Here is a 248,052-nt window from a genome sequence, read left to right as displayed (position 1 = left end):
AAAAATTTTCAGGGATGTGTTTTACGTTACATAAAAAAATGCAAAGAAATAGAAAAGGATGCAGAGGGGAAGATGCAGCTCTTAGAAAATTTCTGGGGGAAGGGGCCCCCTTCCATTGATTACGCCCCTGTTTGGCACCCACTCGTACGCAGCCACTGGATTGTGAAAGTCGCATTGATTTCTCGAAATATTTCACCCTTATACGGAGCACTGCACAAGGCAATTTTTCCCCCAAACTTAACTTTTCACCAACTGGTGATGTTCTGAAGAAGGTGTGCAGCCCTCCTTTGCGTAATTACGGTTGTAACGCAGCGCCACTGAAAAATCTGCACACAGACAATACGAGTGCGTGTGTCCCCTGTGCAGCCCCACAGTGGCGGCGCTCTGAGACCCCCTGTATGCATAACTCACTTGCCCCATGCACCTAGCGTCTTGCATTGATAAATTGCTCTCTCAAATGAAATCGACCTTCTTTCTCTGAAAACACATTGGACTGAAGAAAATTTCCCCGGACCGATGGTCATTTTCTATCATCTTCGATAGTGTGTGAGTCCAAGATTCAGGGACCCCTTTCAATTGTGAGGCAACTGTCGGATAATATGGGACACTTATGCACACGTTGATGGGAATGGCCTAAGCATCCACTCTGTGGGAAATATGTTTATTCCTGCTCTCGAAGCGATTATTGAAAATTTCCAACACCAATGGGCTACGTTTTTGAATATAGTTATCAGGTAATTGTGGAATATTGTAAGACACTACTTATGAACTTATTGATAGAAATCGTCTATGCTTCTGATATATAGGAAATATTTGCTTTTGAATGTGCAATTAAGACTTTCAAAGCAAAATTATTGGCGCGTGTTTTTTTTTTATTATGCGGACCTACAATGCCTTTTAGACCGCAGCCCATCATCAGACGTCATTTTTCTCATAGGAGACTGGAATGCTAAGGTCGGGAGTGAAGAAATATCCGGAATTATAGGCAAGTTCGGTCTTGGCGAGCCAAATGAAGCTTGGCAGAGGCTAGTAGAGTTTTGTCAAGAAAACAACCTCACCATAGCGAATACTCATTTTCAACAGCACAAGAGGCGCCTGTACACATGGACTTCACCGGACGGTCTGTACAGGAATCAGATAGATTATATTCTTTGCCGGCAGAGATGGAGAAGCGCTATACAAGCAGTAAAAGCAAGGCCTGGGGCCGATTGTGGCACCGATCATCAGCTTCTTGTTGCCAAAATTAAGCTTCGATTGAGGAAAACGCAGAAAACTAGAAGGCCTTTCAGGTATGATCTGGATCAAATTCCATTAGAATATGCTGTGGAAGTGAGAAATCGATTTCAAGAATTAGATATAGAAGACAGAGAGCCCGAAGAGATGTGGACTGATGTTCGTGATATAATACAAGAAGTTGCTACTATGGTAGTTCCAAAGCAAAAGAAATGCAAGAAAGCAAACTGGTTATCTGAAGAGGCTTTGCAAATAGCTGAGGAAAGGAGGATGGCAAAAGTTATGGGGAAAAGAGAAAGATAAAAGGTTCTCAATGCGGATTTTCAGAAAATAGCAAGGAGAGATAAGAATGCCTTCCTGAACATACAGTGCCAAGCAGCTGAGGACAACAGCCAATTAAGGAACACAAGAGCTCTGTATAAGACAATCAAAGATATCAAAGGAAGCTTCTGTGCTAAGCTGGGCGTGATAAAGGACAAACGAGGCAAGGACCTGACTGAAGCCTCAGAGATAAAGAAGAGGTAGCAGGAATACACAGAAGAACTGTACAAGAAGGACCCGAATGTGCAAACCCAACATAAGACGGTTGGGATAACTGATCTCGAGCCGGGCATCCTGAAGAGTGAAGTTGAATGGGCCTTAGCCAGCTTTGCTAAGAACAAAGCTAGCGGAATTGATAGCATTCCAGTTGAGTTGCTTCAAAGCCTCAACCATGACGCTGTTAACATTCTGCATACATTATGTCAGAAGATTTGGACAACCCTGCAGTGGCCACAGGATTGGAGGAGGTCAGTTTACATCCCCATTCCAAAGAAAGGCAGTGCCAAAGATTGTTCCAACTACCGCACGATTGCGCTTATTTCGCATGCTAGCAAGGTGATGTTGAAAATCCTCCAAGGTAGGCTGCAGCAGTATGTGGATCGGGAGCTTCCGAACTTGCAAGCTGGGTTTCGCAAGGGCAGAGGAACTAGAGACCAAATTGCCAACCTTCGCTGGATCATGGAAAAAGCAAGAGAGTTCCAGAAACCCATCTACTTCTGCTTTATTGATTATGCGAAAGCATCTGACTGCGTAGATCACAGCAGATTGTGGCAAGCTCTCCAAGAGATGGGAGTCCCAATTCACCTCATCTGTCTCCTCAGGAACCTGTATGAAGGGCAAGAGGCCACAGTCAGAACTGGGCATGGCCTTACTGATTGGTTTCCGATTGAGCAAGGAGTAAGGCAAGGCTGCATACTGTCGCCCTGCCTATTAACCTATATGCAGAGTGCATCATGAGGAAGGCCGGTCTGGACGAGTCTTCAGCTGGAGTGAAGGTTGCTGGAAAATGTTTCAACAACTTTAGATATGCGGATGATACCACTTTAATGGCAGAAAGTGAAGTGGAACTCAAGAGACTTCTGATGCGCGTACAAGAAGAGAGTGAGAAGTTGGGGCTTAAACTGAACTCATAAAAGACAAAGATCATGGCGTCTTGCCCTATCAAGTCCTGGAGCATCAATGGACAAGAAGTGGAAGCTGTGACAGATTTTCTCTTCTTGGGCTCCAAGATTACCTCGGAAGGAGACTGCAGCCATGAAATTAGGAGACGCCTGCTTCTGGGAAAGAGAGCAATGGTTAGCCTTGACCGCCTAGTAAAGAGCAGAGACATTAGTCTGCCAACCAAGATCCGTATAACTCGTGCTATGGTCTTTCCAGTTGTGATGTATGGATGCGAGAGTTGGACTGTGAAAAAGGCTGACCACCGAAGAAGTGACGCGTTTGAATTGTGGTGCTGTCGAAGACTCTTGAGAGTTCCTTGGACTGCCAGAAGATCAAATCAGTCGATATTGTCGACCATAAACCCTGACTGCTCATTGGAGGGTCAAATTCTAAAGTTAAAGCTCAGCTACTTTGGTCATCTGATGAGAAGAGAGGAGTCGCTGGAGAAAGATTTGATGTTGGGAAAGGTTGAGGGTCGCCGGAGAAGGGGTAGGCAGCGCACGCGATGGTTAGATGGCATCCTCGAGGCACTGCAGATGAAGTTATGTGATGTTAGGAAGATAGTGAGAGACCGGAAAGCGTGGCGTGACATGGTCCATAGGGTCACGAAGAGTCGGACACGACTGAACGACTGAACTGAACTGTTTTTTTTTAGAATTATTAGTAAGAATCCAGACGCTTGTCGATTCTAGATTAGCAGTTGTTTAGATTGTTATCGTAATACTAAACAATATGTTAAAAGAAATTACGTTTAAAGGCTCTTTCCCAGAAAATGCTCAAAATTTCTTAGTGCTATATGTAACGAAGCGGTTGTAGCATTTATGGTCAGTAGAGTAAATTGCAATGTGTACGGGAGGTCCTGACCCCCTTCCCTTTCGTTTAGGATCGGGAAAAACAGAACACGTGAATGCCCCCCCCTCCCCTCCCCCCTCTGATGCAGCAGCCGTAGTATGGAGGTGTCTTCCCTTCAGCAGAATCAGCTATTCAAAATCAATAGGTCATAAATAAAATCTGTCAACAATAAATAGCTTAAAACTTATTTTTCCAGCATCGAGTCAATATATAAGTGAGACTGTTCGAGGGCACACACACGTATATCCTGGAAGCTTTCTTCGGGATATTTCTTTTGTTCGGACCTTGGGAACGTTTTTCCAATGCGCGAGCTTGGTGGCGTGCATAAACGTTTTGTGAGCTGGCTATCTTTATTTTTTAAAAAGAAAATAAGTAAAAGACATTTTTAGGCGCCCAACCTAGGGCCCTATATTCGACACACATGGCCGCCGTTCAGCATCATACTGTTTCTCTGATCAGTTGTCAAAAAAGTCACGTTTTTCTGGCGCGAAATTGCGGTTAGTCGAAGCTGCTTTTTGCGATGACACAAAAATGACGTGAGCGTGAAAACGGATTTTTTGTAGCGCTATTCATGACTTCTAGCAGGTATATCTTATTGTAGAAGGAAAACGAAGGTATAGATGGCAGGGAGGAAAGCACTTACGCTTTCATTACGAGTGGGGTGAAATGAATTGCCCACACTCAAAATCCGCCTCCTGAAATCGGAATGGCTGAAGTTGTGTGGAGGGAAATAGGTCATCTATAAACATATTGTTAGGTGGAAACTCGATGTGTTTACAGTGTATTTACAGCAGCCTCAAGTGGATTAGAAGCAAGCAGCAACACGGAACCAGTCCCAGTTCTTCGTCATCACCTTGTCCCTTCCGCGAGGCAAGAGAAGTAAACACTTCGTCTTCCTCATCGCGTAACATGACCCCCCGGCTGTGTAAGCGTCGTCACGGCACTAATCTGGCAAAGAAGGCATCAGTTCGTATGGCTTCAGGCGCGAAACATGGACAGTATCAGTAGTGGGACGAGAGGAGGAGGACGCGGGCACAAAAGGGGCAAATTCATACGTCACGTCAGTTACGTACCCGATAAGGGCCACTATAGGGGGACAAAAAGTTTATCGGAGAGACCAATGCGGCGTGCAGGAAACCATAAAAGAACCAAGGACCCAGGGTCATAGGGTACGTGGCGATGTCGCCTATCGTAGGCAGACTTCTGAGAAGTTTGAGAGGCGAGGAGCCGACTACGGGCTACTTGGCGCACTTCAGTGGCTTGCGCAATGGCGTCACTTGCGTAGGTAGTTATGGGGCGGCCAGCAGGAGGAATTAGCGTGTCAAAAATTAAAGCGGCGTGCCTGTCAAAGAGCAGGAAGAAGGGTGAATAGCCAGTCTTGTTGTGCTTGGAAGAATTGTACGCAAAGGTCCCATATGGAAGAGCGAGGTCCCAGTTTTGGTGATCAGGTGATACATACATGGATAATATGTCCGTAAGTGTGCGGTTGAGCGCTCAGTAAGGCCGTTGGTTTGGGGATGGTGTACGCGGTCGCGAGCTTATGCTTCGTAGAACATGAGCGCAGGATGTCAACAACTCGGGACAAAAAGGAGCGGCCGCGGTCGGTGATTAATTGACGAGGAGCGCCGTGATGGAGAATGAGACTGTGAGAAGGAAGTCAGCGACATCCGTAGCGCAGCTCGTGGGTAAAGCTCGTGTGATGGCATAACGTGTTGCATAATCGGTTGCCACTGCGATCCATTTGTGACCTGACCGTGAAGTCGGGAAGGGGCCAAGAAGGTCAAGTCTAACACGACAAAATGGTTCCAGGGGCACGTCAATAGGTTGGAGAAGGCCAGCTGGTGGCCGCGATAGTTTTTTCCTACGCTGACACATGTCGCAGGCTGCGATGTAGTGCCGGATGCTGCGGTATAGTCCCGGCCAAAAAAAAAAAAACGTCGCCGTACCCGGTCGTAAGTGCGAGACACACTGAGATGGCCAGCTGTGGGCAGGTCGTGGAGTTCTTTAATAACAGAGCAGCGGAGCTTTTTGGGAATCACCAGGGGGGGGGGGGGGGGGGGAGGACCGTCATTATGAAAGTTACGGCGGTAGAGCACTTCATCCTGTACCACAAAACGTTGCAGAGAAGAATCTGTTCTTTCAGATGTGAGGCCTCCAATGATGGGTCTTAAAGATGGATCGCTGCGCTGCTCGCCTGCTATGTTGACGAGATTGGAGATGGTGAAGACAGGAAATTGCCTCTGTGTCACTGAGATCAGGGGGCTCTACAGGATAGCGAGACAAACAATCAGCATCTTGATGAAGGCGCCCCGACTTGTAGACGACGTTGTAGGAGTATTCTTGAAGGCGCAAAGCCCAGCGACCAAGACGGCCTGAGGGACCACTCAGAGATGACAACCAACAAAGCGCATGATGGTCGGTTACAACTCAGAATGGACGGCCGAATAAGTAAGGTCGGAATTTAGCGACAGCCCATACAAGGGCGAGACACTCGCGCTCAGTAATCGTATAATTGCGTTCGGCGTTGGAGAGAAGGCGGCTAGCATATGCGATGACGCGGTCATTACCATGTTGGCGTTGAGCCAGCACTGCACCGGTCACATATCCGCAGGCGTCTGTTCGAACTTCAGTGGAAGCTGAGGGATCGAAATGAGCCAAGACATGGGGGAGACGTCAGTAAGCTCATAAGCGTTGAAAACGCACCTTGCTGGTCAGGGCCCCACGTGAAAGCGGTGTTTTTCTTAAGTAGGTCCGTGAGAGGACGAGCGATACGGGCAAAATCTTTGATAAAGCGGGGAAAAGTAAGAGCAGAGGCCGACAAAGCTGCGCACATCCTTGGAAGTTTGGGGACGCGGAAAGTCTTTGACGGCGTGAATTTCTGCCGGATCAGGCCGTACTCCGGAGGCGTCAACCATGTGTCCAAGAATGGTGAGTTGGCTGAGACCAAATTGGCATTTTAATGAATTGAGCTGGAGGGGGGTTTACGGAGTACATTGAGAATACTAGTGAGGCGTTCAAGGGGCGAAGAAAAGCACGGCGAGAAAACGACGACGTCGTCGAGGTAGCACAGGCAGGTTGTCCATTAAAATCCGCGTAGAAGGGAGACCATCATTCGTTCAAAGGTCGCCGGTGCATTGTAGAGACCAAACGGCATGACTTTAAAGTGGTACAAGCCGTCTGGTGTGACAAAGGCGGTTTTTTCACGGTCCTGCTCGTCAACAGCGATCTGCCAATACCCGGATCGTAAATCGATGGAAGAAACGTATTTAGCTCCATGGAGGCAATCTAAGGCATCATCCATTCTGAGAAGAGGGTAGACGTCTTTTTTAGTGATACTGTTGAGATGGCGGCAATCGACGCAAAAGCGCCAACTGCCGTCTTTCTTTTTAACCAGAACGACTGCGGATGCCCACGGGCTCGTCGAGGGTTCGATGATGTCTTGAGCGAGCGTCTTATCAACCTTTTTTTGGATTACCTGGCGTTCTGTTCCAGATACGCGATAAGGGCGGCGATGAACAGGAGCAGCACCGCCGGTGTTTATGCGATGTTGCACAAGAGTGGTTCGAGACAATGGGCGTTGATCGAAATCAAAAATGTCTCTGAAAGATGCCAGCAGATAGCAGAGTGCATGAGTTTGTTGAGGAGAAAGGTCCAGATTGATCATCTTGGCATAGTCCTGGAGACTGGAAACTTCAGATAAAGAGCAGTTAGAGGCGGGCGTTAAACCGGTGGTTACAACGGACAGATCACATTCATTCACAGGGCACAGAGTGGCGAGCGAGATGCCTTGCGGGAGGGACTGGATTTGCGACGCAAAGTTCAAAACAGGGAGGCATGTTTGGTTAGCGGTCATTGTGACGACGGTATGAGCAAGGGCAACGCTTCGGGTTATGGGAGCGTCAAGGGTTGGGGTAACGATATAGCATCCATCGGGAATAGAGGGTACAGAGCAGAATGTATTATAAGTTGCGGCTTCAGGTGGCAGGCGGACAAAGTCAACACTACAAAGGCGGTGCAGAACAGGAGAGGGTGGGTCGAAAGGAGAGGGGAGGTCAAGTTCAACGACGCTTGTAGCACAGTCTATGATGGCTGCATGGTCAGAAAGAAAGTCGAGGCCGAGAATGATGTCGTGAGGACAATGCTGCAGAACTGTGAAGAGGACAGTAGTATGGCGGCCAGAAATCGTTACGCGGGCAGAGCACAAGCCAATGACCTTTGACGTTGCTCCATCTGCAACACGCACAACTTGTATAGGGGCAGGGGTCAGCACTTTTCGCAAGCGAGGACGGAGTTCTGGGCTCATGACAGAAACTTGCACACCGGTGTCAATGAGGGCTTGAACGGCTGTGCCATCCACGAGCACGGTGAGCAAATTACGGCGCGTACGAAGAGCTAGACGAGGATTTGAGATCGTGGTCCCTACTGCAGCATCACCTCTAGACGCTGCAGCGCCTAGTTTTGCGCCGGGGAGCGGCCATATGAACTGGGAGATGAAAAGCGACGGCGTTGGGGCGAATGGGACTGACGGCGGTGAGGAGAGGGGGATCGGTTGAGTCGTGAAGACTCGGTATCAGCGGCTGTGCTTGAAGGGTCGTGACGAGGTGAGAAGGGACGAGAGCGGTCATCGTAGATAGACGAGGGCGGAAGGGGACCTTTGTGGCTGGAACCAACGATTTCGGCAATGACGGGCGATATGGCCGACGCAGGAGCAAGTAAAACAAATAGGTCGGTTATCGGACGTGCGCCATTCGTTTGGATTACGTCGACGCGGGGCAGCATAGGCAGGTCGGCCAGAGTAAAGATTGCAAACGTCGGGGTTATAAGCAAACCGGCCAGGATAAGCTGTGCGAACGTCGGTGTCATAAGGAGGTCGACCAGGATCAACTGCGCGAACGTCGGCGACAAGGGGCGGGCTGACAGCAGCAACGGAGTTGAGTCCCAAGGTGGCGACCTCTTGGCGGACAACGGCCTGAATTAGGGGAACGTCCGGGTGGTGACCGTCGGACAAATGTGGTGGCAAGGTAGCGGGAGCGATGGCCTTGAGTAGCTGGCGGCCGATACGGGTTACATTTTGGGTCGGCGTTGACTGGTGTTGGGATGACAAATCTTGACACGAAGTTGGAGCAGTATTTGGAAGGCAGGCAAATGAATGGGCTATGCCACGAGTTTTGGCGTCTTCAAAACGGCGGCATTCTTTGATGATGACGTCAACTGTGTTGCACTCTTTGTACACAAGCAGATTGAATGCATCATCGGCGATGCCCTTCACGACATGACCAACTTTGACGGACTCTGACATGTTGGGATCTACTTTATTGCAAAGGGCGAGGACGTCCTGGATGTAGGCCACGTATGATTCGGTAGTTGTCTGGAGGCGTGTCTCGAGGGTTCGCTGTGCAGTAAGCTCTCGACCAAGGGGTTTTTCAAAGAGTTCGCGGAGCTTCTCTTTGCGAGTATCACAACTGGTCAGCTGGTCTTCATGAGTCTCATACCAGGCTAGCTCAGTGCCCTCGAGGTAAAAAACAACATTCGCTAGCATGAGGGCCGGGTCCCAGCGATTATAGGTGCTCACACGTTCGTACTTGCGTATCCATTCGTACACGTCCGTAGTGCCGGTACCAGTGAAACTGCCAGGATCGCGCGGGTGAGCGAGAATGACCGTTGGCAAGGCCCCCGTTGGTGTGGGGACGGTATCCTCAGGCATCGTTGGGTAGGAAAGCAGGCGGCCGCTGCGGAGTTCCGTCGTGAGGAGGCTGACGCCGGGATCAACGGCCGCACCTCCACCAAAATGTTACGTGGAAACTCGATGTATTTACAGTGTATTTACAACAGCTTCAAGTGGCATAGCAGCAAGCAGCAACACGGAACCAGTCCCACTTCTTCGTCATCACCTTGTCCCTTCAGCGAGGCAAGAGAAGGAAACACTTCGTCTCCCTCATCGTGTAGCCATATGATGATGCTGTCAGAATGACGTTTCATTACGTAAAGGATGTGCTGCTATTGCTGTAAATGAGCAAAGTTGGGTGCCACATTTCGGGCCGCTTGAGGCGACCGCGTAAAAAACAGGATGAAGGCAGCAATTGGGGCTAGTTTGTTTGTTTGGTGCTAGCTTTTTTAGGGGCTAGTTGGTTTGTTTGTGTGATTGGATCCGACGACCTTCGCGAGCATGTCACCGAGGGTGCGATTAAATCGTTTAGTAAGGCCGTTTGCTTGCGGGTGGTAGGCGGTGCAAGTCCGGTGAATGATTTTGCACTGAGCGAGCAGGGCTTGAACGATGTCAGATAAGAAAGCACGGCCTCTGTCGCTGAGTAATTCACGAGGAGCATTGTGACGGAGAATGAAGTTCTTCAATAAGAAACCGGCCACATCTCGTGCTGTAGCAGCTGGGAGCATGGTGGTTTCGGCATACCGCATCAGGTGGTCGACGGCGACAATGACACAGCGATTGCCATAAGCTGTGTACGGAAGAGGGCTATATAGACCGTTTTAACAAGAGCGAGCAGGAGAGGAGGAAAATACTCTCTAACCAGATTCCTTGCGCCGGCCCATTGTAGCCAGTACCGAGTGGGCTGTGCATTCGCACGCTTCATGCATAGCAGAGCGGCCTTGCACCTCGGTACGTTGTCGTTTGAGAGACTTAAATACCTTTATTAGCGCCCCTTTTAGTGGTAATGTCATCGGGACAGCAATGCGTGATCGTGGACTGCGCAAAGACTCAAAGAAATCACAACATGATTGCCGAGAGCGTATGCGGGAAGCATGCGTCAACAGTCCGAGTTCAGCTGTGATATGTTTCTGCTTCACCACTTTCCAGTCTAACCTTATTTTTTCGCCTATGAACGTTTTATGTAAGCCCGATAAACTTAGCACCAATGACGGACTCACGAATATGATGCCAACTTCACTTCCTCCGCCATATAGTAGCCACGCACGCCGGGCAGGCCGTGCCTCCCGCAAGCCCTCCGCGCCAACGATACGGTGGATCTTTTCCGCCAACGCAAGAGCGTGCTAAAATCTGTTCTTCACTTAAACAATAAGCCGACAGCAACAAAAAAATATTTCTTGCGGATTTCTGACCCATACCGTGTTATTGATAATTGCAATACAAATAAGTTACGCCTGAGCGTCGTCTTCTTCACAACACCACACCAGCGCGTCGTCGTCATCTCGATACTGTGCTCTGTAACAATATATTTGTTTTTAAGAGCGTTAACTCTTACTTTTCACGTTTCTCGATTAGGTGTCCGCGCGTACAGCGAGTCGATGGGCGTGAAAATCTCCGCTCGAGGAATTCAAGATGGTGACTAATTCTAGTGCTGATGGCGACGTCGTACTCCATTATAGCGACTGGAAGTGGAATCACATATCCATCACGTCACAGGCCGAAATGGCGGCATAGTTTCGGAATCCCAAATCAAAGATGGAGGCTCTCGCCATGACATATAATAGGCAAATGATGGCCTCTGAAACTAATTCCGGCTAGGACTATCACCACTTTTTCCATGCACAGTATTTCCTCATTACGAATTGAAAGCCTGTTCACGACCTGTGCTTTGTGCATCACTGACATTGCTGCTGTCCCCCCTCACATGTAACAGACGAAGGCGGGCTAGTTGGTGGTTGACTATAGAATGCATATTGCAACCGCACGAATTGACAGGGACGAAGAGAAGAAAGCACAGGACAAAACTGCGGAGCTTCAACTGAGTTACTACAAGGAAAACCACATTTATACAAGATTCCTAATCACACCTGATAAACAGCAGATATCATCATGTCATACATGCGCGATGACGAGCGTGGCACAAGTTAGCATCTAGATAGCTGAATTCCTTCATGGAAAGCGAAAGTGAAGTAGTGCGTATGCAACGACCATTCTCTTTTTTATGCTATAGACTTCAAAAATTTCCCTGCTGAGCTGGTTCAGTAAGTGTGTGTGTGTGTGTGTGCGTGCGTGCGTGTGTGTGTGTGTGTGTGTGTGCGTGCGTGCGTGCGTGTGTGTGTGTGTGTGTGTGTGCGTGCGTGCGTGCGTGCGTGTGTGTGTGTGTGCGTGCGTGTGTGTGTGTGCGTGCGTGCGTGCGTGCGTGCGTGCGTGTGTGTGTGTGTGTGTGTGTGTGTGTGTGTGTGTGTGTGTGTGTGTGTGTGTGTGTGTGTGTGTTGTACTGGCGTTCGATCTTTAGACAGCGTAAATGCTAGGAATAGCTCGCTTGCATTACGGGCAGATCGAGGTGATAGTTTTGTGGGAATAGAAAGCTGAATGTGCGTATCTCGATGCCAGCTGGTGGAGCTGGTGCAGTACGTCGCATCGCCTGCAGCTATATGTGCGTGACAATTAAGCGGTGCTTGCCGTACATAATCCCGAGTGAAGACCGTGATTTATGTTAGAATGGACGAACTCTTCGTAGCACTTCATCGAGAGTCCCGGCTAGCTGATATATCATAGAGGATAAGATTCGTTCGCGCGTAACAAGCGGAATGCGGACATATTAGTTCGACGTGCATATAACCACGAGCCTGTATATGGACGTCCGCCGTATCTTTGCGAGAATAGAATGGGTACGTCGGACGTATCTTTAAACACTTCGTTCTTTTTCCCCACAATTTTTACGTTTTTGACACACTCTCGACGTCTGTGGCTGTTTTTACGACTGCACACTCTATCGACTTCCTTGGATATTTTGACGTAAAAAAATAAAAAAGCAACCGCGGAGCCGCTCCCGACTAATACTATAGTGCCTAGAATAATACCGAAAGACGCGTGGCTGCAAAAAGTTAAGATCAGTGCGACGTACGGGCTGCCGTACATCGATAATCGTTTACGCTGACACGAAATATGACGTGCACACACAATTGGTATTTGCCCGGACTGCTGTGTGAATGCGATTGTTGATGCGTGGAAGCCATTCTCGCCGGCGACATACGTACCAAGAGCTCCTTGGTTTTATCGCATTCGCGTTAAGCATACCGGCCGATGCTCTGTCCGGACCAGCTTTTGCGCTTATGTTTGCGTTCGGCTGTTAGCCTACGACGACCGCACAGCTAGTAAACCATCGCTTTGGCACTATATTTGCGCGGCCCGCTGCACGGTCGACTGCCGCACAGGAATATGGCGGACTACAAGAATACCCAGAATGCACAGCGCTTTCAGCGTTCGAGCAAGATCCCTATATGTGGCTGTTGAGACCGATGCAGGATATTGGAGGCTGCTGTCGCTATAGTCACGACTGCACGTTGACATTTAGAGCACCGTGGCCTTATGTTTACATACAAATGGCCGATCATGGCCCAGTTCGATCAGCAAGGCTGGGCCAAGGTCGTTTCTGGTTACTGCAGCCTTAGAGCTGGCTTAGTGAGCCCCATGCCATATGTAGGCCTGAGGTTGGAAAAAAAAATAGCAACCCTGAGAATATTCTGCAAAGCTTAAAACAAATCAGTAATGCTTTCAGGCAGTAGATTGCAAGGAGTAATCCTATAGGGTTATAGGATTCAGATGAACTGCACTGTCAACGCCTCCGCCACCAGTTAATTGTCACGTGGCGGCGATACAAGTGGATTCTTCATAGGCCGACCAATGACATATATATAAATGCAGCGGCAGCTTGTGCAAACTCAGACGTGTCATGTGGTCTCGTGATGTACCACGCGAAAACTTAGCTATCAGTGCCTGGCCATCACCTGCCAATATATACCACATATGCCGGATGTATCATGCGAATTTTCGTTTCTAAAGCTAATTAATTTTTCGGAGAACTTGGCCTTTAACGTACGCTGTAGCTTGAGAGCGCACCTGCTACACCATGGGCAGCACCACAGCAGGTGCAGGTACCCGTAAGCTCAGGAATTAATCCGCCCACGCCTCGATATTGTGCTGATCGTATATGGTCGCAACTGACGTGGCCAAGAGTGACGGCGGGCCGGGTTGCCAACGAGTCTGCGCATGCCGTGTGAACTGCTGCCTTAACTATATTGTGCTGGATTTTCATCCAGAGCGCCATAGATGGCCTCAAGTTTGAGGCTTACTGCAGCCATGCGTAGCAGGTACATGGTACATGCAACAGGTCGAGCTATTGAGCCATGTAGGGCGGGACTGCCATCCGGAACATGGCCCTTGCCTCAGTCTCCCTCCATGACTCGACTTGCCTTTCGCGCCTGTGGTTCTCCTGCCGCTGCTGTCTGGCGAGTGGAGCACCACAGCAGCTGCATGTTTTGCCATACTGATAAGCAGAGAGCAACGAGAACGTTGCTGCAGTGCGGTTATCTAGTCAGTGAAGGCCCGCGCGGATGGCAACTGGGCGATGCTTACTAAACAAACACGGAAGTTTTCCAAGTTATAGCTGTTTTGAACGCGGTTTGTAATGTTTCGGAGATTGCTGAAAACTGAGCACCAAGCAATTAGATTGGAGGCGAAACGAAGATGCATCGATCCTGTGCGCTGTGCACGTTAAAAGTCCCCAGGTGGTCGAAATTACTCCGTAGCCCTTCAATATGGCTCCTTTCTCCCTTTTTACTTTCACTCCCATCTCCTCGCTTTCCCTACGGCATGATTCAGGGGTCCACAAAACAAGTGTCACAGATGCTGCACCTTTCCCTTCCTGTGAGCCAATTAATACAGTCGAACCCGGATATGTCGAACTCGAAGGAGATCGCGAAATAGTTCGATATATTGATAATTCGATATACAGAAATCGGCTTGGTACAGCACTTACGATGCGAAAAAACGATACCGCATTTGTCGCGTAATCAACTCACTCGCATAATGAACCCACCCTTCACTTTTGCACTCGAGAATTAAAAAAAAAAAAGGCGTTAAGGCCAGCTCGCTCACATGCAAGCGATTAAGCGGTCTCAGCGACGAGCCGCAGCGACAGAGCGAAAAATTTCCAACTTGTTGGAACTGCGTCCCTCTGCCGTTCGAGCCACCGCGGCAGCTCGAAACAAGGTTCCTGTGTCGCCGCGGCAGAAATCGCCAGCGTTTTCGCTTGCATGTCGCATTCCGTTTCGGTCGTCTCATCCGCAGCTCTTTCTTGGCAGCGTGTCAAGATGCTGGGCAGCGATAACGTCGCGGCGTGTTTATCTTTTGATAGCTCCTGCGGCGGCGGGGAGCGAACTTGGCAGACTGCCCGTGATGGCTTGATTGCACAAAGCTGGTTCGATTTATCACGCCGCGCTTGGGGCGGGCGTAGTCCACTGCCACAAAATATTGGAAAGCGTGATACAGTAGTTGCAAATGCTGTTTGAAGTGAAAAATGTTAAAAGCCGGTGTCATGATCGCAGCTGACCGCGTGCTTTCGTTAATTCATACATGCAAGAATAAACGACTCCCGCAAAACAAGAAAAAACAAAAGCAGCTTCGTAACGCCATATCTTACGCTACGCCGCGCGTACAGCACAACGATAAAAATAGACGACTCTCGGAAAAAAAAAAAAAAAAAAGAGATCTGCCGCTTGTTAACTTCCGCAGGCGCCATAGCCACTTCAGACGCTGCGCGCAGAGGGTTCGCAACACAGGCTGGGGAAAGCATCCGACGTGCTGTCTGAAAACGGGCTTGGCGCATGCGTAGCGCGTGCTACTGCGAACGAAGGCCGGGAAAGAGAAAGAAGAGAGATATAGCTCGGCAAAAGAATGGGTACACCCTTGCGCTTCGCTCTGTCGCGTTTTTCCCCACTCGTTCCCACCGGTTCTATCTGGTTCATTCACGCACATGGCTTGCAAACGTCATGTGCTGGCGCGCGGGAAACAGCCGCAAATGCGCGCGCCTTTAGGGAATGGGCGCGGCGCTGCCTTAGTTGAACTGTCCCCTCTCATTACTTATTCCGCGCGCGGCTTGAAAACGTCACGCGGCAAACGGCCGAGGGTGATGCGATCGCCTTTGGGAAAGGCACACTTTCCAGTGCGTGGTGCGGAGTTCGATATATCGAACAAACGGTGAAATTAAGTTCGATATATGACGCGGCTTTCCTATACTTTTACAAGGGATTTTCAAGGAAATATTCCGTGAGTTCGATATAACCGAAATTCGATATATCCGGGTTCGAGTGGATTATTATTAGGTTGGCTTCATCGTCCAGCACTACCAGCGAGCGCCGATATCAGGTCCAGCAACAAATAGGGTGTCTTCTGCCATTACAGTTGTGTAGCATGCAAAATAGTGTGTCAGAACAAAAGCTAAGTACCGCTGTTTTTACCTCTGTGATAGCCGATATGAGCGCAGGATGGTTGCTGTTAGGCTACAACAGTCCACGCCACTGCAAGCAGTGTCAATGGGTGGAAAAACACGCAAACGAGCGCTGACTGCCTGAATACTAACTCTCCACACCACTATATCTCCTATGGCTCTGTTGAGGTGTACCAAATAAAAACCTATAGGCACGAACCTTGGAGCAAACATTTTCAGCAACTTCATCACCACTTATGTGGTGTGGCGAAACCTGCCAACTGCCACCTGAGCAAGTGCAGCTTGGCGTTTCAGTTCAACACATTTCTATTTTAACAACCGTGTTCGACGTGTAAGGTGAAAGTTGCATGTGCCTACGAAAAATATTAAGGAAGAGTTCAACATAGCCAATAATACATAATTCATGTCAGTTATATTGACATTCAACTTTATAATGTCACTAGTCATGGCTGGGCTAGTTTTCTTCTTTATAAGGTTATAAGCTACTGCCAAGCCTTATTACTCTGCTGTACTACTGCAAGATGACAATAACACTGCACTGATGTTTTTGTGAAGACACGCTGGAGTTGTGAGTTGCCAGAACACAGATGCATACTCATGTAGTTCACAGGCCACCACCAGTGCAGTGGAAGCTATGGCATGGTGCTTTATTGTGGCATCTAAAATGCCAGAGGAGATAAAGCCACAAGAGTTTTGTAAAAATGATCACTGTCTTGTAGCAACGATAACAAAACTGCCTCGAGGGCCACAAAAACGTCAGCGGCATTGTGTGATAACAATACCATTCTGGCCTCATGCACAAAGCACTGCCAAGCAGTAGACATTGTAGTCCCAGTCTGCTATGGCCTTATGGCTGCAGGTCCTAACAAGGCTGCTCAGCAGTAAACTTAATTTTATGAATATCACTGCAACTAACCACGCATCATGTGAGATGCACATGCCATTGCCGTATCATGGTCCAGAACAGCACAGTCACCCAGAAGCTCAACCACAATGTTCACAACCATGCCAGGACAGTAAGGACATGCTCAACCGCACACCTGCTGTTGCTGCACACCATCTGTAGCCATCACCAGTCTCAGCAAATCAGCTCATGAATGCTGCTCGTAGTAACTCAAAGGTACAGGAACTAAAAAGAGAAGTAGGCTTGTCCGTGATGCTTACGCATTACCCGCAGATTTCTACAGCACTTTTACATGCCTATAAGGCACTGATAACGTATCACCACTGCCCATGACACGAACTAGGTCCTTAATAATATACTCTTACTTAATCCCTGAAAACTACAGCCCACAGGCCCTGGAAAAAGCGCCACTTCTCGAATGCTCAAATGTGCATTCTGTGCAGCTGTTCGGGCTTGCATAGGGCCATGTACGATGTCATAGCTGCATTTCTGCAAAACTTTCCCAAATGTACTCATCCATGTGAGATTACTAATAATAATCATAAAAGGTTTTTCCACACGAAACACATAACACAACTTGCAAACAAAAAGAGCACACACACTCAATATAAACACAGGCAGCTGTAAAACAAATTATGTGCACATGATGAAACACACGGTGCCTTTAAGACTATAGGCGTTATGTTTCCTCCCTGTTCCGATCTACTTTCTTTTGGTTTAAACACACGATATGCACACATACCACCAATGAGGAAACACCAGACAAATGAAAAAATAGCAAAATATTTCAGCAGTGAAACCAGAGCAGCCAGACACCTAATGCAGCCACAGTGCCAACTGATATGAAAACATGAACCATGCACCTCTGGCTTGACACCTTTTCCACTCAATAGGAAACATTGCACCAACACATGCAACGTACAACACTGCTTTCCAGCTAGTCCTTACAACTACCATGATGTGTTTGCACTTAGCTCCACTAATGTTCCGATTCAAGGGGTAATGGCAGACTTCCAGGCTCCAAGCTCACCCATCATGGCTGTCATCGAAGTGATTTAACTGACGTCTGCAGCACCCTGCTCAATTTAGCTCCACTGCCTTGAACAGAAAAGACTGCCTACAGCCACAAAAATATCTCACGTAAGAATAATAATCAGCACCCTAACAACCCACTGCAGGGAAATGATATATTAAGTAAAGTGCTCAAGTTAATAAGCAGAGCTAACAATATTGGTCATGGACAGTCCAAGGACAGTCCAGTCCAAGGTCATGGACAGTCCCTTTGGTTTCAACCTGAGCTTGTTAGTGCACAGTAGCCTCATCCCCTAAACTGTACAAACCCTGCCAAAATGGCTTCATTCACAGCCCTCAACATGAGGGCATTCCTATCTCACTGTTGCCTTAATTGGAGGCGCTTGGTTCATAACTATAGCAAACTCTAAAGAGTGCTTTTCCTATGAATCTGGCGTTATATGAAATGTAGCACAACTAATGACCAATCACAGTAAACATGACAGGGTAGTGCACTTAACTACTTACATGAAGCACCAAATATAATCTCCTAGAGAGTCTCCATCAGGCAACTATAACACTTCTTATATAAATTCTCAGATTATATGTGAAATCTCTACCAATGGCAAGCCTGATATCTGCCCAACTTGAGGCTTCACCTTGAATTGTCCACCTAATGGCCAGTAATCCTTTATTTCACATCATTTAATGGTGTCATTTAAAAATGATGAGGTAGGTGAACAAGGTGAGGCAAGCATGCTTTTGCAGATATGGGTGCCAATGCACATTTAACAACCTAAATAAATGGTTTAAGTGCAGAAGTTAAAGTACGCTTACAAGCTTATCAGTAAAATTAAAACAAAAAGAAACACCGACCACAACAGGTCAGAACCTAAGAGTCAATGACTGAAGAGGATGAGCACATGGCCACAAATGTCAGGTGCACCAGAAAACGCTTGTGGACATGCTTCAGCCTTAAGAAGGGTGACTATGACTCGGGGAAGCCCTCGTCGGATGCTTCCGAAGGACCACTGATTCCGGTACCCCGCTGCTGCTGCTGCCACATTGCGGCATAGATGCCACCATACTCAAGGAGCTCTTCATGGCTGCAAAGAAAACACAAGGACATATGCAGCACACAAATTACAGTAACCCAAACCTGCTTGCCAGATCAGGCAGAACATGCAGATAACTACAGTTGACCCCTTATAGCAATGTTGAGAAAAACCAGAAAATCTGATAGTTATCAATTATCATTATATGTGAACCGGCGAAAAAAAAAACACCACATATCTTCCCGAGCACACAGCGTTGCCTAGTTGCCAGCGATGAGTGAATCGGATTGAATGAATCACCGTAAAGAGCACTGGATACTTTATTACAGGATACATAAATAGCCACAAAATATCTTAAGCCTGCTTAAAAGGTTTCAGCTACCGCTCGCTTGGGCGGTAGCTGAAAGTTGACAGTCGCTGTGAGTATCGCGTCAAGTAGCGCGTGCGCATGCTGGCGGCAGTCCTTTTTGCGTGCACGTAACTGATCAGTGACTAGATGAACTGCAGGACATCCCCAGTCTTGAAGATCGTTGTAACCATAGAGTGCAAATGCCTGTATTTTTTTGAGACTTCCAACCTTAAAACAGTGCCGAAAATCCCAATGAATCTTCTGTTTCATCTTCAGACTATCATGCCATCTCTTGGTCGGTGCCATCTCGCATAGATGCACAAGTGGCGATGAAAATATGCCTGCACTTATAGTGTTCATTATACGCTATATAGTCGAATCTCATTATAACGAAGTAGTACGGACTCATTAATTTGAATCTCAATAATTCGAATCTTTAGGTAATTCTAACTACACTACTTGGTCCGGCCAAACTCCACAGAGATTTGTGTACAGAACAGCCCGTTAATTCGAATGTGAGTCGGTTCCCCTAAAGATAATTTGAACTACGTGCTGCCACGTCTGGGTGGCTTGGCGCACAGCACGTGGGCAAAAAAACAAAAAACAAAAAAAAAAAACAAAAAACCACCTCAGCGAAATACCGGCATAGTTAGAGGTTGCACACGTCCAAAACGGGGACAGAAGATGAAACCATGTGAAGCCATGGCAGAGTGTTACCTACTAATTGGTGCCATGACCGGCGTTGCGGCTGGCAGCACCAGAGCGGTTGGCGACCATGGCAGCGGCCCTGCTCTCTCTTCTGCGCAATTTCCGAAACTCGCAACTAAATGCTCGTTAATTCGAACCCTCATAATTCGGAAATACGGATAAACACTGTCGGTGAAAAGCTATGCCGTCAAACGGGAGCGGGAAAAAATTTTTTTTGCGAGTCGTCCATCATCTCTCCAGCCATCAGTCAACGAAAGTACGCGGTCAGCCACGATTAGGACACCGACTTTTTGAACCATTTCCTTGCACAACCGGACAAGCGCTGGCACTCTGCCAAGCTCACTTCCCCCCTTGCTAGAGCTAACGTCAAAAAGTAAACACATAGTGATGTTATCATTGTGCAGCATCTTGGTGCACTGCTAAGAAATGCATTGTGGACCGTGATGGCGTGAAACGGAGGAACGCGCTAACGACCGGTGACTTATTTCTTTTTTTCACATCCTTAGGCAAAAATCGGAGGTGGATGGGTTCATTATGCGATCGGGTTCGCTACGCGAGTATATATAGTAAATTTACGTAATGCAAGTGGTTTCTGTCAGTTTTTTTTTGAGGCCATTTGATAATTCGAACACTGGACAATTTGAACTTTTTTCCTGGTCCCGTGAAGTTTGAATTGACAAGCTTTTACTGTAATCGATTTAAGTGTGTGCCAAAATTCCTGTAAATAAGTCTGCTAATAAAACAAAATGTGCACTAATATGGACAACACAAAGGTGCAAAAACGTGCAATTGTTTAATTAAAAGCTTGTTATAAACGTAAAATCTCGCCTGTCGTTCCATGCTGGAGACTAAAAATGAATACTAAAGAAGGTAATGTTGTTTGCACGCAATTTGTGCAACGGAGCCAACAGACTCGAGGAGTGCAGTGCATGCGCAAGGGTTTTTCGGAGTGGCAGAGGCACGGCAGGGGCTCGCGGCATGTTGAGGCAATGGTGATGACATGCCAGTCACATGCCTGTCAGCCGTTGCATGGCCAGACTCCAGCAGCAGAAGCAGTGACGCTCGAATCTAGCAATAGCCGTTCATGATGTCTTACACCACTGCACGCACCGATCTCGGAGACAATGGGCTGTTGGTGCTAGTTTTTGTTGCCGCCGCTAAATGACACGGCACATGAATGCGAGAGAGATTTAACTTCTGCAGTGGGCAATTAAACTGACTAAAAAACTGTGCCTGCCAAAAATCCCGATGAACCTTCTGTTACATCTCGAGGTTCAGTGCACCGGTGCCTTGGTCGGCGTCATCTTCAGAGGACGCAAAACCGGGTGATAGCAATAACAGTGAAGGACAGGCAGTGATTGCAATGATGACAGCGCTCATTTCCTAACCACACAATGCCCCTCGCATACAGTGTTCTGCAACTTTACTGAACCCCCGTTTGAAAAATTCTCCCGCCTCAGCCGGAGGCTCATTTGCGCTGAAACTGCGCAGAAAGCTTGCGCGTTGTTGTCCCCTTCTTTACAAGGTAAGTTTGACCATGGTGCTTATTTGGCTTCGCAGTGCATGATGAGAAACCAGAACCGTCTGCGACGAGACTGAGGAGGAAAAGACGAAAACGTAAATTTTACGTCGAAGGGCAGCGGTGGCGCCATCTAGCACCATTACAGGAAAGTGCCATGCTTGCCTCGACGCTTTTGAACCACGGCACTTTCCTTCAGCAACGCCAGATGACGGCACAGCTGCCTTTTGCTAGAAACTCTGCGCTGGCGTTTTTGCTCCTCAGCCTCATCGCAGACAGTTCTGGTTTCTCATCATGCACAGCCAAACCAAGTAAGCACCATGGTCAAATTTACCTGGTAAAAAAGGGGACAATGACTCGCAAGTTTCAGCGCAAATGAGCCTTCGGTTGAGGCGGGAGAATTTTTCAAATGGGGGTTTGATAAAGTTGCAGAACTGTATTTCTCCCCGCCGGTCTGTTTTTGGTACTTATGTTAAATTTTTGCATCATTCATTTCTTCGTATTTTATTTTTATTAAACAATCAGACAAATTTTCATGGTAAACACCTTCCAGGCAGTCAAAAAGCTATCGTATCTGATATGCCACCAATAATCGATCATTACATATGGTTATTTTTACATGGGGCCAAGGGAAAACTGATAATCCCAAGAATTTGATTGTTATAAGCGATGTATCGCTATATCTGGTATCGTTATAAGTGGGTTACACAGTACCGGCCATAGTTAAAGCAGACACTCGCCTATTACAAACAAAGGGTAGAACTATATGTCTAAACAAGCATTTAGGCTACAGAGAGCTGCTTTTCGGATTCCCTTATAACAAATGGAGAGACTTCACACAATTACCCCCGTAGTTGAAAAATGCATGTTCCCCACCAGACAGCACAGACCAGAGTCAAGATACTGGTGGAGACCGAACAGCCCCTTCCAGAACCTGTGATCGCCTCCGCCAAAACACAGAGGCATACTGAATCTGCAATAAACCTTTCGCCAAAAGCACACTGACAGGCTACAAGATTCATCAGTACATGCATGTACCGTATACACGCGTGTAATGGCCGCACCCCGAACTTCAGAAAGAAAATTGGGAAAAAAAAACTTCAAAAAATTTCCCGAGTAAAAGCCACACCATGAGTTTCAGGAAGTTGGGCAATGCCGTCTACTGTGCGGTGCAAGAAATACGGAACGTTTTGTGGTTACGGCCCCCAGGTGGGGCCCAAAAATCAAGTGAAAGCCAAAATGAAGCGTAAGGTTAGAAGTAGAATTGCCAATAAGAATTAAGAACAAAATATTTGAGGAAAAAAAAAGTCGAGCAAGGGGGCAGCGGCCACCACTCCGTTACAAAGGGGGCGCTCCTAGCCGCAGCGATGCCCGCCTGTTACAAAAGGTGAGGCCAGCAAATCCAATCCAATCCAAGTTTGTTCGCTCCTCCGTTTTACAGCCATTTCCTCGATCGCCCGAAGCATATCATGTGCGATCTCGCAATCGGAACGCATCGCTGCCCTGATTTGTTCTGCGCTCGTGAGCTGATGATTTTCTTTTTCTTTGATGGGAAAATATGTTAGTTATACCACTCACTCTAAGCTGAAAGAAGAAGGAAAAAGAGCGGCTGGACGAAAGTTCGGCGTTGACGAAAAATGTGTACGGCGATGGTGCTCCAAAGAAGATGCCCTCAGGAAAACAAATGTTCAGAGGCGCGCTTTCCGAGGGAAGCCGAGCATGTTTCCGGAAGTTGAAGACTCACTTCTCGAGTACGTGACGGAGACGCAGCACAACGGCTTTGCTGTTTCGACTGAGATGTTTCGCATGAAAGCGCTAGACATTGTACGCAGCAAGGGGATTGCGGCTACCGTGTTTAAAGCCAGCAATGGGTGGATTTCGCGCTTCATGAAGCGAAAAAAACCTGTCCATTCGCCGTCGCACGACGATGTGTCAACGTCTACCCGAGGAGTATGGTGAAAAGCTTCTGCAGTTTCACAAGTTTGTTATCAACAAGCGCAGAGAACATGAGCACCTTCTCTCTCATATTGGTAACGCCGATCAAACCCCGGTTTGGTTTGACGCACCCCAGAATGTGACAGTCGAGGCGAAGGGGAAGAAGAGCGTGCGTGTGCTTACATCGGAGAGCGAAAGGCAGTGATGCACGATCATGCTTTGCATCACAGCAGATGGACGAAAACTACCGCCTTAAGTAGTTTTTAAGCGGAAATGTCTACCTGCGAAGAAATTCCCTGATGGCTTGTTCGTGCGCAGGACAAAGGATGGATGACGGATGAGCTGGTGACAGACTGGTTGAAGTGTGTTTGGGAGAAGCGACCAGGGGCGAATCTTGCGACGCGTTCTCTACTCGTCCTAGACAGCTTCAGGGGGCACCTGACAGAGAGTGTGCGGCAACAGCTCCGCGCATCTAACACGGACTTGGCCGTCATACCTGGAGGCATGACCGGCATGCTTCAGCCGCTGGACGTCTCCGTAAACCGCCCCTTTAAGTGTGGATTTCGTCCTGCGTACAGTGAATGGATGGCAACGGCCCTACACTAGAAGACTCCAACCGGCCGAATGAAACGGGCATGGCTTGTGGCCGTTTGCCACTGGATACTCGAAGCGTGGGCCACGGTTTCATTCGAGACTGTGGAAAAAAGTTTCGAGGTGACAGGGATATCAAACAGGCTGGACGGTACGGAGGATGACCTCATCTGGGACAAGGACGAGCCTGAAGTCCCGATGAGTTCGGAGGAGGAGGAGGACGACGACGAGGAGTGATGTTTTGGACACGGGACGAGCTTGAAATCCTGACGAGCTTAGCAGAGGAGGACGAGGAGTTTTTTGACAATAATAACGGCAGGTACTGCCGCAAATAATTTTTTTTGCTGTCTTCTTTCTCATGTAATCGCCGCACCCCCTGATTTTCACCCCAATCTCGGAAAAAGAAGTGCGGCCATCACACGGGTGTATACGGTATGTGCTATTCACGCAAAGCACCTAAAGTGCAACGAGAAGCATGAGAGCGGATCAGTGTTGAAAGCGAAACGAGCACTGTCCATGGCTGGTGATGAACTGACAACAATGATTTCAGAATTTGAACACCAGTCATGAGGTACGCTTTCTCTTTGTGTCCTATACGGTATGCACTGCTAGTCTACCCAGTCACGTGGTGTCAGCACGCGTATAGACCTTGCGTCAAGCAGTCGAGCACGTTGAGACTAGACAGCAGCTGACGGCATTTGGGTGAGGTACTAGTTTTCACCTGTATTGTAGGTCCAAGCAGCTTGCTTATGCACAGATAATGCACCAAGAACCTAATACAGTCAAACCCGCATATATCCAACTTGCAAAGAAACCGGAATTAGTTCCATATATCATGCAATTTGGCATACATCATTTAAAGAATTTGACAATGTACAAACTGCACCACAAAAAAAAACCTTCAAAGTGAGGCAGTTGATGAGGCGATCACACGCAGGTGCACTTGGCTGTGAGTGAACACCAGAAAGAGAGCGGTCGAACCAGTTTTGGTAGGGGTGGCCGTGTAGCTGTCTGAGGGAGCAAGAGCAGCTCCGCACGAGCACAGTTGGGCTAAACCACTTTGTAGGAAGGGATGGAGGGGAGGTGCTGGCAGAGGTTGCCTGGCCGCCACGTGGGAAAGCCAACTTCCGGGGTGGTTTTGCGCATCTTGAAGTTCGATATATCGTGCACGGCTGCTATTTTTGTTCAGATTTATCTGTAGTTTTTGCTATATATTCTCATTGTAACACTATGGTGTTCGATATATAGGGCAATTCGCTGCAAATGGGTTTGATATAGTCGGGTTTGACTGTAACTGGATGGTGACCTGTTGCTTTATTTGGAACTCAATGTACTGCTGAAGCGGTTCTCTTACAAACTGTTCAAGGATCCAAGGCAAGCTTCTTTGCCCTCCACCAGTTGATGTGACAGTGTCAGTGCTACTATGTGTACAATTGCACTCCTAAAGTGGCTCAGTCACAGGTCCTCGGGAACAAATGAGCACGCCTGAATACTTTAGAAGTGGCTTAGCAGGATGTGCTTCAATAAATAGGCAAAGCTTTTTATGAAACAAATGCTATTTTTGCCTGATTCCGTACTTTTTGGCCACATAATAGGGCAAGTCCATTAACTACAAAATTTTAAATGAAGCGTTCACAGTTCCCTTCTGTATGTTTCAGGTTCATTATGAGCAGGCATGACTATAAAAGCACTGGCACCTGTGTAAGCAGCCAGGTCAAAACACCCTGTGCCAACTTCTCAATTCTGTGAGAGCGCTCTTGTCGGTGGTTGTTTCTTTGTGCTCGACAACGTACACACTTCCTGCAAATGCTTCTCATTGTGTCATACCATATACATTTTTCCTTCTTCTTCTTTCTGAGCATCTCCCACTGTTCTCTCTCTTTTGCAATGCTGCTGCTGCTAGGCAGTCATGCTCTGACCTGCTATGTTTTCTAGTTCTTATAGACCTCCATGTTTACAAACAAACAAGGCAATAGATGTGGCGCTGAAGTTGTCTGCGAATCCGCGGTAGGCAAAAAGAATGGGAGTGGCACTGTGGCCAAGCTTGCCAAGAGCGTGTTACAGTCGAGTCCACTTATAACAATACCGGTTTTAGCAATATATCGGTTACAACAATGAAACCCTGCTGTACTGTCCACTTTTGTATGTTTTCTATGGTAAAATAACCCGCTTACTACAATTCCCCCTTGCCACATTATCGGTTATAACAATGAAGTCTGGCTCCTAAGTGCTCGTGCCGAAAGGTAGTAGAATGCGAACTCCTTGAAACGAAAAAAAAAAAAAAGAAAGAAATACCAGCTGCTGCACCCTCCCCGCCACACGCTCATACAATAGAACCTGTTTTCTGGCCTTCTCCACCATAGAGTTCTCCGCATTGTATGCCATGCACGCCTTTCTCCCGCTGCCCTTCCACCCCTCGGAACACAAATGGACTGCGCCCATAGCTCTACGCTGCGCCACCATCCGAAACACAAATGAACTTCGCTAACGCGCCGACAGCACTGATCCGCTGATCTGCTCACTCGCCCGCTCGCCCCTCATTTTACGCAGCTCTGCCAACAAGTTTGGTTGTTTGTGCAAGTTGATTGCGTCGAAGTCGTTCCTGGCCATGCGGTTTCTCCGTCTTCTTTGAATCGCCGCCGAAACGGAAGATGGCTGATCCGCCCGCTGATTATCGGACGATGTTGCCGGTGAAAAGAAAGCGCGCGGCTATCGATTTGGAGACGAAGTGCAGTATCGTGAAGGAGTACGCACTATCGCAACCGATGGTGTCGACGATCATCTGCTCCGCTGAGAAGTTCGACAAAGAAAAGTCCTCGCTTGACAGTGGGCGCAAATGTGTTTGACAAGGCGCCTGACGACGACAGTGACGGCGACGACAGTGACGATGATGCGGTAGGGCAGGCTGCCTGAACGTTGTTCTCGCAGAAGGGCCTGCAGTTGATTCAGTCCCTCCGGGGCTTTGTTTTCGCGAGGGCCCTTCCGCTGCACTACGTGGGTACCTAGATGCCATGGAGAAGAATGTCGACACGCTTCGCGTGAGGCAAGCAAGGCTAACGGACATGGGGTTTTCTCGTGCAAGCCAGTGAGAAGTACGTGGTGAGATGCTTGTGGCGATTTCACCACAGGGGCCTGCGTGCCCCAATCTTCTTGGCATTTAAATAAAAGCTTTGTCTCTCTCTCTCTCTCCCTTCACCTCAGCCTTACTTCGGGATTTCTCAAGCTGAGAGGCAGCCGCGGCAACCTTCTCATATTTTTTACAAGACCCCTTTCGAGGCCACCAAAACGATGTCTCGGCGGAGCTCGCATGTCACTTGCCGTCCGTGACCCCTCTTCGCAGTTGTTATGGTTTTTTTGTGCAAACCGTTTATAACAATTATCGGCTATAACAATGAAATTTTCGTGGCACTTGAATATTGTTATAAGTGGACTCGACTGCATTATGATTTGCAGGCGCCTTTTTAGCAGATGAAGTCACAAAGTGCTCAGGGGGTTTACGTGAACTCAACAAAGGTCGAGTCGGCTCCCCTTTTACAGGGAAAGGGCAAAATACTGAGGAACAGAGCAAAATACCAGTCATGCATTTTCTATTCAAAACTCGGGTTTTTTTTTTTTGCTCGAATAATCCACTCGACCTGTATTCTGTCGAGTTTGTGTACACAAGGCAGCCTAAGGGGAGAGGGCATAAGCGATACATGGTAAAACTCACGGGCAGCGTCCGGTCCTGCAAGCTGCACCAGACGGAGAGTGGGTTCAAATCCCACAAGCGACGCGTTGCTGCCCGTTAGGGAAAACAAGCAACATTGTTATTTATTTGCTGTTCTCACCCAGCAAATTAACTGCGGAACGCGTAGAGAATTACAAAGCTTTGATTACTTACAACTACTTTCAGTTGAGTAAGGAGACGATGGTTTTTCTCTCTCGTAAACAGCGCACGCAAACCACGCGCAAAGTACTCCGCTCAAAACATCATTGCATTCTTGGATGATTCTTCACACCGAGCGGCAAATAAGCATTGTTGGTAGGCACGAATCCCCTCAGTGGCGTTGAGCGGCTGTATGGTTAAAAGATTTTAGGTAAGAATGGCGACAGTAGCAAGGTCACTGTGCCTTGGCACCGCATGGATTTGCTTATCCTTGCATTATTCGGTGAAATAACCATGCTGCGTGCCTGTTGTGTCTGCTCTGTTCGTGGGTGGCTGTCGGCGTTAACGTTCGCAGTTTCATCACGCCTATTCACGCTTTTAGCTCGCATTACAATTACATGTTGCAGCGGCCGCGGTGGTTCCGCAGTTAGAGCAACCCAGTTCAGTCCTGGTCCCTGTGGTTGTGTTTCACTGTAGGATAAACTGAAAAAGCTATAGTGTGGCATGCAGTACGTAGTTTATGTAAAGTTTCCGAGACAATCTGAATCACAAGCCTGTATGCCTCTTGGCGACGCTCAACCCCACAACTAGCAATCACAGTTAGCCGCTGTGAATACAACTAAAACTGCTCAGTATAAAAAGAATGCAGCTCCAACATAGCACATCAGCGGCTGTCAATGCACAGTGGCAATCACAACAGAGATTAAAATAATTTGAGATGAACTCGGCGAAAATTATTGCCATGCAGCATAACCACGGAGGAGTTCAACACAGATAGCTCACGCAGCAGCTCACTACGTATACGTACAATTACCAAAGTGCAAAAACTTGTTTGAAGAATTGCTTACATAGGTAAACACATCTACGCATGCTCCAACAAAGAAACAGGCCCACGCATTACAACGTAGTGGCTGTCTTGTCTACGTGTACGGTGCAGTCCACTTATAATGATATTGAGAAAACCTGAAAATCTGATTGTTATAACCAATTATCGTTATATCTGGACCGACGAAAAAAGAAAAATGAAAAAAAAAAAAAAACGGCACTCCCACATATTTTCCCATGCTGTAGGCTTGCCTACTTACTTGCGATGAGTAAATCGGGTTGAACAATGCTAATCATCGTAAAGAGCACTAAACACTTTATTACAGAATACATCAGTTCAGTTCAGTCTTTCAGTCGTGTCCGACTCTTCGTGACCCTATAGACCAAGTCACGCCACGCTTTCCGGTCTCTCACTATCTTCCTAACATCACATAACTTCATCTGCAGCGCCTCGGGGATGCCATCTAACCATCGCGTTTGCTGCCTACCCCTTCTCCGGCGACCCTCAACCTTTCCCAACATCAAGTCTTTCTCCAGCGACTCCTCTCTTCTCATCAGATGGCCAAAGTATCTGAGCTTTAACTTTAGAATTTGACCCTCCAATGAGTAGTCAGGGTTTATGGTCGACAATATCGACTGATTTGATCTTCTGGCAGTCCAAGGAACTCTCAAGAGTCTCCGCCGTACATCAGTAGCCATAAGGTAACTTAAGCATACTTAAAGAAGTCGAAAATTCGCGCTCGCTTGAGCAGCAGCTGAAGCTTGACAATCGCTGCGAGCATCGCTTCCAGTAGCGTGTACGCTGGCGGCAGTCCTTTTTGCGTGCACGAAACCGATTAGCGGCTGGATGAACTGAAGGACATCCCCAGCCTTGATGATCGTTAAAATCGTAAAGTGCGAATGTCCGTATATTTTCACGAGGCTTCCAACCTTGAAACCCTGCCGAAAATCCTGATGAATCTGCCGTTTCATCTCGTGAGCTATCGTGCCGTCCGTCTATGTGGTCGTCGCCATCTTCCATGGACGCGGAATCAGTGATGGCGATGAAGATACGACCGCAGCAGCACTCTTTGCGCGACTGCGATGATGATAGTGCTCATTTTATTCCGTTTTCATTGCATATCACCGTTTGCCGCATATGTCGAGTTTTCACGTCATTGTCTTCTAAATATTTTATCCTTTATTGAATATTCAGTTAAATTTTCATGGTAAACACCTACCGGGCAGCGATAAATCTATCGTTGTATCCGAAGTACCGCCGATAATCGATCGTTATATCTGGTTTATTTTTACATAGGCGCAATGGAAAAAATGATAAATCACAAGAATTTGATCGCTATAAGCGATATATCCTTATATTTGGTATTGTTATAACTGGACTGCACTACTGCACTGTGTTGCGTGCGCAGTCATACCTGTACCAAAACGGTACAGAGATCCCATTACGTGTCGTAAAAGAAGCCAAACTCGAGTTATTCGCGACCTTTGCACAGGCGGACCGCTCTGGCGCAAAGGTGAATAAGCCCCAGCTTAGCCGTGACAAAGTGTTTGCCGCATATTCGATGAGCCGGCGTTGGTATCCAGCCTTCGCACTTCACCACAGCAGTCCACTGTTTACGGTGACCTTCGTTGGCAAAAAACCTGTGCAAGCTTACTAAACTTCCCTTTCTGCACCTTTCAGCGCAGACCACGTCGACACAACTATTCGGCATGGTGCTGTATTTTCCTGGCAGCACCAAACCACCCCGCAATCACGGTAGTCAAAAGCGACTGAATTGTTGTTTTGCCTACCACGCGAATGTCACTGACGACGATAGCGCCATCGCATCTTTGTGACGTAGCCAGAGTGAAGGAGGTCTATACATGAGCACAGTATGCCTGTCCCAACCAATTGGCACTTGGCACAAAGGCCACCCATGCTAGCAGTGGCACTTATTGGATGGACACTTTTACGTTTGGCCATCATCTGCACTTCTGAGTACAGAACATGCTACCACTTGTAGCAGTACTTACATTTTCATCCCATCAGCATCAAATCACTCCTCTGATGGCCATTTGCGAAAGTAAAATTTGGAGACACTTGGTATGTCATTTTGCGACATATGTGATGCTGAAGCCTATGATAGCTTGTGGGCTTTGTTCCAAAGTACATAAAGGCTGTTGTATAGCATTTTGAACACGGGGGACTAAATAGGCTGCAAGCAAGGAGCAAAAAAGGCAATACTGCCGTTTGTGAAGGTTTCATTCTACAATGTCGTTCCCATCCACACAAGTGGGCCAAAGACACAGCTGAGGAGGTATTGTGTGCTCATACTCACTGGCCACTCTCCACAATCTCTCCTTCCTGGATCACCAGTATCACGTCAGCATGGACGACTGTCGACAGCCTGCACACACAACACACGCACAGGCCGGTTAACATACAGACAGTGCACATTCCAGTCTGTTTGCTGAAAGCAGGAGCCAAAGTTCGAGTTAAAAGCAGCGTCATGCGTTGTCCAGCACACATTTGCAACCGTGGAAAAAGGTCGTAAAATATGCCGCAAAACATGAAACCCCATGCTAATCTTCTAAATGGACAACGTGGGTCTAGCCAAACAAAATCGCCACTGCCTCGACGGAGGACAAGGCTGAGCTACCACACACTTCATTTCAGTGAATGCAGCGTGAAAGTAACTGCAGGACCTGAAATTTATTCTGAGTAAAGTGAGAACGATACATTCTTAATGGGCATTAGACAAAACAAGAGCATGTGTATGCTTTAAGCTGTAGCAGAAATTCAGCCTCACTTCTCTGTGGTTCTCTGGCTTTCAAATGAAGAATGTGCTCCTGGCTGTAAAGTGACACACTTTAGTCCCTACTTCTGCATAAACTTATAGACAGTCACTGCTCCATGGTCACCGTGCGTGGAGGAAAGTGAACTGTAGGCCATAGCCCCTAAAGCTACACCAAGGCCATCATTCCTAGGCTCATCTGGTCTGGCTTTAAGGGAATGCCTGACGTAATTTTTCTTAAACATTTACTCTTTATTATACCGCAAAACAAGTAGAAAATTGGGATAGTTGCATAATGTTCCTTTTCAGTGATGTCAGCACACAAACAGGACTGGGATGCATAAGACGACTTTGAGAGTGCTCGCCTTATTGCAACCTTCTTGTGTGTCCCTGCCCTGTTTTGCACTTCACAGTCTCATCACAATTGTGCTACCATATAATGCAACACCAGACTACTCCGTCTTAAGTTTCTGTTTCTTCTCCTTAATGGCAGTATGAAAATTGACACCAGTAAGTACTAAGTACCGCCAGTTACACACAGTACAAGAACAAAACAAATTGAATACAGATTTCACAACGACATATTCAGGTACTCGTTTTTCCCACAAGCAATCTGTGACTGGAACAGTTTGCCTGGTGACACTGTCAACTGTACATCGCTCGAAAGTTTCATCGCCACTTTGTCAAACAAAGCCATGTAGTGTTCTGTATCATTTTGTTGAAACGATATCCTGATCCATATCAGATTCACTTATCTGTCTCTTGTTATTTTTTTATTCTTTTTTTATTTTTGTCCCCTCGATTGTTTATTACTCTTGATAGTTGCCAGTGGTTGCCGTTACTGTATATCTTTTCTTTTTTCTTTTTGCTACATGTTCAACCATACCACCCATTCCTCCTTGTTTAGCGCTTGAATAATGGTAACAGTGCATATGTATCACTTTAGTTGATTTTGTGTACCTATGTCCGCGCCTATTTGAACTTTGTTTGTTTCAATGTACAGTACAACCTCGTTAATTCAAAGTCATCGGGACCGCGAGAAATCTTCGAATTAACCGGGTTTTCGAATTAACCGAACACACCAAGAAATAAGACTTAGGCAAAAAAATTCGTTGCAGGAACGTGTTACCTTTATTCGGCATATTTTGAATTACTACTGAAAGTAATCAGAGATGCTGGTTTGCCGCGTCCGGTAGTTTGCGGCTCCTAAGGTCATGCTCTCGAGTTGGTCAAATAGACGAAACATCTCTGAACTTCCACCGCGGCACTCAACAAAACTGCGGATAACGTTCAGCGATCCGATAACTTCACCAAGAGCAGGTGCTCGGGGAGGCTCGTCGGTGTCGCCGTCGCTATCATCGCTGTCATCGCGCATGTTCGTATCAGCAGTGATCTCACTCTCCAAGTCAGAGTAGCCAGTCTGCTCTTCGCTCTCAATGTTGATATATACTCGGCGAAGCCGACTGCGTTGGACTCATCCTCTGCGCAGAGCGCATTGATGCGGTCGCAATACTCTGCTCCTTCTTCGTCAAGAGTAGTAGTACATGGGTGGTCTGCATCGGCATCAACAGTGCTTTCCCTGGAAAAACCAGCGAAGCAGAGCAGCTTCCACATCTTGATACGTGGGAGCCCGCACTCGTGACCGCTTCGAAGAATAGGTCTTGCCGTAAGCCTCTAGTATTTTTGACTTGTTGCTCAATATTGTGGACAACGTCGAGAGGGGCACACCATGCCTTTTGGCCAACTCGGTCTTCGAACAAGCACTCTTGCCTGCTTTCTGGATCAAGCAGAACTTCTGCTGCAGTGTTAGTCTTGTACTTTGGCATTTCTGCACTGCTATGGTCACAAAGCTAGCGCTTCTGCACAGTCCCGCCCAAAATAACGGCACAGTAGCCGACCCCTCACCACAGCGCACAACACAAAGAAATGGCGCAAGCGAGACCGGCGCGGCGGTGGTGGTGGCGTACTTGCAGCGTCGGAGGCACGGGGGAAGAGTGGGTGAAGCACACCAAGGGATGGAGTGGGGGCGAGGTCACGTGATAAAAACAGGTATGCCCGCCGTGTTGCAGTGAAGCACGTCTTCTCCTCGGCGGTGCGCGAGGCGCACTGTGGACCGATCTTTGTGCAGAGAGTGCTCCGGCTGGGGCGCTTCGCCTATAAATCATCACCATTACTATGTGGCTTTGCCTCGCGGCTCCGTAGGGCCGTCGTTTCGCCGGGTTTGCGGCGAAACATGGATCAGGCATTGCCGCATAGCAGTCCAAATTTTCGAATTAACCGGGCTGGCGCAGGCCGCCTGTTCGAATTATCCGGCCAAATTTACATTGGAAAATACAGGACCGCAGAAAACCTTCGAATTATCCGGGATTTCGAATTAACCGAGTTCGAATTATCGAGGTTGTACTGTATATTGTGCCCCTTTCCAGCAACGGCCTCAAATACGAGGCTAGCAGTATGTTTAAATAAATAAATAAAACAAGGCAAAGAAATAAAAGCGAATGAAGTCTCCTGTTACAATGAAAGGATGAACTTTAAGACCCTGCAATATCACTGTTCAGGCCATTCTATCCCAAACTGCATTCGTTTATTTACTGGTTATTATAACTTACATACGCTCCTTCCAGGACGATGCAGATATGTGGATTAATATGAGAAGCAAGGTGAGAAATGCACTCTTTAAGAACCAATGCTCAAACCAATATACAAAGTTAACAGAAATCTTAGCCAGTGAAAGTTTGGTTGATATGTTTTGGTTTGTGAGGTTTAATGTGCCAAAGTGACTCAGGCTGTCAGAGATGCCGCAGTGGAGGGCTCCAGAAATTTCGACGACATGGGGTTCTTTAATGTGCACTGACACCGCACAGCGCACCGTCGCCTTGCTTTCTGCCTCCCATCAAAAGCAGCCGCCGCGGCTGGGATCAGATCCCAGCCACAGAAAGATATTTACTGGGTGTTTTTTTTTTAGATGGTTCAAAATTTTATATGAAGGAAACTTGCATCCATTTTTGCCCTGGAGGTGTATTGGGGCCCACAGTAGGCATTATGGAAGAGGCAGAATGTTTATAATTAGCTAATTAATGAGAGGCACTGATTAACCTTTCTAATTTTGGGGGGCAGTGTTATATTTGTAAAATTGAAGCTTATTCTCCGAACAGTAAAGAAAAAAAATTCATAAAAATTTGTACCATGCATTACAAGGCACACAAATGTCACCCTGACAGGAGACTTTGCACAGGAATACAGCGGCAGCGAGTGTGTCCGAAATAGATCGCTCTGCCTGGTGTTTTACATCGCGCTGATCATGTCACTTGAGGCCCAGATTAGCACGCTGTGGTATTGTTGTCAGCTTAGCTTTGTCTGCGGCCTCGTTGCTTGTCACCGCATCTGAAGTGCAATAAGCGCCGTCACTTTGTTTGCAATCCGGCTTGAAGGCGACAAAGCTGCGGGCAAAGCATAACAGATATATTACCGTCACATGCAGCCTAGGCTAACAGTGTGACACAAAGCGATGGGCTCAGTGATCATTGTCAGATGCGCTTGCCGCCTCTGCGTTACTGTGCGAAGTTGCCAATCAGGGTGACTTTCGTGTGCCTTGTAATGCATGTTACAAGTTCTTAAACATTTTTTTTTCTCGGCTTTGCTATTTGGAGGATGTGTTCCAATTCTGCAAATATACTATGCCCGGAAGGCAAAATGAGACATGTTAACACATTTAGCTTTTAAACATTTAAAGGGTGTCCATCAAAGTCTATTATACAACCTCTGGGCTAAAATGGACAGGAAGCAAATTTCCTTTTTATAAAGATTCTGAACCCACAGGAAAGAAAACGTCCGGTATATTACGCACCAAATAACAGTGCTGCCACAGTAGAGAGCAGGTCCCGATGTTCACTCATGCACATGTACTGTCCTCAGTTCTATTCTACAGCTCATTTCCAGGTCATTCGATGACCGCAAATCCAACCCCTGGTATGACAGCGCGTGATGTGCACTTCTGCTTCATCTTTTCGCTGTCGCAGCATATGATTCATCCGCCTGCTGTGAATTTCACCCACAAACTACCACACCCATGCCAAGAACGTGAGCAGAAAAATTTTATGAGAATATGTGCTCAGCAAGAAGTTCACCATAACCGTGTCTCAAGGCCAAGCCACCTGGTATTGATGGCAGCAGACAAAGCATGTATGTCCCTCAGTAAGCCTTCCAGGCAATGCGTTTGCATGATGGTGTGAATTTTTTCTTTTCTGTATACAGTTGAATCCGGATGTATTGAACTTGAAGGAGATCGCGAAATAGTTTGATATATCGATAAGTCGATATACAGAAATCGACTTGTGACGAAACTTACGATGCGGAAAAACGATACTGTATTTGTCGCGTAATCAACTCACTCGCATAATGAACCCACCCTCCACTTTTACACCCGAGAATTTGGAAAAAAAAAGCATCAAGGCCAGCTCGCTCACATGAAAGCGATTGAGCGATCTCAGCGACGAGCGGCAGTGACAGAATGAAAAATTTCCAACTAGTTGGAACTGCATCCCTCTCACCTCTCGAGCCACCGCGGCAGCTCAAAACAAGGTTTCTGTGTCGCCGCGGCAGAAATCGCGAGCGTTTTCGCTTGCATGTCGATGGCGCAGGCCACTTTGTTTCGGTCGTTTCATCCACAGCTCATTACTTGGGAGCGTGCCAAGGTGCTGCGCAACGATAACGTCATGGTGTGTTTATCTTTTCATAGTTCCTGCGGTGGTGGGGAGCGAACTTGGCAGAGTGATGATGCAGGAATAGTGATGGCTTGATTGCACAAGCCTGGTTTGATTTATCACGCCGCGCTTGGGGCGGGCGTAGTCCACTGCCACAAAATCATTGGAAAGCGTGACAGCTGCAAATGCTGTTTGAAGCGAAAAATGCGAAAAGCCGGTGTCCTGATCGCAGCTGACCACGTGCTTTCGTCGATTCATACGTGCAAGAATAAACGACTCCCGCAAAAAAAAAAATAATAAAAAAATAAAAAAAAGAAAAGAAGAAACTGCCGCTTCTTAATGTCCGCAGCCGCCATATCTTACGTTACGCCGCGCGTACAGCACAACAATAAAAATGAATGACTCTCGCAAAAAACAAATAGAGAGAGAGATCTGCCGCTTCTTACGCAGGCGCCATAGCCGTGCCAGCCACCACGCGCAGAGGGTTTGCAACACACGCTGGAGAAAGCGTCCGACCTTCTGTCTGAAAACGGGCCAAGCTGGCTTGGCGCATATGTAGCGCGTGCTACTGCGAACGAAGGCTGGACCTTTTCGTTCCCACCGATTCTCTCTGGTTCATTCATGCACATGGCTTGCAAATGTCACTTGCTAGCGCGCGGGAAATGATAACCGCAGATGCACGCACCTTTGGGGAATGGGCACGGCGCTGCCCTAGACCGGCCGTTTCTGAACTGTCCCCTCTCATTCCCTTCGTGCGTGGCTTAAAAACGTCACACGGCAAACGGCTGAGGGTGATGCGATTGTCTTTGGGGAAGGCACACTTTCCTGGGCGTGATGCGGCGGTGAAATTGAGTTCGATATATGACGCGGCTTTCCTATACTTTTACATGGGATTTTCAAGGGGATATTCCATGAGTTTGATATAACCAAAATTCGATATATCCGGGTTCGACTGTACTGGAGCATCCCACGAGCTTTTGCTGTTGACTGCAGATGCACATATATGCCTTCTAGAAGCAGCAAACTTGTTCACCTTGTCAAAGAATTGAGGGACCTGTTACGATGCCCACTGTTAAGCATAGTGCAAGAAGACAATTGGTGCCTGTACAGAATATAGCTCAATCGAAGTAAGTGCCTCGAGGCTCAAGTCCTTGAATCCAATCTGCAGCAAGAGCAACATACTCAGCAGCATGCGTTTCTGGGAAACAGCGCTAGAGCTGTGCATGGGCCGAAATTTTTGGGCCCGAGCCTGGCCCGGCCCTGAGCTCTGACTCAAGGCCTGGGCCTGGCCCAACCTGCCACACTTGGAGCTGAAGTGACGATACAGAAAGAAATAATTTGAGAATGATGAGTTTATTTAGGATTGACTTCTCACATTTAAGATAACAAATTTGTAGAACATATAAAGGCACAGCACATGCATAAAATTATCACTCCAAGTATGCATGAAAATAAACAACAACAAAAAACAAACAAACAAGCCACGCACTGATGAAGGCTTGAGGCCTTTTTGGCATGACTCCTGAATTATGAATTCAGCAATGCTGAAGCTTCTTTCAATGCTCCAACCTGTGGCTAATAACCAACACATTCTCAGAAAAAGACCAAGTTTTATGTACATGGCTTCCTTGCTTCTCCAAAAGCACACTGGCTCAAACTCTGAGCAAGGGGTTGATCTCATGGCCAAGTACTGGGTGAGCTTGTCTCTCTCACCGTGTGCCTTTAACGGTGCTGGCCGAGGCGTGCCGCCACTGCATTATATAGGCTGAGCAAAGACGAGGCAACTCTAGCACTGCGGATGCTTCGACTATAGGTGTTATGCCCCATTTCCACCAAAGCTATGTCGAGGCCAGTAGCAAGCCACAACAGAGGCCACAGCATGGCGTGAACCTTGAAATAGATAACTAAATGTTTCTGTTCACAACGAGGGAACATGATTCACAGGCGGATCAATGCAGGGAAAGGGCTCTCGACACTCTCACGTTATGAGGATGCAAAAAAACACATAATGTTATGTATTCGAGGTGTACAGCCAATCATGGCTACATTTGAGTGTCCGCAAAAGCTGCGTGCACTCAGATTGGTGTGTCTCGCTTGGCCCGGCCCAAGCCCGAGGTAGAGGGCTTTTGAGCAGCCCGTGCCCACGCACCATCTCTAAACAGCACTGCACTCACCTGTGGGCCACAATCAGCGTTGTCCTATTCTTGCACACCAGGTCAAGGGATGCCTGAATGTTGCGCTCGGTCCGCGTATCCAGCGCTGACGTGGCCTGCATTGTGGGCGAGGCATCAACTCGCATCACTTGGCAAAAATGAACGGCATTATACGAAACCGATCCAATAACCGGTAAACGATTCATTCTGAGGGATTCTGGCATCGCAACTGGGCCCAGGGCTCATATTTTCAGCAGATGGGTTTCAGCAGTTATCACTGCAGTAAAAGTGACTGCAGTTTGTGTGTGCAGGATCTGCACTGGTGCCAAGCACGACAATTGCCACAGGTAAAAATTGACTTCTTGAGGACTGTCCCATCATTCATATATGAATCATGGTCATATATGAAGCTCAAATTTTCATCCGCTGGTACATGTCTCACTATGAAGAAGCTAGTTTAAAGTGTAAACTTTCAGTTTTAGCATAGTTGGTGTTTTTCACAGCAGGTGGCCATGCTTAAGGAATTTTTATGTGAAGCGTGGCAACGGCTGACAGAAAGAAAAATGCTGTAAAAGTTCATCAGTTGTACACCTCTAACATGGTTCTCAGAAGATTTTATCCATATTTTAATTTGCCAATCGTTTAAATAATGTAGCTGAAAATTAACTGATCCCATTTGCACTCAGTTTTTAATATTCAAACTCACTTTGTGGCCTCAATTTTGCCGCTCACGCATGAATTCATTTCTAGCTAATGATGGAAGGGCTCGGGCCAAACTGCCACAGAGATGCAATACTGCAGCTAAAGCATTCTGAGTGAACACAGTGCCAATAAAGTAGATGGGAAAAGAACAGGCAAACACAAGCCACCAACTTTATCAACAGCATGCATTATTGCAATAACACTGAAACACTGTGTGGGACGTGTGGCCGCAGTAGCATCTGTCATAGAGTTAGCATTAAATATTTTGCCACTGCCAATGAGATGGCTTGGCGCACTCTCAAGTACTATGCATGTGATGCCCCTCAGAGTCGAATGACCTCTTCAATGAGTGCGCAGTGAAATACATGGAAGTCAATGCTGCAAAGTGTCATGCAAATGTTTCAAGGATACAGTGGTGCATGGCAACAACAATCTGCAAACACCAATGAAAGGTGACGCAGAGAAAAACAGCTTTTCGTCCAAGTAAAGGATCTCGGAGATGAGAGTGAAAGGTGCACCAGTGTTGGCTGCTCACCAAGATCTGATTCATGATTCACAGCAATTGACCATGACATCTCCTTCTCTAGTATGCTTGTTGTATTCTATTCGGTACAGCAATTAATCTAATTCTGATCGTATTCACAGATTTCGGCATTCTATAACATTAAACGCTAAGAGGCAGCTTACAGGGGTGGGCTTCAGATTCACCTCAAATGACTGACATTGTACACTTCAAGCCAGAACCTCATTACGAAGAAGCTTTTTGTATTTTACCTCTATACTGCTGCTTATGGGCATGACAAAACTGGTGAACTGAATCTCATCAGCACTATGCTGTGGTGTAATGCAGGTACAAAATGTGGCCTCAAGTGGAGGAAACGAATGTGCATGCGTCGATAAAGACTGATTAAAAGCCCCTTGACACCCCACCTCGTCGAGTAGCATGATGGCAGGTCCCTTGAGGATGGAGCGGGCGATGGCGACGCGCTGCTTCTCTCCACCCGATAGCTTGAGTCCACGCTCGCCCACCACCGTGTCGTAGCCGTTGGGGAAGCCCAGGATCTGTTCGTGCAACTCGGCGGCCCGGGCAGCGTCCTCCACCTCCGCATCAGTTGCATCCGCCCTCCCGTACCGAATGTTGTACCTGAGTGCCATGGAAAGAAGACACGGCACTGTCTGCTGCTGCTGCTGCCCCTCCACTGCGTGCTTTGCAGTGACAGGTGCGAAGTGGTTTTTGGCAGTCCTGAGGTTGCATAGAGAATAACCTCCTTCTTGTGCCCCCAGTTCATACAAATGAAATCATGAGCAATAAAAACGTCCCATAGAGACGGCATACTTTCCAATGCATAAGTCGCACCTGTGTATAAGCTGCGCCCTCCTGAAAACAGCAGCTTTTTGGGCAAAAAAAGATGGCTCATGAGCTGCAATGGTGTGTAAGACAGACCTGTTCATTTGTAAGTGCATTAAAAACACACCCAGAATCCCTTTTTCAGTGCATGGGCCAAGTGCATGCTTGAGGCAGTTTGCATGTTACGTGCGTGCATGCACAGACAAGTTCTCAGCTGCAGGGAAGCAACCGGCATTTTAAAGAAGTTAGCTATAGCTCCACTGTCAGTGCTGTTCGAAGCACACACTTTGGCAGTGTGCCAAGATGCTGTGGCGCAATTTGTGCCTCTTTGCATTCGCTACCGAGAAAGCTGAATGCACTGGCTCGCTCTGCAGATCCAACAATTCACCAAGACACAGAAGTCCAGTGGTTCCATGTGTTTCTGAAGAGTCATTCCTTTTGGTGCCACACATATATACAGTGAAAGCTCGTTAATTCGAACCTCAATAATTCGAATTTTCGGATAATTCGAACTGCACTGCTTGGTCCGGCCAAGCTCCATAGAGATCTGTGTATAAAAAAGCCCGTTAATTCGAACGCGAGTCGGTTCCGCTACGGATAATTCGTACTACGCGCCGCCACGTCTGGGCGGCTTGGCGCACATCACGCGGGAAAAAAAAAGAAAAACGAAAGGTAAAGAAAAACCTCCGCGATCGGTAGGCGTAATTAGAGGCTGCGTACGTCCAAAACGGGAACAGAAGATGGAACCAGGTAAAACCATGGAAGAGAGGGTAAAACTTAAACGGCGCCATGACCGGCGTGGCGGCCGGCGGCGTTGAAGGGAGGGGACGTGGCTGCGGCAAGGTCAGTGCATGGCCGCGCGGTGGCGGTTGCCTGCTCTCTCCTGTGCAACCTCCGTAGCTCGCAACTAAATACTCGTTAATTCCAACCCTGTTAATTTGGAAATAGGGATAAGTACTGTCGGCGGTCCCAGCCAACGCCCATAAAAGGCTATGATCTCGGACGGGCACTATGGGTTAAACCTTTTTTTTTTTTTTTCTTTTGCGATAGCCATCCATCCTTCCACTTATCAGTTGTCAACGGAAGCACGCGAGTCAGCCGCGACCATGACGCCGGCTTTTAGCACCGTTTGTTTTGACCATTGGAGTGGCGGTAGACACCGCCGCCCGCCCCAGTCGCTCATAGCATGATAAAGCGAACGAACCAGACAAGCGCTGGTACTTTGCCAAGTTCGCTTCCCTCCCCCCTGCCGGAGCTAAAGTCAAAAGATACGCCGTTATCCCTGCCCAGCATCTTGGCGCACAGCCAAGAAATGTGTTGTGGACCGTGAAGGCGCTGGCGCGAAATGGAGGGACGCCTTTATATATATATTTTTTTTCGGATTGGTAGGCACAAATCGGAGCTGGGTGGGTTCATTATGCGAGCGAGTTCGTTACGCGATTAAATACGGTACATTTACCGTAATAAAATGATTCTGGTCAGTTTTTTTGGAGGCCATTCGATAATTCGAACATCGGATAATTCGAACTTTTTTCCCGGTCCCGTGAAGTTCGAATTAACGAGCTTTTACTGTATATATATATATATATATGTATATATATATATTAGACACTATTAACCCCTCCTGCAAGCTTTTTTTTTTTGGATTATATCGACCGAGTGCTGTGGTGGGACTGCACCTATTACTGATTATTTTAATGCATAAGCTATGAAATTTGGTGTGGCCCTGCATGTAGAAGGCTGGTCACGGAAAATCAGGAACAGGCCAAAGACAGGCCAAAAAATTCGGATAGATGCCAATTTTCTGAAGCAGCTCTCCGTAAGCAAAGTACAGTGAATGAGCTGAAAGTAGAATTCTGGTTATTCTAATTATAGTAGTAGTTATTGACTGGCAGCAATATCAGGTGGTTGTGGCATTGTCACCATGATGTCACTACCACGTGACAATATGATTTTGCGCTAATGATATGCAAACACTCACTTATTTTGATCGTAAGGTACATTTAGTGACCATCTGAAGGTGAGCAAAACTAATAGTGGGCCAATGGTGGGTGCATAGAAATCAGCATAAGTAAGTGGCAGTTTTCCACAATGCATTAAGTAGTACCGATGCAATGGTGTGAAGCTGGTCATCTGTTGCTGTTCATCTGCATTGCAGGACACAGCAAACAGCGCAGGAGTTAATTTCCATTTAGCCAAGAGCATCCACGAAGTGCAGTGCACTTTTCACCATTCTCTTAACTTAAACTCTCCGCTACTATGCAAAGATAAGTGAGAGAGATTTTCACACCATATTTTCCGGTGTATCAGAAGCGGTTTTCTTTACAAAATTTTGATTGTGTGTCCTATACAACGGTGTGTCTTATGTACGTTTATTTTTTTGTTTTGTACAATGCTCATGAGTGAACTTTATCATTAAACGACTGTGGTTGTGGTTTCTGCTATTACAATACCTCTGGTCACCTCACAAGCAGCTGGAGCATTGGCAATACAGAATGCCAAAAGATGGTTATTTCCCTGCTTCTCACTCTTTACACACTGCCAAGACAAGCCAGGGTAAGCCGACTCGTTTTTTTTTTTTTTTTTTTCGGACATAGGAATTTTTGTAGCCGAAGAAAGGTCATTTAGGTAGCATTGTTTTGGTTTACGAAGCATTTTCAAAAATTTGCTTCTAGATATTTATTTGCAATTCACAACAATTGTTGGTGGCTAATGCATATATTTTTCCCACCTCCTGCGTGTGCTTTGCCACGTGCATCTGATTGCCCAAATGCAGCAACGATCAGCGCAGTGATTACGAGTGTGACAAGGGTGCCTCAGCGCTGCCATGAGAAACTGGCACACTTTTTTTTTGACAGTGCGTCCGAAGATGAAGCCTTTCAAGAATTTGAGCAATAATAGCTGCTCTCACTATGCAAGAGTACTTTCAGGCATGAGTGTTTTATTTGTTTTCCTGTCATTAGCACGTAACTGGTTTTCTTTCTGGTGCAGAGCATTTCGCGGTGGTCGCGCAAGAATGCATAGTGAAGTCACCTGGGTAAATTGAGGTGCATCTTATATACAAGCGTCATGTTCATAAACAAATGTGGCGCTGTAATCAACAGGGACGTGAGTTGTAGGCAAAAACATAGCGTGCCTACATTATGTCAAGCGATGCTGCCTTTGAACCCAACTCTGGTGTGCGAATATTTTGAATCATGCACGTCTCTTGTGTTAAAAAATGTTTCTGCTTGTGTCCGGAGAGTGATTTCATAATTTTTCATTCAGTCTAATCCCGTGATGCAATTGTTGGACAGAGCGCTGTATTAGCTTCCTTCCCCGTAGGAGCAACACCACGGCTACGGTGGCCGAATACAATGACAGATTAAATTAAATGTAAATGAGAAAGAGCAAGGTATGAGAAATACCAGTTGTCTACCCTCTTCAACTTCCGGGCATACTAGTATAGCGTATTCAAGAAGGAGGGCGACACCATGAACGAGTGGAAATATCTTTTTTGTATGACGAACGTTTTGATGGGTTTACTGCTTTTCCAAGCACCTTGCCTCTAGATAACGTAGAATACTGCCGGCAACTTAAGTCATACAGTGTCTTTGAATACCAAGAACTGAATCGTTTAGTTCTTTGTAACTATGCCCACTGGCGGCTTATTTTATCCTGCTCAACGAAACAGACGTTTGAGGCACTAGTCAAGGTCATTCACTGGTTAATGCGTACATGGAGGCCAATATGAATGCTCTCATTTTGCTTCCTAGGTTTTACAGAAGAGGTGCACGAGTGCAAATGAAAATGTTTTCCACAAGCTTGCAGCAAAAACTACGCTCGCTCTGCTGGACTGTCTTAATATACTTAGAAAGTTTTTATTCAAATGCGTGCATCTTATTCAGTTTTTTTTGCACTCCTCATAGCCTATTTCACTTTGTTACTTTAAACTGAACATACCCTATATAGTACATACTTGATCAGTGTGTGGTAAGTGGATATTTATAGGTGTTCATCTTATTCTGAATGACCTTCATTAAGAAAATTCGGATAATATGGGAAATAACACTGTGTGACTTCGTCAAGATCCTAGCAGTGCTTACTCGCTTTCCAGGACAAATGATGAAAGACTAACTTCTTGAAACTCGCGAAAGTGAAAACTGAGGAAAGTGCGCTACTTCACAAGTCCGGTGCTGTTTTGGCAACATCACATTTAGCAAGTCGGTGTGATCGCTCGGGGTAACTGCAGCAGCTTTTGTGCTCTTTCCTGTACGAACAGATGCTCTGGCAGAAGTGCACGTGAATTGCACCTGAGAGCACGGCCTCCCTGCAATCGACTTAAGATCTCATACACACAAAACATTGTGTCTAAACTTAGCACAACGAAACGCACACGAGCTGCAGTTCTCGTGCTATTCGTTGAGCTACCGAATAGCAACCACGATGATTGAGCTGCAAATGAACTGATCAAGTTTCAATGCAGAAGCACAATGCACGTTAGCCACAAAGGTGATTATAATCATCGAAGGGTCTATACTTGCTACACTCCATGTTGAAGCCCTCCACCTTCATGTCAGTTCGACTGCAAAAAACTTGTGAAAACAGGTGCCGTATTTTTCTTCTTGTACCTCATGGCGCAACAAACCACACCACAGCTTGCCAGAATAACGGGAAATATACTCGAAAACACAGCAAGCACTGCACATCCAATGCAGATGGCCTGGGCTTTTGCCTACACTACGAAAATCATTGCTGTCACCAGTGCTGCTGCATCTCTACAGACAACATGGAGTGATGCTTGTCTACTGAAGGGTGCGTTTGTAAGCCAAATTTTTTGTTGAAAACCTCTAAACATGAGAGATGAGTTTTATACAAAAAAAAAAAAACCCGGTATCTGATCAGGCCACAATTGCAACGTGTGGATGTGGGCTCACCTAATGGTGTTGTTGAATAGCACCGTGTCCTGGGGCACCACACCGATCACCTGGCGCAGGGACTTCTGCTTCACCTGCATGCACAGTGAGCACGTGAAGACACTCATCACAAGGCTGGAGCGTTGGGGAACCGCACGAAGATGTAAGGAACCACTGAGACAAACTAAGCCAAGCAGTTACATGAAAGTGATGCAGAATGGTTCTCTAGAAGGCATTTCTACAAACTGCTCAAGCAATGAAGCTTTGAAGGGTGTTGAGTCTGAGGCGCACAAGGACAATAATGATTAAGTTGGAGCCAAGAACAGACCCAGCATGTGAGCTATGCATCAAGCAAGTATACAGTTATGCAACAGTAAATGCCAGGCCCATTCCCATTAATTTAACAACTAGTCTCTCTGAGTTAACGTTTAGGCAACAAGGATGGTTCAACTCTGCGGATATGCTACTCAGTACTAATGATAACCCGAAAGACTGACTTGTCAGGGCGAATGAAGTTAAGCAGTTCGTCTGGAGCATCTCGGATGATGAGGTGTGGCAATCTCAAGCTTTTTTTTTCCCCCCCCGAAGTGAGCGGCGGGATCAACCCTGTCAAGCAACGTCTGCACCTAGTTATGTTAAGTGGGGGCTTCCCATTTGATTTGTGCACTTCAACAACTAAAAAACAGCAGATAAAGTTGATTAGGCCAACATCCGACAGGAACTTCAGGCAGACACAGGCATGCATGGGCAACGGGGTTTGCGGATAGCTACAATCTACCATACGTATGCTCATAACCTTTTGAGGCTGTCAGGCTTCACATATAGGCTTATTTTAGTCAAAACGTGGAGTTCAAACAAGGGCTTTCAACATTAGATTACATTAGGGTTTGACCCTCGCTAATCCGAGGTTAACAGTTAAACTGTGCTTCAACATTGTGATCAGTAGTCTGGTGAATATGTTAGTATGTGACTACGCTATGCAAGTTGGCTTCAAGCAGCAACTTTGGGCCTTTGCAAATGGCAACTGCAGAAACAGCCGAGGTTATGTTGACAAATGAGGTCGTTACACATTCTGTGGTGGAGCCTACATTGTTAACTAAAGCTTTTGCATCAGGCGCATTGGGTGCCGCAGAGTGCAGTTGCAGCAAAACCACGAAATGAATCTGTTTGGAGCTTAGCTTAGGGCAGTCATTCAATTGTGATTAATGCAGAAAAACAACACCAAAGACAGGATCAAACCTAGAAAATACAGAACAGTGCCCTGCGTCACATGTTCCTCAGACTCTTTCTAGTTTTTCAAATTGCTTTACTTCAATGAACAAAAATTACATTTTAGACTGCACATTGGCAAAGAAAAATTACATGCACAGACTGCCACAGTAAGGTGTTCATCAAATAAGAGTGCAACAGGCAAACATATTAAGTGAATTTTTATGTGACTTTGCACATCTAAATTTACATACTGAATGAGCATGTACCGTGTACATAAGATGCCATTACGTTGTTGACACAGGAAATGTATGATGAAATGTGGGCAGCGGAAAAGAAAAGGAAGGCAGATTATGATTTTCGTCCACCTTATTAGCACCACTAGATTTAGGCAGCTTATGCCATTATGGCTCCTATGGTATGGCCCATACAAGGGTGGACCATCAAGAAACAGTTTGCTGAAGTGCTAACTAGCAGTAGTAATACATCTATTTGGCTAATCTGTTCATACGGCATGACATCAAGTACTTTACTGCATAAGTATTAGCTTCATGCTGCTAGACAAAAACAAATAGGGACATCACGTGAGGAGCTCGCCTGAATACTGTCTGATACAATCACCTGGAGAAAGAGTTTATTTCTGAGAGGGCAGGTGGTGTCAGTGACTCATTTCAAAATGTGAAAACAGGCTGTTGGCGACACTGTTGGAGTTAGTCACATGAGCATTGATAACGTTGCCTCTCAGACCAGAAAAGCATCCACTGACCCGGCTGATGTCCTGGTCATCGATGGTGATGGTGCCACCCTGGACATCGTACAGCCGGAACAGAAGCCGCACAATGGTGCTCTTGCCGGCACCCGATGGGCCCACCTAGAAGAAGGTGCAGACACATGGTTAAACAAATCACATCGCATTGAAGGAAATTAGAAGAGACACACCTAAGGAGGCTCTTTATCTCGCTTCTTTTATTGTAAAAGCAATACTACTCGCGCTTTCAAGCCTTCGCGTGACCCAGCCGCAGTTACGTCTTAACCACGTGACGCAGTGACGTCACACCCCATGTGACACATGGGCTGGCATGAGCTGCCAACTTGGGTCTTTCGTTTTACATGGGACGGTTATGTCAGAATCAGCCTGCTAGGACCCTGGCTTTCACGTTATGGGTTGTTTAAAGCAGGGCTTTATATGTGGGCTGAGGAAGACAAAAAAGAGAAGAAGAACGCTTCGGTCACCCGCAGCTAATGCTTTCGCTCAATATTTGGTTCAGCAGTGTTGAACCCTTGTTCTTTTTTTTCCTCTTGTAGTAGAGCACAGCGGTGGGAATGTTGTCATAATCACCCACTCCGTCGTGGATGCACTAAAAGCAGTGAGAAATCTACATGCATTTTCAGCAGAATTGTCGGGCCTGCAAGCCCTCTCGCCCGTATCGACCATATTCAGCAAGGTTGCTCTGAAAAGCCGACAACCGTGATCAATGGCAATTGGTCGTACACTGCCAGATATACGGGGCATGAATGCTTTGTACGCTTACCAAAATGTTTTTACAATGCTCGAAATGCACTTGGCAGCAAATAAATTGGAGGGACACTTAAGTGCCACATTACAAAGGTACAGTAGGACGCGACGGTGTTAATGGCTCATATCCCCTGGTCCCCTTACAGATCCTCGTTTGTGTACACGCACTTGGCTGCACAATCACCAGTCTCTTAAATTGTACCTCTAAAACGTATTCATTACAGTAGTCAGCTACCACAGCTTATGAACGGCCACCCGACCAAGCTAAGAAGCTTTGCGTTACGACTGTATGAATGTTCCTGTGTGGTTTAGGGGCAGCATGTGTGACTTAGGATCCGAGAGCTACCACAGCTTATGAACGACCACCCGACCAAGCTAAGAAGCCTTGCGTTACGACTGTATGAATGTTCCTGTGTGGTTTAGGGGCAGCATGTGTGGCTTAGGATCCGAGGGACCCAGGTTTAATTCCTATCTCCCGCCAGCTCCTCCATGTCATGTGATTTCGTGATATCACACAACTCACCGGTCAATTTGTGCTCGGCCATGTGACTTGCCAACTACTACCTGCCCGAGGGGTGCTCGCGATTTTTTGCCCACAATGCAGATCATGTTGGATTCTTTACAGAATGGGGCCTTTAATGCCGTCATGTTAATACTAAATCTGATTATGTTCAATACAAACCCACGCAGGCTGCCTAACTGCAATGTGACATGGAACTGTAAGCATGCATTTTGTTATTGGCAGCGTTAATTACCTTCTTGCTAGGCTACTGAGTGTTCTTCAATCCTGAAATAGCTATTTTTCTTGAGGCTCTCTCTCAAATATATGTGTGATCAAACGGATTGGTGTGGAGAAAATGCGATGGCATTTTGCGTTTATTTGTTAATATTGTCACGGACAACAGAGCTAGACGTAACTAAAAGACAGGGCAAAGCTGTACGAGCAAGCAGAGTTCCGCACACAGCACGCAAGCCAACTTTAGCGTCCTTTTCTCTCACGTGCCACCTGAGAACAATCGGAACGCCAGGTGGCATTACTCCACCTCCAAAAAAAAAAAAAAAATGAAAGCGGAGACTGAGCGCGAGCGATGGGCGATGAGAGCGAAAACGAAAAGATCAGCACAGGAACAGAATAGATAACGAAGGCGGGTAAGGTGTCCTACGCGACGATGAAACAAGCGCATAGCACACTGCACATTACCGCATGAAATACGGCCTCATGCGGACAACGTGCACAACCTCGAAGCGTGGTTGCCAACGCGAGGGCTGCACAGTACCGGCTGGAAGGACTTCGTATGTCACTTCTGTGACAATATACTGTACTCCAATTCTCTTTAGAGTGCCTATAATTGACCAATCTATTTCAAATCTGATTCTGTTCTTGTTTTATTTCACTGGTAAAGACATTTTTATTTATCTTTGTCGAGTCAGTTTCCGTACAGCCTCTCCTCTTCTGCCTCTACAAGTGAATAGGGAAATGCTCCTAACACCACCTGCCACCTGCAATGTCGGCAGGTGGCAGCCTCAGGCTGATGTCACTGTTACTGCAACTGGGCAGTTTTCACCTTTATGACACTCCTAATGCCGCTGCATTGATAATGTGCACATTTGCTTGGAATTTCGGAATGAGCATTGAATAGGGAAACAAATAAAAAAATTCCATCGAAAGCTCAATCTAAAATTTACATAAAGATAAACAGGCATAAGTTGCAGCCTTCACATTTTTAATATTTTTTAAATAGTGTAAGATCTTTGCAGGTGAACTAAACTAGACTAGCTCAGAACCACGCGAAAAAACACAGCATACACAGAAATATGCACTACCTGAATAAAGACAGCTTGCAGCATGCAACCTATAATGCACGGATTCAAAGTGAGCACCAAAATTAAGCCTATGAACAGACTCGCCATGACTAAATAGAACAGGATGTAGTAAAACCTCGTAACCTCATAATTGGGTCTCAAGAGACTTTTAACACAAAACAGAGGAATTAAACAGACAAATGCATGCCCTTGCGTCACAATTGTTCAAAGAAGGTAGTCGGCCATCTTGTTCTCAACAGGTGTTAGTATATGTGGGAAAGCCCACTCCTGGAAATTTTTGTGAGGCCCAAGCCTGGTTTGGTAAGATTATGAGGGTTAATGTCCTAAAGCAAATGTGGCTACAAGATGCTGTAGTGGAGGGCTTCAGATAACTTGCACCACCATTTTGCTATCATTGAAACATAGACACCCAATCAGCATCATCCAAATGTGATCAGCCCATGTGATTAATCATGAAGAATGCTACACTTGTACTGTTTTCCTGGAACTTTGGACAATTTACCAAGATACGATTGTGATTTTGCTACGGTCAAATTTCTGAAAGTCAGCATGGTGTTCGAGTGTTGACGAATATTTGCGAACGATAAAAAAATTACGCAAAACTTTCGAATTTTACTTTTTTACACTGTCTGAAGTGCTAATCCCTGGACTTTTTATAACGGCAAAAGGTTACTGCTGGAGGCAAACATGGCAGAGTGCCAGCGCCCTCAGCAGCACTGCCTGTGCTGGCTTGCTAGGCTTGTCCAGCTACGCAAGCCTGGTTTTTAATATGTTAACTTCACCACGCCGTGACTTGGGTGGGGACAACACATACTGGAGAAATCGTCCGACGTTCTGTTTTGCACGTGCTGACTTGGCTTTTACAATGCACATTAGCTTTTCAGCGCACGTGCAGTGTGTGCTGCTGCAAAGACAGGAAAAAGAGGAGGAAGGGGAGAAAGAAAGGTTGGCACAATTTTTTCTTCCTCCATGCTTCCGCACACCCATGGAGGAAGGAAAGAATGGGCACACCATTGCACTTAGTTGCATCGCATTGTTGCCCCTCTCCCCAACACCACGGCTGCATTGGCTGTGTCTGCTTCAGACCAGCCGTCACCAAACAAGTTCTCTCTCATTCCGTCAAGCATGTGACTTGCAAACGCCACGTGGTGCCCACATGCCACATGACTGAAGGCGATTTGCTCATTTTTGGGGAAGGCACACCATCCAGTGCGCATTGCGGAGTTCAATATATCGAACGACCAGTGAAATTGAAGTTCGATATACGATGCAACTTTCCTATACTTTTACATTGGATTTTTAAGAGAATCTGTGAGTTCAATATAGCTGGGTTCGACTGTATATCAAACTTGAAGGGATTGCGAAATTAGGTAGCTTCTGATAGTTGGTATTACCATTAAAGATACATGGAGGGAATGATATTTTTCTGTGATCCATTGATAACTTGAACAGCAATGAAGCGTTAAAGCAAAGGCAAAGATAGTGATCTCAGTTCACATTGATTTCTGCACGTCACAGGCAATGAAGTGTTCCTGCATCCTCAGAGCCTGGAACAAGGGCCCTAAAAGCAGGGTCCACCGGTTTACAGGCAGTGAACAGAACTGTCGCACAAACACCTGCATTGTCTGCTGGCCGCTGCCGAGAGGTGAAGGTGCGACTTACCAGGGCAACGGTTCGACCTGCGGGAACCACAAAGCTGACATTTTTCAGGATCGGCCGCCTGCAAGGATGAATACAAGCATTAGCACCGAGTAGTGGCATTCATCCATCTGCACCAGCTCTGAAATTCTGCTGCAAAGTCGAACCACCTCCTGAAGCGTTACGTGGGAATTAGCAAACCCAGAGAGTGGCTTGTGAGCCAAGCATCTCTTCCCAAGGTGGCGACTAGCATTCCCAATAAGCTGTAAAGAATGTTTGCTGAAACACAGGCAATGTGGTTAATTAAAAGAGACTGGTTGTAGGCCAGTTGGCGGGACAACTGCCTTGTGTTGTTTCCTTGCCTCTGCCCTGATGTTTCTGCGGAGATATTGTGAAGTAGGGCTCTATGCTAATCACAACACTAAGTCATGAAATGCACACAACCTATTAGAAATCATGAAACTCTCATGTGTACAGGGTGTGACTGCAAACACTAGCCTGTTCCAGGGTTAAGCCCTAATGCTAATGAAACATCGCCCATACTAACTTCAGGCACTAGCGTCTGTGTTAAAAAAAAGTTTTGAGGGAATATAATCGTAATGTCACAAATGTGTAGGTATACTAGCTGTCTTGATACACCTGTAAGCCATCAACATGGTGCACTCACTCACATGAGTTGGTAAATGCTCATCTCTAGGGGTAAGCGAATATTAAAAATTTTGAATATGAATCGAATACGTTTGCCATTCGATTCATATACATATTTGAAAAACCGATATTTGGAATTTTCGAATGCTTCACCTCATGGCCTGTGCAATGAAGCGTCCTCAAAACACTAAGAGGCCGTTTTGTGAACAGAGACCTTCTCTTTTGTAAAGAATGCTTTCCCGACAGTGTGCGCAAAGCACTTGATGAAACTGAGAAGAAACATCATTATCACTGTCGTTTCATCTCAAATGATGGCCTAGGGTGGCCACCATCTTAGGTGGCATCACATGACCTAGAGTGGGCCGCTATCTAGGGTGGCTAGGGTAACACACCATGGTGAACACTGCTTCGGACTTAGAGAAATTCTAACTCAAGCCCTTGGTGGCCATGTGACAGACCCGGACAAACAGACGTGAAACATGAAAAGCAAGAGCTAACACTTTTTGAACACACGGGGCGAGCAGTGTGCGTCCATCGCTGCCACGCAGTTGCCTGCATGCTCCTGTGCGTCGGAAGTGGGAACAGCGGAGCGCACCGGTAACGCGACGCAGAATATGTTTTCTGGGGAGATGGTGGTGAGCGAGTGAGAGCATGCGTGGAAACGCGGGCGCCTCCTCCCTCAGCGGCGGCGCGAACGTGCGCCCTCCCCCAGACGGATTCCTCCTACACCCCCCCTTTCCCCACTCCATTGTAGACGCGTCGCGTGAGCCACGGCAAAGGTGGAAGCTGCTGCGGCAGACATGCCGTGCCCTCAGCGTCATCGTGAAACGTTTCACCACCTCTATAACATTGTATAATTCTGATTTAGGGCAAACGCTTTCAGGGTGGCTTCCTTTACAATCAATTCTTAATCTCGTTTTCATTCTGGATTGCCCTTTTGAGTCTTCATGCGAAAACTGATTTATAATGAAAACCTGGATGTAATGAAAAATTGCAAACATTTTACAATTTTGTTACAACCAGGTTTAACCGTATACAGAATATCCTGCATAAAATGTAGACTGGATTTTTCAGTAGGGTATACGCTAATGCTAGCTTAACTTTATTTGCAAATACAACATAAATTTTAAACTAAACAAGATGAACAATGTTTGCTATATTTTAGTTTTCAGTTTATGTTTTCACTGACCAGATATTTGAAGGCATTTTCTCCCCCATACTCGTATTCAATTCATATTCGAAAATTTCAACATTTGCACACCTCTACTCATTTTGTAAGCACATAAGAAACTAACTATAATGAACATGCAAGCAACTTGCTCAATTCCTGTTAGTTTGTGCACCAAAACGTGAAAAGGCACCTATTCTTGCTTGTGCTGAAGAGGGTTATTCGAAGGACTGGAGACGGCGACCGGTGAGACAAGCCGGTCCTAGAGCGAAGCACAATCTCGTCCGAACAAGACAGTCTGAGCTCTCAGTGCGCGCGCCAGCTGATCGGAGTCTTCATCGTCGTTAGTGTCGGCGCTGCATCATCTTCTTCCTTACAATTGCCCCGGCGGAAAGAGTGAGCCATCCTGGCGACTTAAGGCGAGGGTATGACAAGGGGATCATAGTACGGCTTAAGTCGATTGACGTGAACAACTTCTCGGAAGCGGCGACGGTGGTCCGAAGAAGGCGTTGCCGGCTCCACAACGTAGTTAACTGGTGATGTACGCTCTAATACACGATAAGGGCCATTATACTTTGCAGAGAATTTGGAATCAGCCGGAACACAGAGCCAAACGAGGGTATTGATAGGAAAGTCAGCAGCGGGCTTGCCGTGATCGCTCTCATGTCGGCGAAGATCTTGAATGTCCGACGTGAATGAGCGAGCCAGCTGACAGCACTGCTCAGCATTACGGGCAACAGCAGGAAAAAAGCGTACTCTGAACTTTCGGGGTGGTAAGCAAGTATGGTGTCCAGTAGACAGAAAGGCTCACGACCGTAGAGGAGAAAGAATGGGGAAAATCCAGTCGTTGCCTGAGACGCTGTGTTATAGGCATAGGTGACGTATGGAAGCACCTACTCCCAATTAGACGCGTCAGAAGAAACGTACATGGTGAGCATGTCACCAAGAGTTCAGTTAAACCTTTCTGTGAGGCCATTGGTTTGAGGATGGTAAGCTGTGGTGGTTCATGCATTATTTTGCAAGCTTCCAACAGCTTGTGGACCACTTGTGATAGGAAGACGCGGCCGCAGTCACTGAGAAGTTCACGAGGAGCCCCGTGACGTAGAACGAAGTGACGTATAATAAAGGAGGCGACGTCACGAGCACTAGCCGTAGGCAGAGCTGCAGTCTCTGTGTAGCGAGTGAGGTGATCCACGGCGACTATTATCCAGCGGTTGCCTGATGTCGAAGATGGACGAGGGCCATATAGGTCAATTCCGACACGATCGAAGGGTCGCGCTGGACAATGCAATGGCTGTAATGGCCCGGCGGAGGGGCGCGGAGTAGACTTCCGCTGCTGACAAGCAGTACAGGAGCGAATATAGCGACGGACAAAATTGTACATCCCCCGCCAGTAGTACCGCTGGCGGAGACGCTCGTATGTCTTCAACAAGCCAGCATGTGCGCTTTGCGGATCGGCATGGTGATGGGCACAAATTTCTGTGCGAAGATGGCGAGGAATAACCAAGAGCCATTTGCGACCATCCGGGCGACAGCTTTTGCGATACAGCAGACCACCCCGGATCATAAAATGGGAAGCTTGGCGACGAAGGGCTCGCGGGAATGAAGATGTTGAGGACGAGGTGAGGACGTCTAGGAGTGAAGATATCCAGGGATCCCGGCATTGTTTAAAAGGAAGATCGTAGGAAGTAAGGGCTGCAACGGAGGGTTCGGATATCGAGTCTGAGGGTGCAGGAGAAGGCAGTGGCGAGCGCAACAAGGCGTCAGCGTCGGAGTGTTTGCGTCCCGGTCGATATATCACGTCAGAGTCAAAATCTTGAAGGCGAAGAGCCCAGCGGCCGAGGCGTTCTGAAGGGTCTTTCAGGGAAGCCAACCAGCAGAGGGCATGGTGGTCGGTGATAACGTTGAAGCGGCGGCCATATAAGTAGGAGCGAAACTCTGTTAAGGCCCACACAATTGCAAGACACTCCTTTTCCGTGACGGTGTAGTTAGATTCAGCTTTCGTTATCGCTCGGCTAGCGTAAGCAACTACATATTCAGAAAAGCCGGGTTTGCGTTGAGCGAGGACAGCACCGAGACCGATGCCGCTGGCGTCAGTGTGCACCTCTGTAGAAGCGGATGGGTCGTAATGGCGAAGAATGGGCGGCGAAGTTAGTAGACGTCGGAGCGTAGTGAAAGCATCATTGCAGAGTGGGATCCATGTAGACAAGTCGGCGGGACCATTTACCAATTTTGTAAGCGGTGCAATGATGGTAACGAAATTGCGGACAAAACGGCGAAAATATAAGCATAGGCCGAAGAAGCTGCGCAACTCTTTGACAGAAGTCAGTTTCGGGAATTCAGTGACTGCACATAGTTTGTCCGGATCGGGCAGGACACCATCTTTGGACACAACATGACCCAGTATTGTCAGCTTGCGGGTGCCAAAACGACACTTCTTCAGGTTAAGTTGAAGACCGGCGCCAGTGAGACAGCTCAGGATTTGGTGCAAGTGCACGCGCTGCGTCAGAAAATTGGGAGAGAAAACGACGATATCATCCAAATAACAAAGGCAAATGTTCCACTTGAGGCCGCGTAAGATGTTGTCCATCATTCGTTCAAACGTAGCAGGAGCGTTGCAAAGACCAAACGGCATCACAGCGAACTTAGGGGTAACAAAGGCTGTCTTGGGGCGGTCAGACACAGCCATAGAGACTTGCCAATAACCAGAGCGCAGGTCCAGGGACGAAAAGAACTCGGCTCCTTGTAAACAATCGATGGCGTCGTCAATTCGGGGTAGTGGGTATACGTCTTTACGTGTAATTTTGTTAAGACGGCGGTAGTCAACGCAAAATCTTATGGAGCCATCCTTCTTTTTCACAAGTACCACTGGAGACGACCACGGACTAGATGAAGGCTGAATTACACCACGTTGTAGCATGTTGTCGACCTGCTCAGCAATAACACGGCGCTCCGTAGGCGAAACACGGTAAGGGTGCTGGCGAAGAGGGGCATGACTGCCGGTGTCGATGTGGTGAACAACCTCAGTCGCACGGCCCAAGGAAGTCGTCTGAGCATCAAGCGAAGAACGGAACTGGTTGAGGAGAGCAAACAGTTGTTCACGGTGAGTCGGGTCGAGGTCACTGGCCACAGACGATTGAAAAAGGTCCCAACTTGGTATATTGGAAGACTCAGTAATCGGCGATACGGAGGCTACGTGGGCACTCTGTGGTAGATACCCATCAACCTCAAACAGCGAGATGAGGTCAGCAACTTCAATATGACCAAGGCATTCTCCACGAAGTAGCGGGACCACAGCGGTGGAGGCATCCGCAACAACTATGTCAGCAAAGGGAAGAAGGAGGTGACGGCGAGAGGCGAACATGGGAGAAGGCGCAAAAAGAACAGTCGCATCAAAAGAAAACGGTACACACACGGGAACAATTACAGCGCAGTTGGACGGAATGTCGGTGTCATCGGCGACAAGTTTGGCGCAAGAAAAAGATGGCGAATGGTCAAGAACCGCATCACAGAGCGCAGAGAAGGCGACGTGGGCGCGGGCGCAGTCAATAACAGCACTGTGGCGGGAAAGGAAATCCCAGCCAAGAATTACATGACGCAAGCACTAAAAACTCGACGATGTATAAGACGTCTGCGATAACGACACGCGCTGTGCAAGCAGCAGATAGACGAACGGAATTGGCGCTGGCGGTGCGAAGAGAGAGTCCAGAAGGCGGGATGGTGGCTTTATGAAGCGAGCGACAAAAACTTTCGCTAATGACGGAGAGAGTGGCCCCTATATCAACGAGTGCAAGGGTACGAACACCATCAACAAAAACTTCGAGAACGTTCGGCGGAGACAGACGAGGACTTGTGGTAGGCGACATGTGCGCAGTTCGTGCCCCAGGAACTGCGGCGGCTAGTTTTCCGAGTCTTGTGTCATGCTGCGACGCCGCATTGGAGACACGGACCGACGGCGAGGGGACGGCGAGCGGTGCAGTGGAATGTGCTGGCGGCCCAACGAGTTGTGCGGCTGCCCTGGAGAAGTAACCGAAGGTGGGCGCAAGGTGTTGTATTGATAATTGCAGTCATCCATAGTGCGTGCAGGGGCAGAGCGCAGAGTGCAAAGGCACAGGCGGGCGACGTGGCCGGGAATACCGCAGGCATAGCAAATAGGCCGGTTGTCATTCGTGCGCCAAGGATTGTAGGGAGGCGTCGTAGATCGGAACCATGGGGCGACAAATGGTGGCGCCATAGTCGGCACATACGCAAAGGACTGTGGCGGCGGTGAGCGGGCGGTAACTTGTGCATACGTGGGAGGCATCTGTACTTGCACACGTAGAGGCGGCATGACAACAGGGGGGCTGTAACTTAATGGTGCAGCAAGAGGTGTGGGCTGCAGTGGAACACGGTCGGCATGAGGTGCGACAGGCGCTGGCTGGCCAAAACTGGGAATGGCATCAGCAACCTCCTGCGTGATGGTGTGTTGGGTAGAAGGGTTAAGCAGCTGGGCTGTAGATGACGGGCGTGGGCCAGACAAAAGCCCAAGCTGTCGGGAGACCTCATCCCGAACGAAGTCTTTAATGTCAGCCAAAAGGTCGCTGCTCACAGCCAGGCCACAGATGGACGCAGCAGGTGCGGGAGAGTGACGAGTGCAGAGGTGTTGCTTGAGCATTTCGTCGAAACTTTGGCAAAGGTTGTATACTGATGCCACCGTGGTTGGGCTCTTTGCCCACAGCATGTGAAATGCATCGGCATCAATGCCCTTCATTATGTATTTTATCTTGGCAGCCTCATCCATAGAGGGGTCGACACGCTTGCGTAAAATAACGACGTCTTCAATGTAGCTTGTGAAGCTTTCCCCTTCATACTGAACGTGTACGCGCAGGGCTTCTTCAGCGCGTAGTTTTCGAACTGTGGGACAACCGAAAACGTCTGTGAGCTTTGCCTTGAAGTTGGCCCAAGTTGGCATGTCGGCCTCATGGTTTCGATACCAGAGGTTAGCAACGTCCCTCAGGTAGAAGATGACGTTGATTTTCATGCGGTCCTCCCGGTTGTTATGGCGACTTACCCGCTCATACGAGGCCAACCAATCTTCAACGTCCTGGTCGCCCTGCCCATTGAAAACTGCGGGGTCTCGCTGCCGAACGGCACCGGAGCATGAGATGGACTGCGAAGGGGCTGCCACCGGCTGTTGGCCTACCTCGTTTGTCGCCATAGGTATCGTACGGCTGCGGAGCTCCACAATGATCGTGTAAGAGTCGTACCCTGGCATGTTCCACCAAATGAGGAGGGGTTTATTGGGGGTTATTTGAAGGACTGGAGGCGGCGACCGGTGAGACAAGACGATCCTAGAGTGAAGCACAATCTCGTCCGAACAAGACAGTCTGAGCTCTCAGTGCGCGCGCCAGCTGATCGGCGTCTTCATCGTCATCAGTGTCGGCGCTGTATCATCTTCTTCCTTACAGTGCTAATAACTTGCACAGTAATGAATATCTGTGCTACACAAACTAGCATGTCGCCAAGTGCAAAACCTGGTGGATCATAAGTTAACAATAACAGACTCATTTTCACGTACAACACGGATCTGTAGGACACCCCCCCGTCATCCAAAGAAACAGAATAACAGCATCTTCCATCAGTAGCATTGGACACATATGTTGGCAACATGACACTTGGGAGAGCAGTACACGGAGTGCCATGCACTGCTCAAGTTCAACCTTGGAATGTGCTCAATTCACACGACTTTTAAAGTAACCTTAAGACACATCAAAGCTGGGCTGTGGAAATGGAAACCTAAGAAGGGCTTACCACTTTGAAAGAATAGGATGCAGGTACCATCTTTGTCAACACACAACACAAATTGCAAATCAACCCTCTTTTCTGTAACTAGAGCACTGTTACAAAGGGCAATTTTTTTAATCCATATACAAAGTCGTATTTTGAAAATCATGAGGGATATAATCAGTGCGGCCTGCGCAGGTAGGTTCTCCAAGACGGACACCATATACATGATAGAGCTTGATGAGTAATGATCAATTAACATCATAGGTGAGCCCAGTCTTTAAATTTTCTTAATCAGCAGGGTGGTTCAAAATATTGATTATCAGAAATGAGCATTTGCAAGCTCACTGAACTGGTTTTCTTGCATTGCATAATTATACCATGATGCGTATATGTATGGTAGTATCACCAAAACCATGTTAACTTCTTTTACATAATCAAACACACAATGTATGTCTGTATTCGATGCATAAAAAATGCCACAGATGCCATTTTTTGAATGTGCAATGCTGAAAAGTCAACTTGGTAGACTTTACTTTGCATATTTTCAAAGTTTGATTTAACAATGAGGCCCATCTTTGATTTGACGACCTTCAATTTTCCCATAAATTATTTCCTCTTACAATCAAAAATAGCAAGTTGATTAGATAGCTTTAGTTAAACACTAGTCATCAGTTTGCTTTGGTGTAAAATGCAACTGCACAGATCGTATAGGCATATTTCTCGTGGTCTTCAAAATGCAAATTTGTAAACAGTTAAGAAAAGCACTGTGTGTAACATGGCTTGGTAAGCGACAGGTGATGATGCACACAGTGTGGCAGTGTTTACATAAGTATGTATTAGTGCTGTCAACAATGGTGGCAGAATGTGGACATAATGATAGAAAGTAAAAGCACAGCAAACTCAATGCCTCCTGTTTGTGCAGTTCCCTAGCTGCAGTGATGCCGTACTGATTACTCCCGATGGCTTGCCCAGCCACATGCACGGTTGCATCTAACATGATTAGGCCACCAGATATATAAAAAAGAACTTGACCCCACAACATTTTGTGGATGGATCCTAATGTGTTGCAGTGCAGGAGACAAGCCTAAGGGGCTGCTTCCGAAACAGTATGAGCTGTTCGCAGAGATAGATGGCATTACATGTGTCAGCCATCATCATCACCAGGCGGCGACTTCATGGGAAGGAACAAATGAGAACGACGGGGAAGAGGACAGCCATCTTAGTCGGACAGATGCTGCAAGTGCATGCGCTGTTGTGCGCCGTGGGCTGGTACGAGGCATGCGTTGTGTTTAAGTGTGTACTGATGCGGTGACTGAGTGATTCACAAAGAGCGTTTCACAAACCTCAAGACAATAATCTTGCAGCTCAACCTTAAGCTGTACATCATAACAGGTCTGACTGCTCGCAAGTTTTCAGCTAAAAATGAACTACACAAATTACACTCCCTGGTGCGTAAATGTCATTAGCAAAAATTTGTATACTGTGAAAACTGTCAAATTGGGTCTTTTCTTCAACGAACAGTGCAAGGCATTAATACTAATATACATATTTTGAAACCACTAACTTAAATGGGTGACCTATATTCACCAGCAAAACTTTGTGATGCTAGTTTCAACATTTTCTTGGCACTTGGTAGTGGCTGCAAACCCACATAGCGCATTCTGGAATCTGCATTTTAGGCACCTTATCTTTAAAGCTTGACACTGCTTTTAAATTGGGCGCAGTTGACAGTGGAGCGAACGGTGACATTCCACGAGCACCAAGCACACTCACTGCTGTTGTGCTAGAGAGCTTTTTAAAGTGACTTACTCAGGGTTGTACGAGAAGTAGACATTGTTGAACCGAACCTCGCCATCAGTCAGCTGCAAATTCGGTGCGTTCACAGCGTCTATGACCTGGGCAGAAGGGTGAAGAACACTAGAAGATTGAAATAAAACACGCACAAAGCTAGCAAACAGAAAACAAAGTGAAACTGTGCATAAAGTGGTGATGAATTTCTTCTATAGTAATGCAGTCGCAAGGAGTTCATTTTCCAAGGCAACGCGCGTACGTACACATGCACGCACGCACCCACACACACACACCCACACCCACACCCACACACACACACACCCTCTCAAGGCGCAACATCTACATTTGCGGATGCAAACAGAATAGTAACAAATCGCCTGCACAAGGTGCAAGTTCTGCAACTGCACACGTAAAATATGCACTCCTGTCTGAACAGTCTTGCACAAAAAGAGATACTGAGTCAGGCAGGCAAAATGAATGCAGGATTCAGTTTCGCTAAATAGATGGGCCAGCGTTATGTGGTAACCGGCTGCAGTGGTTGTCGTGTGCACAATTTCCTGAAAACAAGCTAAAGACAGCCTAATATGGACAACACAAAGCTGCAAAAATACACAATATTTTAAATAAAACTTTCATATAAGCATAAAATCTCACTTTTTGTTTTTTGCTGGGAGCAAAACAAGAACACAGAAGTGGAAATGTTGCCCCAAGATTTAATTAAAAAAGATGGCACAACCTTGGCCATGTCAGCAGCCTCAGTGCTCTATAAAGCTCGCTCTTCCCCTTTTTGTTTGTTGTCATGACCATTACTTGCATCACCGGCATCAACTGATCAACATTCCACGAGGCGCTATGGCGACACAACCAAGTTGTCTTCAGCAGTGTTGAAGTCTTTGAACGTAACATTCAGAAGCGTCATTTGGGATGGTGACAGGGCTACCGTATTTACTCACATAATGATCGCACTCGCGTAATGATCGCACCCCTGAATTTTGAGGTCAAAATTCCATTTTTTAAGTTCCCCGCGTAATGATCGCACCCCGAACATGGAGCCGCCTGGTGGTTGATCTGCAGTCATCCCGCAGCGAATGCATTCCGACGAGTTCCCAACCTAGTCTAGTAACGTTGGAGTTCCCATAATTCCATGCTTTGCGGCGTTCGCCATTTTGCAATTCGGCAGCGTCGTAGCGTGCTTTGTGTTTTTGTGCGAGTTTACGCCATTTCACCATGGGGCGGTATGCCAGTTACACCGCCGCGTTTAAGCTCAAGGCTGTCGACTATGTACTGGAGCATGGCAACCGCGCTGCTGGTAGGCATTTCGGCGTGGACGAAATGAGGATACGCTATTGGAAGAAGCAGCGCGAGAAGCTGATGGCTACAAACAAGACACGGCGGGCTTTCCGTGGACCCAAGACGGGCAAGTTCCCTCGTGTTGAGGAGGCAGTCCTAGAATACGTGAGGGACCTGCGCAAGGATGGTTGTGCAGTGTCATTAGAAATGATACAGACGCAGGTGCGCACAACTGCCAGGAAGCTGGGAATCTCCGCAAAGGATTTCCGCGCTAGCTCCGGTTGGACGACTCGCTTTATGCGACGGAATGGACTTTCCCTGAGGCGGCGGACGTTGTTGTGCCAGCGGCTCCCAGCTGCGTATGAAAGCACAGTGATAGACTTCCATCACTTCGTCACTAGGCTTCGCGAAAAATGCGGTTACCTCATGTCGCAAATTGGAAACGCCGATCAAACTCCACTGACGTTTGACATGCCCCGGAATACAACTGTGAACGAGAAGGGTGCTCGGAGCGTCCTCGTGAAGACGTCTGGTGCAGAAAAACAGCGATGCACAGTCATGCTTGCTGTGACGGCCGGCGGGCGGAAGCTGCCACCATACGTGATCTTCAAACGGAAGACTATTCCGAAGGGAAACTAAGGGTGGATGACTGCAGACTTGATGGTCGACTGGATCAAGACTGTTTGGGGAAGAAGACCAGGAGCATTTCTGCTTCCCTCGCTTCTGGTTTTGGACAGTTTTAGGGGTCACCTTGTGGACAGCGTGCGTGCCAAGCTGAAAGAGCTGCGCACGGACATTGCAGTCATTCCTGGCGGCCTGACTTCGCTGCTGCAGCCTCTTGACGTGTCTGAACAAACCGTTCAAGGACAACGTTCGACGACTTTTATGCTGAGTGGATGGCGATGGGCCAGCATGATTTGACGCCGAGCGGAAAGATTAGAAGGCCATCCGTGGAGATACTGTGCTCGTGGATCACAGAAGCGTGGAGCAGTACCCCGACGAGGTAGTGGCTAAGAGTTTTAAGAAGACAGGCATATCTAACGCTTTGGATGGAATGGAAGATGACTTCCTGTGGGATTGTGAAGATGCTCCCAGCGACGACACTGCCGTTTCCGATGAGTCGTGCAGCAGTGAAAGCGAGGATGGCGAGGATTCAGACTTTGATTAGAGTACTGACGAAAAAAAATAAATGGGCATTGTGCACTCCATGTGATGCTTAATGTGCGTGTTTATTGCGAAGGTAAGCCTTACTCAGCTTTTATTTTTGGTTGTAATCGAGATATATGTTCTAAGACGTCTGACCTGCAACTTGTTTGCGTTTTCGGTGCTCAAAAATTTTTTGTAGAAAATTTACCCCGCGTAATGATCGCACCCCGAAATTTGCGTCAGTATTTAAAAAAAAAAGTGCGATCATTATGCGAGTAAATACGGTATTATGCTTCCAATTGTTATTCACGGTGACTTCTGGATGCTTGTCCTCAATTATCTGCCTCGCAATCATATCGTTGACACAGCGCTAGATGCAACACCAATGTCCGTGGCAATATCCTTTTTCTGCGCCTGGTCTTGATCGTCCTGGAAGTCTTCATTTTCATCTCAAGTAAAACAACACACGCTTCTGTGTTGCCATTTTGCACGATGGAGTCAACGGACTTACGGCCTGCAGTGTGTGCGGGTCAATTAGAGCACGAGGTGATGGTTCGACCATGTGCCGGTCACATGCTTGTAAGCTGCGGATAGTAGTTCTTATTGCTGCCCTTAGATGGTGCAGCATGCGAACGCGTGACTAATTCAAACACACTTCTGTGGTTGGCGATTCAAACGACTGAAATATTTCATGGGGTGTTCTTCCAGCTTCTATGCTTCTTTTGAACCATACTAATGCAAAACACTGCTTTGTTATAACTGATCGAATACAGTCGAACCCGGATATATCGAACTCGAAGGGGATCGCGAAATAGTTCGATATATCGATAATTCGATATACAGAAATCAGCTTGTGACGGCACTTACGATGCGAAAATATGATACCGTATTTGTCGCATAATGAACCCACCCTCCACTTTTGCACCGAGAATTTGAAAAAAAAAATTCGTTAAGGCCAACTGGCTTACATGCAAGCGATTGAGCGATCTTAGCGACGAGCGGCAGCGACAGAGCAAAAAATTTCCATATTGTTGGAACTGTGCGAGCCCACCGCGGCAGCTCAAAACAAGGTTTCTGTGTCGCCGCGGCAGAAATTGCCAGCGTTTTCGCTTGCATGTCAATGGCGCGCGTCACTCTGTTTTGGTCGTCTCATCCACAGCTCATTTCTTGGCAGCGTGCCAAGATGCTGGGCAGGGATGTCGGGGCGCAGGGCGCGTTTATCTTTTGATAGCTCCTGCGGTGGCGGGGAGCGAACTTGGCAGAGTGCCCGTGATGGCTTGATTGCACAAGCCTGGTTCGATTTATCACGCCGCGCTTGCGGCGGGCGTCATGATCACAGCAGCTGACCACGTGCTTTCATCGATTCGTACATGCAAGGATAAACGACTCCCGCAAAAAAAAAAAAAAAATGAAAACTGCCGTTTCTTAACGTTCGAACAGCACAATGATAAGAAATAATAAGTCGCAAAAAAAAAAAAAAAAAGAAAAAAAAAAAAAAAAACGGAGACCTTGCCGCTTTCTAACGTCCGCAGGCACCATAGTCACGTCAGCAACCGTGCGCAGAGAGTTCGCAACACACGCTGGAGAAAGCGTTCGACGCCTGTCTGAAAACGGGCTAAGCTGGCTTGGCGCATGCGTAGCGCGTGCTGAAGGGGAGAGATAGCTCGGCAAATGGATGGGCACACCCATGCACATGGCTTGCAAACATCATATGTTGGCGCGCGGGAAACGATAATTGCAGATGCGCGCGCCTTTGGGGAAGGGGCGCGGCGCTGCCCAGACCAGCCGTCATCTAACTGTCCCCTCTCATTCCTTCCGCGCGTGGCTTGAAAACGTCACGCAGCAAACCGCCAAGGGTGATACGATCGTCTTTGGGGAAGGCACACTTTTCAGTGTTTGGTGCGGAGTTCGATATATTGAACGACCGGTGAAATTAAGTTCGATATATGACGCGGCTTTTCTATACTTTAACATGGGATTTTCAAGGGGATATTTCGTGAGTTCGATATATCCGGGTTCGACTGTATAGAGTTTAGATCTTTTCGTTTCGTCATACAGCTTGAACTCGAATAGAACTAAATTATGGACCAGCCAAACATTGATTTTACTGTGCTGTATCCAATAATTCGCTTTATCCGTGTCCATTATAACGACCCTCCTCCCATATAGCGGTGTGAGCAAGCTGCAGCACCAGTGGGGATGGCGGCTGCCGCTGCCATGTTACCAGCATGATCAGAAAACGTTTTTCCACATTCATGATTTCACATCACGTGGACTTACAACTAAAATTTGAAAACTTGCAGTCTTCCTTATTGTACTTCCCTTAAGGGGACAGAACACTGACCAAAATATGTAATAGGATTATGGTGGAAATTAAAAGATCTTGTCTCGTATGGTATGGATCGAGGGCTACGATATCCATAAAACAAGGGCTTATAGTTTTATTTTGGCATCACAAATTACATGAAAACGAGTGATGTCACCTCTGGCAGCAAAATCCTATAATTATCACTGTAGCAACCCACGTGACCCCATATTGGGAATATGTCACTGGTTTTTGTAAGTGCAGTGTTATCTATTCTTTAAAAAGAGCTCGCATTGTTTTACTATACAGTCGAACCCGGATATATCGAACTCGAAGGGGATCGCGAAATAGTTCGATATATCGATAATTCGATATACAGAAATCGGCTTGTGACGACTCGCATAATGAACCCACCCTCCACTTTTGCAACCGAAATTTAAAAAAAAAAATGCGTTAAGGCCAGCTTGCACACATGCAAGCGACTGAGCGATCTCAGCGACGAGCGGCAGCGACAGAGCGAAAATTTTCAAACTTGTTGGAACTGCGTCCCTCTCGCCGCTTGAGCCACCGCGGAAGCTCAAAACAAGGTTTCTCTGTCGCCGCGGCGGAAGAAATCGCGAGCATTTTCGCTTGCGTGTCGATGGCGCGCGTCCGTTTCGGTCGTCTCATCCACAGCTCATTGGCAGCGTGCCAAGATGCTGCGCAGCGATAACGTCAGGGCGCGTTTATCTTTTTATAGCTCCTGCGGTGGCAGGGAGCGAACTTTGCAGAGTGCCCGTGATGGCTTGATTGCACGTACAAACCTGGTTAGATTTATCATGCCGCGCTTGGGGCGGGCGTCATGATTGCAGCAGCTACCACGTGCTTTCGCTGATTCATACATGCAAGAATAAACAATAAAAAAAAAATTAATAAAATAAACATTCCCGCAAAAAAAAAAGAAAGAAAAAAAGAACCCTGCCGCTTCTTAACGTCCGCAGCCGCCATATCTTACGCTACGCCGCGCGTAGATGGCTCTCGCAAAAAAAAAGAATGAGAGGGAGCTGCCGCTTCTTAACATCCGCAGGCGCCATAGCCACGTCCGCCGCCGCACGCAGAGGGTTCGCAACACACGCTGGAGAAAGCGTCCGACGTCTGTCTGAAAACGGGCTGCGCTGGCTTGGCGCATGCGTGAAGGAGAGAGATAGCTCGGCTAAAAGAATGGGCACACCCACACACATGGCTTGCAAACGTCATGTGCTGACGCGCGGGAAACGACAACTGTAGATGCGCATGCCTTTGGGGAATGGGCGGCGCGCTGCCCAGACCAGCCGTCGCCGAACTGTTCCCTCTCATTCCTTCTGCGCGTGGCTTGAAAACGTCACGCGGCAAACGGCCAAGGGTGATGCGATCGTCTTTGGGGAAGGCACACTTTCCAGTGTGTGGTGTGGAGTTCGATATATTGAACGACCGGTGAAACTGAGTTCGATATATGACGCGGCTTTCCTATACTTTTACGTGGGATTTTCAAGGGGATATTTCGCGAGTTCGATATAACCAAGATTCGAAATATCCGGATTCGATATAACCGGGTTCGACTGTATTTTGCACTCTTTTCAGTGCTGCCGTAGGCAAAAACCAGCCACCTTTTACATCGCCTATGATGTGCTTTTAGCGTTTGTCACTAGATGGCGCCACAGTGTCTTGAATTCCTTGGATCGGTGACCATGGCCCAGTAAAGCTTTCCTTCGATGAGGTGTATGTTCCTGTGCTGTAACATCTCTGGGTGTAGAAGCTAAGCTTGATGCTGCTGTGCACTAAAAATATGTCTAATTACTGTCTGCAAGTGAGATTTATGTTAGTTTTCGGTAAATCACCTTTCCCGACGTGCAATTGTCGTCGCAGTCGCAACATAAGGTTTCAAGTATTGTACTACATAAAAAACGGCCGCATAATTCTCGGTAAAATGTTTTTACACCGTTTCTGGCAAGATCGCTATGGAATAAACCACTTGAGACAGGAAGCTTTACACTGCGCCGGACAAAATGGATGCTTAGAGTGATGTGTTCTGCCCGTTTAGGTCGAGGTTCGAACTGCATTAGTATTTGTAACCTGGTGTGTGCCAATTGGTTCTCAGTGTGAAAGCAAAGTAATGCTCTCAAACAGAACATACAAACAAAACAAAAAGAAGAGTCCACACACCTCTGGCTTGGTGTCCAGAAGATCGAACATGTTCTCCATATCTATGAATGAACGCTGGACCATTCTGAAAGCGTAAAACATAAACGCACCATTGATGGCATAGTGGAAGACCATTATTTATACAGTTACAGCGCTTAACAATTCCTGCCGAACAGGTGCAAAAACTGTGTCAAAGCTGCCATTTCAATTATACAGTTAAACCTAGATATAACGAACTCGGTAGAATCTGCATGTACTTCAGTACATTGAAATTTTGCAACATCAAAATTTGTCATATGGTATGCAGATGACCCTCCGGAACATTTCACAGACCATTCAAAGGGAAAGCTTTGAGTTGTGGTGGAGCTGGGCACTATGTGCTTGGTGAGGAGTGGGGACGACGCGGATGTATATTTTTGTTTGACCATCATCGCCCCCCAACTGAACTTCGAGTTCCCGATCACGTCACCGATTCGACGCCGCGTTCGGCCACCGCCGCTGCAGAGCAAGTGAGCTGTGGCTCAGTAAGAATAAGCAGTGGTTATTTTGGAGACCTGATTCTCTCGTTCAGTGAGGCGTGCCAAACCGTTCCATGAGAGCGGGGTCTTTTGCTCAATGTGATGCGAGAAACCAATTGCCTTCCTGCTATTCCTCGCAAGAGATGCAGACATCCCATTGCCTACGGCTGTCTTTTAGCCACTCTTTTTAAAGGGGGAGTGAGCGTGGCGCCGCAGCTCAGTAAGAGAGAGAGAGCGATGGTTCTTTTGGAGAGCCAGTTCTGTCTCGTTCAGTGAGTGGGCCATGCCAAACCGTTCCACCAGAGCTGGGTCTTCTGGCAGCTGCGATTTACGTATGATATATTTGCGGCAGGGTGAGAAAGCAACTGCATTCTCGCCCTCCCTCACAAGTGTCGAAACCACCCATCACCTTCAGATGTCTCTGTGGTTACGCAGCCGCTGGCACCTGAGTCTATTACTTTTTTTTTTTGTCCAGAAATTTCGCTGTTTCATTTTCTGACCGATGAGTGATGGCCAACACGAGTAGACTCGCACTACATGACGCGGCAGCCCCTTTGGTTTTGTATGCATTTTACAGTGTGGCACCCGAGGCCTCTGAGAGAAGTAAAGAAGCCTTAACTAGCAAAGGATGGCGCCATTTGTTACCTGTTGCTGTTTGGACGATGTCTCACGATACTCACAGGTTGTGCATCATTAGCTGGTGCAACATCGCTCTTTGAAGATTGATGTCTTCTGTGTCTTTGAAGACAGCAGGTGAATGCACAGTTTGTGCCCCACTCTTCACTTGTACTCCTTAGTGTAGTTCTGAAAATGTCATCCATGTCATCCACTTCTGTCCGTTTTCTGAGCGTGCCTCATTAGCACGTCAATAAACTGAGGCCAATCATCTATTGTGTTGTGATAGGACTACATGGGTTTTCTTGGTCCTGGCGCATGGTGGCACAATCGCCAGGGGATGCACAAAAAAAAAAAAAAAGGTACGCGTGGCAGAGACAACAAAAAGGGCAAGCCGAGCTGGTATACAAAGAAAACGATCGAGACAGGGCACAGGCGCCGTGTGGCCGCTCCACCGTAATTTAAGTGAGCCAGTGAGTCGTTGAAATGAGCTTGTTCATTTCAGTGAGTTGAGCTGTGCCAAGTCACTCAGTGAAGTTAGCCGTTTTGCCAATCTCTACAGAGCTTTGTCCGATCTTGCTGGCTATGCGTTGCCCAGGCACCCATGCGGCCTAGTGATTTACCACAAGACTACGCTCACCTTAACCGTACTGCCCAAGATGGCGCAGCAGGCGGCGCGCTCAGCCACCATGCACTCTTCATCTGCCTTCCGGATGGCGCACCTTCATGCACGCGCTTCGATGTGTGCTTCATTCAACCTTTCGCACTTGCGGCACAATTTTTACGCCGGTTCGTTTCGAGACAGCAACAAAATTTCACTATATTGAAAGTGTGATAAAATTTACTTCATTATACCGAGGCTAAAAATACAAGGTGTTCTTTACACGTCAAGTTGTGGAAACCAAAATATTTCACTACGTTGAGGATTTCGTTGTACTGAAGTTCGTTACATCAAGGTTTATCTATATTGAAAGTTGACCTTCATTGCAAATATCACAATGGAGCCTTTGAGATTGCAGAACAATTCTGCAATTTGAAAATGCTGCTACAGAAAGAAACAAAAGTACAACCGGAGACCATCATTTTAAACATAGCCCCAGTGCAGAGAGTAGTTCTGGTAACAGCCTCACCTGTAGTAGGTGCCCAGGAAGTTGAGCGGTGCATACAGCTGCATGATGTAGGTGAGGAAGAGGACGTAGTCGCCCACTTTGAAACCTGCCTGGTGGCTGGCCACCATGTGTGCGCACAGCAGTGCCCCCCCGGCCACGCCCATGGCGATGACTAGCGTCTGGCAGCAGTTGAGTAGGTTCAGGGACGCATTGCTGCGCCACTCTGCCACCTTTATGTCACCGAGAGAGAGAGCCCTCCCTCAGTGGCGGCAAGGATGACCAAAAAAACTAGTGTGCGACAACACCAATCAAGAAAGTTGAGAAACAACAGTGTAAAGCTTCAAATAAAAGATCTGATTTGGTTTGGTTTGTGGGGTTTAACGTCCCAAAGCGACTCAGGCTGTGAGAGGTGCTGTAGTGAAGGGCTCTGGAAATTTCAACCACCTGGGGTTTTTTAAAGTGCACTGACACTGCATAGCACAAGGGCGCCTTGCTTTCACCTCCACCGAAAAGCGACAGCCAACGCCGAGATTCAATCCTGCATCCTTGGGTTCAGTAGTCAAACGCCCACTGCGGCAGAGTGAAATAAAAGACTCATGTGGCCCTAAGGGTTTATTTCTCTAGAAGGCATTCTTAGAGGGGGATACCACGATTACCTCAATGCAATACGATGACAATAGCAACTGCTTCAAAAGCAAAAATAAAGTACACGAATGGAATTGGTAGAACAAAGCTGCATTAAAGAGATTGTCGAACCGAAGCTTACAAATGACATTGCCCCAAATTATGGTTTCCTGCCACTTCTCCTCAAAGGAAGGCTGTCTTCAAGCCTTATGCCCCATCACACCCCAACTACACTATTTTCGTGAATCTAGGCTAGGCCCCCCACCCCATGTTTCACAAAAACATATTAAAAAAAATGGTTGATGCGAATATAAGCAGCCCTTTGTTTTTTTTTACAAAGAGACCATATCCAAAGCCACCAAGAGCGTTTGTTCACTCTGTCGTCGAGCCAGAGCTGTCAGAGTTCCTAGGTGGTGCCGTATCTGTGGCATCATCTCCGGCTTCATGTGTTGCTGTGATCCTACACTAGAATGCCAAAATCCGGCCAAAAGTGACACAAAAAGTTCTACCACCATGCTGTCATGTGGGCCTTGTATATGGCAGCACTTGGTAGATATCACGGCCATCACGGTGTGCAATGCTGTTTGAGAGCCATAACAAAAGTTAGGACACGTTTGTAGAGGGCTGCTTACAGATTGAAGTTTAAGTGGACTGTAAATGGGTTTGCCGAAGACAACGTTCAGGTTTTTTTGCCAAATCAAGTGTTCATTCTTGTACTCAAAGCGAAAACAAGTCGGGGAGGGGGGGGTGACATTAATTTTAGATTTTTCAAATCTAAGCAACCCCCCTCAATTTGGGCATCGCGATTATGTAAAAAAGGCAATGCTTAGAATCGAGTAAATACGGTACGTGAAGGTGTACTTCAGAGGCTCCTGTGAAAAAAAAAAAAAGAAAAAGAACTACTCCCATTTGTTCAACGATATGGCAAGTCATGGCTCCAAAACACTGGTGATAGTCCTCGGCAGCACTTAAACCAATTTTCATCTCATGCATGCAACCATTGAAGAAATGTGCACCAGCACGCAAGTTGTTGCCAAATCGTCCATTGCCTTAGCTTAACATCTATGCTGAAGCTTCTCTTAAAATACCACACCCTTCCTGAAGCCTTCAAAGTAATAAAATGAAAGGAAATGAAACATGATATTCTAAACTTTCCAAATGAGCATTTCAGTTGACGTACAGACTGATTTATTTATAGACAGTGTTTCCAACATCCTAGCACACACAGGACCTCTTGCTTCATCATAAATATGTTGTTGTCGCTGCACTTTTCAGCATGCTCACTGGGCATAAACACCAGCGATGCTTTATGCCACATGGACTCAAGGAAGGTGATGGCCCCGAGCATCATCATCATCATAATCATTGTACCTCTCTTTGCATACACTGAACTAAAGGTGCAATTATGGCACACAGCTAATAAATGCTTGTGATCAGTGTATGCAAGCATGCATGAGCTATGCTAAAGCTCTATTAGAGAGTGAGGCCATGTCTGTGGTTCAGCCTAATAGCAAGTGCAGGCATGTCCACCCACCTGGAACTTTTCGATGCATTCCTTGTAGCCAGCTACTTCGTATTCCTCAGCATTGTAGTACTTCACCTGAAATCAAGAAAGAGGAAGAAATAATGTCACAATCACCATAACCATTTAGTACCTACGCTGAAACAGGCTCGTCTCCAGAAAGAGGGCGAAATTCATTCATTCATTCATTTATTAATACTATAGTGAACTAGAATACTTTCTAGTGGCGCGAACGACGATGCTCGGGCACGCCGCTTTTCATTGACGCCGCCAGGTGGCGCCACTGCAACATCTACTAGTCGACTTTTCAATGCTTTCTTGCAATAGTGCGACATAGTACCGATGCTTTTGTGCGCCTATTCAGTAAAAGTTGTGACTTTTTTTCCATATGCCGACGTATGTGGACTTTCACTCATAATAGAAGGCGTTTCATTCGACATTATTCGGGTTTTCGCCGTTGCACTAGGGTGAAAGCGCTCTTATTTCGCTGGCGTCTGCTACAGCTCATGCGGGACGAATTATCGGGCACTGTAAATCATTACGGCACATTCATTTGTACGGGACAGGTATTTTTCTGAGCCCTGCAGAGCCCGCTTTATTACAGAGCCAACGCAACAGTCAGCAGCAGACTGGTAGCAGAGTGGCCAGGCAACGTGCGCACGCACGGGTTCTCACATGTCTCTCCAACCACGCCGCAGTAACTTTCCTTTAGCCAATAATGATGATTATATTACACTGCGCTATTCGGTATCCCCTGGTAACCAGGAATGCTCATTTTAGCGTGATATCTGCTTAGCGTTAAGAAATTTGCCAACTGATAAAGTGAGGAGCAGCTTCAGGCTGTCACATTTTTTTTTTTTTGACAAAGTGGTCATGAAAAAAAAAATCCTACGCTTTGAAACAAATCAGCCGGCGTTATTCTGAGGCGTCACCATTATTCTCTGTTCACAGCAACAATATCTGTTATAAATCATCGCTGTAAAACAGGTGTTAAAATCCTTTCATCATCTCACATGCATAACATACAAGGTCAATCTTCTACCATGTAACATATATGCCAAAAATACATACATGAGGAGGGCAGAGTAGTTTTGTTTTGGTACTTCGCAAGGCTTCTCCACTGCTGTTTTATTTTATTTGAGTGCATGGGACAAAAGCCATCAACAATGAGTTGTTTTGTGAAATTATTGACTACACAATTAACAGTCCTAAGAGCATCCATCTGCTCATCTTCAGGTGCTTTGAAGCTTGACATTGCGCTGGTTAATGCATTTTGTGAAAAAGTGCATGCGGGTAGTTAAGCAGTGATTTCAGCAGCACCAATCTGACAGTGGTCAGAGCACCCAATAAGTTAGCAGGTTTGCTTGGCCAGTAGCATACACTGAGTACAAGCTGTCTGCTTGAATTGAGGCTGAAGCAGGTTGTAAACATATTCTCAAGGTCAGCCACAAACTAGTATCACTTGAAGGGTACAAAAGGCCTCTGTTGTCCTTAAAATTAGTAAAATTAGCCAAGTTTAATACATGCGACTTAATTATCTTTTTCTTTTCAAAATAAGATTAAAGCCTTTCTCAGAGTTAGTTTGAGGTAGGATAGATAGACCACAATTGTATACAGCTGCCAGCCAACTGGCTCACCCCAGGCAATTTTTTTATTTTGAAGTTAAGCAATTAGCAATTAGTTTTTAATTTACTAACTATTGCCTTTATACATTAACTGGGCTTGCAGAATTTGAGAGCGCCTTCTAAAACCTCCATTTCATTTATTTCTGATAAAGAAAGCCTCATCGTTTTTCCAAGCTCTAAAGAAAGCCCGCGAAATACAAAAATTATCAGCCTGTACTGAGACTGGGCTGTTGAGTTACGGCCGCAGCTCATTTCTGTCACTCATTCTGGGCCTTGAGAGCACCTCAATATCGTAGCGCATGAATGCGTCAGTCACGTGATATTTTTTCTTATTTCGCGGGCTTTCTATAGAGATGGGAAAAACTATGCACGTGAAATTTTCTATATCGGGAATAAATGAAATGGGGGTTTCAGAAGGTCCTCCCCAACTTTGCAAATCACATCTATTTGAAATAAATACTTAGTAAATTAGAATTGCAAAATGAAAAATTGCCTGCACCGTTTTTTTAATCGATATTTATTGTCTTAGAGCATCAGTAGGGTATGATATGAAGGATGAATAAATGATTAAATAAATGTGCCAGCTAGAGATCCAAGGACATACCATGACTACGCGGAATTGAATTTAATTTAATCTCAGCTGTCTGCTTTATTGAGCCAGTGATAGTATTCGAGATCACGCAAACAGTCGAAGCTTTCTTCCCCAAAGTCTTCCTTTTGTTCCGACTTGGTGCGCCAGGTGGCTGTCAGCAAGTGGTTTCTTTGGCCTATTTCAAATGGTTTATTTTTAACCCTTGGCTGAAGTTAGCTTGGACACGGGGTATAAAATATGTAGGCTATCGTTTGGTGCCACAGGCTTAATAGCAAGAATCTGCACTGAGCACAACTCTCTGCAACATTAATATTGCCCACATCCAGCCTTGGCTTCACGGGTTTGACGGTAATATATGCCGGACAACCCGGCAAGAGTGTATAGGCACCGCATCAGGTGCCAGTGATGGCTTTTCACGCGGTTTTCCTGCCTTCACAAGCTTCGTTTCCAATTTCTGCGATGTTTGTTGTCCCTCAGAGCAGCAAACAAAGGTGACTGGAGCACCCAGATAGCCGCGCTTCGGCATCTCGGAGCAAAACAGTGCGAGTTGGTCTCTTTTCTGGCCATTTCGAACTGCACATGGTGCTTTTGAAGAGCTGAGATGTCTTAGTGGCTGTGACGAAAGGCAGAACTGAAAGGTCGAGGGCAAAATCGCAAAAATGTGCAGACTGCACGGCGCGCCAAGCCTTGACTTCCCTTTGCGGACGCGCACGCGGTCCTAGTAAACGTAACTGCAGCGCCACCAGTGGCGGTCAGTGGCGTCCGGCGTGCAAGAGGCGCCCATTTTCCTTCCGTTCGCGCCACTAGAAAGTATTCTAGTTCACTATAATTAATACTGTCAGCCACCATAAGGGTCTGTAACAGGAGTGGAAAATACAAAACAAAAAATGAGCAATATAGAAGACGATGAAAATCAATAGTCAATCAAAAATTGTCTCTGAATACACACACAAACAAAACAAAAATGAATTACACAGGAATCAGAACAACAGCCATCCTACACAACAGCAATAGAACCTCATCACCCTGTGGTAGAGCCATAGATGAAATTTTCTAAATGGCGTACAAATTCAGATAATGATGATGATCGAACAACAGAATCTGGAAGAGAGTTCCAGTCCTTACAAGTTCGCGGGAAATAACTAAACTTGAAGCAATTATTTTTTATAGCCGGCAATGGAATGAACCTACTATGACGATGCCTTGATGTCTCATTAGTTTTGATCTCAAAATAGTCTGATTTATTAATTTTTAGGTAATTATTGATAATGAGGTAAAGAGTTTTTAGTCTTTCATACCTGGTTCTGCTTTCTAACATTGGTAGTTGGGCTTGTTGGCAGAGGTCTGTTGAAGAATGGTTACGGCGGTATTTATTATATATAAACCTTGCAGCGAGCCACTGAATCCTATCTAGCTTGTGAATGTTAGTTGCTGTGTGAGGATCCCATACTACTTTGGCATATTCAATAATTGGTCTGACTAGGGTTTTGTAAGCCAGGCACTTTACATCGGGGGTAGCGCTGTGCATTGTGCGCCGCAGGTACCATAGTGTTTTAAAAGCTTTGGAGATGACATTTTCAATGTGGGTATTTTATCGTAGGTCTGATGTAAAAGTTAAGCCTAGGTATTTATACTGATCAACTCTTTCGAGCATGTAACCATTTATTTGATAATTGAAATTAAGAACATTCTTTTTCCTAGTTACTGACATGAGGAAGAGATCGGAGGCAACTGTCTTATGTTCTGACATCGAGCGATGCAAATTACTACACTGACTTTAAACAGCATTAAACAGTAAGATATAAAGTTTCACTGTGATATCTTCAGTAGTTCTTGTTCTATCATAGTTTACGTGTTGTTCACACATTGCTCGCTCATGGAAAAGCTAGCACGGCTACAACATTGAATATGGGTCTGTAAACGGTCTTAATATATAACAAGAAGTGTGGTCTAAATTAAGACATTCTCAATTTCGTTTTGAATTTCTCTGTTTTCTTTTTAAAAGATGCAGTACGCACCTTCTCCTAATATTTAGAACGCATCTTGGCGTAGTTACTCGTTAATAAAAAAAATGTAAGCCAGGATGGTAAATCCGAGACTGTCTTGATACACGGCACATGTCAGCAATTACAGCGAAAAAATCTGTGTTCAAATCTGTGCACCCACTGCGGTGCTATGCATTCCATGAGCAAGGTAATATCCTCAAAACAAATTTGAGAAAACAAGCCTTAAAGTCTTAAACTAGCATACGTTGCCTATGTACAGTTAACGCCACCCTTGTGTAGAGCGCTCAGGAGACACATGTCCCTGCAAATAAGTCCATATATTGCCACAGCTGGCAGGTTCTTATGGCAACACTCGAGTTAAAGTGATGCCACAGATGGCCACAACCAAGGTAGACACTAGCACCTAGCTCAGAAGTCTGGAGCTGGAGTCTAATTTCAGCTTTTGTAGCCCAATATGTCTTGCTCGAGCTCTCTACACAAGGGTGATGCCGACTGTACATTACATTATCTGTATAGTATTTATTTGGAGCATCTAGAATATTGTTACTTGGAAGATTTACAGTCCCAAAGCTGTCCGCACAACTAACGTTGATGAGGGCACCGAATTCACAACACTCAGCGTCGTCGTCTTCTCCGAGTCTGTTGCACTTCTTCATCCTCATCACGAACACCGAATACAGCTAAGTAACACTACCCCCCCCCTGCGGGAAAAGCACAGTCCCGGTGCGGTCTATGTTAGCGAAATAGAACGTTGATAATAGGGCTTTAGACGGGACACATGCACTATTTTGGAGGTTGGAGCTGTGAATGGGGACTTCGGAACCACAGATTCAACTTCGTAAGTGACGTCGGTCACGGGGCGCAAAACACGGTAAGGGCCAGTGTAACGGGGCAAAAGTTTTTCACACAAGCCCACTCGACGGCACGGGAGCCACAGCAAAACGAGAGATCCAGGGGTGTAGTGGACATCACGGTGGCGGCTGTCGTACCGGATTTTTTGGGAGTCTTGGGATGCAGAGAGCCTGGCATGAGCTATCCGGCGGGCATCATGAGCACGAGTGACGGCATCACTGGTGTAAGTACTGGTGGCGTCTGCCGCGGGTAGAGAGGTGTCGAAGGGTAGCAATGGGTGTCGGCCAAATAATAAATAAAATGGAGAGTATCCAGCGGTAGAATGGACAGATGAATTGTAGGCGAATGTGACAAAGGGGAGATGAATGTCCCAATCTCGATGGTCGTCAGACACATACATGGCCAGCATGTCTGTGAGGGTACGGTTTAGACGTTCCGTGAGGCCGTTGGCCTGGGGGTGATATGCGGTGGTGAATTTGTGGCGGACGGAGCACGAACGGAGAATTTCGTCAACCACTCGCGACAGGAAACAGCGGCCACGGTCAGTTAGTAGTTCACGAGGAGCACCATGATGAAGAATTACATTTTCTAGAAGGAAGTCAGCGACGTCTGTGGCACAGCTGGTCGGGATGGCTCGGGTAATAGCGTACCGAGTAGCGTAATCGGTGGCGACGGCGATCCATTTGTTCTTGGAGGTGGAAACTGGAAAGGGGCCAAGGAGGTCAACACCTATACGGGAAAAAGGGTCAGTTGGTATGGGTATCGGCTGCATATGACCTGAAGGCAAAATTGTGAGCTTCTTCCGACGCTGACACAGTTCACATGTGGCAGTGTACTGCTGGACAAAGCGGTAGAGCCCCGGCCAGTAGAAACGTCGGCGCAAGCTGTCGTATATGCGAGAGACACCCAAGTGGCCAGCCGTGGGGGCACCATGGAACTGTTCAAGGATGGTGGAACGCAGGTGTTGGGGAACGACGAGCAAGAGGTCTGTGCCATCTGGTCGCATATTACGTCGGTATAGGGTGTTCTCGTGGAGCACAAATAAGGCGAGAGATGTTTCAGGGCGGTCGGAGGTAAGACGGAGGATTATGGAATGCAGAGAAGGATCTAAGTGTTGTTCCTTGGCAATGTTGGCAAAGGCGGAGACAGACAAGACACATGCATCATCGTCAGAGTCTGTAGGACTAGGGGAGTCGACGGGATGACATGACAAACAGTCTGCATCTTGGTGAAGCCGGCCGGACTTGTAAACGACGGAAAAGGTGTATTCCTTGGCATTGACTTCTTAACAGCCCACTCTGCCCTTATTGACTGCTCTAGCAGCCTACTTCGCTTGGACCTTCCGCTCTGCTCTGAAGATCCCTCCTGCTCACTTCACCTTCGATCAGCACAGTTTAGCTGCCTTCCTCCTGAAACTGCCGTTTACATCCCTATGTCGCCATTTCCACCCGTCCCAGATGGCGATTATCTCGTCTGTCCCATTACTGATGTCATGCTGCAGCGACACGTCACCCTTCCTCATCTAATAGTGCACATCTCCCAGAACCACACCACTCTCCCTGTCCTTAACTTCAGCTTTTCAACTCAAGTTCTGCCCGAGGGAATTTCATTAGCTGCGCTGTCCCCGATTACCGACTGTGCCATTTCAGTTCTGTCTACAGATCATACAACTGCCGTCCCAGCCAATAACCCCTCGTCGTCCACATCGCGCCCTGATCCACTTAACAGCATGATTGCAGCTGATCTGCAACCTGAATTTGCCGCTGTGTTACACAAGCTTTTGTTTACCTACAGTAACCTTTTCGACTTCAGTACCCGCCCATTGGGTCAAACGACAGTTGTCACCCACCGCATTGACACCGGTGACGCCAGTCCTATTCACAGGCGGCTCTATCGCGTTTCGCTTGCCGAGCGACACGTCATTCAAACGGAGGTCGAAAAGATGTTAGCGAATGACATAATCGACCCTTTCAGTAGCCCCTGGGCATCTCCTGTCGTGTTGGTCAAGAAGAAGGATAACGGTTGGAGATTTACAGTCCCAAAGCTGTCCGCACAACTAACGTTGATGAGGGCACCGAATTCACAACACTCAGCATCGTCATCTTCTCCGAGTCTGTTGCACTTCTTCATCCTCATCATGAACACTGCATACAGCTAAGTAACAATATGTTCTTGGGTGAAATATTTCAGTACAAGAAAAAATTAGTGTTGTAACTGACGAAAAGCTAACTTTTCTAAAATCAACCTTTTTTTGCACTTTTCGCGATCCGGTCCCCACATCCCAACTTAAGCTGAGGAATAACCTTTGATGACTGAACAGGACACATCTGAGAACACAACCTCTGATGTTTCCAAGTAATCAGCCTACCAAGAGAATTTATTTAGTAAAAGTGGCTTCTTTACCACTAAAACAATTCCTGTAAGAGCCTTTCCTCTGGGCTTACCTGGCTACATTTACAAACTGTTCTTGGCTGCAATCAAAACACTGCTGCTTTAGACTACACAGAAGCATTTGACAAAGTACCATCACCCAGAGATTACTACTTAAGCTTTCCTACCTAAATACTATTCATGTTATTCCAAACCCAAATAAGAAAGTATGCAGCCAACTGCGCCCAACCTGCCATGGATAATGGTCCCCTTTCCGATTGCCTCCAAATAAGTAGAGGTACTCTCTAGTGATCAGTGCATCATTATTCTTAACATACAATAGAGGTTTGATTAGTAAAACCTCATTAATTTGGAAATCCAGACAATTAAAACTACTGGCTCAGTGCTGGCCAATGCTCAAGTAAGTCTATGGCATCATACGCTCAATAATTCGGAGTGTATATTAATGACCTGCCTCTCCATGTATGTCGACACATCCATGTACCTACAAATGTTTGCATCATTACTGATTTATTAATGGCAGTTCCTCCCAAGAAACCTTCCACAATGACCTCATCAACGTTTGTAAATGGTGCAACCTGTAGATGATGTCAGTCAACACTGAGAAATGTAAAACTCACTTTCACTGATTCCATCAAGCCATTTACAGTACAGCTCACATCCCAGAAGAAGCAGTTTAAGCACTTGAGTACTCAGAGACTACACTGTCTAACATGGCACGCATATATTTCAAGTGTACTATGATCTGTGACTAAAACCTTCCTGGAGTGCCACTTATGCTGTGCTCCCTAATGGCTTACTGATCACTAAACAGGCATAAGCTTGAATATGCACCTTCCATCTGGAATCCACACCAAACACACCGAACAACAGCCAGAAATTCATCCAGCACCGTGCCATTAAATTACAGTCCCAACATCCACTCCGTCTCTGGATACAAAATCCGCCTTGTCAGGCCTCATTATCCATCACTGTGCTGCCAGTATAACGCTGTTTCATGAGTTCTTTCACAACACCCATGACTATGCAGGCTGTGCCACAGCACCAGGTTGCATATTTCATGACACTGGTCATTTTCTTCGACCTTGTACCCACATGACCAAGTTTGCTTCCTCTTTCTTCCACTGTGCAGCTACAGATTAGAAGGGCCTCTCCTAAAGCATTGGCCTTACCACCTGCGCAGAAAAGTTTTTTTCTTTTTTTGAAGCAGTAACAGATTACGCTGCATAATACAGTTATACATTTATATGCGAAGTCGGTAAAATATGCCATTTACAGTAAAACCTCGTCACAAGAGACATCATGGTTACAAGAGACACTCGGTTATAAGAGATACTTGAAAATGGTTTGGTTGGCTTTCCTATGTCTTCCATGTTAACAACATTGCATACAAGAGACATGGTTACAAGAGACGCTCTGTTACTAAGGGCAGCTTTTGCAGGTCCCTAAAGTAACTTCTTCACTGTTTATAAGAGACACAATTTAGCCCAGATATGCTCATGCAATGCAGATGACTCGTATAAACTTGTATGTGCGGCAGTTTAGATTCTAAATTCTTTTCCATATCAGTGTCCGTTTTTGTTGCGATATGTCAGGAAACGAGGAGTGCCTTCTCATGACTGGTAAGTCAAAATGTCCCTGTTGTTTCAGTCACAAAGGAATGTGATGATAGTGGCTGAAACAATGGGGACATTTTTATTTCCCAGTCAAGAGGAGGCACTCATACTTGGTACCCGACATATTGCAACAAAAAAAGACACTGATATGGAACAGAATTTAGTTATGGGAATCTAAACTGCAGCACACACGAGTTGGTAAGAATTTTTGGTTACAAGAGGCCTTCGCTACAAGAGTCATCTTTTTCGGGTCCCTTGAGCGTCTCTTGTAACGAGGTTTTACTACTTCATCAAATTGAAATTTCGCAACATCAAACTTTGTCATCTGGCATGCGGAGAACCCTCCAGAAGACTTCACAGACCATTCAGAGGGAAATCCTCGAATTGTGGTGGGACTGGCCGTTATGTGCGTGGTGGGGACGATGCAGACAAAAACTTTTTGGTTTGACCATCATTGCCGCTGAACTGAACTTCGAGTTCTTGATCACTTCGCCGTTTCAACACTACGTTCGGCCACCGCCGCCCACGCTGGCTTTTCCACATCGCTTTCTACAAGTCAGCGGCAGTGAGAATGGTTGCTCTCCATCACCTGCTGAACTGAAATCCACTCAGGATGATTTCTGCTTTGCGCTGCAAGCGAGAGCATGCGCGAACTCGTTTGCGTACGCACAGCATCCGAGTGGAAAGTGAGGTTGTCAGGCAGACAGATGTACCTCTTCTTCAAGTTTTTACCAATCTTTATGGCTAAGCACAATAATTGCTGCACAGGTAAATTTGAGTACAGGCGCCGCACTGCATTCAGCGCCCAGTTCACGGCCGATTGCGACATTCTGGCAGAGCGACACCCATTCTTGTTACATCGTGGTTTAACTGCACTACTGTGGGATTCTTTAAGGTAATATATTAGCTGAACTGAGAATATTGCATTGTCTAATGACATGGCCCAACTAGGCTTTTTCCTTGCTTTTAGGCTGCCACTTTCGTGCCACCCTTAGAGCACTGAATGGCATAACTTGAAAGGCCTCCACAAATGCAGAAAATGCTTGCTCCAGCTTTGTTAAATCTGTAGTTCCCTCAAAACCACAGAATGCTGCCTTTCATGCTTAAAAACACACATGCAATCAAAGAGGTAGGCATGACCACAGAGGAGTGAGAAATAAAAGTACCAGTATCCTCTCTGCCGTGGTGCACCGAGCCCCTTCATTAACTGCAGCGCCTAATAACTAGTCTTATGTCCTGTGCAAGAGCACAGAAGAGCTGGACTACAAGGTCCACCCTTCCCGAACGCCTACCAAAAGGATGAATGAACCCCCAATTGCAAAGGCTGCCCCAGAAGAAGTATGCGTTTGGCATTTCAGCTTAACGTATCTGCCAAGTCGGGTACTATCGTGAAATAAAAGCACATGCACTGACCAACCCAAGAAACAAGACTGCTACATCTCCTACTAAATGCTTCTAGTTTGCATTCAAAAACATCAGCCCACTATCTCTTGAATTGACCGGTGATTGGACTTTTATTTCGGTCTCATCGCACTTTCCATATCGAGTAGTCACTGCCAAATGAATATTCAGCAAGCAGCATAGCCGCCTTGAGGAAGAAAATAAGCCAGGCAACAGGTCAAGCTTTCTTCATCCTGACCAGCTAGCCAACGTTCTTGTACTCACCGTCTCAAAGTTGAGCAGCGCGTCGACACCCCTTGCCTGGGCCGCATTGTCGAGCTGGTTCATCTCGCGCCGGAACTTGGTCCTCCACTCGGTGAGGGCGATGGTGGCGCCTGGAAGGATCGCCACCAGTCAGTGGCAGATCATTTCACTTGAAAAAAAAACAACCTAAAAATGTGCAGTTTAGAACTGAGCTGGCTAATACATTTAAGCCTCACTGTAACAAAAGAAACACAACCACAATTGTGCGCGGCCACAAATTAAAATAGCAGAGTACAGCAAGAAGCAACTGGATGCTGCTTCCAACAAGACCTAAGCAGATTGTGACATTTTTGGCCCATCTGTTAGTCAAATTTGACCCAGCTGAAACAAACTCTGAAAAATTGGCGGAGGTTTAACCCCGCTAAACCTAGCTAGGAGAAGCAAAAGCGTAGCTTTGCTTGATTTTGCTTTGGTTAGGCTTAGGTTTCGACATGGCCAGACAGTTTTCGAGACTATGGAGGTTGAGGACGCCACTAACTACAAGAGGGAACATGTGGTACTGCATCTGCCGTCAACAGTCAAGAGGTGGTGCATTATATGTGCCAAGTACAGGTGAAAATTTAAACTGGTCTAACTGGTTTAAGGAACATATTCCCAGTTGAATTCCAGTTGGCTTGGTTTGATTTATAGGGTTTTAACGTCTCAAAGTGACTCAGGCTATGAGAGAGACTGTAGTGGAGGGCTCTGGAGATTTCGACCATCTGGGGTTCTTTAACGTGCATTGACATCGTACAGTATATGGGCGTATTGCTTTTCGCCTGCATCGAAAAGCAGCCAACGAGGCCTGGATTCGATCCCGTATCCTTTGGCACAGTAGAAACCATTGTGCCAACCCGGTGATGCAATTCCAGTTTGTGATCCATTGTTATCCAACTGGAAACCAATTGTGAAGGAACAGTGTAATTGATGGGACACAAGAAAATGAGGAAGGACACACACAGGCACTGTAGGAGCCAACTGGCATGAACTGGAAGTTTGTTCCTTACACCGGTTATACAAGTTAGGATTTTTGACAAATAATCTATATGGCCACACTGTGACCTATGGCTCATTGAAGGTGAAGTGGCCTGCCTGTCTTTTGCATGAAGACTCGAAAGGACAATTCATAATGGAGACGGTATTAAGACCTGATTGCAAGGAAAACCATCTTGAAAGTGATAAGGGTGGCAGATTAGGCGAGTTGGTCGTTCATGATGAATAAATATAAGCATGTAATAAACATTCAGCTGAAAGTTTGTGCATGTGTTGTCTTCTTCGTGTTGTCAGCGCTTCTGAGCACTACAGTCTTCATCACCTTGAAATTATTTACAGTAAATCAAAATTATATGAACTTGTAGAAGCGATGAAATGTTTCGTAGATCGCGCTGAGGATGCGCCACAACCATCTCAATCGCAGCTCGCACGACATGTCTCCGATAGTCTATGATGGAGTGGGAAAAGGGGAGTGGCGGAGGAGTCAGTATGAGGGAGAGTGCATGCATCCCCGCTGCTGCTGAGTGAGGAAATCCCTGCGTTCCCGCTCGGCCACCAGCGTTGCCCCAGGAAACCGACCTAGCTCTCCGCTGTTCCTGCTACCGCCATGCGGGAGCTCGCGAGCAACCGTGTGGCAACAACGTGCGCACTGGTTGGCAGCGATGGGTGCACACTGATGGCCCGCGCTTTTTTTTTTCGTTGGCCTGTTATTTTTAGCTGATTTTGAGCATGAACAACTCTAGAGTTACGCCTGAAAAGTGAAAGCAGTGAGACAGCTGCGTTCACCATGTAGATGAGCTGTTAGCATAGAAACACGGCGCGTTGTATCAACTGCAGTCACTCGTTGCTATAAATCAGCTCTGAAGTTAGTGCAACAATTTCATTTGAGATTTTGTTTGTATACACACATGCCTACTGCCAAGGTACGCCATTTTCATACCTAGGTTTGACCACTGGCTTATAACTGCAAAATTTTCATTACAATTATATTTCAAAATAGCAAACAATTTCTTGCGGTGCTGCATGATTCATTATATAAGATTTGACTGTATAAACGTCAACTGCAGCAATACTTTCATTACATGAAGATTTCAAATGCATGCACTTCAAAGGAGGCAGCGTTAAGGAATTGATAAACTTCCTAATATCGAGGAATTCGCTCCATGGAAGTTTGCTACGAACACGTTTAACTGTAAGTAAAAAATGACACCAATATGATTTGCCACAACATACCATTACTTTGCAAAATATATAATTTGATTGCTGCAGGTTCCTTTCTTTTGAATATGAATGGTGATGTATCCAAATCTGTAGCTTATAAGAGCGCAGAACAGCACCTGCCTCTCAGCAGCCGTAAACAGAGGAAAGTCTGGGGGGACACCAGGAGACTGCATATATGTCCTAAAAAAAAAAAAGGAAGCTTCTATGTCAGTAAAATATTTCGGTCTCAAAAGCTCGCTATGAAAACATAAGCAGCCGATGCAGTCTCCCAGATGCCACACTATCTCATCACAATTTGCCAAAAAGCACTGCTCTCCAGTGTCTGTGACATTTCCAGTGGGCAGTCAAGTCCAATGACTACGTGCTTCAAATGCCAGTGCTATTCTGGAACTTGGAACATGGCAATGACACAGCCTGAGAACATGACAAGTTCCATTAGTGCCTGAAATATGTAAAGGCTGCACTTGACATGCTGTTGCAAATCATGCATTGCTCCATGCTTTGTCTGCTGAAAGAAGGAAGTAGCACGCGGTCTTAGGTAAAAAATCATAGATAAAAAGGAATGTTTCGAGGTGCTGCTATTGTAGAGCTAATAGAGGCGATGATGTTTCTTCCTCTGACACCAGGTTTCTATCCTTTTCGGGCAGTACAAAAGGATTCGTACTGTCTGAATTACTTATGCAACTTCCTCACAATAAATTAGCATTTTCTGCCACAGGCATGCATGGACATCATTTCAGTTCATGCAGGAAGCCCAGGTCATCCATACTAACAGCAGTCACACTAACTTTAACTGCTATGCCAATAATCAGATCCACACCAAGTGGAGCTCACTGCACGTAGCATCAGTGTCTGAGGCTCCTAATCAGCCCAGTGCTAACATGTGAAGAACCACAGCTCACCCAGGTATATGGCCATGGTGAGGAAGACAATGAGGCCAAACCAGGCATTGAACGAGATGGTGAAGTAGATTACGGCAACCAAAATGTCAGCCACTGCTGGTAGGATGTTGAACAACAAGTAGCTGCAAAAAAAGAACTGGCAGTGAACAAAATTCTCTCCCAGCTCAAGTTCACAGGCCTTGTAATTCCTCGGCTGAAGCTGTACTGGAATTGGTCTGCTTCCCATAAGAGATAATGCGAAGCTCTCCCAGTTACATAGAGCTGTGTGCAACCACCTAGCTTTCAGGGAAGAGCTCCTTTTAATAGAATTTCAAGCTTGACGCCACACCAGCCCACACTCCACCACCGCGGCATAAACGACAAGAAGTTGCAAAATGCAAAAATTTACCTATTTTTTATTTAATTACTGGTACCTCAAAGGACCACTAGGGGCATTACATGAGGGGTAGGCTAACAGATAATTTAATTCATTTAATTTATTCTATACTTTAATTTATTTAAATAACCATTAACTTAATCTAATTTAATTTATATGTAAGTTTAATTTAATCTGCTATCGACAGAAAAATGCTGAGCTGAAAACACACATTTAGCAATGTTGTTATGAGACCAACATGCATTTACAATAGACTCCAGCACATAACGCATTTGGCCCCTAGTATTCTGGCTTCACTGCAGTTCAATGCTGTGCTTAGGAGAATGGGTATGTCAGAGTTGCCAGAACCACCCACCATGTTGGGGAGCACCGATGCTAAACACACACACAAAAGTACACCTACAAATAAGGGCATGACACCTATGAAACTCAGAAAAACAAGCTGTGTAGTGCATTTTTACATTCTCAATTACTCTTGTTCCGACTGTATGATATTCATACCTTTTCCAACTTTCTTATGTTGCTTTCTTCAAAAAGTTTGAAGCGAGATGTTTTTCTTCATTTTACCTATAATGCCTAAATGAAAGATCTTGTTTGTACTTGAAAAACGATCTAGATATACCTACCATTCAGCTTATGCTATACAGTCGAACCCGGATATATCGAATTTTGGTTATATCGAACTCACGGAATATCCCCTTGAAAATCCAATGTAAAAGTATAGGAAAGCCGCGTCATATATCAAACTTAATTTCACCGGCCGTTTGATATATCGAACTCCGCACCACGCACTGGAAAGTGTGCCTTCCCCAAAGACGATCGCATCACCCTTGGCCGTTTGCCGCGTGCCGTTTTCAAGCTACGTGCGGACGGAATGAGAGGAGACAGTTCGGTGACGGCTGGTCTGGGCAGCGCCGCACCCATTCCCCAAAGGCGCGCGCATCTGCAGTTATCGTTTTCCGCGCACCAACACATGACGTTTGCAAGTCATGTGCGTGGGTGTGCCCACCCTTTTGCCAAGCTATCTCTCTCCTTCAGCACGCGCTACGCATGGTCCAGCCAGCTCAGCCCGTTTTCAGACAGGCGTCGACGCTTTCTCCAGCATGTGTTGCGAACCCTCTGCGCGCGGCGGCTGAGGTGGCTATGGTGCCTGCGGACGTTAAAAAGCGGCAGCTCTCTCTCTCTCTTTTTTTTTGCGAGTCATCCTCTCTTATCGTTGTGCTGTTCGGACGTTAAGAAGCGGCAGGTTTTTTTTTCTTTCTTTCTTTTTTTTTTTTTTTTTTTGTGGGTGTCGTTTATCCTTGCATGTATGAATTAACGAAAGCACGCGGTCAGTTGCTGCGATCATGACGCCCGCCCCAAGCGCGGCGTGATAAATCTAACCAGGTTTGTACGTGCAATCAAGCCATCACGGGCACTCTGCAAAGTTCGCTCCCCGCCACTGCAGGAGCTATCAAAAGATAAACGCGCCCCGACGTTATCGCTGCGCAGCATCTTGGCACGCTGCCAAGAAATGAGCTGTGGATGAGACGACCGAAACGGAGTGACGTGCGCCATCGACATGCAAGCGAAAACGCTCAATTTCTGCCGCAGCAACACAGAAACCTTGTTTAGAGCTGCCGCGGTGGCTCGAGTAGCGAGAGGGAGTTTGAAATTTTTCGCTCTGTCGCTGCCGCTTGTCCCTGAGATCGCTCAATCTCAATCGCTTGCATGTGAGCGAGCTGGCCTTAACGCTTTTTTTTAATTTTTTTTTTTCAAATTCTCCGTGCAAAAGTGCAGGGTGGGTTCATTATGCGAGTGGGTTGCTTACGCGACAAATATGGTATCGTTTTTTGGCACCGTAAGTGCCCTCACAAGCCGATTTTTGTATATCGAATTATCGATATATCGAACTATTCCGCGATCCCCTTCGAGTTCGATATATCCGGGTTCAACTGTATAAGGGCTGTGAAAACAATTTTCATAACAATTTTTTTACAGGGCTCCTCAGAGTCATAAAGTTGCTTCCTGCACAGTCCCAAATGGTTAGCATAAAAAAGAAAAAAGCTTACATGATGCAAGCTATATTTTGAAAATTCACAAAATAGGCACTATATTTCCCATTTTGCATACTCTGGAATTTTTTATTACGGTTTCTCATCTTTGTATTGATGCTTTTTCAGCTGTTGTCTATTTTCCCTCCAAAGTTTGCACTAAAAAACAGTTTTTCTTGTTATATGCAATACATAAGTTATGTATTACTGCAAAAACCCACACATAATACTGACCCACATATTGTCACGACTCAAGCCACACGGAGCTGTGAAGGTACACGGTACCGTTAAGCTAGGACCCGAGAGAAAGGTGGGCTTCTAGCTCCGATGACAGTGTCCAGCATCAGTGCGCCTCTCGAGCTAACAACCGCTTCGTCGTCGTCGGCATCAAGCACGGTGGCCGCGCGGCACTAGGCATGTGGCATTATTCCCCCCCGCGAAAGGGAACATTGTCCCGATGTCAAGGTGAGAGGAGAAAAAAAATTTAGGGGTGAGGTGAACTTTTCAATAAGTCAAGGTCTCACTTGCAGCGTCAAGGTTACAAAACGCGACGTTAACACAGCGCTCAGTGATGTGGAAAGTACGGCTTTAAGCGCACCACATGCACAATTTCAGGTCGCTGACGCCGAATACTGACGGTCACACTTCCATCTGGAACAACTTCGTAGTTAACACTGTTTAAGCGGCACAGGACTTTATATGGTCCGAAATACCGGTGCAGCAGTTTTTCACACAAGCCTTTGTGGTGCACGAGGGTCCACACCCACACTTGGTCCCCTGGTTCGAAGTGGACTTCCCTGTGCTGAGGGTTTCCTTGATGTGCAAGCGGGCCAGCTGGCGGGCTTGCTCGGCCTGTTTCGCGAAATGGGTGGCATCGGGTTCGACCGCTTCATCCCCGCACGGGAGCATCGCGTCCAACATCGTGCGGGCCTCCCTGCCATATACGAGACTTGGGAGGCGAAAGTGCATTTAAACCCCTGCCAGTGATGATCACTCTGCCCAGACGAAGAAAAGTCCACTTGTCCAAACGTTGGCTCGACCTGTGAACTGAGGCTTCCCCCCCCTGTACTCATGTTCAGAGCTCTTTCATATTATGTGCTCCTGATATACAAAATAACATCCGGTGCCCTTGTTAGCACTATTAATGCTAGAATATTTTGCTTATTTCCTGAATTCGTAATTTACAAGTCCCCAGCAGTGTTCCACAAACCTGTTACTTCATTTGGGCAGCTAAAACATAGGAACCTCGAAGTAACGAAATTTGCAATTTAACAAAATTTTCGGCTGCAAGTAGGACATCGTTACATCAAGGTTTCACTGTATCACTTATAACAATCAAACTCTATGTAAAAATAATCCATTCATAATGATCAATTATCAGCAGCATATCGGATACAATAATAGCTTTCTGGCAGCCTAGAAGATGTTCACCACGAAAACTTGCCTAAGAGTTTTATAAAGAATAAAATAATAAGAACAGAATGGTGTGAAAACTCGACATAAGTCAGGACAGCAGCATGGGCAAGTTGGTTATCCATTTGTGACAGAAACAGTGTATAGCAAAGGGATAAGACACAAGCGCTTTTGCGACATTAAGTGCTGCGAAAGAAACCGGCATAGAGAAATCCGCGAGGGGCATTGCGTGCTGTTAGGCAGTGAGCACTGTTATCATTGCAATCGCTGCTTGTTGTCACGCAAAAGTTGTGGCCGTATTGTCCTCTATTGTTATCACGATCACCCGGTTTTGTGCCCATGGAAGATGGCTCCGACCAAGACAATGGTGCACTAGACCTCGAGATGAAACCGCAGATTCATCGGGATTTTTAACAGGGTTTAAAGGTTGGAAGCCTTGAGAAAAATACGAGTATTCGCACTCTACGATTTTAATGATCATTAAAGCTTGAGATGTCCTGCAGTTCACTCGGTCACTGATAGGTTTTGCTGAAGTTTTGTGCACGCAATAAGGACTGCCGCTAGCATACACACTACTTGAAGCGATGCTCACAGCGATTGTCAAGGTGCAGCTGCTGCTCAAGCGAGCACAAATTTCCATCTTTTTAAGCATGCTTAGGTTCTTATGGCTGTTTATGTATCCAGTAATAAAGTGTTCAGTGCTCTTTGTGATGATTCGCAGTGATACGGATTCACTCATCACTGGTAGTAGGCAAGACTACATGCATGGGAAAATATGTGGGAGAGTTTTTTTTGTTTGTTTTTTGGCACTCTAGACGTAAGCTAATCGGTTATATCAATCGGATTTTCTGAATTTCTCAATATTGTTATAACAGGACTGCACTGTATGCCACATGTCCTAGCCATCCTCCTAACCTTGTGGTCATCAAACTACCATTTTCAGGCCTTTCAAGTCCTTTTTGCCAGCATTGATGACACTTATAACACACTTCAAAGGATGAGAATGAGGGAAGGTTACCTGAGCAGTGAGGTGACACTGCTGGTCCCCCTGTCGAGGATCTTGAGCACCTCTCCAGTTTTGCGGCCCAGGTGCCAGTTCATAGACAGGCTGCACACGTGAACAAGTTATGTGAGACAACAGCTTTAGGGCCTGCCAGTATACGCTACACCAGGCACTAGGGATCCACCATCCACTCAAAAGCTGAAATTGTCCACCTTACAGCTTCTTTTTCATAAATATGAGACCAGTGCACGCTGATGCACAATTTTGACACAGTCCCAGTAGAATGCTCTTTAATGCAAAGCAAAAAGTGCCCAACACTGTTGTCTGAAGCCTCGATGAAGAGGAGGCAGATTGGAGAGAAACCCCTCCGCTTTCAGATAAGGGAGGGAAAGGGGTAGTGAAGATGTTTGGTTTATGGTCCCAAAGTGACTCAGGCTATAAAAGGCGCCATAGTAGAGGGCTCCACCAATTTCGACCCACTGGTGTTCTTTAACATGCACCGACATTGTACAGCACATGGGTGCCTTGCTTTTCGCCTCCCATCGAAAAGCGGCCACCACAGCCACGATTTGATCCCGCATCCACGGGTACAGCCGTCAAACCCCATATCTACTGCCCCACTGTGGCGGGGTTGGGGGTGAAGAAGGAGGGAGGCAGTGGGTGGCGAGAGGGACACTTAGTCACTAATCACAGTCAAGGGATGGGAAAGAGAGTGGAGGGCTATGACACGTCACACATTGATTACTGGACAATCACATCTCCCCGTCGCATGGTCTTCACGTGACAGTGGTTGCTTCATCTAGGGAAGAACACTATTGCTAAAGCACACATCCTGCTGCAAGGATCACAGTAAGTGTAAATTTTTATCAGCGAATTGCAGTAATCAGCAGAGGGCTTCCCTACTGTGGGCCTATCTCATCATACTGCTCTCAGGGAAACTTTGTTGCAAGTTTATTGCAGACACCGTTAGTTAGGCCTGGGAGAATGGACTTGAAATTCCAAACCTCACAGGGGTTTACCTATCTTGTTGCTGCCGGTGCTGTGTCCCGTGTTAAGAACTGCACATGAAAAACTTTATGACAGTTAGAACATGTAAAAAAACAGACGAGACCCACCAGCAAAAGTGAAAACTGAACCAAGAAATTGGATGCTGTTCACAACTGTGAGTAAAAAAAAAGGAAAACTACTGGGCCACTTACCTAAGTCTCTTCATGTGCTGTGACTGCATAAGCATAAAGTGCTGCTGGTTTCCCTTCTATTGCATGTTCTCTTTCGGTCCTAGCTAGAGGAATGTTAGCTTGGTGTTACATGGCTTTTGTATGGTTTAGCATTTGTTTTTAGATTCTACTCATCAAGGCCTTTTCAATGATGTATGATTTGGCATTGTAGTGCAAAGCCTAATTGTTAACCAAAATTAACTAATTAACAGTTATTGATTAAGACCTGCAATGAACACAATGCAATTGTGCTCAATAGAAGCTATCAAACAATATAAGGCTTGATGCTATAGCGGAAAGTAAAATATTTTTATCCCAATTACCCAATGAACAGTAATTAAGACCTGCAATAGTTCAGTGAAATTATACTCAACATAAGCTATCCAACAATTTTATAACTTTCGATAGTGCAATACTCAATTTTTAATCACAATCAATTGATCAACGATAATTAGACGTACAACAGTTCAGTGGAATCACCCTCAAAAGAAACTAGCCATTGATATGTGACTTGATGCTGCAGCATAAAGTGCAACATTTTAATCCCAATAAATAAATATAATTAATTAAGCCTTACAATTACCCTAGCGCGATTATACTCAACATAAGCTACTCAACGGTACAACATCTGTGGCTATTATACTAGACACAAGCTACACAGCCACTGCAGACACATTCTATACTCACATTCCGTACATGGCGCGCATGAGTCAAGTAATGCCCCGCATTAAACGTAAGCTTGTAAAAGTGTTCATGAAAGAAGAACTAAAAGAAAAGTAAGCTGCCTATAGCAAAAAGAAATCCCGCTGCTCACTGATGCAGATGAGAGTAGAGCTCCACTTCAACCTCCTTAACGGTGAACTGCTGCACGGAGATCCACAGGTAGGACCGCAGATTCGACAGGACGCTGCTGTTACCTGGAAGTACAACCATGCCGAGAAACATCACACGGGAGACTGGACAATGAACCGGGAATAGAATGCTAGCATGAAAAGGAAGAGGCAAACGCAAATATTTACTCACTGCTACCATCTATTATTTACTTTGGGGAAATAGCGAGAAAGCTAGAAAACAGCCCATCAAGGTTTAGCTTTTTCTATGCATATCCTATATACGGTTAAATCTCGTTATGAGAGACAATTGGTAATAATAGACATTTGAAAATGGTTTGGTTAGTTTTACTATGTTTGCCATGTTAACAACATTGCATACAAGAGACATGGTTTCAAGAGACAGTCGGTCCCTAGAGTAAATTCTTCACTATTTAGAAGAGATACAACCCAGGTACGTTCATACAACGCTGCTGACACGTACCACCTCGTATGTGCGGCAGTTTAGATTCCCTTTAGCCAAATTCTGTTCAATATCAGCATCCTTTTTGTTGCAATATCTCAGGAACTGAGAAGGAGTGCCTCCCCATGATTGGAAAATGAAGATGACCCTGTTGTTTCAGCTACTGTCACCTATGAAGCAAATCAAAATGCATGAATGACATCCAGCATTTTTAACTCCTCGCTGTTAAAATTTGATCACAAGATGAAAGCTCAGAATCCTGATGTCTCTCTCTTTGTGGACAATGCTTTTTGCAGCGCCAAAGTTAACTTTTCCCTCCAAACTCCACACCCTACCTTTAACCAATAGAAAAAGGCATTATATGTACTCTGTCAAGTTGCTGTACAAAACAAGATCGGTAGAATGCCTGTTGCTCGACAGGCAGCAAGACTGTACAATAGTAATTGATGCAAAGTTTGCTGTCCAGGTTATTTCAGGTGTCTGGAATGGCCTGAGAAATGAAGCTTTGTAAAACTGTTTTAGCAAGCAGGCTTTAAATGTGACAGGATGTAAGACGGCCCATATATGGATACTGTGGAAAGCATCCTTGAAGATGAAGCTTGGGCGAGCATTCAAGAGACTGCTGAGGTACCATAATGCTTTGAGGAATTCGTATCTGCAGATGTGGATCTTGTGTGCTCCCGAAGAGCTTACAGACTGCTTTGAGGAATTCGTATCTGCAGATGTGGATCTTGTGTGCTCCCGAAGAGCTTACAGACTGTGTGATTCTCGCGCAAGTAAAATGGCACATTTGTCTTAGGAGATGACTACGAGGACATTTCAGAAAAAAAGTGTCAGCATCTGAGGGTGACGAGCATGTAAGTGCTTCAAAGGTATTGGAGCAACAGGAAGGCTTGCAAAGTGAAGTGCTTTACCACCAGAATTTGGGAAGGAATACACTCTGCACTCACAAAAATACATACTAGTATGAATAACTTCTTTAGACTTTTCTGAACAATTTCCTGTATAATTCAACACAGTGCTTTTAGAATTATTGGTTACAGGAGACCTTGCTTACAAGAGACATTTTTTTGGGGTCCCTTGAGTGTCTCTTGTAACGAGGTTTCACTAGTCATGTAATGAACCCATATTCTTCAAGAAAAACTGACATAAGTTTTACTGCGTGTGGGGAAGGGGGAGCTCATTTTTGGTGAGGGTCAAAATTTCATACATGTTTGTTCCGTGGTCTTCCACTCATCCATCTATCAATCATCAATGAAAGTATGCAGGCCGGTTTTCAGCCCCATTCGCTCCAATAGGTGCTGCTATTATGCATTCTAACAGTTTTGCAGCAGTGGACTGTAGTGGACAACCCAGATGTGGAAATGTTTCTTGCTAATTTGAGAGCTTCAAGCGTGTGAATTTTGCGACGCGTCGTACAATATATAAGTGTATAATGTAACATGCGTCTGTGTATGATGTCTTCATATATTATGGTATTTTATTGTGCTATTTTGTGCCCACCCCTGCTTGGAGTCAAGCGATTATGCAGATTTAATTAATAAATATAATTTGAGGTATGAAAGTGCATGCAGAAAGTAGGCATGCTGATCATAACACTTCTCTTTCATAGACAGCCAGGCAGACTGTCTGAGGCTGACATAATTATGCATGCATCAAAGGAGTTCTAGTAGTCCAGCTCTCTCATTGACTAATACAGTCGAACCCGGAGATTTCAAATTTTGGTTATATCGAACTCACGAAATATCCCGTTGAAAATCCCATGTAAAAGTATAGGAAAGCTGCGTCGCATATCGAACTCAATTTCACCAGTCGTTCGATATATCAAACTCCGCACCACGCATTGGACGATGCGCTTTCCCCAAAGACGATCGCATCATCGGCCGTTTGCCGCGTGACGTTTTCAAGCCACGCGCAGAAGGAATGAGAGGGCACAGTTCGGTGATGGCTGGTCTAGGGCAGCGCCGCGCCCTTTTCCCAAAGGTGCCCGCATCTGCGGTCATCACTGCCACGCGCCAGCATGTGACGTTTGCAAGCCATGTGCGTGAAGGAACGAGAGAGAGCCAATGCAGCAGCGGTGTTCAGGAGAGGGGAAAACGCAATAGAGCGAAGCGCAAGGATGTGCCCACTCTTCTGCCGAGCTTTATCTCTCCCCTTCCTCTTTCTTTCCCAGTCTTCGTTAGCAGCAGCACGCACTAATGTGCGATGCGTGTCCATGGCGCATCTCGTGTCGTCGTGCTGCACGTGCACGGCTGCGGACGCAGAAGCAGCAGTTTTTTTCTTTTTTTTCGTGGGGCTCGTTCATCCTTGCCGTCGTGAAGAACATGCGGCGAACATTTGCTAGGACGGCTGCAGACGTTAAGAAGCCGCAATTTTTTTGTTTTCTTTTGCGAGATTCCTCCTTACAATTGTTGTCAGCAGAACTGAGAACTGGGCGTGTTGGTGAACGTTCAACGTTATGTACAGTGCGAAAACCGAAGACAGGGAAAGAAACACACAAAGGAACAGTGCTTGTTTGTTTGTGTGTTTCTTCCCCTGTCTTCTTTTTCACAATGTACATAATATTACTTGTCGTGCCGTGCTGAACGTGCGGCGCAGCGTAAGCCATGACGGCTGAGGACGTTTTTTTTTTTTTTTTGCTAGAGTCGTCCATTCTTAAATCTATGAATCAACGAAAGCATGTGGTCAGCTGCGATCATGACACCGACTTTTAGCATTGTTTTCTTCAAACGGCATTTGCAGCTATCACGCTTCCAATAATTTTGTGGCGGTGGACTACGCCTGCCTCAAGCGCGACGTGATAAATCGAACCAGGCTTGTGCAATCAAGCCATCACGGGCACTCTGCCATGTTTGCTCCCTGTCACTGCTGGATCTATCAAATGCACAGTCAAAACATAAACACGCCGTGACGTTACTGCTGCATAACATCTTGGCGCGCTGCCAATAAATGAGCTGTGGATGTGACGGTCGAAACGGAGGGATGCGGTTCCGAACGCTTTTTTTTTTTTTTTTTTTCAAATTCTCGGGAGCAAAAGTGGGGGGTGGGTTCATTATGTGACTGGGTTGATTACGCAACAAATACCGTATCATTTTTCATGATCCCAAAGGCATCTCAAGCCAATTTCCGGATATCAAATTATCGATATATCGATATATCCCCTTCGAGTTTGATATATCCGGGTTCGACTGTAACACCTTGACAACCGACCTTGTCCCTGGAGACACCACAGGGTCACGTACAGGAGGATGTCCTGCCAAGGGAAGATGAGCGTGCCTTCAGCAGCCAGGCTATTCACTGCAAGGGGAAAGTTTGAAATGGTTAGCTGAAAACGCTGAGACAACAATGCAAGCTTGCACAACACCGGACACAAGGCCTGAATGCAATCACAAACTTTGAGAAAAATACCTAGCAACTTTCGAACTAATTACATGCAAACAGAAACCAGGCACCCTGAATTAGAGGGACAGAAGACTGCACTTTAATCATCCAATTTTTTTTTTTTTGGTGCAATAGAAAGCTTTCTGCCTCGAGCTGTCAATTCTGTAGCATTTTTTTTTTTAATTTTACCGAGAGTTTTTCAATCAGTGTAATTGTCCATTTTTATGGAGTCCATGACGAAGTGATGAAGTCTTCAAAAGTAACAGTGATGAATTCTTCAATCGTAAAATTCAGAAACACCATTTGATGCAGTAGCGAGGCTAACAAGCTTACGATCAGTTTTCACGGCCCCTTTGGAGCGGTTGTCTTCAATCTTCTGCCTCATGTTCAAGATTGTTGATACAGTGCTAGGTGTAGCACCGAAACCCATGACGTCTTTTTTTCTGCACCTGCTGTTGACGCCGCAAATGTCTTGGTTGTTGTCTCAACTTTGTGCGACGGAGTCGACAGACTCACGGAATGTAATGCAAGTACACGGGTCAGTTAAAGTTGTACCAGGAGCGAACGGCACAATGTGGTGATGGTTCGATCACATTTCGGCCACCATCCTCTCAGCCACTGATGCTGGTTTCTCTTACGGCCTCTCAAATGGCTTGACGTGTGAATGCATGGACAATTCATAAGATGAAAATATTGCGTTTCTTGAAGTTGTTTTTTTTTCCACTCGTTTATGCATTTTTGCTTCGTGAATGCAAAAGAGTACTTCAGTTAGCTGATTGAGTGTTGAATTTTCAATTTTTTGTTTTGTTATACAGCTTGAACTCCTACAGAAATAAAGCAGTAAACAACCAAACTTTTCTTTCTGCTTGGCTCTGACTTTTATTCTCACCCTCGTGCTGTGCCATCCTTCCGTTCTTGTCACAATCGTTTGCATTTACATCTCGGTGTTACATTCAGAACAAGGACATGATAGCAGCACAAACTTTTCTAAAAAAATCAACATATTGCGGACAAAGTCTTTGGCAATTGTGTGTTGTCGGCAGCGTCGCGTGGACATGTTCCACTGGTGGCGACGGCGTAGAAACCGAAACTAAAACTTGAAAAAGCTGTTTCGCTGCATCTTTCGTTCTGAATGTTACTTCGTTGAATATTTGGACTTTTCGCACAAAAGGACTGAGAGGAATTGAAAAAAAAAAGGAATCTTAGGCCAATGGCGATTCTAAGCCAACCCCCTCCCCCTTCCCCAAGAAGAAACAGAAAAAACAAAACTGTCCTCAAATGTAAGCCAGCTGAAAAAAAAAAAAAAAAAAAAACAGCAATTGTGAACAAAAGCAAGGGACAGCAAGCAAACGACTTTCATTCCATGAACCTTGCTCCCGCTCACTTGTTGTCATCGCTGACCTTGTCACTGTTCTCATTGTGCAGTCAGAACGAGCGTGTAATTCCTCATGCAGTAGGAACGAGTGCGTAATGAAGTCTTTCAAGGTGTCCTTCCAGGCTATAGCGATCCAGCTAGCTACAGCTCGATCCTAGAGAGGCACGCTCGATTAGCTCGTGAATTTTGTACTCTTATGTCGTATTTTATGATACAGCTATGAAATCCCCGAATCTAAGCCGACCTCAGAGTTTCATACCTTGTGTTTTATATATATATATATATATATATATATATATATATATATATATATATATATATATAGATGAAATAATGCCAAGCTCCTAATTGCATGGACTGTAAGTGCAGTCACGAGTTCTGAATGTTAACCTTGTTTTAAGGTAACTTTCCTTACCATTTTCCCTCGAAGAAAAAAGTTCTTTTATTTTCTGCAGCAGATGTAAATATCTTTTTCAGCTGCAATATTGGTGATAGCAGATTTCAAATTTGCTAATTTCCTTGATTCCTCATCAGTAAATTCAATTCAATAAGCACAGAATACTAAAAATGAAAGGCAATGCTCATATTGCCGCGAAACCTTGAAAATTGTATTTATTGTTTTGTTTTTTTTTTAGCAGCTGCCGGCATGCGGCCTTATCACTCCAATTTTGGCACGCATAGAAATTCTGTATTTTTTGTTTGTTAATGCTCGATGTCGCAAGACGCACCTTTATCAGTTCCTTTGTCGCGCAAGATGCGCAGAGATCTGTCTCGAAAATTCCGATCACTCACGTATGTTTCTACAATGTTCCAGGTTGTGCTAGAAACAGTTTGCAACGTTATCTAGATGGTTATTAGCCGCCTTTAAATTGAGCGTTGATGTGTGCGACAGGCATTCTTAGTTCAACGATTGATGAGCACGTTTGTTGCTATCGCCGCCGCCGAGTTGCTTAGTTCTTTTGAGGGCGCAAGTCAGCCCAATAAAGAGTTAATTGAGAGTTTCAGTACTACCATGCCTGTGTCTTCTTTTGCTGTGTACGGCCTTGTCACCACTACGTGACAATACCCAATATAGAGGTAAAATTATTTCAATATAGACAATATAGAGGTAAAATTATTTCTGAAAAAGAATTAACCAATTGTGGAACACATATTTTAAAACTTAAACGTTGGAACTGATTTTAGTTGCATTCCTTTCTTTATGTGCATGGCTGTTTCAATAAAGCACTACCACGCACAGTGGACATGTACACAGAAATACAGTAATCCCTCGTTATAATGAAATCGCTTTATTCTAAATATCGTTTTATTCGAAATATCTTCCAGTCCCGACCCAAATGCATGCATTTTAAGCCGCATTACTCGAAGTGCACGAAGAGCTTGACTCGCTTACAGCGAAGTGGCGAGTGGAGGCGTCGCCGAGCGGCAGCATCGCTTTTGCGCATACAGCGGTAACAGCCACTGGCGATTTCAAATGCAGCAATGGCTGGCTTGAGCGCTTCAAAAACCGACACGGCAAGACCTCGAAGATGATCGTTGGCGAAAGCGCAGCCGTGACACTGTAGACGTATGGCGCCAACATCGGCTCCAAGCTCTACTTGAAAAATATGAAGACAAAGACATCTACAACCTTGATGAGGCAGCATTTTTCTACAAAATGCTACCAAATCACACGTTCACGACCCCTGGCGCATCCTCATCCGGAGGAAAACAGACCAAGGAGCATGTCACAGTGCTTTTTGGTGCTAATGCAACAGGCGAGGACAAGCTTCCCTTGTTGATACTGGGAAAGGCGGAGAAGCCGCGGTGCTTCCGAAATGCAACTGTTCCAAATGAATGCGTCTACAGAAGCAATATGCGAGCTTGGATGACTGCTGCAATTTTTGAAGACTATGTGCGCCTAACGGATAGACGGTTCGGCGCAAAGAATCGGCAAGTGCTCTTCATCATTGACAACTGTCCGAGCCATGGGAAGATTGACCACCTCAAGGCGATCACTTTAGAATTTTTGCCTGCCAACACTACCGCGGTATTGCAACCGATGGATCAGGGCATCATTGAGACCACCCGGAAGCTGTACCGCAAGGCTTTTGCAGCGCATGCTCACAGTGTACGATGCCAGCAAGAGTTACAGCATTGATTTGCTTGGTGCGATCCAATTCCTAAACTTTTCATGGAAAGAACTTGCACCTTCGAAGATCGCCAACTGCTTTGCGCACGCCGTCTTTTCCCGTGCCGCCGTCATCGACCCTGACGATGACCAGCCTGACGATGACCAAACTTGCAGCGATTTGTACGAGGCTATACATAAATTTGCTGGCGAAGAGGTAGACGGTGACTTTGACACATTCGCGTTGGCTGACGCGGCTGCTCCCATGGTCGCTCCAGCGACGGACGCAGAAATAATTGACGCTGTTGGTGGCCCCGACGAGGACTAAGAGCCAGCAGACGAAGAGCCACGTTAAGTGCCAACTATGGTGCAGACACGGGAGTATGTACGCCTGCTACGAAATAAGGTTGAATGTATGGGCGGCGACCACGGCCTCGTGCAGAGCTTGTTCAAATTAGAGCAGGGGTTGCTTGCGCCCAGTAAGAACTTCAAGCAACCAAAGCTCACTGCTTTTTTTGCACATAAATAAAGTTTTGATTCACTGAAAATATTTATTTTGACTTGCTTGCAGTTTTGGTGCAATTAAAGCCCGACTGGTCAAGACTTTGTCATGTGGTCGCTTATATCGAAATACCGCTTATAACAAATTTTTTCGCTGTCCCACTGCTTTCGTTATAACGAGGAATTACTGTAATCGTTTTATTGACTAAACTCAAAGGATGTTTCAAGTTTGCAAAACAATAATAAAGATACTCAGATAATGCAAATTGAATACTTTAGCAATAACTAAATTCAAGGGAAGGAAAGCGTAGCAGGGGGCGGCAGAAAGTTAGGTGGGCGGATGAGATTAAGAAGTTTGCAGGGGTCAAGTGGATGCAGCTAGCACAGAACCGGGTTAAGTGGAGAAATATTGGAGAGGCCTTCGCCCTGCAGTGGGTATAATCAGGCTGATGATGATGATGATGAAATTCATCAAAAAAAAAAAAAACAGAAGAAACATGCACCATTGCGGACAAAAGCATACCAGAAGAGATGCAGTGCAGGCGTGTGACCTAGCATTACTTTATGCATGCTTCACCAACCCCTGCAGTAGTCCTTTATACACAAAATTATTATGACTGCCTTAATTTCTGAAAAGAAAGTAAGAAAACATATATGGGTCAAACATTTTGATTAAGCCCTTTAGGATAAAAAATTTCGATCAAACAGCGGCCGAGCAATAAATTAAAAACAGTGCCGGCAGCTACGGATATTGGAATGGCCATTGTTGATTGTGAGCTGTGTAATGCGTAACAGTGCTGGTCACGTGTGGTGGGTGGAACCAATGAAGAGACTAGCGGCTAACTGGACACTAGATCAGCAGTTTAGTTCCTTAGCTATAGGTACCGGGAACCATCAACTGCTAGCTGCAAACTGGCAGGCTTGAGCGCGTTTCAAATTTTTTACGTTTAGTCTTCTTGCTCTCTTAAGCTCTTGGATGTATTCTCAAAGTCTTTGTAAATGTGCAATATAGTCCTTCAGGCTTGCTGCTTCTTCCAAAGCTTGTCCTTCTTCATTTGCATACCTCATCATTATGCGGCCCATGGGCCAAATAAGGTAGACAGTACACTTAGCGGCACGAGTAAAACGATCTTTCAGCATCTCTGTGTTTGTCTGTGAAAGTCATCTTTTGGATTTATATCTAATTTCAAAATGTCTTACTCCAACGAGAGCCGTGGAGGCGCTCCTGCCATGCGACAAGCAATAAAATACAAAGTTAAGTAGAAAATCAAATATAATAAAAAAAAGATATCAGAATGCAATAAAAATACAGCAAAGCTGAAACCCCCTCTTCCCTTAGTTTCGTCTGATCATGTTGTTGACTTTTGTTGCTTTTTACTTTGTTTGCTTTGCGTTGTTAGGAAATTACACGATTTTAAGCCTGAGAAAGGGAAATCGAGGAAGAGAACTTAAAATATTAAGCACCAGCTGGATTTACTGAAAAAAAGATATTACAAGGTCTCTTAGACGTCCCTTAATTAGAGAACGGCAAAAGCCCACCCTTCCTCTCATAGAATTTCCTCTCATCATTTGCCTTTTACTATTTGCCTCCTGTGGTTTCCAGCCAGTTGTGGTAATTTTAAGTCGTCGTTTGACATACTGGTAGTTTTGTAGTCATGATGAGTCATGCCTAGTAATTGTAATCATTATCACTCATCGCTAAGCACTTTTACTCCTTTCGTCAGTTGCGGTCATCCAAGTCATTTGACATATTGGTCGTGTCGTATAGTAGTAGTCAGGACAAGTCATGCCTAGTCACTGTAATCACTATCATCGCTAAGCATTTTTACTCCTTTCCAGTAAGTTCCGGTCATTCAAATCGTTGTCTGACATATTGGTCGTTTCGTAGTCATAATTAGTCATGTCTAGTCATTGTAATCATTATCATTCATAGCTAAGCGTTTTGTACTCATTTCCAATCTGCTGCGGTCATTACAAGTCATATGACATTGGTCGTTTTGTGGTTATTAGCAGTAACGATGTGTCATGCCTACTCATTGCAGTCATTAACACGCTTACTCATTTCCAATCAGTAGCGGTCATTACAAGTCGTTGTTTGACATACTGGTCATTACAAGTCATTATTATTCATCATTATTAGTCATTAGCATTGGCAATTAACTCTACTGATACCTATTTATAGCTTTTAATCCTTACCTTCACCATCAATCATTTTCATTCTTCTTCATATCTCTCCTCACGTGTTCGCTATTTGCGAGTGACACATCAGCGCACAGATCATGCAAACAGATTGCGCACAAGTTCAAGTTAACTTTATTGCTGTCGATGTAAAGGCCCCTTTTCTCCCTCGTACAGATTAACCTCTATTTAAACTGCACGCTGTCAGTAGTTAGTATATTAACTTTATGGTGCTAACCATGCAGAAAGAAAACAGCGACGGCGGCGCACTGATCTGTTTCCGGCGGCAGTGCAGCGAGAACACTCTGTGGCGGTGCGCCGGCATCTCGGTGCACACCTCTACCCGAACTGTCAAAGGTAACAAAGAACTGAAGAAAACGTGGAGGCTGCCTGAAGCAAAAACGAGCATAAGTGCAGAAAGATTATAGGCAAAACTAATCGGTGTCAAGCGGTAGGTAGCTTCGTAGCTAGCTGCGTGGCCACGCTAAAAGAGGATTTGGCCAAACATGGGAGCATTTCCGGGAGATTTCTGTTTTGGTCATACAATTGTACAAAAGCATCAAAAGTCGGGAGTTTCCCGGATAATTCGGGAGACTTCGCAGCTATGCAGAATGAAAGGAAAGGTGAATGGGCATAGGACTGGGCAGCACAAAACTCATAGCAGAGGTGGCGCTGCGACGACGACAGCCGCTGATGCGCGGGAGTGTGTGTGTTAATGCATCGGAGACTGCTGCAGCTGGCAATGTCACAATTTTTTAACTAATGCCTCTCAGATAACATTGATGTATCTCATGCTTGAGCATTTTTGTGAGCCATTGCTATTTTTTTCCATGCCCTCAGTGAGCCAGAAATAGTTGCCTTGAACAACCTGTGAACACATCATTTATAATATTATTGGTATTTGTATTTTTTAGTTTTCATTATGCCTTCGACTGCCTCCATCATGTTATATTTGTATTCACATGCTGTATGTGAAAATGCTGTAACACTGGATGGCCACACTGAATCTTCTGGGTACACTACAAATCTCTGAAGTCCAATCAAAGGAAAACACATAGCACGAGGAGTGGTAGCTAGCACAGCAATGGCAAAGTTGTTTAAACGTTTAGGTTCCAACCTCAGTACCAGCGCACATTAACATTTCTGTTAGCAATGGCATTTACACATCGAGGATCACTGCCAAGTGCGGACAAAATGTTGCATGAGATTTCCACGTGCTTATTTCACGAGGCCCTGCTGCCTCAAATCCATCGTGCATCAGCTCTGAGCAACTAAAGTTGTCAAAGCAGACCACTGCAATAAAATTTACAAGTTGCTGCAGAAACTGCATTGGGAGAATGCAAAAGCATTAGAGGTGCTGCCACGATTTTGTATATTTTACTTTTCTCACCTTTTAAAGTGTTTATCCATATTTTATTTTATGTTACTTCTTATTTCATTAATTTGTATCTTTATTCATATGCTATATTATTTATTTTTATTTGCTATTTCTGTTCCAGTTTTACTTTTTATTTTATTTTTGTTATTTAGCACTATCATTAATTATCACCACTGCTTATTATCATTACTATCATTCCTATTAATGACTTTTTCATGCCCTACTAATGCTTTCATTAGTAAATGGTTTACAGGAAAGGAAAGGTGCGGTATCTTTCATACTTTCTCTGCGGACACCTGAATCATGGTGGCTTCACTTTTTGTGTCCACATTTTAACCTCACCAACACAGCCTATTAAAGCTTTCCATTAAAAAAGAACACACAACTGTGAGCAACAATCTCAACAAATCACCCAAACTGCTGCACCACTGTCTCTCTACTATAAAGGGCCACTCACATGGAGCAAATTTTCTCTGTGAATTTCATGCGGAGCGGCGAAACGCCGACACATCATCGCTGTGCCGTGCCACATGCAGCAAAAAATTGGCGGCATCGGCAGCGTCGGAGCCCGAGTGAGAAAACGCATGAGTTGGTCCGCTTCAACAACGCACTTTTCACACTAAATGATATTTCAACTGTAACAATATAGTATGCAGCATCTAACGCTTGTGTACAGCCTTCGAGTATGTCTCATGCCGAAGCAACAGCGTACTGCAGGCGCGTCTCTCTGAAGCATGGTTTAAGCGAGTGTTGTTGAGCGAAACCTCGAAAAAGGTCTCGCTTCAGCTGTGTTATCAGAGTAGGCAAAATCACAATGCTTGCAGCATCTTATGGCGTGACCTTACCAAAGCGATGCCGCCCACTAGCGCAGCGGACGACAGGGCTCTAGCCGTGAGCTCCTCCCTAGCAGTCGCTAGGCCGATTGTGTTTCGCATCGATGGTGCATGAAACAGAGCTATGAAATTCCTTCATGCTATAATATGGTTGGTTGGTTTGTGGGGTTTAACGTCCCAAAGCAACTCAGGCTATGAGAGACGCCGTAGTGGAGGACTCCGGTAATTTCGACCACCTGGGGTTCTTTAACGTGCACTGACATCGCACAGCACACGGGCGCCTTGCTTTTCGCCTCCATCGAAAAGCTGCCGCCGAGGCCGGGATTTGATCCCCCGCATGCTATAATATGGTTTACTCATAAAAATGCCTAACTTTCAATCCCATTCCTTAATAATAAAAGCAAAATATGATTAATTTCCGCTGCACTCTTTAGCAGAGGTGGCATGCAAGCGGACCAGAGCAGCCATGCCGCAACTGTGGCAGCTGGCTGTGAGCAGGAACTTGTTTGCATCGCAGCTGTTGTTTCGAAACCAGTCACCCAGTACAGCTCAGCGATTTCAAGAAGGATTCAGTTAATGACATTTGGCTTATTATTTAAGAAAACAACAAAACTGAGCACACTTTTCTGAAGTTTTTGGAATCATCGACGCACACAACTTGGAGCTGCAGCCGGTGTGTAGCGGCAGCAAGTGCAGCCATCACATGGTGGTCGCGCCCAGGAGCGACCGTTTGCACGGCTGCCGACAAAATGATCTGGCCCGGCTTGATCGGTGGCGAACGACCGCCAGGCGGGAAAATCGCTCCATGTGGGTTGGCCTTCAGCCTTGTATGTTTTAGAAATCGATGAGCTAGAAAAGAGCTTGAAGTGCAATCAGAAAATTTAAGTGGCTCAAAAATAGCAACCATTAATTCTGTGCAGACACCAGTTGCTGTGCTAGAGCAGGCCTCCAGCCTGTAACATGCTCAACGAATGATCACCACAGCAGCCAGTGCGGCCATAGGTGAACAAAGCAGAGATGCCATCACGCACCAACTTGACGGTTCAGCATGGGAATGAAGACGTTGATGACGCGTCCCGAGGCCAGCAGGGCGACGCATAGGACCACCACGAACTGGAGGCGGCGGTTTCGCTGGGGCCACAGGAAGGGCAGCAGCTGGCGCACTTTGGCCCTGAAGCCCTGGAAGGCACTGCGACGACCCGCCTCCTCGTCTTCCAACAAGGGCTGTGGAGAGGAGGAGAAGAGAGCGGAGGATGGGTTCCAAGCTAAAGGGCCGAAGGCCACCCATTGCCTATCGTCATGCTCAAGGTATACTCCACAGAAACCACACCAGCCATGACACTCGCTGCTGAAGCCACACATCTAAATCTTCAACAACAAAGAATCGTATGCTTAAAGACTGCTGCACCACTAGTGTGGCAATAATATGTACAGTTAAAACTTGATTTAATGAACTTACTGTTACCTCGATATTGTATGCCATTCGTTTTCAGAGCATATACCCAAGACTAAGGGCTGCAGAAACATGGACTGTGTAGGCAGTTAGCAGAAATGAACAGAATACACGTATCATGAAAATGGGCGATAAAGCCAGCTTACCTGGGTCTCCTGAATGTCACCCCGTGAGTAGAGGAAGTAGTCGCGAGCACTTGGCACCGAGGGGCCTTTGAGGCCAATGCCAAACACCAGCAGTGACAGAACAAAGCGCGCCGCAAAGAAGGCCACATCAGCTATGTCTTTGCGCCTGCATGCCAACCGTGCAAGGAAGGATGAGTCCACAGCATTATGAAGCCCCATCCCATATTTGCAACAATGACTGCTACAGTCCAAGCATGCAGCACTGCACGAAATGACCATGGATGACCCTGCACGTGCGGTGCTTTTCAGAAGTAAACAACCTTTCTATGCCCACCTCACCAAACCTGACAGCTGAACAGGTGGCCTGGAGCCTGTGCGGTGGCCCTGGTAGTTAAAAGCTCTAAAATTCAAAGAGAGACAGTCCCCTGTGCTCTCCAGGGCTTTCGCAACATCACACAAAAAAATTCGGATGAAAATCGGCCCCATTAACCAAAATTGAAACTGTTGCGCCATTTCTCCAGCTATGAGGAAAAATGAACAGCAGAATAATGTTCAACATCAGAAGTAGTCATCCGAAACTAGACTAGTCATCTATCATTCCCTTTTTCTTTCCCATATACAGTATTGTCTTTTGGTGTGGGGTACAACGACGGCAACAAATATGTCAAAGCTAATAAAACTGCAAAATAGGCTGATTAAAATTGTCCCAAATAATTCATCAACACGGAACCCTGACATTTTGTTGAAGAAGTTTGATTTAATCGCGTTATCAGACCTGTACAGGTATCGCCTTTGCAAAACATTCAGAAGCCAACAAAAATATGAATTAAACTTGCTGACACATATAGCATGCTTAAAGGGACACTAAAGAGAGAAAGGAAGTGGGTTTGCATCGATAGAATGCCAGTTCCTGATTACAAAAAGACCACTCTTACTGAAAACAGTGCTGTTATAAGGTAGTAAAGAAGACTAACAGAAATACAGGTATCGCCACCACAGCCAAACGGCCGAGGCTCGCAACTACAAATCACGTGACGCGCTAGGGATCCCGGAGGCTGACAAATGCGAATTACGTTGCATGTTTGAATGCGGTAGTACGTTTTTTCTCAAAGATGATAACACGCTTTTATCATACGTAAACGACGGCGAAAAGACAACGTAAACGTTGCAAGGCAGATACAAAAATATACTTGGAGGCGCCACAGGCGCTCACTTCAGTTTTGGTTATGTTTCGGCTCAGGCATTTCGTGCGCACTCGGATAGTTTGTTTGAACCTGCAGCGCCTGAATTACGAGCTTGGAGCAGCAGATGCGCCTTGATGGTTCCCATTTGAGCATTCGGAGGCACGAGCGAGCGAAATCCGCTACCGCAGACACACTCCTTCGTTCACACTTCTGCGCCAACATATCGCCGCCGTTGCCGCTTCGACTGCGACCTGACCGCTTGACTGCAGCTACGTACGCCACGAAAAGCATACATATGCTAAGTACCGAAGGAAAAACGCATTATCATTCAATTGTTCACTAAATCATGGCACATCTGACCAACATATACTGCGTCAACAAGACCTTCAACGTGCAATTTGCAGGCGTCGTAAACAAAAGGGGCATACTTGCATACTTGCCGCTCATACCAAGGAGAGCGTCGATATATTGCGCTAACGAAGCACCAGAAATACATTACAAAAGGTTAAAAAAAATCCACCAGAACCGGTAAGACTCGAACTCGCTACTGCTTGCTCCGTAACGTTCGGCACTAACCGCTCGGCTACGCCGCGCCACGAGAACATTGGAAATATTTCTAGTTTTTATGTCATGACCCCATTTACAATAAAGTGTTTCTGCTGCCGGTCTAAATATTACTTCTTGATCATCGGCGCATGCTGCCTGCTCTCACGTCTTGCAACTAATGTTCTGGATGCCTATGCGCACTATATTGTGCACTGGATCCATTTTAACATGTGGAATTTCACAGCGCTGGCAAATGTAGTGGCGCCGGCACTTCGGTCATGTTCTGCTACCGTGGACGTAATTTTCGCTGAACATGGAGCTGTAGCACAAACCTTGAAGGAAAAAAGTGTGACGAAGCTTCAAAACTGACAAGCGCAGCAGCGAGGACACTATTTTGCTGGTAACTAAATCTTATTTGTATGTAAACATGTCAGGAAGCGTTGCGATGACCGAGGGCTCGGTTTGTTTATACACAGTGCAAGAAGGAGCGCAAAAGCTTGAGAAACATGTAAAGTATTGTGCATTACAAGCGCTCTATGTGTTTTTTTTCTTCCTTTATGGGCCCATCGCTCGGTAAATTACTTTCTTCATCGTTTTATTTATTTCGGCTGAGGCCGTCATTGCGAGTACGCTGTTGCCAAGTTGGCCCTTGAGGGATGCGACGCCGCGGGCCGCGCCGGCTCACTAGCTATCACGGAGTCTCCGCTTACGTCATAGTGTGCGTCACTCAACTCCAACTACGTAGTTGGAGGCCACAGTTTGAATTCGACCGGCGGAAACAAGAAAAAACCTCAACTTCTTATCGCAATATCTCAGCAATTATTCGATTTTTTGCTGCCGGATATGCGGCGACGATGTCACCAAATGTAGTTTATTAGATTTTCATACCATCTTTGGCTGTCTTTAGTGTCCCTTTAAACGCTAACAGTCAATATTACTCAACGCGTCATCCCGAATTTTTGTTTGTGCCTCGGTCAAGGACCAATTACGGAAATGAAATGTTGAGTGTAGCCGTTCCGAATGTGTAGAATGCTTTCAGGAAAGAGGGAATCAACATAGAGAACCTGACCTTTAGGTCACTCAACAGATTGTTTTTGTCATGTTTCTTTTCATATCCATGAAATTATTGACATACTCTCATATGACTATTTTCCTGTGATATCATTTCTGTGGTTTTGTTTTCTCAATTCACTGTGAAGAATTCCTATGGTCTGTTTTCTATTCATTGTAACTTTGTTTTTACTTTATTGATTGTAGTAGTTCAATCATGTATTTATCATCTGCTTCATTGATACATTGTGAATTTCCAGCTGATGCTGTGCTCAAGTATAAGGGTGGAAGCCTAGTCAAGCTGCATGATTGCAGCTTTTTCTCCCATCTCCTCATGTATGTACTCATAATACATGAAAATAAATCTATTCTATTCTATTCTATTTGTTCATTTTTTGTCATGCTCCATCTCGGACAGACGGGTTTTCGTAAACTCTCGACTCATCCAGATAGCTCACACTGGTGGGCGCTTTCCCAAAAAATGTGCTAGACACAGTAAAATCTTGTTACTATGAACACCAAATAAACAAATTTTTTAGGAATCCTGAGCAGATTTCCTATGTTTTCAATGTAAAATTATTTTAGACTTACGAATTTCAAAATAGCGTATATTTCAGAATGTTGTACGTATTTTTTTTTTTTTCTATAATCTAGGAACATCGAACATTGGTATTACGAATTCGGCTAAAATTAACAGCGCCACAGCTCGCAACTATGGCGTGAAACAGAAACTGCAGTTTCTGTATGAATGGTCTGTGTGCTGTAGCTATCATCATCAACATATCTAGTGCCAGCTCTTATCGCCACCACAAAGCTGTGGTTTATTATTCAGTAGCCAGCAGGCCAAGCCACCTGCCTTTTTCTTCCTGTGTTGTGTATCGTTCGCCGGTCGGTCATTTATGCCATTCGCGCGTGCGGGACGGTTTCTTACGTTTTTTTTTTTTTGTCGCAAATTATCTTATTGTGAAGTTTGTGCGAGATCTGATGATGATTGTAGCCAGTGAAGCGCCAAGAAGATTGGAATGCAGCATTCACTGCAAGAAATCGACGCAGGGAAAAAGCGAATCGACCCCTGCAGACGGCTAGCATTGCCCCAATGACTACCGCGATCATCTTTAAAGACCGAGACAAGATTTTCAAACTTCATGAAGTACTGAAGATGAGGTCATATCGAACCCTGATGTTTTTTTGCACACTTAGTCTGCATTTTCATCGCTCGGTGCAATCATGCACCCGATGAGGTTTTGTGCAAAGTGGAAGGTGTACGTGTTGTAGTGGTGCAATTTAGTACGTGGTCGCGTTTGCTGCATGGGGCATAATAAAATAATTGATTTCTTTACATAAATCAGCTTTGAAGTTAGTGCAGCATTTTTATTTGAAGTTTTGCTTGTCTACACAGGTGCCTACTGCCAACGTACGTCCTTTTCATGCCTAGGTTTGACCACTGGGTTATAATCGCACATTTTTTATTGCAACGATATTTCAAAATAACAAACAATTTTTTGCAGTCCTGCGGAATTCGTTATATCGAGGTTTGACTGTAGTGTGAGAGCAAGTTTTCAGTAGTGCTCGGGAGCAGGTGTTGCACTAGAATCCAAACTACACTATTATTATCAGTTTTTATTGCAGCTTATCAGAGCAACCATAAGAGCCACAAGTGAGTGCAGCAGGAAAGAAGGTGATCTGTTCTCCCTTTACTTGACCTTTATCTGCCTTGTGACTGTTGCAATGTGTCATTGCACATCAGTTGCTTTGAGTGCCACAATGTCAACATTCCAGGAAACCTGCCAAACAAAGAGTGGAGCGTGGGCAAACGTTTTCCTACTTTGGCTAGCAATTGTGGAGGGGGGGATATCACTTTACATTTGGGTAAACTGTTTTTTCGAAAGCGAAGAGTACCATTAGTAGAGCACATGAACTTACATTTGGTGCTGACTCACACGCGACAATAAACGATAATTAAAATCTGACATTGGTCTTTATCATGTGGATGTGGTGACACTGCATGGCACATGAATGCATTCCATATTTTGCTTGCATCTAACCGTGTCCATTAAAGGACTACGTCTCGTGACCTTAGGACAGGCAGCTGAGGCAACGTAAAAAAGGTTCTGTGCAAAGTGTACGACAACGATAACTGCGGGGCTGCTGTGCACTTGACTGCTGCATAAATGGCACTGACAGCCGTCACTCTGCTGCAAAGACTGAGGTTCTAAATTTTGTTTAGCCTCGGGGAACCTCAGCGTCTTTCAAACGATGTTGAGGAATCCTGGTTCTCTGAATTGCCATCGGTTACAGGCTGACAGGCATACAAAGAAGGGGCCACAGTAGCTCACAGATACATATATTATGGTGAGGCTACCCAAAAGTAATAGAAAATAATATGCCTCTGCCCGTGCCACTAGAAGCTCACAGATACAGAAAAAACATGTTCAAATTCAATTATAGTGATGAGCTGTTGCCTCCCCAAAAAAGTAGGACAAGCAAAAGTTGGGGGCAGGGGCATGCATGGAGAACCCGAAGAGGAACATTCTGTTGAACATGGTTTAGCTTGCCCCCTCCCTCCTAAGGCAGGTAGTGTGTGGAGGAGGCACTGAACCAGTCAAGCACTGACGTTTTAGCCCCGAACCACCAGGAGGAGTTGTGCATGCCGAGGAAGGCCAGGGCCTCGTGTATGACGCTCGCGGCCCAGAAGAGGAGCAAGGGAAGGCCGTGTCCATGGGTCGGGGTGCTAGGAAGGGCCCAGTGGCGCTCCAGCCGTGTCACCAGTGCCGACAGGAACCAGGCAGGCGCCAGGCAGAGGGCCCAGACCAACTGGTGGCCCTCCACAGGGGTGCCCCCAATGCCCGACACCACCGCCAGCCGCACCAGGCATGACATGCCCAGTGTTGTCATCAGCGTCGTCTGTGCCATCAGAGGAAGACACCCCTCAGTTGTCATGGAAGGCATGCGCACTCTGTTGCAAAACCACAGCACCCTGGGTGCTACTCTCAAAATCACTGCAGAGGAACAGAGATACGCATGAAGGAAGGAAAGCATGGGAGAGGCCCTCCCTATCTGATGTGGTGCAAGTTCCACGCTTTCAGAAGGGTTGCTAAGATTCCTTCACAATTGTCGTTTTAAGTGTCGTCTGCATCACCCATATCAACTATGCTGTTGATAGTAGCAGCCATGTCGAGTTGAGGATTGGCATTTTTATGCATTATTTGCATTTCGTGAATGGCACAAGGTTTTGAAGGGCTCCAGTGAACACTGGTCTTCACAGCCGTGCATTTAGTTTATTCAACGCGCCGTAGTAAGTGGCTTTGGAAGCCCGCGACAGCTCGGTGCAACGTGAGATTGTCTGCTTCACGGTGCTAGCAATGCATACGTCAACATGCTGAAGCATTGCAGACATATGGCCACCTGGGTGAGAGGAAGCCCTCACGTCTCTTCAATAAATGTGATGTAACAGCCTCCCCTTAATTCTTTTCTTCCTCCATGAAGAACTGGCTACAGGATTTCTCACTGCAGATGAACCTATTCTCTCCCCATGTGGCCTCCCCTTTCCACAGTGCTAAGTAGAACTAAAATCCACACAACAGTTCCTCCAAATTTTGTTTTCTTAAAACCACCTCTTCCTCACAACATCAAGCATACCCCACTTCAAGTGCTTCCTCAGCCGATACCAGTGTGATCCATGGAGGAACACTCGCAGTAGTCACCCAAACGGGTTCAAAGAACATCCCATAGTTGCTGTTGTTGAACATCCTGTATACCATGTTGAGAGTTCTTAGATTTGTCTTTAATTCCACAGCACTATGATTTCTATATTTTTGTAGTATTTTCTATAAGTCTCCAAAATATGCTGTTTAATAAGAATGGCACGAAATTGTACCACCACACGGACAAGTGAGTAGGAACAGAGATAAAAAATATGTATTAAGAAAAATACATCATGGTTCTATTATGATGTTGCATTGAGGCACAATAAAAAAGGAACAGGTGAGCTGATAATACACAAAAATAATACTGAAATAACAGAAGCTAGAAGCTAGGCCCCTCCGCTTTCACTGTATGGTTTTGCATTGCTACCCAAAACAAGTTGCCTTGATAGAGCATAAGGAACAAATTTTTTTGGGATACCCCACTGCCCTGGAGTAGCTGAAGCTGACTCAACACTATCCTAGCTCCAGCGTCCCTGTTAAACGAACCAACCCAACAACATGCGCCTCGCTCCAGTAGCGTCACTGCAAAAGAGTTGTTGCTATGCACAGCATTGCAATAAAATGCTCTTGAGCACTTCAAACTTGTCAGGTGAGGAGACTTTCATTGACAAAAGGGCTTTTGCAAGTTGGAAAAGCTGGGATGATTGAATACAGGCACTGCTGCCAATGCCATTTTCACAAGCCCACTGCGATGATGTCAAGACTGAGATCTCTGAGGCTAAGCTGACCTCCCCATACACTCCTAAACAGCGATAACAAAATCATTTTGAGTCTTGACATCACGAGTGTGAATGAACTGGCAGTGGAGGGAAGAGGGAAGAAGATGCTCCATTCTTAAATTTAGTTTTCTCGGCCAAAGATGCACCTTTGTTTCTTGTAAGCTACTCAAAATGTGGCATGAGAGAGAAACCGACTTACTCCTCTCGCCTCGCAAACACTAATAAATAAATATTCCGCTGTTGAGCAAAGATAACTGTGGTTACAAAGCCTCAGAGAATCGAGTTTTACTGAACAAAAGAACCACACACAGTTGTTTTCAGCATACTTCTAGGTTCGGTGCGGTTGCCACAGGCACATGGTCTTGCACCTATAGAGTGGGTACATGTGTGTGCTCACATGGAACTTGTAGCATCCCCTGCGCTGAAGCAACCGGGGGTCGAGGCGGGTGGCGTACTTGTGGTAAACGCCCCACTGGATGCTGCCTCCCACGAGCATCAGCAGCAGCAGCATGGGAGGCCCCACAGTGTCTAGGAAGCACTGCGAGAGACCCTCGCGGGTCCACACTTCGCCCAGGGTCACATTTGGGGGACAGTAATGCATCCTGGCAGCCTTGAGCAAGGGGTTATATCACCTGCAGCAAAGCATGTACAAAATGTAGAAAGAGAGGTGAGGAACATTCAATGCTGTACTGGTCGCAACACATTCAACATATAACTAATTCAGCTAACCAAATTTTAGGGCACTTACACCGTAACCTTGCTTTAGCACCCTGTTCAATTAAACTGCTTGCTTAGTTGACATTTGTACGGTCGAAATTAGAGTTTGCATGTGCCGCGTACGATCCTTCTTTTACTAACCTTATTGAAACTCCAGGATCTGTCCAGAATCGCGCTGCAAGATATATTTATTCCGACTATTCATATCACACCAGCGTCTCCGCACTTAAATCTCGGCTTAACCTTCCTACATTGGCCTGTCACCGCAAGATCGCTCGTCTTTCCTTATATCACAAATTTCAGCATACCTTTGGTTCTGAAACTACTACTATCACACGCGCTCATCGCATTTCTCGTAACTCTCACCCTAACACCGTCTATCCAATGAAAGCCCGCACCAAAACATATTATCAGTCTTTTTTCTTGAGAACATCTCAAGACTGGAATGGCCTTCCATCCGAAGTGGCAACCATCACCAACTTCAGCCAATGAAAAACCGCCATCGAAGATATTTTGTATTCATATTAAATTTCACAGCCCACCCCTCATGTAATGTCCCTGGATCTTTGAGGAATAAATAAATAAATGTGAACACTCTATGATAGCTGCCACACTGCGATACCCATGCAATGTTGCCTTCTTTTGAACCCTTTACTACGCTAGGTAGAAAGAGTCTTCGTGTGGCACTAAATTTGACCTTCAAGTGACCTTGACCTAATTAAGTATTGGTTTTCATGATTCTGTGGTGTCCACCTAAAAGTATAAGGCACCTTCCTTTCCCCATAACCTAACAAATGGAGAGGTGGGCCTGTGTTGTGCAATGTTGTTGTTGTTGTGGCTGTAGGAAGAAAAAAAAGAAAATGCATGGGCCTGCTACTGGCTCCGTAGCTGAGCCGCCTCCACTGCCTCGCGCGGACAGAATAGCAAATAGAGAAGAAAGGAAAAAGAAGAGGGAGAAAAAGACGGGCGCCAGAACAACAGCCGTCGTTCACCACCGAAGCAGTGGCGGGTGCAATGACGGCCTACAACAGATAAAATTCGGTGGCTGGCTGGCCCTACGTTCCTGGCTCTACCGTTCCGTTCCAGCCCTGTAGGGCTAGGAACTGCCACCCTTCACCCCTTCCAGCCCACATCAAAAGGTGGCCGAAATAAAAGACCTTTTTCACTCTTTCCGCTTTCAGTCTCCCACTCCTCCCTTCCCTTAAGTCTGGCAGATAATGTGCCTTTCCTCTCTTATCCATTAATGAACAATTTACAAGAGAAAATATAAAAACATGACCTTGACCTGGTTAGGTGTAGGTGTCCATTCAAAAGTATAAGGTGCCTTCCTTTCCCCCAAATACGAATTTAAATAAAAATTTGCCCCGCCGGGGTGGCGCAGTGGTAAGATGCCAGACTACCGTGCTCCAAGTTCCCGGGTTCGAACCCGACCTCGGCGGCTGCATTTGCGATGGAGGTGAAACGAAGAGGCGTCCGTGTGCTGTGCGATGTCAACGGGCACGTTGAAATTACTCCATAGCCCTCCACTACTACTCCCCTTTCTCTCTTCCCACTTTCACTCCCACCTTCCTCCCTTCCCTCAGGGTGCGGTTCAGGTGTCCACAGAGCAAGTGTGACAGATACTGCGCCTTTCCTTTCCTGCGAGCCAACATTTTTTTTTTTAATAAAAATTATGAAAAAGCATCCAAAAGGCAGTGTTAGAGGCGCTATCACCGAAACACTCACAGCTCTCACTCTATTACTAGGTTCGAGCCATGCTTATTAAACCCCCCAAAATATTTTTATTACATTCTTCCTTTCCTACTCCTTACAATCTTTCACCATGCAGATCCCTATACAAACCTAGACGATATGGGGGCTATTGCTGTATAAAGAAGGCTAACTGGCAGCCGCTACCAAGAAGGGCATAACAACACAACCAGCTCTTGCTCCAAGGTGCCAGCAAGGATGTATGAGTGATTAAAGAAGGAAAAACATCCAAAATGCTCCCCTTCTTTTATCACCAAGAGATGGTAGTGTTAGCAGCACCACAGCTCCCTTTTTCAGCCTCCTTGTGCCCCACTCCCACACAGCTGACATAACAGATACATGCTCTAGAGAGTAAGCAGAGGGCTCCCTTCAATAATTTCCTCGACGTCCAGTACTGGGATGTCCATTTACTAGCAATATGTACTCGCACTTTATGACCAGCAGCTTCCCACTATCGCTCAAGAGGAAAGTATATTAAATGTTGCCTCATACCGGTACTCACCTATGGAGCTGAAATTTGGAGGCTAACAAAGAGTTCTACTAAAGTTGAGGACAACGCGAAGAGCTATGGAATGAAAAATGGTAGGGGAAATATTAAGAGATGAGAAGCGTGCAAAGTGGGTCAGAGAAATAACTCAAGTTACTGACATTCTAGTTGAAATTAAGAAGAAGAAATGGGCATGGGCAGGGCATGTTGTGCGAAGAGAGGATAACCGATGTCTCTAGGAGTAACCAATTGAATTCCAAGGGAAAGAAAGCGTAGCAGGGGGCAGCCGAAAATTGGGTGGGTGGATGAGGCCGGATGGTGTCAAGTGGACGCAGCTAGCACAAGACCGGGTTAATTGGAGGAAAATGGGAGAGGCTTTCGCCCTGCAGTAGGTATAGTCTGGCTGCTGATGATAACACTACTACACCGACGGTAATGTCCTTCATCCCAAAAAGACTCCCCCAGAAACGAAGTGTTGCAAAATAGATAAGGGGGAATGAGAACAAGCAAAATATGCAGCAAAGGCCACTACAGCCATATCCAAGTGATGAAAGTGGACATAGAAAAAACAAAGGCTCAGTATAGTAGTCTTCGGGAAACAACAGCCTTTCAATAGGCCTGTCCTCCAAACAGATGTGGGTGCTCAAAGGGTTGACACGCAAGGTTCGTCAAAAACCACAGGTACCGTTAGAAGGAGAATGCTCCTAGATGGTTCATGCAACTGAAATGCAGATGTGCTTACCACGAGGACTGGTGCTTGCACTGGTCCTTGCCATAAATCTGCATCTTGTTGGCTTTCTTTCAGGTTGTAGTAGACTCTACTTGTATTAACAATAAACCAGCTTACCCAAATACTGCTCTGTAGATTAAAAAGACAAATATTATATATTCGGATTTCATACCAAAGCGGAGTCGAAAGCTGGCTCGGATATGACATTTGTAGGGTAGTGAATGGCCCGTAGTCACACTTTTTATGCTCTGAGGCAGTGGGATAATGAGGTGCACCATAGTTGGAAGGCAACAGATGAATTCTGATCACCTGTGATTCTCTACTCTGCACCAGTCTTAGCAAAAGAGCCCTTCTGCCTCCTGCTTCTGACATTCATGATGAAAACAAAGCGCAAAAGAAACACGAGGACGTAAAGACGACGCAGACAGGCACTAACCCACAAATGAAGTTTATTGCTGAAACACGCAATATATACAAATCACTTAAAAAATAAAGAAAAGCAGTTTCTCCTCGGAAGCTTAGGTCAAAAGGGAAAGAACTCTACACAACACGTGCCACTCATCGCTAAAACAAACAAACAAACAGGGTTAATTGTCGATAAGAATGTCTATACAAAGTGAAGGCTAAAAAATCGATTTTACAGTCTGCCATGGTAACGGAGGGCTCACTGACACAAAAGAGAGAGAGAGTAACTTAATGAGAAGAAAGGTGGAGAGGTCGGCCGGCGGTAAAGAAACCCTGACCTGTTACTACACATGGGCAAGGGGGGAAGAGGAAATTGAAGGAGAGTTAGGTACACACAAATTTTCACATTTTCTTATATGGTATGCCTCCATAACTTCACAAACAAGCTGGTCGTGATGTCTGAAAAGTACAGCGGTTTTTGAAAAAAAGTGGTATATATTTTTTCTTTTTCTTCCTGTGGTCCTCTTTTTCGCTGCATGTGCAGCAATGCTCAGGAAGATTCCCACACCGATCTTTTAGGGAATTCCGGTGATCACCTAGGTTAATGTTGAGGCACCGCCCCATCTGCCCCATATATACTGCTACACAAGACATTGGCAGTTGTAACTACACCAACAGCACAGGGTATAAACGGGAAGCAGTGCTCAACGGTGCAACCAGGCCTTTTCCCCTTGTCCCAATCACCTTTTAGCCTGTACCAAATTTGTGACCACGAACTTCTCAATTTCTTCGGCCCAGAAAAAACCACGGGAACCTACCTACTTTCTAAATTTAGCCTGTGAGCCATTCTATGTGCATAGGGCACTACACCAACATTCTGACACTCTCGTGTAACATTTTGTGATTTGCAACCCGCCTTAATCCATCGCACCAGTTTTCTGCAAGGCATCAAGAAAACATCCATGCGATAACCAAATTCCTTGAGCCTTTCCACCTATGCAGAGATGCTCTTTTGCAAGGAATGAATGCAAGATTTAGTGATGGTTGCCTTAAGACACGACGTCGTGACACCATTCTTCATCAATTTTGAGTGCCCAGACGCATAATCAAGAAAAGCTTTGGCAGATCGGGGACTGTAAGTCCAGAAAACATGATCCTGGCACACGCCCAACTTTCCGCGCTGCTTTCTGACATTCAAGTTGCAAAGTATGTGCAGCAGCCCAATGTCACAGGTAGTGAGCCAGCGTTGATGCATTGCATGCAAAGATTGAACCCAGTGAAGTTGCAACACAAATGCAACTGAACTAGTCCCACTGAGTCAAACTTGCTATCTGTATGAAAAAGATGACAGAGAATTAAGAACATCTCTGATTTATCCAGTTTACTTAGCCACATACGCACAGCCAATGTCTCCAAGCAGACCGTATGGTTGATAATCAACTGCAGTTCATGTTTTCTTTCTTGTGAAACGTACAATGTGAAAACACATCAAGATCAGAGGCAACCACTGATTGAGATTTGACTATTACCCTTCTCCCCTTTTTATCTGCATGGTAGACCAATTACAATATGCAACAGAGAAGACCGATGATTCTTAAAAAATTCCTATTCAAACAGCAAGCCTTGCCACAAAACATATACTGTTGTAATAATATTTCAGCTGTCTGCTAAACTGACCTGTTTACGTTTTGTGCTGTTTACAGTTCTGATTCACAGTGTCCAGTACATTAATTCAGCTATTCATCACCAACCTCACGAGCCAACTATACTCACTGCAGGGCGAATGCCTCTCCCATATTACTCCAACTAACCCGGTCCTGTGCTAGCTGCATCGACTTGACTCCTGCAAACTTCTTAACATCATCCACCCACTTAATTTTCTGCCACACCCTGCTACGCTTTCCTTCCCTTGGAGTCCAATTGGTTACTCTTAAGAGACCATTGGTTAGCCTCTCTTTGCGCTACATCTCCTCTCCATGACCATTTCTTCTTCTTGATTTCCACTAGAATGTCACTAACTCAAGTTATTTCTCTGAACCACTCTATACACTTCCTATCTATTAACCTTACACCTATCATTTTCCGTACCTCCTTGCCTTGAACTCCCCTTAAGTAGAACTCCTTTTGTTACCCTCCAGGTTTCTGCCCTACAGGTCAATACAGGTAAGATAAAACTGAGCAATGGGCTGCTACATGGATAAAAAGACACCCAGATCAGAGAGAAATCGAGCAGTCCATTTGAAGACATACAAAACAAACTTTTCATAATCGATAATAGCCATCACTCGAAAATTTAGTTCCTTTTCATATGCTGTCATAGCAGCAGGACTCCATAGGGACTACATTCCAGTGAAGCTTGTTAGCAATAGTGTGTGCAGGGGAGTATGAAGAGTTCTGATGACAGCTTGACGTACATGCTCTTGTATTTCACCATAGTATACCATTTATCTCAGCTCTTATCTCACAAAGCCTTATCTTGTGGGAGCGTTTATGTTTGTTCTGCTGCATGTGCAACCAAGTGAAACCGGTAACAATTGGATTCGGTAACAAATTTACTCACTTTCTCATGAAACATGAGGGAGAGGGTTGCCTCAGCGGGGTTCCGTCACGCCGGTGTGACTTGTTTTTAGCCGCACACGTGACCTGTCGTAGGTTATAACGAATTTCATACAGTGCATGCACAAGTTGGTTTCCGACTGCTGCAGTCGGTTCTGTTCCACCCCGCAGGTGTTATTCTCTTCCAAACACTGCTCGTGTTATTCTCTTCCAAACACTGCTCAGGCGCCAATTCTGGCCGGATGTGAACTCACTTGAGTGCCTAATGCATGACGCGCAGAGTTAAGTGGTTGCCATCAAGCGGCTATATCACGCAACATAACTGCAAAAGTATTACGAAACTCCTGCGCGCTGAGAGAAAGCTCGTGGAGAACAAAAATTCGTCTCGACAGCCGCATAGCTCTCGAGCCACGCGAGCGCGCGAGCGAACCGGTGAGCAATTGCTTGTGAAGTAACACGTCGGTCGATCGCACTAGGCGGTGAAACAAAAGTCACGGATTTTGGCAACAATAGGGGATGTCCTCGACATTCGTCGCAAGCAGGGCGCAAGGTGGAGAAGCAGCAAAGCGAAAGCATGCCCTCAACTCGCGACGTGGTTAATGCGAGAACACGAAATATTTCGAGGCGACGACTTACCGATGATCAAGGCGGTCTTTGTATACAAAGCCTGACCAACGAAAGACACACCGACGATTTGTTACGCACGCATTGCCATCGGTCACGTATTGTTTACACACAAAAACGCGCGCATCGCAAGTTCGCGAGCGAGCCTGCTCCACTTGGGGGGGACAAAAGGAAACCAGCTGATTAGGGCGACGCTAGCGACACCCGGTAAAATAGCAGCTTTTTGGTGTGAGTGATTGGAGGGTGCCTTATTTTGCCGTCCCAAAATGAAGGCAGCCGCTGGCACTCGGGATTTGCTGGTGAAAAATTAAGTCTCTACGGGCTGCTCACGGATCGCGCTGCTCGTGTGGCTGCAAGCGCGCGGTGTTCACCGTCAGGTAAACCCTGCTTTGTACTAATTGCCTGCTTGCTACCAGACGAGACGCTAAGGCTCAGAAACCTGGCCGAGAAAGGTGTAGCATCCTTTTGGTTGGTAACGTGATGGAAGCATGCGAGATCACCTGTGCGGTCCTGAAGCGGTGTGTTCAGCCGGGTTTTATCACATGAATGCAATTAGTGCGACGGTAAAGGATCGTGGTGGAATATTAGCTTGTTCGTTTCTTCAGCCGAGACGTACACCGGCCAGCAGCCTATGACGCGCACTGCATTGCGCACTGGCCAGTCCAAAGTATTGAGAAACGGGCGTGACGCTGTAAAATTAGGAGTATGCAGTGATTTTATTTTTTCTTTCGTGAGAGCCACCGTAAGCGCTTCTCAGGCGTATGCCAGTTTGTCTGCACGCCTCGGCGATCGAGTCCCGACTGGTTGCGTGCGTCGTCTATGGAGTTTTGCTTAACTGCATGGTCCGTCGGGTTACCGCGTGCCGAGCTGCTATTAGAGCCACTGATGCAGTTTATGACCATGACCAGCGTGTCATCATAATGTTTCCCTGTAAAGGTGAATAGATACTCAGGCCGCGAGCTCCCGGCGTTGCCTAGCGAGACCGTGCGCTCGCAGCGGCGACGGAAACAGTAGACCTCGGTTTTGCCTTTCATTGATTTCGAGATTGGGCGGTGATGGTCCCAGCTGATTCACACTCCGCGCGGAAGCGACAATCGTTCGTGTTGTGCTTGACGAGCTAACTGCCGCAAGACAGCATAGCTGCAGCGTGCAGACGTTGCTCGCATCTTTGGCATATTGAAACCGTGACCTTTTACTTGCGACAGCTTCTGCTGGAGCTTTCAAAATAAAATTAAATCATTATGGCAGAATCTCTAGCCTTCCGCGTTACTCAGCTTGATAGTAATAGTAGCCTTAATAACAATGGTGGTTGCATTTTCCTCTCATTTGCATAAGCAAAATAGTGTACATCTCACGATAACATTATCCTTTGGTAGGACACCAAAAAACACACGCCCGTCCTGACATTTGGCTGAGAGTAAAGGTACATCGATGTCTGTCTGAAATAATGGGATTATATAATTTGAACTGAGAGGAAATGTTGGAATGGAGCAGGATATACCTACAATGCCTTTAATGTTGGCTTGATCTGTAGCCATCAAGTCATCTTAATTTCACTTACCAATTTGGGATATTAAAGGCTCCTCTTACTTTGACAGTGTCTTAACAGCTAAATCAGTTTCTTCGCTGGCTATGCTGAGTAACAGACTCAAATTTGGCGTCATGTAACATGTATCGTGCCTGCTTTATACATAAAAATATTTGTTGAGCAGTGTAACAAATTTACCCAAAAGAAGTCACATATTTATTTATTTTTTTTGCTCCTAACCTAAAATTTTGCACAATGATTTTTATGATTTTTATTTGTGGCAGATTGAAACAAGCTAGTCCCATTATCTAAAGCCTTTTATACTGCTGTCACACGGGCACAGCTGAACTCCTTTTAACTCCCTTCAACCAAGGTAGTCATTATCTCAATGGAGATACGCGCCGTGTCACACGGCAGTCCTTTAGGAAAGGAAGTTTAAGGAAGTTCCTAGCGTAAGGAGTTCTGATCATCTCCCCCGAGCAGGTAAAGGGAGTACTCTGGTTCCCTGTGAGCTTCAGTGCAGGTGTTAAATAAACGCATATGCATTAATTTTGAGTTTATAACTAATTTTAATACTGTAGCACAACGCAAAGCATGGAAAAATGTAAATGTGCAAATATCCAAGCATGCACGCAAGCACACGCAAGAATTTCGCAAGCACATTGTGGCCAGCAGAACAGACAAATACGATATGCTAGTAAAAGTAACAGCGCATTCCTTTCACGTGAATAAAGATACATTTATATTTTATAGTCAATTCAAACTGTTGAAAAGAAAGCAGCTAAAAATTATTTCACGTGTTTTTAACTGGATTATTTTATATGCATACACAAAACGAACAGCGCCTAATGGGACCCCGACGGCGTCTCGGAGAAGCTGGTTCTTAGCCGTGTGACACGGCGACAACTCCTTCAGGGCTGAACTCCCTCCGTGGTCCTTTATGGAAAAGAAGTTCGAGGGAGTTGGGACTTGCCCGTGTGACAGAAGTATTAATTGTGAAAATTTGCCTCCACATCGATTGGTTAGCCATCTTTAGAGTGTATTGTTATGCTAAGCATGCATAACATGCTACTACTTTCAGCATGTTAATAATTCAAAGATATTGCTCTCTCTATGGAATTATTGCTTGAAAAGAGCCATTTTTCTTTTAAAGATACTTTGGTATTGCTTGTTCTCGTTCAAGCTGTTCTTCAGCCTTCCTCTTACACGTGTGGCGGTTCACCTGTAATTCGTCAGTACTATTTAGGGAGTTTGGAAAGTAGAGCAGTTGTATTGTCATTTTACTTGGGAGCAACAAACTTTTCAGGTCTGAATAAAACTTCACCATACTGTTACAGTGCTTCCGCTCGTCTAGCCTAAACTAATGATATGGCAACTGAAAGTTAACTATTCAGTTGCGTGTAGCCAATTTCTGTATTAATTTCTTCCAGCTGTCTTTTAGTAACTAAGGCAGATGTGCGTGCAGTATCGTGCAACATTTGTAACTCGCACATGGAATAATGCTGTATGGAGTGAAGCCAAGCGGCTTGAGGGCTCTGTAAAGAATTTAATGGAAGTCTATTCACAAAAGAATAGCAATAAGCAAAGCATGCTTCTCTCAGAGACAGGTGATGAAAAACAAGATTACTCCATGTGTATAGGACAATGGAACGGTGCAGAGATATTGCACTCATTGATCCTGGTTCTGTGCAGAATGTGTAGTATTGTTGACATTCTGATGTGAAAAACTATGCATTCTTTTGTTGTCGCCGCAGCCTGTTGTGACCACCAGCATGTCTCTCAAGCCCAAGCGCATTGACTTTGAGTGCACCTGGGAACAGCTGAGAGACACCGTTGCAGGCGTCATCACCCTCGGAAAGGTTCCTCGGCCCGTGTGGAATGATCGCTTCTCATATCCTTTTTTTGGGGGGGAGGTCTACTGGGGGCTGTGATTTCTACATTACTTTTTTTTTATTTCACAAAGAGGAAGTGTGTCGTGGTTTGATAAGAGATGTGTAGTGTTTAATCAGGGGTACAGTGATGGCGCCGCTACATATATGGGGGGGGGGGGGGGGGGGGGTGCAGGGAAAGACCAACTGGAGTAATGTACAGACAGGTAGCATTGCTCCAGCGCACATGACATGGTTTATGCCTCTAACCGCTAGGATAGAATAATTTCATTGTGGCACTAGTATCAACTGGTTGTGACGGACGACTCCCTCCGTTATTTTATTTAAAAGAGGATATTGTTTACACTTACACACTTCGGTGTACACAGGAAGCAAGAGGGCAGAGCAGACGATGCTTTTTCAGTCCTAGAGTGAAAAATGTTGTCATTATGGCTGTTTTAAATGCTCCTTTTGAGAGAGGAGAAAAGCCGTGGGCAAATGCACTTAAAAGTGCAAGCGCAAAATATTGGTTTATTATAATGATAGCAAGCAAACAGGTCAGGTTAGCTCCCTCGATGGCCACAAAACTAACTGACGTTGGTGCATGTAGTTCAGTAGGTCTTGGGGAAGTGTATGAATGGGGAAATGTCGAGTAGGCATAACTCCTGTGTGGCATCAGTCTACATAAAGATAAATAAACAACATGTAGTAGTTAGCACTTCATATACCAGCTGGGAGCAAGCCCGTGAGTACCCCTCGATTATCTGAAACTTAGTACTTCTCATCAGGGAGCGAACAAAGCACTCGGAAGATTTTTCTCAGACCCATCAAATTTTCGGGATAATGACTACCACCCTTCATCTCCCCTTGGTTCCATTACTGCACAGTCCACTGATAACGACATGCTTGGAAAAAAAGGCTGTACAAGTGGTGCTGTCGGTTTATGGGCCACGCAGCCTGCAGGTCAAATAAAGTGAGATTTCAGGTATCCTTATAGCTAACAAGCCTGCAGGGATGTGAACTCAGTCTCTACTTTACTGTGAGATTAACCCCTGCAATCATTCGTCTTTCTGTTTTGCTAATTTATTCAGCAGCTGCCTAAAACTTCGCATACGATTAGCAGGTGAGCGGTGAGTTGTGTTGCCGTAAAATTCCTTGCTCTGCAGCCATAGGTGGTCCTCTGAGTTGATAATTTTGCAAAATTGTCTTCGAAATCACCTGCCGAGCTCTGAAATATGTGAAGGCAAATTTGAGGAAATATGGCATATCTAATCCGGTCTTTGTGTCTTTTTATAGTAAACCACATAACGTGTGGTACAGTCGAGGATAAAAACAGAAGGCAAGAGCAAGTACAACATTCGCAGCATGCTACCCAGAATTGGCTGACGTTTCTACTGGATATTCAAAATCAAGATATAGTGATCCCTATTCATAGCGAGAAGATAAGTGAAGAGGCCTTTCTTTTGCTTTCCTCAAATTGCCTTTGACACACATCTTTCTTTTTTCATTCCTTTTTTTTTTTTTCCATGAGCTCCTATATCTTTGGTTATCTTTAGTTTCACACACTTGATAATAGTCAAACTATAACTGCTCACAGGAAACTATTTGGCTACAACGTAATACTTCCATGCATGGCAAACCAGAGCAGACAGACGCCAAGGTGTGCAGGTTTCTTCAGCACCTTGCGAAAGTCGTTGAGGTTTGCCTGAGCTAGACTTGGGACCGACAATGGTCATGGATCCAGGGTGAACCTTCTTGAAATTATAAGACAGGGATGAGCAAATTGTTTAGTGTATTTAAGATTTCCTTATACTGAGTGTATTTAAAGAAATGTTGAGTGTATTAAGATATCTTTGTCTTTATGCTGAAACTAGCCTCTCCGATGGCAGAAAGGTGAGTTTCACTGGGAATGCACTTTTGGAGTGGGAAATTTAGAAAAAGAAAAAATATGGGCATCCTTGCCACCAGCTGTTTTCCCCAGCAAAGTGCGATGATGTCGAGGCTTTTTTTACATTGCTGAGGATCTCCTAGGTAGAGATAACAGAGTCATTTCCATTACTGTCGTCAAGATTTCTAAGGGCAGGATGTTCTCACTACTTAATGAATACTTAATGCTTTGACGCAGTAAGCTACTCTTTCTCTCTCACACAAGCTTGATTCAGGTAGCAGCAAATATATTATTTAAATTCAGTTTTCATAGGCAGTGAAGATGTGTTTGCTGCTAGTCATTATAGGGTACAACAATCTTGTCAGCGATTCATGTTCATAGTTGTCTTGCGAACCCACCCCGGTGGCCGACTTTTTGTTCCGAATTGTCCTTGACTTTGTGTCCTACGGATGTGTATGCCCTGTGTGTTGCCTTCCCCGAGCCCCTCGGTGACCGTCTTTACCTGGAGACCAAGAAGTTTCTCAATGCCCATGTCCAGCACTTGTACGAGGTGAGTCTGGTGATGCCTCGTTCGTCTTCTGATGATGCGAAAGTCGTTCAATAGAAAAATGGAATACCTTAAAAGGAAAACAGCACCGGATGGCGTTAGTGACATTAGCGTCCTTGAGCATGCATGTCAGTGGCAGACACAGAAAGGGCAAAAGCTGAGATAACAATGCCTTTTGGAGCACAGCGCCAAAAAAAAAAGAGAGAAAAAGAGTGTCAATGTATTGCAATGATTTTTTTTAGACTGAAATATCCAGATTGAGAGAACTTTGTTGCCAGTCAGTTGTTAAAACTGTTAAATGTTTAGCTTATTTAAGGGAGTATGGAGTACTTAAGTATTTAAGGAGTACGGAAGGCTCACAATATCTTGAATACTCATTTTGTTTTTATTTTTCAACATATCTTGTTAAAACTTAGCATGCAAGTGCAGAATAGAAGTCTGATTGCAAATATAATATGTATTTAGATTTCAAATATCTCATCTTGTGAAGAAGATATGTAAAATAATTATCCTACATAGGTCGTTTATTACGGACCATCATGATAAGTTCTCAAAGAAACCTCTTTACACACGTTCAAAACATTTCAAAAGGTTCACGAAGCATCCTAAAACTTTTTCTTCTTCTTAATTATGATATATTAGCAATTAGTCTAAATTTTGGCTAATTACTGCCACATAATTTTTTTCTTACCGTTATTGTGTACAGTGGACCTTTCGAAGTGTAAGCATGTTCCTAAAAGAGGTACCTATATTTTTTGAGAAATTACTATAATGGTCCGTAAGAAAAAAACATGTTATTTTGTCATATCATCTCTTCCTGATGATATTTTAAATCTAAATGCATATTTAAAATCAGCATTCCATGCTGAACTTACATGCTAATTTTCAGCAAGATATGTTGAAAAATCAAGAAAAAGTTAGTCCCTTATCCCCCCTTAACGCAACAGCAGATATTTTTGCCTTACGTTTGGTAAATGCCAGCTTTTACGGCTTATGTGCGGTAAATTTCAACTCAGTTCAACACACATTAATGCAACTGTATGAGCCGAACGGTGTTGTGTGATCGGACTGATCAGTGACCATAAATGCTTGGACGGAAGGCTAAAAGGCATGGAAGATCAAAGCCAGGATGAGCCATAAGGAGAAGGCTGAAGCAGTACGCAATATTGCTTGTGCCTCAGTGTTGGTGCATGTCTTGAAGCTCCATGAGTCGAAGCATGTTTGTGTTAGTGCTGTGCGTGTGCTTCCTCCTTTCCCCTGCAGCTGGTCGTGTCGGGGGATGACCTCCTGGCCGCCTACTACAAACACTGGCTCCAGTACAGCCAGGGAATCGACTATCTCAACAAATTGTACATGTGAGTCCTTCTATGTGCTCAACGCTTGCAGTCAGTTTGGTAATGTGCGTTTTTGTCAAAAGAAACTATTTTTTATGCTTCAGCATTAAAAAAAGAAAAAAGAGAGAGAGTCCACCAGTTCTGAGACTGCTTTGTAGATCCCATGCTTAAAAATTGACCGTGCGGAACGGTTCAAGGCTTTAAGGTCTTTGAAAATGTTACATCCACTGTGGCAGTCAAAGCAAACTGCTCAGAATTGCTAGTATAGATAGATGAGGCTAAGGAATGTAGAAGGCACCTGGGTGTCAGAGTAGTGCAGAGGGTTAGTGGGATACAAATGAAGTGTATGTGAACAGGATTGCAGTTATGTTTTATGTTCACTGTGGTTGAATATTGCATGCCGAGATGAACCTTCTGCATCGTTTCTGTAGTATACATATTGGGGACCATGCCTTGACTTTAGTCGTCAATTAAAAAGTTTCAAACTCTTTGCACACCAGTGCATTGAAAGTCACAGGTGTACTTGAACTGTGACAAAGTCCACTCATGAGGCCCCTGAAATATTGCATTGAAAGCCATTTGTGCGTGTGCTTCTGAAATATTGCATTCAAAAGGCATTTCTGCATGTGTGACTGATGTGCCTCGAAAGGAATGCAGTGTTGCAGCCTTTGCTGTGTCAGTCCCTCACACAGGGCAAAAAAAAACAAAAAAACAAGTGGACTGCGGTAGCAACTCAGCTTCTCAGTGTATCACACCGTGGAAATATATTTCGATATCATGTTATAAGCACTGCGTCATTACCTCTGCACTTGGAGCAGTTTTTATAGCTCTGGGTTTTGCACTTTGCCAAATATGGGTCAGGAGATCTAAAGTCTCTGGAGCACATATATATAGTAGTATTTTGTGATTACGGAGTTCTTTTGGCCCTGACGTTGTCATCTCGAATCAAGGGGTGACAAAATGTTTTAAATCACTTTTCTTGGTAATAAATATATATTTCTTTTCTTGACAAGCATCGTTGCGGCCACAAGAAGCCACAGCATTGAGCTTGAATAAGGACAGAAATTGGTTGAAGTTGTGTTGCATTGGCCTTTATGGCACATAAGCAGGTGATGCTACTATGCACCAAGCAAGATTAAATAGATGGAGTTATCGTTATGGCTTCTTTGAAGCTGATTAAAATAAAAGACGAGAAACGTAAGGCTTCCCTGATGTTCAGAGGCAAAATATGTCCATTGAAAGGAGTATGGGTCCTAAGGGACTTGCTAGAAACAGAAAACACCCTTACTCATTCGTTTTATTCACCCCGTGATGCCCTTACAATGAAAATGGATTATAGTTTGAGTGTCAAAAATTTTGTTACTGCGGACCCTTGCACTTAAAAATATTAACTAAGTAACTTGGACTTTATTTTCTTTTTGGAGTAACAACTGTGAAGGTAACACTAATAAACCTGACGTATCAATTTCCAAGGTGTTGTACCAACTCGCTCAATTGTCTCTTTTGCTTCCTGACCATCCATTGATATTGCACATGATACCCTAGAGGTATCACCTTTGTAATAGTGATAGTATGATATTGTGCCCAAAAGTGTGCAGGAAGTAGGCAGTTCACTCAGCCCCTGAGGGGGTGTGCGTGCAGGTACCTGAATACGCAGCACATCAAGAAGCACAAGCTGAGCGAGGCGGACCTGAGCTATGGGTCGGTGGAGCCGGCCGAGCAGCTGCTGGAGGTGGGTGAGCTGGGCCTCGACCTGTGGCGGCGCAACATGGTGCAGCCCCTGCGCACCTCCCTGCTGGCCCTGCTGCTGCAGGCCCTGGCACAAGATCGGGAAGGGCACTGCCCCCAGCAGAGGGTCGTCCAGGGGGTCATTCTCTCCTTCGTACAGGTGGGCTCACCCTAGGTGCTATCAGTGTCACTGTAGCTCTGCGAACGTCTTGCCATCTCGTGTGCTGGGAAAGGGGCGCTCTCCCGAGCACCCACACCATTAGGGACAGGCATTGCACTTGGTGCAGGGGCACATCCTCGCTCACTCTGTCCTAATTTATTCTGCCAAATTCACTTTATTCCGGAAAAAAATAAAAGTACTATTGCAGCAAGTGGGAGTGCTTCCCAGTGGAGTGCTAGCTGCATCAAGGTCCATCCTGAGGAGTGAACAAAACACCTGCATTTTGCGTTTGTTGGCCCCATCTGCTCTAAAATTTTAAACGTAGCAGGACTTTTTTATCGTCTATAAGAGAAAACTTCTCGCGAATTTGTGTTGTGCAGCTCCAAATACTTTTCATTGCGAATGAGCACACATAAAAAAGGCCTGCAGAGCGTTACAGTGAGTGAGCCAGTGGACTCCCAGTATCAGTTCAGTACTAAGCAATGCAAAGCGGTCAGCTTCTCTGCAGTGCGCAGTTGCTTTGGGTCACATGAACTAGGGAACGGAATTGAATAGAGCATGAAAAACAAATGAGAGACTCTAGCTCCTGTAGGCTGTCTATGCAGTTACTCTTACATCACTGACATGCAGCTGTCCTCTGGTGACTTTATTTCTGTACAATCTCAGTGATACGGTAACTGTTTATGCTGATTTTAGGATGGTAGGAATTCCGATCTCTTTCAGGCACAACTGATAGTTTCAATTCAAAACAAATATATTCCCACCTAAAGTTTCATGCAAAGCCAATTCATTAGTTTTGAAATAGAAAACAAATTAGAATTTTTTGCAAGCACATACTAAGCTGTCGAAGAAATTGTTAAAGAGCTAGAAAACATACAAATATATTATGAGTAGTCATGGAATGAGCAATGCATGAATCAAGTACTCAGTTTGAGTTTCAGATAAAGCATAATTAAAAAATTTAGAAAAAGTTAACAACAGGATCAGCGGCAAACTTTGAAAACAAGATAAAGGTGTAAGACATAAACAGTTTAACACTGTAGCCAAATGGGCGAGTTGGTGGAACATATTGGATGGAAAAACAGCGCGACAGACGAACACAACAGCAAAGGAACACAGCGCTCGTCTTGGGTTCCTTTGCTGTCGTGTTCGTCTGTCGTGCTGTTTTTCCATCCAATAAACAGTTTACTAAGCACACTGCTTTTTGGTGCATTATTTGCCGCATTTGCTAGTTGGCACGAAGACAACATTCTTTTTGCAAGGTGAAAATTCACCTGAAGCAAACATACTCCTGACATATTCCTGCCAGGTAGACCATATTTTGAAAAAAAGCTGCGAAGCCAAAGCATGCACACTTGTGTGCAAATTTCATCAAAAAGTTAAAATTCTCTAGCCAGAATGCATTGCGTACAGTGTGCGTGCGTATTCAGGGATGCCCACCACTTTCCTACAGATGTTGCAAATGCACTACAGTAGACTCCAGATATATCGAACATTAAGGAGATCACGAAAGAGTTCGATATACAGTCGAACCCGGATATATCGAACTCGAAGGGGATCGCGAAATAGTTCGATATATCGATAATTCGATATACAGAAATCGGCTTGGGACGGCACTTACGATGCGAAAAAACGATACTGTATTTGGCGCGTAATCAACTCACACGCATAATGAACCCACCCTCCACTTTTGCACTCGAGAATTTGGAAAAAAAAAAAGGCGTTAAGGACAGCTCGCTCACATGCAAGCGTTAAGCGATCTCAGCGACGAGCGGCAGCGACAGAGCAAAAAATTTCCAACTTGTTGAAACTGCACCGTACGAGCAGCCACCGCGGCAGCTCAAAAGGTTTCTGTGTCACCGCGGCAGAAATCGCCAGCGTTATCGCTTGCATGTCGCATTCCGTTTCGGTCGTCTCATCCACAGCTCATTTCTTGGCAGCATGCCAAGATGCTGCGCAGCGATAACGTCGCGACGTGTTTATCTTTTGATAGCTCCTTCCGCGCCGGGGAGCGAACTTGGCAGACTGCCCGTGATGGCTTGATTGCACAAGCCTGGTTCGATTTATCACGCCGTGCTTGGGGCCGGCGTAGTCTACTGCCACAAAATCATTGGAAAGCGTGATAAAGTAGCTGCAAATGCTGTTTGGAGCAAAAAGTGGTAAAAGCCGGTGTCATGATCGCAGCTGACCGCATGCTTTCGTTGATTCATACATGTAAAAATAAACGACTCCCGCAAAAAAAAAAAAAAGAAAAGCCGCTTCGTAACGCCATATCTTACGCTACGCCGCGCGTACAGCACAACGATAAGAACAAACGACTCTCACAAAAAAAAAAAAAAAAAAAAAAGTTCTGTCGCTTCTTAACTTACGCAGGCACCATAGCCACGTCAGCTGCCGTGCGCAGAGGGTTCGCAGCACACGGTGGAGAAAGCGTCCGACGTTCTGTCTGAAAACGGGCTGAGCTGGCTTGGCGCATGCGTAGCGCGTGCGTAGCGCGTGCTACTGCGAACAAAGGCCGGGAAGAGGAAGGAGAGGGATAGCTCGGCAAAAGAATGGGCACACCCTTACGCTTCGCTCTATCGCGTTTTCCCCCTCTCGTTCCCACCGGTTCTTTCTGGTTCATTTACGCACATGGCTTGCAAACGTCACGTGCTGGCACACGGGAAATGATAACCACAAATGCGCGCGCCTTAGGGGAGAGGGCACGGTGTTGCCCTAGTCGAACTGTCCCCTCTTATTCCTTCCGCGCGTGGCTTGAAAACGTCACGCGGCAAACGACCGAGGGTAATGCGATCGTCTTTGAGGAAGGCACACTTTCCGGTGTGTGGTGCGGAGTTTGATATATCGAACGACCGGTGAAATTGAGTTCGATATATGACGCGGCTTTCCTATACTTTTGCATGGGATTTTCAAGGGGATATTCCGTGAGTTCGATATAACCAAAATTCGATATATCCGGGTTCGATATATCTGGGTTCGACTGTATCAGTAATTCGATATACAGAAATCTGCTTGAGACGCAACTTACAGTAGTGAAAAATGATACAGTAAAAGCTCGTTAATTCGAACGTCATGGGACTGGAGGGAGTTAGAATTATTCGATGTTCGAATTATTGAATGGCCTTGAAAAACTGACAAGAGCCATCTACGTTACGGCAAATATTACCGTATCTCCTCAAGTAAAGAACCCACTCGTGGCCGACCGTCTGCTCTCTGTTGACGGCCGAGGGATGAAAGGGTGGATGCCTCTCGCAAAAAAACAACAAAAAAAATGCGTAACTCGTAGTGCTCATCCGAACTCATAGCTTTTCGTGGGTGTTTTCTGGGACCACGCCGACAGTGCTTATGTGCACTTCCGAATTAAGGGGAGATGCTACTCGAAGACAGTTTTTCTTTAATATTTGACTTAGAGCTATGAAACTCTGGTTAATAATTCAGTTTTTTATGCTGATTTCAAATCTGCAATTAGGTTTATTGTAAGTTGCATAGTTTTTGTTTTGTTCAGTGACAGTGTGTAAAATATACACTCTTTTGCCCCCCTTCTTTGCCATACTAAACTTCCATAAACACACATCGTTGATGGCTCATTTTGATCCATATAAACTGTAGAGTGCCAAAAACTAATAATAAAGTGCATATTAAGTATGCTAATGACGTGAAAAATTTGAACCTGGCAAGTCTACATTGTCAAGACACCACCATGTGGTATTTTTTTTTTTTTCTGTAAATATTTGATCAGTATTTATTCTTGAAAGAGATAATGGCACTCCTCATACCTTAGAGAAAATGTGTGCAAAATTTTATTCAGATATGAGCATCAGAAGTACCAAAAACATGAAGGGCAAACGCTGAAAATTGCCCAAAATTGCATTTTGAGAAAAATGCATTTGAAGTTAAAATCGCATGTTTATTTAAAAAAGAGAGCTTCAGTTCCGATCAAACTTTGGTTCAAAAGAAGAAATTGTCCATAAAGCTGCCACTGGCACTAGAAACTTCCTACAGCATATGTCGCTCCCTCATGACCCTTGCGAGTGGACTCCGATATGCGCTTTTTTTCTTCAGTGTGCGGCGATTTGCGTTCGCTTCCGCAGTCAGCTTCAAGGACATTTGTTTCTGCATTGTTATTTCTCTGGATGTGCCAAGCTATGATGCATTGGCTTGTGGAGTCCAATAATTGAGGAAAATCGCACTAGCTGCTCATATCCAATTCCTATAAAACAGGCCGCCACAGCAGCTTTGACGTTGACGGCGAAGCTTTCATCCTAGCTCCCGCTGTCAATCTCTGCTCGCATCCCTGCACGCCATAACTCGCCGCTATCAGTATGTTGTGGAAAGCACACATTGCGGGCAGGCAGAGGTCTCACAGAGTAGTTCAAGAAACGAAGCGAGTCTGCGCTTTGCGGCCGGTTCCCGAATACTGGAAGTCCTGAACGCTGGCTTGGGCAAATCGCGCCGCGCACAAGAACGTTCACCGCTGCCAAGTCAGTAACTACAGATGGCGCCTCATCGCAGGCTATTTCCTCACCTTAGAAATGCCCAATCTTTTTTTCCGAGGCACTCACACAATCTAACGCCGCTTCAAATTCCTCGGAGGCATCTGAAACGCTGGAGGGATCGGCGTCGGTTCCACTAGGCCTAACTGCCACAGGTCGAGTTGTCACTGGACGAGCCTTCTCTTTCGATTTTTGCCAACGTCCTCTATATTTGTGAACAGAACGGTATTTCACTCCTCGGTGACTGCGCCGGCTCAATTGTGCTTCATCCATGACGAAGATAAAGTTGCCGAACGATCGTCACTCGGAAACGCACCTCGACGTAGCATGGAGCCAGCAAGTGGGCTTCGCCACATGCACGCGCGCGGCGGCCAATAGCGAGGCTCGATTCGTACCACGTGATTTAAAAACCAGTCGCAGCGCTCGAAAAACTCGACGTAGGCATGCTTTTTTTTATTATTGCTTGCGTTTTAGTCGCCGGGCAACTGTGGTGATTGGGAGAATGTGGCTTGGCTGATCTCCTCACGTGATCCGCAACGGCGATCAACTGCGCTATGCCGACCGCGGGACGCTCGAAGATAGCATACTTTCGGTCATTTAACCGCCACTGTGCGCTCTTTAAACGTAATTTCAGCCCATTTCCTGTTTAAACTCAGCTTTGATTTTTATTTTCATGAAAGTAGAGATACTAAACTTGACAAAACAAGTAAAAACAAAAAATTCGTCATTTTCGAAAAAACCCGCGTTTTTCGACCCGCATCTCCCCTTAACAGGGCTTGAATTAAGGAGTATTTAATTATGAGCTTCGAAGGTTGCGTGGAAGAGAGCAGGCAGCCATGGCCGCCAATCCTACCCTCCGGTGCCGCCGTGCCAGTCATGCCGCCATTCAGGCTTTACCCACTTTTGCATGGTTCTATCTGGTTTCATCTTTTTTCCCCATTTTGGTCGCGCGCAGCCTCTAACTACGCCGCTCTTTCTCCGAGGCAATTTTTTTTTTTTGCCACGTGCTGTGTGCCAAGCCGCCCATACGCGGTGGCGCGTAGTTAGATTTTTCTGTTGTGGAACAGACTCTCATTTAAATTAGCGGGCTTTTTTGTACACAGATCTCTGGAGCGGTGTAGTTCGAATTATCGGGGTTTGAATTAATGAGCCTTCGCTTTATCGCATAATCAACCCATCGCATGATGAACCTACCCTGCACTTTTGCTCCCGAGAACTTGAAAAAAAAAAGTGTTAAAGCCTGTTCACATGCAAGCGATAGAGCGAATTCAGTGACAAGCAGTGGCGACAGTGTGAAAAATTTTCAACTCGTTGGAACTGCGTCGCTCGAGCCACTGCGACAGCTTGAAAGAGGTTTTTGCGTTGCCAGAGCGGAAATCGCGAGAGTTTTTGCTTGCATGTGAAACAGCCTTTAGTCAGTGGCGCATCCCTCCGTTTCGGCGGTTATAAGAGACTTGAAAATGGTTTGGCTGGTTTTCCTATGTTTGCCATGTTAATAACATTGCATACAAGAGACATTGTTACAAGAGACACTCTGTTACTAAGGACAACTTTTGCAGGTCCCTAGAATAATTTATTCACTATTTATAAGAGACACAATTAACCCAGGCACACTCATGCAATGCAGCTGACTCGTACCAACTTGTATGTGCGACAGTTTTTAGATTCCCTTAATTAAATTCTGTTGCATTCTCTTCCATATCAGTGTCCTGTTTTGTTGCAATATGTCAGGAACCAAGAAGGAGTTCCTCCTCTTTACTGAGAAGTCAAAATGTCCCAGTTGTTTCAGTCACACAGGAATGTGACGACAGTGGCTGAACCAATAAGGACATTTTGACTTCCTAGTCAAAAGGAGGCACTCCTTCTTGGTTCCTGACATAATGCAACAAAACAAGACACTGATACGGAACAGAATTTAGATAAGGGAATTTAAACTGCCGCACATACGAGTTGATATGAATTTTTGGGTTCCCTTGAGTGTCTCTTGTAACGAGGTTTTACAGCTCCTGCAGTGGCGGGGAGCGAACATGGAAGAATGCCCGTGATGGCTTGATTGCATAAGCTTGGTTCGATTTATTACGCCGCGCTTGGAGTGGGCGTAGTCCACTGTCACAAAATCATTGGAAAGTGTGATAGCTGCAAATGCCATTTGAAGCTAACAATGCTAAAAGCTGGTGTGATGATCGCAGCTGACCACATGCTTTCATTGCTTCATAGATGCAAGGATAGACAACTGTCGCCTAAAAAAAAAAATTCTCCTGCTTCTTAACGTTCGCAGCCGTCATAGCTTACGCTGCGCCGCATGTTTCGCACAACAAGGATGGTGGATTCGCAAAAGGAAGAATGAAAGAAACAGATCTGCCACTTCTTATTCCGCAGCCATAGCTTACGTGCATTTTGCAGGACGACATGAGACGCGCATTGCACATCAGCCGCCATGTGCAGAGGGTTCACAACACACACTGGAGAAAGCGTCCGACGTTTTGTCTGCCATGGGCTGAGCTGGCTTGTCGGCGCATGCATAGTGTGTGCTGCTGCAAACAAAGGCCGGGAAAGAGGGAGAAAGGAGAGAGAGAGCTCGGCAGAAGATAGGGAACACCCTTGCGCTTCGCTCTATCGCGTTTTCTCCCTCTCCCGAATGCCACGGCTGCATTGGCTGTTTCTGCTCCGTACCGGCCGTTGGCAAAACGGTTCCCTCTCGTTCCTTCACATACGTGGCTTGCAAACGTCACGGGCTGGCGCGCGGCAAACAATCACCGCAGATGCGCACGCCTTTGGAGAAAGGCCGCGCCGCTGCCCTAGACCGACCAGCTGTTGCCGAACTGTTCCCTCTCATTCCTTCCACGGGTGGTTTGAAAACATCACGTAGCAAACAGCCGAGGGTGATGCGATCGTCTTTGGGGAAAGCGCACCTTCCAGTGCTTGGTGTGGAGTTCGATATATCGAACGAACAGCGAAATTGAGTTCGATGTACGATGCAGCTTTCCTATACTTTTGCATGGGATTTTCAAGGGGATATTCTGTGAGTTCGATATAAACAAAATTCGAATTATCCGGGTTCGATATACAGTCGCCAACCGATATTTCGGAAGCCCAATTTTCCGGAACTGCCTGAAAATCCGGACCTTGCCATGGCACCGCCACGCACTCTATAGAGTCAATGTAGTATAACACCGACCGAAATTTCTGACGTTTCAAATTCTTCTCGTTCGATTCTCCGGACTTTTTCTTTCGATTCGTGACTTAAGAGCTACCGAAATGCAAACAATGCCGGTGCCATTTTGCTTTTCTGGCCACTATCATTTTGGTTTTCTGCAACCTCGAACCCACGTGTCATATTGTCACCTTGCATACCCGGTATAGCCTCGATAGCAGGCACTGCTTGCTGCACCGTCCCGCCAGTGCCAGCTCTGCCGTGCTGCCGTCGTGCACAGTCGCCAGTCGCCGCGGTCGCCATTCGCGTGTTGTGTGTTGTGCTGTTTACATCACCGCGTCAACTACCGGACACTAATGCTGGGCGTTATCCGGACACTCAAGCACCTCTATCGTTCAGGCGTGCTTAGTCGCATGGTGTTATGCATGGACAGCGGCAAAACCTACAGCATCACTCTGCATGCTTTCCGATGCTTGGAAAGCGGTGACCGGGAGACACTGCGGAATTGCTTCCGGCATGCTGATTTCGCGATCAGAGATGAAGTGCCGTCATCATCTGATGATAGCGCCAGTGTATCCCATCAGCTGTCTTCATCTGCTGACCTCATCGAGCACTTGCGCGCAGCACGAGCCGTTCCCATGGAAGTGACGCTGGAGCAGTTTGCTAGCGCTGACAGCGAGATCGAGCTCTGCGCTGAACTCACCTGCGACGAAATTGTTCACCAGTTGCTTGGAAGTGATGACTCGGGCTCTGACAGTGAGCAGCCAGAGGCTGTGCTGCCAACTTGCAAGGAACTATCCCGAGCTCTGATGGTGCTTTCGGCTGTGTACAGCGAGAACGTCACCCTTGCCGACGTTCAAGCCCGCAGAGGCTTATTGACCCCTTTTTCAAGCCGCTCTCTAAATAAAGTGATTTTTTTTGCGTGAATTCGTTTTTTCGGACTGCCTGATTTTCCGGACGCTATCTCGGCCCTTGAGGGTCCGAAAAATCGGTCGGCGGCTGTGTATCCTGGTTCGACTGTAGTCATGGCTATACCCTTCAACACTGAACACAGCCCATACATTATAGATGCTGTGATTGCGTGGCCCAGCACTATAAATGAGGGGTCGTGCAGGGCATGTACTTTGTTGACATTGCATTTGCAGCAAGTTGGGGTGGGCAGGTATAAATAATCTCCACGTGCTATAAACAGATCTTCACAAATGCATTTCCTGCACTTCTTATATACAGGTTTTGTTTGCTTTGGATGACTTAAAAATATATTTGAAGACTCTGGCAGATTAGTGTTGGTATTTTGCTTGGGCTTGTGGACACACTTTGTCCTTGGAAATGTCGTTGCTTGTTGGAGCAGATTTCAGTCCTGGTGAGGAGGGTGCCTCATATCGACCCGCCTTGTGCAGGTGGAGGAGTACAAGCGCAAGCAGCCGCTGGCGCTCTACCAGGAATTGTTTGAGGCGCCCTTCCTGGCGGAGACGGGCAAGCACCTGCAGCGGGAGGCCCACCGGCTGCTCGAGGAGTGTGACTGCTCGGCATACATGGAACGGGTGCTGCAGTGCCTCGCCCAGGAGAACCTGCGCGCCCGCCGCTTCCTCCACCCCAGCTCCTACCCCAAGGTACTACATGTACTTCCCACTTGCTTCTTCTGGGAGGAGGATGAACAAGGAGTGCAGGGCATCTCTTTTTGAGGCATATATGTGCTCCGCTTGTTTTTCTTCAAGAACATTTCAAAGAGAGGGCGAGGTAAGCACTTTCTATAGCAAAGCTTGTGATTTATGTTTATCCTCAAGCACCTTGTAAAGCTACGTCAGCCATAAGTTCTGTCACGGGTGTTGCGCTAGCAGAGTGGCAGGGCTGCAAAAAATCGTTTATTTTGAAATACCGTTGTAATGAAAAATCTGCAATTATAAGCCAGTGGTCAAACCTAGGTATGGAAATGACGTGCCTTGGCAGTAGGCACGTGTCTAGACAAGAAAGCCTCAAATGAAAACGTTGCACTAACCTCAAAGCTGATTTATGTGAAGAAATCAGTTATTTTATTGTGCCGCGTGCAGCAAACACGACCATGCACTACATTACACCACTACAGTACATACACCTTCCACTTTGTGTAACACCTCGTCGAGTGTGTGATTGCACCGAGCGATGAAAGTACTGACTTTGTATATGTGTGCAAAAAAAAACATCAAGGTTCAATATGACCTCATCTTCAGTGTTCCCCGAAATTTGAAAATCTTGTCTCGGTCTTTCAAAATGATTGCAGTGGTCAATAGGACAATCCTATAGCTAGGACAATGCTATGCTATAGTGCAGAGGCTGATTCGCTCTTTCTCTGCGTCGATTTCTTGCAATGAGAGCTGCTTTCTTATCTCCTTGACACATTTGCTGACTGCAGTCATTGTCAGATCTTGCGTAAGCTTCGTAATAAAGTAATTCGCGACCAAAAAAGAAAAAAAAGAAAACCTTCCCACAGACGCGAATGGCACAACCGCCTGACCGCGAACGACACGCAACGCAGGAAGAAAAGGAAGAGATGTAGGAGAAAAAAGGCAGGCGCCCAGGCCTGCTGTCTACTGCACAGCGTTGCCAGGTGCTCATGGAAGCAAAGCGCCAAAAATCTCTCAAAAGTGGCCGAAAAAGTCGCCAACTGGAACAAACGTTTCATAGTAGCCAAAAAAAGTTGCCAAGGAGTATTAGTGATATTTTTTTTATTCGCTACCTGTATTAAAATTAGACCATAGTTAGGTAGCTAGAAGAGTAAAGAATGAAATGTTATAAAGAATGCAGAATGCAAAGAATGCAGTTTCCCGATATGTTAATTAGCACTCATTTTGCAGCGCCTTATTAATTTCAGTATACAAAGTGTCTACCAAGTGGGAATAACCAAAATAATTAATTTTAACTTTCAAAAACAAAAAATCTGCTTTCAACATTTCACACGGCATACATTTAGCTTCCCATTGCAAAAAAGAATTTCAGCTCTACGTGCTTTGGGTACCAAGATATTGAGGCCGGAAAACTGCAAGGGGTCGACAATGCATGTTATGAGAAAAGAGCAAAAAAGAAACGGGGGATTATTTAAATTTACAATTTAAAATGACTAGAAACCTTCAGGGATGTAGTTTTTGCTTTCCAACGTCTAAGTATCGCCTCTTTCATTTTGATTTGTAGTTGCAGCACGTTCAGTTGTAACTTTTTGGCTGCGCGAGTTGCATGCAGGCAGCAACTTTTTTTTTTTTTTTTTTTCACGTACATTGTTTTGCCACGTTCTCGCATCAAGACCGCGGTGAGGAACATTCATTGCAAAAAAAAAAAGAAAATTTAATTTGGAGCTGTTTGCTGCTTTCCAGTGCTCTGCATTGCACGGGAAGCAAGTACATTCACTAAAGACTATGAACGCGATCCGGTCAGCGCAAACGCGCGGCTCTACGACGACAGCATGTCCCCGCAGTCTATGCACTGTAGAATAAGTTTGACGGCGATTCCTTATTCACGTTCACCTTTTTCAATGCGAATATCGCCGCAGTATGTTTTACACTTCGCCAGTCTCGAAAAACTTTACATCTGATGATCGTGAACTTCGCCTCGCCAAGCGGACTGTCCGCCGCGCTGCCGTCATCGTCACGAAAACAATCCGTCTACTGCTTTGTTGCTGGAGTTGGCATGAGTTCAAGCTTTTTCTGTTTCGAGCTTATCTTTCTGCTCATCTGCGGCCTGCGATATCACTGTGTAGTGTCGCAGCAGGTGCGACCGCTGGCAGTAGCAGTCTTCCGTGCTGGGAAACACGCTAGGCCTACTTCAGGCTCATACACACGATTGTTCAGTGCACGACTTTCGTCGGCCTGAGCGCACACAGCTGGGGCAGGGCATTCCTAGACGATTATTCAACAATTTTTTTTCTCTTTTTCCCAAAATCTTGCCGGCAATGCACCTCGCGGTTCGAAACTAAATGTGACCAGCGTCACTTCTCTGCAGTCTCCCCGCGGCTCAGGCGCACCGAGCAGACGCTGCCAGCCAACTCCACCAATGCGGTGATGCCCTGCCATCACGTGCACCCCGAAAGCCAACGGAATTGCGAATGCCATATTTTCTTTTTTGCCATCTTTTATGCGACCAATGAGCGAATGGAAACAGCAGAGGCAGCATTTTGAAGAAGGTCGGCTCTTTCGAATAACACCAAGATTTCTTCGATGCTGCGCACGAAATGGGAGCTACGCCTCGCGAAAAATGGTTGTTTCGGCGGCCGTTCGGCCCAAATTCAGGCAACATCGATTATATAAATTTGCACTGTGACTAAAATACTGATCCTAGAGATGAAGAACTTAGCAGATACCATATTTACTCACATAATGCTCGCACCCCCAACATTAGGCGTCAAAAATTGGAATTTCTTTTTTCCGCACATAATCATCGCACCACCCATTTTACCACCGCAAGAGTCGTCTGCTAGTAGCAACAAGCGCCATCTTTGGAGCGCTACTGAACCTAGCTGGCCTGAACCTAGCTGAACTGAACCTAGTGTGCACGTGCTACCAGGCGGTGATAGCGTGCTTGATTATATCATCATCATCGGTTATGTTCGTATTTTTTTTTACCTCCGTGATGCTTGTAGTCGTCGCCATTTTGTGAGGTGTCTCCGTGTCTCGTTGTCATTGTTCCTTCGTTTCGTCCGTGTTGCTTGCTTTGTACCACCGTCTACCGTGTTCTTGGTGCCGCATCGCAGTGGGGCGTTACACAAGTTATACAGGTACTTTTAAACTGAAAGCTTTCGGGTACGGGCTACAGCATGGCAACCATGCTGCCAGCAGGCACTTCGGCGTCGAGTTCTGTGTAGCACGGAGACAGTGATTGCAGTGTCGACACGGACTCGGATCAAGTCTCTGATTGAGAGTAGAACTGTATGGTCTGCTGTGAGCATTATACCACGAAACGCGGGGAGTGATGATGAGGCTGTGTGCGGTAAATAAAGTGCTTTAGCAATTTGTGCTTTTGGCGACCCTGTACTTTTATAACAAGGGTAAGTTCTGCTTGAAAGTAATGTTTTGGTTATATTTACAATAGCTGACCTACGAATCCCAATTCGCTTTTTAAATTTGCTTTTAGCGCTACGAAACATTTGCTCGAAAATTTTGCCCGCATAATTATCGCACTCCCCAACTTAGCATCAATTTTCCGCGAAAAAAAGTGCGAGCGTTATGCAAGTAATACCCCAGTCAAGCATGCAAGTTAAAGTTCACTTCCGTGGAGTGCACTTCACAGCTTGAAAGAGACTTTACGCTACGCAGTGCTAAACGGGAAAGCGAAGTGGACTCGCATAAGCACTCGTTGGTACGAAACTAGCAACTGAAAAACATGCTTTAAAAAAGAAATTGGAACCTCCAAGCGCGAAGTTCTGGGAACTGCTTTTTAAAGTAGTAAAACATTTAAAAAATGCTTAAAATTTGACACCGGGCCATGATTCATAGACCCCTTATCAACGAACACCATGAACAATAACAACCGCCTCCTAACTGAAAATGGCGTAGCCGCAGTGGCGCACCACTCATAATGTGGAAGTTACGTACGCGGTTACATCACTTTTTTGTTATTTGATATTTTGCCCGTCGCTATTTATAAAACATTTCATCAAATGAAAATATGTACAAAACACGTAAAATTAACTTGTATACATATCTTATTACATAATACATTTGTGACGAAGAAATTTCTACCGGCAAGGCTACGCGCTCAGCCCTGGAAGTCTCTTTTGCAAACGCACTCCGACCTGAGTGCACACTTTGGCAAGCGCACTTATGTTACACTGTTTAGCAGCGGTAGAGTGCACTTTTCTTAAGTGACACTCGCCGTAAGTGCACTTTATTTTGTGCACTTGACAGGGGTATAAATACGGTAGGTAGATAAAAGAGCTGCTGATTTCGAAAACCACATTTTCTAAAAAGTGATTTTTTTTTTTTCGCATATTTTTAGTCTGAAAGACCTGTGTCCCCCCCATAAGACCCGCGTCCCCCCTTAATCCACAGCTCTGTGGTGGGTTGGCACTAGATATGCTGATGATGATAGCTACAGTCCACAGACCATTCACATAAAAACAGTGGTTTCTGTTTCACGTGAGAGTTGCGAGCTGTGGCGCCGTTAATTTTAGCCGAATTCGTAATACTCATGTTCCTAGATTATAGAAGAAAAAATAAAATTTGTTTGTTATTCTCAAATATACGCTATATTGAAATTCGTAATTCTGAAATAGTTTTACATTGAAAACATAAGAAATCTGCTAGGGATTGTTAAAAAATTTGTTAATATGGTGTTCGTAGTACAGTAAAACCTCGTTAATTCGGCCCTCGTTAATTCGGCTCGCTCACTCCCTCCCTTCAAAAATGTACATAGGTTTATTGCAGCAAACTCTCGTTAATTCGGTGCTAAATTACGTGCGCACCGGTTAATTCTTACTGGAGACGGGCCGAGGCTGCCGCGGATACTAGTTTTTGGAGCACGCATCGCTACGCCCATCATTCCCTAAGGACCATGTGAGGACTGGAAATGCCGGAAACGACTATTTCAAAATCGTATGGAAGGAGGCCTCAACAAGGCAGGGACTGCCTTCCTTGACTGATTTTATATACGGAAGAAAAACGACTCCTCAATAATATTTTGTGGACATTGCAATTCTATCACATAGAAATAAGTGTTTTTTGACCACTTCTTATCCTTGTGGGAAGGGAGTGCTAGGGGGAAACTTGGCTCCGCCTAATGGGGACTTGTGCACATGCATAGGGGAGAAAACCTGGGCCAGGGGGCGCTGCTCCACTCTGTGCGTCAGCGCCCTCCATGGATACCACGTCAAAACCTCCACGCAACGCAGCCGCGTCGTCTGCTCCCCGCCACATCGAAAAGCGTGCTGTCGTCTGCTCCGCGCTGCTTTCCAGCACGTGTTTGCGCACGCACGCTCGGTTGTTTCTCTCCTCCTCCGGCCGCGTTGTGGCCGCCATCGCGCTCCAACAAAGGGGGAAAAAAAAATCTGAAACGAAAACGTGACGCCGTGCTTTTTCGCAAAACTTGTGTGGAAATGGTAACGGAATGGTTGTCGGCTTTTTTTAGGTAATAGTATCGCTCGCATCTCGCACCTCTGTTTGTAACTGGCGGTGCCGCAGCAGCCATCGCGGAACCAAGTCGGCCTCAAGAAACAGATATACGTCATTAATGCCATCACTTGGCGCTTAAAAAAGAAAAACACATACGTCAATTGTTCGATATATTCTCATACGCGATCCTGCTTCGGGAGCTCAAAACTGCGCATTCGCTAGAGAGATAACTGAACTGGGAATTGCACAGTGTAGCTATGGAATTAAGAATACAAAGGTTTCCGTGGAGAGATGTCCCCGCCCTCATGGAAAGTTGTCAGGTATTTCCTCGCTCTTCGTCTCGTGGAGAGAGGAAACTGCCGCAAAATTGGCATGCCTCGGCTTCTCGTCAGTGACCTAGGTCGTTAAGAAACCCCTCATTGTTAAAGGTAGATAGGTCATTGATTTCAAATGTTAGTGCTGCAGCAGCGAACTCCCCCTCACCGCTGTCAGCAGGAACCAAAGGGTAAGGCGGCATGCTTTGTGTTTTTGTAGGGAACGCGTCCTAAACGCGCCGAAATCGGGCACCACGGCGTCGGCAGCATCGCCTAAAACGTCTGTCCCCAAAGAGTTGAATAGGCCCCTTTCAAGTGAGCAGTCACAAATGGAAAGGAAGCTCCCCACTCGTCACTGTGTACACGCGTATCAATTCTAAATGAGATGGCTGGACCCTTCATTCTGTGAACAACATGGACAGAGACATCAAGAGGTGCTGCCTCAAGTCCTTCAAAATACTTCTCGTTTGCTTCTGCCGTCGAGCAGCTAATTCGCGTTCATTTTTTTTTTTTTTTTGTCTGATCCTGCCAACAAGCGCTCTTTGAAAACAATGTCCGCGACGATCAAATAATCATAATTTCTCGCTTTCGAAGGCACTGATAAAAACATGCTTCCAGCCAGCCTCTATGTCAGCCGGGGCACAGAAAAAAGCAAAAATAAGAAACCCCACTGGCAAAGAGCGCCGGCTTTGCGCGCGCAGATGAGCGTCCATCCCCCCTCGTCCTCACTCACCTTCTCCCGCTCCGCGTGCACGTGCGGCTGCCTGTAGCACGCGCTCCCGAGCGAGCGGGCTGCGCAGACTCTGCTGACAGTCGCGCGCAGCGTGGGCGCGGATGCACGTAGGTTTTGTAGTTCCTCTCCACTCCGCTGGAAACCTAGCGCTGGCGTCGCGGAGCAAACTCCAGCTTTGGTTCCCTATATGAAGGTGGTTGCAGTTAGTGCGAGGACGTGGGGCTCATTGGAGATGATTGAGGTAAACCCGTGCCCTGTAAAAGAGGGAACCTGGTTGAAGATTGTGATGACAATGGCAGTGATGTTGAGGGGGGTGGGGCAGGCGTACAGCAAGCTGTCTTCTGAGCACTTCCCATTGTTGTCGTGCAGGTGACACGTGAGTGTGAGCAGCAGATGGTGGGCGCCCACCTGAGTTTCCTGCAGCAAGAGTGTGGGCCCATGATGGAGGCCGAGCGGAGGACCGATTTGTCACGCATGTACACCCTCTTGAGGCCCCTGGGGTCTCGGGCCCTCGAGGTGCTCGTCACACAATTGCAGCGGCACGTTGAGCGTGTTGGCCTCGGCCGCCTCCAGCAGGGCAGCAGCAACGGTGGCGGAGGAGGTGCGGCCTCCGTCGCAGCTTCGTCATCGTCAACATCTTCGGCCGAAGGGGGAGGATCATGCCTGTCCATCTCACCGCAGCACTTCGTCGAAGCTGTGCTCCAGGTCCACACCACATACCAGGTGGGCTGTTCAATAACACCTCACTTACTTTTAAAGCATTTCTGTGCGCGATTTGTTTGGACAGGAGCCCTGGCTAGTTTGCTGCTTGCCCAGTAGAGACTCAAATGTTGCCCACTGGAATCTTATCTGCTGCTTGCTTGCTGCTCATCAACTTGCATAGACAGCTTCTCTCTGCTTGATGTGAGAGAGGTTATGATGCAGTTGGTGTGTAAAATTATGTGCTCTTTGTCAAGACTCAGGGGAGTTATTGCCTGTGTGCAGTGACCAGTAAGGCAGTGAATGTAACAGACTTTAAGATTTTGTTGCAGAAAGGAATCGATTGTGTTCGGGTCGCATGCCTAGTTGGTACTCTTTTGTTCATTCTATGAGCTGTTGTATTCTGATTGCCAACAGCGTTTTGTATATTACCCCTTGTGTAATTGATGTCTGGGGTTGCTCCCCCAGGAAAGAGGTGATGCTTCATGGCAGTATTCAGTAAGCTCTTTAGTCATGCAAGCACCAAGTCATACTGTGATTAAGACTTCTCTCAGTGACTCCACTAGTTCTACAAAGCCCTGTGAACGAGGCATTAGTCTGCGAAATAAAATTTATTGCTTCTATATGGTTCCCCATCCCCTGTTTAATGCCCACTAGGCCTTGCAGGTACAATAAAATAGGGGCGTGTGATGCAGGGAAAAAATAGGGGCGTGTGATAACTGAATTTTTCGAATATGAATAGAATACGAATATGGGGAAAAGGTGCCTTCAAATATCGTATACAGTATCTGATCAGCACAAAAAAAGAAAATGAAAATTATTTCGCAATTTACATCTATTTGTAAATAAAATTAACTAGAATTGCACAGAAGTGTAGAACCAACTGAAGAATCCAATATAAATTTCAGTTAATTGTAGTTTACTGTGCAAGAAGGACCTGCATGAAACCGGGTCGAGCGCTCATTAATTCAGCCCTCAAGGGACCAGAAAATACAGTCAAACCCGGATATATCGAACCCGGGTATATCGAATTTTGGCTATATCGAACTCACGGAATATCCCCTTGAAAATCCCATGTAAAAGTATTAGAAAGCTGCGTCGTGTATCGAACTCCAATTCACTGGTCGTTCAATATATCGAACTCCGATATATCGAAGGCGCGCCGCGCCGTCCACAAAGACGATCGCATCATCCACGGCTGTTTGCCGCATGACGCTTTTCAAGCCGCGTGCGGAAAATGAGAGAGAACCGGTTCGGCGACGGCCGGTCTAGAGCAGTGCCGCGCCCTTTCCCCAAAGTCGCGCGCGTCTGTGGTGACCCGCGTGGCAGCACACGACGTCTGCAAGCCATGAGTGGGAAGAACAAGAGGGAACCGTTTTGGAGACGGGCGGCCGGTACGGAGCAGACGCAGCCAATGCAGCCGTGTCGTTGCGGCGAGGAGAAACTAAGAGATAGAGTGAAGCGCAAGGGTGTACCCATGTACCCATTCTTTCCTTCCTCTTTTTCGGTCTCCGTTCGCTGCAGCGCAGCACGCGCTACGCGTGTGCCGGCAAGCCAGCTCGGCGCGTGACAGACAGAAAGTCAGACCACCGCCGGATCGTTATCATGTCAGATGCTATCTGCAGTGCGCATTTCTCTTTCTTTTGTTTCGCGGCGGGGAGCGTGCCGTGTCACGTAAGCTATGTCGGCTACGAACGTTAAAAAGCGGAAGAATTTGGATTTCGCAACCAAGTTGGCGGCCTTACAGAGCGTTGAAGAGGGCAAGAAGTCATTGGTGGTAGTGCATTTGGCATTTCAAAGAGCACTCTAAGCACGCTGCTAAAAAACAAAGAAGAAATTAAGCTGAAGGCAGGTGAGCAAAGTCGTTCCGGACCGTGCCGTGTGCACCCTGCAGCTTTTGAGAAAGTTACTTTTGCGGCTGACCTGGGTGGCTGCACAGGTTTAAAAACCGCCACGGCATCGTGGGAAAAACGATTTCAGGCGAGAGTGAAAGCGGCAGCAGCCAAGGAATGAAACAGTGGCTTTCTGAAGAGTGGCCAAAGATCGCCGAGGAGTTTTCTCCCGCAGAAATCTTTAATGCAGATGAGACTGGCCTTTTTTGGCAATTGTTGCCAAGCAAGAACGCTCGACCTCCGAGGGAGCACATGTCACGGAGGGAAGATGAGCAAAGTGCGCGTCACTGTTTTGCTTGTGGCAAATATGGACGGATCTTGTAAGTTATAGCCATTCATGATTGGGAAAAGTATGTCGCCTCGGTGTTTCAAGAACTGCAAGCAGCTTCCAGTACGCTACGGCTTCAACAGAAAAGCGTGGATGACGCGTCAACTTTTTTCTGAATGGCTTCAGACATGGGACACGGGGTTGGGCAAGTCAGGCCGCCGAGTTTGCCTTCTCGTCGACAACTGCTCGGCCCATCACACCACGTGCGAGCTGCATCATGTAGAACTGAAATTTCTTCCGCCTAACACGATAGCGAGGTTGTAGCCACTTGATCAGGGCATTATAAAAGCATTTAAGGTCGGCTACAGAAGGAGACTTGTTCAGTGGCTCCTAATTAATCTTAGAATGGGAGTCGATCTGAAGATTGACTTGCTGGGGGCCATTCAGATGATCACTGGCGCCTGGAACAACGTAAAGCAGGACACAGTGGTCAATTGTTTTCGCAAAACAGGTCTTGCAGTGGCCGCAGGTGACTGTCCAGAAGTTTCAAAATTCTCGGACGAGAACGGAAGCTTGCATGCGGCATTCCGTGATCTTTCACTTTTTCCGGGTGTCGTCCCGCCCGAAATCACAGTTGACGATTTTGTCAACGTCGACAGCGACGTTCAAGCCGTGGCCATCTTGGCTGACGAAGACATTGTGGCGGGAGTAGCGGGCACTCACGAGGACGGTGATTCAAGATTCGGCGCTGTTGCGGTGAGATGGAGGGCACCGGCCTTTCACATCTGGACAATCTGGACAAGATCAAGACCAGCATTTTCCGCTTTATTGCCCAGAGGAAGAAGCAGTCGATGATTAGTGATTTTTTTTCTGTGAAATAAAGTGCATCTTCACATTGTGTGTACAGACTTCAATTCTTGAATGCTCCGAACGGTAAGCTGCCGATATATGTAGTCACATAATGAACCCATTTTTTTTTTTTTTTAATAGGCATCAGCTTGAGGGGAAAGGTTCATTACGGAGGTGCTTTTTGCGGGAATCGTTTATTTGGCCATGAATCAACGAAAGCACCCGGCCCGCTAGAATCGCGACGCCAGCTTTTAACATCGTTCGCTTCAAACGGCAGTTGCTGCTGTCACGCATTCCAATGATTTTGTGGCAGTGACGCTGTCCACCCCTAGCGTGACGTGATTAAATCGAACTAGCTGTGCAATCAAGCCATCATGAGCACTCTGCCAAGTTCGCTTCCCGCCACTGCAGGAGCTAGCGACAAAAGTATAAAATAAATACGTCGTGACGTCTGCACAGCAGATTGGTGCGTTGCTAACAAAGGCTGTGGCCTGCGATGAAGTGAAATGGAGGGACGCTCCACCAACTCTTTTTTTTTTTTTTTTTCACATTCTCGGAGGCAAAAGTGGAGGGTGAGTTCATCATTCAAGTGGGTTGGTTACGCGACAAGTACAGTATCCTTTTTCATGATCGCAAGGGGCGTCTTAAGCCGATTTCTGTATATCAAATTTTCGATATACAGTCGAACCCGGATATATCGAACTCGAAGGGGATCGCGAAATAGTTCGATATATCGATAATTCGATATACGGAAATCGGCTTGCGACGGCACTTACGATGCAAAAAAACGATACTGTATTTGTCGCGTTATCAACCCACTCGCATAATGAACCCACTCTCCACTATTGCACCCGAGAATTTAAAAAAAAAAAATGCGTTAAGGCTAGCTCGCTCACATGCAAGCGACGAGCGGCAGCGACAGAGCGAACATTTTCAAACTTGTTGGAACTGCGTCCCTCTCGCCGCTCGAGCCACCGCGGCAGCTCAAAACAAGGTTTCTTTGTCGCCGCGGCGGCAGGAAATCGCGAGCATTTTCGCTTGCATGTCGATGGCGCACGTCAGTCCGTTTCGGTCGTCTCATCCACTGCTCATTGGCAGCATGCCAAGATGCTGCGCAGCAATAGCGTCAGGGCGCGTTTATCTTTTTATAGCTCCTGCGGTGGCGGGGAGCGAACTTGGCAGAGGGCCCGTGATGGCTTGATTGCACTAGCCTGGTTCGATTTATCATGCCGCGCTTGGGGCGGGCGTCATGATCGCAGCAGCTGACCACGTGCTTTCGCTGATTCATCATGCAAGGATAAACGATAAAAAAATATAAAATAAACATCCCCGCAAAAAAAACAAAATCCCTGCTGCTTTTTAACGTCCGCAGCCGCCATATCTTACGCTACGCCGCGCGTACAGCCCAACGATAGGAAAGAATGACTCTCGCAAAAAAAGAAAAAAACAGAGCTGGCGCTTCTTAACATCCGCAGGTGCCATAGCCACGTCCGCCCCCGCGCTGCCGCACATAGAGGGTTCGCAACATACGCTGGAGAAAGCGTCCGACGTCTGTCTGAAAACAGGCTGAGCTGGCTTGGCGCATGCGTTGCGCGTGCTGAAGGAGAGAGATAGCTCAGCAAAAGAATGGGCACACCCACGTACATGGCTTGCAAACGTCATGTGTTGGCGCGCGGGAAACGACAACTGCAGATGCGCGTGCCTTTGGGGAATGGGCGCGGCGCTGCCCAGACCTGCTGTCGCCGAACTGTCCCCTCTCATTCCTTCCGCGCGTGGCTTGAAAACGTCACGCGGCAAATGGCCAAGGGTGATGTGATCGTCTTTGGGGAAGGCACACTTTCCAGTGCGTGGTGCGGAGTTCGATATATCGAACGACCGGTGAAATTGAGTTCGATATATGACGTGGCTTTCCTATACTTTTACATGGGATTTTCAAGGGGATATTTCGTGAGTTCGATATAACCAAAATTCGATATATCCGGGTTCGATATAACCGGGTTCGACTGTATCGAACTATTTCGCGATCCCCTTCGAGTTCGATATATCCGGGTTTGACTGTATGTCCTTTGAGTGGGCCTGAAAAATTTGCTGAGAACCATTTGCATCACAGTACAGTTGCCAACCAATTTATCAGACATCAATAATTCAGATTTGCGCAATATTTTGGACTTTGTTCAGGAACCATCACGCGCCCCATAGGGATGTGTACATTTTCATGACCAGTATTTTGGCCCATATGATGTCGAGGAGTTTGGTTTTTCAGCCCAAATTTGGTGCCAGCATTACTGTGAAAGTTGGGCTTTGGCCGAAGGCTCCTTTTTTTTTTCTTTCCTTTCGGAATGACATAGGCACGAGCGTGCATCGTCACAGATAATCGATCTTGCACGGTCGTGAAAACGAGGCGAAGCAAAGTCATTCAGACAGACTAGCTTGGCTCTGTGTTCATCATTGCCATCTGAGGCAGTAGCAATAAGGAACACTTATCGTTGTCATCGCAGTATCCCGCCAAAAGTGCGCAGTCAGACTGCAAATGGAACGTGAGCAACATCTGCCACAGCTCACTTCAACGCTGCCACCGGCACCCGTGGGGAAAAGTGAGGGGAAGGGGGATGCATTCACAGAGGCTCTCGTTCCGCTCTCTTTCCCGTGAGTTCCTTCTCACGGTCTTAGCTACTGTCATCAACTATGGAAACTGAATGTTATTGGTTCGCGCGGCACATGCATTCTTTCGCAGCATGACCTGAGCTGGCAGTTTCTGTTTAACGCGAGAGTTGCGATGCTGTTAATTTTAGGCAGATTCGTAGTACTGATGTTCCTGGATTATAGAAGAAAAAATAAGTATCATATTGTCACGCACTTCCCGCGGTCCTTATTGAAGGAAGATGAGGTTTGGCGTAATAAGCAGAAGAGGAGGAAGCTGGTTCTGCCCCGCTCTTGTGTGCTATTCTCTAGCGCAGCCTAAGATCTGTCTAAATAAACGTAACAAGTGTGGTGGAGGTGCGGGGTAAAGATCGCCACGGAACCTCTCCTACTTCGCCGGAGCAGAAGAATTGCTGGGCTACCCCCCCTACGGACGGAGATGGCGCAAGCAGATGTTTCAACGCCGCCCATGCCAGCAGCACAACCGACCATCCCACCGCCTTACCGGGAACACCAACACTTTTATGGCAAGCCTGGGGAAGACGTGGATGACTGGCTCACCCACTACAATCGGGTGAGCAAATACAACCGCTGGGATGCGAATACCAAGCTGGCGAATGCGGTATTCTTTCTTGAAGAAACTGCACTAACATGGTTTGACAATCATGAAGCATCCCTTACCGCCTGGGATCGCTTCATGGAAGAAATGAGAGCGGGATTCGGCGATGCCGATGCTCGAAAAAAGAGCGCAGAACAGACTCTGGCTCAGCGAGCGCAAGTACCGGGGGAGACCTGCACAACTTATATAGAAGAAGTCCTCAAGCTATGCAGAATAGTTGATGATCGAATGACAGAAGAAGACAAAGTGGGCCACCTCCTCAAAGGAATAGCGCAAGATGTGTACAACTTTCTCATCTGCAAGGAGGATTTGAATACCACCGCTGATGTAACACGGCACTGCCGCACGTTTGAATCTTTGAAGCGACGCCGTATCATTCCGAAGTTTGGTCGGCTGCCTAATGTGACAACTGTCGCTAGTGTGGATGTGTCTGAAACGACAAGCCTGGCAGATACAATTAGCCAGATTGTCCGCGAAGAGCTTCGGAGGCATCAAGATATTGGGGACCACGTCAGACCCGTCTACAGGAGTACCTCTTCGTCAGACAGCCCATCTTCTACCTGTTATGATCCCTCTGTTACATCTCCTTCAAACACCCGATGCTCTGCTGCTCATCGCCCGAACATCCAGCCTCTCAACATCAACGCCTACAACAGCGAGCACTCTCGTCCTCCTCGTCGGCCACATCCAGAGCATGAAACGTTTAATACAAGCGACGATAAGCCTTATTCATCGAATGAACGTGAGCCCCCAGTGTGTTATGCCTGTGGAATGATCGGCCACATTTCCCGCTTTTGCCGCAACCGTCGTTCGTACCAGCAGTATCGCCGACAGTGGGTGAACTCCCGTACAAGGCTTCCTGCTGACAATGATGATTCATATAGAAGAACACCTGGCCGGAATGAGTACAGAGCAACAGCTAGCCGACAAGAACGCAGAATGGTGCTGAACCGAAACGAATCACCGGCCTCTGACTGTAGCCTGACACCACCATCTCGGCGCCTACGACAATCCCCTTCTCCCCGACGACGGTCGTCACCTCCGGGAAACTAGTGAGTGCGGCCGATGGAGGTGAGGTCGCAAAAGATTCTAGCTTACCCATGCCTCTGCCCATTTCGATGTTAAAAAACCGAATTGAAGCGTTTGTGGACGGTGTACGTGCTATGACGTTGTTGGACACAGGTGCAACTATTTCTATTATAAGTCTCGCTTTTAAAAACTGCCTTGGTCGTAAAATTATGTTTGCTTGGGATAGTGCGACAACATTATGTGGTGTTGGTGGCGAACCGCTTAACCCACTTAGAGTCTGTTCCGTGAATCTTGTTATCGCCGGCCACATATTCCGAACTGAATTCGCAGTACTTACTCGATCAACGCATGACGTAATTCTTGGACTCGATTTTCTGGAGCAATGTGGGGAGACATTTCTGTGAGCACTCGAATTGAATCTGCTTTGTGTGAAAATTCGCGGACCCATCCTAGCACGCTTTCGGTTTCGGAAGACATAGTCATTCCTGCAATGTCAGCAGAGTTTATACGAGTTGTGAGTTCCAGCTGTGCCAGTGATGCGTTCGACGCTGTGGTTGAACTACTCACCCTCAACTGCGCGAAGAAAAGTATTCTGATTCCCCGCTGCATCATCTCAGTCATTAATGGCCATTCTTCTTTGTGGACGACTAACTGCTCTAACGAACCTGTTGTATTACCACGTGGTCTAAAACTTGCCAACTTTGACGAAGACACTTTTAAATCAGTGGCCGTGCTCAGCACAGACAATTCCTAGCCTACCGCATGCTCAGAAGAAGATGAGACAAAATTTCTTGCCATGATTAACAAATCTCTGCCAACAAGTGACCGTCACAGTTTAGTGGAAGTTCTGGCGAAACATACTGCGGCTTTCGATTTCTCTCGGGACTCGCCACCACGGATTCCCATTTCCCGTACTCAGCACCGAATCAATACAGGAACTGCTGATCCAATCCGCCAGAAGCCTTATCGTGTATCCCCATCAGAGCGCCAAACAATCGAAGAACAAGTTCGTGACATGCTGCATAAGGGCATCATTCAGGAATCGTCTAGTCCGTGGGCTGCCCCTGTGATTCTAGTCAAAAAGAAAGATGGCACATGGCGATTTTGTGTTAATTATCGACGTCTGAATACTGTTACCAAGAAGGACGTGTATCCCCTGCCACGTATTGATGACACCATTGATTGCTTACATTCCGCCTCCTATTTTTCCTCAGTTGACCTGCGATCAGGCTATTGGCAGATCCCCATGCACCCGGAAGATAAAGAAAAGACGGCATTCGTCACCCCAGACGGGCTGTATTAATTTAATGTGATGCCGTTTGGATTATGTAACGCTCCAGCCACGTTCGAAAGATTCATGGATACAGTTTTGCGCGGGCTGAAGTGGCACATTTGTATGTGTTATTTGGACGATGTAGTGATATTCGGGAAAACTTTTCATGAACACAACAGTCGATTAGAGGTTGTTTTGCAGTGTATTGAGAAAGCTGGTCTGGTACTCAATTCCAAGAAATGTCGTTTTGGAGAACGCCAGACTGTGGTACTTGGACATCTCATAGACAAGGATGGAATCAGGCCTGATCCGAAAAAGATCGAAGCTGTCACTTGTTTTAAATCGCCGAAATCGTTAAAACAGCTCAGGAGTTTTTTAGGGCTTTGCTCCTATTTTCGGCGTTTTGTTCCGAAATTTGCTGATCTAGCATATCCCCTTACTTGTCTTCTGCAAAAAGATGTGCCTTTCAAGTGGACTGCCGATTGTGACTCCGCCTTTCGACAGTTAAAGTTTATTTTGACATCAGGACCAGTACTACGCCACTTCTGTCCATCAGCTCCAACAGAACTTCACACTGAAGCCAGCGCAGTTGGAATTGGTGCTGTGCTCATACAGCGCCACAATGGCGATGAACATGTCGTTGCGTATGCAAGCCGTTCTTTGAGCAAGGCTGAGCGTAATTACACAGTAACTGAACAGGAATGCTTAGCTGTTGTATTCGGTGTGCAACGGTTTAGGTCATATCTTTATGGATGTGCATTTAAAATTGTGACAGACCATCATTCCTTATGTTGGCTTGTAAACCTTCGTGACCCCTGTGGACGCCTTGCGCGGTGGGCTTTGCGCCTTCAAGAATTCAATTTTACTGTGTCTTTTAAGAGTGGTCGTAAGCACGGTGATGCTGACTGCTTGTCACGGTTGCCACTTGAAAGTACTGATTGCGACAATGAGGTCTTGGATGAATATATAGCTGCTATCTCTACAAGTTTCCCTGATGTTGGTGAATTCAAGATTGCGCAGCGGCACGACAACGAGTTGGCGCTGCTTTTTGAGGCAGCACAATCCCGGAACCCTACGACCTCATTCTGCATTCGTGACGGTGTACTATACAGGAAGAACTACTCGTCAGTAGGTGCGCGGCTTCTTCTGGTAGTTTCTACAAGTCTTAGGTGTCAGGTTCTTCGGGTAAAGCACGATGGTGCCACAGCTGGACACTTGGGTTTTGCAAGAACATTGCACAGGACTAAGGAACGTTTTTATTGGCCGAAGATGCGTCAAACTACTCAACGTTATGTGGCCAGCTGCCTCCAGTGCCAGCGTTTCAAGCACCTAACCTGCTCACCGCCGGGTCATCTTCAGCCTATAACGCCACCACGAACCCCATTCGAACAGGCAGGAATTGATCTTCTAGGACCGTTTCCCCGTTCCTCCAACGGAAACCGCTGGGCCATAGTGTGCGTAGACTATCTTACGCGGTACTGTGAAACTGCTGCTATACCGTCAGCCACTGCTTCTGATGTCTCGGCGTTCCTCCTACGGTCCATCATTCTTCGACATGGGCCTCCTCATGTGTTAATAAGCGATCGTGGCCGACAGTTTACGGCAGAAGTTGTAGAAGAACTTCTTCGCCTCTGCTCATCCCATTTTCGCCATTCAACTCCTTACCACCCACAAACAAACGGTCTTACCGAACGCACCAATCGGACGCTTAGCAATATGCTCACAATGTATGTCGACTCCCGCCACAAAAACTGGGATGAAGTCCTTCCGTTTATAACATACGCATTTAACACTGCTAAGCACGAAACGACAGGCTACAGTCCGTTTTTTTCTTCTCTATGCACGACCTCCACGAAGCACTTTGGACACGTTTCTGCCTTTCTCACTCCCTGCTGAAACTTCACTAGCGCATACTCTCTCCTTGGCTGAAGAAGCTCGCCGACTCGCTAGACTTCGCACTCTAGCCTCCCAGGAACGCTACAAGCAACGCTACGACAAGCGTCATCAAGATGTTAATTATGTCCCTGGTGACTTGGTGTGGCTTTGGACGCCGTTGCGTAAGCGCGGCTTGTGCCAAAAACTGTTGCACCACAATACTGGCCCTTTCGTTGTATTGGAACGCCTCAGCGCAGTAAACTTTGTAGTCTCTCGCGTGACCACCCAAGGGCGTCGTTCTCGAAGACTCAAGTAGTCCACGTGGCCCGCATGAAGCCCTTCTATCAACGTGACGGACCTTGACTCGCCCGGCGGGCATCGTCTGCGAAGGGGGCAGTGTCACGCACTTCCCGCGGTCCTTATTGAAGGAAGATGAGGTTTGGCGTAATAAGCAGAAGAGGAGGAAGCTGGTTCTGCCCCGCTCTTTTGTGCTATTCTCTAGCGCAGCCTAAGATCTGTCTAAATAAACGTCGTAACAATATGTTAATCTGAAATATGCGCTATGTTGAAATTTGTAGTTCTGAGATATTTTTACATTTAAAACATTGAAAATCAGTTGGTTAATTAGAAAAATTCGTTTACATGGTGTTTGTAGTAACGAGATTTGACTGTAGTTGGACCATATTTGCTGAGTCTTCCCGGCATTGCAAGTTCACGCGGTCCAGCATTTCAGTGAAACTGCGGGTAACGTGAACATTTTCGTGTTGTTCCGTAATTTTTAAATATGAACACAAATAGAATAACACACGTATTCAATTCGTATTCGAAATTTATAATAATTGCATGCACCCATAGTAAAAAATATTAGTTTGTTAATGCTGAGTTTCTTTTTATAGCTGTGTTTCGTGGAATATATCTTGTGTTTAGCTTGAGCTTTTTGTGCTGACACTCAAAATCATTGTAATGCATTTTATTTCACCTCGCAACCAATGTTTATAATTCATAATTATTTTTCAACCAAGAATTTGATGTCGGCTCACCTGTTATTTTATATTAGGTGTTAATGCAATGCAGACGTAGTGCATGACGGACTGTTTTTCCCCCCAGGCAGTGCTTTTGTGTACAGTTGTCAGTGCGAGAAGGTTTTAGTCTGTTTCTCACCAGGGTGTTTCATATCTCCCTTCTCCCACAGGATATGGTCAGGGACGTGTTTCAAGGTGACCAGCAATTTGTAGGAGCTCTGGACAAGGTGAGCATCTCTGCACCAAGCCTGTACATGGATTTCTAGCAGCTCTTCTTACAAGCTTCATTTCTTTTGACAACTCTAGCAGACTAAGGTTGCACTGGCTTTGTCTGACCACAATTGGAAAGCTGTGTAGAACTTTGTTCGTGAGCTCAGACTTGGATTGGCTGTGATAGAATGGTATGGGTTTGGATTATTGAGTGCAGTTGAATCATTGAATCATTGGATTTGATTCATGATAAAATATCTTGCTACCCTCGCACCTTCCCTTTATAATGCCCAGTTGGGAAAAGGTAGAAGTTCTGGCCTTTTCAATGCAGGTTTGCAGAAGCTTGCAGATTTCTCAATGACTGTTGCTGCTTAATTGCAATTAATACTGTAAAAGCTTGTTAATTCGAACTTGAGGCGACTGGAAAATTGTTCGAATTAAGTGGAGTTTGAATTAACGAGCTGGCAGTAAAAAAAGTGATCGCACCCGGTCGCTCGGGTCAAAGCCAGAACAGCCATATCTGAGATCATTATCGTGGAATGTGCACTACTGCACATTTGTAGAGGGCATCATGGGAGTCCAAACACCAAAGGAAATAAAAATAGCCATTCAATTTATGTGCCTGGAACTACAGTCGAACCCGGATATATTGAACCCGGATAATTCGAATTTTGGTTATATTGAACTCGCGGAAAATCCCCTTGAAAATCCCATGTAAAAGTGTAGGAAAGCTGCATTGTATATCGAACTCAATTTCACCGGTCGTTCGATATATCAAACTCTGCACCACGTATTGGACGGTGCGCCTGCTCCAAAGACTATCGCATCACCCTCGGCCGTTTGCCACATGACGTTTTCAAGCTACGCACGGAAGGAATGAGAGGGCACAGTTTGGCGACGGCTGGTCTAGGGCAGCGCCGCGCCCTTTCCCCAAAGGCGCCCACATCTGCGGTGATCGCTGCCACACGCCAGCACGTGACGTTTGCAAGACATGTGCATGAAGGAACAAAAGGGAACCATTGTAGCCGTGATGTTTGGGAGCGGGGAAAAACATGATAGAGCGAAGTGGCGCAAGGGTGTGCCCACTCTTCTGCTGAGCTTTATCTCTCCCCTTCCTCTCTCGGTTTTCGTTCGCAGCAGCACGCACTACGCATGCACGGACAAGGCAGCTCAGCCCATGGCAGATGCTTTATCCAGTGTGTGTTGTGAACGCTCTGCGCGGCGGCTGACGTGTGATGCGCGTCTCGTGTCTTCATGCTGCACATGCGTAGCTACGGCGGCTGCGGACGCAGAAGTGGCAGTTTTTTTTTTTTTTTTTTTTTTTTTTTTTTTTTTTTTTTGTGGGAGTCATTCATCCTTGCCGTCGTGCTGAACGCGCGGCGTAGCGAAGCCATGGCGGCTGCGGACGTTAGGAAGGCTCTTTTTTTTTTTCATTTTGCGGGCGTCGTCCATTCTTCCATCTATGAATCAACTAAAGCACGCAGTCAGCTGCGATCATGACACTGACTTTTAGCATTTTTTCTTCAAACGGCATTTGCAGCTATCACACTTCCAATGACTTTGTGGCAGTGGGCTATGCCTGCCCCAAGCGCGGCGTGATAAATCGAACCAGGTTTATGTAATCAAGCCATCACGGGCACTCTGCCAATTCGCTTCCTGCTACCGCAGGATTTTTCAAAAGTGTAGTCAAAAGATAAGCACGCCGTGAAGTTATCGCTGTGTAGCATGTTGACACGCTGGCAATAAATGAGCTGTGGTTGCGGCGGTCGAAACGGAGGAAAGCGGTTTCGAATGTTTTTCTTTCTTTTTTTTTTTTTTCAAATTCTCGTGGGCGAAAGGGGGGGGGGGGTGGATTCATTATGCGACTGGGTTGATTACGCGACACAGTATCATTTTTCATGATTGCAAGTGGCGTCTCAAGCTGATTTCTGTATATCAAACTATTTCGCAATCCCCTTCGAGTTCGATATACAGTCGACGACCTATTTTCTGGACATCCAATTTTTCGGATGTGCTTGATTATTCGGATGTGCTTGATTATTCGGATTTTTTCCCAGCCCCAGGACATACCTTATAAAGTTAATGTACTACGCTGCTCAATATTTCGGACACTCTATTGAGGGCTATTCGATTTTTCGGACATTCCAAGTATCAGCCGGGCCAACCACCACACATTTTAGCGGTGTCGCTGCCATCTTGTTTGTTTACTTTTTTCTTCGATAGCCCTGAAAACGGTGCCGGCCTTGCATGCCGCTCTTCAGCTAAACTGACGCTGGATCGAGGCTGTATTATTTGCCTAGCAGCTTCCGTTTCCGGGACAATGTGCCGTCGCTGCTCGCCGCTGGAGTAGTTTTTTTTTTTTTTCTCTTTTAGCGTGATCGTTTCGACTGCCCGTCCCTCTGTGCTTGCCGTGCGTTTCACGTGCGTTGCCAAGCGTAGCGAATAGGCCTAGCCGTGGTTGTGCTGATGCAAGAACTACGTTCTGTCGCTACTGTGTCTCGCATTTAATTGAATCGGCTCCAGTTCTTCAAGAAGTTGTTTCTGGATATTATAAGGAGATTTTTTTTTTTTTTTTTTCCGTGCAACGCGGCAGCGAGAAGGCACTTAAGGAAGTCGATGTTGTGATCCAGTGGTTAGGGGTGGTGATGTGCCTCGACAGTGGGAAAACCTACTCTGTCGATTTGCTTGGAGCACTTGGTATGCTCGCGGGATTTGTGCTGAATGATAAATCAGCGGCCTTGGACGAGGAGAGCGTCGTCGAGCAGCTGTCAGACAGTGAGCAGCTCATTCACGACCTTCGCACTGCTGGTGTCGAAATTCCATTGGCCATATCTCGCTTTCAGAGTTCACAGACGTGGACCACGAGTTGGAACTGTGCACTGGGCTCATAGATGCAGAAATTATTCGCCAAGTGCTTGCAGAGTTTGAGAGCGATAACGACGATGACTCACCTACAGCAGCGCAGCGGACACAAGCTGAGCTTATGCAAGCGAAATTCAGGCGGACCTGTTAGCATGGAAGCGGAGTGTGGTGCAGAAAAGCATTCATCACTTTTTCTGGCCTCAAAGTGAATAATAGGCATTGAATTGATCTTTTTTGGTGCACATTTGTTTTTTCGGACATTTTCGTGGTTCGTTGAGAGCCTGAAAAATCTGTCGTCGACTTTATCTGGGTTCGACTGAAATATACCCATTTGAGTGTCAGGCATCATAATGACACTATTTATGCTTTAAGGATATGTTAATAACAGCAGAATGTCGATCGAAGCATAATCGGTCATTTGCATTCGTTTGCGCTTTCTTTACCGCAACTCGAGAAACGTGTGCAACTTGCCCAGCCTTTCCAGCACTGCATCTTAATGCTGATCGATGGAGAAATAGTGCACAGCCAGATTGAGTGCCGATGCTGCTTCGCATGCACTCAGGGGTGGCAATGGATCGTCCACTTTGTCGGACTCGTCGTCACTGTCAGGCGTGCTACCCGCGCGTGGGTCATGCTGCTGACTGCATGGAGCCTCTATAATCTTGGCGTCACTTAAAGGCCCCGGCCCCGATGTCTCCATGCTGTCGTTTACGTCCACAAAGCTGACGAAGTCAACACCCTCTGATAAAACAGCGTAGGCAGGATACAGCACGACGGAATCATCACCTTGAACCACTTGAGCAGGCAGCGTTCCACAATGTTGCCAGCATGTGGCAAGCTCCGAGCAAGTTGACATCGTATGGCTTCCCACTTTCCATACACACAAGAATCTGCTCTAAGAGGTGGCACCTGTAGAGTGTCTTGAGATTTTTAATAATCCCGAGGTCCATAGGCTGCAGTACAGCAGTTGTTTTTTTTGGCAAAAATGCTAGATGGATCGCCTTCAGTCTGTTGATGTCACAATGTGCTGCGAACTTTGTCTAGTGTGCGCAGCCAGTCCGCAAAGATTGCACACGTCATCCACAACTTTTTGTTCCTAGTGTACTCAACAGGGAGAGTCTTTAGGTCGTTAAAGCAACGAGGCTTCGCTGCTTTGTCTATCGCAAGCAAGCAGCACCGTTCCGTGCCTCTCACGTTCGCACATACCAGCACGGTAGCCCTTCCTTGCTTCGCTTCCCACCTGAGCACTTATTACCATTATATCTCAGTCTCGCTTGGGAGCAATTTAAAATAAAATGCGTGTTCATCAGCATTGAAAACATCACTGAGCGAGTAATCAGCAAAATACTGCTTTGGTGCACTTGAGAACCAATTTTCATAGGTTTCTTTGTCAATTGTGGCTGGCTCTCCAGAGACGTTTTTAAATGTCAGCTAGTGGCGGGCCTCGAAACGAGATAACCAGCCTTCCGACACACTGAAGCCACTGATGCCCATTTGGCCAGCGAAATCCACTGCCTTTGCTGCAATTATGGTTCCACCTAATGGAATAATCGGACTGCAAACATCCTTTATCCATGCACCGACAGCAGTCTCCATCTCGGGGTAAGTTGACGTCCATAGTCATTTCTGCGAGGGCTCAATCTCCTTTTTGGTAGGCGTCGATGATAGAGTCCTTGTTCTTGATGTAGGTAGACAACATGCTTTTTTTGATGGCATACTTCTCGGCAATTGCTGTCTCTGTTAAGAGAGGACATTCGACCACCTGCAATGTTTCCATTTTTGTCTTTAAATCCTTTGCCGAGTACTTTCTACGGCTTTTGCAAAGTCAATGAGACGTCACCGGCGAGACACCAAGCCACTGAGCAAGCCCATGCAGCACGCGGCAACAAGCGTAAAAGACTACTCATGGTGGTGCGTCCCACTGATCGCGGCTGCCACAGCACAACGAAGACCGGCAACAGCTTACGCCGGAGCAATGGCGGCACCCGCGTGTCAGCAGAAGCCTGCTATGGCATACGCCGGAAGCTCCAGCAATGAAATTCACTTCTTGCCTCGTGCGTGCCAAATTGCGCGCTGGCTCATTCTTTCTGATCGTTCTGCATATTTAAAGAAAAAAATTTAATGCATTGTACTTGTTACGAGACGACTTCTATTTACGAGAAGCAGTGTCGGCCATTGGCTCCTAGTTCAGTTCTTCCACTCTTGCTCCAATTGCACCTTTCTGCGCCAAGTGCGATTTGCTTCGCCATCATGATACAAACTTCAAAAAATGCGTCAGAGTAGTCCAAAATGAATCTATCGAGCAATGATGATGATAATGACAGGGCTGTAGAGGGATCAGATGTACGCAGCCAGAGCCGAGGCGAAGTTGTAGTTATGTAAAGCCATCTATTGCATTGAATGCAACCTCATACATAGTCGTTTGAGCAAAATAATATATAAAGCAGGGTGCCTTGACGCCGCCGACGCGGCGCTGCTAGCTTTCGCTAAGGTGGCTAGAAAGAGAGGTATGATTCCTTCAGGACCCCTACTGTGGGAAATAGAGTTTTACCAAACCAAACAAATGAACGCGGCACGCTTTTCATAGAGAGGGGTGGCTCTCCAAAGTTGCGAATCTGAACGTTTGGCACTTTAAATTGAGGTCAAATCGCGCTGAGTTCTGATCGGCGGCAGATCGAGAAATACGCTCTCCACCGTTCGAAGATCGTGATCCATGCTATTCCCATTCGGCATCCGCGAGCGAACACCCGAAGCAGAAAACAAAGGGACAAATTTGCGCTAAACACGCACTGCTATTTGGCTCCGAAAGCATATGACCCATGGAGGAAGGAAACCTTCCTCCATGATGTGACCCAAGTGACCACTTTTGGTTGGCTGTCAGCGTCGATTGCTTGCGGCTGGCGCCATATTGAAAAGGTCGCGTAGTTAGGCCTAGCTAGTTTGCCAATGTTCCGACGACCATAGTGTAAAACGGGGAAAATTTAGGTTCGGGTGTCATACTGGCCTAAAAACCGAAGAAAGGTGCAAATAAGAGGCGCGCCGGTGACACGGCATCCTGTTATCAGCAATCAGCAACAAAGCGCCAACGCTCCGCAATGGGCCGACAAGGACGTAGCCGGTGGGACTCGGCACGACAGATAGGAGAGCGAACGAATCCTTTTAAGCTATTCTTGCCGCGTACGAGCATCATAATCATGACGATGCAGACGAAAAAGGGATACCTGTGCAGTTACCATGGGCGCGACAGATAGAGCACTCGGAAAACTTAGTTGAGTGGTTGCAGCGACGATCGCGTGTGGCATGCGGAATCGCAAACTTTGTCGAAATATATTTGCTTCTGAGTTGCAGGGGCAATTATCTCGATTGGAAACGGTGCATTCACACCAAAAACCAGTCATAACTCATTTTATCAAGTTGCTGTTAGCCTTGGTAATTCAAAAATATGCCCAAAACGTTTTTCGCCAATTTCTCAAAATTGAATTTTGAGCAGTCACCAGGTCAATATTTCTGGTCCTGCTCTTGCTACAGTTATTTTCTTTTGCTAGAAAGCTAACCTCATGTATCTTTTGACACCAACGTAAATGTAATAACCATACGGAAAATTTAATGTAAAGATTGTCTTGGCACCAAAATCGACATTTCCTTTAAAGATTTTTTTATGGTGTAACTTTGGCTCAAATTGGTATAGAATATTATTTTTTCTTTAATTTACTTTCCAACCATTCCTAATCATATTGATATCAGAACTTGCCATAATTTAAATCTACATGTTCTGACATATTTTTGCTTGTTTTTTCAAAACAGCATTTTTTAGGGTGTTGCGATTTCGGAGGAGCGATACAGTCGAATTCGGATATATCGAACTTGAAGGGGATCGCGAAATAGTTCGATATATCAATAATTTGATATACAAAAATTTGCTTGTGACGGCAATTACGATGCGAAAGAATGATACCGTATTTGTCGCGTAATCAATCCATTTGCAAAATGAACCCACCCTCCACTTTTGCACCTGAGAATTTGTAAGAAAAAAAAAAGCGTTAAGGCCAGCTTGCTCACATGCAAGCGATCGAGCGATCTCAGCGACGAGCGGCAGCGACAGAATGAAAAATTTCCAACTTGTTGAAACTGCATCCCTCTCGCCTCTCGAGCCACCACGGCAGCTCAAAACAAGGTTTCTGGATCGCCGCGGCAGAAATCACGAGCGTTTTTGCTTGCATGTCGGTGGCGCACAACACTACACTCTGTTTCGGTCGTCTCATCCACAGCTCATTTCTTGGCAGCGTGCCAAGATGCTTCGCAGCGATAGCGTCAGGGTGCGTTTATCTTTTGATAGCTCCTGCGGTGGCGGGGAGCGAACTTGGCAGAGTGCCCGTGATGGCTTGATTGCACAAGCCTGGTTCGATTCATTGCGCCGCGCTTGGGGCGGGCGTAGTCTACTGCCACAAAATCATTAGAAAGTGGGATAGCTGCAAATGCTGTTTGAAGCAAAAAATGCTAAAAGGCGGTGTCATGATCACAGCTGACCGCGTGCTTTCGTTGATTCATATATGCAAGGATAAACGACTCCCGCAAAAAAAATATACTGCCGCTTCTCAACGTCCGCAGCCGCCATATCTTATGCTACGCCACGCGTACAGCACAACGATAAAAATGGGCCACTCGCCAAAAAAAAAAATAAATAAAAGAGAGATATCTGCCGCTTCCGCAAGCACCATAGCCACGTCCGCGCAGAGGGTTCACAACACACGCTGCAGAAAGCGTCCGACGTTCTTTTTGAAAACTGGCTGAGCTGGCTTGGCGCATGTGTAGCGCGTGCTAATGCGAACGAAGGCCGGGAGCGAGGAAGGAGATAGCTCGGCAAGAGAATGGGCACACCCTTGTGCTTCGCTCTATCATGTTTTTCCCTCTCATTCCCACGGGTTCTCTCTGGTTCATTCATGCACATGGCTTGTAAACGTCACATGCTGGCACGTGGGAAACTATAACCGCAGATGGGCGCTTGTAGGGAATGGGCGCAGGGCTGCTCTAGACCAGCTGTCGGCGAACTGTCCCCTCACATCCCTTCCGCGCGTGGCTTGAAAACATCACGCGGCAAGCGGACGAGGGTGATGCGATCGTCTTTTGGGGAAGGCACACTTTCGAGTGCGTGGTGTGGAGTTCGATATATTGAACGATCGGTGAAATTGAGTTTAATATATGGCGCGGCTTTCCTATACTTTTACATGGGATTTTCAAGGGGATATTCCGCGAGTTCGATATAACCAAAATTGGATATATCCGGGTTTGACTTATGTGGAAAAGCTGGGCTTGTTTTTCTTCTGAATAAAATGCTTCATGATGATACATACTCATTGTTTTTATAGAATAAATACTTCAAATGATCATTGGTATAGATAATGCATGTAATACTTTCTTTCTTAGTGTTGCACTTCCTTGCTGCAGAACACCTTGTAATAATGGACAGGGAAGGCAACGGCAAGATAATACCGTAAATCGATTTGTTCACAATAGCTGAGTTGATATATCGGCTTCTTGGTGGACAACAGACCTTTTAGAAACGGCACACAGGTGCTCCAAAGTGCTCCAAATCACTTGTCAAGCTGCTCCAATGTGCTCCAAAGTCCATTTTGTACTGCTCCAAAAGTTGCTCCAAATCGCAGTTTGGCAGTAGCAGCACTGCTAGTTTGATACCGGCATGTTCGAATTATTGGTAGTTTTGGTCCATTGATATACATAGGGCTTTGTAGGGACCTGGGCATCAGTTCAAATTGACTGTAGGCTTGAATTTAGCCATTTCGAATTAAGTAGCTTTTACCTCAGAGGAGTTGTCTAATACTAAAAATATGCAAGTCACAGTACTACTCAGTGCAAAATAAACATTCAGCGCAGTGTATGAAGCTTAAGCCAAAATCTAAATCGCTCGATCACGGGCTCATGTGAACACTCCCTCTTTAGTCGCTGACATTGTGGCTTTGCTAAATTTGACATTTTTTTTGCTAACAGAAGCGTAATTCTGTAGTAGTTTTGCCTTAAGGCGGGAGGCTACCCTTGAGCATCAACTTTTTTTATTTCTTGAGATATCTTAAAATTATTAGGGTAGGCTTATACAGTCGAACCCGGATATATCGAACTCGTAGGGGATTGCGAAATAGTTCGATATACAGAAATCGGCTTGAGACGCCACTTGCAATCATGAAAAATGATACTGTATTTGTAGCGTGGTCAACCGGCTCGCATAATGAACCCACCTTCCACTTTTGCCCCCGCGAATTTCAAAAAAAAAAAAAAAAAAAGACGTTCGCTGCCACGTTTTTTTCGTTTCGACCGTCGCATCCACAGCTCATTTATTGGAAGCGCACCAAGATGCTACACAGCGATACAGTGTCCGACACTGTAGCAGTGATAACGTCACGGTGTGTTTATCTTTTGACTATACTTTTGATAGATCCTGCGGTGGCAGGGAGTGAACTCGGAGAGTACCCGTGATGGCTTGATTGCAGAAGCCTGGTTCGATTTATCACGCCGCGCTTGGGGCGGGCATAGTCCACTGCCACAAAATCATTGGAAAGCGTGATATAGCTGCAAATGCCGTTTGAAGCTAACAATGCTAAAAGTCGGTGTCAAGATTGCAGCTGACCGCATGCTATCGTTGATTCATAAATGTAAGAATACACGACTCGCAAAAAAAAAAGAAAGAACCTGTCGATAGCTTACGCTGCGTCGCACGTTCAACACAAGTAAGGACGACTCTCGCAAATGAAAAAAAAAATTGGTGCTTCCTAACGTCCGCAGCCGTCATAGCATACGCTACGCTGCACGTTCAGAACGACGGCAAAAATAAATGACTCCTGGAAAAAAAAAAAAGTTGCCGTCAGTTGCTGCTGCGCTTCGAGCGTTCACTACACAGTGGAGAAAACGTCTGCCAGGGGCTGAGCTGGCTCGTCAGCGCATGCGGAGTGCGTGCTGTTGCAAACGAAAGCCGGGAAGGGGAGAGATAAAGCTCGGCAGAAGAGTGTGCACACGCTTGCACTTCGCTTTATCGTGTTGTTCTCCAGTCCCGGACACCACGGCTGCATTAGTTTCCTCTCGTTCCTTCACGCACATGGCTAGCAAATGTGACGTGCTGGCGCGCGGCAGTGATCACCGCAGATGAGCGCGCCTTTGGGAAAAGGGCACAGCGCTGGCCTAGGCCAGCCATCACCAAGCTGTGCCCTCTTATTCCTTCTGCACGTGGCTTGAAAACTTCACGCAGCAAACGGCAGAGGATGATGCGATCGCCTTTGGGGAAGGCGCACTGTCCAATGCGTGATGCGGAGTTCTATATATCGAACGACCGGTAAAATTGAGTTCGATGTATGACGCAGCTTTCCTATAATTTTACATGGGATTTTCGAGGGGATGCTCCGTGAGTTCGATATAACCAAAATTTGTAATATCCAGGTTCGATATATCCGGGTTCGACTGTACAAACATTTGAAGAACTACCAAGTTTCATGGAGCTGGGCCCATTGGCTCCCAATTTAGAGGAGTATATCAAGATGGCTTACATAGGTCCCTTGGGGCAGGCCTGGAGAATTGGCAAAACGCGCTGGCACTGTGAAATTCGGTAAGGTCATTCCTGGATAGTCAACCCTAGGCAAGAAAATTCCCTTTTTCCAAATTTTCTTGCTGAACATTTTTAGTACAGCTCCAAAATGAGTGTTATTAATCAGACCTGCATTAACCAAGTTTTAATTTTTTTTCATTAATTCCAGACACAATGCCTTGAGAAATGAAATTGTCTTGCCCTCAGAAATTTATGGAGGTACGGAATAAAATAAACCTCGTGAAAATCAGATAAGTGGTTCCCGAGGTACTATGTCCTAAGCACTCACACTAGCAAAAAAGTGTTTCTGAGAAAATGACCTTTTTTGTTTGTTAAGATGTCTCAATGAAATTTTTAGGGCAGGCTTTAAGCATGTACATTTGATTAACTATTAAGTTTCATGAAGCTGTGCACGCTGGTTCTCAAGTTAAAGGAATATATGGGTCTTATGGGTCCAGGCCTGTAGAATTTGCGGAATGTGTTGGCATTGTGAAATTCATTGTGGTAATTTCTGGATAGGTATCACGGGGCAAGATAAGGGGCTTTTTTTTTAATTTCCTTGTTTTCCAAGTTCCACTGTAACAGATGCTAGGACGCTGCAGGCGTCAATGCAGTCGTCGACGGCGCGCCTTGCCATGAGAACGACCTTCGCTTCCGTGCACTGAACGCGTTTCGCATCTCGAGGCATCATGAGCGACCACGCAATGTTCAGAGGGCATGACGAGAGACTGTAAATATTGCGATTGTAGAAATGGCGGAAGGTGAACAGAATTCTTGAAGCACAAACACCGCCAAAAACGAGAGCAAAGAGCCGGATCAGACAACGCGGGGAGGCAACTAGCGGAGACCAACACGTCAGCAGGCGCAGCAGCCAGTAGCAGTTGCTCGACCCCCCGCGTTCTCGAGGAGCGCACGCTTTGCCCAATTGCAGCCTTGAATTTGAGTGCGGTAAACTCTAAATCTGCCAGGAGGCTCCTAATCGGCAGCAAGCCAAGCCTCGATTGCGCTGCCATCGCCGACATCGAGGGTAACAAAAGAAAGCGCAAGGATTCACAAACAAATCGGGACCGAGATGGCGGCACTCGTTCGGCGAGAAAAGAATGGCGCGCGCACTAAGTTTGGGAATTTTCAGTGCCTGCTGCTTCGAATGCCTTCGTTTCGCACTGTCACGGTCCACACCGCATTTCTTGGCACTGCGCCAAGATGCTGCGCAGTGATAACATTGTGACGTGTCTTTTCTTTGACGTTGGCTCTGGCAAGAGGGGGAAGCAAACTTGGCAGAGTACCAGCACTACTCTGGTTCTACCAGCCTGGTTCTCAGTACGTTGCTTTATCATTCCATGGGCGATTGGGGCGGCGGCGTGTGCCGTCTACTGCCACCTTGCGTAGCAAAACTGGCATCATGATCGCGGCTGACTACGCGCTCTCGTTTACGACCGATAAATGGATTACTCGCAAAAAAAGAAAAAAAAGCTCGTGTAACTCATTGCCGTAGAAGTCATAAGGCTGTTTCACATGGTGCGACGCACACGAAAAATTTCGGTCCAGACGCAGTGTCGTTGCGGCGCCAATCGCAACAGCCCTTTCACATGCTTGCGACGCCAGCGATTTCATTCTGTACGGCACGAGCGGCGGCACCATCATATTTTACCAGCAATAAAGGTAGAACACGCATAACAATAAATGTAGTATTTCATTAATGTTTATTATCAAAATATAAAGCACTTTATGCAAAATAGACATTTTTAACTTTTTCGTTTTGTACGTAACTACGTAGAACAGTCACATCAGGCTGAATTCCATTGGCTGGCAGCCGTCTCGCTCGAAGCGATCGCTGCGACGGGAGTGGCGTGCGACCAACATGTTGGAATGGAAGTCTGTCGCAGCCGCTCTGGGACGGGAGCGGCGTGCCCTTCTGTCACTGTGCAGCTGAAATCGCACACTGCTGCGGCGAGAATCGCATCATGTGAAACGGCCTTATAGCCTTTCATGGGCATTGGCTGGGGCCGCGCCGACAGTGCTTATCCATATTTTCGAATTAATAGGGCTCGAATTAATAAGTATTTTGTTGCGAGCTCCGGAGGTTGCGTGAAAGAGAGAGCAGGCAGCCGCGGCCCCCAACCCCTACCATCTGGCGCCGGTCATGGCACCGTTTAGGCTTTACCCACTTTTTCATGGTTTTACCTGGTTTCATCGTTTGTCCCCGTTTTGGGCATGTGCAGCCTCTAAATATGCCACTCTTTCGCTGAGGGTGTTTTTGGCCTTTTTTTTTTTTTGCCACGTGCTGGTGCGCTAAGCCGGCCAGACGAGGCGACGCTTAGTTCGAATTATCCGTTGCAGAACTGACTTGGGTTCAAATTAACGGTTTTTTTTTTAACACAGATTTTTATGAAGCTTGGCCGGACCAAATAGTGTTGTTCGAATTATCTGAAAATTTGAATGATCACGGTTCGAATTAACAAGCTTCCACTGTATTCACTTCGGACGTCCTTTGAAGTGCCCTGTGTGTGCTCCGAGGCATGAACGTTTTTTTTTTTTTCTGTGCCAACATGATATCATTAAAAAGGCTTTGCCGTAGTGATGTTTTGCTTGGATCCAGCCCCGAGAGCTTTCACGATGCTTTGTCATCCTTGCAGGCATGTGCAACAATTATTAATAACCGAGGAACCATGAGGCAGCCATGCCGGTCTCCAGAACTGGTCAGTAGCTGTTGTTTTTTTCTTTGCTAACTCTCCTATTTACGCACATATATATATATGTTCAACCTCTATTTTAGAGTTTACTCTGCTGCATTTATTTGCGAGTTTCAAATTATTCATGGGTCAACATTTGGCATCAGGTACAACGAATATTTGGCCTGAGCAGCAAAGATGCACCCATACTACATGGCAGGTGATAGATGGCAGCTGGCATGGCCAAGCACTGATTCTTCGATGGTTAGTGTGACTTAACAAGGCCACATGACATCACAAAGTTGGGGGGAGCTGCCAACTCCTATAAGAGTCAACATTCCAGTGCTGCTGCACACAGCGTCAGGCACGCTACGGCTAAGCCATGCAGGCATGTCCATACGGCTTGGTTACAGGGAAGCTTTATACGCCAGGTGGTAGCCTATGCTATCGTACATACCCTTGAAGGCGGAGCTTACGTGCCCTACGAACGAAGATGCATGCATATCACGTGATCTCGGATGTACCAAACATGCAACCTCTGCTGTAAGAGAAGATGCATGCATGCCATGTTATCTCTGAAGCAACGAACGCATAACCTCGGTTATAACAAAGATACATGCATACCAAGTGGCTTCAGATATACCAAACGTGCAACCTCGGTTATAACGAAGGTGCATCGAAGATGGTTGTGCCATCAGTGGTAAAGTACAGTCACGATCAATTTGAAGGTGATCACTTCAGGGCTAGCCTACTGAGACTAAACTGCTCGAATACCGTTTATTTCACGAGAACCGAAAAGCAAATTTGTGGGCTTAAGTAGCCGAATGATTCCTCTGTCTTGCAACGTCATGTTTGCTGTAAATTAAGCAGCCGTGATGGTGAGAAAAATTTATTGGTGCAATTTGCCGGAACGAATGTGATAACCTTCATATTGTGCGAGACTGTACCCTGAACTAATGCTCGATATCCATGTGGTCAGTGTCGAACTACTCCATTTTTTCCTTTCCTAAAAATTGTGCTCTTTATACTCGGTGGTTGACAGTGCTCTAATAACTGCCAGGGCAAGGTGCAAATCCTACTACTATCACAGAAAAAGGAAGGAGCGTGGTGCCAGCAATCTTTCTTGTAATTTAATTATTTATGCGGGCTACATGCAGTGGTGAGGCATTTAAGGTCATGTCGAAGCCTCACTAGATGTGATCACTATGATCCAGAGTTGTGGCTTTAGTTTAGTTTAGTGAATCTGGGTTGGCTGCGGTTGTTGCAGGGCTTGAGGGGATCCACAGGAGAGACTGATAGTGGCGTTGCCTGTGTCCACCATTTTGGTTACATACCTGTAGTAAACCCTCTCCCTGGTGTTGCTTGCAGCTGGCCAAGTACTGCGACGCACTGCTCAAGAAGAGTGCCAAGGGCATTTCCGAGTCAGAAGTGGAGGACAAGCTGACCCAGTCCATCACTGTCTTCAAGTACATCGACGACAAGGACGTCTTCCAGAAGGTCAGCCCTGCCTCACTCTCTCCCTGTGCCATGTCCACAAGCACGAAGCCATGCTGATGGCTGAGTATATTTTATGCAATGGCACTTCACTCTCCAACGGAGGTTCTTGAACATGGATTTGGGGAAATGCTTGGGTTGCCTGGAATGTGGTTTTTGGGTTTCCCCAGTCCCCTATATTTGTGCATGCATGCCTTAACCGCCACCAACATTCCTTTTCCCATTTCATTTTTGGGCTGACTGTTCTGCAGTGCTTATATAGCTGACCACTCCATTATACAGCTGGTCAGAGTTTATTAAATCTAGGCACTTTTTGAAGGGCTATGTAACTGCATACTGCTCTTTTGCATGCATGTCAGGCAAGGATGCAGAAGACATTTGGGCTTCCTTGAGGTCTGTTCTAGTTAGATCCGGAATATGTTAAAGAAGACTGGCAAAGCTTAGAGCACAATGGATAATGAAACACGCAAATGCAGTCATAAATATGTTGTAAGAAAAGAAAAGGCACAGTGACTGCCTCATTCCTAGTGGACAACTGCACCATGCCACGAGTAAAGGGATAAAGGAGGGAGCAGGAAGAGGCAGGTAGAAAAAAGTCATGTTACCGTAGCGCTCCCGATTGACTTTGACCAGCTGGCCTTGGTTCTTAAGCATGCATTGGTGTCACTCCGCATACCAGCCCTCTTGCATTTGGTCTTCATTGAAGCATTGCCGCCATAGCTTGGACTCTAATCTGCTGTCTTGTGCATGCCAGACAAACAGCACGTACACAGACTCATCTGCTGTGGCGGTAAACCAAACGTGATCCAGTTTCTCAGCAGTTCTCAAAATTGAGAACTCTCAAGATAGACAACTTTACCTTCCTCTACTCTGCAGAGGGCGAATCTGCAGCAACATAATGCCAGATCTTTAGAGTTCATGTTGATAAGATGTAGTTGCATATATATACAGGGCAGCAGTTTCCAGTGTTACGGCTAGTTCCCCTTGGTCATTGATCTTTTAGCTCCTGTATATATATGCCTTTGTTAACACCATGTGCTTGGAATCATATTTTTAAACCTCCATGCTGCTACAGTTAGAGCTTGCTAATCTCGCCCCAATTAATTTGGAGATTGGGATTATTTAAACAGCCAGGGCAGTCTTGGCTAATCCTCACGTAAGTTTGTGCCATCGGCCACTTGCTAATTCATGCGCTACATGTCTTGCACCAGTTAATTAGAACTGTTTCCCAAAGAGAGGCTGCATCCATATACGGCTGGCATGGCAAGCGATTGTCAAAATAAACCTACTCTGCTTTCGAGCTGCCCATGCACCTCTGACATGGAGTCTCAGAAGCGTCCAACTGCTTTGTTTGGGTTTCACTTTGCTGAGTTTTGTTTCATCAACTTCCCTCACTTCAATCCATATCGTTCTTCCAATGCATGAAAGGTGTTGTTTGCTCTTTTTGAGGTGAAGTATTTGGCTGCTTATGAGGGGACTCCATTGCCACTACATTGCACCATGAACGATGTCATGGAGGCCTTTTTCATTTTAGAGCTGTTCTGCTTCAATGTGCCTTGCGGTGTTCATGCAGTAAAGCTTTCAGGGAAATATGTAAGCAACTGTTTCTGTTTGGCTGTTCTCACCTCGAAAGCAGGTGACTGTTGCGCAGTTTTACACCAAATAAATTTAGTTCTCCAATGCAGACAGTTTTTGTCAGTTTATTTTCAGGATCATCCAGTAATTCGAACTTCAGGCAATTTGAATAACTTTTCTAGTCCTTTTAAGTATGAACTAACAAACTTTTACTGTATCTACTTTAGGAAGGGGAATGTGTGAGGTGGACGAAATGCAAATGTTTGCTCTGCAAGCGGAGTTGGGAAGGGGGGCATGCTTATAATGTTCAGAATGCTGTCTCAGTTTATCGCTCTTGTCATACAGTCGAAGCATATCAATTAAAACTCAAGTGACCAGAAAAAAGTTTCGAATGGATTATCCAAAGCACGAAGTATCAGAATACCCTGAGCAAACTGACAAGAACCACTGGCAACTGGTAAAATGCAGTGGTCACCTGCTTTGTGGTGAGCACTTCCATCAGTGCTTTGTGGCATGCACATTGTCTAGAGCATCAGAGGTGGACTCTGCAGCATGTAGTTCAGGTTTGCGTAGGGCTCTATTGACGAACACTTACCTTGCCGATTACACTGGGACGCGGCATGCCTTATTACTGGTGTGAGGCCTTAGTGACCTCCCAACACTATATCCTCAAATATAGTTGCGTTTGTGGTGACCGTGGCAGCACTGAGAGTGATCCGTGTTCCTGATTAACAGGGACTGAATTGAGGAGCATTTAGTTGCACGTCTCACAGGCCGCCACCTCCCGCCCTTTGGGTGCCGTGCTGGTCATGGGGTCAATTTCGTTTCACCCATTCCTCCTTGACTTTACCGGTTTCACCTTGTCTCCTCGTTTCAAAGGCAGCACAGCATCATGGCTAAGCCGCGCTCTCACGGGGACATTTTTCTGGCTATACAGTGAAAGCTCGTTAATTCAAACCTCGATAATTCGAACATTCGGATAATTCGAACTACACTACTAGGTCCGGCCAAGCTCCATAGAGATCTGTGTATAAAAAAGCCCGTTAATTCGAACGTGAGTCGGTTTTGCTACGGATAATTCGAACTGCGCATCTGGGCAGCTTGACGCGCATCACGCGGCAGAAAAAAAAAGTAAAGCACCACCTCCATGATAGGAAGGCATAATTAGAGACTGCGCAAGTGCAAAATGCGGACAGAAGATGGAACCAGGTAAAACCATGGAAGAGTGGTAAAACTTAAATGGCGCCATGACCGGCGCGGCGGTCGGCGGCGTTGGAGGGAAAGGACGGTAGCCGCGGCAAGGTCAATGCACGGCTGCGGCAGCGGCTGCCTGCTCTCACTTTTGTGCAACCTTCGTAGCTTGCAACTAAAATACTCTTAATTCCATGGAGCCTTGTTAATTTGGAAATACGGATAAGTACTGTCAGCGCGGTCCCAGCCAACGCCCATGAAAGGCTGTAATCTCGGACGGGCACTATGGGATAAACTTTCTCTTTTTTTTTCTTTTGCGACAACCATCCATCCTTCCACCCATCAGTCGTCAACGAAATCACGTGAGTCAGCCGCGATGATGCTGGCTTTTGAAGGAACGGGAGGGGAGCATCCCCGTTCCCTTCAAAAGCCACTTGCTGCTATCGCGGTAGATGGCGCCTGCCCCAGTAGCTCATAGCATGATAAAGCGAACCTACTGAAAACGAGGCTTGCACAACCGGACAAGCGCTGGCACTTTGCCAAGTTCCCTTCCTTCCCCCCTCCTCCCTGCTGGAGCTAAAGTCAAAAGATAAACACGCCATTATCGCTGCTGCGCAGCATCTTGGCGCACTGCCAAGAAATGTGTTGTGGATGGTGACAGTGCCAAATGGAGGGACGGGCTAACAGCTGATGCCTTCAGATTAGTAGGCACAAATCGGGGCTGGGTGGGTTCATTATGCGAGTGAGTTCATTACGTAACTAAATAGGTACATTTATTGTAATACAAATGGTTCTTGTCAGTTTTTTTGAGGCCAGTTGATAATTCGAACATCGGATAATTCTTTTTCCCCGGTCCTGTGGAGTTCAAATTAACAAGCTTTTACTTTATGCCAAGTGCTACTCAGTGCAGGCACAGCTAGTTAATAATTATTCGTGGTGGAACGAAATTGCGGTTGAAGTAACAGGTTTTTGTATGCATAAAAGCCTATGTATAAGACTCCTCTGGAGGTTGGCTGGACTAAGTAATACGCTTCGAAGTAGAAATTTGTAAGTTTGAAAAGTAGAAGTTTGGAAGAAAAATGAAATTATTGAAGTTCAGATTAACATGTTTACATTGTACAGTAAAACCTCGTTAATTCGAAGTCCTTGGAACCGCAAAAAGCCTTCGAAATAACCAGCGTTTCGAATGATCAAAAACGGGTGAAAAATGGAAAATAATTACGCGGTACCTTGGTGCATCAATACAGTCCCTTTATTTAAATGTTCACTTGAAGTAGTCATTGATGCGCGACTATTTAGCACTGTAGTTCGCAGCACCGTAAGTCATGTCCTCCAGTTGACTAACAATGCACAGCATATCGCTGTTACCACCACTACACTCCACAAAACTGCACACAACGCTTAGTGACTCTGCGACCGCAGCTAAAGCCGGTGCACGGGCGAGTTCAGCATCAGGATCATCGTCGTCAAAATGTCCTCTGTCAGTGATCTCACTTTCGAAGTCTGCATATGACGTTTGCACATCGCATTCTGCATTCATGTAGTTCATGAAATTGCAGCAGCCATCGTCTTCAGTGATGTCATTCATGCGCACACAGAGTGCTTCCCCTTCATTGTCCAACATACTATCGGCATCAGAGAAGTCAATGCAACAGTCACTCTCTTCATTGGGCAAACCAGCATCTTTCTGCTTAGAAAGCCCAGCATGCTTGAAACAATGCTGAATCAGATCGCCCTTTACTTGCTTCCAGGCATACGCAATTAGGCACCTAAAAGATCCACAGAATACTCTTTGCCGTTGTCATAGCAGAGGAGGATTCTTTTCAACAGATGGTAGCGATAAATCTTCCTTGCATGCAGGGTGATTCTTTGGTCCATGGGCTGAGATGTTGCGGTCGCATTCGGTGGCAGAAAGATAAGCTTAATCGCCTCCAAATTCTGGATATCACCGTGGGCTGGGCAGTTGTCCACAATGAAAACAACTTTCCGCCCCGATGCAAACTTGCGGTCGAGGTGGCACACATACTCCTCGAAAAGCGCTGCTGTCATCCGGGCCTTTCGGTTGCTTTTATAGAGCACATCGTCCTTGGAAGGGAGTAGGGCATTTTTGAAGTATCGAGGCTTTGCTGCTTTCCCAGTGATTAGCAGTGGAAGCTTACGATTGCCGGACATATTCGCTCCGAACAGTACAGTTATCCTGTCCTTCGGTTGTTTTTTTTCCACTGACAACCGCATCTTTTGGTGCAAATTTCTTTATTGGAAGCATTTTGTTGAACAATGCAGCTTCATCTAAATTGTAGATATCTTCTGCATACTCTTGAAGCAGTGGAGCCAGTGTATGTGCCTTCCACTGCTCGACAACGTTTGTGTCAACGCTCCCACTTTGGCCACCCACTGTCACAAATGTGAGGTTGTTACGGTCTTTAAATCGGCACAACCAGCTGTTTCTGCAATTAAAGTCCTTGTGGTCCATCTGCAGGGCAAGCTCATTGGCCTTCTCGTGTAGCAGCGTGCTATTAACAGGTAGGTGCGCTGCATTTGCATGCTGTAGCCATTTCAGTAGAGCGCCTTCAACGTCCGGATAGGTTGGAAAATGAATTCTTGTCCACTTCACTGAATGGGTCTTTCCGTAAGCTTCGAGAACCTTCGCTTTGTTTTTCAAGATAGTCGAAAGGGTTGATAGGGGCACGTTGTGTTTTTCTGCCAGCTGCATTTTGGACCTCGTTCATTTTTCTGCCTCTTCAATCAGGCACACTTTTTGGCATAGAGTAAAGGCTTTATATTTGGGCATTTCCTTTTCAGAAACTCCGGGCAAGTGGCCGGAAACGAAGAGCACAGCACATACACGTGGCGAAGACGATTTTCTTCTCAGAAACTTTGCGCACGTGGTCGGAAAGGAAGAGCACAGCACATACACGTCCACTCAGGGCACAGAACAGGTTGAAATGCGGCAAAGACGATTTTCTTCTCAGAAACTCCTTACATGTGGTAGGAAACGAAGAGCACAGCACATACAGGCAAGAACAGGTTGAAATGCGGCGAAGACCAGACCGGACCATGCGATGAACGCTACGCAAAGGGTAGACAAAGGTACAATGGAAACGCGGAAAGACATAGTGGTGCTAGTGGCACCTAGTGGCATCACTTAAAACTGATTCTAGCCTCCGAAACGCGTGCCGCATAGCACAAATCACTGAGGCCACACTCAGAGCCGACGAATTAACCGAGTTGAGGTGTGCTAACTGTTACATTTATCCAGCAAAATTTTCATAGAAAATGTTGGGACCGCTCAAAACCTTCAAATTACGCGAGATTTTGAATAAGCCGAGTTCGAATTAACGAGGTTTTGCTGTATTTGCAAAACAAGTGCTTAAAACAGTGCTCGATATGGTGCAAAATTTTGTGTGTCTGGTAAGGAGAGATTTAAATGCTCCAATTTTACCTTAAAAATCTCATAAACAATGTAGTTTTTCGCATGCTTTCTGCATGTTATTTATCTCAGGTTGCTGTTCTTAAATAACCAGAAGAATTGCCTTCAATTATTTTCACAGCGTTTGGCTCAAGCTTTTTTTCACTCTTTTCCAGTGCTGTAGAAAGAGGAAGCAAACTTCAAATAGCATATTTGTTGTGATAGTAAATTCTTTTTTGATGCCTTTGTACGTGAAAGTATTATGCTAGAATTGAATGCATATGCAGTGGACAGTTTTTCAACTCACTTGACTAATAGGAGTTTTGTTCAGGCTCTGCTGTCCATGCTTTGATCTTTAACCACTTATGCATAGTAGACGTAAACAGCAGCACAACCAATTGCAGTTAGCCTTTGTGGTTGAATGCAGAAACTGTGCTATTGTGCCTGTTGCTGTTCCTTTTTTTGTTTTTTGACTGAGTGTTGGGGATGAGAAGAGAACCCACATAGATGTCACGCCTAATATGGCTGCCTGCCGTTTGTCTTCCTTTCAGTTCTACGCAAAGATGCTTGCCAAGCGGCTAATACACAGCCAGTCCATGTCAATGGATGTCGAGGAGGCCATGATCAATAAGCTCAAGGTGGGTGACTTGCATTCGTCAGAGTGCCTGACCCCTCAAGCAACACAAACATCAGAAGTTATCAAGTTCCAGTGTTTTCTCGTTAGTAGTCGTAGATTCATATCTGCCAACTCTCCCGAATTGTCCAGGAGTCTCCTGAATTTTGATTACATCTCCCGATTGTACGGACATGACCTCAAATCTCCTGAAACAGCGCTTCTTTTTTTATTCTTTTTTTTTTTTTTTTTTTGCACGCTATAGCTAAGAGCTATAATCCTATAACGTCCTATTATATGACCATGCCGGAAAGCAGCACGGGAGCAGTTAGTCGCCAACATGCACCTTGAATCGAGGTAGCGGCCGCCGGCACCACCACGAACGCAAGAAACGGACGTGCGCTGCCATATTTGACTTTCCGGAGTGGCTCGTCATTTAGCAATCCAGACGTTATATGATCGTGGGTCGTGAGTATGCTAGCCGTGCTAGGCGTCAGTTGGCTTTCTAAGGTCGTCGAGTGAAGTAAGTGAAGTGTAAAACGCTTGCTACTCTGTGTTTCCTCGAGTTGGAACAATCGATGGCGCTTTCGAAAACCAAGAAGTACTTGCAAGTATTTCGGAAATCGTACACGACTGAGTTTCCATGCTTTGACAGTTCACGAAAAGGTGACAAATATGGATTCTGTACCATGTGCGCCTGTGATGTGAGCGTTACGCACGGCGGCAAGAACAACATTAAGGTACACATTGCTTCACGAAAGCATAAGAAGTATGTTCGTGCTGCAGAAGGGCAGGGTACCATCGGCACTTTTTTCCAAAACAACAGCGAAGACAGTGTGATACGAGCAGAGTGCCTCATCACAGGATTTCTTGTTGAACACAACCTGCCGCTAAGCGTGAGTGATGAAGCGGGACCTTTATTTCGGAAAATGTTCTCGAAATGTGATGACGCGAAGCGCTACGGATGCGGACGTACCAAAGCAACTGCCATCGTCGGGGAAATGGCTGCAGATGCCGAAAGTTCAATTCTGGAGTCTGAGACACTGTGCTTTCGCAATCGCTGGGGATGGAAGCAATGATAGCGCGTCGCAAATGTATCCCATCATGGCAAATTCCTCCCTCGAGGATTCGCGGCATGTCGAAAGCCGATTGCTTTGTTTGCTAGAACTCCATGAAAAGGCGCTTTCGAAAACCAAGAAGTACTTGCAAGTATTTCGGAAATCGTACACGACTGAGTTTCCATGCTTTGACAGTTCACGAAAAGGTGACAAATATGGATTCTGTACCATGTGCGCCTGTGATGTGAGCGTTACGCACGGCGGCAAGAACAACATTAAGGTACACATTGCTTCACGAAAGCATAAGAAGTATGTTCGTGCTGCAGAAGGGCAGGGTACCATCGGCACTTTTTTCCAAAACAACAGCGAAGACAGTGTGATACGAGCAGAGTGCCTCATCACAGGATTTCTTGTTGAACACAAGCTGCCGCTAAGCGTGAGTGATGAAGCGGGACCTTTATTTCGGAAAATGTTCTCGAAATGTGATGACGTGAAGCGCTACGGATGCGGACGTACCAAAGCAACTGCCATCGTCGGGGAAATGGCTGCAGATGCCGAAAGTTCAATTCTGGAGTCTGAGACACTGTGCTTTCGCAATCGCTGGGGATGGAAGCAATGATAGCGCGTCGCAAATGTATCCCATCATGGCAAATTCCTCCCTCGAGGATTCGCAGCATGTCGAAAGCCGATTGCTTTGTTTGCAAGAACTCCATGAAGAGGCCACTAGACGGAAAAATGGAAACCTTGTTCTATACGCACTCAAGTCGCGCGATATAGCCATGACAAGTTCTTGAAGCTTGCGAAGTCTGCGACTGCCAGGTCACTTCACAAGTAAGGTTGCCCCCCCCCCCCCTTCCACTGCTAGCACCAGGAGTCCAGGGGTTCTCATGAGCTATACAGAGATAAGTTCAAAATATACTAGTGGGCTGCCACTCTCACCTCTGTCTGATGTTTCAGCCTCAGTACTTTTCAAATTGGTAAACTAAAAAAAAAATGAACTCAATCCCCGTTGCCGCCACGGCGGGCTCCCAAATTTTTATGCTGCTAGGTTGGCAGGTATGTTGATCAACTGCAGCTGTATCGGCACTGAAATTGCCCTCTGTCTTTGTCAGCAGGATTGGAGGTACTGAAACATTAATGGAAAGGGGGAGGAGGAGATATCGGAGTTCGCCATCTCTGAGTATCCTTGTGGAGGGGCCTCATCGTTCGCTTTACTTCCTAACAATAAAAAAGCAGTGTTTATTTATGTAAACTCGGCTTGCATCCTCCTGTTTACGGCATCCTTACTGACACAACCTTTAGCTTCTTGTGTCACAGGATGCATAAAGAGACAAAACGCTGGAATTTCGGCATCAAATTTTTATTTTTGTGCGATGGATATATTGCTGTCTAAAGGGTTTGATTCTGTATTGGTTTTGGCAGAAACGCTGCAGAAACTTTTTACTGCGAATTTCTCGGTCAGTGCATGCGCCCGTTCTGATGCTGGAAACCGTGAGCAGCAACCGCGATACTATTTCACAGTATATATACTACGGAAAAATTTAGTATAAATATGGTGCAGGATTTCATATACCACTCTTTTTGTACAGGAAAGACCTGCATGAAGGCTAGTAGCACTGTCATGGAGCTGCTAAATGTAGCGAACTGTCATTAATTCATCCTTCAAGGGTACAGAAGAATGTCAGAATTAACTGAAAGCTCAAATTATTGAATAGACCTGAAAAAACTGGCAAAAATCATTTTCATCGCTGTAACTTTATGTAATGAACACCTCAATAATTAATCTTTCAAGGGGACAGAAGAATGTCAGAATTAACTGAAAGCTCAGATTATTGAATGGGCCTGAAAAAACTGCCAAAAATTATTTCTCTCACAGTTATTTGATGTAATGATCACCTCATTAATTCATCTTTCAAGGGGACAGAAGAATGTCAGAATTAACTGCAAGCTCAAATTATTGAATGGGCCTGAAAAAACTGGCAAAAAGCATTTTCATCGCAGTAATTTTATGTAATGAACAACACCTCATTAATTCATCCTTCAAGGGGACAGAAGAATGTCAGAATTAACTGAAAGCTCAAATTATTGAATGGGCCTGAAAAATCTGGCAAAAAGCATTTTCATCACAGTAACTTTATGTAATGAACACCTCAATAATTCATCTTTCAAGGGGACAGAAGAATCTCAGGATTAACCGAAAGCTCAAATTATTGAATGGGCCTGGGAAAACTGGCAAAAATCATTTTCATCACAGTAATTTTATGCAATGAACACCTCATTAATTTATCCTTCAAGGGGACAGAAGAATGTCAGGATTAACTGAAAGCTCAGATTATTGAATGGGCCTGAAAAAACTGGCAAAAATTATTTCTCTCACAGTTAATTTATGTAATGAACACCTCATTAATTCATCTTTCAAGGGGACAGAAGAATGTCAGAATTAACTGTAAGCTCAAATTATTGAATGGGCCTGGGAAAACGCAAAAATCATTTTCATCACAGTAAATTTATGCAATGAACACCTCATTAATTTATCCTTCAAGGGGACAGAAGAATGTCAGAATTAATTGAAAGCTCAGATTATTTAATGGGCCTGAAAAAACTGGCAAAAATTATGTCTCTCACAGTAATTTTATGTAATGAACACCTCATTAATTCATCTTTCAAGGGGTCAGAAGAATGTCAGAATTAACTGTAAGCTCAAATTATTGAATGGGCCTGAAAAAACTGGCAAAAATCATTTTCATTACAGTAACTTTATGTAATGAACACCTCATTAATTCATCCTTCAAGGGAACAGAAGAATGTCAGAATTAGCTGAAAGCGCAAATTATTGAATGAGTCTGAAAAGACTGGCAAAAATCATTTTCATCACAGTAATTTATGTAATGAACACCTCATTAATACATCCTTCAAGGGTACAGAAGAATGTCAGAATTAACTGAAAGCTCAAATATTTTATGGGCCTGAAAAAACTGGCAAAAATCATTTTCATCACAGTAACTTTATGTAATGAGCACCTCATTTATCCTTCAAGGGAACAGAAGAATGTCGGAATTAACTGAAAGCTCAAATTATTGAAGGGGCCTGAAAAAACTGGCAAAAATCATTTTCATCGCAGTAATTTTATGTAATAAACACCTGCACAATGTCTGCATTTCAGATGAAACCGAAGTGATGTTTCTCTCGGGTTCGTCAAGTGCGCACACTGTCGGGAAGGCCCTTTTTACAAAAGAGAAGGTCCCTCTTCAAAAAAAAATGCTGCTGTCATGATGCTTGACTACACAGCCCATGCAGTGAAGCGAGCATTGTAATAAAACTTCGGTGGATTTGAAAATTCCGAATAGTAAACATACTTTATTCGTGTTTGAAATTTCAAATATTCCTACATTCTTAGTATTAACATGTTGCAAGTATATAAAGTATTTGTAGTTATTGTTGCAGTTACAATAGGGGTTAGCCCTTTCAGTGTCATGTTTTTTATTTTATCTGGGCGCAATGCACCCACAAGGAGTTAGGACTCTCAGCTGCCTCGACATTGTAAAAGTGGCATAGCTTGTGATGCAACGATGAAGGACGTGAAGACAAAAGAGAGATAAAAGAATGGTGCAGTCACGACTTTCTGCTCATAGCGGTGAGCAAGGCGATAACTTGACACCCCGTAGCAGGCATGGCGAGAGAATGATTAAAAAAATATATACTTCAGAAAGTTGTGAATTACACACATAGATATTTGAACAAAGAATTTCAAGCGTAGGAAAGCTTTCAATTCTTCGTGCCTCCACTCCTTTTGCAGGTAGAATACACGGCACAAGTGCTAAGTGACCATGCATTCCCAGGTGTAAGGGGCGGCATGTTTTTTATGCAATCTGCGACCTTGAGGTGACAAACTGTTGTTGCGAGAGGACAGCTTCTATAAATTCTCTAAATATACCACATATTGTGGCACCACTCCGGGAGCACTTGCTTTGTGTTCTGGTTCGCATTTTTAAATGCAGAATGGAGAACGTACGGGTATGTCAGTAACACTAAAGGTTTAAAATGAAGCTTATTGCCCACAAGCTTTGCGATACTTTGGAAGGGCTTGCTGATCTTTAATTCAAAGAAATAGTTTTTTCTGCTTTTGGTGACCTGAATGGAACATTTTTGTTGGTTAGAGTGTGTTTTTGTTTGCAGATATGTTGTGCTGCAGATGTGGTGTTTGTGGTCTGCAGAGCTAAGTGACTTCTAGAAGTTCTTGAGTAAAGTTCAGTGCTAGGAATTCTAATTCTGCCCTGACTAGGTTGCAGCCATCTAAATTTGCCCCTTTTTCTGTGAAATGATTGCTCTTGATTGGCCACTATCTTTGCATCAAAGGCCAGTGAAGAATTCCAGGATCGCTAGAGTATTTGCGGAGGCTATTGGAAAATGGCAGCACCCAGGCAAATTTGCATAACAGTGGTGTTCCTGGCTTCGACTATGCAGCAAGCTTGCGGCTATGAGTTCACAAGCAAGCTGCATCGGATGTTCACGGACATGAGCGTGAGCAATGACCTTAACAACAAGTTCAGCTCATACCTGAAGGCTGAGAACATTGACCTGGGCATCAACTTCTCCATCTACGTGCTGCAGGTGAGTGAACAAAGCAGCTGCCAAAACCAGCACAGTGTCCGTGGTCAGGCGCAACTTGGGCCTGCAGAGAAGCTGGGTTCACAACCATTACTGTCATTGACGGTGTTCCTTTACGACAAGGAGCAACATCCTCTTGTTAGAGCTTTCCTTGCTACTTAAGCCAAGAGGTAATTGCTAGACGAAATTTTAAGCATGGGAAATGTTTTTTGTTTATTTGAGGGAAACGTGATGAATCACCAACTGGCCTATTTTTTGCTTTACTGAAGTAAGTCAACACTTGTCTACAACGAGATACATGCATTATCGAACGAGAAATGGCACGTCATTTATTTTCCAGTCAGGCTTAAGTGTCTTGATTTGGTCAGCTATTGTAAAGTGGGTTTCACAACCGAAACCACCAAAGCCTCCAGTCAGGGCCTTCTCTAAGTCTTTGCAAATCACCACTTTGATCTAAAGGAGTTGTCTCATAAAGTGTTGTGGTGTTTTGTTTTTGTCACAGAGGCAAAGACCACTGGGCTTGCAGAGCATATTGAGTGACTTGCATTTTTTCGTGACTGCATTCAGCAAGCTCTTCTGTCCTGTTAGTGTTGGGTGAAGATGTCATTTTTCGACTATATACACTTATGTCTTATGTAGGGGCGTGCAAATACTGGTTTAAGGCTTGAGGCAAATACAGTAGAACCCCTTTATAGTAAAGTCACTGACCCTGGGAAAAATCTTCATTATACCAGGGTCTTTACTATATCAGTGGTTGGCAATAACATCGTCCTTTGCCATTTGGTAACTAAATGGCTACCTTCTGAACACATCTTGTTGCTTAATGAAAAAAACACTCTCAAATGCCTTCCATCTCTCTCTTATCGTCTCTTCATCTTTTCTTTTTTTGCTTACATCTTGTGAAAGTACGTGGCTATGAATACAACTGAGTTTGATTTCATGTGAAAGCCAAAGCGTTGCACGAGCACGGCATCATCTTCTGCTGTCTCTGTCGGTAAGAAGATTAATAGAGAAAAAATGTGCGTGGCAGTCAGGTGCTGCAAAACTGTACATGCCGCGCCTCCAGTTCTTGTCACTGTTGCCTCGTGCTGCACAGTGCTCTGAATGTTCAGTCGTTTCTTCTCTTCCCTATTTCTTTTACTCTCCTTTGCTTTCTAAACGTATTGCGCCTTCTTTCCATGCTTGTAGGTGGCTTTAATTTAATTTTTTTTTTTCCTATACGCTGCATGCTTTCCCTCACGGCTCCAAGGCTTACATAAAGTTGGCTTTTCCTGAATTGTACTAAGTGTAGTGGTGAAGCCATTTAGGGAACACTTTGGTTTTTTTTTTCTTTTTTTCTTTAAAAATTGCTTCGCGATTTTGGGTAGCCCACGTGCGACGATGCCATTTCGTGGGAAGGCGTCGCCACTGCCAGACGCACTTTACTATAACCGATTTTTATCAAATATGTCTTTACTATAAAGGGAGGAAAATGTACAGTTGCCTATGGAAGGTGAACTGGGACTTCAGTTTCACTTTACTATATCCGAGTTTACTATAGCGTAGTTCCAGCATATTTTCTCAAATATTCAAATACTAAAGTATCTTTTTAAACCAAGAAAGGCTAAATAACAGTTTGGTGTTTTGAAATCCATTTATTTTTATTAGGCCTGTGCGAATACAAGTGGTTTTCCGGCTTAAAGTACATTCAAAGCAGTTGCAGTAGAATTAACGTCATTTAAACATATTCAGTCGTATGAACTTTATTAAATTTCCCCATCAAAGCTCCTCCATTGAACGCTATGCAAACGACCTTCATTTTAGCGGAATTCAGTTCTTGCTCATTTCAGTTCTATCCGCGGCGTTGTCCTGTGTCTCCCACGTCATATGAGCATTTCAACTAGCACAACTCTCTCTTTTTGTTGAATATCTGTACGTTGAGAACCATGTTTCATTACCGTGTGACAAAAACTGGCCGTCATTTAGCATTAAACTGATTTGGCTATCTAAAAAAGCCTGTAGCCAGCGGAATTCATAGCTAGCTTTGCACGCTCAATTTTCTCCGCAGTCATAGCCAGCCATAGTCCGAGCTTCAGCCCTACTAAGTCTTTAGCTCCAAGAGAGCTGTACATATACATGCTGGTTAACTGTGATCTGCTGAAACAGAGACCTGCATGGACGAAATGAAGGCCTTTGCTGCCCAGCAGACTGTTGTGCCCGGCAATGTTCATGGGAACTTGTACACAGTTCGAGAGTCACGGCCGTCCTAGGTTGAAAAGGGCTGCAAAAGGTTACTGCAGTCTTCGCTTGCAAATGAACGCAGGGACAAATTGAAATTGGGTTGACATGTGATTTGAACACCAGATGCCTCTTGGAGCCGATAGAAACAAGCTTCTGTGCACTCATTTCAGTTCAGTGAACTTTCACTTTAACAAACATTTTCCTTAGGTTCTTTGAAGTTCGTTCAAGTGAAGTTCCACTGTAGTAACTTGCTTCAAATAATTTCAAAATGAATATTTCATTACTTTTTGCACATAACAAAGTTGATCTGTAATAATAATTTTCGAAAATGTATTTTTCCGGTATGCAATCCTGTTGCACAAGCTAAAAGGGAACAATGTATTGAAGCTTTGTCATGCTTGTTGTCTTCTTCAAAAAATGGTCATTGGAAATTGAAGGAGGCAACCTACATGCAGAGTCTGTGGGTTGTGTCTTGGGATGGTGACTGATAATACTTTGAGATTTTGAGTAAAACCAAACATTCCAATCTAATCAGATATTGCATACTTGTCTGCTCAACCGATTATTCGAAATTATTGAGTACTGCAATTCAAGAAGTGGGCTTTGTTGGGCTGGTTGGTTCATGTTGAGCGAAGTGAAGAAATAGCGGTAACAGACAGGACTAGTGGAAAGGCGAGACAGACACATGCGCTGACTAACAACCAAATGGTTTATTGCGACACAAGGAGCAATATAAAGCAGATAGCCAGAGCACAGAAGGAAAATTGAATTGAGGCACATTCATGGTCCTGAGATACTCACGAGAGCCATCAAAACCGTCCCTAATTGAGATAGGTGAGCTCTTGTGAGAATAAAACTACCGACAGTTGGCTGACACATGTGCCACCAAATTTATGAATGTGAAATGTCTCTGAAATGAGGTGTGAGGTCAGATCTTTATATTTGGCAGTGATTGTAATATGATTGAAAAACGCCTCACAGTCCTTGCAATCGGTGAAATGGATGACTATGTTATTTCAGCATGACCGGTTTTCTATGTCTTTCGCATGCTACCGGTCACGCCGGTCTGCCTTTGAGCCGTGTAGTAGCACTGATATAGCATTAATGGAGGTCCTTGCCATAGGAGAGAATAGGATTAAAAATCTTCTTACCATCAAGAGATTCGGCCCACTGGAGACTCGTTACAAGGTGCACGAAGTGGCTTAGAAGCAGACCCTCTGAGCTCTACACTTTTGACAAAGACTATCTGTGGGATAATATTTCACCGTTATCTAGTGCTTCATCTGTGCCAGGGATGTAAGTGATGTTGATGCCATGTATGAATATTCGTGGTGATGGTGGATTTTGTGAAAAAGCATTTTGTTTGCTTCGGCTTTCTAGGATGCAAGTTTTTCCTCTGTTTGCCATTTTAATTTCCTTGTTGCAGGCTGGAGCCTGGCCCCTGGGGCAGAGTGCAGTGTCGCCATTCGCGATTCCCCTCGAGCTGGAGAGGAGTGTCCAGAAGGTGCGTGTGTCATTGTCACCTTTTGCTGCCTGCGTTCTGTCATCACTCCATGGAAAGTAATCATTAAATCAGATGAATATACATGAATTTTGCATTTTGTGTGTGCATTTATTGCTGCATTTTCTTTCAGTCTCAGACCTCGGAAACTGTTGGAATGCGAAGTTCTGTAGCTGCCATGTGCAGCTGCAGATGTCACCACTGTGCACACTTAGAGGCCTCCCTTGCCTCAGCACTGACACCAACGGTCACTGGTACATATAAGAAATTGGCCAGGAAATGGGAAATGCTTGAAAGTTCCTTTGATTTATTTTACAACACTGTTGAATTCTTGAAAACGCCTAAACCAACCCCACAGGCACAGCTTCAGTCTTCATCCAGGCAAGGCTCCACTCCACTCTTTGTTTACATCAGGCTAGTCCACGGTGCTCGCCGGCCATGCAACTGCCTCTCGCAGGGATCCAGCTGGACAAAATCCTTCAGCATTGCTTCCAACGCCCTTATCTACAACATGCCCCCCGCCCCTCTGCTTTCACGATTGACAGCTTGCTCATGCACAATCAGGCTGCTTATGTAAGCATGAATACAAATAGAAAAGAGGCTCCATAGTTTGAAACACTAAGAGGGGGCCATGGGGCCCCATACACTACAATAATAGGCTTGAATTAATATTCATTTTGTAAAAGTAGATGCAAGGTGCAAGAATGCGCAGGACGAACAAAGAATGGACACAGACATGGCACTAAATGATGTGCGTTCTGACACCTTGTATCTACTAGCCATGCTCCAACTTGCCCAACAGTCTATCCTTCTGATCATTTTGTAAAAGTCTGCTTCAGTAGAATCTCGGTGATACGAACTCGGCTGATACGAAATTCGGTGTGATACGAATTCATAAAATTCCCCGGCCGAATTGCATTGCGTTCAGTGGGCAAAAAATCGGATGTTCCGAACACTTTTTCTTTTCGCTAAGGGTGATATGAACTTCGGTATCACGACCGGTCGAGGCCCACGCACACACGCACAGCGAGAAAAGCGTGCGCAGCGGCGCAGCACTGATAGTACGGATCACGCACACACGCGCGAAAGACAAAAAAAAAAATTACAGCGGGAAAAAACCGGCTTGGCAACCCGCGGCAGCAGCGAAGTTGGCGAAGGAAGGCGGCAATATCTTGCCCCCCCCCCCCCCCCCCCTCCCGCTCTCTCTCTTTCTCTCCCCTCCCCTCGCATTTTGTATTTTTTTTTTTTTTAGTTATGCGCACGGCCTTGCGGCCCTCTCCACATTTCTCCGCTGCCCTGCAGGCCACGCTCTTCCGCTTTCCGGAGTCTCCGCTGCAGCGGCAACACGTTGCTACACGTTGCTTCGTTTTCTCGTTTGTTGAGGCTGACACCGCGTTGATAGCGCGTCGTTTTGTGATCATCTCGGCAACGCGAAAAGGTACATCATACTGCAATGTCACGGAAGAGAAAGGCGCTGACCTTTAAAGACAAATTGGAAATTTTAAATAAGGTGGACAAAGAGCCCAAGAAAAGGTGCACTGACATGGCTAAGGAGCTAGGCCTGCCGCTGTCAACGTTGTCAACGATCGTTGGTCAGCGCGGCCAAATTATGCAGAATGTGCAGCACTTCGCGATGAATTCTAAAGAAGCCAAAACTGCCCACCATGTGAAGTTGGAAGAGGTTCTAACGTGGTTCAGAGAGGTCACGGCGGCCGGCGTCAGCATCGATGGAAAAGCGCTTCGTGAGAAGGCAGCGGACATCGCACTCACACTTAGAATTGGTGACTTTCAGGCCTCCGGTGGATAGATTCACTAGTTCAAGGTGCGTCATAATCTTTCCTACAAGACCGTTTGTGGCGAAGGAAAAAAAGTCGACGCCTCCGCCGTGGAAGACTGGATGACAACCACACTGCCGTCTTACATAGCGGGATATGAGGCACGTGATGTTTTTAATGTAGATGAAGCAGGGCTGTTTTACAATCTCCAGCCCGAAAAAAGTTTGTGCTTTAAAGGCGATGCCTGCTGGGGTGGACAAAAGAGCAAATAACGTATCACAGTTTTGTTTTGTTGCAACGCCGACGGATCGGAAAAGATGCCGCTGACAGTCATTGGCAAATATCAAAAGCCCCGATGCTTTAAGGCAGCCGGTCGATTGCCCTGCATCTACAAGGCGAACAAAAAAGCATGGATGACGTCTTCTTTGTTTATGGAATTTGTCACGTACCTCGACCGCAAGATGTCTTGCCACAACAGAAAAATAGTTTTGCTGCTGGACCAGTGCACCGCCCATCCAAAACAAATGGCACTACAGAGTGTTAAGGTGGTGTTCCTACCCCCGAACGCAACAAGTCATTTGGAACCACTGGATGCTGGGATTATAAGGAATGTTAAGCACTATTTTAAAGCTTTGTTGGTGCGCGCGCCGCCTCCTCGCGAAGATTGAAAGGAAGGACGCGAATCTCCAGATCACTCTTCTGGACACTGTGCATTTTCTTGCAATTGCCTGGGATCGCGTCGTTCCTATGACCATCGCCAATTGTTTCGCGAAGTGTGGGGTTTTCAAATCCGCTGTGGCTACTGCCTCGCAAGTGCCAGACCCGATTCCCATCGATGTCTGGAATCAACTTGACGTCGACTGTTGCGTCGACGATTTCGTCACCGCGGACAACGACCTCGCCACCTGTGGTCTCCGCACGGTTGAAGATATTGCGGAGGAAGCGTCATCACAGCCTGGCATTCCATGCAGTGACGAAGATGACGACGACCAAAGCATTGATGACCCACCGCCGACGGCAGCAGAAACGATGCACGCCATCGATGTTCTGCGGCGCACCGTGACCTCAGAGTCTGTGCGGGAGAAGACAGCGGCCCAATTGTTCAGTTTTCAAAACTCTCTGTTATCAGATCTCGCAGAAAAGAAGGTGCAGAAGGATATACGCGATTTCTTTCAACGAAAATAAATATTTCGTACCTGTTGGAAGGCTTGAAAACGGATTTTGCGCGTTTTTTGGTGATACGAAATTTCGGGTGATACGAAAATTTTCGTCTCCCTTTGAATTTCGTATCACCGAGATTCTACTGTAGTGAGACTGCTGGCAGCTGCCACATCTCCGAAGCAGCCCAGTGTTGCAGAGTATAGTTACTTCTACAAGCAGTGTAAGCTAGTGCTCTGGTTTTCTTCCACACAGGGTTGAAAAGGGGCCGTTGTCGTTGGGCTGTGCTCTTGCTATGCCATGAAGGTTGGTAGCAGTAAGGTGCACAGTCCCGTGTTTACTTGACAAGCTGTCGAGTGGACAATGGTGGCACTCCATCCGCTTGGGTGTTGAGCTGACCCAAAGTGCCTAATGTGACAGGGTGTGTGTGCTGTGGTAGCTGTTGGAGAATGACGTGCGATTTCCCGTCATTTCGTTCTAAGGGAGGGGATAGTGAATGGGCGCCTTTTGTTTCCTGTGCGTGCAGTTTGAGCACTTCTACCAGAGCAAGTTCAGTGGTCGCAAGTTGAGCTGGCTGCAGCACTTGTGTCAAGCGGAGGTGCGGTTGTGCTACTTGCGCCGCTCCTACCTGGTGAGCCTGGGCACCTACCAGATGGCCCTGCTGCTGCCCTTTGAGGGGGCCGACTCCCTGGCTGTGCGTGACCTCCAGGAGGCCACCCGGCTCTCCCACGACCAGCTGCTGCGGCAGCTGCAGGGCCTGCTAGACGCCCGCCTGCTGCTCTGCACACAGGTACTACACGGGGGCTTGTATTTGAGCTGTGCATCGGAGCATGGGGTTTTGTAGAAGTCTTGTTGCTACACCACTGCTTTTAAAGCGAAAGCTTCACTACGTTAGGTAAAGCAGTCCTCGCACAAGTCTCAGTTCGATCTTCAAGTGACCTTGACAGATACTGCGCCTTTCTTTTCTTATAAACCAGTTCACAATTGAAGAGAAAGCTTCAGTATGCTAGGTAGAGCTGATCTTCACGTGGCACTGCAGTTGACCTTCCAGTGACCTTTACCTAATTAACCCTTTCGCTGTCTGGTGTTTCTAGCCGTGACACACCCTCAGTGTCGGCGTGGCTTCAGGTTCAGGGAACAAGCATATCAGGAAGTGACCACAGAGATTTATGTTTGATTATGATTTCTATACAAATAGCATAGTTAATGGAATAGGCACATTTCCGTGTTCTGCGGGTGGTGTTAAGGGGGGAGGCTACCTTTGAATACCAACTCTTTTGCTTCTTGAGATAATCGAATGAAATTTTCAGGGTAGACTCATGGCACAGCCATTTAAATAATTGCAAAGTTTCATGGAGTTGTGCACATTGATACTCAAGTTACAGAAGTATATCAGAATGGTTCACATGGGTTCCTTCTACCATGCCTGGAGAACTTACAAAATGTGTTGGCACTACGAAATTCATTATGAAGGTTCCTGAATAGGTACCACAGGGCAAAACAGAGCCCTTTTTTTTTTTATTTCCTTGCTGAAAAATTTTAGCACAGCATTGAGGTTAGTGCCACTAATTGGACTTGCATTAGCCCAATTTTGATTGTTTATTATAAATTCCATACTCAATATTTTGAAAAAATGAGCTTGTCTTGCCCTCAGAAATTTATTCGGGCACACAATAAAAAAAAAAACCAGGTGGGAATCCGATTAGCGGTTCCAGAGATACTGCGGGAATAAGCAACCATACCAGGAAAAAAATTCATTCTGGGAAAATGGCCTTTGAAGTTTAAAACAGCATTTTCAAGTCTAAAGTTTGTTTTTCACAGCAGCAGGTTGTGCCTCCCTCTCCTCGATTCCCTCAGAAAGTGCATTTCCATGCGAACAGTGGACGACGCTGACGACGCATAATCGCTTGCGATGACAGATGCGGTACGGGAGGCTGAGATCGCCGAGGTTGATATGGTCGGTACAGCAGGCATGCTTCAAACACAGTCTCCTTACGTTGACGCGAAGGATACACAGTTGGAAGTGGCAGCGCAGTCGGTCTAAGTGGTGTAGCAGAGGCAGCACTGCTAGAAGCGTCTCCGCGACTGTTGCCAACGGGCTTTGTTAACTTTGCGATTCGGATGGCATTCACAGAATGACGAAATATGCAGTGTTTTGGACTTCTTAGCGCGTATCGTGACCGACCGTGCGACGATCCATAAGGTGCACAAAACCGTTCAAAACACGCCACCAGAATCCGTAACGAGCGATGATGACGGCCATCTCAAAAATGGTGAAACGTGAAGTGATTCAGTGAGCGCACAAAGAACTCCAGCTCAGTAGGTAGCCGGAGCAGACGACGCGCCGGGGAGAGACCACCGCGTCAGCGCGCGCAGCAGCCAATAGCAGTCGCGCGGTCCCCCACGTTTTCACGGAGCACGCGCTTCGTCCAATCACAGCCTGAATTCGAGATGCGGGAAGCTCAACAATCCCTGCGAGCCCCCCAATCACAAGCGAGCCACGCTTCTGCTACGCCGCGGACGCCGCCGGCGAAGGCAACATGGAAAAGGGCAAGCATTTACAAACAAAACAAGACTAAGATGGCGGCGCTCGGTTCAGCGGCAAAGAAATGGCGCATGCGAGATGTTTGGGTACTTTTGCTGTTTGCTCGCAACTCTGGGGCTGCCGCGCCCAGTTGTATATTTAATTTAAAGCAGTTCCACGATGAATTAGGCGTTTATAATTATAGAAAGGGTAGTTTATAACACATACAGCCGAGATATGTGCTTATTGAAAAGCCTACTTTTTCGCGATTTTTTTACTTTCGAAGCCCGCGTCCCCCCTTAATAAACATCAGTAGCAGCAGCAGCCTGACTATAAATGAGGATAACATGGGAAAAAACACCTTGCTTAATACTTCTTGCGAGTTCAAATCCGAGCTGGGCTCGTATTCAGAATCAGAAGAGTCATTGCTCCAGTCTGCAGTCAAAGGTCCTGCACTGTCAGCCATCCAGAAGTACGTATTACGCTCACGAAGGGCGCACTTTCAGTAGCTTGCGCTACGGAGAGAAATGGCACATTGTGAAATCAAGATGACAGAGAAATGGAAAGAGGCTAAAACAACCTTATTTGCAGCTGCTAGCCTCAAGCGAGGGCACAGTGAGAGAGTGAAAGCAGCGATCGAGTAGTGTCGGTCTATTGGAGAGGCAACGGCGGACGCCCCTGAACTTTACTTGCTGTAGCAGACACGCCAGCAGAATAAAAATAATATTTCTGGCGGAACAGCGACGGCACACAGGACACACGCTTCCTGTTGTCTCTGTATCTTTGTGCCCTCGTTGTTGCGCTTGAAATATTAGAAACAATGCATCAGCATGCCCCACAAAGTGCTTTGCTGAATAAAAATAAAAATTTGCAAACCTGTGGCATATGGCAGAATAACCCTTGAACTCATAACCGCATGCGCGAGCCACATGATCGCTCGGTGCGAGAGAGTAGGGCTTGGAGCAACCACAATCCTCCAGCAAAGAGGGGGGGGGGGGGAGGGGGCGTGGTCACTGCGTAATCGATCAATACAGCGCAAGGCAGAAATACGAACTTGTAGAAAGATTCAACAGATGGTGCGGCCAGTCCAAGCACGCCAGCTTTCAGGCGCAAAGTTTTGAACGCACGATAGAGAACCAGCGAAAACTTAACAGTACATTCCTGACAGCGCGAAGATTAAATGTGGGTGTCCACGATTGAGCAAGGCACCCGTGTGCTGTGCGATGTCAGCGCACGAAAAAAAACCCTAGGTGGTTGAAATTTCTGGAGCCTTTTAATGCGGCATTTCTTACAGACTCAGTTGCTTTGGGAAATTAAACCCTTACAAATCAAACCTTCTAGGCACCTAAAGAGAATTGCACTGAACGTGGGCATTGGTCTGCCTGCAGATCACACTTCTAGCAATGCATGCTTTCACAGGTGGCATCTCAGCCTACTCTTTTTTCTGGCTCACACTTGCCTCATTTTTTCCTCCTTCTTTCTCTGTGCATTCCTTAGGGGGATTGTAACAGCAGTCTCCACCTTGTTGCTACCTTAAATGTTGCCGAAGTGCACGGCCAATTCTTTTTTGAAGCACATTAGTATCATATTCATTTGTTCTAGTAGGTTATATTATAGCTACAGTCCAACCTCGTTATAGCGAAGTAGTATGGGTCGCGAAAGTTTGTTCGTTATATCCAATATTCGTTATAAATGTTAGCGCCCAAATTCCTGTAAATAAATTTGCTAATGAAACAAAAAAAAAATGCCCACTAATATGGACAACATACGGTGTGAAAACGCACAATTTTTAATTAAAAGCTTGGTATAAGCATGAAATCTCTCTTTTCGTTCCATGTTGAAGTGCAACAATGAATACCAAGAAAGGATGGTGCCTCCGCACACAATTTGCACGACAGCGCGCACGGGTCGGTCGCAGTGGCAGAGGCATCGCAGGGGCTTGTGCCATGACGAGGCAATGGCGATGACATTGCCAGTCACAGGCCTGTCAGCTGTTGCATGGCTGGACTCGAGCATTGCCGCCGTTGCTTGAGTCTGGCCATGCAACAGCTGACTAAACGCAACGGCTCACTAAACGCAATGGACTAAGCACAACGGCTCACTAAACACAACGGCTCACTAAAGCAGCGGCGGCGGCGCTCGAGTCCGGCTATGACCATTCGCGACCTCCGAGATAGCGCGTGCGGAGGTGTGATCTTGGAGGCCATGGGCTAGTTTTTGTCGCTGCCGCCAGATGACACGAATGCGCAACGCGCGAGCGATTTAAACACTTCGGCGGCACCGCTCAACTGTGGCCATGGCCGTTCATGACCTCCAAAATCACCGCTTGTGGGGGTGTAATTTCGGAGGCTGCAAGCCGTTGGCCGTAGTTTTTATTGCTACTGCTAAATGACGCAGCACGAGAACGCGCAGGCGATTTAAACACACTTTTGTGGCGGGCAACTCGATTGAAAAATTGCCTTTCTTGATGTTTTTCCGGCTCCTTTGCGCATTCTTTGGCATTTTAATGTAAAAATTTTGAAATGTTTTTTTGTTTATATAGAAAGAACTCCTATAGAAATACAGTCAACGACCGATTTTTCGGACCCTCTAGGGAACGCGAAAACGTCCGAAAAATCAGGCAGTCTGAAAAAAAGAATGCATGAAAAAGACGTACCAAAATGGTACGTCTTTTTCATGCATTCTTTTTTTCAGACTGCCTGATACGAAAATACGAATATTTCTGGGATCAAAACAGTCAAGGACGAGGTATTAGGCTTCCGAAACACCATAGCATGAAAAAGAGTCGTTCAAAACAACTGCTGAGTGACCCACGCTTTTTTGTTTGCTGCGTACAACACTGGCAGCAATGCCCCTTTAAAGCACCGCGTGCTCTTCAGCTTCCCGATTACAAGCAAGGGAAGCTTCTCGCTGCCAGACATGTTGCTGCCACTCTTTACTATGCTTGCCACCGTGGCATGGGTCACCAGCAAAAGCAAGCGTTCTTTCCGGCAACATCTTATAAAATAAGCCAGTTTCGTCGCAGTTGAAAACATTGTCAGCAGAGAACTGCTGCAACAAAGACTGTAGTTTTCCGTTGCGGTACTGCTCAATAACTGCATTGTCGACGGCGCCATTCTCACCGCACACCTTGAACTTGAGGTCATTCTGATGTTTAAAGTTTCTCAGCCACCCATCACTGAACTTAAAATCGTCAATGTCCATTTGAAGCGCGAGCGTTTCCGCTTTTTCTTTCAAGATGCCGCCCGAGACCGGCAACCGCTTTGCAGTCATTGATTTAAGGGGAGACACTGGTCTTAAAACAAATTTTATTATTATTAGAGATATCACAATGAAATTCGGTGTGCATATGTATTTCTTCCTGCTGTTTTCAATAATACAGTGAAAGCTCGTTAATTCACAACTCGTTAATTCGAAATTTTGGATAATTCGAAATAGTCATCGTGGTCCAGTCCGCAGTGCATAGAAGTCTATGCGCGTAACAGCTCGTTAATTCACTCAAAAATTGGCGCCGCCACCCATAATTCGAACTGCGCGCCGCCAAGCGGCGCTGTTAAAAACCATCGTTGGAAGCTTTCACGGCAGAACGATAGATGGCACAACCATCGGGGCGCCGCTAGGGTGCTGGAACAAGTACTAAACAGTCTTTCCTGCCGCGACTCCTTCAAGGAACGGCGTTTTAGTGTTATCGACCACGGTTTCGTGTTGCATTTCGTGAGCCCTCATTTTGCACGCCGCTTGTTGTGAGCTTGTGTCCGCGAGATGTGTTCGCGTGGGAAATACTGTGCCAAGACGGTGAAGGAGAAAGTGGCTATTTTACGCGAGGTGGATGAATGGAAGGCCAGCAAAGTGGAAATCGCGAAAAAGCACGGGATTCCACCAAGCACGTTGTCGACGTACGTCCGAAATAGGAAGGCCATCGAGGATGCCTATGAAGCCGAAGATTTCGCCAGCAACAGAAAAAGGCTTCGGTTAGCCAAGTATCCGGAAATTGAGACCGCTGTGATCACGTGGGTGAAAGAAATGAGAAGCGCTGACATTCCACTGAGCGGCCCAATTATCATGGCGAAGGCGGCCGATTTCGCCCTGCGCTTGAATGTGGAAGATTTTGTCGCCTCCGAAGGATGGTTTCACCGTTTAGAGACAGACATAATCTTGTCTTCCGGGTGTTGTCTGGAGAAGTTAAAGAAGTGGATGCAGAAACTTGTGCCACGTGGCGAAGCGGTGCTCTGCAGCAGTACTTAGAAAGCTACTCGGCACATGATATATTCAATGCTGATGAGACGGCTTTGTTTTATAAGCTCCAGCCCGACAGAACAGTAACATTTAAAGGGGACAGCTGCGCTGGCGGCAAGTGAAGCAAAGAGCGGATTACTGTTCTGGTCGCCACTAATATGACCGGAACGGAGAAGGTCCCTCTTTTTGTTGTCGGCAAGGCACATAAGCCTAGATGTTTCAAGAACATTAGGACGCTGCCGACGGAATACTCCGCCAACAGCAAGGCGTGGATGACGGGCGAATTGTTTAAAAAATGGCTCTTGAAATTCGATCGGAGGATGGAGCTAGGGAAGCGTCAAGTTCTCCTCATTGTGGATAACTGCTCGGCACACAAAGTCGACGCCGAGCTGAAAGCCACAAGGCTCGTCTTTTTGCCCGCCAACACGACTGCGGCCTTGCAGCCGATGGATCAGGGGGTGATCAAAAACATCAAATGTTTCTATAGGCGCCACATGATCGAGCGCATGACTTTGTGCACTGGAAACCAGAAGACCAGCACCATCACATTTCTCACAGCAATGCACATGTTGGTGCGTGCATGGGAGCAGGTCACGCCGTCCACAATTGCAAACTGCTTCCACCACTGTGGCTTTGCTGCCGGAAGTATGAAAGAAAGTGGCGACGATGGGAGTCCGGAGCCTCTGCCTGCGGCTGTGCGTGCTGTGCTGCAGGACGTCAGTTTTGATGATTACGTTGGAGTAGACAGCGATGCAGCAGTGTGCGGTGCCCTAAGTGATGAGGACATTGTCGCTGAAATTGTTGGGGAGCAGTCTGTCCCAGAAGAGGCAGAAGACGAGGACGACGAGGAGCAAGAGCCCGTGCGTCCATCCGCGGCAGAAGTTATGGGAGCGCTGAATGTCGCGCGCCTTTTCTTCAGCTTTGAAGAGGGGGAAGAAGACTCCCTGCGTCACATTCGCATGCTAGAAGACCGAGTGAGTACGGTAGCCCTCAGAGAGAAGAAGCAGAAGATGATAACAGACTTTTTTGCTAAATAAATGTTTTTCGTGCCCTCCGGGCATCAAACGCCTTCATTTTTGCTCACTTTCATTAGTTCGAATTTTGGTTAATTCGAACTGGCCTGGCGGCCCCGTGGAATTTGAATTAACGAGCTTTTACTGTATAATTTGTTTTACTATATCTCAATTAGTTGTCATACTATGGAAACATAACTGATCCTAATTAGGTCATTTCTTACGGGTGTAAGACACTTTGCCTCAATATTATTTGGCTCTGATTAAAATGTAGCTGTAGCCAAAGACCTGTCATGTGGAGCCACGGCCGGTCTCGGGGGAGAGCGCGCGCTCTTTCTTACAGCCTTCTCAATCGCCGCGGGAACAATAGGAACGTTTCTCCTTGAGTTGCGCTCTCCGCCACCGCAAGGGGCGCGACCTGCTCACTGTTTGCTCCGCGTCTCCTTCAGCGGCGGCGGGTGGCTTCTGCCTGGTTTCGCGCTGTCGCTCGCGAGTTTCGTGGTTAGTGCAGCCCCGAAATTAAAGAACACAGAACGTAGATGATGCAGCGGCATGTCGTCAACATACTACTCACGTGAACGGATATAAAAAAACACTGTCGTTAGCAAACGTTCGACAAGCATGGCATACATTGCGGCATGGTAGCTACTTTTGTCCATTTTAGTCCGAATTTTTCCCAAGCCTGTACCAGAATAGGAACAAAAAAAAAAACTGAATGAGAAGTGATCACATCGAAGCTTCTTCAAGGCTAACATGACAGCAGCTCGTCTGCTACAGCAAAACCGTCTTTAGCGCTAGATGCGGAACCATTCATGTAACACCGAAGATGAAAATAATTTCATAAAAATGTAACGTAAATTGCAAAATGCTTGCATGATATAAAAGATTAGTATAACAGTCAAAGTAAACGTTGTAGGGTTGAGTTTTAAATGTTATTACAATTCATATATTAGCCAATGTGTGGTATTATACACATTATTTTAATTTTGCAAATAAACATTGTTTTAATGAAATGTTTACATGATATTAAGCTTATTATGAAAACAATAAAAAATGCTATGATATTCATGACACCACTTGTGCTCGAAGTGGTAAAGAGAGGCCAATAAATGATGAAGGTGATGTTCGATGCAGTGACTTACAAATGAGTTCACCTGCTATATCGAAAGTATGCAAGAAACTTCTAAAGCGTTAAAGAAGGACACTCTCACTGAAGACTCATTTCAAGCCCTATATAGCGACCCATTGAGGCTCTCTTCGGGAAAGTAAGGTTAATGTGCGGAAGGGAATGACATATGCTAGATGCGAGGGCCGTAACAGCTAGCGGCACATGACTACATTGTCAAGAGAGACATTTCATATGAGAGCAAAATCAAGGCACTGAAGAAAGTGATGGCATCTCCTACCATCCCATTTCCCACTGTCACATATTCCGGTTTACCTTACACCGCTGGATATATCGTTTAGTTAATCAACTTCGGGTGTGACGCTTGCGGTATTCTTCTTGAAACTAGCGAAAGAGGCAGACCCATGTAGTACGCTCTTCTACGAGGACAATATTCTAGTGGTCTGCATTATCCGAAACCAGAACTTGTTGCCCTATTGGACAAACTTTTTTTTTTTTTTTTAGAAAAAGCTGCCGTGCACCTACTATACACATAAATGTTCTCGAAGTACTTAAGATCCTGATTCAGTCAGCATTTCAGAATTCAACACTGAGCTGCCCGAAAGGAATTGACAACAGCTATGTTATTAGGTCCGCTTCTTTGATATTTGAAACATTTCTCAGAATTCTTCTTCTCAGTTAATTATACCAGGAAAGTGACAGAGAAGACCGAGAGGCCAACTCCTTATGTGCACAAGCCGTGCAGGAAGATTTTGAGACTGAATTTTCTAGACGCAGGTCGCATTTTGATAAATTGATGAACATATAGTGCAATGTGTAACTTTGAAGGACAATTTTTTTATTGTTTGCCGCTCTTTTCGATTCTGCTTAACTGTTTACGCCCATTTCCTTGATTAAAAGTAGTCGCGAGACTACAATACATCTTCGGTCTTTCAACTGACTGATATGTTTTGAACGAAGCTAGAACAGCCCACTCCACTAGAGCAAGTGAAATTTTTACTATGTGAGTAAATTTTTGCTCTTTACTCTGAATCTGAGACACGCCATGAATTTTTGCCCGTGCCTCTTCTGATCTAAACGAAAACGGTAGTGGTTGACCGAATCTCCACCCAACAGTTCACCATGCACTCACGTCAGGTCGTGCTACACCTGCTTAAAACATTCTAAGGCACATTGCATAGTCTGGTAAATTTAGTTTTGTTCAAAACTTAGGGGTAAAAAATGTTGAAGTGTTCCCGAAGCCTCATTCGACCGTGCAAGGCCGCACTGACGAAGGAGCGTGCGTAAGCGGATTGTTGACTGTATTTTATTCTTCGTACACGATAAGTATTCAATGTTGATTACGGATTTTGTATAAACCATAAGGGGCGAAATGTCAGGACCTGCCGTTTGCAACTGACGCGGGCGAATCTAAAAGCGAGCGCGCGTTTCCCTTGCGCGTGAACGGCTGTAGTGGAGGAGCAGCAGTGGGGCGGTGGCGACCCCACCGAGGCGCGGCAGGCGATAGAAACAGGCCCCATTGGAGAGGCCGTAAGAGAAGAGAAGCGCTCTCTCCCTCGAGACTGGCCGTGGTGGAGCAATGCTTTTTATATTATCACTGAGGTGCGTTACCATATAAAAATGTCCAATTATGCCGATGCCCCATAACTTTAAGATCTAATTAGCTGACATTACTCACCCCCAAATTTAATATGTTCAACCTAGCAACAACAAAATAGCATAGCTCCATAGTTCAGTTCTTCCTGTATGCAACGGTGTAAGACTTATTGAAATGGTACCACAAGAACGTGATGAAAAGTTCCGTAAGGCTAGTCATGTTTGCAAAAAATATGAAGTTGAGAAAATCGACTCAGACTGCAGAAAATTTTGGGAGGAATCTTCAAGTGCAGATTTTATTTCAGTGTTCTCTATCTGTCCCCTTGCAAAACAAAACAAAAAGTGTCTTATTCCATCCAACGAACGAAACATTTCCTAAAAATTTGGAAGATGTGTAGTGTAAATGACGAAATTGTAAAAAAAATAAAATAATAAACATAAAGTTATGGTGTGTTTTTTTTTTTTTTTTTTTGTGAAGTCGACGAGAGTGCGAGGCTAGGATGTCCAGCTCCAAGGATAATCAAACGGTTTCTTGAAGGAACTAGCAGTCCCGTGCCAAGGGGGCCTGTGGCAAACAGTTGGGTGGCCCTGAAAAGCTCCGTTGTGACGCTCGTGCGATTGACCGCTCGCATCTTAGCGATCTCGCTGCAGGTTCCGTGCTTCGTGTGCACAATAAAGTTGTTAACGCTTTAATCGCGAACTCTGTACTGGCATCGCGATCCGCGCTGAGGTCGCGGTGAAACTCGCGTTGGGTCGCCGAATTTCCTGACAAAACGGACTTTGCGCCGACCGCTCAACACAGTGCGTCGGCTCCGCTGTAGAGTAGTATGCGGCGGCGGCGTCAGTGTATCGCGGCTGCCGTGATATTTTGAAAACCGATTTTATTGTAATTCCTGGCCGACTTCAGCGTTAATAATTTGAGTGCAGGTGCTCGAAAGGTTAAACCTTCAGAAAATGGGTGTTTCTCAAAATCTATTTTTTTACCATTTTCGACCGTTCTAAGACCCGCGTCTGCCCTTAAGCCACACGATGAGGGCTTCCTCAAGCTTTGGGTGAACACCTTGGCTTGCATTCTTTTTTTTTGGCACCAGATGGTTTTTCGGCCACTTCCAGGATCTTGCCCTTGTTCTTGAAAAAATCCGAGACTGTTTGCTTTGAAATGCCAAACTCCTTACCCACGTCAGCCAGCGATCGGCCGCTCATTACTTGTTTAATAATGGTGGTTTTCTTCTCCATCGTTTACCGACGGTACTGCTTTCCATGCTTCGATGCCATCGGCGAGGACGACAAGGACTGAGTGGGGGCCATCGCGGGCAAGCAAAATCCTCGAAGCAAAACCATGCATCAGCGTAGCGAAAAAACACCATGTGGTCTGCGATGAGTCTGCTCAATGAAAAAGCGAAACAGTCGTGGCGATGACGGTGCTTTCGGAAACTTTGGAAGAGGCGCTGGTAAACATAGCCAGCATGGCCAGACCAAATCGGTGTGTGACAACTAGGTACGGCTAGTACGGCTAGTTGTTCAAAGCTGTGACGTGGTTAGCAGACTGGGAGATAGCCAAAATGGCGGTTTTCAGACCTTCCGTCACGTCAAAAAGTCCGAAAAATTGGATCGCGGGGGTTCGAGCTTTCGAAATTTCAGGTGCCCTTATACATTGATTCTATGGGGCTCGTGGCGGTGCCGCGAAGACGTCCGGAATATCGGGCATGTCTGAAAATTTGGACGTCCGAAAATTTAGTCGTTGACTGTAAACCATAGACAAACCAAACTTTCATTTGTTCGTTTTATCATATAATTCGCTATATTCGTGTTCGTTATAGCAAGGTTCAACTGTAGGCCACAGACTCCCTGATTTTAATCTTAACCTTTTAAATGCTGCACTAAGAAACAATCATTCAAAGAAGAACATTCCTATCGACAATTTACATGTCCTTTCTAAAATAATCATTAAGAAGAAAGTGTAGCCACATTTGCTATGACTAAGCTGTTTTTTTTTTTTCATTTTTTACCGTGTTTTTTATGTACAAAAGACTTATTCTTATCTGGAAGAGCTGTCTGTGCAGTGCAAGTTTCTTCTTAGTATCTGAGCTGAGCACATACATATAGCTGCTTGCAGTGTCTTCACAATTTATGTAGAGAGAATTGCCGACAAAATCGCCCTGCTGGATTTTTCTTTTCCCATGCCATGGATGTATACAGCTCAAGAAAAAAACAAAAACAGGAGATTCCCCTCAAAGGTAGCCCGTCAGCCGATGACATCAGTCAACTTTTGTGACACTGTGGTTATTCCCATTAATACGCAGTGAACCTCCTTTCATTTACCAAAGAACCCTGCACTGTCACATTGGAAGATCTGAGCAGATCGCCTGCATTGCCACGAGAATAGCTGTAGGGAAGTTTTTTGAGGGGCAAAAGCTATTCTTTTCAAGGAAAGTATCAGATGTTCGAATTCAGCACTTCGGGAGACCATTTGATGAGCAATGACTTTTGCGACATAGTTTTGACGTGTCAAGAGTGACCCACACATAGTGCCATTCTATGGGCATGCGACCGCACTCTTTATGTCCCTTTCGCTGCCTTCACCTTCTTCACATGGGTATAGCTAGTTTGGGTGGGCTGAGTGTGGAATTACACCCAACAAGCATGCTGCCTCTCACTTCAGGCCACCTTTCCTGTTGGGTGAGACATGTGCTCTGTACTGCATGCAGCATGACGTCTGCGCCGCACGTAGCCGAACGGTGAGAGCTTGAAGGCATGTGATGGTGTCCAACATGCATAGCGTTCAAAACTTGGAACACTGTCCACGAGCTCTTTGTCAGATAACATCTGAAAACCTGTGCCCTATTGTTTGATCGAGAGAATGACACCATATTTACACCAGGAGGCGTAGTAGTGTGGGAAACCTGAGGTAGGAGTACTATCGTCTGGTTTTGAATTTTGCTACTGCCAAACGCCAGTGCTCCTGAAAAGTAACATTTGCATAAAACTGTCTGTCACTAAAAAGCACATAGCCTGTAGTCCTCTATTTTGCTTTCACAAAATCACAAACTGTTTCTGATTGCTTCTCTGCATTCTTATTCTTTTCGTCATATATATTTTTTTTTTTTTTTTTGCTGTGACAGACCTTCACAAACCCTGTGCTTCAACTAAGCCCGAAATGCATCCATTTGCCACTAATAACCACGGTCTCTAATTAGAGCAATAATGAATGCTATGGTTACGGTGCTTTTTGCAATCCTCATACAGTACAGTAAAGCCTCGTTATAATGACCTGCATTAATTGGGAAAATCGGATAATTTGGACAGCCCATCCGGTCCCATCAACCACATATACTATTCTATGGCGTGAACCTCTCGTTAATTTGGACAAATTGGGCCACCCTTCGGTTAATTCGGATAAGCGGCGGAGCTCACATTGGTGCAGAGCGGCCATGAGGGCACAAAGGAATGCATGAGGGCACGGAGGAATGCATGAGGGCAGAAAAGGTGAGGTGATGGTGATGATGGTGGTGGTGATAGCGGAAGCGGCATTGGTGTTCAACCGAAATGTAAAGATGTCATACTCATCGCTGTAAACATCTGCCAAGAAGGAACGATGGGATGCTTCCTCGTTTTTGTTGCCCGGCTACGCCTCGCCACTTTTTTCTTTGTGCTTGCGCATGTGTCGTGGAGTGTTGAGTTGCCAAGTGCATTCGTAATTCCTTTTTTGCGAGTTGTGCACATGCTATGGGTGGAGTGTGGACAGCGTTATTCTCTGCAACAATCCCAACAGCGCTGCATTCTTCAGCTTCTGCGATGGCTACCGTGGCACCAGCGAAGCGCGCGAAGTACGTGGTAAAGGACTTGGCCGAGAAAGTCGAAATACTGAAGGCAGTAAAAGAAGGAATGCCGCGGCAGACCATCATGTCAAGTTTCAACGTCAAAAGGAGCACGTTGAGCTCATACATAAAAAATGAAGCTCAGATTTTGAAGGCATATGATGGTCAGCAGTTCTCAGACAAGCGGAAGAGACTGCGAACGGCAGCATTCCCGAAGCTAGAGGAAGCACTGCTTCGATGGATTGCAGACGTGCGAAATTCGCAACTCCCCTTGAACGGACCCCTCATCTGTGCACAAGCAGAAAAGTACGCCCTAATGATGTGCATTGATGGCTTCAGTGCATCGGAAGGGTGGTTCGACCGCTTTAAGAAAAGGCATGGTTTGGTTTTTCGCAGCGTCTGTGGCGAAAAAGGGGCTGTGGATGGAAGTGTCGAAAACAGTTGGAGGACTGAGCTTCCGAGGCGCCTTGCTGCGTATGAGCCCTGTAATATATTTAATGCAGATGAGACTGCACTTTTCTACAAGGCCCTGCCAGACAAGACGCTCGCATTTAAAGGAGACTTGACGCTCGCATTTAAAGGAGACGTTGTACTGTACTGCGCCTTTTTCTTTCTGTGAACCAATTATTATTATTATTACTATTCGGACGAGGAATGGAAAATTGAGTTTCATGCGTGCCAGTTTTGGAGCATTGGCACTGATATGCATACACTGATAAGAAAAGCTTGGATTTGGGTAAACATTAAAAAAAAATGAACTGCTCCCTGGGTATATGCGGGCTAGCTGACAACCATTGTTGCTGTAAAACTGCCCCCTTTCTTCCATTTCAAAGCAAAGAAACGTGAGGAAAACATCAGAAGTGCTGCATAATGTTTAGAATCAACCGGTCATGCAGCAAAGCACTGTGGTTAGCTTCACACGAAGGCCCGGTGTCGGGGCAGAAGTTCAGCATACCGTGTAATTCCTTGCCTCCAGGACAGAAGTTGGATATTTGAGGTTGAACAAATAAATAAGTGAGATATCTTTTTGTGAGCTCATCCAAGTGGCTTTCTCTTTTATGAGGTTCTTGCCGATTGGGGTGATCATTCATTCTCGGTGGCTGTGAAGCCATCAGGGAGCGGAGCAAAAGGGCCAAACCTGTTGCTTAGCCAAGGATGTGGAACTCGCACTCACAAGGGGCACTTAGGCATGGACAGTCTAAAGAATGCAATAGCAGAAGGCTCGTATGGTCTTCTTTGGCGTAGGATAAGGAAGCTTCTTGGTAGGCTATGAGAGTTGTTCCACCAATACTTGCTGCTTTTAAGCTTCCCACCATACAAGAAGCTGAAAAAAAAAAAAGAATTCTAAGGAAAACAAATGCCAAAAGGTATCTGCTGATCCCCTTCAGAAATAAATGTCACAAAATCCATGGGATACTTACAATACACTCGTGTGGGCTGCATTAGGCAACCCTTAGTCTCACTCTGGGCTCTACACACAGAGGGGAGAAAAGTGTTCCAGGGGTAAAGGTGAGACGTAAGCAAAACTGTGCAGATGCAAATTCAAGCACAAAGAAATCAACAAGCCAAAACGTTAGCACAAAGTGCCACTTGTGAATATTCATAGTTTGTCTTCCTTATGAAAAACTGATGTTGAGGAGTTGCAGTTCATTGTTATAAGTGTTTAGAGTGTGATAAAAGATGGGAAAAGGATTCAGGATTAATGGATTTTAGGTGACTGCATGACGTGACAAAGTACTGTGACATGCATACTCAGTGGAGGCCATGCATTTGCGACCCCTCGCCCCCTCCCCATCTGTACAAACTAGTTATTGGCACCTGCTCACCGCAGGTAACCCTTTGACATATGGGTATGCAAACTTTTTTTGTCGCCCGCGTCCACTTTATTAACATCCTCTTCTTTGAAGGCTTATGTTGCAAAGACACCATCTTGGCCTTGATGTGTTTGTTAGGTTCTGAGTGGTAGTTAACACTTGCTACACCACCTAGTAGATGACAGCTGGCTTCTCCCAAGTCTTTCTAATTTTTGAACGAGGAAAGATTTGTACTGTGACAGCTGTTGAGGGCATGTTTTATTGTTCTGCTTTGTCATTGGCATAACATCAGGGACAAATGAGGAGGAAAAGGAAGAGAGCATGACAAGGTAGGAAACTAGTACCTGCGCTATTCACATGGTCTGAGTTCCCAATTGGAAGCTGTTGTTGGAGAACGTCGCATCACATAGGACATAGGTGTTGTACCCATCGGCGACTTATTTCAAACACCCAAATAGCACCGTATAATATTGTTATGCAGGAAGCTTGCCTGCAACTTGTGCAACAACTTTTACATCTGTGTAATCTGCACAGTGTGAATCATAAGCAGAGCAACAGTTTGTCTGCATTAAAGTAGTGCTTGAACTCACGGAACTCAGAATGGAGCAAAGGATGAATGCCTGGATGCTTTTTTCCTCTTCTTGAAAGACACATGATTTTGACAGCAGTTCAGAGAAAGCGTTTCAGTTAAAATGAGGTTTTATTTTGATATTTTACTGGTAGCCCGACAGCAACCACAGCCAAATGCATTTGGCATCCGACGGGAGTGAGTGGGGCTTCTGTGCAGGAGGGTCCCCTGACGCCATCTACGGTGCTGGAGTTGAACAAGTCCTATTCAAATAAACGGACCAAGTTCAAGATCTCTGCTGTGGTTCAGAAGGAAGCGGCCCAGGTGAGAACACCAGTGTGTGGGAAATTTGGTGATTTCTATTACAACCATTGCAATGCAAGACTTTTGATGTCCATGCCTTGAGGGAGGTGAGTTCCAGTGTAGCTGTCAAATGAGTCGACAGAACGGAGGATGCTTAATGTTCTGGCTTTCTCAATTGTGTGCTTGCAGCTCTGCAAAGGACCAATCAGCAGGAAGAGTTTGTACTGCCTGAAAGCACTGCAAAAAGTGGGTCATGAGTTTATGTTACGACAGTAAATGCAGGCAGAGCTCATTTACATATGAGTTTAAACATTGTTCATTGGAGCTCAGTTTGTCGCTGTTCTGGGTTTCCACTTCCAAAGTTCCCACTTCGGCAAAACTTCAGATCCTGAAATTTATGTTGTAGCAAGGTTCAGCTGTACAGTAAAATCTCGTTTATCTGGATCTCATTAACTTAGAAATTCAGATAACTTTGACTCTACGCAGTCCCAGCAAGACTGTATTATTCATTGGTGGCAAACTCTCATCATCTCGGAGGCATTTACCCGCACATAAATTAACTTGAAGAACTCCGATGAGAGCTGCCGACTTTCCCGCGTTACCATGCGATACTGCACGCACCACAGCGCACATGTGCATCCACAGCAGGCGGGCAACAGGAAACCCACACGAGGCGAGTCGGTCTGCGCACTGCTCGGCAAAAACGGAAAAAACGGTGACAAAAAAAGAAGCTGAAGGACAAAAAATATGATGTTGTTGATGATAGCAGATCATGCGAGCAGTAACTAGAGGGTGCTGGAAAAGCCACATCACTATCATCATCGTCAGGGCGGTGAGACTTTACACTGCTGTCACATGGCTGCGCTGGCTGTATGCCTGAGTTCAGCGTCAGCTGCTCTATTCGACTGTGCTTGGGGTACATCGCAATAGACAATGCTGTTGCCATCGCTGGCATGCTGGCCGATGACGACATATTATCGGAAGTTCTAGATGAAGACCGAAATTGTTCCGACTGTGAAAGTCATGAGCAGCCACTATCATGATGTCGCATTGTGCAAGAGGCCGCCGAGGCTCTCGCTGTGCTGGAGGAACTTTGCATCGGATCACGCAACAGTGAGTGCGCACACCACTACTCGATGGGACCATAAAAAATTGTTATCGCGCTTATTCCGACGAAGAAACAAACAAAATTAACAGCTTTTCATGAAATCAAGTTATGTGTATGCCCAGTACATTTTTTTGTGGTTTTCTTGGTAAATTCGATAATCCATAATTCAGCTAACTCGGATTTTGCCGGTCCTTTGAGATCCACATAACGAGGTTTTACTGCATATCAATTTGAGCTACTTTAGATTATGAACTAATAAAGACAAAGGGAGAAAAAAATGTGGCGGCACCAAGCTCCACCTTTAAGGATGTGACGCGACAGCATTAACAGCTCCCATTTGCCAGCGACACTTGTGGATCCTCTTTTGCATAAATGCACTTTGCTACCCGTTTAATCATTCATCTCTTAGTGAGTGAGTGCGACGTGGTGCTGTTGGAAAGGCAGCAGTAGAAAGGATGTACCATGTTCATGCTTCTAGGTTGCACATGAGCTTATCTACAGCTGCATTCTATATACCGAAGTATATGTACAGATGTAAAAAAATATTTTTGCAATCTCTCTTAAGTTCAGCACACTATCTTGCATGGACTAATGACTTTCACTGAATTTGGTAACTAAACTGTCCAGTTACAGGCCATGAAAAGGGTCCAGGGATCCATGGAAGTGCCTAGGTTTATTAAGGGCTAAGGCATTCGTTTTTGGAATAATGATCTCTGTTATCAAGAGGTGAGCTGAGGGCAGTGGATAAGTCTGCTGCTGCCTGGTGTAGTGTATGCAGGCTGTCATGCTAGGTGTTGGGAACTAAAAGGAAATTTTTGCTGCTGCCTGGGCTCCTTTACTTTCAGACTGCATTAGCACTGTGGGACTGATCCTTTTGTTGCCTTTATCTGTTGATTGCACTTGGCAGGCACCTGGAGCTGCTTTTGTGTCATGCGCATGTACGGAAGGTGTGCGTATTCACTCTCCGTCTACTCTTTCTCCTTTCCATGTGTTGCAGCAAGAGCTGGAGCAGACGCACAGCTCGGTGGACGAAGACCGCAAGCTGTACCTGCAGGCAGCTGTGGTTCGCATCATGAAGGCCCGCAAGGTGCTCAGGCATAACACGCTCATCCAGGAGGTGCGGGTAGTGTCTCTCTTCCTTTCTGGAACTTCATTTGCAGCATATGTGGAAACAGAAAGGCCAAGTGACAAGGAGCAGAGTTTAAATGTCCTCAGCTGCTGCCCAGAAGAGTCTGATTTGTCATATGCCACCATTAAGGGTACGAGGGTCTTGAAACTTTTTTTTATTTTTCAACACATCTTGTTGAAGTTTAGTATCAAAGTGCAGAATAGAATACTGATTTCAAATATGCATTTAAATCTCATGTATCTCAGCTCTGGGAGAAGCTGGTGCTGTATAACTATCTGAACTGGATCGCTTCTTTTGGGCCATTATGGTAATTTCTAGTTAAAAAAAAAGACCTTTCTTGGGAACATGCAGACATTTCGAAATGGCCACTGTACATCCTAAAGCTTTCCTAATTTTCTTAGCGTTGATGTATTAGCAATTAGACTAAATTTTGGCTAATTACCGCCCCATCTACTTTACCAAATGCACCCCCTCGTATGGACGATCGAAAATGATGCACCTCCTCTCCCTCCATAACTCAGCACACGTCAAGTCGTGACGGCGCCCCATGACGCTCTGTCCCGCCCGCCTAACTTTGAAAATTGAAAAAAATTTATTTCCAGTAATATACAGGAAATGGGCTTCGGGCGAAAAGCTTGGGAGCGTCCAATGAGCGGGCGCACCCATCAGCCCCACTGATGTCAGTGTAGAGGTTTGCTCGCGGAGCTGTGTCGCCCCACTCGGTGGCAAGCGGTCACCAGGAGCACATTTTACATATTATTTGTAAATTATCGGCTCCACGCAAAGTTTTCAACTTTGGCTCAAATAGTCACAAATACCATCTCTATGGATTTCCTGCATTACAGCTTTATTGAAAATAGCATTTCAGGGGACCCTTAAAGACAGCCTCTTCACGCACTTTCTGCTTTTGCTCTTTACCACTGCCCAGTGGGGCATTTATGGGAAGCCAGTGGCGGTTATCCATATTCAGGAGCACTGTGATAATTAATAATAATAATTGGTTCACAGGAGGGGAAGGTACAGTATCTGTCTCACTTATTTCTGTGAACACCTGAACCGCACCATAAGGAAAGGGAGGAAGGTGGGAGGGAAAGTGGACAGAGTGAAAGAAGTAGCGTATTGAAGGGATACCGGACACTGCTTCAGAAGGGGCACTGCTTCGTTTCGCTTCTATCGAAATGCAGCTGCTGGTGGTCGGATTCGAACTCGGGTACTCCGGCAGAGTAGCTGGGCATCTTCACCACTCTGCCACGGCGGGGTGATGGCAATTTTCTAATTTTTGGATGATTGAGCCTGGCAGACTGGCTTGTCGAAGTTTAGCATAGTAAGGAGAGGTTTATTAAGATCAGCAGTTCACCGTTACTGTGTCATCTCGGAGCCTGAGGAAGGAAGCAAATGCAGTACATTGCCAGCCATCAAAGTCTCTCATATGCCTGTAAGGAATGTGAAATCGTAACTTGGGCGAATGTTAAACTTGCTGTCGTATTTGCCCAAATGTAGCACGACCATAATTATAATGTGATTGTGACGTTATTGCAATGTGCTTTAGCCCATGCAGAGCAACAAAAAAGAGTTTCATTATTCAATAACACTGATTCAGTTCTATACTCCGTTTCATACATCAGGTGCAACGCAGCGAAAGCTATGCAAGTAGTCCACAAGAAAAAAAAAAGGAGGCGTGTCACTACGTGCTCGTTTTGTGGCTAGTGGTTCCTGCTGAAACGGGCTCTATTCCAAGCATACGCGTTTGCAATAACTTGCTTTGCATGCCTAGACATCTTCGCAGTGCGGATCTTATAGAAAAAATGTGCACCGAAGAACCAATTTCTCAAAAAGAGATGCGCAGCTCAGAGGGCACAGCCAATGCCATCTAGTGGCACAGCTGGCAAGTTTGCAGGGTAGCGAAAGCGCGACACGAACGAAAATGACATAAAAGCATATAATTCACCGAATCCGATCCTTTCTCCCTAAAAAAGGTGCTCTTTAAGAAGTTAATTGCAAATGTAAGATGTATTAAGCTTGCAGACAAAATAACTATTATTTCCTCTCGTCAAGAGCAGGCATTATTTTTCATTACGGCGAGCGCAAACAAGAGCTGTAGCTTTGGCAGTGTTGCACTTGATGTATGAAACGCAGTATAATGAAGAGGCATCTTTTCACTGGTTTCAGTCAAAGAAAAAAAAGAAAGAAAATTCATGCTGCACTTGAGCAAATGATACTGTGTTATGACACCAGGTGTCAGTGCAGCAAATTAAGGCTTTTTTAAAGGGGGTTTAGCCATTTTTCTTTTTATAGTATGGCTAAAGTGAAATAGAAGTTGGCTACAGGAATCTCACAGCTTGTGAACAGTGTTTGCTGCTTGATATTTTTGCTGTTAAAATTATTTGAATGCTTTTGTTAGTACGTTTCACTGTCACAAATTTGTAACGAGTGCGCAGGCGGTCGAAATTACTCCATGTCTTCTCTCTTTCCACTTTCACTCCCACCTTCCTCACTTCCATTAGGGGGGAGTACTACACCTATCCTTTCCTGCGAACCAATTACAGTGGACCACCGATTTTTCGGACACCCAATTTTTCGAACATGCTTGATTATAGGGACTTTTTCCCGGCACCAGGACATACAAGTCAATGTGTTACGCGGCTCAAAATTTTGGACACTCTAGGGAGAGCTATTCGATTTTTCGGATATCCCAAGCATCAGCGGGCCAACTGCCACACATTTTGAGCGGTGTCGCCACCATCTTGTTAGTTTACTTTTTCCTTCGATAGCCTCGAAACCGGTACCAGCCTTGCATGCCGCTTCTCAGCTAAACTGACGCTGGATCGAGGCTATATTATTTATGTCGCTGCCAGAGTGCTTTTTTTTTCTTTTTGCTTGATCGCTTCGACTGCCTTGTTCCTCTCTGTGTTTGCTGTGCCTTTCACATGTATTGCCGAGCATAGCGAGTAGGCCTAGCTGTGATCGTGCTGCGATCTGTCGCTACTGTGGCTCGCATTGAATTGAATCAGCTTCAGTTCTTCAAAAAGCTGTTTCCGGATTTTATAAGGAGCTTTTTTGTTGTTGTTGTTGTTGTTTTTTTCGTTCAACGCGGCAGCGAGGAGGCACTCAACGGAGTCGGTGTTATGATCCAGTGGTTCATAATGGGCATCGATGTTGTCGGCCTCGAAGGCACCAATGAAGTGAGGCAAGTACCTCACCATGTCGATGGCGAAGAAAGCGGCTATTGTGAAGCTCGTGGAAGGTCGCCGATCACAGGCAGTAGTCGCGAAAGAGTTTCAAATTTTGAGACAAACAATTTCAGACATGAAGAACAAGCAGAAGATTTCGAAGGCGGCAGAGAAGTTGACTGGATGTCATCAGAAGAATGTAAGCAAAGGCACCTACCCAAAGCTCGAGAAAGCCCTCCTCGTATGGCTCAAGTCAATAGTGGCCAGCAAGGTTCCTGTCTCCGGTGGCCTCCTCAAACAAGAAGCTGAGACGATGGCTCTTCAAATGAACATTCAAGGTTTTAAGGTCAGCGACGACTGGCCACGAAATTTCAAGAAGCGTTTCGACCTCAGGTTTAAAAAACTCCGGCAAAAGTGCAGCTGTTGATCTGAGTGTTGTCGCGGACTACTGCTCTGAGAAGCTGCAGTTGCTCTTACAAGAATACTCGCCGAATGATACGTTCAACTGCGACGAGACTGGACTTTTTTTTAAGCTTATGCCGAAGAAGACTCTCGTCTTTGCTGGTGACCCCTGCCATTGTGGAAAACATAATAAGGAGCGGATTACAGTTTTGGTTGGCAGCAACATTTCAGGGAGAGAAAAACCGCCGATGCTCGTCATTGCCAAGTCGAAAGCCACAAGGTGCTTCAAAGGCGCGAAGATCCTGCCTGTCTTGTATGAGGCTAACAAAAAGGTGTGGATAACGCAGCAGCTTTTTAAAAACTATGTGAGAAAACTGGAAAACTATGGAAGTTTCACCAAGTAGGCCGCAGAGTTTTGTTGTTCGTTGACAACTGCGCTGCACACGGGCACATTCACAGATTGAAAGCTGTGCGCGTCGAGTTTTTGCCACCGAACACGACAGATGTCCTGCAGCCAATGGACCAAGGTGTGATCCGAAACCTCAAGGTCAACTATCGGTCACGCTTGCTTTCGCGTGCGGTAGTGTGCCTCGACAATGGGAAAACCTTCTCTGTCGATTTGCTTGAAGCACTTAGTATGCTCGCCAATGTGTGGAAGTCTGTGGCACCCACAACGCTGCGCAATTGCTCCTGTCATGCGGAATTCGTGCTGAATCACGAGTCGGCTGCCTTGTACAAGGAGAGCATCGTCGAGCAACTGTCAGGCTGTGAGCAGTCCATTGACGATCTTCGCACTGCAGGTGTCGAAATTCCATCAACCGTCTCGTTTTCAGAGTTCACAAACATGGACCACGAGTTGGAACTGTGCGCTGGACTCACAAATGCAGAAATTATTCGCCAAGTGCTTGCAGAGTTGGAGAGTGGCGACGACGATGACTCACCTGCAGCAGCGCAGCCGACGCAAGCTGAGCTGATGCAAGCGCTCGCCACCCTTTCGTCGGCATACGGCGACACTACGACTCTTGCCGAAATTCAGGCGGACCTGTTACCACGGAATTGGAGCATAGTGCAGAAAAGCATTCATGAGTTTTCCTCAAAGTGAATTATAGGCAATAAATTGTTTTTGTTTTTTTTTGGTGCATATTTCTTGTTTCGGACATTTTCGCGATTCGTTGAGAGTCCAAAATATTGGTCGTCGACTGTATTATTATTATTAGTGACCAAGCTCAAAGATAAAAATTTCTAGCCAGAGCTGTCTAATTTTGTTTACATTGTTCCGTTGGTGTGCCCAGTGTATGTGCGTGAACGAAATGTGCTAGCCGTTTTCTTGAAGCGTTTCAACAAGAGGCCTCTGTCGGAGGAGTTGCTGCTGGGCGCTTGGCAGGACAGGCAGTGCGGGCTCTTTGCCATTTTTCTGTGCTCCACCAGACTTGTCTCACACTTGTAACGCAAGTTGCTGTGCCTGCATATATTTTCATATACCTTCTCCCACATCGTCGCCCATCATGATCCGCTTTCTTCTCCCCTTCCCCAATGCAGAGTAGCAGGCCAGATTTTCATCAACCTTTCTGCCCCTCCTTTCAATAAACCGATCTTTCTACGCTGTTCCGTAATGGTCACAGTATTGAGCTTGCAGTTTCTTTTTAGAGTTGATTGCCATCATCTTCTGTATGCTCTGTGCCGAGCTGTATTTGCATAGCATTGAATATTTATATTCCAAACTTGCTGTAGTAAAAGCTCACTCATTTGGATCCTGCTGCATATATTGCCTGTATGCAGGGACCACACCATCGCTCATTCCTAGACTTCATAATATGAGCAAAGCCCCGCTGGGGTGGCGCAGCGGTTACAGCGCTCGATTACTGTGCCCAAGGAAGCGGGATCGAATCCCGGCCTCGGCGGCTGCGTTTCGATGGAGGCAAAACGGAGAGGCATCCATGTGCTGTGCGATGTCAGTGCACGTTAAGGAACCCCAGATGGTCGGAATTTCCGGAGTCCTCCACTACGGCGTCTCATAGCCTGAGTCACTTTGGGACGTTAAACCTCGCAAACCAAACCGTAATATGAGCAAACTTCTTTTTATTAATTTCATTACATAACCGATGCCCTGAGGCAATAAATATTGTTCTTAAAAAAAAAAAAAAAAGAAGAAGAAGCCGCAGACAGTTGTGTTCTGTTGACTGGAAAATGAGCAACCCAGACCTGACAGGCAGGCATGAAGCTGTGTGGTTAGACTATAGGGGGACAACCTGGGCCAGGGGGCGTTGCACCGTTGTGTGCGTCAGCGCCCTCCATGGAGACCTCGGCAAAACCTCCGCGCAGAGCAGCCGCGTCGTCTGCTGCGCGCTGCATTCCAAATCGTGTTTACACGCGCGCGTAGTTGCTCTCCTTCTCCGGCTGTGTTCTGGCCACCATCACGTCCCACCAAAGGGGGCAAAAAAGAAAAGAAAGAACTGGAGTGATAAAATGATGATGCGCTTTTTTGCAAAACTTGTGTGGTAAACGGTAACGGGGTGGTTGTCGGCTTCTTTTTTTTTTTTTTTTTGAGTATATCGTACCGCTCGCATCTCGCACCGCTGTTTGTCCCTGACGGTGCCGCAGCAGCCACCGCTAAACTGAGTCGGCCTGTACACAATCCTGCTTTGGGAGCTCAAAACTGCACACTTGCTAGAGGAAATAACTGCGCAGAGCAGCTGTAGAACTAAGAAGCAAAGCTTTCCATGGAGAGATGTCCCCGTCTGCATGGAAAATCGTCAGGCATTTTCTTGCTGTTGTCTCGTGGAGGGAAAGAAAACTGCCACAGCAATGGCACGCCTCTGATTCGGGTAAAGGATCCAGGTCGTTAGGATGCAGTGATCGTTAAAGGTAGATAGGTCATTGATTTTGGACATCAGCGCAGCAGTAGTGAACTTCCCCTGGCCTGGCTGCTGTCGACAAAAAGCATAGGGTTGTTTTTGTGTTGTTTTGTGCCGTTGTAAGGGAAACATCAAACACGTGCCGAAGACAGGCACCACAGCACCAGTAGCATCCTGTGTAGTCGTCACCCTACTGAAGCGAATGGGTCATCGTAGATGGCAACGTTTAGTTTCGTTGACTTTGTCGAGGGGTTGACTAAAATGTCTGTCCCCAAAGGGTTGAATGAGCCCCTTTCAAGTGAGCAGTCTCAGAGGGAAAGGAAGCTCCCCAACTGGCGCCCGGAGCACTCATCGTTGTGTACACGCATATCAATGATTCTCCTCGAGAAGGCTGCACCCTTCATTCTCTGAAAAACATTTACAGAGACATCGGGGCTTCCGCTTTATTCTTTATTCTGACACACCTTAACACAAGCGGTGCCGCCTCGGTCCTCAAAATACCCGTCGCTTGCCTCTCGCCTTCGAGTAGCGAATCTGCGTTCATGTTTTTAGTTCTTTTTTTTTTTTATCTCAGAGCCTGCCAATAAGCTCTCTTTGAAAACAAAGTTTGTGGCGATTGTTTTTCGTGACCTGAAGTGGCGCGCAGTGTTGGCAGTTAATCATAATTTCTCGCTTTCAAAAGCACCGATAAAGACATGTTTTCAACCGGCCTTTGTCAGCCGGGGAACCGAAGAAAGCCAAGATGAGAAACCCCACTGGCGAAGAGCGCTGGCTTTGTGCGCGTCTTTCCCCTCCTCCTCATTCTCCTCCTGTTGCACGTGCACGCACGGCTGTGCCTGGCATGCACTCCCGTGCGAGTGGTCTGCGCACACTCCACAGACAGCCGTGCGCTGCGCGGCTGCACATAGGTTTTGTAGTTCCTCTCCGCCTTGCCAGAAACCGAGCACTGGCGTCGCCGAGCAAACTCCAGCTTGTGTTCTCTAATTTTCAGCTGCTGGGTTCTTCGACCGTCATCACGTCTGAAATTACTTGTGCGTAAAAACTGTGTGTACTCTGGATAATGACACGCCATTTCAGTCATACCTCAACACAGTGTGTCATCAGGAACCCATCTAAGCACACAGAATCTGATGGCAAGGACTATGTTGGGAGGCACAATTTTCAGAGGTACTGTATTTGATTTAAAGAGGAGTTGGCATTCATGAGTCCAAAAAAAGATAAAGGGGGTGGGCAGTTAATTATGAAAGAAGATGCGGAGAGAAAAATTATGTTGCTATTCGGTGCCCCGGCGAGTGCCACTTGCGAGACAGGTTTGCGGACATGATGAGAATCCCATTGCATTTCATGAGGATGACTGCAGGTGTCCCCTTTCTGTTTACAGAGAAATTCTTACTCGGGGTGCAGTTACTGCGATTACTTTCCTAGATCAGCAGCCTGGAGCATGCAGTTTGAGCCATATAGCATATAGCAGTAACAATTTGTACATGCTAATAAATGTACATCCCCTTATTCCTCTTTTATATCTGGGGTACCCCAGGGCACCGTCCTGGGGCCCCTTCTTTTTCTAATATATATAAACGATCTGCCTAATAACATTTATTCTAACATTCGCATGTTCGCAGACGACTGTGTCATCTACCGCCCTATAAATAACAACGCTGACCTTATGCTTCTTCAGTCTGACATCCAACGTGTATTAGCGTGGCGTAAAACATGATTGATGTCCTTGAATGTGAAAAAAACATCTCTTATCATTCCATCGACGTCATTCCCAACCATCTTCACGCTATGTTATCGGTGACACTGAAATCGCTTCAGTAACAACTTACAAATATTTAGGCATCCACTTAACACGCGATCTGTGCTGGTCTTCTCACGTAACTCACATCACTAACAAGGCAAATCGTCTTCTCGGTTACTTCCGTCGAACCTTGCTTCAAGCACCCCCATCAGTAAAATTCCTGGCATATTTAACACTTATTTGCCCCAAACTAGAGTACGCTTGCACCATCTGGGACCCTCATCACAATAGCCTTTCGGCTACTCTCGAAGCAGTACGAAATCACACTGTTCGATTCATTTTCTCAACCTATTCTTGTAACGTTAGTATCTCTCAATTGAAACGCAATACTAACCACTGAAAAATGGCTAGACTGTGTTTGTTTCATCAATTTTGCTACCATTCTTTCCTGAACTCCATTATCAAACCTGCCCACCACATCTCTGACAGCACAAACCATGGGAAAGCTGTCTACCCTCCCCCTGCTCAGACATCTGCACATTTATCATCCTTTGTCAAGTCAGCAAAAAGATTGCAATGACCTGCCAGATGCCATCATGCATGACACTGACCCATCATCATTCAGATCATCAATTGAACATTTCATTTGCTGAATGTACCACTCCCTCATGTAATACCCCTTCAATGGGGCCTTCGAGGTATTCGTAAATAAATGAATAAATAAATTATGGGTATTATGCAGTTACAATGCGAGCAGTACATTGCAGTGCATTAGGTCACCTTTCAGAAGTAGTTTGTGTGTGTCTGTCTCTGTCTGTTCTAAAACTTTCTTAAAGAAAAATAGCCGGTGTTGTAAGCTTCTAAATGTAAAGTGATGCTTGCTGTAAAAGGTGCATCTAAATCACTCTGCCAGCATTCGCCTGAGGTGTCCCTTTTCCCCTTGGCCTGATGCAGGTAATCAGTCAAGCAAAGAACCGGTTCGTGCCCAGCATTGCCATGATCAAGAAGTGCATTGAGGCCTTGATTGACAAGCAGTATCTCGAGCGGACACCAAACTCCACAGACGAGTACTGCTACGTCGCCTGAAGGACAGTGCTGCAAACACTTTCTCTTTGGACACAACCTGTACAGAAGCAAAGTTGCCCTCGCTTAATAAATGCATTCTCAGCCACCCGATGCCTTTTGCTGGAGAAGAAATCAAGGCATCGAGCAGGGGCTCTGTGAATTTTGTTTTCAGCGTCATCTTTAATTCTGGGCATGTACCAAGTCCAGAACAAGCCGATCTGCCTGGAAAGCAGCTACAGGGAGCAGGACATTGTAGGCTGCAGGTGCAATTAGCCCTCAAATAAATTGGCTGACAAGTGCTGCACTGTAGGGATGTGTTAAATACTGATTTGAGACACGCTTATGACACAATTCTAAAACCTAGACAACCACACAAGTCCCTTCACCCCACTGCAGAAAGAGCCAATGCCACAGTCATCCCTGGGAGTCCATTTCATTATTGTGAATTAATGTAAAGTAGGCAGGAAGCCCTCCTCCTAATTGTGCAGTTCCTGTGCAGACAATGTTCTGCAAAGTTCTGTATATAACGCCCCTGCCTACTTAAGGGAAGTGATCAAGATTCGACCTTTCCATGCATAAAGAGAAACACAGTGGGTACTTGCCTTTGAGGTCGGCTTACTTATTGTTTGTTTTAGAATTTCACGATAAACCCGCGCTTCTACACTAAAAGCAGCTGCCTGACCCGTCCCCGTTTCTCGGCTGTGTAAAGGAAAAAACTAAAGACGAGGAAGATATCACTCTGGCGTTCGAAACTGCACTGTGAGAATGGAACAGTCCGCAGAAAAGACACTTTCATGCAATTTCAAATATATAACATTGGCAGCTAGCGAAGATCAGGTGCAGAGAAACTTCACTTTTGGTATGATGGGAGGCTGGCCTGTGTTCCTGTCTTACTCATTGGCATGTAGTTAGAAGATGGCACTTTAAGTGGAAGCCCACACAGCAAACGCCCGCTTATTCTTAAGCCTAGATAGGGCCTTGCAAGTGGTTTGCTCAGTGGTTTGGTTGGTTAGCTTTCCATATTGTTTCAGGAGCGCATAGCAGAACAAGCAGAGAACACATCTATGGGCTCTGTGCTCTCTGGGTCATGGGTTAGAATCCTGCCTTTCTTTCTCGCAGCAAAATTACTTTTGCTGGTTGGTTGATTAGATAATGATTGCGTTATGTAGAGTACAGGCCATTGGGCATTCTCCCGCAAAATATTATAATCAAGCTTGCGTAGAACAAGAAATAGCAGCTATTAAAAATGACCCCATGCCTTTTCTTTCTCAACTCGTGCATGGGAGCGAGCCATAAAAACAAACATTACAGGGTCCGCCCACAAATAAACGTCACCGATCGGATAGGTTTGTTGACTTCCGATTGGCGGGCTCTGTCGCTCGCTCGTTGTCCCGTCAGCCCTCTATGCGTCAGCCGGTCGTCTTTTTATGCGAAGCATATTAACGTAGGTTTCGGGCCTTCGCCCGGCGGTGGCCACCATTGACCCTGAATTGGGGTCACGTGACATGACGTCACACCGGCTGCAGATGGGGCCTCATATCGCGCCGTCGGTCGCCTCCCGGCGGTGGCCACCATTGACCTTGAAGTGAGATCAGATGATGTGACGTCACGTGATGACGTCACACCGGCTGCAGATGGGGCCTCATATCGCGCCGCCGGATGTCGCCCGGCGGAGGCCTCCACGCTTCGGTTCGCGCCGTCGCGCGCGACGCGGCGGCGGCGCCACCATCGCTGCATCACGTGAAATGTGACGTCACGCCAGAGATGAAGCGGCGCGCGCCCGCCGTCGCGTCAGTCTCTGTGCCCGCAACCGCGCCAGCGTCTTTGCGCCGGGCGTGTATGCGTAAGTGACGTGCGAACCAAGAGTCATGCATTTACGGACCATAAGGGTGTGTTTGTCGGGCTGCAAAGAATAATGTACGACGATTAACCTAAAACCACGTCTCCGTTAGCCCCATCCACACTGAGGCAGCTGCTTAAAGGGCAACTCCGGGGGTTTTTTGACATTCGCATATTCTAATAAAAATTTTACTGTAGATTCTCCTCTCCGTCCTGACGCATTCTACAAAATTTGGGCGCCGTACGATAAACCCTTCGCGCGCAACACGACTTTAAAATATGCTGTTTTCATGACTTAAGTTGAGAATATTTCTGCTGGCAACACTGAGTTTCTGACGTCACAAACAGTATACCGGCGTTACTGTCCACTTATTTCCGCATGATTATGAAATTGTGAGGTTTATATTGAACTACCTCAGATATTTTATGCAGTGCTTCATGATTTCCATACTTTATTTTCACCATCCAACGCACGTACGAGTGTTTCTCTAATATTGAGTGTGACGTCACCATTTCGTCACCTGGGACGTCGTTTCTGGCCATGAAAGCAGTTTCGATTTCGGTTTGCTGTTTTTTCGTTTTAAGAATACTACTAATTGGAATTTCGAAAAACGGTTTTTTGTGTTCGAGTCAGGACGTGCCGAGGAATGTAATTCAACCAAAAACACAGAATGATGGAAAAATCACCAGAGTTGACCTTTAACATGCTTCGCATCCACTGGGCTTAACCTTGATAATTATAAAAAAAATGGAGGCTTAAGCCTCCAATTTTTTTGTTTCGCTCCCGCTGCTTTTTGGAGATGGACCCGAGCTCAAGGAACGACTTCTACGAATGATCGCCGAGCTGGGCTTCGAGCCTTATAAATATACGCCATTTAAAGATCCTGCGCGGAACGACGAAGACGACGGTGACTCGTCGGCGGGCTCGCCTGACTCTCCCGGCTATGTAGTTATACATCTCAAAATCTAATACCTCTGCACCCCAGTTCTTGGCCGATCCCCCTTTATGGGTATGTGCCATCAAATTAGAGGAGAACAATAACAACAACAACGACTCTCCCGGCTACAGCGGGGACAGAATAGGAATAAGAACGGAACAATTAGTGGTGATGGTAGCAAATTGCCGTTTACTACCGAGCTTAGGTTGGGAAGCCACGGATTCAACGGCAGCGTCGGCAGAGTAGCACGTGAGGTACACGCAGACGACGGACAGAAAACCGGAAGTGCTGCATTCATTTTTGATACCGCACACCCCAGGCACAGTAAACCTACACGCAAATGACTTAATTTCTTTCTGAAATGAGAAATTATTCCGAAAATTAAAAATATATTGTATCTAACGCTTTCATTGTTGTAAATGTAGGGTGTGACGTTGGCATGGCGAACCAATGATAGCCCTCGAGCTGGTGACGCAATAAGCCAGATGTGACGCAATATGCAAGAATTCGTGCCATAGGCCGGCGCTGCTGGTCGCCGCGAAGCGCAGAGGTGGCAATTTTTAAAAATGTATTGTAAATTATCGGCTCGCTTTTGAGGTTTTGTACGCGGTATGAATGCCCAGTGGCTTGTACTCTACATAACGCAAGCATTATCTAACCAACCCAGAACCCCCTTTCTGGGACCCTTTAAAGGTATACTGAACAAATATCCAAGAATATTGAGAAAGCACCACAATAGCATGCTTAAGACACGATTACACTAGAACAGACGCATAATACGGGTTAGTTTTGAGCGGATGGCTGTATTTTTGACGTTTTCTGAGCGGCCGCCGGGTCAGATGCAGCGCGCGCTCCCGACTTTTAGCCGGCGGATGTGACGTCACAACTTCAGCAATGTCATGGCCCCGCACCTGAAGTTGGTTGACCGTCTACACACGCAGTGTCGGTTCCCACGCGTAGCGCCGTGAACTGATGCGAAGTGTGGAATGTTCGAGGGAGGTTCAGGGGGACGCATACGGAGGGCGCGTATTGCAGACAATTGTTTGCGCGCAGGGAGGGAATGTGCGCAGGAACACGAGCAGCAAAAAAAAGCACGTCCGTCCCGGCGCTTTGTGGGTGCCACGGGGGAAAGGAAAAATGAACAGGTGCAACCGGCCGCGATTGATTGATTGATTAAAACTTTAATTTCCACCGATTTAGGAGGCTTCCTACTCCCCGCTCCTGGCACGCAGGCCTGAGGAACGGGGGCTGGAACCTACGCGACTAAGGACTGGCGAATATACATTGGTTACTCGCGGCCTCAGCCGCCAGGCGGACGGCTTTCTGCTGGTCAGCGGGGACGTCGCTTCGCAGCAGGGTTACCCAGGCTTCTCTACTTTTAATGTTGTCCCTAGCGCCCGGAGACTTAGGGCATTCCCAAAGTATATGGTCGAGGGTCCCCCTCGCTTCGCAGGCTTTACATTTATCATTTTTTCTCTCATCTATCTGAATGTGAAACAACCAGACAGGGTTCGGGAAATTTCCGGCTTGTAATCGCCGCCAGGCTATGGCCTCTTTATTATTTAAGCTAGGATCCGGTGGCGGCATCAGACGTCTTCCTAATCTATAATTTTCAATTATTTCTTTATAGGTTTGCAAACGTTCGTCCATCGCCTGGCAGTCGGGCGGCTCCGCGTTTGCCCGGAAGTAGAGATCTCGGGCTAAATCACGGGCCGCTTCGTTGCCAGGGACGGACGTGTGTGCTGGGACCCAAATTAGGGTGATTTTGAGATCGATTTTAGTTTCAGCTTTTAGGATTCGGGCGGCTTCTTGCGAGACCCAGCTGCCTTTTCCGTTATTCCAGAGAGCAGTTTTACTGTCGCTAAAGATCAATCTAGCCTTCGTTCCGACGCAAGCGAGCGCTATTGCGACCTCTTCAGCCGTGTCTATGTTTCTGTTTCGGGTGGTGGCGGAGGCGACTGGTGCGCCGCTACCATCGACTACCGCGGCGACTGCCGCCCGTGATCGGCCGCTTGCAGCGTCTACGTAGGCAACCTCGTTTACTGTGAATTCTTTTGCACTTTTAACCAGTGCTTCTGCTCTCTTCTCCCGTCTCTCCTTGTGGTATTCTGGGTGCATGTTGCAGGAGAGAGGACGGACAATGATTTTCTCACGACATTGTGGTGGTAGGGCAACCTTGTCGGCTGTGCCCCTATCTATTTTTCGACGCACCCATTCTAAGATGGTTCGACCCGTGCTCGACCTACTTAATCTTTAATGTTGGGCGATTCTCACCGCTTCAGCAAGTTCCGTTCAGCTATTATGCACTCCCATTTCTATCAGGCGTTCCGTAGAAGAGGAGATGGGTAGACCCAGCGCCCTCTTGACGCAACGCCTGATGAGTGCGCCTATCTTATCTTTTTCTTTGGTCCTGATGTTGAGGAACGGTGTGGCATAGTATATTCGACTTATTATGTACGCCTGCATCAGTCTCAAGAGGCTTCTCTCTTTGAGGCCTCTGCCTTTGAATGCAATCCTCCTAAATATTCCTGTTACTTGCGTCGCGTAGGTAGTGAGTTTTTTTTTTATCGTTCCGTCGTTATACCCGTCCTTTTGAATAAAAAGTCCGAGGATTCTGATTTTACTGGACTCTTGGTACGGTTTTGCCGTCGACCTTAATTTCTACGTTAAAGTCGCCCTTGCACCTCATTGATTTTGGATTATATATGAAAAGTTCGGATTTTTGCGGAGAGCACGAAAGACCCCTTTCGGCCACGTAGGACACAACGGTGTCCGCCGCCGCCTGTAGGCGTTCCTCTATGCTGCCATCGCTGCCATTGTACATCCAGAGATTAACGTCGTCCGCGTAAATGCTGAACTTCAGGTCTTTTATGACTTTAAAGGCCCACTGTCCACCCTCCGGTCGAAAATATTTTCTTCCCCGGTGGCTGTGAGACTTCGCCCCTATAACGCAAGGCCGCAAAATGTTTTTGAAAAGAGTAACTAATAACGCAGTTACAGCCCCCGCAATCCCCCGATCCTATCATGCCCCTCTCCTTCCGTTCCCTCGCAAAGGTTTTTCACTCTCCTGCCCGAGGTCGTCTAGCCTCCGCAATACAAATTCCCCTTCCTCCTCCGCGTTTGGCAGGAGGCGGGGCGTGGCTCTCCGCGAGCGCGAAAAAAAAAACGGTCGAGGGAGCGCGCGTCGCTGGATTCAGTCTGGTCGTGGCGAGGGGAAAGCGCGCTGCGAGCGGTAGACACCCATCCTTCTCCCGTCAGTCAGCGAGACGGAGCAATGGACATCGTTCGCGGTAAGTACGTCATTGCTGTGGCCTGTCGGGCTAGCGCAGGAAACGGGGAAGCTCTTCCCAGCGGAGAGCATGAGAGAGCTTTGAATTGTATTTTCGATGCTTTGCGGCACGCGTGTCACTGTAGCATTTTGCGCAGACTATCTCCGGTACCTGATCGAAACACTGGGCTCCTTTGCTTAAAAGGGCCTTCGCTGGACAGTGGCCCTTTAAAGGCCCACTGTCCACCCTCCGGTCGAAAATATTTTTTCCCCGGTGACAGTGAGACTTCGCCCCCAGAACGCAAGGCCGCAAAATGTTTCTGAAAAAAGTAGCTAATCACGCAGTTACAGCCACCCCAATCGCCCAATTCTGTCGTGTTTCTCTCATTCCGTTCCCTTGCAAAGGTTCATCACTCTCCTACCCGGTCGTCTAGCCTCCGCAAGACAAATTCCCCGTCCTCCTCCGCGTTTGGCGGGAGGTGGGGCGTGGCACTTCGCCTGCGCGAAAGAAAAAAAGGGGAAACGGGCGAGGGAACGCGCGCCTCTGGATGCAGTCGGGCCGTGGCGAGGGAAAAGCGCGTAGCAAGCGGTAGACACCCATCCTTCACCCTCAGACGGACCAATGGACGTCGTTCGCGGGAAGTACGTCATTACTGTGGCTCGACGGGCCAGCGCAGGAAACGGAGAAGGTCACCCCATTCGGCGCCAGGGCCGGATGGGGTGACCTACCAGATGCTGCGCAACCTGGACGCAGATCAACGGCTGGTTCTCCTGCAGCAGATCAACCTAGTGTGGGAACGCGGGACCCTCCCGGAGGACTGGCGCACGGCAGTCGTCTGCCCCATCCTCAAGCCAGGACGCCCACCAACCCAGCTCGCGGGATACCGTCCAGTGGCGCTAACATCTGCGGCTGGTAAGCTCATGGAACACATGGCTTTACATCGCCTTAACGAGCAGGCTGCGGCGGCGGATTTGTTTGATGAGCGGCAGACGGGCTTTCGCGGAATGCGGTGCACTGCGGATTCCATCTCCGATGTTGTCAGCGCGCTCGAGCACGCGAAGGCAGTGAGGCAGGTTGCGTTGCTTCTACTGCTGGACGTGTCGGGCGCGTTTGATAACGTCTGCCGCGCTCCCATTCTCGCGACGCTTGAGAGGGCTGGCGTGGGCGGACGCCTGCTACAATACATTCGGAGCTTTTTCCAGGCGCGCTCCATGCGCGTTCGCGTGGGGGGTGCTCTCTCGGCGCCTCGCCCGGTCGGGCTAGGCGTGCCGCAGGGCTCTGTCCTGTCACCTTTTCTGTTCAATGTGGCGATGTCGGTGGTGCCGGGCTGCCTGCCTGCAGGCTGCCGGCATCATGTGTACATCTCCATATACGCAGATGACATTGCTCTGTGGTGCCTGGGACCGCCGGGCGAGACAGCACGGGTGCGCGCGTGCCTGCAGGCAGCTCTGACGGCGGTGAGCGACTGTTTGCGCGGCCTAGGTCTCTCGCTCAGCGCGGACAAATCCGTCGCAATGGCCTGTGTTCCGAGCTCGCGCAAACGACCACCGCCGCTCACACTGGACGGGACCCTCTTGCCGTGGCGACGTTCGGTGCGGTACCTGGGGTTGGACATAGACCAGCGCCTTTCCTTCCGACCCGCGGCGATCAAGGCCTGCCTGCAGATGAAGAGAACCACCGCCGCCGTACACAGGCTCACTGCTCGAGGCCAGGGCATCTCCCAGCAAGCAGCGTTACGGCTGTACAACTCCGCGGCTCTGGGGGCAATACTCTACGCGCTACCGCTCGTCACACTTCGCAAACCATGCTGGAAGAAGCTAGAGGTCGAGCATCGCAAGGCGCTCCGCATTTGCCTCGGCCTTCCTCAGAACTCTCAATGCGCAGCTACTTTGGCCGAGGCAGGTGCGTGGCCTTTACAACTTCAGGCCACGCGGCGGGCGCTCCGACACATCGATCGCCTACAGCGCGCAAAGGACGGCGGCCCGCTATTACATCGGTTGCGACATCATCGCCACTCACGCATGGGAGCGGCGCTGCTCGAGTACGAGCAGCTCACCAATGCAACGCCCCCCTACGACCTCTTCTCGCCCTGGCCCGCTGCTACGGAGGTTCAGCGAGAGATTGTGGGAATCGCGGGGAAACGCACCACACCGCCCTGTGCAGTGCAGCAGCTGACCAGAGCCGTCATCTACGAGGAACTCCAACACCACCTCCTCGTTTACACCGACGGCTCCGTGGCCAGAGACAGTTGCTCGCTAGCAGCGGCGGCTACCATCCCCGCCCTGCAACTGCACAGACAGCTGCACCTGTCATACCTGGGTTCTTCCACCACGGCGGAGCTGCTGGGCCTACGCCTAGGCCTGGATCTACTGCTTGAACTGACTCCGCCGCCACCCAGGTGTGCCGTGCTATGTGACTCCCGCGCTGCCCTCAGCCGCCTTCGAACCACCGGCCGGGGAACTCCGCTGCTGTGCCAGATTCGCGCACGTCTCAAGCACTTGGCGGAGCGTGGCTGCGCTATACGGGCACAGTGGATCCCCGGGCACTGCGGCATAGAGGGAAACGAACGTGCCGACGAGCTCGCGACCGCAGCACATGAACTCCCTCCTAGCGACGAGCAACTCGCTTTGGAGGATGTGCGTGCGGTAATCGACGATCACCTCCGGACGCAGCACCCCGACCCACGCATCGCAAGAGGTGAGCGCATTCACAGTGTCAGCGGCCGCTCGCTGACTCGGCTGCAACGCGCGATGATCCTCCGTGCACGCATTGGATGTGTGTGGCCTGGGGAACGACGGATGCGCCACGGACTTGCCAATAGTGACGTGTGTGACGGCTGTGGCGAGGTAGAAACTCTCGAACATCTTCTACTGCGCTGCACCGCGCTAGCCGAACCACGACGTGAGTTGCTGGCGGCTTACAGAGCGCAGGGGGTAATCCCGGACAGCGTAGCTGTGCTCCTGTGGCCGCCGGGCTGTGCGCGCGCCCGCGAGCGAGCTCACGTGAGCTTGTGTGAGTACATCGAACAGGCGGGCTTGATGACCCGCCTATTTCACCTCGCCAGATAGTGCGCGCTGGGACTGAACGCTCCACGTGTGCTATTTCCCACAATAACGGCTGATCGCCCACGACAGCCGTCAGTGTTTTGTACAGTGTGCAAGTGCGTGCGTAGTGAACAGTTGCCTGGACGTGGAGCTATTGCGGAGGCCCGCCCGACGTGCCGAGTACTCAGTGACCTAAGACATTTGCGGGTGGGCCTCATGCAAACTACTGTATACTGTACCATAGTGTATATATTTCTTTTATTTTTACCTACTCTTTTCTTTCTCCCTATCACTCACCTCTTTGATTTCCTCTACCTTCTCCTCGCTATCCCTTTATTTCCGCCGCCCCAGTTCAGGTGCTTCAGATATAAGATAGCAGATACCGGGGCTGGCAAACATCTTTTCTTTCCTTTTGTACATACAATAAATAACCACTACAACAAGCTTCCCGAAGGAGAGCATGAGAGAGCTTTGATTTGTATTTTCGTTGCTTTACGGCGCGCGTGTCACTGAAGCATTTTGCACAGACTATCTTCGGTACCTGATCGAAAGACTGGGCTCCTTGGCCTAAAAGGTCCTACCCTGGACAGTGGCCCTTTAAGAGCAGCAGGAAGGCCTCTCATCACCACGTTAAAAAGGAAGGGGGAGAGCACCGAGCCTTGCGGAGTTCCTTCACTTCCCAGGTGGACAGTAGGGGATTCTAGGTTGTAAGGCCGCAGTGCAAAGCGACTCGCACGTGGAGTCGAGCTGGCGGTCTCAACCCCCACGCGCCGAGGCCAAAGAGCGAGCGCTGTTGTTTTTTTTCTCCTTTTCTCCCCTCTTCTTGGGCGCGGGCGCGCGCGAGGCTTGGTTTGTTTCGTCCCTTCGCCCCGAGGCGTCGCCAAGAAGCGAACGGCAGACGCATCCTTATCAGCCGGGAACAACAGCGGCACGCTTCTGCGAACCACTTTACGGCCGGCTCGTCCAGCGATCTCCCGCCGTGGCGCCAAGCATGGGTGCAGGAAGACGCCGTTAATGAATCCTTTTGCACTGCCACAAGCGCTCACTAAATGTCCTGCAGAAGGCGACAATAGGCGCGACCCTTGGCCCTACCAAGTAGGGAATCAGCCCAGCGGCCTCCCGCTGTGTCGCCAGACATCGGATGCGAGCAACGGCGACTGTACACTGCTCTGGGACAGTGCCCCCCCCCCCCTTTTCCTCGAACGGGACGGCTGGGTGGCCTAGTCTCCAGATCCCCCGCGGCGTTTCTTTCACAACGGCGTCAGCTGCAAGGTCGCGTTGCAAACGCCGGGGAGAGGAAGGAAAGACAGGGGCCGTGTGAGAGGGTTTGGGGACCAACGAGTGGAGAGAGTGTGTTTTGAATTTTGTATTTTAATTTGATGTAATTAAGGACCTGGGTCCAAGATTATTCCCAACCCACGGGGGTTGTGACATGTTTTTCAATAATTTGATTGGCTGCTTTATTTTGGGGGGGATCACCTAAGTTGACCGCCCTCGGGTCTTTGTTGGTGTTTGTCATCAAAAAGCGGTCCTCGGACCATGTTTGGAAGTCAAGATTGAGGCTCCATGCTTATCACGTATTTACAGTCCGTAGGCTTTAACCGAAATGCTCGGTAGAAAAGTAAGGGCTTGTAGAGTGACTTCTCTGTGTGAGAGTCTATTTTGTTTTAAGTTACAGTTGTCTGTGTGACTTTGTTACTGTAATTTACAGTTTACCAATGTATACTATTTATCTCATGTAAATATAATTCTCCTTTTGACCATCATCTGATCATCGTCTACTGCCTCTGCCTGTCGAAGACAGCATAAAATTACTGGCGAAGTACGACAGGATTCGCCACCCTACCACAAAGAAGCAAGCAACAAGGCCTCGGGCAGCAGCAGCGGCAGCCAAAGGACGACTGTGCAAGCTACCTGCCGAGGACGACCAGCCAAGGCGTGACTCCCGGGCTTGGTGCTACTACCCGCAGCGACGCTGGTGACGGGTGAGTGGGATTTCTCGCGTTTGGTCGAGGTTGGCTTGGCTTGTGCTAGGGAAAGTGCGGTACTAGGCAGTAAGGACGCCAGATATGATTGAAAGCAAGGCTTACGCATATCCCCTGACGGAGGAAGAGCGTCTGGTAATTCGGCAACTTGAATTGGGTTTTGAGCGAAAAAAAACGGGAAATTCTGAGAGAGGAAGAGAGATTGATGAGAGCGCTGATGCGTGAGCATGCTGGCGGCGGAAAGGCTAAAACTGCGTCCGAAACAACGGAACAGCGACAGTTAGACTTTGGCCCCTTGGCAGAACGCACTAGTGCAGTTGAAGGCTGCCCCTCCCGGTATTCGACGAATGCAGATAGCCTGGACGAGCGAAGCGTTGCTAGCTCAGGGCAGGGAGCGGCGGAAACTGCTAGTGCAGCCCCAAAGGCGCAGCTAGGGGAGCTAGCGTTAGGGGGCGAGACGAACTGCACGAGCAGTGTCGTGGCGCGATTGGGAATTCGCGAAAAAACAGACGAGCCGTTAGCAGGATTGGAGCAGCGACAGTTAGACAGCCCCGTGGCAGAAAGCATTAGTTCAGCTGAGAGCTGCCCCTACCGGCATTCGACGAATGCGGAGAGCCAGGACTAACAAAGAGTTGCTAGTTCATGGCAGGGAGCGGCGGAAACGGATAGTGCAGCCCCGCAGGCGCGGCTAGAGGAGCTCGCGTTAGGGGGCGAGACGAACTGCACGAGCAGTGTCGTGGTGCAGATAGAAATTCGCGAAGAAACTGACGACCCCTTGGCAGTATCAGCTATGGCTAAGTCTGGTGAGTCCGTTCGAAAAGACCTCGACACGGAGTTAATCCAAATGAACGGGGACCAGCAGAAGTTACTATCTGAAGAAGGCTTAGCATATCGCTCGGTGCGGGATAGCGAAGATCAGCCGTCTGAGCCCGACAGCAGCGGCGAGGATCCCGCGCACAGAAATGTCGCTTCCGAAGTGCAAGCTAAACAGCCGACGGAGACGGAGTGCGCCCCGTGTGAGGATCTACGCGCAACAGGTGTCGAGGCTGAGCTTAAGGTGAGGGCGCGCGCTCCATTTGATACAGAGGGCGCAGTAACGGATTCTGGCCAGTTTGATATCTCTGGTCAAGGGAGCGAACACGCCGAACTACAGCACAGTAGTAGCAAGGAGTACGCAGGTGGGCCTCTCAAAATTCGTGTAGGCATGACAGCAGTGCGCGGCCTCAGAAAGTCGAGGAAGCCGAATAAAAGGCGCGACGACGTTTCTGTTTTGGGAAGCAGTCTCCCATCGACGGTCAGTGCAAGGATCTTTAGTGCTGGCGCCGCGAGAGGCGGCAACGATGTGCCGCAGGCGCTAAAGGCCACTGCTACACGACAACGCAGGCGCCGAGGTGCGCACGAGATCTACAGTGTTCCGGCTTATAGCAGCAGGCGCGTGCCAAACTCACTTCGCCAGCGCAGGAAACTGCATGGGCTAGCCTCGTCATCAGTTCAGTTCAGGCGTTCAGTCGTGTCCGACTCTTCGTGACCCACGCATGTCACGCCACGCTTTCCGGTCTCTCACTATCTTCTTAACATCACATAGCTTCATCTGCAATGCCTCGAGAATGCCATCTAACCATCGCGTTCGCTGCCTACCCCTTCTCCGGCGACCCTCAACCTTTCCCAACATCAAATCTTTCTCCGGCGACTCCTCTCTTCTCATCAGATGACCAAAGTAGCTGAGCTTTAACTTTAGAATTTGACCCTCCAATGAGCAGTCAGGGTTTATAGTCGACAATATCGACTGATTTGATCTTCTGGCAGTCCAAGGAACTCTTAAGAGTCTTCGCCAGCACCACAATTCAAACGCGTCAATTCTTTGGCGGTCAGCCTTTTTCACAGTCCAACTCTCGCATCCATACATCACAACTGGAAAGACCATAGCACGGGTTATACGGATCTTGGTTGGCAGACTAATGTCTCTGCTCTTTACTAGGCGGTCAAGGCTAACCATTGCTCTCTTTCCCAGAAGCAGGCGTCTCCTAATTTCATGGCTGCAGTCTCCTTCCGAGGTAATCTTGGCGCCTAAGAACAGAAAATCTGTCACAGCTTCCACTTCTTGTCCATTGATGCTCCAGGACTTGATAGGGCAAGACGCCATGATCTTCGTCTTTTTAATGTTCAGTTTAAGCCCAAACTTCTCACTCTCTTCTTGTACGCGCATCAGAAGTCTCTTGAGTTCCACTTCACTTTCTGCCATTAAAGTGGTATCATCCGCATATCTAAGGTTGTTGATACGTTTTCCAGCAATCTTCACTCCAGCTGAAGACTCGTCCAGACCGGCCTTCCTCATGATGCACTCTGCATATAGGTTAATTAGGCAGGGCGACAATATGCAGCCTTGCCTCATCCCTTTCTCATTCGGAAACCAATCAGTAAGACCATGCCCAGTTCTGACTGTGGCCTCTTGCCCTTCATAAAGGTTCCTGAGGAGACAGATGAGGTGAATTGGAACTCCCATCTCTTGGAGAGCTTGCCACAATCTGCTGTGATCTACGCAGTCAAAGGCTTTCGCATAATCAATAAAGCAGAAGTAAATGGGTTTCTGGAACTCTCTTGCTTTTTCCATGATCCAGCGAAGGTTGGCAATTTGCTCTCTAGTTCCTCCGCCCTTGCGAAACCCAGCTTGCACGTCCGGAAGCTCCCTATCCACATACTGCTGCAGCCTACCTTGCAGGATTTTTAACATCACCTTGCTAGCATGCGAAATAAGTGCGATCGTGCGGTAGTTGGAACAATCTTTGGCACTGCCTTTCTTTGGAATGGGGATGTAAACTGACCTCCTCCAATCCTGTGGCCACTGCAGGGTTGTCCAAATCTTTTGACATAATGTATGCAGTGTGTTAACAGCGTCGTGGTTGAGGTTTTGAAGCAACTCAGCTGGAATACCATCAATTCCGCTAGCTTTGTTCTTAGCAAGGCTGGCTAAGGCCCATTCAACTTCACTCTTCAGGATGCCCGGCTCGAGATCAGTAATCACAACCGTCCTATGTTGGGTTTGCACATCCGGATCCTTCTTGTACAGTTCTTCTGTGTATTCCTGCCACCTCTTCTTTATCTCTGAGGCTTCAGTGAGGTCCTTGCCTCGTTTGTCCTTTATCACGCCCAGCTTAGCACAGAAGCTTCCTTTGATATCTTTGATTGTCTTATACAGAGCTCGTGTGTTCCTTAATTGGCTGTTGTCCTCAACTGCTTGACACTGTATGTTCAGGAAGGCATTCTTATCTCTCCTTGCTATTTTCTGAAAATCCGCATTGAGAACCTTGTATCTTTCTCTTTTCCCCATACCTTTTGCCATCCTCCTTTCCTCAGCTATTTGCAAAGCCTCTTCAGATAACCAGTTTGCTTTTTTGCATTTCTTTTGCTTTGGAACTACCTTAGTAACAACTTCTTGTATTATATCACGAACATCAGTCCACATCTCTTCGGGCTCTTTGTCTTCTAGATCTAATTCTTGAAATCGATTCCTCACTTCCACAGCATATTCTAATGGAATCTGATCCAGATCATACCTGAAAGGCCTTCTAGTTTTCTGCGTTTTCCTGATGATCGGTGCCACAAGAAGCTGATGATCGGTGCCACAATCGGCCCCAGGCCTTGTTTTTACTGCTTGTATAGCGCTTCTCCATCTCTGCCGGCAAATAATATAATCGATCTGATTCCTGTACAGACCGTCCGGTGAAATCCATGTGTACAGGCGCCTCTTGTGCTGTTGAAAATGAGTATTCGCTATGGTCAGGTTGTTTTCTTGACAGAACTCTACTAGCCTCTGCCCAGCTTCATTTGACTCACCAAGACCGAACTTGCCTGTAATTCCGGATATTTCTTCACTCCCGACCTTAGCATTCCAGTCTCCTATGAGAAAAACGACGTCTGATGATGGGGTGCGGTCTAAAAGGCATTGTAGGTCCGCATAAAATCTCTCAACGTCAGCTTCTTCAGCAGCAGTGGTCGGTGCATAGACTTGGATAACTGTTATGTTGAAAGGGTGACCTTGGATCCGAAGTGAAATCATTCGGTCGTTTTTGGGGTTGTACCCTAGCACTGCTTTACCCATTCTTCTGTTTACTATGAGAGCGACCCCATTCCTTCTCTTGGATTCGTGCCCACAATAAAAGACATAATGGTCGCCGGAGTTAAATTCTCCCATTCCGGTCCACTTGAGCTCGCTGATACCCAAGATATCAATGTTCAATCTGCCCATTTCTCGCTTGACGATATCCAGTTTACCTTTCGTCATAGATCTTACATTCCATGTTGCTATGTGATATATCTCCTTGCAACATCGGACTTTCCGGTCGCTTCCCGACACATCCACAACTGAGCGTCCTTTTGGCTTTAGCCCAGCCGCTTCATTCGTCCTGGAGCTACTAGGAATCGCCCTTCGTTCACCCCCAGTAACATGTGGGACGCCTTCCAACCTGGGGGGCTCATCTTCCGGCGCCATATCAATAATGGTATTGTGACTGGCCATAGGGTTTTCTTGGCAGGAAATGCTGGAGTGGGTTGCCATTACCTTCTCCAGTGAATCACATTTTGTCAGAACTCTCTGCCGTGACCTGTCTATCTTGGGTGGCCCTACACAGCAGAGCTCACGACTTCATCGAGTTTCGCAAGCCCCTCCGCCACGACAAGGCAGTGATCCATGAAGGGGTCGTCATTAGTGCCCTCGTACAAATCTTGTGCAAAGTACAGGGACAAAGAAAGCCTTACTGTCCAATTTTGGATCTGGTTATTTGGCATAGCCATGCTAGCCTCACCACGCGCGAAGGTTCCTGCTCACCCAACGGGTGGCGTGCACGGAACTGTTTGGCGACACCAAGCAGTGGTGTAAAGACAGTTGGATGACGGAGCGGGAACTGTGCAATGGCGTGAGTGTTTCCGTCACCCGCCGTGTTATGTGATGTTTGACGCGCGTGCTACAACCGTGCGCCACGGAGGAGTGCTTTTGTGCTGACACTCGGGCTATGGCGAACTCTGCGTAGCCTACACGCGCTCTTGTAGCGCAATTTTTTTTTTGTGTGTGGTGTCTTTGCATGTGCCTCATGTATAGCAAATATAGGGCACACTGCTCTGCGCAATGCAAGATTTGGCATGCTGTCATGAAGAAATTTCGTGTTTTCAGTGCCGTTGTTTTGTGTTGGTTTTATTTCCCGACTTCGAGTGCACAGTTTTCCTCAGTGGGGACGGATTTAGGTGCGCTGTAGCCTGGCTGGTCGCCTGAAGAGGGACGTGGCGGCCTGTGTGTTTTTTTTTGTGTAAATGACCGGATTCCAAGCTCATTTACCCTCTTAGGAGGGACGTGTAAGGCCGCAGTGCAAAGCGACTCGCACGTGAAGTCGAGCTGGCGGTCTCACCCCCCACGCGCCGAGGCCAAAGAGCGAGCGCTGTTGTTTTTTTCTCCTTTTCTCCCCTCTTCTTGGGCGCGGGCGCGCGCGAGGCTTGGTTTGTTTCGTCCCTTCGCCCCGAGGCGTCGCCAAGAAGCGAACGGCAGACGCATCCTTATCAGCCGGGAACAACAGCGGCACGCTTCTGCGAACCACTTTACGGCCGGCTCGTCCAGCGATCTCCCGCCGTGGCGCCAAGCATGGGTGCAGGGAGACGCCGTTAATGAAGCCTTTTGCACTGCTACAAGCGCTCACTAAATGTCCTGCAGAAGGCGACAATAGGCGCGACCCTTGGCCCTCCCAAGTAGGGAATCAGCCCAGCGGCCTCCCGCAGTGTCGCCAGACATCGGATGCGAGCAACGGCGACTGTACACTGCTCTGGGACAGTGCCCCCCCCCCCCCCTTTCCTCGAACGGGACGGCTGGGTGGCCTAGTCTCCAGATCCCCCGCGGCGTTTCTTTCACAAAGGCGTCAGCTGTAAGGTCGCGTCGCAAACACGCCGGGGAGAGGAAGGAAAGACCGGGGCCGTGTGGGAGGGTTTGGGGACCAACGAGTGGAGAGAGTGTGTTTTGAATTTTGTATTTTAATTTGATGTAATTAAGGACCTGGGTCCAAGATTATTCCCAACCCACGGGGGTTGTGGCATGTTTTTCAATAATTTGATTGGCTGCTTTATTTTCGGGGCGGATCACCTAAGGTGACCGCCCTCGGGTCTTTGTTGATGTTTGCCATCAAAAAGCGGTCTTCGGACCAAGTTTGGCAATCAAGATTGAGGCTCCGGGCTTAGCACGTATTTACAGTCCCTAGGCTTTAACCGAAATGCTGGGTAGAAAAGTAAGGGCTTGTAGAGTGACTTCTCTGTGTGAGAGTCTATTTTGTTTTAAGTTACAGTTGTCTGTGTGACTCTTGTTACTGTAATTTACAGTTTGCCAATGTATACTATTTATCTCATGTAAATATAATCCTCCTTTTGACCATCATCTGAGCATCGTCTACTGCTTCTTCACTGCCGAATGACCACTTTTGGAGAGGCTTCAGCCGCTCCGAAGATTGGCAACGAACGAGCATAAAATTACTTAGGTCCTGAAACTTTAGTTTCAACTTCCTGTTTGTCAGGAAATCCATTACGTAATTATATGTCCTCTCGCCGACTCCTAATTCCTGTAGTCCCGCGAGAATTGCCTGGTGTTTTACGTTGTCAAATGCTTTTGTCAGATGTAGTGCTAGAATTACCTGCGCGTCTCTGGATTTCGAGTCAATATGTCATGTTGTAATCGGAACATTACATCCTGTGTGCACAGGCCCGGTCGGAACCCGACCATCTCGTGCGGCCACAGGTTGTTTTTCTCCATGAAATTAGTTAGCCTTGTTTCGATTGCGCGTTCCATAAGGTTAGAGAAATAGGTCTGAGGTTTTCCAATTTCGGGGGCTTGCCAGGTTTTGGAACTAGCACAACGTTTGCAGTTTTCCACTGCTGGGGAAGACGACCGCTACTCCATACTTCTTGCATGTAGTTGGTGAGTGCCGTTATGGAAGCGTCGTCTAGGTTTCGTAGCATTTTATTTGTTATTCCATCGGGGCCGGGAGCTGATCGCGTCTTTAAGCTAAAGATTTCGGCTCTAACTTCCGCTTCTGAGATGGGCGCGTCGAGGGCCTCGTTCGGTGGGCCCGCGTATTGCCTAAGAGGGAGGGATGTTGTATCGCCGACATATGTATCTACGAGTTTAGTTATTAGTTCCGCGTCAGTCCCCTCGAACGCGTGTCTTGCCTTTGCTATTGTTGTGTTTGACTGTGTTTTCGAACTGTCGGGATTAAGAAGATATCGTAGCAGGCTCCACGTCTTTGATAGGCTCATGTTGTCCTCCATTTCATCGCACCTGTTACACCAGTTTTGCTCGCAGAGTTTAATTGCATAATCCTCAATTTCTTTATTGTGCCTGGTTATTTTTCGCCTTAGGTTTCGGTTCCATCTCTGACACCGGAGGCGTCTTTCCATACCTTTTTTTTGCTTCCCACATGTGTAGGAGTTTCCTGTCGACTGTTTTCGGTGCATTACCCTCTAGGGTAATGGTAGCGGATTTAACGTGGTGCATGAGGGTTTCTGCCCAATCATCGATATTTTCAATATTTTCGTCCATGTTTGCAGATTCCCTAATTTGTCTGAATTTCTCCCATTCGATTGCGCTGATGATCTTTTCTCGTCTTACTTTGACTCCCCGTTTAAGCGTTATTTCGAGGACGTAATAATCGCTTCCAAAGTTGAGCTCTGTGTTCTTCCACCTAAGTTCCTCTATGTTTTTGGTAAATGTTAAGTCTGGGGTTGTGTCTTTGCTCACACTGTTTCCCACCCTCGTCGGGCAGCCAGAGTCTGTCTGCAGGGTGAGGTTTAATTCGTGAAAATCTTTCCACAACTGCCTGCCCTTCGGATCTTGCCTATTATATCCCCACTCTTGGTGGCAGGCGTTGAAGTCTCCTACAATTAGCAGGGGGTTAGCTCCGGCTGCCTTCATTGCTTTGCGAAATAATGTCTTGAACCTAACTTTGCGCTGCTGAGGAGAGCTATATATATTTAGGACGAAACTACTGGGTTCATTCTTCCTGCCCGTGATGATTTCAACGAAAACCGCCTCAATGTCGCGAGAACTAATTTCATGTTCGATCACCGCTACGTTCCTTTTGACGAATGTAGTGACCCGGGATTTTTCTCCCCGGCCACTAGCAAACGCTTGATATCCTGATAATTTAAGTACTCCTTTGCCAGTTTCCTATAGGGCTACGGCTAGAGGTTTTTCAACTATTTGCTAGAGATGTTGTTGCACTAACGCTCGCTTGCGCGGGAATCCTCGGCAGTTCCACTGCCATACCGTCGAATTAATCTTTGGTTGCGTTTTGCCCATGTTGGAATTGGTCAAGTATCCCTTCTCTCACTGTTTGCCTTTCTGCCATAGCAGCAAGAGCCGCGTTTGTTTGTTTAGATTGTTCATGGATTCGGTTCAGGGCGCCTACGATGTTGGTCATGCCTGTCTCGAGCCGCTCGAGTCTCGCCCCGTATTTGGCGTCTAGTCTACGCTCTATTGCCGCCAGCGGATCCGTTTCCCCGCTTCTTCGTTTCTGCGGGGGAGGTGGCCTGCACTGTTATGTGATCATTGCGTCCTCCTCCGTGTCTGACGCCGCGGGTGGTGTTAGCACCTTTGGCGTCGCAGGTGGAGGTGTTGGTTTGGCTACTTGTTTTGCGGGGGGGAGCCTGTGGAGGCGAGGGAGCCCTGAAATTTGGCTGTGATTTGGATTGGAATTGGTCCTGGGTGAGTTTCTTAATTATCTCCCTCAGTTCCTCAACTTCCTTTGTTAACTTTTCTATTTCTTTATCTTTTTCTTTGTTTTCCTCATCTTTAGCCTGGGGAACCCACTGCTGAAACTCACGGTTTTACTGTCCCCGCTCGGGCTTCGCTTTTGGGTGGCCGACGGGTTCCTTGGGTCCCTGGAGTTAGCAGTGACTCTGAATTTGGACCTCGACCTGGACTAGGATCCGGACCGCTCCCTGCTGCTGCAGGAGCTTGAACGGTGACGTCGGTTGGCGTCCTCAAACCGGCCGCGATGGGGGTGTTGTGACGTGATATCCGGTTTTGTCAGAGCTTTCATAGAAGCCCACTAGGTGCGGCGATTTGAGAAACATTAATTACAATATTTACTTTCCGCTCATTTCTGTTCATAAAGTGGATTGTTTTGGTCACTTCCAATGCGATAGCTACCATCTGCGCTGGAAATCTCGGCGGCAATTTTTTTATTCAGTATACCTTTAAGGGGTTTAGATACTTTTAGACACACTTTGAGGCAGTTTATTTGGTTTATTTACTCGCCTTGCGCTGTCAAATAGGAAGAGGATTTGGCACCTGGAAGCGCCGCGTCCGAAGGTCACAGGTACTCGTCAACCTGTCATATACATCCGACGCCACCGGCAAGGCTCGGTGGAGGTGGAACGTTTTCTTCAGGGCGAATTCGGTGCCGCCCGGACAAGGGCAGCAACGCGCCATATGAAAGCGGTCGCGGTCAAGGGGCTCCTCGAACGAGCATCCCCGCAGATGGCACAGGGCTGGAGAGCGGCTTCTCCAGCGCAGGATTCGAGTTCGGAAGCTCCATTCCGCGGCGACGGCGCACGCTCATTGCGCCGCTTAATTGGTCTTCGGAACTGCCTGCAGGTGGAATACGGTGATGGCGAATGCGGCCTGAGGAATGATGGAAAGTTAAGAGAGAAGTTTGGACTGCAGAGGAAATATAAAGAATCAATTTAAAGTATTGAGCACTCGACGTATATGGCGATCTAGGTGACAATTTTCGCCACCCCGTTAAAAAAGGGAGAGTCACTGGTCCCCTAGTCGATGGTAGAGTTATGTATATTCTACCAAATGTACAGTAACTATTTGATTCTAGTCGATGAGCGGCTGTGGTATCTGGCTGGCCTCGTTTCCTCCTCCCCCCTCGTCGCGCGTCGCTTGCTACTGCGTCCCTTTCCCCACTTATATCCACCGACGTACTGTTGTGCCCGCTACGTTGCCATGGAGGCGACAGCCTCGCTAGGCAAGAATTAATCTTTTTCACATGAGCCCGGTGGGAAGTATGGTTTAATTGCATGCTCGGCTGGGGATAGGAGGGATAGCGGTTCGATTCTCGGTGGAGACAGCTTAAGTATCAGTATACGGTGGCGGCAGCCCAGGCTTGGAGCGGGGAATGGTGTGCCAAATCTGACATCGACATTCTAGAGCGAGTTCAGCATAAAGAGGGGTACCTTGAGGTAGGTGGCAGGCATCGCATGCATATATACTCAGGCCATAGAGGCAAATTCGTCAGTAATTGTACATGTCAGTCGAATCAGGGGTTCGCTGTTGTCGGCGATGGGCAGCGAGGAGCTCTCGGGGAATGACAAAATCGCGGTGTATAGGTCGGCGATGGAGGCGTGTGACCGTTGGAATCTCCCAATTGGGGGAAGAGATGCATATACGGCTGGTGTACCTGTTGTCGTTACGCTGTTGATTCCAGGCCAGCAGACGACGTTCTCGGGCAGTGTTCCCTAGCCGTATTCGATGATGTGTCTGTGAGTCGGAAACGATGCAACAGAGCGGTGGAAGAGCGGTCAAGATCGGCTATAGGAGTGTGCTTAAGTAGACTGGTAATAGCGCGTAGTGTTGCGCGATGAAGGCGTTCGACCTTAGCGAAGACATGCAGTCTTCGACAATTGGAGGACGAGTATGCCATATGGCACACTCGGATGCGGATTTGCCCATTTGCCTCCGATGTGAAGATGGATCTTCATACTGGGGTTGGTTTTGTGTTTTCCATCGATACTAATCAGTTCTGTTTTATGTGGAGCGAGTTCGAGGCCAATTTTGGTTAGAGCATCTTCAAAACAAAGAAGCGCCGCCTGAAGTTCAGTCTACATAGAATATATTTGTTACGTAATCCGCTATCCTAGTCCAGACAGTAATATTATCGGCATATATAGCGAATCTTGCGCTTGTGCATTTCCTCATTCTCGGCGAAGAGTGTCATGGCCAAGTTGAACAATATGGGTCTGAGAATGGAGCCCTGGGTACACCCCTGTACAAGTAATATGTCTTGGGCACCAATTCCGGAGCTTTGCCATGTAGCTGAATGGGTCTAGATGTAAAAAAAAAAAATGCTGATTCAGATTTGTACACGAGTACTAGATAAGCGTTTGAAGAATTCCTCCGGGATAACCTTATGGCGAGCACTGTAAAAGGCCTGGTGTATATCGACAGCAGCCGATAGTCAGGCAGAGTTTTACTATGAGCTCTGTTCAGAACTCTTCGCAAAAGAACAGACAGCCATGAGTCACGAGGTCGGCAACCGGCTTGGGCAGCATCTTCCGGATGTGCCCTGGAAGCCAGCTGTTGTTACGATCCGTGCACGACTGTTCTTCCCGCATTTGCGCGCCATATCCAGGTAAAAAAAAAAAAAAAATTACCCACGATTACGTTACTTCCCAATGCGAAATTTTAGCGCAGCTCATCAGCTGTTTCACCTTTTCGATAGATTGAGGCAAAGATTTCGAGCAAGACACGTATGTACAATTACAGGCAATTTTTTTTTTAATTTTTAAACACTCCACTAACAGTTCTTGGCTGTCATGAAAGAAGCTTTGTGGTCGTAGTAATGAAGATAGCAATTGAGTTATCGGGAGGTTGCGGGAAGCAGCGCGTGGGCCCTTGGGAACGTTACGCGGCTAACAGATAGCAGTGACTGACTAATGCCGTTGACGCCGCTAGCGATCGAGTGAAGCGAGTGAGAACGGGATGCACGCAAACGGAGAGCACCCTCGCCGCCACGCAAAAGGAGGGGGGGTGGACTCCCTCCTCCTCTTTCTGCACTCGCTCGCTAGCGGCGGCACCGGCATCAATCAGTCGCTGCTATCCGGCACCCCCCCCCCCCCCCCCTTCCTTTCCTCGTGTTCTCCGGTTGCTGCGCGCGCTCCTGCCCCGATCGTTCGCGGCTGAGTGTAACCCCCCCCCCCCCCCCCCCCCCCTCTTCTCCAGTTGCGGAAGCGCCGGCTCGAAATGGGCGGTATGAAAGGGGTGCGGGTCTTGTTACGAGGCCGCCTACACGAAACCCATGGACGTGCAACAAAGAGCTGCGCTCTAAAAAGCAATGCGGTAACATGCCTCACCGTTTCCAGCCATGAACATGCTGCAGCACCGCCAACATCTTCCCGTCAGGTTTTGCGGTAATCAAAGCCTTGAAAGGAGGGCTTGCAAACACTCAAGGTGGTTGACTTGCGAGTGTAATGGCATCTGATCGTCAAAATTTTTTCATGCCAATTTTGTTTGAGGTATTTGGCTCATTCGATTAGAAGACGCCGCATTTTCGTATCGTCTGTGTCGGCTGCGAAACAAAGCAGGGCACTGTTACAGTGCTCTACCACTGTTTCAGCGATGGCACTTGTGGCGCCATCTCATGCTGTTTACAGGAACAAAGACAAGAAATTTCGACGGCCTCAGGTGGAGTTCCGGCTTGGCCCTCATAGCTGACGGATGCTTCTTTAGCCGCCCGCTATCTCTAATTCTTAACCCAGAACTTATAACAGAGTTCTTGTGCTCAACTGACATCGGCAGCAATCCCGGGTATGTTTTAGACGGCTTTTTACATATACAGCCACACGCTCGAAAAAGGCGACGCTAGGCCTGTTAGGCCTAGCAGCCCTCGCTACAACGCTATGCCGGATGTCTCGGCTGATGCCGATTCCACTGACCCGATGGACACTGGCGCCCAGCAACCCCCCTCTGCCAGTACGAACGCCAGCTACTTGACGCCCGAGAACCTGCAAACAGTTACCACCTACCGCACCGATCTACAGGCGAAATGGAGCTCCTACGTCGATACGACACACAGGCCAACAACCCGCACCAGTGGCAGACTGTGCCCGGCAAGAAACGTCTTCTGCAGCAACGTAAGCAAGCCAATTTTCAAATGTTAAGAGACATGCCTTACCATGTGGTAGTTATTAAACCCACGGAACGCCGAGACATCTCATCGTTCCCACGTGCCCGACTAGCAACATTACTCAACCAGCACGCCATAGACCCCAGCCTTGCCAAACTTGCAGTGTACCGACCTGACAGTCGCAGCAATACAATAACGGCAACCCCACATGGGGCTCAGTTGGAGTTACCAGCTACATGGCACCGCCTAAAAACACTGTACGCTTTGTGTTGCATTCCATCGAGCCAGGCAGCTCCAGCAAAGATTTGATTGCCAATATTTTTTCGTCGCATGGAACCATACTTGCCGCACGCATGCTTGGGAAATCGAACAATGCCCTAATTACAATGGAAGCCCCGAGCATACCGAAACGTGTTTATTATTAGAACTGTCCTGTAAAGGCATACCCGTTCGAACATCGACCTGTTGTGTGCCATTGTCACGAAGCAGGACACATGCAAGCGTTCTGTCCGAACGCCGCTGTATGCGGCCGTTGTGGAACTGCACATACTGGAGACGCGGCCTGCACCTTGCCATACTGTGTTAGGTGTAAAGTACAGGGTCATCTTGCTACCAACACAACATGCCCCTCTAAGAAATCGTCAGTCCCGCCGCCGACGCAGGCCCGGTCACACAGCAATAACCTCGGCAATGACACCGGCTCATCTGAGATTACCTGTTCTACATCGCAACTACAACTCACCCAAAAAACTCTCAAAGAGTCACATAACAGTAAAAAAAAAAAACAGCGAAGAATCCGCCTCAAGCAACTCGCAACAGAAATTACAACCATTGGATCTACAGGTCGCGTCTGATCTAGACAAGGCACTCGCAAAAGCACAAGCTGATCAATAACGCGCGCGTTCCCTCAAGCTGGACAAGCAGTTAGCGTTCCAACAGCTCCTCGAGGCCAAACAGGTCAAAGACAATGAGGCGAAACTTCGTTAAGCCTCAGTATGGTTTAAAAAATCTGCCCCTTTGACTGGCACATCCCCACCTTCTCAGTTTTCTTCAACAACCTCTCCAGCGCCAGACGCCCCGCAAAATCAGACAGCGCCTCCTAGCGCACCGCAAAACCAGGCAGCACCTCCTTCCGCAACGCAGATCAATTGTGATTCGCCCACCACCACATCAGTCGACACAGTATCTGCAGCACTGGCCGCTCTCACGAAACGAGTTGACGCTTACGAAGCACAAGCCGCACAAGAAAAGATTTTAACACAACTTGCAACTGTCATGACGCAGCTTACCGTCCTCGACACTATTAGCAGCCAACTTAAGCAACTCAATAATGCTCAAACGCAACTCACAGCCGAACAACAGCTTATACGGAATGACCAGGCTCACCTCGCACAACGCCTAGACGCTCTAGAAAACGGCCCTCCCGCTCCAAAGCGTCCCAACATAGCTGCGGTCGATAAACATCCGCCTCGCCCCACCGATTAACATGGCTACCGCCTCAATCGAAACCGTACCTGATGTCCTTCAGTGGAACTGCCGAAGCCTAGCAACCTGTGCCCACGAACTCAATCTTGTTTGAACGCATAGGCTGCCCCCCAATTCTCCTTCTTCAAGAAACAAACGGAACATCCCCTGGAATCCGTCACTACAAGGCACTTTATTTTCCAAGTATTATGCATACGCCTCGTTACCAAAACGCCCCTGTAATCCGCGCTCAGGCTGCTATATTTATTCATAAAAATACTCCCCCTGCCCAACCTGACACATCCGCGTTCTGCTCACCGCACCAAGAAATCGTAGCAGCGCTAGTGCGATACAACCGCAAACATCTTGTAGTTGTCAGCGCATACGTCAGACCCCACGCAAAGCCTCACGAAGTCAGTTTTGACTGGATACGGAAACTTCGCGACGCTCATCCTAAAGACGAGATGCCCATTGGCGGGGACTTCAACGAGCAGCATCAAACATGGGGTTACAGACGCTCCAGTCTTCTCGGAACACGTCTGCACATCACATCCACAGAGGTAGCGGGACTATACCTCGGCAATGATACCGATTATCCGACACGACGAGGCATGCATCCTGGTCAACATGATACGTCTCCGGATCTGAACTGGCACTCCAACAACATTATCCAAGATTGGCGATGTGGCTCTGAAACAACGGGCAGTGATCATTACCCTATATGGATACAGCTCCAGTCCAATCTACGCCGCCGCAAACGAAATACTCGTACCGTCAATTGGAAAAACTTCCGACAGGCTTTAGACGATCATCTCGCCGAATTGCCAGTCGAAACACTCCTTCAACGCGCCCGTGATTCAGCCACTGCAATCACATAAGTAACAGAAGACGTTCCTGTACCTGACCCCCACCTGCTTAACCTATGGGAAAGCAGAAAACAAGCCGAACTCGATTATCTCCAATCTGGAAGAGAATACAAAAAGCTTCTAAAGCTTCGTCGCCTCACTGCTGAGGCACGCCGCTATAGCAAACACCTTAGCAGAAGTCGATGGCTTGACTTTTGTAGCACTTTATCCTATAGGACCAACACCAGCAAGCTGTGGAGAGTATTCCGGGCCATGAACGGCAAGAGCAAATCCGCAAATACCGGAGAAACCCTTCTCCTCCGCACTAGTGAGACTGCTACCGAGCTTGAACAGGAGGCAGCCCGCACTTTCCGCAACCCACCTCACCACCCCACCTGACACTTATGCACCTGTTCCATCCACAGACTCTACTGGCATTAACGCCCCCTTTAACACATTTGAATTCGAATATGCTCTTTCACAAGTTAAAAAGAACAGCGCTCCCGGCAAAGATGGCATCACTTGGAGCTGGTCCGGAACTCCAGCACACCTACTAAGGAAAAATTGCTTGACCTCATCAACCAGCACTGGGATACGGGATGCCTACCACGACATTGGAAACACTCGGTAGTCGTCCCCATTCCCAAGCCTGGAAAACACCCCACGCAACTTGCCAACTTGCGACCGATCTCTCTAACCACAACCGTCTGTAAGCTAATGGAACGCATGGTCACCAATCGACTTACACATTACCTTGAGACCTCAAATTACTTTCACCCGTTCCAGACTGGCTTCCGCCCTCAGCTAGGAACACAGGACAGCCTTTATCTTCTACACACCAACCTGAACAGAGCACGCCGATGGTGCAAAGGCCGTCCTGACATACTCGTAGCTGTCGATTTACACAAGGCGTTCGATACTATCAGCCATCAAGCCATTGTCGACGCGCTCATCCACACTGGAGTTGGAGCCCGCGTTATCAACTTTGTGAAATCCTTCCTGAGTAATAGAACCTATGAAATTCAAATCGATACCAATCACACGGCACAACATTTTACAAACCGCACGGGTGTGCCTCAGGGCTCAGTCATTTCCCCCACCTTATTTAACATCGTCATGGCGAAAATCGCATGGCAACTAGACAAAATCGACGGCCTATGGTTCACAATATATGCGGACGACATCACGCTCTGGACCACGTACCGTAATACGGCTCGAGAACAAACGGAGACGCTGCAACTAGCACTAGATACAATCGAGATTGAACTTCATTCTACAGGCATGCGTCCATCCCCAGAAAAAACTAAATTTCTGGTCATACATCCACCGCCTGGCGGCGTGGACGTCAACCTTCACTTCGGCGGTCAAAACATCGCGCAACCCCCGGAAGGTTATCTCCGGATACTTGGCGTTCCCATCAATCAGCATGGTACTGCTAAGGAT

At 46.6% G+C, this 248,052-nt stretch overlaps 2 protein-coding genes across 3 annotated transcripts; one reads left to right on the top strand and one right to left on the bottom strand.

Annotated features, from left to right (window-relative positions):
- Window positions 1-16,343: 16,343 nt before the first annotated feature.
- Hmt-1 (ABC transporter ATP-binding protein/permease Hmt-1) lies at window positions 16,344-121,132 on the bottom strand. Of its 2 annotated transcripts, XM_084595567.1 has the most exons (22): window positions 120,966-121,132; window positions 120,334-120,416; window positions 114,083-114,317; window positions 111,874-112,163; window positions 106,501-106,645; window positions 105,933-106,125; window positions 96,356-96,442; window positions 92,667-92,769; window positions 90,651-90,740; window positions 85,811-85,932; window positions 82,677-82,786; window positions 71,942-72,007; window positions 69,805-70,013; window positions 67,563-67,626; window positions 60,659-60,744; window positions 51,292-51,349; window positions 47,056-47,160; window positions 45,102-45,175; window positions 39,768-39,981; window positions 38,157-38,251; window positions 30,824-30,892; window positions 16,344-18,764 (listed from the first exon to the last, which is right to left on the bottom strand). In XM_084595567.1, exons 3-22 carry the CDS (start codon window positions 114,284-114,286, stop codon window positions 18,647-18,649), a joined length of 2,502 nt encoding a protein of 833 aa, XP_084451693.1. In that variant the 5' UTR covers window positions 114,287-114,317; window positions 120,334-120,416; window positions 120,966-121,132; the 3' UTR covers window positions 16,344-18,646. The 2 variants fall into 2 exon arrangements, with proteins under 2 accessions (XP_084451693.1, XP_084451692.1); XM_084595566.1 differs by lacking the exon at window positions 120,334-120,416.
- Window positions 121,133-121,175: 43 nt separating this feature from the next.
- On the top strand, window positions 121,176-220,452 carry Cul2 (cullin 2). The gene is made up of 17 exons (XM_084595568.1): window positions 121,176-121,330; window positions 124,236-124,372; window positions 126,685-126,787; window positions 128,048-128,139; window positions 129,760-130,006; window positions 139,054-139,266; window positions 146,146-146,499; window positions 158,113-158,169; window positions 171,239-171,301; window positions 172,643-172,771; window positions 179,495-179,581; window positions 185,079-185,225; window positions 188,869-188,946; window positions 192,403-192,666; window positions 208,791-208,895; window positions 210,980-211,099; window positions 220,234-220,452. Exons 2-17 carry the CDS (start codon window positions 124,254-124,256, stop codon window positions 220,363-220,365), a joined length of 2,310 nt encoding a protein of 769 aa, XP_084451694.1. The 5' UTR covers window positions 121,176-121,330; window positions 124,236-124,253; the 3' UTR covers window positions 220,366-220,452.
- The last annotated feature ends 27,600 nt before the right edge of the window (window positions 220,453-248,052 follow it).

The sequence above is a fragment of the Amblyomma maculatum genome, chromosome 2 (genome assembly GCF_055883805.1).
Source record: "Amblyomma maculatum isolate TAMU_Amacu chromosome 2, ASM5588380v1, whole genome shotgun sequence".
Classification (NCBI taxonomy): domain Eukaryota; kingdom Metazoa; phylum Arthropoda; class Arachnida; order Ixodida; family Ixodidae; genus Amblyomma; species Amblyomma maculatum.
This window is presented reverse-complemented; position numbering and strand designations above follow the sequence as displayed.

Excerpts from the sequence above, each read along its gene's own strand:
- Hmt-1 (XM_084595567.1), bottom strand. The coding sequence starts at position 114,286 with ATGCATTACTGTCCCCCAAATGTGACCCTGGGCGAAGTGTGGACCCGC. Across the intron at positions 67,627-69,804 it reads TTCCTGGGCACCTACTACAG|AATGGTCCAGCGTTCATTCA; the intron begins GTGAGGCTGTTA and ends TTACGCTTTCAG. Across the intron at positions 30,893-38,156 it reads ACGCTGATTGTGGCCCACAG|GCTGTCGACAGTCGTCCATG; the intron begins GTGAGTGCAGTG and ends TTGTGTGTGCAG.
- Cul2 (XM_084595568.1), top strand. The coding sequence starts at position 124,254 with ATGTCTCTCAAGCCCAAGCGCATTGACTTTGAGTGCACCTGGGAACAG. Across the intron at positions 130,007-139,053 it reads TCATTCTCTCCTTCGTACAG|GTGGAGGAGTACAAGCGCAA; the intron begins GTGGGCTCACCC and ends CGCCTTGTGCAG. Across the intron at positions 185,226-188,868 it reads TCTCCATCTACGTGCTGCAG|GCTGGAGCCTGGCCCCTGGG; the intron begins GTGAGTGAACAA and ends TCCTTGTTGCAG.